Source organism: Carassius auratus, unplaced genomic scaffold (assembly GCF_003368295.1).
Source record: "Carassius auratus strain Wakin unplaced genomic scaffold, ASM336829v1 scaf_tig00215205, whole genome shotgun sequence".
Lineage (NCBI taxonomy): Eukaryota > Metazoa > Chordata > Actinopteri > Cypriniformes > Cyprinidae > Carassius > Carassius auratus.
The window spans coordinates 333,808-567,403 of NW_020527982.1; the positions used below are offsets into that span (position 1 = coordinate 333,808).

At 36.8% G+C, this 233,596-nt stretch overlaps 13 protein-coding genes and 1 long non-coding RNA gene across 29 annotated transcripts in view; 7 read left to right on the forward strand and 7 right to left on the reverse strand.

Annotated features, from left to right (window-relative positions):
- The first annotated feature begins 18,049 nt into the window (after positions 1–18,049).
- Positions 18,050–30,233, forward strand: LOC113093946 (G-protein coupled receptor 61-like). Its single transcript, XM_026259559.1, has 2 exons — positions 18,050–18,703; positions 27,494–30,233. Exon 2 carries the CDS (start codon positions 27,755–27,757, stop codon positions 29,162–29,164), a length of 1,410 nt encoding a protein of 469 aa, XP_026115344.1. The 5' UTR covers positions 18,050–18,703; positions 27,494–27,754; the 3' UTR covers positions 29,165–30,233.
- Positions 30,234–38,673: 8,440 nt separating this feature from the next.
- Positions 38,674–55,533, forward strand: LOC113093906 (guanine nucleotide-binding protein G(k) subunit alpha-like). 3 transcript variants are annotated; one of them, XR_003287945.1, is made up of 10 exons: positions 38,674–39,202; positions 47,013–47,055; positions 47,672–47,813; positions 48,835–48,992; positions 50,641–50,769; positions 50,843–50,972; positions 51,450–51,603; positions 53,472–53,682; positions 53,899–54,011; positions 54,152–55,533. XR_003287945.1 is itself a non-coding variant. In XM_026259481.1 (9 exons), exons 1-8 carry the CDS (start codon positions 39,085–39,087, stop codon positions 53,660–53,662), a joined length of 1,065 nt encoding a protein of 354 aa, XP_026115266.1. In that variant the 5' UTR covers positions 38,674–39,084; the 3' UTR covers positions 53,663–53,682; positions 53,899–55,533. The 3 variants fall into 3 exon arrangements, 1 of the variants encoding a protein (XP_026115266.1); XR_003287946.1 differs by having other exon boundaries at positions 54,675–55,533; XM_026259481.1 differs by having other exon boundaries at positions 53,899–55,533.
- LOC113093907 (guanine nucleotide-binding protein G(t) subunit alpha-2-like) lies at positions 54,650–63,017 on the reverse strand. Of its 2 annotated transcripts, none has more exons than XM_026259483.1 (10): positions 62,928–63,017; positions 62,641–62,817; positions 60,707–60,749; positions 60,374–60,515; positions 59,552–59,709; positions 59,095–59,223; positions 58,753–58,882; positions 57,892–58,045; positions 56,912–57,120; positions 54,650–56,622 (listed from the first exon to the last, which is right to left on the reverse strand). In XM_026259483.1, the coding sequence occupies exons 2-9, from the start codon at positions 62,756–62,758 to the stop codon at positions 56,930–56,932; spliced, it is 1,065 nt and encodes a 354-aa protein (XP_026115268.1). In that variant the 5' UTR covers positions 62,759–62,817; positions 62,928–63,017; the 3' UTR covers positions 54,650–56,622; positions 56,912–56,929. The 2 variants fall into 2 exon arrangements, with proteins under 2 accessions (XP_026115268.1, XP_026115269.1); XM_026259484.1 differs by having other exon boundaries at positions 62,641–62,822; positions 62,928–62,991.
- A 4,999-nt stretch (positions 63,018–68,016) lies between these two features.
- LOC113093939 (AMP deaminase 2-like) lies at positions 68,017–90,840 on the forward strand. Of its 5 annotated transcripts, none has more exons than XM_026259546.1 (18): positions 68,017–68,633; positions 77,647–77,771; positions 77,871–78,001; positions 79,836–79,904; positions 79,994–80,102; positions 81,218–81,407; positions 82,608–82,734; positions 83,427–83,516; positions 83,861–83,990; positions 84,147–84,341; positions 85,370–85,501; positions 85,612–85,775; positions 86,380–86,506; positions 86,774–86,937; positions 87,029–87,149; positions 87,738–87,911; positions 88,022–88,132; positions 89,166–90,840. In XM_026259546.1, exons 1-18 carry the CDS (start codon positions 68,555–68,557, stop codon positions 89,379–89,381), a joined length of 2,454 nt encoding a protein of 817 aa, XP_026115331.1. In that variant the 5' UTR covers positions 68,017–68,554; the 3' UTR covers positions 89,382–90,840. The 5 variants fall into 5 exon arrangements, with proteins under 5 accessions (XP_026115331.1, XP_026115332.1, XP_026115333.1 ...); XM_026259547.1 differs by having other exon boundaries at positions 77,650–77,771; XM_026259548.1 differs by lacking the exon at positions 68,017–68,633 and adding an exon at positions 71,627–71,734.
- A 656-nt stretch (positions 90,841–91,496) lies between these two features.
- Positions 91,497–96,210, forward strand: LOC113093931 (glutathione S-transferase Mu 3). Of its 2 annotated transcripts, none has more exons than XM_026259532.1 (8): positions 91,497–91,681; positions 94,869–94,944; positions 95,038–95,102; positions 95,170–95,251; positions 95,371–95,468; positions 95,592–95,687; positions 95,779–95,889; positions 95,990–96,210. In XM_026259532.1, the coding sequence occupies exons 1-8, from the start codon at positions 91,646–91,648 to the stop codon at positions 96,083–96,085; spliced, it is 660 nt and encodes a 219-aa protein (XP_026115317.1). In that variant the 5' UTR covers positions 91,497–91,645; the 3' UTR covers positions 96,086–96,210. The 2 variants fall into 2 exon arrangements, with proteins under 2 accessions (XP_026115317.1, XP_026115318.1); XM_026259533.1 differs by lacking the exon at positions 91,497–91,681 and adding an exon at positions 92,676–92,830.
- A 538-nt stretch (positions 96,211–96,748) lies between these two features.
- LOC113093932 (uncharacterized) lies at positions 96,749–97,947 on the reverse strand. The gene is made up of 3 exons (XR_003287947.1): positions 97,791–97,947; positions 97,475–97,559; positions 96,749–97,146 (listed from the first exon to the last, which is right to left on the reverse strand). It is a non-coding gene; the product is annotated as an uncharacterized LOC113093932 (long non-coding RNA).
- A 132-nt stretch (positions 97,948–98,079) lies between these two features.
- Positions 98,080–101,907, reverse strand: LOC113093927 (epidermal growth factor receptor kinase substrate 8-like protein 3). Its single transcript, XM_026259527.1, has 8 exons — positions 101,870–101,907; positions 101,191–101,258; positions 101,053–101,114; positions 100,582–100,740; positions 100,331–100,474; positions 100,022–100,110; positions 99,652–99,775; positions 98,080–98,304 (listed from the first exon to the last, which is right to left on the reverse strand). The coding sequence occupies exons 1-8, from the start codon at positions 101,905–101,907 to the stop codon at positions 98,122–98,124; spliced, it is 867 nt and encodes a 288-aa protein (XP_026115312.1). The 3' UTR covers positions 98,080–98,121.
- Positions 101,908–103,386: 1,479 nt separating this feature from the next.
- Positions 103,387–106,330, reverse strand: LOC113093924 (ATP synthase F(0) complex subunit B1, mitochondrial). Its single transcript, XM_026259524.1, has 7 exons — positions 106,183–106,330; positions 105,467–105,503; positions 105,193–105,338; positions 104,876–105,039; positions 104,567–104,692; positions 104,201–104,380; positions 103,387–103,585 (listed from the first exon to the last, which is right to left on the reverse strand). The coding sequence occupies exons 1-7, from the start codon at positions 106,208–106,210 to the stop codon at positions 103,508–103,510; spliced, it is 759 nt and encodes a 252-aa protein (XP_026115309.1). The 5' UTR covers positions 106,211–106,330; the 3' UTR covers positions 103,387–103,507.
- A 519-nt stretch (positions 106,331–106,849) lies between these two features.
- LOC113093935 (TRAF3-interacting JNK-activating modulator-like) lies at positions 106,850–113,223 on the forward strand. 2 transcript variants are annotated; one of them, XM_026259537.1, is made up of 15 exons: positions 106,850–107,057; positions 107,432–107,513; positions 107,779–108,250; positions 108,636–108,744; positions 109,005–109,074; positions 109,178–109,205; positions 109,294–109,323; positions 109,421–109,516; positions 110,153–110,224; positions 110,466–110,606; positions 110,746–110,883; positions 111,086–111,221; positions 111,328–111,467; positions 112,510–112,629; positions 112,805–113,223. In XM_026259537.1, exons 3-15 carry the CDS (start codon positions 107,879–107,881, stop codon positions 112,988–112,990), a joined length of 1,638 nt encoding a protein of 545 aa, XP_026115322.1. In that variant the 5' UTR covers positions 106,850–107,057; positions 107,432–107,513; positions 107,779–107,878; the 3' UTR covers positions 112,991–113,223. The 2 variants fall into 2 exon arrangements, with proteins under 2 accessions (XP_026115322.1, XP_026115323.1); XM_026259538.1 differs by lacking the exon at positions 107,432–107,513 and having other exon boundaries at positions 106,870–107,057.
- A 2,371-nt stretch (positions 113,224–115,594) lies between these two features.
- LOC113093943 (dentin sialophosphoprotein-like) lies at positions 115,595–118,480 on the forward strand. 3 transcript variants are annotated; one of them, XM_026259554.1, is made up of 4 exons: positions 115,595–115,738; positions 116,131–117,747; positions 117,881–117,947; positions 118,077–118,480. In XM_026259554.1, the coding sequence occupies exons 1-4, from the start codon at positions 115,696–115,698 to the stop codon at positions 118,453–118,455; spliced, it is 2,106 nt and encodes a 701-aa protein (XP_026115339.1). In that variant the 5' UTR covers positions 115,595–115,695; the 3' UTR covers positions 118,456–118,480. The 3 variants fall into 3 exon arrangements, with proteins under 3 accessions (XP_026115339.1, XP_026115340.1, XP_026115341.1); XM_026259555.1 differs by having other exon boundaries at positions 116,164–117,747; XM_026259556.1 differs by lacking the exon at positions 118,077–118,480 and having other exon boundaries at positions 117,839–117,937.
- A 1,754-nt stretch (positions 118,481–120,234) lies between these two features.
- On the reverse strand, positions 120,235–141,828 carry LOC113093915 (potassium voltage-gated channel subfamily KQT member 2-like). 2 transcript variants are annotated; one of them, XM_026259501.1, is made up of 17 exons: positions 140,970–141,828; positions 135,081–135,171; positions 134,570–134,696; positions 133,753–133,928; positions 132,626–132,754; positions 132,170–132,280; positions 131,986–132,081; positions 131,584–131,678; positions 131,351–131,413; positions 130,780–130,809; positions 129,966–130,019; positions 128,296–128,489; positions 124,705–124,804; positions 124,304–124,435; positions 123,708–123,766; positions 122,017–122,144; positions 120,235–121,736 (listed from the first exon to the last, which is right to left on the reverse strand). In XM_026259501.1, exons 1-17 carry the CDS (start codon positions 141,263–141,265, stop codon positions 121,035–121,037), a joined length of 2,583 nt encoding a protein of 860 aa, XP_026115286.1. In that variant the 5' UTR covers positions 141,266–141,828; the 3' UTR covers positions 120,235–121,034. The 2 variants fall into 2 exon arrangements, with proteins under 2 accessions (XP_026115286.1, XP_026115285.1); XM_026259500.1 differs by lacking the exons at positions 123,708–123,766; positions 129,966–130,019 and having other exon boundaries at positions 122,017–122,134.
- Positions 141,829–142,191: 363 nt separating this feature from the next.
- On the reverse strand, positions 142,192–210,590 carry LOC113093914 (phosphatidylinositol 3,4,5-trisphosphate-dependent Rac exchanger 1 protein-like). Of its 2 annotated transcripts, none has more exons than XM_026259497.1 (40): positions 209,975–210,590; positions 189,009–189,074; positions 188,535–188,657; positions 186,076–186,180; positions 185,589–185,690; positions 185,090–185,251; positions 183,145–183,278; positions 182,848–182,963; positions 179,682–179,831; positions 174,129–174,276; positions 170,061–170,161; positions 168,903–169,006; positions 168,348–168,397; positions 167,370–167,445; positions 167,045–167,117; positions 163,639–163,781; positions 162,861–162,953; positions 160,506–160,654; positions 160,070–160,155; positions 158,711–158,850; positions 158,468–158,576; positions 158,020–158,201; positions 157,378–157,539; positions 156,967–157,177; positions 155,188–155,443; positions 153,870–154,076; positions 152,293–152,381; positions 152,130–152,212; positions 151,561–151,666; positions 151,257–151,370; positions 150,648–150,689; positions 148,894–149,111; positions 148,573–148,675; positions 147,311–147,454; positions 146,749–146,863; positions 146,469–146,529; positions 145,854–146,026; positions 145,498–145,600; positions 144,667–144,734; positions 142,192–144,535 (listed from the first exon to the last, which is right to left on the reverse strand). In XM_026259497.1, exons 1-40 carry the CDS (start codon positions 210,128–210,130, stop codon positions 144,493–144,495), a joined length of 4,866 nt encoding a protein of 1,621 aa, XP_026115282.1. In that variant the 5' UTR covers positions 210,131–210,590; the 3' UTR covers positions 142,192–144,492. The 2 variants fall into 2 exon arrangements, with proteins under 2 accessions (XP_026115282.1, XP_026115283.1); XM_026259498.1 differs by having other exon boundaries at positions 151,576–151,666; positions 209,975–210,589.
- Positions 210,591–215,232: 4,642 nt separating this feature from the next.
- Positions 215,233–222,027, reverse strand: LOC113093978 (serine/threonine-protein kinase 38-like). 3 transcript variants are annotated; one of them, XM_026259605.1, is made up of 15 exons: positions 221,924–222,005; positions 220,963–221,310; positions 220,757–220,893; positions 220,253–220,304; positions 219,961–220,083; positions 219,660–219,743; positions 219,448–219,571; positions 219,196–219,350; positions 218,748–218,850; positions 218,332–218,393; positions 217,976–218,093; positions 217,770–217,893; positions 217,417–217,512; positions 216,798–216,904; positions 215,233–216,686 (listed from the first exon to the last, which is right to left on the reverse strand). In XM_026259605.1, exons 3-15 carry the CDS (start codon positions 220,885–220,887, stop codon positions 216,550–216,552), a joined length of 1,416 nt encoding a protein of 471 aa, XP_026115390.1. In that variant the 5' UTR covers positions 220,888–220,893; positions 220,963–221,310; positions 221,924–222,005; the 3' UTR covers positions 215,233–216,549. The 3 variants fall into 3 exon arrangements, with proteins under 3 accessions (XP_026115390.1, XP_026115391.1, XP_026115389.1); XM_026259606.1 differs by lacking the exon at positions 220,963–221,310 and having other exon boundaries at positions 216,810–216,904; positions 221,924–222,027; XM_026259604.1 differs by lacking the exon at positions 220,963–221,310 and having other exon boundaries at positions 221,924–222,027.
- A 7,133-nt stretch (positions 222,028–229,160) lies between these two features.
- Positions 229,161–233,596, forward strand: part of LOC113093913 (sodium-coupled neutral amino acid transporter 3-like) — an 11,611-nt gene continuing 7,175 nt past the window's right edge. The window contains exons 1-4 of the mRNA XM_026259496.1: positions 229,161–230,066; positions 232,052–232,186; positions 233,026–233,110; positions 233,327–233,442. Coding sequence (XP_026115281.1) covers positions 232,122–232,186; positions 233,026–233,110; positions 233,327–233,442 — 266 coding nt within the window. The 5' untranslated portion in view covers positions 229,161–230,066; positions 232,052–232,121. The remainder of the gene's footprint in view (positions 230,067–232,051; positions 232,187–233,025; positions 233,111–233,326; positions 233,443–233,596) is intronic.

Sequence of the window (233,596 nt, forward strand, 5' to 3'; positions counted from 1 at the left end):
CTGTGGAGTGAACAGTGTTGCCTGGCAACTGTTGTGGTTTTACATGAGCCGTGGCAGTTGGGTTGCGCACCCTCTGATTGTTATTGGGATGTCTGCTTAGCTGGAGTTTACCAGGGAGAAGGACAACAGATATAGTGAGAACAAGGCAGAAAGTGCAGTGTTCCTTTTATTAATGTTAATGAATGGAATCTTGTTTTAAAGTGCAATTGTAAATAGTTATTTATGAAAACGTACCCAGAGCAGTGGGTAATATATATATATGAGAAAGAAAACTGCTGTTGATATGGCAAATCACAATATAGGATGCTCACTACTTGATTATAAAGAGAGGGATATTGTCTTTCCTTTTCTGTTCATGCTTCACAACAATTACTCATCCCTCCAACGCTATGCAATGCTAAATAGACAAATGGATCCCCTGTGTTGTCTCCACAATGGTAAACAGAGCTGTAGTCAGTGTCTGTGCTCCACCTGGCTGATACATGCAGATGGTAAACACGTTCTCTGATCTCATGCAGGTGCGTTTGATATCAGTTGTGGTATAAACAGCAGAACTTGAGTTTGAAAGGATCAGTAAAAGAGTTAAATGATGAAAATTCCAAGTTCACATCACTCAAAATCAAGTTTAAAATCTCACTCTATTTGCATTTTTTCTTATTTTAAGTAAACTTAAAACATGCTAGAACCTTGGCGGGGTAAAAAAAACTATCTTATGCTGACCAAAGCTGCATGTTTCTTATTAAAAATACAGTAAACAAAATATTGTTAAATATTATTACAATTTAAAATTATAGTTAACAAAATATTTTTTAAATGTTATTTATTCCTGTGATTGCGAAGCTGATTTTTTTAGCAGTCACATGATCCTTCAGAAATCATTCTAATATGCCAAACAATGAGAAATTTTCCTATTTGCCGATAGGAACATTTCTGATTGTTATCAATGTTGAAAACAGTTGTGCTGCTTAATATTTTTGTGGACACCATTAAACAGTTTTCTCAATAATCTTTGACGAATAACAAGTTCAAAAGTACTGCATTGTTAAGTAATTTAGTCTTTTGTAACAGTATATATGTCATTACTGTCTTAATTACTGTTTTAATTGGTGCAATGTCTCGGCTGAATAAAATATTAATCTTTCCTTTCAAACGATAGTGCATTCTAGACACATTCTCTGAAAATAAGGTCTTATTTTCTTAAACAATTTTCCTTCTCAAGTAAATTATCTAGTTTCAGGATGTTCTATTAATCATTGGCATAATATGTTTTGTTAAATAAGCTTGTTGCTTTTCAGCAAGTGAAGGCACAGGAACAACAGTCAATGTAAAGTGAATAATACATTACTCTTAAAATGCTGGTTATTTATAACATAATTAGACTAACAAGTGTAACAATAGAGGAGCAGGTGGTTTATTCATGGAGGCAGTTCCTCTTCTGGAGTATTTGCGTTCAGCTTCCAGGGGGAGAGTTCAGTCAATAAGCAGCTAAATGATCCAGAATTATCTGTTACTTCAGTGTATATCTGCAGGGATTTGGTCTTTCTTTAGTGCATTGATGGATTCAGAGCCTTTCATGCTATTGGCTTTGTCAACTCCTCTAAGAGGTCTTGGCTTAGATGAGGTCTTCGCTTCATGATGGTTCAAAGTGCACTTAAAAACCCAAGGAGTGGCTAACGCTTGTGCATTCAAATACTCTAGCACATCTTCCTAAGTATTCTCTACTTATTGATGACAAACTTTAATTACAATGATCATAAAGGCTTTTTTGAGTTTGTGTTAAATAATCAATCCCAGGATGAATTTGTCAAACAGAAACACATGCAGCTACAACTTTTTCAATTACATCATAATATTCCAAGGGTTAATGCAAAAGGGTACACCAATGATAATTCAGATTTTGTTCTTGTTTTATGGATGAACAGCACTATGAGGGCTCATTAGTCAGCACAGACAGGAAGTTGCCCGCATGCTCAGCTAATAACTAAGATTTGTTTAAACAGCTGGAGAGAATTTCCCCTTGCTTTTTGGACCTAGCTCTTATCACTGGTAAGAGACTGTCCCTCTGTCTGAGTAGGCTGCTTCAAAGACACACTGCCAAAAGATTTTTACTGAGAGAGACACACTGCTAGACTAAGTTCACTCTCCCACTCATCTCTTGTTCAGTCAGTATAGTTGTGCTGCAAGCATATGTGAAAATAAACATTTCCCTTAATGAGTCTCAGGCTAATGTTCTCTAAGTCAGCAGGGAGAGAATATTTCTAAGCCAAAGCTGTTGTTTTAAGCCTTTTATGATCAACTATAGCACTGTTGGCAGACAGTGTAGCATTAGAATGCTAGTAGTGTTGGAGCTATTGCATTGTGGGCAGAGCTCCAACAGCACTTCGGGCCATCTAAGACCAAGTCCTAATCCAAATAGGATGTTTCCATTGGCTTTTGGGTTATTGCAGAAAATGGGTTCTGCGAACAGCAAAATCGATGATTCTTATAGGTTTTGTTAATTATGATAATCTCCACAAAGGAACTTTTGTTAATTCTGAAGCCTAAATACAATAGTCAGCAGTAAAATACTAATCATAGGCTATAAACAAACTATACACAGTTGTGTGACGTCAACATCACAATCACTAAACCCCAACAACACATTTTTTCAGTCTTTCTTTAAAAACATTTTCCCTGAAAATTGGAGATAGAATAGCTTACAAGAGAGTGATTATAAACACGAAAGTGCTTTGAAAGCGGACCAGAGTAGGTAAAGAGTATGAATTTTTCTCCCCTTGTTTAATTGTAGCTGGGCTTACCTGTCTGCAACATTTGCAGTCTGCAAAAGCCGTTGTCCTGGAGTATTTAAGAGTTACAAATACTGTGATAATGAAAGCAGAATTACCTTCTAGCCTGGGAATGTGAGATTTTACAGGAAAGGAATTACATATGCTCATGGGAGAATATTTGCAAGCCGTTTCAGGCCACAAAACCATTTCTCTCCAGTAGACCAGCATCCAATCAGGCTAATGTAATAACCCAGCCATCTATTATCAGATGCCATCGGCAGCTTTCATATGTCTTTACAAGGTATAAAATTCACAGAAAAGAGTTTAAATATTAATAAATAATTACATTTACAAAGTTTTGCGATGTTTTTTTAAAAAATTACTATTAATAATTTGTTATAACAATAGTCCGTATAAATAGGAAAACAGGAAAATGGTCATAAAAGATGCGAAAGTTCTTTATTAATATGCATATGCGTCTGTGTATAAACACCTGGTTTTAAGTGACCCTTCTGTGAGGGATTTAACAGAGATACAAAAAGATAACAGTGTGTCCTGGCGGTTTCATTCATTGCAGGATCAAATGTCCCATTTCAGGCCTGCTTTTTTCTTGGACTGTTGTCTTTATTTATTTATCACTAGGCTTGAATAATGAAAAATAGGCAGGACGTCACTGCAGCAAATGCACTCAGGGAACATGAAAAAGCAGGGAGTGTCCCAAAGTGCAGGACATCCCATCCTTCCCTCTGCACATGAGGTTTGTAGTGACTGCAGAGGCAACAGAAATCATTCAAGAATCAGGTCTTGGTGTCACTTGATCCGGTGCATGTATGTATGTGTACAGATGTTTTCCCAGATCCTGCTTCTTGTGGCCATGGTATAAATAAAACATAAAAGTGATTTTACCCCACAGCATCCATAGTATGAGTTTCACTTTTGATATTGAACAGACTGTACAAGTCAATCACACGCAGAAGGCAATGTAAGGAAAACTGAACAGAATTATAGGATTTAGGTGGTTCATCTAGAATTTATTCAATCATTTTTACCTTGGATTTAGGTGGTTCATCTAGAATTTATTCAATCATTTTTACCTTCCTAATAACTCTCATATCCCTATAGCTTTCTACAATTTAATTTCCATTCTGATCTTTCTCTTGTTGACAATAGCAGCTGGTCGTCTGCCAAAAGTTTACAAGGCATCAGCTTTTCCTTAAGAACCGGCCCAGATGATTTTCTTCTGCTATGATCCATGTCTGTAGACTCCACCCCCTCACAGTTCGATTATACAATGGCCACTAATGCTGATGAGATAGAGTAGAATTGTGTTACTCTCAATATGAGACTGTATGCTATGTGTGTGTCTGCATATATGACAAAGAACAAGCCCATACATGGTACAAGCCCCTTTAGGGTACTTCCCAGCATGCATCACTCTTATGCGTGACAGTCAACTGGCTGCAAGTGTGCGATGACTTATGATCACAGCCAACATGTAATTGATTATTGCACAATCAACTGCCAAGTATTCTGACTGATGGCTCAGATTCCTGTGGATTTACAAGATAATTATCCCACTAATTGCAGGATTAATGGAGCCCATTGATTAGATGCAGAACATATGTGTCATTAACAAACATGTGGCACTGTTGAGAACAACCTGACAATGAAATTTGACATCAATAGACTTAAGATGCTGTATTTCACTCGACACAAATTAAAACTTTGAGAGATAGACATACAGTGTGTCAAAACATCTCATATCTAACAATCCAAGGTGTATTATGTACAAACTATTGATGTTTCAACTGTTTAAGAAGTGATACATTTAATTATACATTAAAATTGATTATAAAGTGAGCTATATAAAAATGGGCTCTCTTAAAGGAAAAATGGTTGATTGTAGCTCTAAAATTGATCTTAAATCAGAGAGATCTTAACTCAAGTGTCCCTTCAGAGAGAGCTCTGTGTGATGGGCACAATGTGTCCCTGAAGGCCCTGGCAACTATGAGCTTACGTAATCAGAACACAGTCTGTGGTGAAATGTTTCTATTCAGTCACAATACTTTCACATAATCATTCAGCATGAGTTGCAGATTTGGGAAGCGGTCTGGTTTTTGTTTACTTAATTAGGGATTGACTCGTGAACGTGAAATTGACTCGTCATTTGTGGATTATTGCGTATTGGAGACGCAAACCGTTTAAAACGGTTCAGTTCGATTTGGTGAACTGGTTCAAGAAGATCCGTTTACATCGAGTGATTCGTTCATGAACCGGACATCACAAACTGCTTTGAAATCTCACAACAGACACGGGAGAGAAGACAATGCTGAATAAAGTCATCGTTTTTGCTATTTTTGGACCAAAATGTATTTTCGATGCTTCAACAAATTCTAACTGACCCTCTGATGTCACATGGACTACTTTGATGATGTTTTTCTTACCTTTCTGGACATGGACAGTATACCCTTTTGCTTTGATGACTGCTTTGCACACTCTTGGCATTCTCTTGATGAGCTTCAAGAGGTAGTCACCTGAAATGGTCTTCCAACAGTCTTGAAGGAGTTCCCCGAGAGATGCTTAGCACTTGTTGGCCCTTTTGCCTTCTGTCTGCGGTCCAGCTCACCCCTAAACCATCTCGATTGGGTTCAGGTCCGGTGACTGTGAAAGCCAGGTCATCTGGCGCAGCACCCCATCACTCTCTTTCTTGATCAAATAGCCCTTGATGCCTGCAGTGTGACTCTACAATTTTCATAGTCATGAAAATAAAGAAAACTCATTGAATGAGAAGGTGTGTCCAAACTTTTGGTCTGTACAGCATATATATATATATATATATATATATATATATATATATATATATATATATATATATATATATATATATATATGTATGTATGTATATATATATAATAATAATTATTATTATTATTTATATTATAAATTATAAATTAAATGTCATTTTATTATTGCTTGGACAAAATGCTGCACATTTCTTTGTGAAATTGAAATATAACACTGTAATAATATACTGATAAAGCACTTGCATATTATTGCTCTTTTGTTGGTTTTGATTGCTCCTGCTGTCCTCATTTGTAAGTCACTTTATATAAAAGCATCTGCTGAATGACAAAATATAAATATAATGTAAATGTAAATAAAATTAAATTGAAATGTTAAAACAAGTATCAAATAAGTAACACAAAATAAATCTCTTCATATAAACAAAACAAGGCTTCATCTGTGCTCTTTTCATTTAAAAATAGAGGCCAAAAATAAACCACTGCATTTTAATCATGATCCAAACAAAGATGCCGCATACATGCAACACGAGCGGTTTTAAATCAAAATTTGATTGTTTAATTTCAAAATTTGAAGCATAAAAAGAATAGTTTGACTTCAGTTTTGTAAAACTACAGTATAAATAAAAATATCCTTTGCCAGCGTGGATTCAAACTCCTACCCCTATATGAGTTGTGATTTGTTTAGCATCTCAAACGATTCGAATCATCACATATTTGAATCGATTCTCAACCGGTTCACGGTTAATCGTTTCATCTCTAGCTAGTATAAAATGTCATTTTATACTAGCACATAAAAAAATCGGTACTTTTATATTTTCACTTGAGTAAAATTGAAAAAGGAGTACTTTTACTGAATTAATATTTGATTATACGTATCTGTACTTTTTACTCAAGCACTTTGTGTACTTCGTCCACCACTGTGGTCATATTTTTGTCAGATAAATCATTTTTGCAAAATAATAAAAATTGACATAGTCAAGATATATCAAAAAGGAAAGTCACTGCACTCCGGTGAATCTGCAGCCTTTAAAATCAGCAAAGCAGCTTAAACAAATTGTACATTTCTCTGTTTGTCTTCACAGAGAATGAGAAGAAAGCATGATTCTTCCTGTCTGTCCCACTATGCTATATTACACTGATTTGTTTCAGGGTGTTAAATAAAGCTCTTATTCAGCTGTTGTAATCTTGTGCTCAGCCACACAGCCTTGTGGTGAGATTTAAGGGCTTTAGTGATATCCTTTCCCCACATTAATCTTTGTTATTCTGTGCTAAACAGCCACCTGATAAAGTACTAACCATTTAAAATCACAAATGTATTTCTTTCAATTTAAGTCTATTGTGTTAAATATGATTTTAAATCATAATTAAATTAAACCAGCTTCATGGGTCTTACACTCCTGCAATGGATTCCTGTATGTGCTAACAAGGCCTACACTTCAAGTCAGTGCATTCTTAGTATGTTGAATTAAAATAATACAATAAATGATCATACAATTAACAATTATTATATAAATAGGATACTATGAATTCAAATAGCCTACACAATAATGTATTAGTCATTTGACAAAATAATTTTCACTTAGATATTCACAGAGTATATTCACAGATACAGTCCACCTAGTGGTTGTTCACTCTGACTCGTTCAAATCTACAACAATAAAAAAAATAAACAATGTGTTGACGAAAAGTGTGGGGAAAAAAAAGCAAAGCCAGGGTGAGTAAGTGACAGGATTGTCTAGTTTTACAGCAGTTGTAGGCTTTTGTTTTGTCTTTATCATGGCCAAAATAGTGTAATCAAGCTCTGTTACACAGAGACTGGATGTGACTGGCAAGAGGAAACAGCTGGTCTCCTCCAACATGATTTCTGGCATAAAGTTTATAATAAGCAGCCAACATCTATCTAAAGTGAGAATAAGTAAGAATTTCCATCCTACTCTAGACTAGCTCTCTCTCTCTCTCTCACACACACACACACCTTAATCACAATCCTTAATCTCTTTCTACTGAGTGAGTCCATATGTGTGTGTGTGTGTGTGTGTGTGTGTGTGTGTGTGTGCATTCCTGTGTTTTTAAATCTGTATGGATTTGTGCAGAATGAATGACTAAGGGTCAAAGGTTTGCTACAAGGTCATGCTTTCATGAATGTGACATCAACATTCTATGAAATGCTTTCTCTGATTCTTCTGGAAAGCATGTAATGCTTCACATAAGATTAGTTTTTGTGAATGCTGTTTTACATGTTAGATTTTTTTTAAAGGATGGTTTTGTATAATGTGCATCATTTAAGAAACTGAAACAGTTTTCTCTTTGTAAATGCTGCAGACATTTTTCTTGCTAGTGTACAAGATGCATACAGTACAATGACCGTTTGAATCTTGACATAACCTAATGAACAGTAACGTTCACCCCTAAAAATACCTCCAGTCTTAAAAGTAAACCTTTTGTAAGGTGTGGGAGGCATTATTTTCCCACTGTATTTAAAAAATCTTGCAAGGTGAAACACTAATGTTTACTACACCATGCCTCTTAATAACCTCACTACTCAGGTAATGAAATGTAGCAGTCCTGTCAAAGACTGCCAATAGCCTTGAGTCTTTGTGTAGAAAGCTCCATTCAACAAGCCTGCAGTCCAGCCAACAATTTATTGCTTTAACCTTGAGTTCAGTGCATGATAATAACCTCCCTCCCGTGTACTAAAATCCTCCTCTGTAATCTCAAACTCTTCATTTTTCATGTAGTGTTGAATATCAACATTTGGTTTTCAGTTATAGTAAGAAATTATTGATCCCTGGAGGGAAATTGAGCAGCTGTTCCATAATAAGATGATAGACCTGACAAACATTAGATATGCTTGAACATTGCCCCTTAAATTACTTTATGGATAATACATTTAATTAGGCTAGTTTTTTATGCTTTTTTATGCTTTCACACACACACACACACACACACAAAAATATGCTTATGATTTTTTAAAAGAAAGTACTTTCATTCAACAAGTACACAATAAAGTGCTAAACGTTGACAGTAAAGACATTTATGATGTCACAAAAAATAATATCTCAAATCAATGCAATTCTTTCTATTCAAGAATCTATTTCCAAGAATCCTGAAAAAAATGTACCATGGTTTCCCCAAAAAATATTAAAGGGATACTCTACCCCAAAATGAAAATTTTGTCATTAATCACTTAACCCCATGACGTTCCAAACCTGTAAAAGCTTTGTTCATCTTCAGAACCCTTTAAGCAGCATAACTGTTTTTAACACTGATAATAATAATAAATATTTCTAGATCACCAAATAAGCGTTAGAATGGTTTCTGAAGGATCATTTGACACTGGAGGCTGGAGTAATGGCTGCTAAAAATTCAGCTTTGCCATCAAAGGAATAAATATTTATATATATATATATATATATATATATATATATATATATATATATATATATATTCAAATATAATTTTTTTATTTCTAGTTTATTATTTAGTTATTTTAACTTGGTAAGCATAAGTGTCTTCTTTGAAAAACATGAACAAAATCATGCAATCCTAAACATTAACACTGAAGTGTAATCGTATATTTGCTGGTTTATTTTATTTTTAATGTGTCGCTATATTTTTGTTGTACACAGTTATGTTGTACGTAACTATTTGGCACTTTGCAAGACTTTAACAATATAGGATATTTAGGGTAAATGTGCTCTGTGGTAGTTACGGCCTGCTATTTTGAGAATCTTGAGAATAGGCCCGTTGTCCTCGACAGCTCATTAATCAAAGGAAACATATGGAGACTATAGGCTTTCTTCGACTAATGAGCTGTTGAAGACAACAGGCCTATTCTGACCCCATCCAGAAAACTGCAAGGTGTTTCATCCTGCTGACACATTTAGTTCTAACTAAAGTAATACCTATTGCTCACATAACTACGGTAATAAAAAGTGATTCTGCTTTGAGTGAGTATAGGCTTTCTGTTTAATAACCAAAGCAACGTTAAGACTAAGATTTCAAATCGAATGCATTTGTTTCCATGCAGATTATGTTTTACAGCCCATGAGAGTGGAATAATCTGTGGGTTTAGGAATATATGTTTCAGTTATAGTTATGTTTTATTCCAACCCATTAGTATAATTTGAATTAAAGTTGTTCAGTAGTTCTGTGTTGGCTGAGGTACTTTAGTAGATGCTATGCAATATCTACAACCCTCAGCATGCTGTAAACATGGGCGCCCTCTAGAGAAAAATTGAGTAGAACAGGCAGCAATAGAGAAGTGCACAGTCATCCAAGATGATCCGCCTGTGGGAACCAGTCACTGTATAGCACTAGACTAAATTCAGTCATTCTGGTAACCTGATCATACCCAGGGTTTAAAGAGAATGCAGCTCAGGTTGAGGGATTCTCACAATATAAAGCAGACCAATGTAGCTCTGCTTGTCTGTCATCTCTCTCCAAAGTCTCAGCAAACATTTCCCATCATACTCATCTTACAGGGCTCGGTTAAGGACTAAAAGCCTTGAAACACAACCCCTATAAACAATGGCTAATTCTGTTACTGCTCATTTGCTCTCCATTACAGTCAGAATGTGAGATGAGCTCTTATTTTTCTGCAGTTCTCAAATTTAGGCCATGGGGATATCTTGTTTTTGATTTATTGAATTAAATTCAATGGCTCTAGTTTGGTTCCCTAGAAATAACTGTGATCTCATGCCACCCTGCCTTAAGTTAATAAAAAGTTCTGAAGTAGAGATGATTTTATGTGCATAATTTATTATAATATAATTATTATATGCCCTCTTATATTGCTGTAAAAAAGATTGGGGTCAGTAAAAACAAAAACAAAAATAATAATAATAATAACACTTTTATTTAGGAATCCTTAAATGTATCAAAAGTGAGTGTAAAAACATTTACAATGTTAAAAAACATATTTCCATTTCAAATTCATTTGGCTCTGGCGAACTTTCAATAAGGCAAAAAATGGTGAATGAAAAAATGAAAATAGTTAAGCAGCAAAATTATTTTCAACTTTGAAACTAGAGAATAAATAAAATAAAAATATAATTTGAAAATAAAAATATTTTGAAAATGAAAACATATCTTTTATTGAAAACTAGCTAAAACATTATAAAACTAAATGTTTATTTAGCACCAGAAGAAGAATGAAGTAATGGCTCACAGGAATAAATTATTTATAAATAAATATAAATAATTGTATGCTGCATCTTTGTTTGGATCATGATTAAAATCGAGTGCTTTCCTCTTTTAAAATGGAAACAGCACAGACAAAGCCTACGTTTGTTCACATTAAGATATTTATTTTATTTGATTTACTTAAACTTGTCTGATTTGGGGTTTGCTTTAAAAGTTTAGTTTCGTTATATTTCAATTTCACAAATAAACTTGCAGCAATAGCCTAATAAAACAATCTTTTCATTTATTGTATGTCTTCAATCTCATGAAATCCGACCGTGAATTGAATCGAATTGTAAGTTGAGTGAATCATTACATCCTTTTCCTGCATCCTTAATTTCTTTTTTAGGACTGATAGTTTTGTAAGACATATCACTCTAACCAAGAGTCTTTGTTAAAAAACAAAAACAAAAGGCACAAACAACAGTATAGGCAATGGATTTGATTGATTTATCATACTGTACAACCACAGTATAAGTCATTATAATCAGTAATTATCCCCCACTGGATGCAACAAATTCCTCATTTGTAATGGGTTTTATTGGTTTTGTCTGGTCATGCCAGGAGATGGCATCACAGTATGCTAAAGTCAAACTGAAATCAAAATTGACCATATTTACTGTTTGCCTAAATTGATCTTTTTGTGGTGAACAATTCATCAATGCAAATCAATCCACACCACAAAATTAGCTGGCTTCGTAATCTTTAATCAAATTCAGAAAATGCCCCTCCCCTCTGCATTGGAGGACCTTCCTTGATAAAGTAGGTTTGACAATTTGGGTGTCTGCTTAGCATCTGTAACCACGCCCCTCCAACTGACAGGCTGCCTGTGTGTTTGCGAGCATTGACAACGCGTCAATGGTTGTGGCACTCACAAAACACTTTTCCCATTCCCTAAAATTCCATTGTTACGGTCCAGATGGCTCGAATTTTTACATTTTGAGGAAGGAAGGATAACAGAAAGGTCACAGATGTGCTTGAAGCACTCCACGCGTGAATGCTTTAAAAATTTGACAGAACACAAAATGGGGTTGTGAGATATCTGTCATTAACAGATAACGCGGTCCTGTCAGTTTGCTGGTAAGTGGAACTAGCTACAACAAAACTCTTGAGACGTTGAACATCATTCAGGGCTGCCAACATAACTTTTCTAGATCCAATCAGGTGCTAGTTGGAAAATAAAGCCACGCCCACAATTTTTCCTCATTTAGTATTCCGTTTCTCTCTGAAACATGTCACAACACTGGAGAAAAGTCGTTTGCAACTTCCGGTTCATGTGGGTAACATTTCCATCACACGCTTGAGGTATTCAGCCAATCACAACGCCAAAAGCCAATCAGTGTACACCTGGCCTTGCAGAACAATGAGCTTTGTAAAAATCAATGCATTTCAGAAAGGCGGGGCATAGAGAAGCAACACTGATGCACATTAGGTGGACAATAATTTGTTTTTTAAACTTAAACCACAAACACATTGCATTACACCAAATACACAACATAATGTTAGATTTAGCAACGTCAAATTACCCCTTTAAAAAAATCCACATAGCAGTCAGGTTAGGGATATGTCAACAGAAGGTCAGACTGAATTTGCCAGACCCTGTTTAACAAGATAATGCAAAGTAGAATGACTCAGATCTTGACATTGGCTCATAAATAAATATGAGAAGTATTGAGAATCTCTCAATGACCTCCTTGGTGTTTAGGCACGATGTGTGAAGTCACTTATGAGGTATGTGAGGTGTGAAGTGCTGCAGGTAATCATAATGCTCTGAGAGAGAATTGAACAAGTTATTCACTTTAGCTTCATCTACGAAAGATACCTTTGCTTTTCCTACTGTGGTTAATTGCTCTTTGGTCATATAGTTGTCAATGGTCTCTTCATCTAGTTCATGTTCTTATTCAGAAAGTCTTGACATTATTGTTGATCTAGTTGTTCCAGTGTCTTTCTTAACTCCACTGTCCTCTGTCTCCCACTGTCAGCCAGTTCGACACGCTTGAGTTGCTTCTTTAAAATACCAGTTGATTGATCAGTCAAAACATTGTAGATTAACTAAATATAGAAATCTGTTTTGGATTTACTGGAACTTTTAGATTGAAATGGATGTGGTTAGATACAGCAGTAGTACCTTTCCAGCTGTCATGAGGGTCATGGAGGCTTGTTTGGCTGATACCCAAATTCATAATCATTAAGATGCTTGTTGTCACCAACTTTCTGAAGCCTCCATACGGTCTCAAATTTGGTCCAGTCAGGTTTGAATGACCATATAATAAAGTACAGTAAAAACATCTCAAGACTTGCCAGATTTCTTTAATGCTAGTGACTTATTATAACAACTGTGAATGTTAAGCAGTTACAGATAACGTATATATACTATTTTGTTCTAAAAATAATGGCACTTGCTGGTCTTTATGTTTTTTTTTTCTTATACAAAGACAAACATTCAAACATTGTCCAAGCCGAAATAAGTTTTGAGGCTACTATATACACTATGGATGGATAAAAAAGCCATACAAAAAGAAAACTGTGCAGATGGATTCAAACACATCATACTGTATGTAAAAACAGCCTCTTACATGATGTAGATATACAGTGCACCCACACATGGATGCTTAGATGTGCATGTATTTGGCAGGCCCTGTGCTTTCATTTGTAGCTCTTTGCCGGATGGTGGTGCTGAGCCTAACACTTTCCCTAACCCAAACCCTTACCATAGTGTGCATTCAGAGCAGTGGCAATTCATTACTTAAGACTGGTGATCCATTTATTATTTCTTATCGTTATTATCTCTGTGTCTGTGACAAGAATTCAGACCCAAGTTCTTGTTTTTTTATTTTTTATACTTTTTTTTATTTTATTGCAGTTACTCTGTGTTGCTTAGGCATTAATGCAGTGAGTGCAATTCTGTGGACTTCACACAGGTTCCCATGGGCTTTAGCTGTTGCCAATGAATGCACTGCCTGCTCTATAAAAACCAATTAAAATAATTACATTGACTCCCATTCAGGCAGAAAATGTGCCCTTTTAACACTTATTACTGGTATCACACACACACACACACACTTATGTGTATACATATACATACTTATTTTTAACTAAAACAGTTATGCAGATTATATATCAAATTAACCTTTCCAGTTGTCTTAAAGAAAATGATGTTCCTATGAAAGAATATGAATTTGCATGTATGCTGGATGGGAGGAGATGTGAAAATAGTCCCTCTGACCAGCAGGGGCGAAGCTTGTGCTGGTGTGTGATTGCCTGTGTGTGTTCCTCTGTGTATGTATATGTTGAAATGCTTAACACTGCTCTCAAGAAGCTGTAAGTAGGTCAGAACCAGAGAAGAGTTTCTCTTTTCACTGCCACCAAGGCCCAAAGAAGCATTCATCACAAAAACATCACTAACCCTATTCTGCAGTTTTATTAAATACAAACCTGTGCACTCAAATCCACCAACATGATTTCACTTAGTGTCCAGGGTGACAGAACGGTCGGCTGACTTTCAGAACAAACACAGAATCTCTGACTGTTTGATCACCCTGGAGACTCCTGGACATCCGTTTGGAAAAAAGCTTGCAAAGAATGAAAGGGTAGAAGTCTGTAAAGATGGTGAGCTATAAGAGTGCATTTTAAGATTCTTTTAACTGAATGTGTTTTATTTTTACGCTAATTTGTCACAGATATATTCATCTCACACACACACACACACACACACACACACACACACACACACACACACACACACACACACACAAACAGACACATACAGATGAGAAGCACTATAAAGTGTTTTAGAAATCCTTCACAGCTGCATTACCCAGTTTCTTTAATCTAAGAGCTCCCCCTGCAGTCAACATACTCTATTGTACAAAAATGAGAATCTCGTAGACCATTGTTTGTCTTAATAAAAATTAAATCCCTTTCGTTCTCACATATACTATGTATATTTCTTATTACTAATAATGTTTATGCATTATTCTGGGTATGACAATTCACCCTAATATGATGCATGAAATATCTTTCCATTTTTATATACCTCTACTGGTATCAAACATGTTTTGTTCATGGAAAGGCAAATCATTATTGAGTGCATTTTCATTTGAAGAAATTTGTAATTGCAGCAATATCATCGCCAGCCACAAATAATTGGTGGTAATAAAGATATTAAGGATGAGTCATACCTCTGTGACAGGGCGTGTATGTGTTTATTTTTGGAGCGTTGTGCTAAAAATACAGTGGGTTATAACTGGCTGTCGCACAGGGAGATGGTTGGACTGTTATTGCTCAGAGGAAGCCTGGAGTCTATGGTCTCCTGAGTTGTCATGGAGACCATTGTATTTTGCCTCTCCCGTGATTGGTGCTGCTGTGTTGAGCAAGTATATGCTATTTCTGTCTTTTTCAGCACCTTCAGTCTGCTGTCTTTCTCTGCCTCCTCACTCAGACACAAGTTTTCTTGGTTCGCTCGTATTGTTATCTTTTCCCATTTCATGAATCCTTTTAATGACAGTCAGCCCACTGACCGTCTTTCCATGCGTCTCATTATTGATCTCTTGATTAATTGGTGCTGTGATCTCTTGTAAGCTTCTGTACTTGTTGTCCGCAAACAAAGGGAGGAAGACCGTCAGTGAACTGAGAACCCAATCAAGTCATGCGTCGCTGTGGTCTAGTTTTATCTTTCAATCGTGGATCCTGATCATCCAACATCATCTAAGTGCCCCTGTGGCAGTGTTTTCTCATGAGCAAAAAGTTACAAAATCTCAAATGACAGTGGTCTCATGTGTCTGAATGTGTTGCCTTGCAACCCCCCAATGTCTCAGGGCTGGTCTGTCAATATGCTTTGTGTACATTGGCAGTGGAGCTTAAACAGTTCATCCTCTCAGCTATAAGCTAAAATTTTTTATCATATTGCCTTCATAAATATTTATTCTTAAAAAAATGTACACTTGTGTTGTATTAACTAAATATCTGTAGTTTCTTGAAATGAATGAGTGACACTAGAATAAAATTGTCTTATTGCAACTCCTGAAAAAATCTATTATTTACAAGATTTTTATTATTATTTATTTTCTAAATGTTCATTCATATGCTGCTCAGTTGTTAGTCCTAAAACCTAAAGAAAATTAGCCTCGGTTTCCCTTGGGAATTACGAATGTTTTTTTTTTTTTGATTAGCAGTTTTTGAATAAAGTTAGGATTGTGGTAAGATACATTTACTCATAAATTACTAATGCCGTAAACATGAACATAAGCCCAGGATCGTCAGCTAAGGATGTCCATTTATGTGCTTTGCAAATCATTTTTTTCTGTTTAATTTTTGTTGCAAAACAATATATATAATTTATATATATTTTTTAAAAACATTTTGTAAAACAGGTTCAAGTTGGTCACATTGGTTCACTGCCTTGACAAATAGAAAGCTGTTTGATTTGAAAGTGACTTCTTTGTAAGCTGTGCTTTGATACATCACACTATTGACAATAGACAGTGGACCTTTTTTGTCAGTGAATTTTCACCAGAATGTCACTGTGACCACACCTTAAAGGGGTCATATGATGTTGCATTTGACTGTGTGCATTTGTGATCGGAGAAATGAAAAACAACAAGCGCTACTCTACACTGCTCAAAACTCGCGTTTGAATCATCAGCGGCAAATCCTTTACATGTGTAAACATATACAGACTGTGAGTCAGAACAGCTGGCATTGTAGTCTTCTCTACCAGAATCAGGAAATAGTCCTCTATAAAATACTTTGCTCACATAGGAATATTTTGGTTGAACTGTTTTGGAACAATGTTATAAATACAACTTAACCACTGATTTCTAGTTGTGTCCTCTTTTGGAAGGCCAAACAAAGTATTTTCGCTTTCACAGCGAAACAGCGTCTCCTCAACATGGTGCAGGTGGCAACAGCAAGAATCAAAGATACACCTTCTTTCTTTGCATGAACATTTGGGCGTCGTCATGCAAATCTTCCCACTTTGTTACATAGACATGTTGGGGCATGTTTAAATGAGACGTTTTAAGAGAGCGTGGATGAGTCTGAACTTTTATTAAGAACATCTCTTTGGGTTTGAGACTTTAGTCTTTGCAGCTGTATGGATCTTATCTATTCAAGAACAGCTTGTAACACTCCAAAGAGAAAGGAAAACCTGAAATCACATAATATGAACCCTCTAAGTCTTGAAAAAGCAAGAAATGCTTTAAATCACAAAGATGCAGATCAGTGTGCAACATATACTTAAACCAGTTTTTCTTTGAGTGTTATCAAAACTTCAGTGAGAGTTTGATTTCAGTGCATGCCATGCTTGTGGTTTTTACCATTGAGCACATTGTTATCTGATGCTACATGGAAAACGAGGCATCAGTAATTTGTTTATTTGGTTCAGCTTTTTTTCCAGTTTGCTGAAATAAATAAATCAGTCAATCTTTTTGTAAGACAGCTCCATAGGTGACGAGTTTTGTGTCCAGTGGTGTCAGGGACAGTGTGTGCTCCCACTTTTGTGCTGTTTTACTGATAGTGCTTATCATTTTTATACAGTAGCTTGTGTCTTAGATGATTCCTGGGCATCTCAAAAAGACCAAAGTTGTACAGTAGTGCAAGAAAGTTATATGGAATCCCTTACAGAAAGATAGTGTTCAGACAGACATGGCTGCATTGTTGTGAGTTCACATTAAATTCGCATACATTTGCTGCACATGAACTCCGAGTTTGCCACAAATAATTTGACATGAAGGAATTCCAGTTAGTGAAATTTAAAGACAACATTTACAATATCAGAATACCCTAAGAAACTGAAATTGCATTGATGGAAATATGCGGAGAATATGGAGTCAAAAATATTTTTCTTTTAAAAATATTATATTTCTTGCCGACCATGAAACTGTAGATTGCATTTTTTTATTATGTATTTTTGTCACAAATTAAAATTTAGCTTTTACATTTTTTTAATCAAGTTTTCCCTTATATATATATATATATATATATTCAATTGAAGAAATAACTATTATTGAAGAAATAACTGTATAAAGTAATTTCATGTACACTAAAATTCCATTTTAGTTTAAATTCTTTTACATTTGACACAATGTCCTCCAAAGTCTTAGTTTTAGAATAATTTTATGTGTTCTTGGCATCACCAAAACTACACAACTGCTGATCTTTCCTAGCAGTCCCTTTGTGCCTTGGCAGACTTTGCAACCACAAACAAACAACAATCAGGGTCTCATGAAAGAGATTTTAACGGATTGGACATAGAGATCAACCCATGCCCAAGTGAGAGATTGAATGTTGAATGAGGAAAAAGCGACTGTTTTTCATTGCAGCAGCCCCAATGGATCCTAAGAACCCGATGTGACCCCATACCGCAGCCCATGTGCGCGAGCGTATGCGCCTGAGAGCCTGTGGACGGACGCGCCAGAAACAGGAGGACACTAGGACCTGGTGAAGTGAGGAAGGTTGCCTGCCCGCCTGCATCCCTGTCTCCTCTCCTTTCTGCTCTGCAGTGTCTCCTGTGCGCGTGTGAGGGAAAGCACATGTTTGTGTGTGTGTGTTTGTATGGATGTGTGTGACAGAAAAGGGGCGAGAGCAGGTTTCGTACGGCACCGCCCGAAGAGACAGTGCTATTTGTTATCTTTCTGTCTTCTCGGCAGCGTGAACATCAGCCTGACCACCTGGACCAGCCGCCTGCCTGAAGCATCGCTGACGGGGGAGGGGGCGATATCTCTCTTTCTGTGTTTGTGTGAACGTGTGTGTGTGTGTACATGCGTGTGGGCGGGTGAAAGGGTGAGGGGCGGAGAGATGAAAGGGCCAGGTGAGGAGGGGTATTGGGTACCTCTCTCTCTGGCTTTCTCTCTCTCCCCCCTCTTTTTTATCCCTCTCTCACTGTCGCGCGACACTAACCCTGGAAGCTGAAGAGGAGATCCTCGATGCTGGACCTCTCCACTACAGGTACGATCTCCTCACCTATATTTCATGGAGCAATGGTTTCTTAAAGTCCATACCTCACACGGACGCCTGTTTAAACTTGTGTATCCTGGATGACATGCATATGTTGTAGTATTTCCAGATGGACGAGTGGGAAATGGTTTTCAAGATCTCGTCTTGCAGTTAAACGTTTCTCAGGTCTTGCTTTGTTGGCTCCATCACCAGGCAGTGACATGAGAAATAGCTGTTTGTATCTTTTCTTAGCAATCTAAACCAGAGGTGTATGGCAAGCCGTTTTGGCTTAAAATAGTCCAAGCATTACTCGTCATAATTGCATTTTTACTTGTAACAATTCAGTTAGAGAGCTCTACAATTACATTCTTACTAGCCAGTTAGAGAGGTCTCTAAATCTATTTTTACTAGTTACAATTACAGAGCTCTTTAATGTAATTTTTACTAGTAACAATTGAATTAAAATGCAATTACAAAGCTGTCTAATTAAATTCGTACTTGTAAAAAATCTAGTTACAGAGTTCTACAATTGTATTCTTACTAGTAAAAACTTGTAGTCATTAGATGCAAAACCGATTTGTTACTACACCCATTTCCCTTTCCAAATCCTGCCTTTGGTGATACACTTCAAAATAAAAGCCCCATAAGCATGAACTGATATTACTTTCATTGTGTCAGAATGACCATAAGAGTGAGATAACAGTTAAAAGGTTTTGTTTCAATATTTAATCACTTAATTAATTCACACCTTTATGTTAGTATTATTAGTATTATTATAATTTTTCTTTCTTTATTTCAGACCCTTAGGTCCATAACACAAAAATGAAAATAAAGAGTATAGATTTGAAAGTACTTTACCAGAAAAAATTATCTAATTTTGGTGTTTATTATGCACTGGAACATGCATGCAGAATTTGAACTATATATATAGGCCAATTAATAGGTTACTTGTCATTCTTGACAAAATTAAGTGTCTAAAATTTCTTTATTTCTTTCTTTATTTCTTTCTTTCTTTCTTTCTCTCTCTTTTTTGATCAGAAATTAGGCAAAATAAAAATTAATTGTGACATTTTTTATTATTATTACTTTTTGATAAGCTTAAAGGATAAGTTCACTTTCAAATTAAAATTTCCTGATAATTTACTCACCCCCTTTTCATCCAAGATGTTTATGCCTTTCTTTCTTTAGTCGAAAAAGAAATTAAGGTTTTATTTTATTTATTTGAATTTTAAGGATTATTCTCCTTATAGTGGACTTCAAAGCTACCAAAGGGTTGAAGGTCGAAATTACAGTTTTAGTGCAGCTTCAAAGGGCTCTACACGATTCCAGACGAGGAAGGGTCTTATCTAGTGAAACAATTGAGAATTTTCCCCCAAAAATAAATTTATATGCTTTATAAACAGAAATGCTTGCCTTGCACTGCTCTGTTATGTGCGTCCACAACTTCACATAATATTTAATCATGTTGAAAAAGTCATGTGTGACAAAGGTGGAAGTATTACTTAAAGGGATAATCCATCCAAACAGAATTTTGTCATTATTCACTTACCCCCATGTCGTTCCAAACCCGTAAAAGCTTTGTTTGTCTTCAGAACACATATTAAGATATTTTGGATGAAAAACCGGTAGGCTTGAGACTGTCCCATAGACTGCCAAATAAACAACAGTGTTAAGGTCCAGGAAAGTATGAAAAGCATCATCAGAATAGTCCTGTGCTGAGCTGTACTCAAATGATATATGCTCTTCTTTATCAGCCGTGCCACAAGGATAAGTTTTTAACGTGTACTTATGCTTTGGTTTGAAAGGAAATAACGCATTCTGTGTACAGCTCAGATTTGCCAAAATGGTGCTACGCTGATTTGGAGAGACACAGAAAAGAGGAATTGTTAAATAAATTGTTATTTTTGTTTTCTTTGTGTACAAAAAGTATTGTTGACACTTCATAATGTTACGCTTGAATCACTGATGGCAGATGGACTATTCTGGCATTGCTTTTCATACTTTCCTGGACCTTAACACTGTTTTTTTTTGGCAGTCTGTGGGACAGTCTCAAGCCTACCGGTTTTCATCCAAAATATCTTAAATATGTTCCAAAGAGCAACAAAGCTTTTACGGGTTTAGAATGACATTGGGGTAAGCGATTAATGACAAAATTAAAATTTTTGGGTGGAGTAACCCTTTAACTATGTCATATGTTATAAATATAAAAAAATAAATACTCATAAAGGGATATTTTTGCCCCATAACTTGAATTATAGTGGTATTCTCTGTGCATTCTAATAGGCTTCATCATGCAGTTAATTCTTCTGGTAATAGTACTGGACCCATCCTCAGCATTATTGAGTGAATGGATAATGCAAATAAAACCCTTGAAAAGCCTAGGTAACCCTTGAAAACAGGTATTTTACAACCAATAATTAAATATGCATGTTGCTGATTATACATTTATATGCATGTTTTCTGTGCAAATGGGAATTCACCTTTAAAAATATTTTTCAGTAGCTACATAGACTACCTATGTTTCTTCTCTGTAAAGCATAATCATTTTATAATGATTTTAATCAAAATAGCATATAATAATACTTCATAGATCATTAGAGCTTTAGTGCTTCTTTTTGCCGTTTTTGTCGGTGCGCAATTATCATAATGAGGTTGTGCTGAAAAGAGAGCTCTACAATAAAATTTTTAATAGTAAGAATGCAATTCCACAGCTCTACAGCTACATTCTTACTAGGGGTGTAAGAAAATATTGATACACGTGAGTATCACGGTATCATGTTTTTGCCGATACTGTATCAATTTTCAAAAACGGAATATCGCTTTTCAAGATTCATGGCAGATTAGTTTTGAGTTTATTTCCCGACCACTAGATGACTTCATCTCTGAACAAATCCTGAATGACAGGAAATACTAGCATTAGAGCATGCCACTAATGTTAGCGTTAATGTAGTTTGCTGCTAGTAATGGAGGGTGAAAGAATTGTCCCAATTCCTGTTTCAGTGTACCAAGCTGAAGTGTGCCGTCATTTGAGCGTTTTTGGTAACGTCCACTGCGGGACTGTGGCGCCGCCTTGGTTCCACCGCTTGCTGTGACCCGTGTGAAGAGGGGCTCATGCGGGGCGCAACAGGCAGAAGGGTCACCCCGTGGCTGCATCTTTCCCTCATTGTGCAGTTGGTGTGGTGCTCGCGTCACGGTTTTGGAACATAAATACAAACTGAAAAACCTGTGAAATCCAAGTGGGAAGGATCAGCATCTGTATTTATTTGATTGTTTTACATTTGTTTTGTTTTCTTTAAGAATCCTATATTTTTCATTGATATTAATTATGCAGATGCAATTCTTTTGTTCAGATCAAAATGTTATGACATTGTATGTCACAATTGTAAACTTAAAATGTGAACCTTTACAGCAGGGTCTAAAAATATATATGGTATTATACATTTAACTAGAGGATGCTGCAAGCACTTTAATTTCCCCCTTTATGCATACTGCACAAAAAGTGGTTCAGTAACGTTGAATGTTACAGGGACTGATTATTGCAAATGCACATCCCACTGTGAAAGTGAAAATGTGAAATTCGTGACATTTGGCAAGTGGTGGTGTGTTCTTAATGACAGCTTTCCTTACAATATATACTATTCCTAAAATAAGAAATATCCCAGTATATCGCCCTTGCTTACAGTATCGTAATGTATTGCAACATATCGTATTGGAACCCCTGTATCGTGATACGTGTCGTATCACCAAATTTTTTGCAATACACAGCCCTTATTCTTACTACTAAGAATTACAGTTAGAGAGCTCTTTAATGCAATTTATTCTAGTAACAATTTAATTGGAGAGCTCTCTAACTGAATAAGCTAAAACGACTTGCCATAGAGGTGGCCTTGAATAAAGGTGTTGACATACATGACATATGTGTAATGTAGCACTGAAACAGCTCACCTCTGGGGATTATGGGAAGTGTTTGGAAGCAGACAATGAACTCGGGGCTCATTGGTGTGATAGTGGATTATTTAGGTGATGACAGCAGACATCATGTTTATAAGTGTGGGCTATTAGTTGTAAAGTGCCAGCACTGGTCACCCTGAGGGAGGAAAAGTATGGCAAGTCGTTTTAGCATAAAATATTCCAAGTGTTATGTCATAATTACATTTTTATTAGTAACAATGCCAATTAGAGAGGTCACTAATTCAGTTCTTACTCGTAAAAATTATGATTAGAGAGCTCTCTAATTTAGTGTTTACTAATAACAATTCTAATTAGAGAGCTCTTTAATTTAATTCTTACTAGTAAGAAAAAAAATGCAGAGCTCCATAATTAAATTGTTACTAGTAAAAAAAATAAAATAAAAACAGCACATTTAAGATACATTTAATTGTAGATCTCTGTGATGTAATTAAAGAGCTCTGTAATTCAGTTCTTTTTTATAATTGAATTGGAGAACTCTCTAAACAGAAATTACTAGTAAACCCTAAATTAGAGAGCTCTCTAATAAAATTTTTACTAGCAAGAATGCAATTGCAGAGCTCTCTTATTCAATTATAGAGCTCTCTAATTAAATTGTTACTAGTAAGATTTGAATTAAAAAAAACTATTAAATGAATTGTTACTAGAAAGAATTGCATTGTAGAGCACTCTTTTCAGCTCGACCTCATTATGATAGTTGTGCCTCATGCATATTCATAAAACGGGTGACTGTCTGTTCCGATAGTCCTGTGGGCAGTCCGTTGATAAAGCCGTTGCATCACGGGTATCCTGAGTTTGAGTCTTGTTGTGGACCCTTCCGATCCCGCACACATCCCCCCCCCCCCAATTCATTTACACTGTTCTATCAGAATATAGACAAAAAACGCAAAAATACATCTTAAAAAAAGAAAATGCTCAGTCAAGCAGCTTTCAATGATGAATAGCAGCACTGAGGCTGATCTATTAAGTATTATTATTATTATTTAGTATTATTATATTGATTGAAATCATTATAAAATAATTATGCTTTACAGAGAAGAAATATAGGTAGTCTATGTAGCTACTGAAAATTATTTTTTAAAGGTGAATTCACATTTGCAAAGAAAACATTAAATTACTGCATGATGAAGTCTATTAGAATGCATTGAGAATGGCACTGTAATTAAATAAGTTATGAGGGCAAAAATATCCCTGTATGCATATTTGTTTTTACATTTATAACATCTGATAGAGTTCAGTAATGTCAAGAGTGCTGTTTTGACGAATATCAGCACACGTGAATGATCGTGAGAGAAGAGGTCTTGACTGTGGATCTGTCTCTGGGGCTCATCTAGGTGTCCTGGTCTCCGCTGATATTAAGGGTTGTAGAGGTCCTCAGGTGCTGATCCACCATCTGGGCTGGATACGTACTGGATACAGGTGACTGCCGTGACCTTCTGATCTGGATACAGACTGGATCTGGTGGTTACGCTGACCTCAGAATAAGAGAGAAATGATGTAGCAAGTACATTGTGTTTAATAGGAAGTGTTCCCGGTTCTGGTTTTCCTAATTAATGCAGCATAAAAATCCTTTAACGAATTTGAATATTAGAAATGTGTTAGTGTGTTATGTGTAAGCCAGGTTAAAGAGGTGGGTCTTTAATCTAGATTTAAACTGACAATAGTGTGTCTGCCTCCTGAACAATGTTAGGTAGGTTATTGCAGAATTTGGGAGCTAAGTAGGAAAAGGAACTGCTGCCCGCAGTTGATTTTGATATTCTAGGTATTATCAAATTGAAAAAAATAAAGTAAAATTCTCTTTTACTTGCCCCTTCACAAAATCCACTTGTCCCGGACAAGCAGACAAGCATTAATGTCAAGCCCTGATAACTATTATTAATTATATATTAATTATTTTATAATTATATTTAATGGGTCACACTATATGCAGTGTTAGGACCAAACCAAATCTCCAGGTTCTCTTATGAGAACCAGACTGAAAAAGTGCACCCGTCTATAATCATAATTGTTACTAGTAAGAACTGAATTAGAGAGCTCTCTAACTCTCTAATTCAGTTCTTACTAGTAAGAATGCAATTGTAGAGCTCTCTTATTGTAATTATAGATTTAGAGAGCTCTCTAATTTGCATTGTTACTAGTCAGAATTAAATTGTAGAGCTCTAACTGAATTGTTACTAGTAAAAATGCAATTACGATGAGTAACGCTTGGAATAGTTTAAGCTAAAATGGCTTGCCATAGAAAGGAGAAGAAGAAAAAGAAGGGGGGGGGCACAAGGTTTTTGAACAACAGAGCTAGTTTTCATTGCAGTAAATACTGAGTCATGTGCATATTACAGGGTCATATGTTTCTCAGTTGGCAGCCCCTGAGATTGTTAGTTGCCTGCAGATTCTTGTCTCACAAACTGCAGGAGGGTTCACAGAAAGTCGACCACTCTTAAATGCATTAAATGCAACTTCATCTTGGCCCTACAGATGCATTAAATAACATTAATGCTAATTGAATCATTTCCTATAGAAAGCACAGGTTGTTATTTAAATCCTAAATTCTCCAACAACCAAACACACAAATAAAACCCACTGAACAAACACTAAACTGTGTGTTTCTCATCCTTTGCATGAGCATTAAAATAATCACTAGCTGATGTTTACAAACTTGCAAAACTAGAAATGTTTTTTCATGTTTATTATTTACAGTACGTAAGCCATGACTGAAACCCCTATGTATTTTTATTTGGTTAGGCCTACTATAGACAGTGGGATTGTATATTGGCTTCATCTAGAATGTTCACTACAATTCAAAGTTTGGGTTGGTAATGTTTTTATGTTGGTAAAGTAACCATAAAAACATTTGTAATGTTACTGAATATCTCTATTAAACAACTTCTATTTATCAAAGATTCTGGGAAATAATTATACTTTCCACAAAATATTAAGCAGAACAACAGTTCTCAAAATTTATAAAAATAAGAATTGTTTCTTCAACATTTCATTTTTATGTATTTAGCAGATGCTTTTATCCAAATAAGCAACTTACAGTGCATTAAGGCTATACATTTTTACCTGTACTTGTGTTCCCTGGGAATCAAACCCACAATCTTTTGCACTGCTAATCCAATGCTCTACCACTGAGCCACAGGAACAGCAGATACAGCTTTTAACAGCATATTATATGAATAATTTGCATATTCGGGTCAACTATCTAACTTTATAATTGTGCGCTTGCTCAGAAAGACAAACAGGATGCTTAATGTGTCTTTCAAAGAAAAGTGATTAGCTTTCTGTCATGGAGAGTACTCAAACTTGCTGTAGCTCAGTTATAACTGTGCATATAAATGTATTTTGTGAATGAGCTTTTTGTATACTTTTCTGCACATTTAACGGTGGCAGAAATATTTTAACCACAAATTACACACTTTACCTTCAAGGATACAACGTCCTCTGTTCACTTTTAACTAAAAACCTAGTTATGTAAACATCACAGGTTATTTTCCAGGAGGTTATCTGGAAAGGTATTGAGTCCACCAATCACTTGTGTCATTGGGCCTCTTCATCTCAGATCAAAAAGTTGTTGTTGTTGTTGTTGTTTCATTCTTTTTATGCCTTTTGTTAAAGTATTATTTTTATCTTGTTGAAGTATGTCCAAAACGTTTTTTAATGCTAACTTATTTAAAATTAAAATTAAAACTCTAAAGCACCCAAACCTTATGATGAAGATGATGAGGGCTTAAAGTTATCACTATTATCATCACAAACAAGCTCATCATAGTCATGTGGATAATCATGCCACTGAAGCTCCAAACTGCTTTTTGTCTAGCCAAACCACAGTTGTGATACCTTCCAGGTACAGAACAGCCCCTTCCCTTTACTATTACAATCAGTTAACCATGTGATCGTTGTGGTCTCAAGCCTTGGGCAGAAAACAGAGTCTCTGTGCTCACAGAGATGTCCTAAAAACAGTTTATAGCTGAATTAGAGATGCTTTTGAGCTCTTGTTACAACACTGACCACACTGTGTCACAAGGGAGAGTGTGTGTCCTCAGAGAAAAACTGGATGGATTGATGCCGTGGAGAAACAAGCTGGTCCAGTGTTTTTACAGTAAAATATGATTTAGTAAAATTGAGAAATGATGCATGTGAGGTTGTGTGCAAGGTGAGGTTATGACCATAAACACAGAGCACATGATTGCCAACTAATTTTGAAGGGTGTTTCATGCTCAAACTCTATGTTTGTGTGAATTTAGGGCTGTTAAATTTGATTGAATTTGATTCCAATCACATTTTGATTATATTTGATTTGATTCCAATTCATTTGAGCATATATTTTAGTTATAATATCCATTTTACCTATATATATATATATATATGAATGATAGTAACTTGCAAGGACAACTTATTGTACATTTAGTAATTGCTCTAATGGAATCAGTAAGTTAATTTAGTGAAGGATTCATCAGTCTGCTTCAAACAGTAACTCCTAACTGTTAATTTTTTTTTAATGATTTATTAAAAAGACCAGTTAATGAGAATTGTTTCTTTAAGAATTGGACGAGAGTCATTTGTTTTTAAACTGGATTGTTATTACTTGCAGCCCGTGAAATCATCTCAATTGAAACACAGATCCTTTTTATCTTACCACATTCAACTCGGACTACAACTTTGGGTAAAATAGTATTTATTTTGTCGTGGTGACCATCTCAGGATATTAAGAATACATATCAAGTTTGTTTTAAAGAATATCACAATTAATCGGAAAGTCATTATTTTTTTATTCGCGTCACTAACATGGATTGTTCCTTAAAAGTTGCTTGCTAACTTTATTGTCTCTTTTCACAGTTCTATCATGTCTCATTTGGAGCTGCTGGACTTTGAGCGCAGTGGAGCATCAGGGATTTCAGAGGTGAATATGTGAAGATGAAATTAGACATTGAGACCCGAATCAGCCCCAACTCCATAGTCCGTCCTCTACCAGCATGCCGTAACGCCGACAGAGATCCACCATCGAACGGTACTGCTGGATCCCACTTTTCAGCAGGGGAGGATGGGTGATAGTCCCATGAGAATCACCTCCGCCCACAATCCTCATTCCATCCTCTCATGGAGCATACAACCGCCTACAACACACTGTGGAACATCACCCACTCCACCTCTTGGCGTCCAAACACACCCCAGCCTAACGCCTCAGGACTGAGTGAGCCCAGAGATGGACACCTCCTCCAGACGCTTGGCCTGTGCACCATGCTCCTGATGGACATACTGGCTATAGTTGGCAACTTAGCTGTAATGACAGTCATCGCCAGGACGCCGCGACTACGTAAATTTGTGTTTGTCTTCCATCTCTGCCTGGTGGATCTCATTGCAGCCCTGGTGTTAATGCCTCTGGGTATGCTGTCAGGTCAGGGTTTTTTCAACAAGGCTCTTTGTCAGGGTTACCTGTGCCTGAGCGTGGGACTGATCAGTGCTGCTATCCTCACTATCTCAGCCATCAATGTTGAGAGATACTACTACGTCGTTCATCCCATGCGCTATGAGGTGAAAATGACTGTGGGGTTGGTGGTTTCAGTTCTGATTGGAATATGGATCAAAGCCATCCTCATGTCTGCATTCCCTTTACTCGGCTGGGCGCTCGATAGAGAGGAGGCGGGACCAGCTCTGGGGAAAGTTATGGGGAAAATCATTGAACCAAAGTGCTGCTCACTCCACTGGATTGAGGAAGGGTCCCAACGGTTGGTGTTCATGGTCCTTTTTACCCTCATGTACTTCCTGTGTCCAGTCCTTATTATCTTTGTGGTGTACTGCAACATGTTTAAAGTGGCCAGGGTAGCCGCCATGCAGCACGGGCCAGTCCCCACGTGGATGGAGACTCCTCGGCCACGCTCTGAATCTCTGAGCAGTCGCTCCAGCATGGCGGCCAGCCTCAGTGGAGCTCGGACCACCCCTCAGAGGACTTTCAGCGGGGGCAAGGCTGCGGTGGTCCTAGTCGCTGTAGGAGGTCAGTTCCTTGGGTGCTGGATGCCTTATTTCTCCTTTCACCTGTACTGCACCTTTATGCCATCCTCTCATGAATCCCTCGCACGCATGGCCCAGCTGGAGGACGTGTTCACCTGGATGGGGTACTTCTGCTTCACCTCCAATCCTTTTTTCTACGGCTGTCTGAATCGGCAGATCAGGGAAGAGCTGGCCAGAAACCTGGCCTTCGTTTTCAAGTGGAGGCGTCCCGGTGAAGAAGAACAGCTGCCTAGCCGAGAGGCTTCTATTGAGGAGAATTTTCTCCAGTTTCTTCAGGGCACAGGTTGCAATATGCGGCCAAGGAATTCCCAAAGCATCTCCATCCCTCAACAAGAAGAGGACAATCCTCTTTCCACTGAGCTCCACGGGCCATCTGTTGACTTCCACATTCCTGGCCAGATCATGGAGGAGACCTCGGAGTTCATAGAGCACCAACACATGAACAATCTTAATATATCAGACAATTGTATCAAGACAAAATCGGAACTGCAAGGTTGATATTTTCAGATTTGAAATCTATATTTATTGTATCGTATATTGTTGCTATGTTTTACCACTGGGACTTTTTATACTCTGCCGACAAATTTGTACATAGTTGGTTATACATACACTTTGGTTGGTAGGTTTCTGTCATACTCAAAGAATATTTTTTTTCTTTTGAGGAGAGATGTTGGAGTGCTGAAATGACCTCATTCCAGCACATTACCACTAGACAGAAACATGTTTACAAAGGTTCAGTGACATTTGTCCAAACAATGTAACATGGAACCAACATTGTGACGTGGAATCTGTATTCAAAAAGCGGTATGAACTGCAAGTGGTCTATGTTACAAATTTTTAAGGCTCGTAATGTTAAGTCAGACAATAAATGAGTATAACATTTGTTAATAACTCAGTATTATTGTAACAACAAAATTTGGAGCATGCACTAATACTGAACCAAGGTTGTTTGTAGGGGTGCACCGATATATATCGGCCGATGATTAATGCACATCTAGTCAGTAAGGCCGAGCATACACTGTGCGATTTTCATCTGATTTTGAGCCGAATTATGACTCGTGCGACTCTTTTTCGGGTCGGGCCGAATTTCAGCATTTTCGTGCGTCGTTTGTCGTGCAGTGTTCGTGCAGTGTACAAGGGGAAAAGAGAGGCGATAAGACTCTCCCGACCGGCAATCGGTTGTTTGGATGGATTTCTGACATGTCAGAAATTTTGGTCGCCTCTAGTGAGGTATCGCACTATTGAAGCAGGACTATGAACCGATTTTCCACGTTTCCCTCACTGCGCATGCATGAAACCATAAACGAAACCATGGTGACACCTGACACAGCGTGTAGTGTGGACTGAAGTGATGGAGGGATAACTTGTGGAGTTATGGCAAAGAAAAAGAAAAATAAAAGAGGGGAAAAAAACACCTGCTTACCTCCAGTTTGCGTTGCAAAATGGATTGACCATATTGGCCACGTCTTCCCAGCCACCTGCGTGTCTAGATACGCCGACGCCTTTTTTTTTTTTTTTTGATGTTTCAGCACACATAATTGCGCATATCACCAAAGCAGTGCGTTTATCCCGGCAAAGCATGTTTATTCTGAAACAGCCACAAACATCCGGGTTCTGAGGGATCCTACGTGTTGATTCGGTTGATTCCTCACGTATAGTGTGAGCAGTCAAATCGTAACTCTGCAATCGGACCGTACAGTGAGCGCACAAAAATCGTGAGCTTTGGCATTACATCGCATGCGATCTACCCGTACAGTGTGAGTTGGTACCTTGCCGAAATCGCACAGAAAATGCACAGTGTATGCCCGCCTTAAAGCCGGTTATCTAATCAGCGGTAAATTGCATCTGGTGCGTGATTTCACATAGAGCAGCTCTTACTACATGAAACTGGCTTTACTGACTAGATGCACATTAATCATCGACCGATATATATCGGTGCACCCCTAGTTGTTTGTGAGGTGGGTAATTCTTTAGTTGACGTAAATATTATGACCGTCAGCAATGACATATTTTGAAAAAAAAATATTTATTTATTTATTTTTTTCTCAAAAATGAATAAAAAACACATATAGTCTGTGGTGGTGTACAAGGGCTTTCATACTTTGTATAGTACTGTTTAAAAGTTTGGGGATATTTAAAATGTTTAAAAAAAAAGTATTTTATGCTAGATTTATTTGCTCAAAAAACATTAATATTGTAGAATAAATATATTATGGAATATTTTATAATATAATGTCATTTATATTAAAATGTAATTTATTCATGTGATTATTTTTGTGATGAATACCAAATTATTATTTAGATTTCTTGTTGAAAACAGTAGTATTTTTGGGGAAACTGTAATTTGTTTTCAGGATTCCTTGATTAGAAAGTTAAAATAACAGCATTTATTTTTAATAGATTTTTATTCTGTAACATCATAAATGTCTTTACTGACATTTTTTTTATATCAGTTTAAAGCATCCTTTTTTGAAATAAAAATATTAATATCTTTAAAAAAAATTAGCGGTTGATTATATTCTGGCCCATCAAAAAAACTAAAACAAATTGAGAGCATTTTGTTTTCTGGTCATTCGTACGGCAAGCCTCGCTAATCAGCCATGAAGAGATACAATCTCAGATTGGAAAAAAAAGTGTGTTTACAAGAAGCAAAAACTGCCTTGGTTTCTTCAGTCACATTTTCCACACCTTGTGACATGAAGATGGTGGCATCCACCCGGGGCCTTTGTGCTGGGGTTTGTGCAAGCACCTGATCAACAAAATGGCGAGGGACAATCAGATAGTCTCTGACAAAAGGTTAACAATCGGGTCAGCTGCAAACATGTGCCTCAACAGATGTCCTTTTAGATTTTGTACTTCTCCACCCACTGGCAACACTGCTATTATCGCTTTTTTTTTCTTTTCATTTCTTAGATGTGAAGACTGTACTGCACCTGCAGTATTGCACTCATTAGCAAGTTTCACATTAGATCTGAATCATCAGCTGAGTTCGCAGATATTGGTAGAAAATGATGGCACTTCATATCTCTGTGCTCACTGCAGGAACCATAAAAATGTCCAGACAAAGATATCAGCCAGTTCAAAAGAACAGTTGTATATGTGAAATATGATATAGATACATATATTCCTTATTTTAAATCAAAATATTAAAGTAGCTATCCAGACGCTTTAAATTGATAAATCACTAAAAATGTTTTGTGGGCATGGTACACAAAAACTTTTGGACATGCATGATAATTTTATTGCATTGCTTAAAGTATGTTGGATTGCCAAAACAGTAAGTGTACAATACTTTGAGGAATGGAAAAAGGGTTCATAAGATGATATTCTTACTTTCTCAGCAGTCTTCTGCATTATTAAATAAGCTGTGTGGTTTCTTCTTTGTTCTTGTGATGCAAACAAGACTCAGCTCAGTGTCAATGGCCTTTTGTTTACGGGTAAACCAAGCAGGAGTTCCTGTGTCTGCAATGTTTTGCCATAAGCAGAATGAGCAGCATACAAAAATACACTAAAGTTAATTTCCATTTAACCAAATTCAGTGTTTGCTGTTCAGTTAAAATGGAGAGGAGAGAATAGTATACTGGGTCAAAAAAGTAACAAAGCAACTGAAATGTAAATAGAAACAAACTGTCACGGATTGCTCCAAAACAAGAAGATGCAATTGCAGCATTTATTATAGAGTCAAACAAACGTTGCAATGGCAAAAGGGCAAAACAGAGTAACAGAGACAGAAAATAAACCAGCAATCAAAGACAAAGAAAACCAGGCTAATGTGTGGATGAGTTAAGGTATCTGAATGTAATGAGACTTGATAGATTAAAGCAAAGACCTTTAGGTGATGGGAACTGAAGTCCAGAGAAACACAACTAAGCATGCCCTCTGGTGGCTATACATGGTCACACCAACTAGACACGGTGACATTACCCCTCCTCTAAGGAGCAGATTCCAGACACTCCACAAAAAGTCAACAAAATCCAGAAGGGAGGTGGAACGGAGGCATACAAGGGGGAGGGATGGCGGGCCAGGTCCAAGTAGTGAAAGAGGTCTAGAAACAGAGATAGGCCAGAGGACCAGGGTGGAGCTGGAGGGAAGGACCAGCGAGGCTCCGGCCGAATAACAACCCCGGCAGATGACCAGGACAGAGCCAGAAACTTGGCAGTTAGCAAAGGCAGAGCTGACGACCACCTCAGCAGAACTGTAAAGGCCGATGGACCCTCTAGCAGTTCAGACAGGACTGCAAAGAAGAGCACAGAAAGGTTAGTAACAGCCTTGATGGATGTAACAGGACAGGCAGACAGTTCAACAACAGTCGAACAGTCCTTCGCCATGACAAGGCAGACAGAGTTCAGGAGTGGACACCATCGCTCAGAGGAGAGCTGAAGAGGAAGCTACTGCCTTGAGAGGCTCCACAGCTGAAACCACCACCTCATGAGGAACTAGAGCGGACTCAGTAGTGGATTCTTGGACTGGAACAAGCTCAGGAGTGATAAGCTCTAGAGTGGATTTGTAGACTGAAACAAACTCTGGAATTAATAGAATTGAGCTAACTCTGGAGTGAACCCATAGACTTGAGTGGGCTCTGGAGTGAACTCCGGGGACTCCTGTACTGAAGCAGGTTCATAAGTGGACTCTGAGGATTTCCAGACTGGAACGAGCTCTGGAGTAGACTCTGAAGGCTTCTGGACTGGACAGAACTCTGGATTGGACTCTGAGGACTCATGGACTGGAGCGGATTCTGGAGTGGGCTCTTCATGTTCCTGGACTGGAGCAGGCTCTGAAGTGGACTCTGCATGCTCCCATGCACACAGAACAGTCTAGAGGCCAAAGGCGACCTTCTTGACTATGGCAGCAACAGTGAATTTGGGAAGCTTTGTGGTGACTTCAGAAACCACCGGAGTCGGCTCCTCCAGGACCACCGGACTTGAGATCATCGGAGTCGGGTGCAGATTTGGCTCAGACTCATAGACTGGAGCAGGTTCTAGTGCAGATTCAAGGACTGGGGTGGGCTCCGGGCGAACTTTAGTAGACCTTGCGGTCCTCCTTCTCAACCTTCACTTGTGAGACTGAGACAGTAACAGTGAAGATTCGCTATCCACTGGAGCAGGCTCAGGGATTTCTGAGAGCACTGCAATAGACCGACATGGCATTACCAAGTTGTGGTAACCGAGATAATTAATGAAACTCCAGAAGTTAATAGTCTTAAACCCCTCCATCTTCCAAATTATAATTCTTGCTGAGCACGGGCTCACTCAGTTCCAGCCCTACCACCAAAGTCCAGAAGGTCAGAGCAAAACCTCCCACTTTCATTCCCTGTAAGCGAAGATCCGCCAACATCCAGAGCCCAGCCTCCTGCTCCTTATTCAAAGCAGGACTAACAATACGAATGCATGGTCCACAATCTATAGCACAGTCTTGGTACCGAATCTGTCAATGGCTGGTTTATTCTGTCACAGTATCCTCCAAAACAAGAAGATCCTAGTGCAGATTTTATTGAAGAGTCCAAAAACAAACTGAAATTTAATCCAAATCAGGGCAAACAAAAGAAACACGTAAAAGAAAACAATAAACCAGCAACCAAAGACAAAGAAAACTGGGCTAATATGTGAATGAGTTAAGGTAATTGAGATATTGCTGAATGTAAAGAGACTTGAAAGTTTAAAGCAAAGGGTGATGGGAACTGAAGTCCAGAGAAACACACAACTAAGAAGCACGCCCTGTGGTGGCTATACATGGGCACACCAACTAGACACCGTGACACAAACAATCTTTACTTTATATACACTTTGGTCCGTTTTTTATTTGAAGGGAATTTTTTTTTTTTTTTTGTAGTAGGGGCATATTAAATTGATCAAAAGAGACAGGTATCATTTATGTTGTTCTTTTAAATTTGAATCCTGAAAAAAAAAATATAGTGAGTAAAAGAAAATTCTTTCAAAAACATTTACAAATCTTAGACCCCAGCTTTTGAACAGGAAGGTATATATAATTTATAAGTTTACATTTATAAATATCAATTATTTTTGATAGAATTGTATTACTAGCATTAAAATATAACTCTATTTTTTGATTCACCTCCTGGACTTTTGCCTGTATAAAAGATAAAGATACCATAATAACAATAATGTTCTCTGTTAATAACTGCCTTGAAAGACACCTCAAAATAATTCAGTAAACTCATCTTGAAAGAAAATGACTCACTGTAAGAGGGCAAACGCCATTACTGTCAAATGCAGTGCTGCTGATGAAAACATTTCCTATTAACATTGTGTTCTTTCTCTTCTCCTCTCCATACATTCACATAGTGTACATATATTCACATAATTACTAACAAACAGATGTAGGCACATTCATGTGCACAAACACACATCATTGCGACTCACATCAGTGTACTATGATGTTTGGTAAGAGGGAGGCCCCTAGTGGTGAAATTTAGACACGCTTGGCCTTTTAGCACCGCCGAGAGCATAGTTGCCAAGTCCTTGTATTATACGCGACTTTGGGCTTATTTTTTTTAAAAATTGCTTGCTTTGGAAAACCTGACAAGCAACTTCGTTTCTTTTCATTCAAGCAATCAATCCAATCCAATCAATGGATTCATTTTCAATCCAAGCAATGATAGTAGTGCATGTGACTTTTTTTTCCTTTATAAGGTAGCCTACTTTTTAATTTTTACAATGTTTTTCTAATGTATAAATTATCACTGTATAACAAAAACAAGTAGGCCTACAGTTATAGTAGGCCTATAATACTAAGAGTACATTTGGTTTGAATAGACAATATATTAGGCTATAAATATGACAATATATTAGGCTATGTTACAGCTCCCCTTTGAAGCTCTTGTATTTTTTAAGCTCTTGCTCCACCGACTTAAATCTTACTTAAATCTTTATGAAAAATTAAGAGGTTTCTAAACATTACTTGCTATATTATCAAAACATATGCCTTGATTAATCAGTAGTAGAAGCAATGGGAGTTTGAAACTAAAGAAAAATCTTTAGACTAAACAAATCCAGACTCAGCTCAATCAGTAGAGGAACACAGGCTTTATTCTCAACCAGTGTGGGACTTGGTGTTTCCATGGTAACTTATCCTCTGTGACATTTCTCTGGCTAAGGGAGTGCGTTCAGGAGCAAAAGACCCTTAGACCTTCTTGTGGTTCTGAGTGAATCATTATACTCAACCGATTCCTTAAAAGATAATTTAAAGGTACAATATGCAATTTTTTTGCCACTAGGCATAGTTTGATGACGCCATGACAGTGTTGAATCATGGGAGTTGTCATCTTAATCCTCACAGCCGATACAGTGTGACGGGACTTGGGCAGATATCATGTTCATGGATCAGCTAATGATTTATCAACGTAGTAGATTGAAGCAGGGTGAGGCTGAAAGCTGTCGAAGCGAAACGAGGCCACTGAACGAGCGCAATACACGGCTCGAAAGTAGCGGAGCTTTTCAGATGCTACAGTTGACTGCTTCCATTCCTTCCGGTCGTGCGTATGTGAGGGGAAAAACAAGCAGAGCCGTTTTATCACACTAGAAGCATTTGAAAGTTATATTATAATGCTACGCTGTGCGGTCATCACCAGTCTATTATAACGCACAATATATTAAAGCATCTTTGGTGTTTTTGGTCCCCCCTAAAAATATGATTAAAAACCATGCTGTATATTGTAAGTAACAATGCTTTATGCTTCAAATAATCGTGTAAGTAGTAAAGCAAAGCAAACGTACAAAATGTGTTTCAAGTTTAGATACATTGTGAGTCTCCTAGTTCCCTTGCCTAACAGTGCTTTGGTCCAAATGCCGACTTTCAGGGGTGCTGCACAAGATCCCGGGCTCTTTGCATAGGCAGTCCTAATGCAATGCCCCCCCCCCCTCCTCTATATATTCCAGACTTTTCAAGGGCCCTCTCTTCCTTTGGGGCCCTGGCAGGGGCGCTGCTAAGGATTTTGGGCCCCATGAAAAGAATCTTGACAGGGCCCCCAACACAACTGAGAGTTTTTTCATATAAATTTACATAAAATCATGCGCTTTTATGGTATTTTGACTATCATTCTCATATATTTAAGTCAATCAGACAATTGAACTCCACATGTCCACACCTGTAATTGGTTTCTGTAATACTGCACTACTACAGTACTGTATAATGTATATACTGTGCATAGTACGTGTCATATAGTGTATTCACATATATTTATATTTGTATGAAAGTACTGTATGGCAAGGACAATAAAGTTATCCTAACCTAATATTTTTAACATGACAGTTGAAATGTAACGGAAACACTGAGCACTCTTAATACAATGAAATGTATTTATATTTATTTGCTTCAACACTGATACTGAAATTTCTAAATAAAACTCTTCAATTAAAAAAAACAGGAATTACAATCTGTGGTGAAAAAAAAAATCTCAGCAAGAAAACACCACCATAAAACAAAATGACCATATAAAATTTCTAATAGTTTAAACAGAACTTGCATAATATACTATATCAAAGAATCGCCAAGGTATAACATAGATGAGTCTGAGTTAGTCTTTCCACATCATTTCTAATCTCTTGTACTTGCTCAACATTTCTAAACAAAAATCCAATGTCTGACCTTTTCAGCTGCAAAATCATTAATCAAATTTTTGAAGTCGAGCTCTCTAGCCAACTCGCTCTAAATGGAAAGCATAGCAAGACTGCAAAGCTTTTCTTGAGACATTGTAGACCTCAAGTAGTAATACAACTCCACATCATCTTCAAGAGATGCACAGAAACCTCACAAACAGCTGATAGTAGTTTGGACAGTAGCTGGCAGAGGATTTTTATCAGAGTTAGTCATAATAACTATATAGCAATTATTACTATCTATATTAACTATCTAGCTGTATTTTTATTTACTTTCAGTGCACAAACAACCATTATTCTCTTACTATACTTAATTATATTAATATTATAGGCATACTGACATACTTCATGTAAAATTAATATGACATTCGTTTTACACAAAATAATAATATATCTGTATATAATACAACAATAGCACGGTTCTGCACAAGCAATTGCTATATTATATAATTTAGATTAACAATATAAATTTACACACAAACACACACACACATCGAGTAGTTGTATGCTATGCTGATACGCGAGTAACAAAAAAAAAACACAGAAATGTTTGATTTCACAACCTTTAGCTCGTCGGCTATATACTAGCCTATGAAACATGTAATTTAAAGTACATAAATGGTCATTATAGCAAAGTTCCAACGACAAAAATAAAAACGCGATTTAGCAGGTATTGTAATAATCAGAGGCTAAAAAATAATACCCTTTAAATGTTCGTTGAGCCAATGGGATCACTCGGGGTCCTTAGCGGACTCGATTTCTCGTGACAGGCTGTTTGTGTTGCCTTGGTTACGGAATACAATTTGGGCGGACTGAACCATTTTATGATAATCGAGAGGGGGAGAGGGGCCCACGGACGTTTGTGTTTCCTCAACAAATAATTTTTTTGACACCAGGAAACAGCAAATACAATAATTTAAACTTAATAATTTTTACTATCAAATATTATTTTTTAGCACCACAATTTTATTGGGGGGTTCTTTGGGCCCCCTCTTAGTCATGGGCCCCGAGAATCGTCATCGTTTACCCCCCCTTTACAGCGCCCCAGGCCCCTGGTAATCAGTGCTGGTTTTACCCCCAGTCCGACGCCCCTGCCGGCTTTATTCCTTTACATCACCTAGACACACAGGAGACAAATCAGGTGAAAGAGAACAAAGTCAATAGTTGTGGAAAAAGTTTGACTGAAAACTCGTTCAGACTGAAAACTGACTCGTTTAGTGAAATGGGCGTGTTCGTTTAATGGGTTCAACCAATAAGATTGCATCATCACAAGCCGGGGTCGAATTCTGTTGGTCCGGGCGTAAGTCTTTGAAGGCACGCGCTTCAAAGCGGAGAGACTTCAGCGAATGAAACATGCGAGTCAGTGCATGAAAGAGAACGAGAACGATTCGTTCTTTTAAAAGATTCGTTCTCAAACACTGTGATTCACTTTGAGACATTTAGCTACATGTTTTGGATACAATCTTGGATAACGTTTTTACGTGAAAAAATCTTAAGCTGGCGTTCACAGCAGACCACAGAACCTAACCAGTGGAAACTTTTTAGTCACGAAAACCTTGTTTTTGGGGGTTTCTTGCTCTGTCTCAGTCAGTGTAGTTTGGTTCGCGGTCCCGTATAATCTTTGTGCTATCAGAACCGCTGTTTTAATCTGTTTTAAGGCATCTGTTTTCATCCGCTGGAATCATCTCGTGCGGAACTGCCAACGCCTCATCTCTGGCATCGTTATTCTTCAGGCTGCAGGAAAATTACTACATCGTTCGGTGTTAAAGGTTCTTATTAATCGTTTTATAAACATTTCGCAAAATGGGTTGCACGTTAAGTTCTGAAGATAAAGCAGCGATGGAGAGGAGTAAGATGATTGATCGGAACCTGCGAGAGGACGGAGAAAAAGCATCTAGAGAAGTCAAACTACTGCTGCTCGGTATGATACAGCAGACTTTCTTAATACCAGTGTTTAAAAATGCAAATGCATGCTATTTTGCGCATAAAATTTGTACCTATTTTTTTGTTCTGTCATTTTTTTTTCTTTCCCGAAACTCGATTGTGTTCCGTAATTCTATTGATACAAAGTCGACCAAAAGTGAACTTGTCACTGCAGATTGTCATGTTAAAATGCATTTACACATTCAGCTGTAATAAGGTGCAATGTTTTGCAGACTGTAAAACAAAGATCGACATCTCAAATATTATTCAAACCTGTTCTCATGCATGTCGACTAGCCTAAATTGCAGTGGATTCCGTATGTGATGTGTTTGTACTAGTCTTGGCTCAGTGTGCTGTCAAAACATGTTTCCAAGTGGTAATCCTCCCCCATGCAGTGTCCCAAAACATCCAGTGGGCATCACATTTGAAACCATATTTAACCTACAGCATTTGGTTGCTCTGTGTGACAAACCCCCACACTAACACAGGAAAACAGTGGAAAGTAATGGTGTGATTATGGCAGTAATCCAGCTATCAAAGCGTGAGGGAATGCAGAAGATAATGGATGATTTGGACCATTAGAGTGACAAAATACTGGTGTTTTGTCAGTAGCATACCAGTTTTTTTAGATAGAAAGATAGCAGGAGCAGGCAGTCAACAATAGACAAAGCTATAGAAAGGTCTCAGATATAGAACCATTTGGTTGTCTTAATCACTTTTGTTTGTATTATTTATGGGTTTCTTTGGATATTTAAGTGCTGAACGATTGAACATAAATAGAGATCCACATAAAGTAGCAAGTGCAAGTGCCTGACAGAGTAAATCACTGTGGTTTGTTAAGGAGTGGTCAAATATGGAATGACATCTGTGATTTCTGTGTGGGATTGTATTCCTTTGGACTGTGACATTCTTCTACATCCAGATTCTCTGTCAAAACAGGTTACATTGCAGTAGATTACACAATCAGAAGTTATGATCAGTAACTTCTTTCTGTTGTTGGTGGTGATGTCATGTTCTTAAGGTTTTCATTTTAAAGCCTCGGACAGATTAGACATGGCATATCCAAGAAAGTATTCCTTTCAGTGGATAAACATTTGTTTTCATAAAAATCCTTCTTTTTTTATCTCTTTTCTTCTCAAGTTATGTAACCCCTCTGCTTTTGGCATTTAAATCATACACTGGGGCATGTTGCGGGGGGGTGGGGGGTCTGGCTTTTTACTCTGAATGCGGAAACCCACAGTATGCTGGAAGTGGGTCGAGCATTTCAATGAGCCGAATATTACATGCTCCATTAAACACAGAATGCAGTTCATAAATAAAAGCCGCTCTGAAAGAACTGTCCAAGGACAGCAAGTTCTGAGATTACAGCTGGACAAAGACCAACTCCTGTGGCCTGAGTGACCAGTGAACTAGCGAGTCATCCTGAATTACAAATTATTTTTATACAATCTTGCTGTTTTAATACTGCTGGTGGATTAGACAGTATGGCTACATCCCTGTAGACAAAGCTGACTATGGATGAGTTGTAATCACGGTAGCATTGCACAATGAGCTCTGAGCATAATCACATTGTGGGAACTCTCTTGTGGCTTTTTTGTGTTCTCCTGACATCAGCAGATTCAGGGGCATTAGGCTATGATGACTCTATTATAACTTCTGACTGAACTGCAGTTCAAGTGGGGTGTTTAAAGGGGTACTCCACCCAAAAAATGTTAAATTCTGTCATAATTTACTCACCCTTATGTTTTTCCAAACCTGTATGACTTCCTGTCTTAGAAAGAACAAACAAGAAGATATTTTGAAGAAAACTGGGAACCAAACTACATTGGAGCCTGTTGACTTTCATTTTAATGAAGGAAAAATAAACCCATAGAGACATATGTTTCAGAGAGAAAAAAATGTCCACTGTTATTAATCTCTTTCCATTTCACAGCTGTTATATATCAGTTATCATTATTAACTAGAGATTTTCCTTGTATCCTCAGTTCATAGTGACCACTTATGGCCAAGGACAAAATAAATAAATAAATAAATAAAGTACTTGTTACAACTTTCTGAAGTCACAGAAGCTCATTATTGTCCATTTGACATCAGTAATGAAGAAAAAAGAAAAGTAACAGAAATTACAGAATTCGTTTCATTTTGCTTTCTAAAGACTCAGAAATCATGAAATCAAGTACTTTTTTATTTATTTATTTTTTTCTCACAAATGAGTACTCCAGGGCACTTCATATTCTAGAGTTGGGAAATCATAATTAAGACGTTGGTGCATTCATGTCACTTTGGTTGGAACATGATGGTGAGTAAAAATGCTCATCAGATGTGTTTTTGCTTTTTTTATGTTCTAATTAAATTTAAATTGATTCAGTATATATATTATATAATAATTTGCAATAATCTCAGTGTGTACATGTAACATGTAATAAGTTTTATTTTAAATAAAAAAAAAAAAAATCCTTAAACAACAAATTTAGCATCAATGCAGATGCTGCATTCGTTGTGTTCCTGACATAGACAAGCCCCCAATTCTGAAACTCTTTTCTTAAAGAAAGTTTCTCACTTGTAATGACAACACTGTGAAAAGATCATATTTATGAGTTGAACCCACATCAATGCCACAATCTGTTTAAAAAAAGAAAATTTGTCTTCCACAGAAAAAAATAAATAAAGGTGATTATATTGGTGATAAATTATGTCTTTTTTAATTTAACTGTCAGTTTCTGAAATAAACATTTTGCTTGTCAACTTTGGGATGACTTCTCTATGTAAAATTAGTTTCTGTTTGATAACATCATTACCCCACAAGAGGATATTGCTCAGTTGGGGGTTTGTTTTCAAGGGTCAGCTCACTGCTCAATGTAAACCTCCATTATTGGAAATCAAAAATAAATAGCTAAAGAAAAAAGATATAAATCATACAGCATGGCTCTGCTCAGCTGGGGTTTATAATAGCGGCCGGCCATCTTAACCACACTGCACATGCCACTGCAGCTAACTGAATGATTACAGAAGGAGTAAGTCATTCACACACCCATTCAAACATTCACAGATGTGTATGTGGAGATTCTGTGGCTGTGCTGCACACAACCAGTGCAAGCAAGACCTGATGCTCAGATGGCATCCAGACCATCTATGGCTCTCACTTAAGTGGCTGTAAATGCAGAGCTGTGGTTATTGGGAAAAAGTGTGGAAGTTCTGATCAAGGATCCAATTTGTGTGGAGTGAATGAATACATTGACTTTGACTGATGCTAAATCAGTGCTCTCACAATTATAACCTTGATTTATATATGGTTGGTTGGTTCGTTCGCTCAAATTTCTTGTTTATTTTACTTTGTAAGACATGTAACAGTTTTTAACAGTACTGCCATAATAAATAATTAACTTTTTATATATTTGATCTGAGAAAGCAAAAACTTTGATCCTATTGTCGGAGGCGTCATGCCCATTCAAACCCAGGGGGCATGTGCCCCTTCAGATTTTTGAGCCAAGTGGATTTTGAATGCAGTTTCCAAAAGACAAAAAATAGCCCAATAACATTTTATCTATATATATATATATATATATATATATATTAGATTCAGTGTGGCACATCATCAACCGCTAAATTCACACAATTCTGTTGAACTTATGAATGCAATGGCCAATCAGAGGCAATCAGATGAGTCATTACTGAAACGCTGGTGTTTTGTTCAGTGCTCTCTGGCAAATTCTTTCATCATAAACAACAAAGTGCAGATGTGCGGATTAATGTAAGTAAGATTTTAAATTTCACAGTGTAAACCGCTTCAGTGATTGTAGTGGGAGTTTTTGAGAGTGCTTGAACTCTGGCTAGACTAAAGTCGTGAAAATTAGGTTTGGGTATCGTTTGAATTTGAACAATTCCGATTTCGATTCCGGTTCCTAATGATTCTTTAGTTTAGGATATTTTAAATTAACTACCTAGCCAACGGTCCTTCTGAAGGAAATAGTCTGACCTTCTCCATCAATTTTAATTCTATGAACCTTTTACTTTCTATGAACTTTTCTATGAATTACTCACAGGGCTATTTTCAACTACAATATAAATATCAAATCTATGAACTTTAATAAATATAATAAATTATGAATACATTTTCAAGGGGCTTTCCTCAGTAGAGCTTTATTTTTGAAAACCTCATGAAAACACATTTACACATGAGTGTATGATGCTGCAGGTACTCCCACTGATGGGCTAACCTGGTGCAGAATAGCAAATAAACAATAAGAAACAACTTGTAAAACCAAGTCCAGATTATCAGCAGGTACAGTATAAAATCAGAAACAGTTCTAAAAATATGTGTGCTAATTTGTTAGCTGCCTAAATGTTGGCGCAAGACATATTATTTATTGTATATGTATTGTTTTACTTACCGGATTTGGACTGCAGTGCAGTCACTGCGGGGCGAGGCTGGGGGTCAGAGGACGAGAGGCAGCGGAGGACGGTCGGAGCAGCGTGTCAAAGATGGGGCACACATTTATTTCTACTCCATGAACTTGGAGGTGCTTTATCATGCTCAACGTGCACCCTCCTTTGCTTGAAACAATCTTGCCGTAAATGTTGCATTTTGCTGAGATTTTGTTCTGTTTAGAATAGGGATGGGTGATACATCGAATGCGATTGTCACATGCATTTCGTCAGTTAGTCCGGTTCCCTGATTAGCGGTAAATCACCATTACCTGCTTGCAAATGGAGCGGCATTTAATAGACAGAGCTACAAGCTACGCAGTATCACGTTCATTTTAGCAGATGAGTCACGTTCGATAATGAACACGATATTGCGTAGCTTGTCAGTGACCTATGGCTCTGTCTATTACTTGCTCTATTTGAAACCAGGTGATGCCAATTTACCTCTAATCAGGGAACCGGCTTTACTGACGAAATGAGCATGACAATCGCATGCGATATATCACCCATCCCTAGTTAAGAAAAGTGAAGCCACACTTTGGACCACCGACACACGCTATCCATGTTCGACTCACTCGGTTATGCCAACACTTCTGGTAGACGCTTCTTCGTTGGTGTTCAGTGGATTCTTCTTCCGGTCGGCAGACTGTGAATCAAAACTAGGAATCGAAATGTAAACTTTTGAACGCATCCGGGATAAACGCAAAGCTAGTGCTGGTTCCAATCGATACTTGATACTCGATACCCAAGCCTAGTGAAAATGTTGTTTGATGTAGGCTAAATGTAGGCTACCTTGCTCTTTTTCCGTACAATGAAAGTGTTATAATTAGTAACTTTCTATGTTTTTATTTAATTCACATTAAATATAAAGTCAGTGGCATTAAAAACTTATGGCATGACACCAGAAAAACTGGTTTTATGCGTAGTTAATATATTTCACTAACATTATGCTACTTTTCACATCGCCCACTATATGAACTAAAAAAGGTAAAAAAAAGCATTCACTTACACATACATGAGAATCAAGATATTTCATGATATAATTAACCCGTTTGGGAATATATTTTAGATAAAAAGCATAACCCAGTTATACAGCGCTATCGTGGCTGCTGTGTGTCACATAACAAACTTGACGAGCCCCCCTCCCCCCCTTCAAAAATAAGCACATGATGTCCCTGCCTATTGTTGTCAGATTTTTATTGCTGATTTTACTTATGGTATGTTAACAGGAGTAGTAAAGCCTCCGTACACACCGAGACGACTATCACTTGCGCTTATCATCTACATATTTCGAAGCGTCTTTTCTGTTTATACTCGAGAGATTTTCGCTGTCAATGTGCAAATTCACTCCCTGACATTAGATGGCGCTTAATGAAAAACAGAAATACCACATCGAATCATATTTGATCTGAAATTCCTGTCCATAACATTTCTATAACTTCAGCAGCTCCAGGGATGTGAACAAAAGTGGCCATCTCATTGGTCAGCCAGATTTTAACACGAAGCGTCAAACCCAAAAAAATTTACCCGAGGCATTTTTTTTTAAATTATGCTTTTATGTATCATGTTTTGCATGTTGGTGTGTGCACTCACTTTGGTGCCCTTTGTTTAGCCATGAGGCATTAAACGATTTGTGATTATTCGTGCACGATATTTGTCCCGGTGTGAACAAACCTAAACAATGTCTATACTTCATGATTCATCAATTTTTACACACGAATCTCTTCAGTTAATAATTTTATCTAGTTCATGAAAATCTTAAAGAAATATGTTCACCCAAAACTGAAAACGTCATAATTTAGCCTACTTACCCACAAGTTGTTTCAAACCTGTGAAAATTAATTTTTTCTGTATAACACAAAATAAGATATTTTGAAGTATGTGGGTAACCAAACAGTGTCTGATCCCCATTGACTTCTATAGTATTTTTTTCCAGTACTGTGGAAGTCAATAGGGAAGCAACTATAGGGTTACCCACGTTCTTCAAAATATATATTTTTGTGTTTGATAGGAAAGAGGAAAGAAACCCGTGCAACTACTCCTTTAAAAAAATGACTAACCCAGATTTGGCTTGCTTAAATATCCACTGATGATATTGTCAATAGGTTTGTGTGTTCTCAATATGAGGTTTCATAAAACCTATGGTTTGCTCAACCATTGATAACTCATTGACCTTTTACTTGTGCCAAGGCCTCATCAGACGTGGCAGGACGTTTTGGCCTTCTCACTCTCAGCTGCAGCATGCCTGCGGTTCAAGACTCTCAGAAGAAATTTTCCACATGATTCTCCTGCCCCCAAGACCCGCAGTTATTTTTTCACCATGCCATAAATTTGGGCTAATATGGCAGCAAGCCACACCTCAGAAGCAGCCATTATTGATCTAACCCTTAATGCATCCTACAGTAGATTTGCTGCATGTAACCGGTGGCACAAATTATTCTGAAGAGAACTGTTACTGGTCTGGACAGAATTTTTCACCGGAATCGCAAGCCAAAGGAAAGGATGTTTTAAGTTCAAGCCTTATGCATTTCAATAAAATAAAAAAATAAAAAATGTAGGGAATGTAAAATTTATTTGTATGTTACAGACTGTCACAGTGTGGTGCTGGAGTGAATGCACAAAGAAAAAGATAAACAGTCTTTATTAATCCACATAGGAGTAATCCATAACAAGCAGGTAGCAAACATGCGTAGACATCAACGAGACTGGACAACTAAATACTGAACAGAATGCAACTTATATGGGGAACTAAATGAGGATAATTGACTAGAAACACCTGAATATAATGACACAATCAAGGGGAGACAGAAACAAGCTCAAAGAACAAGAGGGATGAAATGGAAACAAACACAAACGTCCATTTAGTGTTACAGTTACTCTAAAACAAAATGTGCTAAAAATGGCCTGCAATACCTGATAAATAGCGTATTATTGTAAACTATGTTAATGTTAATTTCACTTGTCAGCTGAGAAGTAAAACATTGGATAACATACAGGCCATGTGTCCAGACTCATGTTTGTACAAACATCTCTTTTTCGTGTGTTAGTAAATAAGCCATTTAAGTGAGTCATTTGACTTGGTTATAAAAAGCTCACCTGCTGTCCTCACAAACACTTGGACTGGGGGAACTAACATCAGACAAACCTTTCATCTTCAGGGCATTTAATCTCACCGTATGGCAAGCACAACCCGAAATAGAGAGCTTGTTCTGCAGCTCATGCTGGGCTTGTGATGTGGGAGGCAGAGGTTGAAAGCTTCTATTCATCTTATGCAGACCTTCTCCTGAGCGTGTGATGTTTTGGGTCAGGCGAATAAACTTTTATTTATCGATTTGCAACGTCAACCTCATCAACAACGTTCTGTGTTGTTTGTCTTCTTTTAGGTGCTGGGGAATCAGGGAAGAGTACAATAGTTAAGCAAATGAAGTGAGTGCTTTGATTTTTGATCAAAAGCTATTTAAAGTTTCTTAATGCTGTTATGTAAAAATGAGACTGGTTGTCAGTGTTCCCTCTTGTTTTTGTGCAAAACCTTGGGGCAGACCCTTTGGCCACAATGATATACAGTATAATGGTTATAGAGTTATATTACATTTAATTATATATTAATATATAATTATTTATTTGATTTTATATTTATTAATTGCATATTATATTTTACATTGTATGGTTTTTATATTGTACATACATTTAATATGTATATCTATGTATACTATATATATATATATATATATATATATATATATATATATATATATAATATATGTGTGTGTGTGTGTGTAATTAAATATTTTATACTAATATGTGTATAGAAATGAATGATTACCGGTATATGGCCATTCAAGAAATATAAATTTTCCCCACATTTATTCTTCTTGAACTGAATTTTTGGGTTTGTGCAGGACTACCATCAGAATGACAAAAAAGTCCCCCCGTGAACACAGCTTAGAGGGAATGTTGCTAGCAGTTATTATTAGATCTTGTTGATGTAAATTGTTTTGTTTGATGTGCAGTAGATGTCATTATCTGATTTGTTTTACTTAAGGATCATTCATGAAGATGGCTACTCAGATGAGGAATGTAAGCAGTATAAAGTTGTGGTTTACAGCAACACTATTCAGTCCATCATCGCCATTATCCGGGCCATGGGCCACTTAAAGATCGAATTTGGGGATCCTGCAAGAGCGGTAAGATAAATAAATTAAAAACACGCACAGAATTGCCCATAAACAATCATGTATTACTTCGCTCGTCTAGACTGGACATCTAGTGCTGGAATTTGAGTACAGTGATGCCTGTAAAATTCACCCTTTGGTCAACCCAGACAGAGTTTAGTACATGGAAAAAATTCTCTTTTTTCAGCCTTCTCAGGATAAAAGTATTTTGGATCATTTTTAAAATCATGATACTATGCACTACCATAATTGGTCACTAATTCTAAATACACTAAGAATCCAGTGATGTTTTACCACAGTGTTATTCACCAAATGAACAAGGCAGAATGATATTTAAATGTATTTATATTCAGGAATATACATAGAAATAAATAGCATTATCTTCCCACATATGTTTTAACTAAAACAGTTTATAATAAAATGCCTTTTTTTCAGTTCAGAAAGAAATTATATTATACCTAAATTGAGTACAACAAAATTTCTAGGGGAAGTCGTGGCCTAATGGTTAGAGAGTCGGACTCCCAATCGAAAGGTTGTGAGTTTGAGTCCCCGGGCCGGCAGGAATTGTAGGTGGGGGGAGTGCATGTACAGTTCTCTCTCCACCTTCAATACCATGACTGAGGTGCCCTTGAGCAAGGCATCGAACCCCCAACTGCTCCCCGGGCGGCGCAGCATAAATGGCTGCCCGCTGTGTGCGTGTGTGCGTGTGTGCGTGCGTGCGTGCGTGCGTGCGTGCGTGCACGCGTGCGCACTTCGGATGGGTTAAATGCAGAGCACAAATTCTGAGTACCACTTACCTCACGTCACTAATCGCTATCACACAAAAAATAAACATCTAATACAGCTGCATAGCTTTATTCATGAACTTATGAGGTATATTTTAATGAAGCAGTCAGAAAGACTCATGAGAGATTAGTCTGCCGATAGCAAGACTAAATCAATCAAATTGACTGACAGCTTGTCTTGTGTCATTGTGGCAGTAATGTAGACCAGTTTTCAGTTTGTCTTGTAATGTTGTTCTGTCTAACATCAGGACGATGCTCGGCAGCTCTTTGTGCTCGCCGCCACTGCAGAGGAAGGAGTCATGACCCCTGAGCTCTCTGGGGTCATCCGCCGGCTGTGGAAGGACGAAGGAGTGCATACGTGTTTCGTCAGATCACGAGAGTATCAGCTCAATGATTCAGCAGCCTAGTAAGTGCACTTGAATACTATGATGGACCAAGGTTTCTCCCAGGCTTTTCTCTGCAGCAAGGCAAGGTAACAACAGGTGTAGTTCATCACATTAACATGTCTGACAACCAGAAAGTGTCCAAATAATATATAAATACATATAATATGGAATTGGTTTGAATTTCTGTGATAATGGAGTAACATTCATAAACATTTAAGAGTCAAAAATACTATTTCGGTACACTGTTTAGATAAACTAGCTTAAAGTAAACGGTTAATTAAATAAAATATGCCAATGTTTATTTTGGCTTATAATTTTAGCAAATATTATTTTTACTTGCAGTACATTTGGTTTATTGAACCATAATTAGTTTCTACGGAATCTTGCTTTTGTTTGAATTGATTGATTAACAAGTAATTCGTTTTTGGGTTCCTGAACGGGAAAGATTCAGGTTGAGGCACAGTTGTACAGCTACTCGAGATCCATCTTGCTTGTGAAAACTTGTTTAGCATTTTTTTTTACCTGGTAGATTCCAGCTCATTGACTGGGGGGGAATTTGTGGCTTTCTATTGCATTGCACAACATTTTTTTCCTCAGATTTTTCCATGTTGCAGTCATTCTTTCACTCTGTTTTCAGCTTTGGTAGGCACTAAGAATGTTTCCAGTAATAATCAAGAGTAAAGTTCTTTCCTCTCAGTGAGCTCATGCTTTCATGTAGTGAAGCTATAGAGCCAAATCTTCTAGTGAGAGTGAAGCTTTGTGCTCTTGTGTTACTGCAAAATCAGAGGGGTGGGTTGTTGTGATGGATACATCTTTATTTTAGCAACAGCAGTGCTTTAGGAAGATCAGACCTGCATTACAATGATTCTTTTTGCACCCCTTCCCAACCAATCAACCAATCAATCAATCAATCAATCAATCAATCAATCAATATTTATTTCAATAGCACATTTAAAAAATGACACAGGTTGACAAAGGTGCTTTGAACAACATCAACTATACATTTCATTGCATCCAAGAACAATTATATGCAACAGAGTAAAGATCCAAATCTAATTCAAATTAGATTCAAAACACTCAACAGAGTGGCAAAGTGCAATATGGAGATTTTTTTTGGTGTCCTGAATGGGAAACATTTACCACCATAATCATTTGTAAATCTTTTAATAATAGCAGAAAAATTAAGACATTTAAGAAATTTAAATAAAAAAAAAAAAAACACGCACATTAAGTAGTACAGCTGTGAGTAATGGCTGCTGAAAATTCAGCCTTGCGGTAATGGGAATAAACATTTGAAAAAATATTAAAACAGAAAACCGTTATTTGAAATTGTAACTCTTTTAATGTATTTATGATCAAATAAATGCAGCCTTGCCCGTACCAACCCCAGACTTTTGAATGGTAGTCTATGTTTTTATGTCTCTTGTTAAATGTCAGCTGATATTCATATGCATGTACATCTCAAAACAGGTGCAGGCTTTTAAATGTGTTCCAGCTACTGAGACCGTTTACGTAATAGACCCTGCATAAAATAAAGAAAATAAACTGGTTTTGATTTGGTGATTTTAATGTTTTTCTAAAAACCATTTAAATCATCTTGACATTTTCAGTGTTGTTTTTTTAAATGGTTTTACTCAAATTGCTCACAATGGTTTGTCTCTTGTCCAGCTATCTGAATGATCTTGATAGGATATCCCAGCCCACCTATATGCCCACTCAACAAGATGTGCTGAGGACTCGAGTCAAGACCACTGGCATTGTAGAAACACATTTCACCTTCAAAGAGCTCTACTTCAAGTAAGTGCCTTTCTCTCTCTCTTTTCGTTCTCCCTCATGTCCTGATCACTGTATATTTCTTGTGTATAAACAGGATGTTTGATGTTGGTGGCCAACGTTCAGAGCGGAAGAAATGGATTCATTGTTTTGAAGGTGTGACTGCTATTATCTTCTGCGTGGCACTCAGCGACTATGACCTGGTGCTAGCTGAAGATGAAGAGATGGTAAGTTTCCTTCACCATCCTGAATTGAGCCACATAGAGATCAATAGAGATAAATCAGAAAGGCACACTAGTCTGTTAACAAGATCACAGGGCAATTCATTTGATATGATGGATTAATGAAAATATAGTAAAATATTTAAATCAGTAAGAAAAGCTACAGTATATTTCAGTATATTTTTATTTCTTCATAGCCACCACATGGTATGTTCCATTTATCCTGGTTGTGTTAAAGCAATTTCCTCATAGCTCCTGGAATGGCTGCATAGTTTCCTCATGAGACCCAATTTCTTAAAATACACTGATTATTTTTCCATGCAAGGATAATTTGAGGTTGCATATTGATTTTCAGTGGAGTCAATATTCACAGTGTTACAGAATGAATTAACCCTTGGTTCCCTTTGCGTTTATTCTTTCCAAATGTACTTTTCGAAAATATCAGCTCTCACTTGTCAAATGATGATCTCGATGTGTCCACAGAACCGTATGCATGAGAGCATGAAGCTTTTTGACAGCATCTGCAACAACAAATGGTTCACAGACACATCCATCATTCTCTTCCTCAATAAGAAGGATCTGTTCGAGGAGAAGATCAAGAGAAGTCCGCTCACGATATGCTACCCGGAATACTCTGGTGAGAATATATTAAATATTGAATTATTGTCATTATGATAGAAAGGTTATTTAGTGGTTTAAATAGCACATATTAACACACATACATTAGTAGCTTGCATTTAAACTTTCTTTTATATGAGTTTATATGTAGTGAATGATGATGCCACTCAGAAAATGTGGTTGTTTCTGGACAGTATATTCAACAATACTTTTATTACCTCTGATAACTTGGTTCAGTCCTGGAAAACATTAACCATTTGAATCATGTCTAAAATTAGATAGATCTGCAGATAATCAGTAAGTCATATTTTTACTCAAACATCAATACATTGGTAGAGCCTTTGGGGCAAAAAGCAGAGTGGATGAATTATTGCTTGTTTAGAAAAAGTTGTAAAACTGAAGCAAGGGCTATGTGAGGTTGAGTTTGAACAGCCTGTCAGAGGAGGGGAGCTTTTCGTTGTCTTAAGCACTTTGGAAAACCTCTGTTTAGTGTCTGCTAGTCATCATCCTTCAGGGCCAGGTGAAAGTTGAGTCTTGCTAGTCTTTATATTTTAAAAACAGAACCTTTCAGTGGTGGAAAGAGAAGTGAAGTAATATATTTAAGTAAAAGTACAATTACATTCCAAAAAATCTAGTGTGAGTAGAGTCAAATGTACTTGTCCAAAAAACTACTTGAGTAAGAGTAAAAGAGTAGCTTACTTAAAAGTACTCATGAATACTGAGCTGTGGACTCTGCCCCCTTATTATAAACACTACACTGCAATTTAAACATTTGGAAAACATTGTACATACTGTAATTCACATAATCTTTTGTGGTTTGTCAGAAAGAATGAAGAATAACTATCATCCAACAGTATTTATTTTGACTGCAAACTCTTTAAAATACATCAAAATAACACTCAAAAACCATAAAAGTGATGAAAAGATGAAAAAGTTATTATCGGTATACAAATCACCAGAGCATGCTATTGTTGCAAATGAAATATTACTGTTTGGAACAGTGCAAAGAAAACAGAACCATTAGAAACTCCTTTGAGAGTTCATCATCACACACCATGAGTTAAAATAGAGATTAAAAAGAGCCAATTTCTCTCCAAAATGGTGCCAGTTTAAAAAAAATGAGAATCATAAACATGATAATTTATTTACAATTTAAACATAAAAGCACATTGTTCTAGAAGGGGGCATTATCCCCTACATTTTACACAGCTACAATTACTCAAATTGTTATGCTGATAATAGAGTTTGTAAGGAAAAATTTGCATTAAATAAGGAAGTATTTCTGGGGGCACATGGGCATCTTTTTGCAGGGCAGTGGCAGTCTGGGCCAATAAGCTGCTCTATTAGCAGCATCTACAACTGAATGTCTGCCAAAAATAACTTGAGTATTTTTATTTTGTGCCCCGAATCATAATCTTATGTCGAGTTCAGACAGAGTAATTGAGTGCTAGAGTAAGTAGCCTACTCTTTCTATTTTACTCTTTGTATTTTAAAATGTAATTCATTCCTGTGATGGTAAACGGGAATTTTCATAATCAGCCAATCTTCCATGTCACATGATCCTACAGAAATCATTCTAATATGCTGATTTAATGTTGAAATCACTTGTGCTGCTTAATAATTTTGTGGAAACCATTATACATTGTTTTCAGGATTCTTTAATGAGTAGAATGTTAAAAAGAACAGCATTTATTTGAATATTATGTAGTAATTTAAATGTCTGTACTGTCGGTTTTGATCAGTGTAATGCATACTTGCTGAATAAAAGTAATAATTTCATTCAATAAATAAATAAATAATATAAAATAAATCACTCTTACCTCAAAATTTTGCACGCTAATAAAAATTACACAAATCGTAAACTTTTCTCTGTCGTATGACGTTCAGGAACAAACACATACGAGGAGGCAGCGGCCTACATCCAGTGCCAGTTTGAGGATCTGAACAGAAGAAAGGACACAAAGGAGATCTACACACACTTCACTTGTGCCACGGACACCAAGAACGTACAGTTTGTGTTTGATGCGGTCACTGATGTCATCATCAAGAATAACCTCATAGAGTGTGGCCTCTATTGAAGCATCATCTGTCTGCTAAGGTAAGTTTACAGGACAGAATGTGCTTTTTCACAGTGTGCATATTTATCTGTGAAAATGTTTTCACACTGAAATCATGATTGATTAATGTTTGCATTGTTGTTTTTGTTTTTTTTAATCTAGAATATAGAACCATATGCATCAAAAACCACAGACCACTGATCAATTATTATGTATAAAATATTATGATTATTATGACATTTTATTCTTATTTACAGTTATTTATGGAAGATTTCCGAGGTTCACTGGCTGGTTGTTCCTGGTTTTGCCTGGTGGTGAATGAACAAGAGAGACCTCCTCCCCACTGCATGCATTCTTCACGCTAAATGCGGTACCTATGCCCATGGACATTTTCCCCCATCCTTTCTTAATGACAGTCCGTTATAGACATTATTTCTTTGCCACTTCCCTTTAGTCATTATTTTATTGCAAATACAGCTTCATTCTGTTCATTTCCTGTTTCCTCTCTAGGTATTACATAACACACCACTGTGCACAGATCATAATCCACAATGGATGTTAATATGTGCCTCTACTAACCTCCACTGCATCAAAGATCAAACGATTATTAATCATAAGATAGGATCATAAGACGATTATTTTAAATCCTTTTAATAACAATGTGTCAGTTCTTATGGGAAAGTTACCATTTTGCCATGTTTTTCATAGTGATCACTTGGCTAATTTATAAAAAAATGTAGGTCTGTCTTTAAGTTTGCATATATTTGCATACTGATAGGAATTTCTCCAAATTAAGCCGCTTTGATGAGTGAAACTAAGCTAGTGTGAGAACTATTGTTTTATATTGTGTTATATTATTGTCATACCTTTAGTAATCCACAGCCCAATCACACGGCGACAGGACACCATTTATTTTTTCACTAATTAGACTTGGATCCTTTTACATAATGCTTTATATAACACACTATTTTTGTATCTCTTGAGGAACAGTAAAGGTGTGAACAAATGTTTTTTTTTTTTCTGAATGATGCAGAAATAAGGACCCTCTCTTGAGTCAAGAACACTTGGGAACAAATGCCATGAAAACAGAACATGATTGGGAGATTTACATTCTTGAAGAGGATAGATTTTTTTTAAAGACTTGTTTAATGTGATTCTGTTTAATCCTGTGGATTTCAGTATTTTTAAACAAACTGACACAATGTGATCTGGTTTGTAATACCTGTATTTAATATGAAAAGGGTTGACATCAAGTTCACTGTCCATAATATCTTGCTCCCAGAACATGCTAAACAGCCAGAGTTGCCAGCATGTGCAAAACAGACAATATCCATATACTGTGTAAAAAGTATAATATTCCAGTGCTGGAACATTCATGTTCTCAGTCTGGATTAATGCAACAATTTGTGATTTATTTTCTATATACCTGTGCTTTTATTTGATTTAACTGTTTCATGTATTTTAAACATGAAAGTGCAAGTGAACAACTAACATTATAGCACTGAATCACTAATATTCTAATAATGTGGTTTGTTTAGTTTTACAAACACCCTTCTATTGAGTTTTTTTATTTTTTGTCTTTTCTGATCATGTATAACTCTCCATAGTACAATGTTTCTGTAGTTTTGAGAAAATACATATATAATCAATTGACCTTTGTTTAAGGAAACATATACAGTAGCAAATACATAATCAGGATCACAAATTAATTACAACACATGAGTTGAAAATAATCTGCTTTTATTTTTACAAATATTTTTCTTGTTTTAATGACACTGTGTATCTAATACTTCAAATGTGCAATTGCCATCTTTGGCTCTTATTTCCTTCTATTCCAGTTGTTTCTCTGATTGTGCCTGTGGTTATAAATGTTGTATATATGTTTAGTCTCACGTTGGTTAGATATCTTTACTACTCATTTAAGCTATCATTAGACACCTCTTTTTTATTTTTATTATATAATACGCTTAGCAAAAAGTGTGTTGTACTGTGGTTCATTCAAAATTAGCTCTGACAGAAAGGGCCAGTGTTTGAAAATCCCAGTTAAAACAATTTAAGGTCAGTATTTTGTGAAAGTGCACAATTGCAGTAGAGCTAATGGCCAACCATTTGCAGTTAACATAATATTAATTCAACACCAGCAACCAGTGGAATTGATGCAAGTCTTTATTTCATCTGCCTACATTTACATTCCAGGACATCTCCACAAATTCAGACCTCAGGCTTTAAACAAAGCAACAGGCCATTCTAGAATTTTCACTTGTTACTGTAACACTGTATCATAAATAAATAGATTTATGTCGCCATATATATTTTATATAGAATCTTTTTTTTTTAAACAGATTTTTTCCTACTGTTATTTACAAAACATACTGCCCTACTGTGTTTGGGGCTGAAAAAGAAACATCTTTCATATATTGTGTTAGCTGGCTGAATTCAAACAATCACGTCTTGCTGATATGCAAGTTTTTACACTCTCGAGAACAGATGCTGTACATATACAGATGTTTCTAATTGTTACCATGGGATCTGATGGGATCCCACTTTAGTTTCTTTAATAAAGCAACATTTAATTGCATTAAATTAACTTTTCTTTTTCAGGAAATGAATGGAAAAACATCTACCAGTCAAACCTCTAAAGGTTTAACATTAAAACACATTGAGAGGAAGCTTCTGTACAAGCATCAATAACTCGTAGCATCAAAAGTCCCCTTTCTTTGGTAATCCTTCTCTCATTGACTACTAGCAGTTTGACAGGAAATGTTTTTAGAGTCCCTTTGGAGAGCAGAGGCCATTAGTCTAATCTGGATCTAGTCTCTGAGGTTCGGTCAGGTTGTTGTTCTTTGGCCGGGGATCTGCTGACCACACTTGACTGCTTACTGTAGAGTTCACCTTCATGCCACCTGTGGATGTTCTTTTGTTACTGTGACAACTTCACCAGAGTAGGTCCAATCATGCAGGTGGGGATGGGGCAGAAAGATCTGAAGAAAAAAAAAATCATAGAAGAATCTAATTGAAATGATTTTATAGAACTTACTAAAGTTATAATAGCATCTACACTGGAAGCGTGGGAGTGTTATGCCATCTAAGCATGTTTACTACCGTGGACCATGTTGATGTTAGAAGTATAGACAGTAAAAACAGAAATAGAAGTAGAAACCGTGGCATCCATCAACTGAAGGCGATGGGAGTTATTTTCTCTTAATGTTCTGGTTGTGTCCGGTGTAGACAGGGAGTAAGAACCGGCTTTGTGTTTTTAGGGGAACATACCTTTGAAAAAGACGGTGTTTAGAACAGACCGCAGTCCTTAAGGTTTTCTTTGATGATGATGTCTGTCACAGCGTTAAACACAATCTCGACGTTCTTTGTGTCTGTGGCACAGGTCATGTGAGCATAGATCTCTTTTACTCCCTTCTTCATGTTCAGATCTTGAAATTGAGCTTTGATATAGTTGCTGGCGTCTTCATATGTGTTTGGACCTGGAAAATTGGAATTTTCAACATCATATTTGATGGGCAAATTCAATAAAGGTTGTGAAGACTGTATTTGTATTTACAGTTCAAGTACCATCAGTTGTTTTCTTAGAGCTATGATGCCCTTATATACTGTTTCAATCATTTATTCACCTTCATGCTGATCTAAACCTCTATGACCCTCTATCGTTTGCTGAGGTAAATGTTTGAAGAATATCCTCCCTTACAAATATTTCTTCAGTATAATGATGTGAACGAAAGAAGCTTAAAGAAATGCAAAAGCATCACAAAATGCCATCACCAGCCATAAGAAGCCAAATCAGAAACCGACTGAATTTACTGAAGTCATTATTCACTCATAGTGTCCTCACTTCCAGTGAGACGTTAACCATTGTGATTAGTTTGAGTCCAATAGTTCATAGAGTTCATTTTACAGATCTGGCTCAAAAGAATGATTCATTTGTGAATCAGACATTGTCTCTCATAAATGTGCAAATCAAGATTATTAATTAAAATATGGCTTCAAAAGAGTCACAAGTCATCTGGACCTCTTATATGAAACTTTTATGGTGCTTTTTTTGTCAGTCTGTATCTTAACAACTCCAGTCCTCATTCATCTTCAGTATATTTACATATACTTTAAAGAAAAAATCACATATTATGTTCTACAGAATGAAGTCATAAAGGTTTTTGAATGTAATGAGGGTGAGATCATTCATTTTTGGGTAAATTACTGTTTTAAGGTGGTGTGTTTATTTCCATAGAGACCACACTCACCATCATATTCAGGGAAACAGATGCTCAGGTGGACTTTCTTGATCTTCTCCTGGAAGAGATCTTTCTTGTTGAGGAAAAGCACAATGGAAGTTGTGGCGAAGAACCTGTGGTTGCAGATACTGTTGAAGAGATGGAGACTCTCATGCATGCGGTTCTGAAACATGAGAAACAAGAAGACAATATAAGCTTAGATGCACTGCTAGAACGTCAAACATTGGTATCAAATACTTTTATTGGTCTCTGTGATATTTATAATATGTGACCCTGGACCGCAAAACCAGTCATAAGTGTCCATTTTTCAAATTTAAAGATTTATACATTTTCTGAAAGCTAAATAAATAAGCTTTCCAACTATTTAAATGACTGGATTCTGAGGGTGCAAAATGTATACTTTTGATGTTTTTATGGTAGGAAATTTACTAAATATCTTCATGGAACATGATCTTTACTGAATATTCTAATAATTTTTGCCATAAAAGAAAAAATTATCATTTTGACCCGTATAATATATTACATACACATGCTACTTGAGACTGGGTTTATAGTCCAGGGTCACATATGACTGATCTTGCAATCTTTAGTGAATAAAGGGTGTGTGAAAACTATTCAAAATACTCTTCAATATAACGTTTCCAAAACGGGGTTTGCACAGTGATGCTGTAGAAGAATCTTTCAGTAAACAATTTTTAAAAGAACCATTTTTTATTAGTATAAAGAACATTTAAAACAACTAAAGTACCTTATTCCACAATAAAGAACCTTTTTTTCAATGGAGAGATTATGGATGTTAAAGGTTCTTTATGGAACTGTAGATGGCAACAAAGAACCTTAACTTAGTGTTGTCTAAAGATCAGCACTTACCACTTCATCATCTTCTACCAGCACCATATCGTAAGCACTCAGGGCTCCACAGAAGATGATGCAAGTCACACCTTCGAAACAATGAATCCACTTCTTCCTCTCAGACCTCTGGCCACCCACATCAAACATCCTGTGGACCAGTGAAAAATCATGAAACGTTTTCATTCAAAATGTGGGTTCTTTTTGCTCTAGTTACACAAGACCAGCTGAAATCTACCTAACATGATCCTTTTACATGAACAGTAATAGAATTCCAGGTCTTGAGTTTCTTTACAGTAGCAATATTTGTAGTATGAGTATGCGCAACAGTTGATTCGATCACATTAGCCAGGTAAGACACACCTGAAGTGGAGCTCTTTGCAGGAGAACTGTTCCTCAATAATACCAGTAGTCTTGACTCGAGATCTCAGCACATCCTGCTCGGTGGGGAGGTAGTCAGGTTTGCAGATTCTGTCCATTTCACTCAAGTAGCTGTTTGAGATAAACTATAAATTAGCTATACATTTGCATACACACCTGAAATGATCATCTGCTAAAGTCCTGGAAATCTTCAGGCGTAACTCACAGCCCTGCAGAGTTTAACTTCAACATTATTTAGATGCACCAAACCAAGTCTTTCAGGATTATTTGAAAACTACTGCCAGGGTTGGAACTAAACTCTGCAGGACTGTGGCCCACCAGGAACTGAGTTTCAAACCTTGGTCTACTGAATTCCCACAATATGAAGTGAATTGTGCTCAATGCAGCTACACCCTCAGGCTCTAATGAACTTGCTGTCCCTGTTGAGTGTTGTACTCACTATCCAGCAGAGTCGTTCAGCTGGTACTCAGCAGCTCTCTCAAACGAGGCCTGCACACCTGAATCCTTCCATAACCTCTTGATGACGTCTGCCAGCTCTGGAGGCATGCTGCCCTCCTCGATGGAGTCAGCCAGGTTCTGGAGCTTCTGACCATCCTCCTGTATGAGACGAAGAAATTGGACATCTATTCTCCTGTATTGTGACATAAATCCAAGGCTAATGGATTATTGAGAAAAAAAAAACCTGTAGGACGGAGACTTGGTTCTGTGTTCTTGATTCTAGCAGAGAGAAGGTACTAAAATACACCCTTTAGGGGTGAATAAGGTACAAAATATCCCTTTTGTTATCACCCCAGTGGCAACTTTTGTGATTTTTCCTAAGAGTTTAGATCCTATTGTGAACACTTCATCCATGCATAATGTTTCATAAAAAAAAAAAAAAAGTTTAGATAAAAGGGGGAAATGTCCTTTCAAACCAAAATTGTGTATGTTGTTGTGTTTCAGCATGTGCATTTTTATGGTATGTGAATGTCTACACATACTTTTCAAAATAAAAGTGCTTAAACGATTCTTCACAGCGATGCCATAGAATAACCATTTTTGGTTCCACAAAGAACCATTCAGTCAAAGGTTCTTTGGAGAACCATCTCTTTCTTACCTTTTTTTATAATCTGAAGAACTTTCTTTCGCCACAAATAACCTTTTGTGAAACAGGGTTAGTCCTTATGGAACCATTTGTAGTAAAAGGTTTTTCTTTGGCATCGTGAAGCAGCTTTATTTTTAAGAGTGCACTAATCATTTGTTGTGGAGTTGTTTTGCAGACCTGTGCTGCTGGTGACCCAAAGTTGATGTCCAGCATCTCCATGCCTCTGATGATGGCCATAGCAGATTGCAGGATGTTGCCAAAAATAATAGATCGAAACTCCATTTGTTCTTCTTTCGTGTAACCGCCTTGATGGAGAATTCTTTGGGAGCAACAGAGTATTTCTGATTAACGTTTTGAAGATGAGTACAGTACATACAGGGCAGGCAGGTATATAAAGTATATATATATATATATACAGTATATCCTGAATTATGCAATTCCACAACACGTAATGATACAAACTGACTGTTCTGAGCAAATATTTTGGATTTTGCATGAATTTAAACTCACTTCATCTGTTTTACAATGGTGCTCTTCCCTGACTCTCCAGCACCTACAAGACAGAAAGTGAAAATATGATAAAGAACAATGTACAATATGATAAACATAATGGAAAGTGAGGAGTCCTCAAATGCTCTCGACAATTTGCTGGATACATTATGTTTCTATATGACGTTTAGCTTTTACATTTCATGGATAATTACAAAGACACAGCCAGTGACACTCTGAATTAAACATGAAGCTTTGAAGCAGAAAGACTGAACTAGTATTTTTCCGTAAAACATACTCCAGTTATCTTTGAATAATTTTTACAGTGTACATTATGGTTACTATAGGTCTTACACATCGCATAGTGCCTTTTTCCTGAATTATTAGTTTTGAATTTATTTTTTTGAATTGTTTATATTCCTCTCCGTGGGTTTTTATTTTAATAACAAGGTCAATGTTAAGCGTTAGACATTGTCATTGATGGCCAGGTCGAAGGAAGTCTCTTTAACATGCTTATAATTATAAAGTGACCCAATTGGATTTGTGTTAGGGAAAGCCTCTCAGAAGATCACTGACACTTTGATTTGTCTTGGAGCTTCAGTCAGTCCAGGGCAAGGAGGTGGGGCCTCAACCATCTCCCGTTGCAACTGTCACTCATATGTCCCTTTTACTTTCTGAGTTATCCATATCAGAGAACATGTGTCATCCCTGGTCTATTTGACTGTATAGTTTTTATTGGGCAATAAAATATTGCTATTTTATTGAGTAAGCCTTCAAAACCCATTTCCAAAATTTACTACAGACAAAATGTATATGTATCTAAAATTAGTTATATTATTACTTCTCTTTTAGTATTTTAATGTTGTTATTACTATCTGAGAACATGAACTTCCTGTTCAGACACAAAGTTATTTATCAGGTCAGTTCTTAATCGATGCATCTGTCTCACAGTGATTTGCTGAAATGGCTCACTGATGTAAGGTGTCATGATGTAAGAAACTGTTCGGAGCACTGAAAGTGGCCTCCTTTGCTTCCCGTTCCTATTGGAAGATAAACTGAACCTGAGCTTAAGAGGATCGGGGCTTAAATCATCACAGTAATCGGATTCTGGTCTTATTGTCAATATGCCACAATTCACAGTGTTCCTCAGGTTGTGGTCTTTTTGGGCGACTTCATTTGCAGTGAAAATGCAGATGTGTTGCTAAAGTTAAGGAGGAATCAAACATTTTTAAAAGCTCATTTAAATGAAACTTTTAATAAATTAGACAAAGATCACTCATGCTAAAAACTATTAACAGAAAAAGAGCTAATGTGCATTATTTAACTCACATGCAAAATCATCTACAATGCATTAGCACTTGATAGTGTTTTAAATGTCATCTAACAGGTATTATATGTGGAAAAGCCACATAATCATTTGTAAAAATAAAAAAAATTATCTAATCTCTATTATTGTATTTTAAGGCTACAACATTATGAGGTCAAACATGACAACTGATTACCATTGTGTCATTTATAATCTAATTACATAACTCGTGCTTGTCACAAATCCATTGTAAGTCCGATTTATCTGCTTATAGAATGTCTTAATGCTCTGCCTCAGTGCATTTATAACTCTTAATCCCTGAAAAAAAAAAAAATCAGATGAACAAACTTTCTCATAGTGTTGCCTATTCTGAAGTCACTTTATTATCTTCTTCACTAGTTAATGTCAATCATAAAGGACGCTTATGTCTTATGATCAGAAACAATTGAAGTCCTGCTAAGATCTGCAGCAATGTTCTCACCTGGATCTTACTATTTTCCAGCTTAATAGTAGTGACCACCTGTTGCAGACACAAATGTACGTAAAGCTTCTGAAGGTCCTGCATCAGTTGCTCATTCTGGAGGCAGAATCTTGTAACTCAATACCAGTGGACTAGACTAGAGGAATCAAACGAACACCAATTTCTTACCCAGCAGCAGAAGTTTGACCGTTTTTGCTTCTTTATCAGCATCTTCCTGGAGCTGCTTTTCCAGCTCTTTGGATTTCTTGGCCATTTCCTTATCCTCTGCGCTCGCTCCGCTACCCATCTCGTCGTCTGACGCTTCCCGGTCAAGGTCCTCAAGGTAAGAAATTTTGCCGGCTTCCCCTGTGCTTTGCAGAGAGAGAAATGGATACAGGTAGCCCTGTACTTTGGATCACGTCGCAGGAGGAGGGTCGCAAAAGTGTGGATTCCTCTTCTAGGTGTGACTGACCTACCTCCGGATGGACGAGTGGATAGAGACAGGCACAGAGACTGAAGCAGAATGCCCTGCTTCCTCTTTTGGTTGCTCTATCCCCTCTAATTCCTCCTTGTCCACCTCAAAAGTCTTAGCTTAGGATTGGGGAGGGCTTTGCTGATCTTCCTGTGTGAACCAGCCAATCCTATTAGCTTGGCTAACAAGGACAGAAATGAAGGTTGAAAAATTAGGACCAGTGCTTCTAGTGAACTAGCTTTTGACATTGACCAGATGATAGTGTGTGATCAGTGGGGGCTTGTTTAGATTTGTGGCCACAAACTCAATAATTTTCTTATTATTTCAGTCTGTTGAACTCTGATGTTGATTTAGTTCTTACAGGTTAGAAGATAAAGGATTTTACTCTAGTCCTTGGCAGACTCTTTTGTCTGAGGGATTGCCACATGTACAGCATTCTCCATTTACTACACACACACACACACACACACACACAACCAGTTTCACGTGTTATGTAACCCCAAGCTTGGGGGACTAGAGGTAAAGGAAGGAGAGCTTACAGGTCAGTGTGTCTTGTTTCTGGGAGATGGGAGTGATGAAGTCAGCGCTGAAGTTGCCATCCGATCATTGTTCTCTTCTCTAACATAATCTTTAACACCATTGAACAGATCTTTATCTCCACCTCTCACTGCGCTTAATGGAATGAATCTGCATTAACCGTCTACTATAACTGCTCAATAAGATTTAATCTCAATGGGCTGTGAAAACTTATTTTTATCCTGACTAAAAGCTTGTATTAAATGATTCAAACCAATAATAATCCAACCCAAAATTACTGTCTGCGATAATAGCCACAAATTCAGCAACATTTGACATCCTTTCTGATATTTGGTGGCTGTTTACTATTTATTTGACATAAATGTAATTGATCAATTTTGAATAATGACATCATACTGATATTCTTAAAGACATTTCCCAATAAGTAAAAATTGCTTTTACTAACAAATGTTCATTACAGCAAATCTCTTAAGAGAAAAATCAAGTAGGCTAACATTAAGAGCAATATATCAATTTACTTTAAAACTAAAACATGCACAAAATGTACAATTATTTACAGTATTTTGTGAAGAAGCCCCCCCCCCACCTGGGACAAGAAGTTAAATAAATAAATGAATAAAATCACTAGCATCATGCCACTTGGGGCCTTGTCTCAATTCTGGTCCATAAAGCCCTTATTAACAAATAAACACGAAAACCTTTGATATTCTTATAATACAATGTCATAGATCTCTATTATATGGAGAGATCTATCATACAAATTAAATTAAATTAACCTTGACAATATTACAAAATGTTGATGTTTAGATGAAATGACAAAGTTATTACGAGCATAGCCATTTTATTAAATGTGTTGAGATTTTGTGAGAAATCACAAAAAAAAGTCAAAATATTTTACAAGACTTCAGACTAAACATGTCTGTCTCGCCGCTTGTGTACATTCACATAGGATACAATGATTAAAAGGTTCTGATCGTCTCAACCAGTGCTAAATCTCAACAAAATGAATTGGCCTACACGTCAACCAGAGTCAACAATCGCTCCTCAGTGAATCATTAACTCTGCTTTCAGTTGATTTTAAACAAATCCGTTTACACTGATCTAAAACCAGATACGTATCCCAACCCTCCCACTCAGTCACCTGTGTTTTTCCCCAGGTGGGTCATGGGACAAACCAACTTCTCTGTGAAAGCGAGATTTCAACCCACGTCACTTTGGGTAAGCAGATTTTTTCTTACTGCTTGTGACAGGTTGTGAGCACCCAAATCCCTAAATGCTTCCAAGAGGAATATAGCAAGCTAATCATGGTATCCTTTTCTTCATCAGAGCCAATCTCATTAAGGTTTGTGTGGTCCAAGCCTGCCTCTAACACTCCAGCATGCCTTCCACACTGCTCACAAGATTACTAGCCGAGGCCCGTGTGGGTCAGGTTAGGTTACAGCGGAGGGGAATTATTTTAGATGTTTTTTTTTCCTGCCCTTTCTTGATAGAACTGATGAATGAGGAGAGGATAATGGTGATGATAAACAGAGGAAGTTTTTGAGCAATGTTTCTGGGCAATGCAGGAAAACAGGTGAGATACAGGGCCCACGACCCTTTTTTGTTGCCCATTTTCAATGGGAAAGTACCCAAGCAACATTGCTCAAAAATTTGCCCCATGCACAGTGTATAGAATATAATCACACCCTTTAAAATAATCAATTTTTAGCATTGCAGCCCGAAATGAAGATGGATACAGTTTTGGTTTTATCCAGCTGTATTTACTCAGTGCAACTTATAGCATCTAAGTGAAAGAAATAACATCAACATGTCAGAAAAAGGAACCCCCCCCCCCTTTAAAAAAAAAATAAATAAAAAATAAACAAATAAATGAATTGGACATTACATTACAGGAATTTATGACAAAAAAATGGTCATTGTGTGCATGTGACAACAACATCAAAGATTATGAGGCAGATGAAACTAAAATGTAATTATTTGGCCTCAACACCAAAGATATATCTGACGGAAATCCAGAACAGCTCACCCTCCAAATAACAGCATTCCTCCAGAAAATCATGGAGATGGTAAGATCCTGTTATGGGGGAGTTTCTCTGCAGCAGGGACTGAAGCACCTGTCAGGAAAGAAGAAAAAATAGATGGGGCATAATACCATCAAATTCTTGAGGAAAATCTGCTGCCCTCTGCCAGAAAGCTGTCAATGGGAAGAAAGTTTGCCTTCCAACATGACAATGACCCAGAGCACAAAGCAAAACTGTGTGTAAACGCACAGTGGTAAAAGGTGAATGTCCTTGCATTGTTAAGTCAGAGCCCAGGCTTAAACTCCACTGAAAATCAGTGGAATGTTCTGCAAAGAAGAGTGGGCAAATATTGCAGTGTTGAGATGTGCAAACTTAGTGGAGATACAGTATATCCCAACAGACTAAAGGCTGTAATTAAAGCTAAAGGTGGTTCAACAAAATAATGACACAAGCAGGTGATCCCTTTTAAAACTCTGTGAATCTTTTTTTTTCTGACATGTCTTTCTGATCAAACACAGCTGGGAAAAATAAAAACGTATGAAAACTGTCCATTTTCATTTCAGGCTGCACAGCAACAAAATGTGATTATTTTAAGGGGGGTTCTTTTTTATACCCATTGTATCATCATCTTTAGAATAAAGTCTGAACACAAGCTTGGTAGACTATTAGACACTGATTAGGTGAGCCAAGAGCCCAGCACATCTGGATATGTTATCAGCTGCACTGAAAACAGGAAGTCTTGTATTTAAATATTAGTAGTAGTATTTGTACAGACGTTTTTTCTTGTATATAATATTTGCTCACTAGACCGGATTCATGCTTGTGGAGGTGATCAGTTTGTGGCACTGAGGTGAGTATGGAAGCCCAGGTTTCTTTGACAGTGGCCTTCAGCTCATCTCCCTCTTGACAATACCCCATAGATTCTCGATGGGGTTCAGGTCTGGTGAGTTTGTTGGCCAGTCAAGCACACCAACACCATGGTCATTTAATCAACTTTTGGTGCTTTTGGCAGTGTGGGCAGGTGCCAAATCCTGCTGGAAAATTAAATCAACATCTTCAAAAAGCTGGTCAGCAGAAGGAAGCATGAAGTGCTCCAAAATTTAATGGAAAACGGGGTGCAGTGACTTTAGTTTTCAAAAACACAATGGACCAACACCAGCAGATGACATCGAGCACCAAATCATCACAGACTGTGGAAACTTAACACTGGACTTACAGTGTTATGATTTCAGAATATTACAGAAGCTATGAGCTTCTCCACCCTTCCTCCAGACTCTAGGACCTTGGTTTCCAAATGACATACAAAACTTGCTCTCATCTGAAAAGAGGAATTTTGACCTATATGGTGAAAAGTCCTCTTTTCAGATGAGAGCAAGTTTCAAAATCGAATGCAGTTATGTTGAAATTTCATTACGAAATGTACAAACGTTTATTAAACGCTCAATCCAGCATTATAGTTATTTTCATCCTGATCATGCATTAATGGCTGTCACAATTAAAATGAGACCGAGAGCAGTGCAGGAGCATCTCAACCCTCCGGTTTCAAATGGAATAACTAAATCCATGCTTTTGCTTTTTTGAACTGCGTTCAGGCCTGACACAGAATTTTCAACAGCATGAGAGGCTTTCCCAGTGAAAAGTTCCCAGTTTTTTATTATTATTAATGGCTCATTCTTGCACTCATATTAATTTGCCTCTAAGCTAATGCTAATGTTTCCAGGGGCCATTTGAGCTGCATTCTTGTCCAGTCAGCACAGAGACAGACAGACATTTTCCTATGTAAAGCCCCCTCACTGTACAATGCTTATTAGGGTCAGTGCTGTTGTCACCATCATTTCACAGGCATTCTCATTATAGACAAGTAAAAAATTGCAGCTTGTGAAGTGATAACATTGCCTTAATTTAGGGTTGTGCGTTGGTTTTAAGCAATGGTTTTAAGCCAGTTATTTCTATCTTGCTGTACTGTGTCAGTATGAAATATCAGTTTACATTTCCAAACATTCATTTTGCCATTAATTGTAATAATCCAGTGAGATTTATGTGTGCAAAAGGAGATTGACAACTGATCTCACCATCATCCAGTCTGTCTGCGATAACATGAAGAAACAGAACAAACTGAAACAGACTAAATCCAGAAGAACTGTGGCAACGTCTTCAAGATGCTTGAAGAAACTTTATATATATATATATAAATATATATATATATATATATATATATATATATATATATATATATATATATATATATATATATATTATATTATCAGTGCTGTGAAACGATTAATCATGATTTCGGTTATTAAAGAAAAATGTTTTACAGTATCTGGGAATAAATAGATATAACTAGCCAACATTTATATATTTGTTTTATTCAAAATCTTTTGAAAAAGCTGTTCATTTAATTAAATTAAAATTAAAATTAATTTATTTTCAAAAATTCTGACTGTTATGATCCATATGATCCTCTCTTTAATTTAATTCCCTGTGATGGTAGTTATGATGCTCAACCTTAAAACTTTTCTTGACCCGGTTGTACATCTCATATATGGTTTGCTATATTCCACAGACTTGATTCCAGCTGTTCCCCATCCCAGAGGCGACACAGAGTCAGTAAACTCCTCACCCAACACACAGTGCATCTCTACCGGGTGACTAAAGCTCATCTGGCTCATCATGTTTGTTCTCGTCTCTTGGCGCTGTGAGAAAGTGACATGAGAAGCATTCCTTCATCATCATCATCATCACAGCATTATTTAGATGCCCGCCGTACTCTCCTGTCACGTTCCACCTGGCTCAGATGTTTCCATGGAAACAGTGCGGAGTGACAGGATGCAGGCAGCGTTTGAGTGGACACTGGGAGGAGTGGGGAGGAGCCTGTTTCCCCCACTGCAGCATCCGAAGAGCAGGGATCTCTCTTTCACAGACACACACACACATACATTTGAACATCCTCCTTACTGCAATCAAAGCCCCTCTGACTGAGTGTGTCCCCCCTCTTTCTTCCTCCACTAAGGAATCCTCCGTGCCTTAATCAACCAGTGTTTTGTCCATCTCTGGTGAATCTCAAGCCAACATGTCTTCTAAGCTGCCTTCAGGCAAACCCACATCCCCTTTCAGGAAGAGAGGGAGCCTGCAGTACACAGCCAGTGGGGGTAAGTGTGTTTGTTCAAAAACATAAATATGCGAGAGTGTGGTAGAAATGTGACGGAAATGGAGAACATAATGTGTCATTACATGTAATTTTTTTTTACATTCACATTTCATATATTCAGCATATTTTTATGCAGGTTCCTTCTCACATTTGACTTTTATGTACCAATTGTTTAGGAGAGTTTCAGTAATCCAGCATCCGCATGATGTAGAAACTTTATACCTGTTGATTTGAGGAAAACTGTTGCAAGCTTTCTAATTTTCTGTCTCTCTTCTTCTTATGGGTCCCTGCAAACTAATACTTTACATGCATGTTTTTTCTCTCTGAAATGGAATAATAGCTCCTGGGTCTTTATATGATATTTCTCAGATGAGCAGAAAGAGGAAGTTATTCATTAAACATTATTTCTGACCATAATGATGTTGGCAGTACTTAGCTGATTGGGTTTGTGACCACAACCCCTCAATTCCGGAATAAATTCGACCACCAGATTATGTTCCTGATTCAATTGCAAGAAAGCCAGACTGGGGAAATCAAACATGCACCAGTTACGGCAGTGACTGGTAGAGCACATCCATAAAATGCATGCAACACATTGTCTGAGGTCAGGACAGCATTGTGTAAGGCTTACATAAGATCCGATCCAAAAACCACTTCACACCTCTCTCCCACAGAAAAACTGTGATTTTATCCAGTGCTAGAAGCACAAACACCTTTCCTTAGGCGTTGCATGTATTCATTAGATCTTCATGCCTCTGCAGAAGCAGTGTTATGGAAAATGCATTTACCTCTGGTTGAGTGCAAAACCACACAGAGATAAATGTTGAGACTCATTTGTCTTGCTGTGCCAGGATAATTTGTCTGAGTCTGAGGCGGGAAATGTTATCAAGAAGCATCTTCACCACAGAGATGGAGTAATCATCTGAGCATGAAGGCTTAGCAGGTGGCATATTGCTGCTGTCTTTTAAAAATGATACAAAATGAAAAGTGAACCCATGCAGACTAAGACAACCACAGTTACAGTCATAAAGGCACAAAACAGTTCCCTTTCTCTCACACACGCACACATGCACCAATAAATTATGCTTTGCTTTAAATGAAAAGTCTTTTAAATCATGTTTTTAGAGACACTATATGACATTCAATATTTAAAATTCCTCTCGCATTTCAGCAGCAATCAAGTGTCTGATCACTGAAAGCCTGTTGCTTTTACTGTGGCTCATTCTTGACGTGTTAATGGGCCCTGAATGTGCAAATACAAGGTATAATTTGGAAGAAAGGACTCGGAGAAAACACATGGATAGAAAAATGTTCCATTTCTCTTTGAAGAAATAATAGCTTTCAGTTCCACATTTCTGATGCAGTGCAGTGCATTTATTGCTCCTGATTCTTTTCTTTTGTGTTTGGCTTTGCTTGTAGTCTAAACTTACCTGACTTTTATATGTAGGCCATAGGAAAAATATTACAGTGTGATTTGGTGCCAGAATATTTGAATTAAGGTGACTTGAACATTCTTTTAAAGAGGCACAATAATATTAATAATATTGTATCGGAGGATAAACCAGTGTATTTTGTGTAAATGTAAAATTGTAAGGTGTAAAGTTTTTTTTATTATTATTTTTAAAAAATTAATGTTTCTTTTATAATATTTTTTTATATTTGCAATTTGTTTATATATACAAAATTTGTATATATGGACTTTTAAATAGTCAGTCTACATACTTATATGTAGTATAAATTATTGTAGATTATTTTAGTGGGTATAATTATTGATTATTCCATTAGCCACTACATCAATGAGGTGGGAAGTTTATGTTTCTTAAAGCACCCTTTTCTTTTACAACAGCGTAGTTAAACTCTAATAATTATAGGTGTCTATGTGCTTTAGTGTTTGTGGATTGAAATAAGTACAGTAGTTTTTCCATGATCGTAAAATCCAAAGAACAAACTGTTTTGCTGTTGTCCACTAGGTGGGACTAGCAAGACATTTTTCCAAGCAAGCATACTTCATACTCACTGTCATCATCTCAAAATTTTGATATGCATTTTTTCCCTGCTTCTGGTTGTTTTCTTGGAGTGCGCTTATCTACAATTTAACATAAAAAAAGCTTAATTTAACAAATAAATAATTTACAGTTATTGAAACTCATGGGTAAAATTGGCTTCAGAATATATTTTGGAAAAACTTTGCAACAGTTTGTGTAAAGTTCACCTAAGTTTACTCCCCCTGCTCTTATTCCAATACTGAGTTTCATTCTTCTGTTGAAAACAAAAGAATGGGAAAAAATTACTATGGAAGTCAATGGCTACCATCAACTGTTTCCATACTCATACTGGTTTGGAAGAAGCGGAGGTGGAGTGATCTTCAATCACAGGAACAAGTAAAAGCAATTGGTCTCCAGAGGCTCACAAAAACCTCATCAGTGCAATCTTTGTCCCTTTCTCTCTCTCTGATGTCTTCATCAAAGCCTTTTTCCTCTAACAGGTGAGCAGGATTCTAGGATGCTACTGTTCCCTCTGATTAAACAGCTTCAAATGATCAGAAGCACCTCTCAAATACAAAAGCAGCCTCTGGATATAAGAGCAGAATCATTTACACTTTATATGGGTTTCTATGGGTTAATGCGGATTACACACTTAATCCACAGTAATGCTTAGCTCAACATTTAGTCGACAGTGATGGTTTGGTGACCGCTCCAGTATAATGATAAACCCATTATACTGGTGACTGTTTAAACGGGCCAGATCTCTTAGAAATATTGTCCAATACTACTTTCTTCTGTTAACAAAAAAAGCTGTGATGACCTCTAGCCCAGCTTCCAAGGGAGTCTCTCTTTCTCAAAACATCCTCTGCAGTAACACGTCACGGAGGTGAAGGACAGGGGGATGTAGAGAGATGCTGTCGAACCCACTCTGTCACAGAGGAAGCAGTGATGCTGCTGAGCTCCCCCTGCCCCTCAAGGCCAGGTGGTACGATCCAGACATGTGTCAGGGATATTAAAATGAGAGGGGGATGACAGTGGCTAGTCCAGACAGCTGGCAGGATCCAGGAAGAAGAGAGAGGGGAGAGTGGATGCCTCGGCTCCATAAGCTGTGTTTACTGTATGTATGTGGGACAGACTGAATCACAAGAAAATGTGTGCGAGTGAATGAGGAATGAATGACTGACATGTTTTGCTGGAGGTGTGTGTGGCTTTGTGTTTTTCTACATGTTCTTTCTGTCACTCTTCTTTTATTCTGTCTGCCTTTTCTGACCTGTTTTTATAGTTTGCATATATTTTTTCATCTGAGATATTTATTGTCTTCTATGTCCTTTCATTCTCTGTTTCTCTCCATTGCTAAGCTCTCAGCTGGTTGCTGTCAGTTCATGTTTTTCCCTTGGGAGTCATGCACTTGTGTGTGTGTAGCTAATGGTGTATGAATGTATTGATTGTCCTGTTTTGAAGGTGTTGTGGTCAGTGTTGTGTTTCACAGATGACAGATTAAGTGGACAGTTGAAGGAGTAATAGAGAAGGATGCTGCCTGGATGTTGTCTTTGTATGATATTTGTGTAAGGGTGTCCAAACCATACTGGGGAATCCAGTTTAAGCTGGCCGATGTGTTTTGGTTTCTTGCATCTGGTTTCTAATAGGTCCGCACTGGTAGATTATCTTGGACTATCAGCATACGTGGTTTCAAATTTAGTTTAGGTCAAAAAGGCTAGAAACCAGCTACCAAGTTCCAAAACACAGATATTTTCCAACAGGAAACGCATGGACAGGAGTTTATTATTTTAAATGGATCACTGCAAGCTGTAGTTGTAGTCATGTGATTTCACTAAATGGTGTACTAAATGGTGATTGAGTGTCTACTTTGAGACAGTTCCAGGTTTATTTTACACCTATCTTGTAGGGTCATGTCAGGTGTAAAGTGAGCGAATAAAGGGATGCAGCATCAGGTTGCCATAGCAACAGTGACTGGCCCTGATAGGAGTTGGTGAGGTAACTATAATTCTCAGTGTGGCTCGGTTGTGCTCAGGATTTCATGAAGTATGTTAACATTAGCATTAGAACCAGCTGCTAATATAATTTTAGATCACACTTTAGGTATTGTTAAACTTCCCTCAGCTTCCCTAGTGATGTTTGTATATTTCTGCATGTATGGAACATATGAGATATTTCAGAATCAGAACTTTTGTGATAATTCTACATACAAAATATATATTTTTTATGTTTTTGTTAGAAGTCTCCCCTGTTCAAAGAGGATGAATTTATTTTATTATTATCAAAAATAGAGTGAAAAAAGTAATGTTGTGAAATATTATTACAATTATAAAATGCAAAGCCTTAATGTAATAACACATAAATACAGTGTACAATATTGTACAGAAGAAGCTGCAGAAAAGAACAGCAGTCATTACTCCAGTATTCAGTGTCACAATTCTTCAGAAATCATTCTAATTAAGTTGCTTTGCTGCGCAAGAAACATTTCTTATTATTATCAATGTTGAAAACATTTGAGCTGCTTAAAAGTTTTGTGGAAATGTGATAAAAAAATATTTTTTTTCAGCATTCTTTGTTGAATGGTTCCAAAGAAAAGCATTTATGAAAAACATCTTAAATGTCTTTTGCTATCACTTTACTATAACAATTAAATGCATTATTGCTGAATAACAGTATTAATTTATTTTTTTTAAATCCCAAACTTTTGAACGGTATTGTACATATACTGTACTTATGTTTGAAAGAAAGCAGAATAAAATGAAATAAAATGCAATAACAAAATAATAAAAATGTAATTGTTTTAATTTAAAAGATAATATTTAAAAATTAAATAACAAATATGAAGTACACACAAGCAGATAAATAAACAAATATTATGCAACTTTTAAATGAAAAGTTACTTGTTGAGCAGGATGGCGTCTACAACCAATCAGACGGTCTGATCTTTGACCTCATCTTGCTGGTCATCTAGTGCTGTTCTTATCTCTCAGCTCTATATCTCACAGCAGTATTCACAAATACAGTATATGACATTTATAGACCTTCATTCTAGAATGTTTACCATCAGAATCAATAACTCCATTATCTGAGTTTTAAAATTGCACGGCTGAAGCTCGTGTTTTTCTGCTTTGCTGTTTATATAGTGATCCTGTGTTTGAAGGGGATGGTGGTTATGTAAAACGCATGCAACTCCCAAAATAACACACATGAGAAGATGATTATACACATGCCAGTGGGTCTATCAGTCTCCACATGGGGCTTTGCACTGTTCTGTACACACACATGCACATCGAAAGTCCTGACACAATCTCTTGCTATAATATTATCTATGCTTTATCTTGCAGTTAAATGAGAAATGTGTAGGCCGTGATCACGTGGAGGTAAATGAGAAGTGTGAAAAGAGAGAGTGTGATTATAAGTGTGTGAGATTGTGCATGCATCTCATGGCGTGTCTATCCGTGTTGTGTGCTAATGAACTGTCATTGTTATAATTAGTCCACCCATCTGTGAAAAGGCCACATAGATTTTAACAAGGAGTTCATCTCCTAGGCAATCCTGTCATTAATTACCTTCATTAAACTCACTGATAGGTATGTTGAACATTAACTTTGCCAGAACAGAAAAACGACGAGCAGCAGGACTTATAAAGAAAGCATTATGTAAACTCTAGTAGAATGAGGGTTAGTATAACATGACTCCACTCCATACCAAATTTACAATTATTCAGTTCTGCTACTCTCGATTGTGTTTGAGCACTGTGGATAATTACATGGTAGTTGGTAATTAGTAATTGAGTCTAAGCAGTTGGATGGCGATTCCTACTTTTTTCAGGGAGAACTAATGCTTTACATCAAATGGCATTGTTATAACTAAGTCTTGTTATTGAGGTTATGAATAGGAATCATGTTAAAGCTCTAGAAAAACAGCAAACGTCAATGCCTTAGAGGATGACAGTGGCTTAAGTTTGTTTATTGACAAAGTATTGTATGCTCAAAATCTGCTGTATTAAGGAAGCTGAACAATTTGTTTTATCTACTCGAAATTAAGCCGTGTTATTATTTCACTGCACATTTTATGCAAATCAGTCTGAACTGTTTTTTTATTTATTTTTTACGTTATAAGTGTTCTGTTCTAGTTTAACAGTTTAACATTATCAAATTACACCATTCAAAAGTTTGGGCTAGGTAAGATTTTTTTTTAAATGTTTTTGAAAGAAGTCTCTTATGCTCACCAAGAATAAATTAAAAACAGTACAGCTGTTCAGCAGTCTTTAGTGTTACATGATCCTTTAGAAATCATTCTAATATACTTATTTGTTGCTCAGGAAACATTTCTTATTATAATAAATTGTTAAAAATTGTTCTGCTGCTTACGGTCAATTTTGATAAATGTAAAGTGTCCTTGTTGGACAAATAAATAAATAAATTCTGACCCCCAAATTTTTGAGAAGCAAAATTTTATATGTAGAGATTTGAGAGAATCTTGGATAAAGTTTAAGATTTTTTCATGTTTTTGCTAAAATAAAAACTGAAACATTATCTTAAAGATCAAACTTTAATTGCTTTGTATCACTATTCTGAAAATATACACTATTATAATAACTTTTGTATTTTTAAGTTTTAAAGTCCACATGAAATCAAAATGTACTTTATTTACTTTACTAGCGCACATTGGTAGTCTTAATTTAAACAATCTGTGCAGGTTAATCCGTTGAAAAAAAAAAAAAGTTCTTCGTAATCTTCAAGCAAAATGTGAACATTGCTGCTCTGGAATGGCATTCCTTTTCTGAAGACGTCAGTTTGACGGCTTGGGCAGAATATCCTTCAACGAATCCCTCCAACCATTAGATTGCTATTAGTGAGAGACAGAGAGGAGGAGCGCAAACATAAAAACCATGCACTCTATTCAATATTCTGGTTCAGATGGAAATACGTCACAACACTGAAATAAAGTCAGCAGCAACTTCCGGTTCACATGTACTTTAATATCTCAATCATATTTACATTTTGCTTCTCAAATGAATGTACACAATGTAAAACTCGACAGAACTGAAGTGCAACGTTGATTAAGTAATTTGGTGTAATTATATGAGTAATTCAGATTAAGGGTGAAACAGTTCTTAACTGAAAATACAGTTTTAAATGAATTTCAATCAGGATTTAAATCGGATCATAGTACTATTACAGCAGCTATGCTGGTTACAAATAATATTGTTAAATGTTTGGGTAGTAAATATCATTGTGCGGCATTGTTTGTAGATCTCTCTAAAGCATTTGACTCTGTAGATCATAAACTTTTATTACAGAGGCTTGTATAGGTTTACAAGCCTGTATAGGTTTTATAGGTTTTAGTGAAATGGCTCTAAATTGGTTCAATGATCATTTATCGGAAATAACTCAGTGTGTCTCAGTTGAAAATTGTGTTTACAAAAGGTGTTCCTCAAGGTTCTATTTTAGCACCAGTTTTATTCTCTTTTTATATTAATGACCTTGGTCGTGGGATAACCTGAGCTAGAATTCATTTATATGCTGATGACACAATTATTTACATAGTAGCACATCTGGTGAATCAAGCCATAGAGCTCTTGCAATAATCTTTTCAGTCACTGCAACTGTCATTGTCCAACTTAAAATTGGTTTTAAACTAAATACATGCTTTTCGCACTGAAACAGATTACTCTATTTCAACTTTACAAGGAGAATCTATTGAATGTTATAAATACTTGGACATATGGCTGGATGATAAATTGGGATTTTATGTACATATTGAATTAAAAATAAAAAGCCCTGGTACAATAAAAGATAAATAAAATAATAAATAAATAAAATAAAATCTTTAAAACCAGAAGATCAAAATAACAGCGATTAACAAGCACATACATTTATACAGATTAAGAATTACACAGCAAGGGATTTAAACTATGAGAGTAAATTATTATGCTGCTATGATGAAAAGAGATTCCACAGACACAAAAGCTCTCATGTTAAGCATAGTTTTTAATAATGGTTGGTTCGCCTCAGGCTTAAAATGGTAAGTGTCAGCTCTTAGTAAAATAATGATGAGTATGTCAATATACCAACTGCTGAGCTCATCACATGATCTCAGGATGAATTCAGACCCAGAAAACAGCTGTTATCTGTATTGTAACTATTGCAGATTTGCAGTAGCCCACAGGCTAGTGTGCTCTAAAGTGCTGCTACTGTAAGTGCATTGGTACTGCAAACTATTTTTTAGATCTGCAGGAACTTCAGGAATTCTACTGATGGGTTTAACTAGGGGAATCCATCTATACTTGGTCCGTTTTCTGTGTGCTTTCACGGTGGGACGAGATGTCTAGTTCTCTGCCGTGCAGGGGATAGACATGGCTGCTTAATTATTAATCAGGGTTATGAATATTTGATCAAGTGTTTAGGAAGATTGATATCACTCATGGAAACTATGGAACTCAAGCAGAAGGGTCACTTGACCCTTCACTCATAGTGAAGTGAAAGTGTTTGGAAGCATCTGTTTGATCAAATAAATGCAGCCTTGGTGAGCTTAAGAAACTATTTTCAAAAAAATGTCAAACATTTTTTTACATGTAAGCATGTTAATATCTAATTCTTAATATCTTACGTTTTGCTTTAAGTAAATTGATCTTGTTTTAAAAATGTTTGGATATTGAGTGCAGTGACTTTTTGCAGTGTGGCAATGCTATAATTTGAGTGGGCTCTAGAACATTTGGTTTGTAGTTGCCCACAAGTAAAGTGGGCATACTAAGACTGAGGCCAACACACGTTCACATACAAACTAATGTCCTCCCACCTTAATGCTTCATTGTTTTGTGAGACAAACGGTTGCGGATCCTCAGCAGCTTTCTGACCCTACCTTTTTCTGGACAGCAGAAAAACAAAGCTAAATAAAATGGATCACAATTTGTCCTCAAATGTTTTTCTTCCATATTCACTCACGCAAAATCAATGTTTTAAAGATTAAAAACAATTAAGACATTGCTATTGAAATATAAAGATCTTTCTTTCATTATCTTCCTAGTAGATCTTCGTGTTGGCCGACACCTCCTCACATCCCAGTATTCTTTGCCTGGCAACCCTGTAACCAAGCACGGCCACATTGACCTGCGCACATCCATGGATGGCAAATACAAAGAGATTGCAGAGGTAAACAAAGCAGCAATCAAAGTAATCACGATGCTTGAATGCATTTTTTGTGTTTGTCTCTGCCGTTATGTGAATGTGAGCTTAATTGTGTGTGTTTAGGAGCTGTTCTCGCGCAGCCTCGCGGAGAGTGAGATGCGGAGTGCTCCATATGAGTTCCCTGAGGAGAGCCCTATTGAGCAACTGGAGGAGAGGCGGCAACGACTGGAGCGGCAAATCAGCCAGGATATCAAGTACTACATCGCATCATTCATCATGAAACTCAACCATTGACAGTAGTGCCTACAATACACAAGCTTTCTGACTTTTTCTAAGTATTATTAAACTTTTCCATGGTTATAACCATTTTTGTAACCTTGTAACCTTCAGAGTTTAAGCCAGATGGCAAACAAACTTTTAAGTGAAAAAGTGAAAGTGAAGTGACATCAAACTCGGAATTTGTGCTCTGCATTTCACCCATCCAAGTGCACACAAACACCTCATCTCAGCCAATTAGAATATGCTGACATACCAAGCAGCTAATCAATTCAAAACATCTGCAAATGTTTCCTGAGCCTTCAAAACGGTCTCTCAGTTTGGTTCACTAGGCTACACAATCATGGGGAAGACTGACAGGCTGATCTGACAGTTGTCCAGAAGACAATCATTGACACCCTTCACAAGCAGGGTAATCCACAAACATTCATTGCCAAAGAAGCTGGCTGTTCACAGAGTGCTGTATCCAAGCATGTTAACAGAAAGTTGAGTAGAGGGAAAAAGTGTGGAAGAAAAAGATGCACAACCAAACGACAGAACCGCAGCCTTATGAGGATTGTCAAGCCAAAACGATTCAAGAATTTGAGTGAACTTCACAAGGAATGGACTGAGGCTGGGGTCAAGGCATCAAGAGCCAAAACACAGACTTGTCAAGGAATTTGCTGAACCACAGACAACATCAGAGGCGTCTTACCTGGGCTAATGAGAAGAAGAACTGGACTGTTGCCCAGTGGTCCAAAGTTTTGTATTTCATTTGGAAACCAAGGTCCTAGAGTCTGGAGGAAGGGTGGATATACTCAAAGCCCAAGCTGCTTGAAGTCCAGTGTTAAGTTTCCACAGTCTGTGATGATTTGTGGTGCAATGTCATCTGCTGGTGTTTGTCCATTGTGTTTTTTGAAAACCACTGCACCAGTTTACCAAGAACTTTTGGAGAACGTAATGCTTCCTTCTGCTGAGCACCTTTTTGAAGATGTTGATTTAATTTTCCAGCAGGATTTGGTACCTGCCCACACTGCCAAAAGCACCAAAAGTTGGTTAAATCACCATGGTGTTGGTTTGTTTGACTGGCCAGCAAACTCACCAGACCTGATCCCCATAGGGAATCTATTTTCTCAGGAAAATGAGAAACAAGAGACCAAAAAATGCAGATGATATATGGTTTGGGGTGAGCAGGACCGCAGACAGAAGGCAAAAGGGCCAACAAGTGCTAAGCATCTCTCGGGGACACTTTTTTTTCCACACTTTTTTGTTATGTATATAATTCCATATATAATTCCACATGTGTTAATTAATTCATAGTTTTGATGCCTTCAGTGTGAATCTACAATTTTCATAGTCATGAAAATAAAGAAAACTCTTTGAATGACAAGGTGTGTCCAAACTTTTGGGCATATATATATCATTATTATTTTTAAATATAATATATATATTTTATTCAGCAAAGACACATTAAATTAATCAGAAGTGACAAAAGGTTACGAAAATTTTCAATTCCAAATAAAGTACTTTTGAACTTTGTATTCATCAAAAAATTTCTGAAGAAAAATAAACTCTTCAGGAATATATTAAATAAATATTTGCTTAAAATTCAGCAATTAACCTTCTGGGAACATCAGCATCTCATGTTGTATCCCAACAACTGAAACACAACAGCATACTGATGTCAACTGTACTAGTCTTTTCAGCTGGAAATGTGTAATGAAGAATTTACTCATCACTTCGTGTGTCAATATTATTCCAACATTCACTGCTCTGTATGCACATGTGACCTTTGACCCACAGTCAGTTGATTTAAATGCTATTTCTCTTGAGGTTTGAGCCTGATATCCTACTGCGAGCCAAACAAGACTTCATGAAAACTGACAGTGCGACAGATCTGGAGTGAGTGTTTAAGATTTTCTGTGATCATTCATGTGGGATCCCTGTTTTTTTAACTAGTATCAGCATGCTGTACCTTTACTCTTTCTCAGGTATATGAAAGAACAAAGCCAGGCACCCAAAGAACTCTATCCCGAGAGAGAGCTCATCCCTGAGAGGGAGTATCAGAGGGTCACGATCTCTGGAGAGGAGAAATGTGGGGTAGCAACAGCTCTGTTTTCACTTTTCTGTTTTCACTTTTCTACAGAAACAAGATGTTGTTGACAGAACAGAACTGAAGTGGACACTACAGACATTATATAAACTCCTGAGGGAGAACCAAGTTTCACACATCCATGCACAATTACACAAACTCCTGAGGGAAAGATGCGCTTACAACAACACAGCTGAGGGGTTTTGTCAAGAAATAGAGGAACTAAAAGTGGAAAAAACTAAATATTAATAGTAAAAAAGAGATAAGGCAGGGTGGCTTTGTGCTACTTGCCACAGGTCACAGGTGATATTCAGACCAATGGTAAAATTACAAATGTAATATTTTTTTAATTAGTCGAATAAACAAGAAGTATTCAGTAACTAGCATTTTAGAGTAACTCAGTTTTTGTCCTGCCACAGAAATTAGATGTAAAGTCAGCACACTGCTGAACATTCAGGCATCTGCCACACAATGAGGTTTCATTTCTAAATGAATCTGAGTTTTTTAACTAATCGTGTGAGTGAAAGATTCAGTGATTTATTTAAACTTGTTTTCTCACACAATGAATAAGCTGTATCCAAATATGGCTACTTCCATACTGTATATATATATATATATATATATATCAAAAAGAGTAGTATTTCTGAATTCTAAAAGTACCCAAATTTAATTTGCCCAACCACATTTAATGGACACTTTACTATCCCATGAAGCCACTGGACAGTAGTTGCATCAGAAGCATCGCAACTGACACTGGTAGATCCCAGTGACAACATGGTGGATGTAGTATTTAAAAAATGTTTAATTCATACTACCCATATTCATACTTTATGGAATGCTTTTTTGTAATGGTTGCGGAGCAAATTTCAAGTATGTGATTTTATGCATGGGCATGGCTTCAGTGTTTTTTAACAAATTGAAGGAAACCCACTCATACTTGTTTCCTAACTGAATGAATCAGCATTGTTGAACAAAATAGTTTGACCTGCAGAAGGGGGTCAATAAAAAATCCCTACCTTTGATAGATAGATGGACAGACAGACCTTGAAAAATCCCCACCTTTGATAGATAGATGGACAGACAGACCTTGTTTAAGTGAGTCGACTTCTCTCACACACCCCAGGTTCCATTCACTGACCTACTGGATGCTGCTAAATGTGTGGTCAAAGCTCTGTTCATCAGAGAGAAGTACATCTCTCTGTCCATGCAGAGCTTCTGTCGGACTACAGCACGTTACATGCAGGAACAGCTGGGTGGCCAACCTCTGGACATCAATCCCTTTGAGGAGATGCCGGAGTCCTCCATATCTGCAAGTGGGTTGAACCAGAGTTTTCTGAAGGATGTATTCTGAGGATAAATGATTTATGTCCAAGAATCAGGATCTTAGTGCTAAATATACAGTAAATGGAAAAGTTTAAAATTGTGTTTAAACTCAATAGGGACACACTGGATTGATCTGCATTTTAGGAGAGTGGAATAATTTACCGCAGAATGATTTCATGGAATTTACTTAAAGGTATAGTTCATCCCAAAATTTTATGTGAATCTGCTTACCCCCAGGAGATCCAAGATGTAGGTGACTACGTTTCTTCAGTAAAACACAAACTGGCACATCTTCTTCTTCTTGCTTTATGGCAGATCACCGACTTATAAGTGCATTACCGCCACTTATCTCTCAAATGAACCATTGACACTCCTAATTGAGATTGTAAATAGTGTCAGTGGTCCATTTTGTCCAATTGTACATCTCATGACGTGCTCAGGACAGGGAGTTTGGACATTGCTGTGAAAATCAGAGGTAAAAAAAAAACATAGAAATACTGTTCAGTTTCTTGCACAGACTGATTGTTTTGTGTTTTGACACATCAGTGTATCATCACGAGCTGCAGGGTTTCATTTGGCTTTGTTTCCGTATGTTTTTGGACTCCTAAAGCCGTGATTCCCATCCACTTTCATTAAAAGACTGATAGACTGAGTTCAAATTCTTTATATGTGTTCTTCTAAAGAAACAAAGTCACCTACATCTTGGATGCTCTGGGGGTAAGCAGATAATCATACAATTTTCATTTTTGAGTGAACTATCCCTTTAACTGTGGAAAGAATGAAAGTAATGTGCTTTGTTTACAGACTCAGCATCTGTTTATTAACCACAGATGATCAGTTAAACCACAGAACAAACATATTTCAACATATTAAAGCATTAGTTAAAAAACATTTGCACCATTACCACCACAATTACAAAATGCAATAAAAGTCATTCATATGACTGTAATGAACAGAATTAAGTACTACTACAGGAATAAAAAGTTATTTCAAATTGTAATAATGTTTCACAATATCACTGGTTCTACTGTATTTTTGATCCGATAAATGCAGTATCGGTGAGCATAATAATGTTCTTTCAAATACAGAAAAATCTTACCAACCCCAAACTTTATTAAATGTGTAAGTGTAAATATTCAGTTACAAAACAAAACAACATCTCCTTCTCTTATATCATGTGTTCTCTTCAGATGCAACGGTCCACCCTCTTGTCTCAGAAACCCACCCCTATGAGGTGCTAGACCCTGCCAGCATGCCCCCAGGATTGGGCTACACTTGCAAGATGGTGGATGGTGTTGTTCATGTGTACACACACAAGTAAGACTTCTTCCTGTTTCCTCACTGACCACTGTAAACGTTATCAATAGTGATAATCTGTGTAATATCTTAAGTTTAGCCAGAAATGGAGTAGGTTTTGTATAATAATAATTATTATTTTATTTAAAGGATCAGTTCACTTCCAGAATAAAAATTCCCTTATAATTTACTCACCCGCATGTCATCCAAGATGTTCATGTCTTTCTTTAGCAGCAAAGAAATTAAGGTTTTTGAGGAAAACATTTCAGGATTTGTCTCCATATAATGGACTTCAATGCTGGCCAGCAAGCTGAAGGTCCAAATTGCAGTTTCAGTGCAGCATTAAAGGGCTCTACTACACTACACCACTACTCTACACTATGGAGTTTTTCGCCCTACCCAGCCTTTTTGAATCTGAGTGCATAGGTGAACAGCTAACCACGCGGGACCTTTCCTACATGATTACATAATGCATGAATTTGCATACGCACATCATAGAGCTAGTACAAGACGAGCATTTGTGGTTAAAATGCATTCCAGAAAAATCCTGGAATGTTTTCTTCAAAAACCTTAATTTCTTTGCAACTGGAGACAGAAAGACATGAACATCTAGGATGACATGGGGGTGAGTAAATTATCAGGAAATTTTTGTCAACTAACCAATCCTTTAACATTTTGTCTTCTTGTGTCTTTTTGTTCATAATGTCCATCAGTTCCTCAGAGCTGGACTTGCCGTACCCAGACCTGCATGAGTACATAGCTGATATGAACATGATGATGGCTCTCATCATTAACGGGCCAGTGTAAGTTGTACTGAACACTGTGAGGTTTGTTTCCATTCTGATACCGCGGTTTCAGGAAAATATGATCAAATTACTGACTGAAACAGCTCATTTTGTATATGTAAATGTGAGGTGATCCCTGAGTAGGCTCATTTGCTTTATAGAAATCATTATTGACCTTGTTGGAACCTGTTAAAATGAACCTGATTTTATGCAAGGTTAAATGAACCTATCCTCACAAAGACCTGTAATTAATTTGTAGGGAGGCAAAGTCTGATTAAATCTGACCCCAAAAATAGGCAGAACTTGACTGATCTGCTTTAGGTTTAGCATATAGATTCCTGAGTGTATATTGTTTTGCACAGGAAATCTTTTTGCTATCGCCGGCTGCAGTACCTCAGCTCCAAGTTCCAGATGCACATTCTCTTAAACGAGATGAAAGAGTTGGCAGCACAGAAGAAAGTCCCTCACCGTGATTTCTACAACATCAGGAAGGTCCGCTATACAACGGCATGAACACACAAAATGTTTTGTTGAAGTTCATTAAATTTATTAGTGGTTGTCCCAGGGAATATCTAATTATTTCATCAATCGTTGCTGCTCACTTGTGATGTGATTATCACCATTGAACTTTGGCATCTTGACCTTCAGGTAGACACACATATCCATGCCTCATCCTGTATGAATCAGAAGCACCTGCTGCGCTTCATTAAAAGAGCCATGAAGAAATATCCTGGTGAAATCGTCCATGTAGAACAAGGCCGAGGACAGACTCTGTCAGAGGTGTTTGAAAGCATGAACCTGACGGCCTTTGACCTCAGCGTAGACACTCTGGATATGCATGCGGTAAGAACTTAAGAACTGTACTTCTACTAAAAATACTTCTACTATCACTAGCAATTAGACATAATAATTAATAATAGTAACTGAATATACACTACACTTGTGTATACATTACTGTTAAAATGTTTGGGGTCTGTAAGGTTTTTTTCTTTTTGAAAGAAGTCTCTTATGTTCACCCAGATTTACCATAAAAAGAGTTTAAATATTATTGTGAAATGTTGTTATTATTATATTATTAAAATTGTATTCCTGTGATGGAAAAGCTAAATTTTCAGCAGTCCTTACTTCACTCTGCGTCACATGATCTTTCAGAACTCACTCTAATATGCTGATTTGGCCCTTAAGAAACATTTTTGTTATGAATGTTGAAAACAGATGAGCTTTTTTTTTTTTTTAAATATACTTTTTTCCCAGAAAGGTCAAAATAATTTTTTTTTTTTTATAGAAATATTTCATAACATTTTAAATGTTGTTGCTGTCACTTTTTGTCCAATTAATGTGTCATTTTTGAATAAAAGTATTAATGTCTTAAAACTATTACTGACCACAAACCTTTAAATGCTAGTACTTAATATGCTATATCTTGCGGACTTTTAAGAAAAAGACTATTAAGAAAACCCTTGACATAGTTTTAACAGAATTTAAAATAAAGTTAACTTTTAGTTGTTTCACACAGCAGATGCCAAGTCAAATATTTAGTGGGAGATTCAAACTTCATGAGTTTGTGTGGGATCTACGTAGGTCACTCTCATAAAAAATATGTTGTATGTTGCAGATGCAGTCTGCAGTGAGAACTGGAAAAGTTGATGAATGACCTGTTGTTCTCTACTGAATAAAACTCTGATTCTAAATGAATGCTATACAAAGTTGCACAAAGTTTAATAGGTCCATAAACCATGTGAATCAAAATCTTTACTAAAGAGATTCTTCTCTAACTTGTATGGGAAAATAATTGGTCAGTATTGAAGTAGCAGTTTTTGAAACCAAGATGATGGAGGGTGTGTTTTTTTTAATATTGCTCTTTCCTGTAGGACCGTAACACATTCCACCGCTTTGATAAATTCAATTCCAAATATAACCCAATTGGAGAGTCCATCCTCCGAGAAATCTTTATCAAGACTGACAACCATATTGAGGGGAAATACTTCGGTCACATAATCAAGGTATCAGCTGTTCTTTATAATTTTTGAGGTTAATAAGACATGAGTATGAATTCAGTTTCACATGGTAAAGTGTGCCCCCCTGCTGATAGTTTTATGTTGGTGCATTTCAGGAGGTGATGGCAGACCTGGAGGAGAGCAAATATCAGAATGTGGAGCTGCGGCTCTCCATCTACGGCCGCTCACGAGATGAATGGGATAAACTGGCTCAGTGGGCCGTCAAACACAAAGTTTATTCAGATAACGTGCGCTGGCTGGTGCAGGTGCCCCGGTTATTGTGAGTACTCAACATTATCTCAATATAAAGTGGCAGTATTATCTGATGCCTACAGTAGGCCTAAATCTCTGATAAAATAAAAAAATATAAATATTTACACTCTTGTTTAAAAGTTCTGGGGTGAGTAAGATTTTTTTAAATTTTTGTGAAAGAAGTGTCTTAAAAAATAAAATAAAAAGTGAGTGACGTGACATTCAGCCAAGTATGGTGACCCATACTCAGAATTTGTGCTCTGCATTTAACCCATCCAAAGTGTGTGCACACACATACACACACACACACACACCAGTGGGCAGCCATTTATGCTGCAGTGCCCGGGAAGCAGTTGGGGGTTCAGTGCCTTGCTCAAGGGCATCTAAGTCATCATATTGCTGGCCCCGGGACTCGAACCCACAACCCTAGGGTTAAGAGTCATACTCTCCCCTTAATGTGTTCACCAAGATATATATATATCTTACAGACCACAAAATTTGAAAATATTGAAAAGCACATAGCTCACTGGACTTATTTCCAAAATGTTTTGTGGACACAAAATGCACATAAAATCTAAATTTTAAAACCATCACTAAGTTAACAGGTGACAGGTTGTTTCCTTCCTCTACAGCGATGTGTACCACACCAAAAAGCAGCTGTCTAACTTCCAGGAGATGCTTGAGAACATTTTTATGCCTCTGGTTGAGGTCACTGTCAATCCCAGCAGCCATCCACAGCTGCATCTCTTTCTGCAACACGTGAGTGAACTTTTAGTAATGTAGTAAAGCTTGAGTGTACAATGATCATTTTTGTTTCCTATAAAAAAGGCTGTACGTTGCCTCTTAAGTTGCTTGTAAGAAAGTCTCTGTCTTTAAAGTTTAACTTCAGTGGTCCCAAGTCAAAGGTCCCATTTTACTCCACAAAATAAAACTATCACTATTCACCCTGTAAATAAAATCAGATTATCAACAAGTATGATCACAGTTTCATTGTATTGTGAGACTGAATGTTGATGTGCCCTTCAGGTTGTGGGGTTTGATAGCGTGGATGATGAGTCCAAACCTGAGCATCACATCTTTAACCTGGACAGTCCAAAACCTGTCAACTGGACAGAGGAGGACAATCCTCCATACTCATATTATCTGTACTACATGTATGCAAATATGACTGTACTCAACCACCTGCGCAGGTATTTGATGTACCTAAGTGCATATTTGCTTACCACAATACATTATATTAATTAAGGTAAAAATCTATTTCTCTTGTTTTCTTCTCAACAGACAGAGAAACTTGAATTCCTTTGTGTTACGTCCACACTGTGGAGAGGCAGGGCCTATTCACCACCTCGTGTCTGGATTTCTGCTGTCAGAAAATATTTCCCATGGCCTGCTTCTGAGAAAAGTAAAGAAACTCTAGATACTTCTGCTGAATCATGGTTGTCACTGGAAATCTGTTCTGCTCAGATACAAAGAATGTTCGTATTTTAAATTGTTTTATTAACAAAGTGCGGGAGGAGCTTAGTAATCAACCCAATTAACAAGATGATAGTTATATATACACAGCAGACTTGCCTCTGTTCCTTGACAGTATTCTAGCATCCCACCACCAACCCATCTCCTCACTTCCAACTAGTCCAGCATGCCCAATACACATGACCTTTACTCTATTTCTAAGATGTAAGTGTGAACTCATGAAACCTTTTTTTTTTTCATGATTGTTTTGTATCAGCCCAAGGCCATATCTCTTAATATCCCACCTTAACGTGGTAAACTATTTTTGAAAGGTGTTAGTATTCATCATCCATTCCGACACGGTTATCCTCTCTTCAGATTTGACCTATTGAGAACAAGTTTGGCAGAAAAACAACACGTTTGTTTCACACTGGATATTTCAGAGCTAATATTCTTATCTTAAGACCCATTGCAAACAGTCAAGAGCTTATCAGTCCACCCAGGGTTTTAGAGCGAGATGTTTGTGTGTGTTTTTCAGGCTCCTGTACTACAGTATCTGTATTACCTGGCTCAGATCGGCATAGCCATGTCCCCACTCAGCAACAACAGCCTCTTCCTCAGTTACCATCGAAATCCTCTGCCCGAGTACCTGTCCCGGGGTCTCATGGTGTCTTTGTCCACTGATGACCCACTGCAGTTCCACTTCACAAAGGTTACATGCCAAACTATACCATCAGATATTAAAATGTTTTTAACTACACTATATCTCTTATTCCTCTAGTGAGGTCTCGATGTGTTGACCGAGTGTTTGTGGTTGTTCAGGAGCCGCTGATAGAGGAGTACAGCATCGCTGCTCAAGTGTGGAAGCTGAGCTCATGTGACATGTGTGAGCTGTGCCGAAACAGTGTGCTCATGAGTGGATTTTCTAACCAGGTGCTCACATCTACACGTACACCTCTGTCAGCAGTGGCAGAAGTCCGTTTTGTGTTGTTTAGTGTGCATATTTTACTTGCCACATTTTTAGTAACACTTGACAAATAAAGGTTGAATTTGTAATGGTTAGATAAAGCATTAGGTACCATAACCTAAAAATGAACCATATTCTAAAATGTTATTTTTTTTACATACACTAATGTTCAAAATGTTGGGGTCAGTAAGAACTGTTTTTTTATTATTATGATTTTTTATTTTTTTTAATGAATACTTTTATTTAGCATTAATGACAAGGATGCATTGATGTTTTAGTGACATATAAAATATTACATAATATTTCAATTTAAATTATTTTCTTTATTAACTTTATATTCTTTAAGGAATCCTATAAATCAATGTATCAGTTTCCACAAATATTATGCAGCACAGCTTAGAATGATTTCTAAAATAAATGCAACCTTAGTGGGCATGAGAGACATCTTTTAAAGACAAAAATCTTTTCAAACTTTTGAATGGTGGTTCTGGTGAGTCATGAACAAAAACTTAATTATGGACAGCACAGAAAAACAATACTTTATTCCTCCCTGAAATGTAACTTTAAGACTTTTAAAAGGGAGGATAAAATAATTTTCATATCTTCTGTTTTGGCAACCAATTTAGTTGTGTGTCCAAACACAGCACTGTACTGGCACAAGCTTCTCTATCTCTATAAATTACAGTAGCTAAAAGCCAACATAAGCAAATTGCATGAAATGACTTCATTCTCTAAAACCCGGACCAAAACTGCAGTATATAAAGGAAAAATATAACTTTATATTATATATGGCTTATTTTGCATTTGAGGATATTTGTGGCATCATCGTATGATTTGTGTGGTAAATCATTGGCTGCCATTCAATAGTTTTAATACTTTGTTTGGTCACACTTGATGTCCAGTGTGCATCCTGAAGCCAAACCACTGGTTTAGACAATTAAAATACAAGGAATCAGAGAGAAAACATGTGACTTATGCATACACATGTCTTGTGTCCAGGTGAAAAGCAACTGGCTGGGGCCACATTATCTGAAAGAGGGGCAAGAGGGCAACGACATCAGACGCACTAATGTTCCAGACATCCGAGTGGCGTACCGCTTTGAGACACTGTGCGAGGAGCTGAATCTGATCACCCAGGCCGTGCAGTCAGAGGATCTGGAGACGATTGAAGAGCAGGGCGCCCTGTGCATGGGTGCAGGACTGGCCCGATGTTAGCGGTGTCATTATTTATTTATCCAATGCAGAATGTGAGTGAAAAGTGATTCAGGGAAATGAGGCACAGTCATAGTGTGTTTGATTCCAATGATGTTCAACTAAATACCCCTTCTTCTTTTTTTATTAGTCTTAGGTATTTGCTAGAAATGTACTGTAGTTTTTTTGATTGTGAAGTGCAGGTTTAAATCTTCATTGCTGGGAAACAGAGAATTTGCACAAAGAAAAATGCCAATGTTGTCTTTGACAAAAGCGCATAAACATTTGGCAGAATACCAACTGGAAACACACATACAGTATCAGTGAACTATCAGAAGGCTCCAGAAAGCCAGAGTCAAGCATTAGGAAACCCCAGAAATCTCCCCCTCTGTTACTGTGGACCATACACTGTCCTTAACCTGCAGTCCAGCATGAAGTTCAGTGAAATGGTTCACACCATCATAGGTAATAAACATTTGGTGTCGCTTGTACACTTGTTCTGAATGCTAACAGCCATAAACATTTGTTATTTGGCTACTATGTGTGAGCTCAAGTACTCACGTACATCCTTGCCATGAGCCATCATCATCCTGTCATTTTTTAATTGATTTTTTGATCTCCTTTATTTTCTTGATTTTAACAGGTTCTTTTTTAAATAAGTTTATTATTGCTTTGTTATTTGTTTTATAGTGGTTTGAATAGGCAAATTCTTGCTTCTGATGTTTTAAATGAGTTTAGCGCAGATGCAACAGAGTAGACTGGCTTTTTATAGCAATGAAAACGAGGCAACAAAATAATGACTTACCCTGTCAATAGAATATTTTCTTGTTAATAGAAGCACAATGCACTTAACCTTCTCATATCGGGTCTGTGAAATTACTACAATATATTTTTTTTAAACGGTGATCCCTCCTTCACAAGATGAATATTGTATTATTAAATTAAGACTTTTAAATGACATTGATAATGAATGCTAATATGTGGAAGACTTTTGAGGCAAAGTTTCAAATCTTTAAACTGACAAAGAGTGTTAACAGAAGTGATACATTTTCCCGGTTCTCGCTACTTTGTAATTCAGAGGGTGTTTCTGCAACGATACATTGCATCATACATCTTTTAACTGTAAAACCTGCTTAACTTATTCAAAAATCTGTATTTTCTCAGAGAAAAATCACACTTGATACTGCAGTTCACCTGCTTTTGTCATGTAAGTGTGTGTTGTTTTTCATTTTATACTTTAAAATGTTCATGGTTGCTTTGTTGGTGAAGTGGGACGTTGCCAGATTCCTCTTTTTCATCCTTATTTTGTGTTATTATTTTGCATTTGAAAGGACCACCCAATATTTTATAGTGGTTGCCTACTTTGAGCCATTTGGCTATTTTTATGTGTGTCTGTAATTTATTGATGATTAATGCTATTTATTGAAAAAAATTTTAGGGTGTATTCTGTATCTCATAATTAAAATATAATTCTGTGTCTGTGGATAATTTAATATTGCTGATATAATATTCACTGTATTTTTCAAAGCGGAAGTAAGCTATTTCTTTTGAATGTGCAAGATTTCAGATTATTTTACTGATGCAGGGAGAAACTAGAGGAATAAGAAAGTAATTAATGAAACTTCAAACCAGTATGTTTTCTGTGCTTTTGACCATTTTTCTTTCCTGTACCCCTTGTCCCTCTAGTGTTTGGGGCTGTAAATTCTGCCCAAACCTATGAGTATTTAAGCATTTGTTTTACAATAACTTGCATGTAGTTGCATCACATTAAACACTTTGATGTTTGGTCCAGATTTATTTTAAATAAGATAATTGTATTTTTTGGGGGTGTTTCTGAAAATCTGGAGCAAGGATCAAGCATGATCAAATGTTTCCGAGATAACTGGAAGACTTTTGTTGTAACCTCTGAGAAAAAAAAAAAGTGAAATAGTTTAATGTTAATGAAAATCGACTGCTGCATGGAATATAGAGTTCTAAACTAGATTTAATTTAGCTTAGATTTATATAGTAACAAGAACAATTTGACCTTGTGGTTCCATATATTTTTTCTCCATTGTAATATTCTAAAACATGCGTATGTATTTAGAATGCACATAGTGCTTGAAAACTCCAAAATAAATATTTCACATAGCATGGGCATAAGATTCATAACATGACAGAACATCCATTTTGTGGGTGTACTATCTCTTTAACTTGATTGCACGCGCACACGCACACGCCCCCTCCTCCATCCGGCCGCTCCTGCGTTTCATTTTGAAGAGCTGCATACTTTTGTTGCAACTTGCAAGATGGCAGTGAAATTGGCATACTGGGATATACGCGGGGTAAGAAATACTCGTAATTTTTGCACACCCATTTCATACTATTTTGCATAATTCGAACTTCTTTTTTCATATTCGATTTCTGCGAAATGTTTGTTTCATAAAACTTCGTCGTGCAGTCATCGCAGAAGAATAGAATCGCAGTCAGTGTGGCTGCCGTGTCTAAAAATAGTCAAATCTTCATAAGTTCGGCTTGTTTAATGTCTCATCTTTAGTTGAAGAGAAGTCGAAAGAAAATAACTAACGTTAACGTTAGTCAGCAAAGTTTGATAACTTTTCTTGAGATATAACGATAACGGTCGTCTGATGTGACACTGAGCTGAAACATGCAAACTGCATATTTTTCTGTGGGTATTTTATAGACGATTCTTAAAAATAACGTTAATCGTTGATATGAGTTAAAATAACTTTTTATCGTTTGTCGCCTCTATGTTAGCAAAGCCCACAGACGCTATTTTACTAAGTTATAAAGATATGTCATGTTAATCTACAGCCGCTTTGGGTATGAAATATGCAAAAACACGTGCTGTAAGTTAATTTGTGCTATGCAGGAGACGAGTGTCCGCTTAGATTAAACAGAAGATAGCATGTATAGTTCTTTATAGCTATTATTCTAGGTGTGAACGGGCCTTAAAGATAAAACGTGTTCGTATTTAGAATGGATATGTCATTGATGGAAAATACGTATACTGTTTAGTACCGTATTTATGCAACGCTGCGCAAAAATGTCGTGCAGAAGAAAGAAATTCATGCGAGTTTTGAACAGGGTGATGATGTCGGAATTTGCGTGCAGTCTGGACACGCCTCAAAGTGTTTTGCCCCGCCTACCTTCCACACATCACTCTGGCGCACCAGTAGGTCTCTGCAGAAAAGTAATGGGAGTTACCAGATCAGGGTGTTTTTACACCATGATACCTGATTGGTTGACGTCATAGTAACGTTAGGTTTAGGGGTGGGGTTGGGTAAGGGGGCTCATTAAGATTGCATGATTTAGAAACACCCAGCAGTTTGAAAACACACAAGGTGATAAACGCCCACTTTTGCTCAAGTCTCCTCTGGCGCGTGCACCACTTCAATTTTACTGCTCCTGCACAGAGGTGCTCGTTTCAAGTTACAATGGCAGTGAAATTGGCATACTGGGATATACGCGGGGTAAGAAATATTTTGTGGTGTTAGACAATAAAAACCTTTTTGTTTGATATTGCAAAATGTTCACTGTGTAACCTTGCAGTTATCACACAATGTTAAAATAGATCACTGTGGTTTGTCATGTCTAAAAATAGACCAATTTATACTTAATAGGCAGTGAGGATTACTTTGGTAATGTAATGGGTTATAGATTTACCCTATTTAAAATGTAATAAGTATTGTAACTGTTTCAAAATCTTCAGTTATGTAACAGATTACTTTTTATGACTTTTCTGCATTTCTAACGAATGTTTCCAACTGTTAATCATTTTCAAACATTTAAAGCAGGCGGATAATCTTACAGTAGTAGGCTATTATAAGATTACTGTCAGACTTTCAGAATCCTTCATCATTTGAATTAAGATTATAATCATTTTAAGCACAACCACCAAATCAGACTATAGCTTCTGTTTTTACTTTGAGATCGGTCTGCGGTTTAAAAACAGATTTAAAACCATAACAAGAAACCGCCATGATACTGTTTGAGATCAAATCTTGACATTGATATGACAGCAAACACAGGCATCTCTAACATTTAAACTTAAAAAAAAAAAAAAAAAAATTATAGGCCTATACATAAACCCGAATAGGAAATAAAATATTTATAGGAAAAGGTCCTAAACTCCTGAAACGTCAGAGTCTCGTATTTTAGAGCAGTTAATGCAATTTGGGAAAGAAAACAATTAAATCTGTATAGCTAGGTGTGTGTGAAAATAGGCTACTCCGATGTAACTCCCTTTGTAACTTTTTCATAAGTAACTGTTATTTAATTAGGCATACAAATATTTCCTCAGTAACCGTAACTGATTATTACATTTATTTTGTAATTATGTTGCATGTTCCTTTACTCTCCAACTCTGTTAATGTGTAAACCGTGCATAAATCGAAGTGCTTCCCCTATACCATTATATTAAGCCCAACCCCCACCCCTGGAATTTCAAGTGAATTCTATTTTATTTCATTTTATTTTATATATAACAAAACATATCTGCGTTTTTTAAACGCTCCCAGGGTGATAAGGATGGCAACCTTCGCTCTCCAGAGAGTAGTTCAGTGTACCGATCAAATAATGATGCCTTAGTACTTTAAATATAGGGTTCAGAATTGTCAGTGGTTTTTACAGGAGTTATGGATCAGATTTAACATACTTTGTCTTGTTTCGCCATGCCCACTGATAGGTTTACCTGGAAGCTGCCTCGAGTCAGGTTACACCCCAACATGCAACTGCGAATTATGACTAAATGCCTGAGGCATTCTTTAAACAAGGGCTTTTTTCTTTTCTTTTTTTATTTGTTTTTAAAGCCCTTGGCAAAAGGTTTCGCTGCATACAATTTAATGATAGGAAAAAGCTACAAAAAAGTAAATTTTTAATACAGAGAAATATGATTTTGTCTTTATACACTTTAGCCTACATCATATTCAATACCATTATATTAATGACACAAATTTTGTGGATAAAGAATTTACCCAGAATCAACATTATATTAATGAAAAACCCAACATTCTGAATAGAACATGATAGAACAAGTAGGCAGTGAGCAGTGACATGAAAGTGAATGGAATGTTCCACATTCCATTTTTTTTTTGGTGGGGGGGGGGTGATAAATAAGCTTATCATCTGGTATTTTGAAGTCCCCTTTATCTACTGTTTAAAAAACTTTAATTGAACATTTTTGGTTTTCATAGAATATTGCAGTTTATTATAATGTATTTTCCATGCACTTACTCGTAATAATAACAAATACAAAAATTCACAAAAACGAATAACCGTCCTCCAACTGTCAGTCTGCTGCAAGATAGAGATGATGAGATGTGTAAAAATCGAGCCTTGCATGTATTTTTTTCTCTTTTGATATTCTAGCTTTTTAGTGTTGCCCATCTCTTAAATATGTGAATGAGGATATTAATTATATACAGTGTGATATCTTGACACTGTTAATTATTTAAAGAGTGAGAAAATGCATAGCTGAAGCTATATTTCATGATTTTCATCTGATTACAGCTTGCTCAACCAATCCGTCTGCTGTTGGAGTACACTGGTACGAAGTATGAGGAGAAGTTCTATTCTTGTGGTGAGGGTAAGTGATGATGGTTATAACATACAGTAGCAGACATATTCAGATATTTCCATATAAAACACATTGAGCTGATTTTATATTCTTGACTTGCAGCTCCCAACTATGACAAAAGCTGTTGGTTTAATGAGAAAGACAAACTTGGGATGGACTTTCCTAATGTAAGTTACCCTCAATAGTATTGTTCAGTCTAACATGCAATAACTAACCACCATTACCCTTCACCAGTTGCCTTACTTAGAGGATGGAGACACGAAAGTAGTCCAAAGCAATGCCATAATGAGATACATCGCCCGCAAAAACAACCTCTGTGAGTACTTGATTCATTTATTTTCCTTCGTGAAAAAAAAGCATTCTTTCTTTATTTTAATATCTCAAGCATCATATAGTCATCCAAGTAGTGTTAGACTCTTAATAATGTGTTTCTAGGTGGGGAAACTGAAGAAGCGCAGACAAGAGTTGACATCTTGGAAAACCAGGCAATGGATTTCCGCAATGGCTTTGTCCAGCTCTGCTATGGAGACTTTGTGAGTGATTGATTATATATAAATATTTATAACAACATTGAAGAGATCTGCAACTAACAATAATCATTTACTTGTTCATTTATAACATGAATGATTTGTAATCCATTTTTATTTGATTTAAAGGACAAAAACAAATCATGCTACTCTGAGAAACTGCCAGGAACTCTAAAGCAGTTCTCTGACTTCCTTGGTGACAGGAAGTGGTTTGCTGGGGACAAGGTAAATAGGCACAGTGTTTGGCAATATATATAACAGTATGTCTAATAAAATTAATAGTTTGACTTAAACATCCCACTGTCTTGTCCTGTAGATCACATTTGTGGACTTCGTCATGTATGAGTTGTTGGATCAGCATCGTATGTTTGACCCGGAGTGCCTGGATGACTACAGAAACCTTAGATGTTTCCTGGATCGCTTCGAGGTTTGGATTCCGTTTTTGTCAAACAGAATATTATTTAATATTCTCACATAAATTCTAATGTTACAATTTTGACTCTGTAACTTATTGTGTTCCCTGTCAGAGTCTTGAGAAGATTGCAGAATACATGAAGTCAAAGAAGTTCATAAAAACACCCGTGAACAACAAGATGGCCAAATGGGGAAACAAGAAGGAGTGAAAATGACAAGAGTGTCTGGATTATGTTTTTTTGGTACTACTTTTTTAACCTTCCCGATAAACAAAGGATTGGAGAAAAGTATTTGTGACCTTATTTTGACTCAATAAAGTAGAGCACTGTTTTGTTCAGGTTTTTTTATTTTATTTAAAAGGCCTTATTGATCAGATTTTATTCTAATAAATAAATGCATCCAGATTTAATTAACTTTATTACTGCTGTGAGGTTAAACACAAACCCATAACTGGATTGTTGAAATTAAACTGGAACTTAAATGTAACAAAATATATATTTAACCCCAAAATCAAAAGTTTATTTTAAGACCAATAAACTGTTCATTCAGGCAAAAAAAAGACAATAAGTCAACCAAAATGGGTTGGTTATTGACCATTTTTTAATGTACAATGCACAATTAGAAAAGTGATACTGACATGATTCATTTTCATTCAGCACATGTAACAGCTAAATAACATACAATTTAAAAAGTGCCCACCCCAGTGACATCAGTGGAAATCAATTTAATGGAACAATGTATCAAATAAATATAATGAATGCTTTAAACGTATACATCATTTGCATCTGTGAAAGGTAATATAACTATGATACTGTATGTCTCTTAATGAATGGAAATGTTGAGGTTTTTACTGAATAGTTCTTGTTTATTCAGGTCCAGACACATTCAGATTCTTTATATCAAAATGCACCAATGTCCTCAGATTATCAGCGGTCACCATACTGACTGTATTAAGCCTCAGTGGCAAGCTGCAAAGGAAATGGACAACGATGACATTTGTGTGCTCTGCCTCAGACACTAAAAACATTTGAAACACTGAATACTGTGAATCACTTCACCTCAATGAAAAGCGCTTTATAAATAACTGAATTTGTAAAAGATGTGAGAGTTTACTTTAAACAAATGGAGCTGCATTACCGCAATGGTGGATCTGACGCTCTGCAGTTGGAAGTAGACTCAACCTCCTTCCTCAGGACATATTGCTCTCATATCATCCCGTTTCATTCCCAGCAACATTGCTCCATTGAACACCCCAAGATTCTGTATTGTCCTGCACAAGTACATGATGAATCAAATGGTTAATAAAAAAACAGCAAGCTAATAAACTCAACAAGTTAATAAATAACTTTTTGGAGCATGTTATTGTATTAGTAACAAGCTATTTCTGTTATGTATAAAAATATCATAACTAAATATGGTGTAGTCTAAAGAATCAATTAACTCTATGTGATCTTCCAGCTAATTAATGGCCAAGACCAATAAACCCACAGTCAAAAATACAAAAAAGGTCTGCAAAATTCAATTACATTTTCTAAGGCAACTTGTTAGGTTTGACTATTTTAAAGACAATATTAATGGTGATAGAACTGGTTTCTTACATTTTAGAAAAGCCTTTGTATTTTAACCAGGCTTTAACTTCCTCAGGTCTAGAATTCATATCTAGAGATGGAGAACCATATTTTGCTGAAAATAAAGAGGTGCAAATTTCAACTACATAAATGAATTGTGTATCAATCTATCAACCAAAATCAATTAGCTGGTTAAATACACAGTAATACATGTCAAGACCAAACAGTGATGAAAAATAGGGTGCCATACATTGACATCGGGTTTTGTGTGTTTTCACATAGCTGATGTAAAAAAAAAAAAAAAAGGAAACAGAATAACACCATTGTTTAGTATGTCATGACTTACTGTTGGCTTTTGTCCATTGACAGGCTCTAGAACATTCTGAGGCACATATCCCTCCTCATTACGACTGTTCTTCACTTTCAACCATTGCCCGAACTTGTCGGTTACCTATTTACATAAGCATAGCAGTGTATAAGCACAAACTGTATGCATTTTCTGCATGCAGGAAAAAAAGAAAACCCCTGCCGGGAGGGGACTGGGATGGGCCGAGCGGTAGTGCTGCCAGCCGTCATAAAATTTGGGGTAATAAGGAAAGCTCTGATCCCTGTTTGGCCATTTGGATCTGATTGGGAAAACAAATACAGAAAAATCATGAACTTTTCTCCTTTGTTTACTAATCTGTAAAGAACATATTTTGTATAATAGAAGACCTTGGTATGCTCCAAGCGTCACCCAAACTTCCCCACAGTACGTCCTCATTTGGTGTGATACATTTTCCCAGGAGATGTAGAGCTTTTCCTGTGAGCAGTGGACTCAGCACTGTGGGAGGGATGTTGGGAGGATACTGACTCACCATCTGAAACATGAAGAAACATTCAGGAACTGAGTGTGATGAGGGGTGATATGGTGCATCTCCTGACCTTTAACTCTGTGATATGATGTAAAATGTCAGTAGTGCACAAGTGACTAAATCATCAAAAGTAAAGCCTTTACTCTGGACAGAATATATACTCTTGAAAATAAAAGTACAAATAGGGGGAACTTTTGGGACCTTCTTTTTTTGCAATACCATAAAATCTTGGGTTCCCCAAACAACCTTTCAGTGAACAGTTCATAAAATAACCAATTTTCTTAGGGTAAAGAACTCTGTAAACATCATAAGAACCTTTGTCCACTATAAAGAACCTTGGATGTTAGAACCTAGAAAGATTCCATGGATGTTAAAGGTGCTTCAAGGAACCATAGACTATGATGATTTAAGGAACCTAATACAAAATTGTACATGCTTATACAACTTTCTTATTCTTTCTTATTCATTGCTATGCTTTTGTAAATAGTTAACAAGCCAGGTCCTACTGACTCATCTGAAGTTTCAGGAATATAAAAGCTTTTAACATGCAGTCTGAAAGTATGCACATCCATTTTCATTGCATGATGAAAAAACAAAATGTATGAAATGTGACTGCGATACATATATATATATATATATATGTAGAGTCACATTGAAGGCATCAAGGGCTAGGAGAGTGATGTGGTGCTGCGCCAGATGAGCTGGCCTCCACAGTCACTGGACCTGAACCTAATCGAGATGGTTTAGGGGTGAGCTGGACCGCAGACAGAAGGCAAAAGGGCCAACAAGTGCTTAGCATCTCTGGGAACTTCTTCAAGACTGTTGGAAGACCATTTCAGGTGACTTCCTCTTGAAGCTCATCAAGAAAATGCCAAGAGTGTGCAAAGCAGTAACCAAAGCAAAAGGTGGCTACTTTGACACTTTTTTGTTATGTATATAATTCCATATATATTTCCACATGTGTTAATTCATAGTTTTGATGCCTTCAGTGTGAATCTACAATTTTCATAGTCATGAAAATAAAGAAAACTCTTTGAATGAGAAGGTGTGTCCAAACTTTTGGTCTGTACTGTATAAATAAATAAATAAATATATATACTTCCTCCTGTTTTATTGAAATAATGTAATACCATGGTATTCAGACATACTTTGATAAGGTTTTGCATTTGGATATATATTTAGACATTATGAAACACTACTTCACTGTGGCTGATTTGTAATCCCCCATTCAGTTCCTACAGGGAAAATGTTACATTTTTCAATCTAAAATGACTGAAAAGAGGGTGTACCAGGCATTTTTAGGTTATTTAAAAGTGTATTTTTCTGAGTGAAATGAACTTTTCAAGTGGTCACCATAGTCTTCATAGTTGCTGTACAGAGAAAGTGGGAATTCTGGGGGAGTAGGGTTTGACTGCATGCAGCTGGTCTGTTCATGCTCCCTGGATAACCCCAACCAATCATCCTTTCCAAATGGCTCCTAAGAAATAGAAAATATATCACTGTCAGTACAGCACAGATAAAAATTGAGGTTGTAGAAAATAGAAAAAAATTATACAGTCACTTTACAGTTAATAATTACAGATTATTTCAATATTATTATATTGAATTTATGATTCCAAATAATCAAGAATGTACATTTAAATCATTACATTTTAGCCCATTTAAAGGATAAAAAGTTGATGCCTGATTCTCAGTACAACATCTTTGTGAGTTAGCAGCTGACCTGATGTCCATCTGTGGTTCTATAAGCAGTGGAATGGTAACCCCTCCTTGCTGCATTGCCTTTTCCAGATCATTTTCCACCTCCTGAGCCTAGCCATTGAAAACATCACAGATATCTTTATAATAATAATAATAATAACATTAAAAAAAAAAAAAAAACAATCAGGGCACTGACAGAGGGAGTAGAATGGAAACTCCCACATCAAACCACAAGATATATTATGAAAGATTGATACTGTGCAGATGCACCACTATCTACCATTGGGCGAATCTAAAATTTTTGACTACACTGGAGAGTGTTGTTCCTCACCCCAATCTCCTCACACTGAAACAGGAAGGCCTGTGAAGCTCTCTGGCCAAAATCCTGAACTGAGATAATGAGAAGGGAGTCAAACACACAACTGTCCAGAACAGCTCTCATCGCTCGGATGCTTAAGCGCACAGACTCCAAAACCTCCAACAATTCAGGAAACAGAGGAAGAGTTTAATGTTAGTAACCATTTAAAAAGGCAAAACTATTTGCTCAGATTAAAGTATTTGAGCATAAAGTGTACACCTGACCATGGTCTCTATATCACATAGCTGTAGCTGGTTGGCGTGGACCTGCAGCATCATATCCTGACCCCACACTTTCCCTTTACTGTCCATATTCTTTAACCTGTTCACACAGTCATCAGTGCTGCTCACCTCTCTGCCATCTAACACACAGGTGAACAGGTGCTAGGGAAGAGAAAGAGAATTAGATTGTATGTTGTTTTATTATCACATATGAATCACACAGAGGCTTATGTTAAAGAGGGACATGTGAAAATCAGCCTTGCTAAGTCATCGCATTTTACAGTTCAGTTTGTGTGGAGATCTCTGCAGTGCATGTTAGATAAGCGTCGGTTGTCTGTTATTTTGTACAACACACATCAGTGAAGTGGGTGTTGGCATTAAGACTATGCATCAGTAACATGCAGTCAGCACAAATGAACATTTCTAAATTATTAGTCTATAGTTAACAAACACACAAACTGGATTCAATCTTACCTCTACTCTGTACTGAAAGTGGTCTTGCCTGCCGATTGATTCTGAATATCCCTTCCTTTGCACTAAAGTATCAAAGTCAAGTTTTAATTATGGTACATTATTTTAATGTTATGTTATTTAAGTGGGTTTTGTACTTACTGTAGATGGATTTGGCACTATGAAGAGACATGCCAGATCCCTGGGAAAGCGGCTCAGATGAGAAGCCTCTATAATATAATCACAACACAAATCATCTGTATAGACTATCTATATATATACACACACATACACATATACATATATAATAGTTTTGTAATTTAAATAATATAATAGTAAATAATTAATAATTATCAAATAATAATTTTGATAGTTAAACCTATGACCAATAACAACTGTAACTTACCCCTAAATGTAATCAGTAGCATCACTATATTTCTTATTTCGAATATTATTTATTGTCAGTTTATTCTAAACTGAACTGTTCTTAAAAATATATCAAAAATAATGTGGACATCCACTTCTGATATACTAGTTTGACTATTTCTGTAATTAACAATATCTTGATTCTAAATCATTCTGGGTGTCCAATTTAATTGGAAAAGTTTTCTGAGGAACTGGAAACAAAAATAAAATACTTGATCATCTTTATTAACCTTGCCTAACAACGTTTTGTAACGACAACCTTCCTGACAACTGTTATGACAACCGATATGAGAGAGATAGAAGGCAGGATGGTGTGCTATACTGAAACACCCTTACATGTGTTTCAGGGACAAATTCCACCCGCAGAATAAAGAGTAAAAAGGTACTGCTGACAGAGGCGAGAAAATACCTGTACCTCGACTGGAAAACTGGGACAGGGTTCCTCCCGTACATTTTGACTGTGCTTATTAACACCTATAATTATAACATTATCAGTCATAAAACCATTTGGAAAAATTAGCAGATGGACATTTGTCATGTCAGGCAAGCAGCTACATAAGTTATGAAGAAGTGTTTGTTCATCAGTTGTGGTTTCACAGCACTGAACTTTTCAAAAAGATGTTAAAGTGTTCAGTCATCAAGTATGTGCATGAAGCTAGCTGATACTTGCAATGTTACATCCTCAAAACATATAAAGCTGCTTAAAGGCAAATCTCGAAACAAGAGCTTTTTATATTCAAAAGTTGAAGTCCTTAAGAAAAGTATAATTATTAATTCACCCAGTCAATTAGTGAATACTGCCTGATTTATCAATATTTTCAAATTTATAGTGACTATTCTATATTTAATATGTCAGATCATTAAAATGAAGTATGTAAATCGTGGCAGAATCACTGGCTTTCATTAACTAATAACAATACAACAATGTAGAAATTTATGTTCAACAATTGATTTGTTTTTTTGGTCTCTGAGGTCCTCAAAAAAGTGTGCAACATATAAACCAGCAAAAACTGCTGACAGCTCAAAGCTGGAACTTTCTGTATAACAACTTAACAAATTTGGCTTTGCAAGAAGAAAACATTAGCAGAAGTGGTACACCATAGAACAAACCAAAAAAAGAAAAGAAAAAGAAAAACACTAATATTACCACTCCTCTAAAAGACAACACAGATTAGAATAATTAAGATACAACCACATTTTGTATCTTACATTATTCAAACCAGCCACTGTCCTATCAATCTGTGGGTAAATCGCCAGGTATCAGTGCCTTGACCTGTGTATCAGTTATATAAAATAAGGATCATTGAAACTAACCATGTTGACAGACAAATGATTGTACATTACCTTGGAGAAAATCCTAAAGAAGTCAAATGCAAATCTTGAAATCTAGGTTCAGATTGCTCTAGAATTTGGGCATATCCTCAAGTCTGTGTTCTCCATGCACTGCTGAGCACTTATATTCTGGACTTCCTGCTCTGAAAAGCTGAGGTAAAAGTCTAACTCCTTAATAATAGTAAATCAGAAGGTAATAGCAGGTAGGTTTTTCTATTTCCTCCCTCGAGTACAAAGGTATTGTCATTAATAGACAGCCATGTGACGTCTACAAGTGATGCACAATGACCCCAGTGACTGTACACCTACATCGCAGTAAACACCTTTCTATATTACCATAAATTAATATAAAAGAAAAATGAGAATACGTTTCAACCGTTTTAAATGTTCAAAATAAAAACAAGTACTTGGAGCACAGTTAATAAGATAATTAATTTGTTTGTAGAGGCATTGTGAAAGGTATGTCTTATCTGTTAATTATAAATGATCTTACTAGTGCCACATCACAGCTCAACAGAACATTTAAACTATTAATGTCAGGACTGCAAGACGGAGAACTGGAGTTCTTCAAATCCTCACACAAAAAGGACAGAAAAGGCATTAAGTGAATAACCAAATCTTTTATTTAATACGGGTATGTACACTTTTGACGACACTGCCAGACTGGCATGTTCATGAGGAAAGGGTTCATTTAGAATGAAAACTAGACATCGACAGAGACCTATACTGAAGCCCGAGCCTGAATGTTTTTGGCCAGGACCTTCAGATCGGCAATGCACTTGGCGATGCTTTCCTTCTCCTGAAAGACACAAACAAAATTGAGATTGTAGAGATGACAGTAAAAAAAGAAAGAAAGAAAAAACAAAAACAGTAATACCATTATCAGAACAATTATTTTGTAGTAAAGGTCCATAAATGGGTGAAAGTTTGTCTAAATTAGGGCAACCCTGTTTTACCGTGCCAATGTTATCCATGTTACATGTACTGAAGTAATAACAGTAAATGTTGAATCATTTACAATCAACTAACCCTAAACCAAACCCTGTAGTATGTTATCATTAATCTGTTACTGCATAATTACACGGCTACTGACACTTTAAAATAAAGTGCAACCTAAATTAGCTAAAGAACAACATTAATTTGACACGTTTAGACCTTGATAAGACACCAAGAATCCCTCAAAATCTTGAAGGACTGAATACAAAGACTCCATCTAGAGGCCAAGCTAAAAATGACTAATGTATAAAAACTCTGGATTCAAGTAGGATTTATATTTGGCTGCATTTGTAGTTGACCAGTGGTCAGTTACATAATCTTAGTCTCTATGTTAAGACCGTGCTGTGCCTTAAGAACTAGTCTTCCTGTGTATAATATGAATACAGTGAAAGTCAATGGAGTGACCATAATCGTGTACCTGCTGAGGAGTGATGCTCTTGATTACGCTCTGCTCGACCCAGTTCACCATGTGCTCTTGCTCCATGCGGCGGTGCAGGTTCTGAAGCTCCACCTGGTAGTCCAGCCTCTTCTTCACCTCATTGGTCACCATGTGCAGCCGCTCCCTGTAATTGGTCTCCAGCAGCATAGCCACATTGTTCTGATGGAAAATAGGAAGAGGAGCATCACAAAACTACTAAGTGCCATTCTAAAAGTTATTTGTAAATAATTCCAAATTTAAATGCAAACACAAGTGTGGATTTGTGATGTTTATAGATAGTAAATGAAGGCAGATGATCAGTCACTGGAAAAATGTCACATTCTTTGGCTATTCTGTCCTCCTCACCCTCTTGGCATTAAAGAGCATGTGTCTTCCTTCTACTCTCCACTGCTCCTTCTTCTCATCCTCGATGCCTTGAGCTAGGCTAGCCATGGCCTGATCCTTCACTTCCTGAGCCTTTGCCACTTTATCCTGCAGAGGAAGAGAGAGAACCAAATATTAGTCAAACAAATCCCGTAGCTACAGTCATTTGGGGTAATTGTTCACATCATCATATTTATCAGCAGATACTATTCCAGTCTCAATGCAATTTCAGTGTTTTGCCGCACAATTTCATTTGTGACATTTCTGTTGAACACAAAACACATTCTGCACCTCGTTGATTTTATCAGCGAAGGTGGCCACACTGGGCCCAAACTTCTTGACGCCGTAAATGACGACTGCACCAATTGACGCAGCAGCAAATGTCTCGTGATTGATTACGTAGATTTCCTTAGACAGCATGTAGAGGAGCAGACCAGTGCCCAGCATATAAGGCCCTGCAAACAGAAGAGAACACTGTTGATACAAACAAACCTGTGTATCAACGGACTGGCTCTCGAGTGAACTTTTTTATTTTATTTAAAAGACAAAAAGGAACCTGGACAACTGGGAAACACTTGGAAAGGAGGCAATAAAGCTGAGAATCGCACCTGTGACACCGGTCTTGGGGTACAGCAGAGTGAAAAGCTCCTCTGGGAAGATGCCATGACGGACCTTTCCTCCCTTCTCGGGGAGAGGGGGTACAGGTGCAAGACTCTGGGAGGACTGATGAAAGGAACGAGAGGCCTGAACCAGGCTGAGGAGGAAAAGCAGCACAGGGTAAGAGGTTTACGGATGTCATTGATTGTCATTTGTTTTGCAGTTCTCTTCAACCCCAGACTGATATACACAGCACTGACCAGAAGAATGAAAGTTTTTACATACCAAGCGCCAAAGGACCCGCTGTTTTTCAGGGTATGACCTACAATAAACAGAAAACAGAGCAGTTAGAAAAGGACTGAAAACATCTCAACGTCTTTCATTACTACTTGCAATCATGTTTTATTAAGTGCAACAGTTTAAAAAACAATTTAAATTAACTTTTTTATTATATAAAAAATAATTTATGAAATAAGATTTTGGTTCATCGTGCAAATATAACAAAAAAGCACGTCCTTGCATACACAAGACAAGTTACAAGCTGTCAACAATCAGGTTAGGAAATGAGGCAAATTAAAAACAATTTCAACATTTGCACTCCAGAATGCACTTTCAGGAAATGTTATTATATGAGAAAATATTAATTATTACGCAGCTAATATAAATGGTTAAGCCTGAAAGGTACATTAGCTCTGAGCTAACAGCTAAACAATTCAATACAAGGACATACAGAAAGCACAACAACTCAACGATTGTTCTCACAGAGCAACTGTTCCCTGAGCATAAATCTGTACTTCACTGTATTTAATACGACATTTGAATTATAACATACATTAATTGGAACAGATATACACGTTGTTTATCTGCAGGTTCCTGTGCGGCCATTCACACCGTGCGGCCTAATTTACCCTTCAACTGCACATTCTCTCATTAAACCGCCTATATAATCCACACGATCAACGAGAAGATTTAGGGTGCTTTTCATTAGATACATCGCCCACCTGAAACGAGCACCAGTCTCGATAACATGTTTTAACGGGTGAATATCAGGATCCCTGGACGAAAAGTCTCTGTATCGGGCTCTCTGTGCCCTTCTGGACCAAGGATGAGGAACTCTCGCCTCAGGTATCGCGAGATGTTCCAAAAACCAGCGATCTGTCACATCCGGCAAACCCTGCTGCACTATGAAAGGGAGCAAGCAGGTGGCGCCAGTTCACCATAAAAACAATAAAGGAAACGTTTACACTTGCAAGTTGTTGCTACCATAAATATTCAAACATATTAATGATTATAATAGATATCAATAAGCATTTAAATAAGTCTTAATACAGTTGGCTCTATACACTAAACATAAGCCGATTTACAGCTAAGCAATATATTTTAAACTTAATTTATTGTAAAGTCTGTTTCTACATTCACTTCAAACTTAAATTAACTGTTAATTTTCATTGATTTCTTCAGCTCAAATTAATTTATTTTCATATAAACACTAACACGAGTCCACCTTGAATTTCTGCTTGCATTTTAAAATCTTGCTTTGATATAGCAGGGAATGTTTATTCTATGTCGTCTTTCTCTTTCTCTTCAGTCCCTCCCCATCCACTATTGCTACACTTAAACAATCAATATAACCACCCCTCCAGTCCTAATCTTAGGGCCCATCCATGTGTGGCACCAGTTTGAATACGCATGGCTGCTGAGATAGAGGAACTCATACAAGTTGTGAGGTTCATCTTACTTCCTGTTAAGCAAGCAAGGCAAACGAAATAGACAGCCCTTTGTTGAATGAACTAGTTTTCAAGTGCCATGTAAGCTTCAAAGTGTGCAGACTCGGCTTTCACAATTATTTTAACTCCTGGGACTCATCTCAGAACAGGTAACTACTTTCATTAAAAGCTGTAAAGAGACAAATATGCTAAAACTCATTCTAGCTGATCTGCATTTGGCTTTTATGATAGTGTAACTGATTGCAGGCTTGTTATTCAGCTGCAACTTGATATTTGATTCAAACATCTTGACATTTGAATTAATGTATTTAATGTAGTATTTTTAACTGTTTTATTAGTTTATTTTTAATTGGAAATGGTTGTAAAGTAATGTAGATGTTCAGGCAATGTGGTCCCTAAAATTGGGAGCATATTGCATATTATGTCTTGTTCATGTTAAGTCATTATTAAGATATCTGCATATATATGAAGACCGTGTGAATTTTAATGAAACAATGATGGGTTCGTTTTTTTTTTTTTCCAGCTGCATGTAGCTCGAAACAATATGACAAGCTTTGAAACAATATGACAGCAGAAGTGCATGACTGGATATACTTCATCTTACAGTATGTTTAATTAAGCATTTACTGTTTTATATATAGCCACTATGAACATGATTTTATTGTAGCTCTGAAAAGAATGAGAACACACAACAAGTGCGACCAGCATAACTGTAGGTTTGTTTTAGTTTTTTTTTGCTCGTTATATTACAAAAGTTGTTGTTGATTATCCTCATTTTGTGTTATTTGCTTATTTTGGATGGTCTACTTCTGAGATCTAATGATATAGTGTCACTAAAAGATGGATATACAAAATGTTTTTCAATTACAGAAAATTGCCACTTCAAGAACCACACATTTACATTGTAAGGTGACATTCCAGTGCCTTGAAACATCCCACTAGGTTTTCACCTTATTCAGACTGGGACAGAATGGAGGATGCTCATGACAAAAGAAGTTCACCTGCCGCAAATTATGAATATAAAGTGGAGCAGCGGGCCGTGAAGCACAGAGAAATCAGCCATCGTAATAACACAACATCATGCCGCAGTCCCACGAGAGATCTGGACACAAGGTGGATTAAAACCGAAATGCATCGCAAAAGACAGTTTGAGTTCTTCAAAAGAAGACCAGTGGACCATGGCACATACTCACTGTTATCTGCAGTGCCAAGGCACAGATACTCAAGGGAAACCCTGCATGCACCAGAGCACATGACACAAACCTTAACGCCAATCAGACAGCCCTCGATAACAAGTCGAAATATAAAGCTCCAGAGAGATGCTGTTAACTTTACAAAGCAGGTAGAGAGATTATTAAGCAGGTCTTTGTCCTGTGACTGATGAATCACCAGTTTTATGGTCTATATTCCTTACATATTTTAAATTAGTTTATTAAATTCAAGAAAATGTTTTATAATCTTTAATGACATCAGGGGTCACCAAAGTTTGTCCTGAAAGGCTGTTCGTTGTCCTGCAGTGTTTAGCTCCAACTTTGCTCAATACACTTGCCTGGAGGTTTCAAGTATACCTAGCAAGACGTTAAATATCTGGTTTTGGTCTGTTTGATTAGGGTTGGAGCTAAACTCTGCAGGACACCGGCCCTCCAGAACCGAGTTTGGAGACCCCTGCTCTATGATAACACTGATCATCTATAATAACACTGAAATCAAATGTACAAATTATAAAGACAGTCTCCATGGATCCAGTGAATGATGAACATGACCTGAAATCAGACGAATGGAAAGTACCAGTACTCAAATCTGTCCGGCTTCATTGGAAATTTAAAAAGGAGCGAGGTTAGTGGATTTTCTGATGAATAACCATAACTCCAACTAGGTCATGTCGAACACTGCTTTAAATTAAGACATGAATACTTAAGATCAGATGAGTAATAGTAAGATTCAAATGCAAAAACATACTGGTGTTATGCACTGCATGATGTTGGGGAAAAACTATTTTTCAGTGTTTTGTTATATGTGGCAGGATGTAACAAATTACAAAATATTTTTATTTTAGTAATATTACAATTATTATTTTGTGTTTATAATTCATACAGTTCTGCTGAAAGACATCACTCAGCTCTCAAACACCCAGAAGACATTGCAAACAGCCAGCATTCAGACTGAGTGAGTCAAATTACATTTACTGTGTATTTTAAAAGTAAAAACTTAATCATAATGCACCTATTTTGTAAATATTAATGCAGCATTATGAATTCTCTTCCTTCAGGTCTGGATTTGTTACCGTCAAAGAAGCTGTAAGGAATAGAATGCTTGTTTAAAAACAAACAATTACTATTCTCAAATAGTTAAATGTTCATTTTGTTTCATAATTTGTTTTTTTAGGATGTACACCAGTTGGCTGACTATTTAGAAGTATGACAGCCCATAACATTCATATTTAAAAACACCAGTTCTTTCTGACTGTCTTTAATATGTTTCTGATATTATGAAATGTGACATCTCTATGCAGGAGGCCTTACAAAGAGAAGAGGCTCTTAAAAAGAAGCTCTCCAACCTCCAGAAAAGTGCCGTCGCATTACTGCACTCTACAGAGCTCCTGTGGAAGGTACATTAGTAAACTACTTCCTGCTGAAGCAGCATTATTCTGAGGCACACAAGCACCTGTACATTATGAAGTCGAATCTAACAAACCGACAATGAACTCCTTCATACAGACTGCCAGATGTTCTTGCTTCCTTTGAAGCGCAAGATGATCTTTGGATCATTCTGAAATCTTGGTTTTTTCTTGGTTTTCTTGGTTTGGTCACAGCAGTAACACAGAGAGAGGCTGGAGGGATGGTTTTGTGGCCGACAGCATCCGGCTCCTTATGGCTTGTTCAGAAAAGAAAAAAAAAATTCCAAGAACGATTCCTTTTCTAGCTCACACACACAAAATGGAGAGCAGATAGGCAGGCATCAGAGAGGTGTTTGTTTGCGCTTTTGCAGTGCTTCAAACTCGTCCCTCATTCAAACTTTTCAATTTTGGGCTCATGACAACTTCTATATGTTTCTCAAGGGCCAGTAGACTGTAGCAATCAGTCAAGAATTATTAATAATGAAGGATGCTTGCTTGTAACAAAATGCTAAGGAAGCAGTTTTAAGACAGGATGTAGTGTATGTACAGAAACTGAAAACTCTTGCTCTCTCACTGACACACACACACGCACACACACACAAAGACACATTTCCTTTCCTCCCACAGACACGCTGTGATGAGGACTTGCTAAAGAGTAAGATCAAAGCCCTGGAGGCTCAGCTGCAGGTTTGCATCAAGGTAAGACTTGCAACACTGTATCTTTGCAAGCTACAGTGCATTCAATTCAAATGACTTATAAACTTAGTTACTTCAAATATTTGTGAATAATTAAATATTTAAAATGGTTAATTGTTGTAAAAGTTGTAAAACAGTAGGCTATTGATTCAACTTGGCCCTTGATAAGTACAGATCAGAGAGTTTGAGAGGCTTGTTTTAAAATAGAAAGGTAAAGGTAAAGGTTGCAATTTGTCTTTTTCAGAAGGCTCCTCAGGATGGAATGAAAAAAGTGCTGCTAAAGACTGAAAAACAGAGGGAGGAGTATGAACAGAAGGCTCTTAAGGCTATTCAGAGGGCAGAGAATGAGAAGGCAGAAGCTCAGAGTAAAACGGAGTACCTTCAGGTAAGACACCAAATGTAGAGGTCGGTCTTAAAAACAAATCAAAAATACAACACAAAATCCCCAACATTACCTGCTTCTGTATACTTGCGAATCATGTTCCAAGAAGCCAGTTTTCATTCCCACTCTTCCCTTCCACCAGGGGGCTCTGCAGACAGCGCAGGCAGAGTCTGAGCGGTGGCAGAGGCTGTGTGAGGAGCTGAAAGTGGGTTCGAGTCAGGTGAAGAAGAGGCAGGATGAATGCAGCGATCAGATGTTACAGCTCCAGGGTCACTTGGAGGTACACCAAAGCCACTGTAACAGAAACCATCATGAAAGAATCAAAGGACTTGAGTGACACATCACAGATTTTTGTAAAAGATGACAAACCACAGGACCCTACTTTCTGTACACCCTTTCATAACTGCACTGAAATGTACAGTATGGGGGAAAAACAAACCAACAAGCATGTATGTTGTGTAACTGTGTATATATTTGTGCAGCGTTCTGTGGAACAGGAGGAGATGCTGAAGAAACAGAGTGAATCTCTGCTACTGGAGAGAGCGGAGCTTCATTCCTTCATCTCAGAGCTGGAGGAGGAGAACCTCAACCTGAGAGCACATCTACAGGAACTCACAGGTGCTGGAAAACTGACTTTCACTTCACATTCATTCAGAATTTATGGAAAATACTAATACTGTTATTTCTTGTTTCATCTGTGTCTCTTTCTTTCACACACTCGCAGGACACAACTATGATCGGTGGAACAGTAGCACAGAAATACATGAAGATGCTTCTGCCCCTGACCAGCTCCTGATGACAGATAACAGCATAGCCAGACAACTGAGCGAGACTGAACACAGACTCAAAATGAAAGAGAAAAAGGTAAAGAGCTGCCAGAGATATCACTCAAATTAAATTAAGGCAAGACACTACAGACAAAACCACTGTTTTTTTTTTCTTGTACTGGTCAATTTTGTGATTTTGAGCTATTTTGCTTCCATTTCACAGTAGTGGATCGAAATACACATGCAAGTCATATATGTTTATTTGATTACCTTTTAACTATTTTCATCTTTCAATATTACAATACATATATTTATAGGCATTTTTGCATAAAGAAAACTTACTATTTTTGCTCTTATCTGTATTCTGAAGGTTTAAATAGAGGGTTTGTTCATAAATCCTTTGCCTGATTTAGGCTATATTATATTTTATTCCTAGAAATATGAATTTTAAAAAATGAAAGGAATGATAAAAGGAGATATCCAACATTTCTTTTGTTAAATTAACAAACAAACATATAAAAACCTTATATATCAATAAAGTAAAAACATTTTAAAAGTAGATTTTTCCAGTTTTCTGATTTTTGTTTTGGAAATGTATGATAATATATATATATATATATATATATATATATATATATATATGACTCATTTGCAATTAAACAATATTTCAGAAAACTTGTAATACAAAACATTTACCCTAATGTACTGTAATGACTGTAATAAAATGTAAAAGGGAAGTCTGCTGATATCGCATATTTATTTCTTTCCTCTTTTTTTACTTATTCACTAATGGTGTCTTGCCTTAAATGTAATCAATTACTAATAAGTCTGAAATATGCATTATACATTTTTGTTCTTAATGAACTACAATTGAACTTATATGCAAGACAAGGATCTTTATAATGTATTTAATATACGAAAATGAAAATCTTATAAGCTGTAAGTTAGCTGTGAATTTCTAACAAAGGTGATCATACTTGGCTTGTCACTATTTTATGGGGGCGATCAAATAAAAAGTTAAAACAACAAAACAATTATTCAGTTATAAATAGTACTTCTTTGAGAAACCTTTTCTATACATGAACATAGGACATAGTTTAACATATAGTGTTGTTTTGGTTACCCGGTTGCTATGGCAGTGCATGGAGCTGCAGGGGGATCTTGAGGCCCTGGAGCAAGAGTGTTACAGCTATCAGTCCCGAATGACCCAATGTAGAGAAGAACTGAACATACTGAAGGAACGCAAGAACAACAGCAGGGTGAGATTCTACAAAAATAACATCCATGTGCGACTATAGGTCTAGTTTCAACCTGATTTTCTTATCATTTGGAATTTGCATGCACTCAGATAAATATATTTTTATCCACACTTTATTTTGGCTTTTTTGCACATTTACACCATAAATCATTTCCCACCTTTATCTCCCTGCACAGAGTGGATGTTGTGGGTCCTGGCTCTGTATAGTTCTGTTTTTACTGCTTCTGATGGTCATGTTGGTGGCAGCCCTGTGGTTTCATCATCCACCTGCCAGAGAGCAGCTCCGCCAGTTTTACTCTGTCCTGGAACAGCGGATGGAGGACTACCTCATCCAGCATGGAGCCTGCTTTAGACCTGTGTGATGAAAGCAAAACGCAAAGCCAAGAGGCTTCTAGAGATTGTCTTTTTTTGTTGTTTATATTTATTTTTTATTTCACATTTCTAATAGATTTTTATACCAGAATGTTTTTTTAAAGGTAGCCACATGTAATGTCTGTATTGTTTTGTTTACAGTTTTGTTTTATGGTTCTTTGTATAAGTATCTAAAACAGACCAAACGGATGTGTAAAAACTAGTGTCAAGTTATAAAATGAATTTCTAGTGTTAATACCTAAATCTGTATCTGAACTGTACAGTTTATAACTGATTATTTGAATTCGGTACATTATTGGAAAACGGTACATTTAAAAATCCAAACACGATGGTAGTTCAACAGATCAAGCCTGGAATAAATTGACTGTGTAACTAAGATTTGCAATAAGTATTAAACATGTAACATTTGTATTTTTATTGTATCTCTGTTTTTACTGAATGATTTCAAAAGGTAATTTCCAGATAGTGTAATGTAAACGTCTTTCAGTTAGCACTCACTGAGTACAAGGACAATATCGTTGTGTTGAATGGCTGAAAAAGCACATTGTCATGATAGGTCACTCTTTTTAGCGTTCCAGAGTGACCTACACATTAATGGAGATCTGATACAGAGTGTTTTAACACTGCTTTTCACAATGGTCTCCTGTGTAAAGATAATCAGAGTCCATTAAAACATTCCCTCCAGCTCTATAACATGATAATAGTTGACAGCTGTCATAAAGGGTGAGTAGTATTTGCTTTTGCGGAAATGCATGTAACCTTACTGTTATATGAATTGCAGCTTGAATGTGATGTAAAACTGGAAGTGCATATAACAGTGTGACACCAGTTTTCTAGACAAAAAGCCAATAGGAATTTTGCATTGAGTTTAGGATTATTTCAGAAAATAAACTCTGATATGAATAACACAACTTTGATGAATTTTTAAGGCCTTAATACAGTCACCAAAAGTAAAAAGCTAAAGTTAGGCTATAAACGAACTACACCATGGTCACATGACGTCAACACCACCACCATCATCCACAAGTTTGAGTAGTTTGCAAGAGTGTGATAATAAACACATAGAGGTTTCAAAAGTGTTACTAGTGAAGTTGCTTATTCAGGACTCATTCCTGCTGCACTCTCTGCATTCTCAGCCTAAACTACAGTTACCGGTTTAACAATGGCATGTTCCATAGTCTTACAGTAAAATCCTTGTGAAAACCACTTTTGGGATTATCATTCATGGCAAGGAATTAATTTCTGGAATAGTTCCGGAATCTGCTCAACCATTCAACTTCAGAAAAGAATTCATTCAGTTTATCTGAGGAAGAGGTACAGTAAACAGTATCGCAAAACAATCCATAAGTTAATTCTTAAAAGGAGTAAAAATTAATGAAAGATTAATTTCTTTATTTCTTTTTTGTTTTGCACCTAGGCTTTGGAAGTCAGTGACCACTATCCTGTAGAGGTGGATTTGAAAGCAAACCACTACTGCGCCATGAACTGTGAACTAATAGATATCTGTGAATATAACCTATAAAGTATCAATAATAATAGTTTATAATTATTGCCCTGATACTGTAATAATTGTACTAATAACTGTACATTTTGTCATGAAATGAAACACTAGCAGCAGAACACATACATGATGTTTAGAGATATTCTAAATACCACAGAAAGAAAATGGGAATAGAAAATGGGGAAAAAAAGCTTTAATCTTATATTTTATTAGGCTTTTTCTGGAAAAGTTGTTTACTACATTATTTAAGACATGTTTATTTAATTTTTAATATTATATATGCACATTATCTTTAAAATAAATTTTGATTTATGGCTTGGTGCTCTGCTACAGTGTTCTGTATTTGAAGTTGCTAATAGTGAAGATTAAATAATAAATATAATGTCCAGAATTTCATGAAATTGTATAACAGACATGGACTAAAAGTCACAAAGCTTTCATATATATATATATATATATACACACACATACACAGTATAGGATAGGGAGGGGGCTGTTCTCATTTAAATCAGCTCATTTTCTCCTCAGTTTTGATCAAGGGGAGTAGAAGCTATGCTCCTATGTTCTTTCATTCTGTCTTGTAACTAAATTATTCACAATATAATATTGACAAAAACTCGCAGCACTACAGTGGTTCACTAAAAAGAAACCTTACAGAATGGACACAGAGTGTCATGCTAATTTCAAAAGCATTTTACATTGTCTGATGAAAAGACGGCAGCATTATGAATAAAATTTCTGTGCAACTCATGCAAAGGATGCATAAATTTAGAGGATACATGATGTGGTTGTGCTTCTCTAACCACAGCCTTGAAAATGTCACACAGACACGAACACGCACACAGACACGCACAAGTAATATGTAATTAAGTAATCAAGCAAACATAACTTGACATATTTGATAGGTTAACTTTTGATATTTATATTTTACAATGTTGATTTAAATTGCATGTTCATGTAGCTGTTTTTTAATTAAATGTTGTTGTAAGTTAAGTTCTGTGTTGTTTGTGTTGATGTTCTTGTTGTCACGGCCCTGTTTGAACAGGAAACAGCTATGACACGAAGCGGTACGCAACACACTCTCTCATTTTGTCAAGTGGTAAAACATTCAGAGTGTCTGTCATGTTTGAAACTGATTTTGTCTGTATGGGATGAAATTAAATACTTTACACCTCCTGTTGTGTCAAAAACAAGATGGATCAAAACATTGATGATTTTCTACTGGATGCATTCCCAGGTAAGATTTTTGTATCACACTTTTTATTTTAATTAAGCAGGAAAATGTTTTTTTGTCAATTGTGCATATTGTATGATCTCACTGCTAAACCATGGTATTCCATAAATATTGTGACCTAATTAACAACACACACTTAGAAAAGTCCATAAAAATATGGCCCAATGTATAATATTAATATGAAGGAATTTTCTGTATTGATTTTTCACAGGTGTTTTACTCATATTTCGATTTGCATAAAGTTGTTTTAAAGTTGAAGGAAATGTCTGTAAACTTAACAGAAAAGGTACTGGTAATTTTCTGCCAGGATCCATTTTTCTACAGATCTTTTTCTTACAGTGTAATTAGTATTGATGCGTGTATTTCTCCTTTATTTATATATAAAAAAAAAACAGAAACAAACTTTGAGAATCTTAATTTTGATGAAGACACAGCAACCGCTCACAGCATTAATGCACCTCAAAATAAGCCAGGCATGAAGGAGGACGACAATCTCAGAGAATCCAGTGGATCTGATTCTGACATCGATTCAGAGTGGACGAATAGGGAAGAGGAAACTAAGCACTGTTTTGAGAACAGTAGGAACTTCTCTTTAGATACACAAAGCATGAAGGCAGGATCTACGCTTTGTGGTTCATGGGATGACAACGAACCAGTCGAAAATATGACACAAACCCAAAACCAGCTATTAAGCTTGCATGAAGAGGAGTGCAGAGAGAAAGAATTTGAGATACATGAAGATATCCATCAAATGAGCAAGGAACAAGCTGAAGATGTCAGTGTGCTGGAAATGGTTCTTCAGGAAGGATCTCACTATGGTCTGGAAACAATGAGCACAAGGACTCAGGAGGAGACCACATCTCATCTACTGTCCTACCAGATGCTGGATGAATCTGAAAATGAAAGCTCAACGTCAAAAGAGGAAAGAATGGAGCCTGATAGCACTGAGGAACATGTCCTTCAGAATTCACAAGATGACACGCAGCTCAAACGTTTTAGTGCCATACAGTCAACACGGCAAGATTGGAAAGTAGCATCAGTGGAGGTCCAGTCTGAGGATGAGATGAACGAGTTTACAGAAGAAGATCAGGAGGATCATGAGAGAGACGAAGAATGTTTAGCAGAGTATCCCTCTGATCTGTCTCAAAGTGACAGTGGGGACAGCAGTGACGGTCAAGAGGCTGGACAACCCAATCGCACAGACAGCAATCTAGCTGAGGTGCAGGCTGTAGGCCTAGGTTGTTCCTATGAGACGGAGAACCTAGAAGAACCTCTGGATGCTGGGTATCACCGTGAGATTTCAAACATCGGGGAAAGTTCTGATTTTGGATTCTCTAAGAATTTCCGATCCAATTCCAGTGAATGCTACATGAATGAACAGCCCGACTATGATAGTGATTTCAGCAGTGATGGTGACTACAGCAAAAACCAAGAAGATATACCTGAATTCATTTCACATACAGTCTCAGAGGACAAGAACACACCTCTCCAGAAACAAGAGCACACCTTCACGAAGGAGTTTGCTACAGACTGGAACAGTATTGAGCATGAAGTAGTGGATGGGGTGGTCGAAGATAGTCAGAAACCAGAGATGTGTTGTGTAGAAGGTTTATCAAGCATTCCAACATCTCATGGAACTGTAATGAAATGTTCTACTGAAACTGATTTGTCTGAAAACATAAGTGTGGGTGAGTCACATCCATCAGAGTCTGTTCGAGTGGAAACAGACCAGAACAACCAAGAACGTAACAGTGAACATTCAGAAGTTTTAGACATTGGAGAAAATATCAACACTTTGTTACCTGGGATGTTTTGGTCCCAGGACAACTTGAAGCTTGATGAATATGACTGGGACATTAATGAAGAAGAAGTGATCTGTGATGAAGAGGACAATTTCCTGGAAGAGCTGGAGGATGATGGAGAGGAGACCGAGAGGGACTGGGAGAAAGAAAAGGCAAGAATTGAAGCATTTAACAGATATTACGAGCCTGTCGAAGGAGAGGAAAACAAGGGTACAGTAAATGCTGATTTGTGATCTTAACATCCTAATACAGATAATAATAAAAATAATAATAATAATAATTGTATCACATTTTTTATTAGGACAGTTTTAAAATGTGGTCAATTCTTTCCCAACAACAACAGCGAGAAGCCATAAAGTGACATTTTGTTTGGAGCCAGAATCCTCTCAGTATGAGGAGGATAGTTACAGGTAAGACGGATTTCTACACATTACACTCCAAAAGCAAAAAAGTGTTTTGTGTTACATAATGTATATATTTTATACTTTAGAGCAACATACAAGCTCATACATTTGATTTGTATGTGATTTTCCACACAGCAGTGAAGAGGAACTGAGAACAAAATGTTGCATTAGTGAGTCGCATCCTCCAGAGTCCAGTTCATTCAGACAAGACCAAAGCAATGGAGAAGACAGCCGTGAACCCTCAGAGGATTCAGACGGCAGAGAAAATATCAGCACCTTTCTGATGGATGAGGACAACATGAAGCTTGATGATTATGACCGTGATATTAATGCAGAAGAAGAGTTCTTTCAAATGAAGTCAAGTAAGGTGATCTGTGATGACGATGATGATTTCTTGGAGAAGCGGAAAACTGAAATAGAGAGGGATATGGAGCAGGAACAAGAGAGAATTGAAGCATGTAACAGATATTACGGAGAGTCTTTTAAAGAGGAGCAAATTGAGGGTAAGTGCTGAAATGTTCAATTACACTGCTGTTCAATAGTTTGGGTCGTTTTTTTTTTTTTGCTTTTTAAAGAAAAAATTATATTTTATTCAGCAAGGATGCATTAAATTGATTCAAAAGAGACAGCATATACATTTATAAAGGTGCTTCAACTAAGTACTGCGTTAAGGGGATGAATACTTATGCAATGTACTTATTTAAATTTTCAGTTTTTTGCTTTGTCATTATGGTGTATGCAGTGTAGATTGATGTGGAAAAAAAAGTTATTTAAAGCAGTTTAACACACGGCTGCGACATAAAAAAAAAAAACATGAAAAAACATTAAGGGGCATGACCGGTATACAGTATATATATATATATATATATATATATATATATATATATATATATATATATATATATATATATATATATATATATATATACACATACTGTCATACACACACTTTCATTTCCCTATAAAAATTTAAAATCCCAGTGTATTGCTGGGAAAATAGTTTCTGTAGCTAAAATGTTAGGACATGACGTTAGTATCAAGATCATGTGTTCATGTAACAATGCCTGCTAAATTAGTAAATAAATATACTTGAACATTTCTCTCAGCAGTAACAGACGGGACCCACAAAGTTATGTTAAGGTTTCACCAACAACCTTCTCAAAATGATGAGGATAATGATAGGTAAGAAGGATTTCATTCAGCTTCAAATATGATTCATATTTCAGATGTGTAAGTTTGCATTTTATTTTGTCCTGCAGCAGTGAACAGGAATCAAACACAGAGGATGACACTGCCAGCATCCTGAAGACTGAGGTGAGAACATCAGATCATCAAGGACACAACAAAATGATCAAATAATAGGAACCGATCATTGTAAAACTGCTATCCACATGTTTCAGGACCAAAGTGATTCTGATGAAGCAGATGAGAGACGATTGTACACAGGAAGGTACAAAGTCTTACCAAAGGGGTTACAAAAGGCAGACAAGAAACTGAAGGAATACCCCAAAAGAAATAAGGTAAATATGAATTGGCTCAAAATAAAAAAAAATACCATTCAAGTTAATGTATCAGCCTCAAGCACAACAGCATTAAAGTCATTAATAATAAAGCCAATGACCTAACCTAACAGTTCAGACTGTGTTCTGATCTCTCTGTAGTGTCTTGTCCTGCTGCAGTCAGTGTTAGCAGGGAGTCTAGTGACGGCGGTGGGTGTGCTGTCTTACTGGTGGGCCACAGACACCCTAGACTGGATCTACTGAATTCACATGGATCATGGATATTCAACATGATTCAAAACCCAAAATAAATATCAAGGTCTCTGCGAGTATGATAGAGAAACCATTGCACAAGGCCATGCAAAATCTCATGCAACAGACAAACCAGCAGATTGAGATAAGACCAACTTTATTTCCTTACAGAATGCAACCTAATATTGTAATGTTTAAACAGCGCTTTGAAATACAGCTTTGAAAAATGTTTGTCTTTTAACATGATGGTTATCCCTGTTTTCTTATGTAAAGCAAATCTAGATAGATGAATCTTCCTCCTTTTTACTAGGAAAAGTGATACATGTATGTATGTGGTCTCTGGGCACAAACAAGTGCTTTCAGAGTAAAACTGACCTAAAAACAAAACAAATAAATCCTTTTGATACCTTTTCAGTTCTTTTATCCCTGACTATATGTGAATGCAGTTAAAGGGACTTTCTTGCATCGCCATTTCTTTCTAATCTCATTTGTCATCCTATTAGGTTGTCAACAAGCTATATTCCATAAACATGCCATGCATTTAATTTATTTTTAGGTCTGATTATTATTCAGTGTCCTCTTCTCTACAGAATAAATCATGATACCATAATGCAAGTTACCAATTCTAGAAAATTTAAACTGACTGCATACAATAGCATTGATATTTCTCCTCCGACCATCACCAGGGTTCCTACAAATATTAATAGTTCCTCCAAAAGTATGTGTCTTTATCCATAAGTGCTTTGATTTTAAAAGTAGCTATACAAAATGAATCAATCTTTCTATCCTACAGATGAGAAATGTAATAGGGAAGAATGAAGGCATGCTCAGCTTTCTGCTGTCTTTTTCTTTGGCTGAAATTATTTTCTCTAAATGAACGTTACAATGTTTACTATGAACTCATGCCCTGATTAACTACACGTTTTCATAACAGTCTCATAACACATTTAAGGAAAAGATGATACTAATAAATAAATAAATAAATATCTCATGAATCGAAATTATAGTTTTAAGGAAAAGTGCATTTGATTCTGCATTAGCTGTGATGACTATACAAACTAATATAGAAGAGGTCTCTTCTTTGTTTGGAAGATCCATGCCTGAGCTGTACATGAATACACACAATCTTTTCCGCTTTTGAATGCACACATCCTTTGCCTCCATTATTGGGATTTTTTTTTAATTGCAATGTTTAAGATTGACTTTCGCTGCTTTTGCATCAATGCAGTCTGTAATCACTCCCACATTTTTGTTTTTGAGATTGACAATGGTTTAAATTGCCTCATACACATCCATCAGCTACAGTGCATCCAGGACACTGGTCTGCACAAGAAACTCCATACTATTTCAGACCAGGCCACATCCTGTCACTGAAAGGCCCCTCTCCTGTAAACGAAAGAGGGGATGGCGCTCCTGGCGTACAGAGGTCAGAGTCCGTATCCGACTCCGCCTCTGCCAGATAAGGCCTGAGACGGGTACACAGCATCCCGCCGCCTCCACCAATAAGCCCCAGCCCCACCGGACGCACGTAATCCTCTTCCCTGGCCTGAGAAATGCTAAAGCCGCTAAAAGAACGCTCTAGTTCTTCATGGTCCACTGAGGGAATGGAGACGGACGTGTCGCTCTCGGCGGCCGCCTGCTGCTGGACGGATCTCCTGGACCTCCGCGAGCGACTGTTATCCCCGTTCTCATGGAACGGCGGAGGTGGGATGCGGTACAGCGAGGGGTCGTCAGTGCCTATTGGCGAAACTCCTCTGCTGTTGTTCCAGAGAGGCACACTGAGGGGATACTCATCCTGATGATGCCATGAGGTAGAGGGTCTACATTGGCTGTCAGTGGGAGTCCCGTTGGGACCAGGATGGACAGGGGACGCATCCTCTTTCTCGTTCTGTGCTTTCTCACTCTTATCATCAGGGCTGTGGTAAGGAGGAGCAGGGTAAGGCATTTTAAAGCCCAGTAGGGCTTCAGTCTCAGATCGTGGGATGCCCATGTGGGTGGTGTACATGCTGACCAAAAAGTTGAGTTTGAGGTCCATTGCCCCCACCTGCACAGGGAGAGACAACAAGTCCCTTTAGCTTTGACATATACACTCTTAAATAGAAAAGTTACAAAAGGGGGTCACATAGACGAACAATCTTTGGTTCCCCAAAGAACCTTTCTGTACAAACAGCTATGTTTTTTTTTTTTACTTTTTATTATTTTATTTACAATTTCACTATAAAGAACTATTGTGGAATGAAGATGTTCCATGTATGCCAATAATGAACCTTTATTTTAAGAGTGTACAATTCTACACCAAATGAACTTGACATAGTATGCTTAACCTGTTTCTCCATTTTGCTCAGACGTCCCATCATGCTTGGGTCCTCAGCCATCTCTGAGTCACTTTTGGGCTTGTCCTTTTCTCCTGGTGCAGCTCCCTTTCCCACAATCTGATCCACTCTAGGGATCCAATAGACCATCACTTCGACACATAGTCAATAGACCCACATCCACACTTGAGATACAATGGTTCACTGTGCACTGTACCATGTCAAATTAAAAGAAACTAGCTTTATGGAGAAGAACTTGAGCATGCGAATGCAAACATAGGACAGCAGGGTTGAAACAAGAGAGAAAATGATTGAAGACTGATTTGCTGAAAGTGAGTGTATGTGATGTTGCATGCTGCATGCAATACTGCAAAGTTGTTAATCGGCATGCATTCATCTTGGACTTGGGAATCTCGTTGGAAAGATGACTCTTTTAAACAAATATGTGGTACAGCATTACACTGAGATGAATGCTCACAATATTGCAATTAAAACACATCTGAGTGTCTTTCTTTGCAGTTATTGACAGCAGTGTTGGGGAGCAACTAAATAAAAATGAAGACTATATTTTTCAATATGGAAATCAGATTATTCTAATGAATAATTTGTACTAAGAGGTCTTATCTATCAAGTATGATCCTTTCAATTAAATCTTTATTTTAGGGCTAAAAGGCCTTAATGATTCTGCTTAGCTAGGTCAGAATCAGTTTAGTTTTTGTTAACTAAAACTTAAACTGAAGTAAAGCTAAAAAAAAAAAAAGAGGCAAAAGCAATTATGAAATTACAAACAAATGATTCAACTGAACATTCAAAAAATAAAAAGCTAATTCTAAATAACAATAAAAAAATCAATAGTATATAAATACTAAAATAACTAATACTAACATAACACTGTCTGAATCATTCTAGCAAAATCTGTTCAATTAGGTGGTTTATGTAAATTAATAATAAAATAATTTCGCCAATTCAAGTCCCTGCACTGCCTGTTTAGTCTACCTTTTTATAACAGATTATTTTGTTAAATGCCGTTGTTAGTTATTATTTTTATTCTAATAATAATAATATAGTTTTGTACTGCCATCTCAGTTGAGATTCATATTAATTTATTCAAAAACCCAGTAAAACGTCTTGGATTAAATTATAAATTATATCATCAGACAGATTCTGCATCCTTGAAGTAGCTTCCCAACATTGTTTTTCAAACATACTGCGCCAGTGGCAGGAAATTTGACTTTAATAATGTAGGGAAATAAATGAAAAATAAAAAAAAATGTCTCCTGGTTCCATGCCTTATGATGCTTTTTGTGTTACACACACTGTACATTTAAATTATCCTCTCCTTTTTAAAGCCTGGAACAACATGCAGAAATTGAATCCGTCCACCAGTAAACAGGCTGCATGGTCACACCATAGTGTGTTGTATTATTGTACAGCAAAAATACTTTTTTATTAAAAAATCATGAAATAACTTTTCATAAGCTCAATTCTAAAGCAGTGGACTATTTATAAATAATTATATCCATCCAAAATGTAAATCTTTCTCAACATGAAAAACACAAAATAACCAATCAAGAAACAATCCTACCAGTTAGTGACAAATTTTCCCTCATGATTTCGGTCATAACTTTCATGACACTCCAGTTTTTAATATAATGCTGTCCAATAATAAACCCATTCAGCCTGGGAACGCCATTGGTGAATGATTACGTACTTCTTGTGACGAGGGGTCGAGGGGGCAGGGGGACCCACAATCAAATCTATCCTGGCAAAGTACACAGAGAGAACATTGATACCAAGCATCATCAAGCAACACATGGAAACCACTCCCTGTACCCCAGAGAGGAGGACCGTCCACAAATAAGAAAGAATATATTCCATACATGCCTGTTCTCACCCACTTCTAGAAACAATGATTCATGTTTACATGTATGCTAGAAATGGTTTTTGGAATATATTGGAATATGTTTGGATGTTATTTCACAACATATATGAGGCTTGTTTGAGAGAAGAGGAGTGAATCTGAATTCAAATCATTTTGAATGTGACAGAAAATAAAACCACTGTGAATGTGATTTTGATCAAGCAGTGTTGATATATCTCATCCTGCTTTAGACTGTTTTGTTCTGTAATATCAAATAATATTCTGTAATATCAAATAGTGACCGCCAGAGGGTGCAGTTTACAATCCAGCTACAGCTCTTGACCAATTCTGATTGACTAATGAAGCAGGTGGATCCTGCAACTGTTAGAAGGTTACCAGGATGTTGAAAACTTTGTTCTAGACGGACTGAAGTCTTGCCTGGACTGAAGGTTTTTGATGCGTGACAGCATGTCCAGATGGCCTGCTGAATACTGCTCAATCACATCCATCACGTCATAGGGCCTGAGGCTCTCTTTAAATCTCCTCTTAGACACCAGGAACCGCATAATACTGGGAAATACAGAAGAGGTCTTTAATAAGGGTTTAACATATCTGAAAATTATCATATAATAAACATTAGATTATCCCACCAATAGATGAAAATTTGTGTTTTCAGCATTTTATTTTTACAATTTTGAATCATTAAAAAATAAAAAATAAATGTTTAAAATAAATTAAAATGTATTTAGTTATTTAAAAAAAAATTTTTTTTTAATTATTAGAAATATACCTAATTGTTGTGAGAGCAACACACTGTTCTGGAGATTTCTGCCTCTTACCAGATTGCTCTGATGGTGAACTTGAGTCCTGGAGACAGATCTGGCACAAACTCGCAGTGGAGACCGCTGTCATCCCCAAACTCGTCTGGAAGACTTGCCTCTACAACACACAAAACCACAGGCAGCTCCCAATGTAAAGAGTCCTAATGTTGACGAAAAACAGCCCTCTGACAAGAGGTTAAAGATGACAGAAAACATCTGCATAGCACACACATGCTCGATACACTGCTAAAGGCACTCTACATTATACAACAGTTAGTTCCAGTCCTTGAATTCGATTGGCTGAGTGGCGTTCCAAGACTGATATTTACTGTAGTCCAACTGCGGTGCAACTCTGCCTGCGTTACCGCCATTCTCAACCAGAGCATCAAGGTGAAGTTGAGTGAAGTTACTTGAAATAACGCCCTATTTACCGAACTGTTGTATAAAATCAATATCACACTTGCAAATGATGATGCTGTTCTGAAAATCAGCATGACTGTATTTTAGGCTATGCACAGCTATGCTGAAATTCAGTACAATAGCTGCTCATGTGATATTTCTAGAGTAAAATATTATATCATCATACAGGCCTGAAACAATATAAGGTTGAATACATTTTTGGGAGACCTATCCCTAAGCACATGTAAGACACTTAAATGACCAATTACGCTTAAGTGACTTTCCTTTTATTTATTATTATACACTTTGGAAAAAAGTGAATGCTTAATGACAGGTGAGATTTTGTAAATTGAAATCAATTTATTCCACATTATTTTTTACTCTGGGGGTAAAAAAAAAACGGTGCTGCAAAATTTCTGCATCTGTGAAACTGATATCCCTCTTAAAATCTCATTATCATTTTGTCAGCAAAAAGCAAAAGCTTCAGACATGCTTTTCATATTTCAAAGTTTTAAACAATAGTGTTGCTCATGCAAGAAACACTTACCAGAACCTGCTAGCCTGAGCATTTATCACAATAGCACATTTGAGAGAAACTTTTGTGCACCTAATAAAATCTAGCAATCAAGCAAATTTCAACCCAGATAGCAAAATAGTGTTGGCCCAGATCAGGCCCACTTCTGGCCCATGTGAAAGCCATGCAGGCCAGATGTGGGCCGTGTCTGGGCCAAAACGGCTTGCTGTCTAGGAACCCTCTGAAAAATGCTGGTTAACATGGAAAGCTAAGACAAAAAAAATTAGTACTACATGTGTCATCCTTATGCCATATGAATGAGGATGGGAAAAAGCATATCCAATTCAAATTACATAACAACCAGCTAGTTGAAACTGCACAAGACCGATTTCTGGAAACATACTTGTTTCCTTCATAAGCTGAGAAATTCTGTCATGCAGGTTAGTGCAAAGTATTTGATGGAACGTGTAAGTTGCAAAGTGTTTCATTAACACCTTCATGGAACACATTCTGTCATGGGATGTGCATGAGACAGATACCCAGGCTGCTTTGCTCTGCTATCACACTTCACCATCATATGGGTGACAGAGAAGGCTAACACAGCTGCCGTAAAAACTATCCAAGCATCATCAGAGAAATTCATATTTTGTGTGATACTTCAAGTGAGATGAAACTTTCAGCCAAGCGTTCATGACAGAGAGTGTTGAATGATGTGCAGATCTGTGAAGATATGCTGCAGTTCAGTAATTAAGGTGCTATTTTTAAAACATGCGTAGTGCTTCTTTATAGACTGGCGTTGAGATTTATTTTTGGACTAGTGCTTAAGAGATGCAGCCCCGGACAATGGAAAGTCTTACTGATTAAGCCCTCAATCGCTGCCAAAATGTGAAGAGAAAAAGAGAGAAAAGGTGAAAGATAGAGAGAAAGAAAGAGATGAGAGAGAAATGGTCAAAGATGACAATGATTTCAACCATGCAACTGTATAACTCATGGTCTTTGCATATATTAGGCTTATTTTACATTATGAGAGGGGGAGATTTGCTGACTTACATCTCATTAAAAAGCACTTTCCATTAAAACATTATATTTTGATATTTAATTACTCTTTTTTTTAAAAGCATTAGAGGTACCAATCCCATGGTTTCTTTTTTAAGGACTATTTGATATGTAAGGTAAATGATTAAGTAACAAAAAATTAATCTATCATGAAATTAAGCTAGTTTTAAACATTAAATATCTGCAACCATCGCTTAAAATTGTGATTTTGGTCCACCTCAAAAGTCTTGACTTAACATTATTATAATTAGTATATCTAATTAAAAAAAATAATAATAATATTTCTCCAATAAATAAAGTAGGAAGATAGTAAACAATTATTCTAGCTCACATATCAGTGTGTTGCATAAGTTATTTATATAAATTCTCTCAGCTGAGGTCAGTGATTTTAGCTGGTCATTTCTACCAGGTGGCCTTTGCGAAAGCAGTGATCTCTGCATCGCTGTGTTTACAGATTCTGATTAAATGTAGTCAACTTCTAAGAGAAACTGCTCTGTCATCTCTGTGTTTTTTGGATCATATTTCTAGATCATGGCCTAACCTGGAGAACTCTTCACGGCGAAGTCCTCATCTTGCAACTCAATCAGCACTTGATTTTTTTCAGTAGAGAGAAATGAGAGAGAAACGGATGAGTGTGCAGGAAGTGAAATGCATAAAAATGGATCCATTTATATACAGTATATATATATATACATACATATTGTATATATATATTAAGTTGAGCACTGCAAATTTATGCCAAGAGCATAAAATATGTCATAAGAGAAACAGAAAGGGGCAAATTCACTTAACAACTGTGACACTGTAGCAAGTGGTATTTTAGTGAAAAAAACTACATCTCCTTCACTAACCATTCAAAATCCAGTTTAATTGTCAGTCTTCCCAGGGCAAACATTCTAAATCAGCAAATGCTCCTGTGCAAATTTCATTCAGCATGAAATATTCAGGCATTTGCACTGTTGCCTGATTTGAAGTTCCTGTAGTGAACCAGGTATTTAACAATACAAATGCAGTAGCATGGGCAAAAAACACAGAGACACACACATAAAAAACTATTAGCTGATGCAATTCATTCTTAGTGAATCCCCCCAAAGCATTTTCACCATGGATTAAATATTTTGGGGGATCAAGCATCTAAGGCCATATAAACCTGCTCCTCCAGTTAAAAGCCACAAGTGGTTCAGCAACAACAAGCATCTTTAGAAAATAATATGATGTTCCACTGCAAACATGTTTTGAAATATTAAGCCACTTTCATGTGTTTCAGCAAGGGGACTAAACCGGAAATTCAGATCAGTTTTTCTGTTGGGCTGTGTCTTTAAATAGAAACACACACCTGTCCTCTTCTGAATTCTAATGAATGGACTGTCACTGACACCATGTTTTGTGCTACAATACATTGAGCAATCCACTGTGGCATCTGGTCCTGTGCCAGGGAATTACAAACTATTCTCTCTAGCTGCTGAAGTCCCACACTGACACTTAAGAAGAAATGAATCCAGAGCGAGTGTTGTAAATTAATATGGTAATGTACAGGTGAATGTACTTAAGAATTTAAAATCAGATTTATCTTGCACTCCAAATAACAGAGTGTGTATCCCAATATTCCTGTGTATGTGTGCATGACAACTTTCTCTGACCTTCAGAGTTCTGCCGAGAAGCTCCGTCTTTCATCCTGAAAGCATGCTTTGCTTTGTTCCGCTCTGTGAAGCTCAAGCTCTTGGTCACTTTGCTTGGACTCTCTTTGACTCCCTCCTCTGCCTTGGGGGTCTTAGCCTCCTTCCCCCCTGTGCTCTTAGAGGGACTGCCTTTCTCTTTCAAGCTGGGCTTACCACTGCACAGCGGACACAATGACACACAAAAGACAGACAAAAAAAGCAAAGGAAACAGACAAATCATCCTGAGCCGACACTTAGAACTATTTTCCAGTGTGGTGAAAAAAATAATTCCTGAAACCACCCAGTGCTAAAAAGAGAAATTCAGTAAATTATATTAAAGACCAAAAACTGCACAAAAAAGTAACTTTTTATGTCTGTCTCTGAATGATATTTGTTTTAAGTATAAACCTCACTTTTTATTTAAGATTTAAGCATTAACAACAAAAAAATGGTGCTAAACAGATTTTTAAATAAAACATCATTCAGTATATTTTCTCTGAAAACAACTCTTAATACTTTAGTTTTTTTTAATTATACTTTTATATAGATTTTTTTATGTTGTTGACAATTTGTCACTAAATATCAGTTCATTCTACAAGTCAGTATAAGTCAGTGCAAAATAAACAAACAAATAAATAAATACATTTAAAACATGAACTATTTTGCTAGATTTAAAACTAAGAAAATTGCTAATTAAAACTAAATGTAGATGGAATTCATCAGATACAACTGATTAAACAGTTAAAAGCATATTTATTAGAAAACTTACTACTACGGTTTACTCATATATTTTGTTGTATGCATGTTAAAGCTTATAAAGATTCTTGAAAGAAAGAATTCTTAAAAATAAAAGAAAAAAACGAAGCCACCAAAAATGAAATGTAATAAACAAATAAGTGCTTAAAAAAATAAAGATATACACATTTCTAAAATGACTGAAATATATAACCATTAGACATTGTAAGCAATTTCACAACTGTACATTAAAAACTGAATGTATCGTTTCTGCATTCTACTTTAATAAAGATTAGACTCACATGGTAAAAGACATGGATAATGGTGCTTCTCAGTCATGCAATGCAATCCACAACTTCTGGATACAACAGCAGACCCACATGCTGCCACAGCGGAAACTTTTCGACAACAAAGCAAAGAAACACATGCATGTTGTTGGGCATGCTGAAAAAATACACAACCGTTACATTAAACACCTTTAAAAACAGCCAAATTAATAAATGAAAAAGTGAGAGACTCCAATAAAACATGAGGCAGCTTGCAGAGGAGGATGGTCTCATGGGATTGAGGTCAAAAGCGATGGGAAGCACTTCCAGGTGCAAAGTGGGAAAGCTGATCCGCAAGCAAAACAAATGTCTGCTTCTCTGGTTCGAACAAGACAACATTTTTAGATGATGGAGAGCAGAACATTTCTCAGCCCGCCTAATATAACGACAGATTAAAATATGAATGTGCACTATGCTGTATGTCTCAAAAAATGTTGAAATATTTCACTTGAGCTGATGATGGTACACACTGAAGGAATACGTTTAGAGATAGGGGAAAAATCAAAGTCAGTAGGAAAGGAAAGAGACTAATTCAAATGCTGAAGAGAGAGATGTGGGCGTGCAGATGTTAGTATCTGTGTGCTACGGTACCTATTGCTTCTCGGGCAGCACCCACACAGGGTGTCTTTGTGTGAAATCTCACTACTGCGAATGTGGTTGGAGTGGGTCATGAGAGAGAAAAGATTATACAAGCAGTGGTCAAAAATGGATTAGGCCATGTCCTGAAATGAGGTATTTCCCCCTAAAACATCCAACAGATTTTGAACTACCCTGTTGAAAGAAACAAGCATATGCTGGTCAGGTATGTTTTGAAGCTTGGCAGCTGGTTTGAACTGGACCCTAGTTGGTCATGAGCTGGTTTAAGCTGGTTATGTACTGGTCAAGTCCTGGTCTTAAGCAACAAGCTCCTGCTCAGGAGCAGCTCAAACCAAAATATACCTAACCAGCATATGCTGGTCTTTTTCATCTGTTGTTACACTGAATGAAATAGAAATATGTTGTTTTAATGAGTCACAGGTTGCACTTGATTTTACAGGATTACAGTAGCAGGTGTTTTACAGGGCAAAACATAAAAAAAACATGTCAAGTGTGATTGTTTTCTTTAATAAGACATTTCAGCATTAATACCATTAAACTGCATTGATTATGCTTGTTTGGTATGATAGTGACTAATTCATCACCCTGTAAAAACCACTTAAAGATACTGTAGTATAAAGTGCAACCAGGTTGTCTTTGAATACATTTGTGATTTCAGATGACTTCAAACACAGCAATATGGACGGTTTTCTCATTTGAAAAATGAGGATAGTGCTCTGAAACTACAATTATCAATGTGTTTGAATGAGGTTTAGACTGACGTGTTGGGAATAGTCATGTATCTATGGCAAAATCCATCACAACAAACCTTGGAGTGACTTCTAGCTGGGAGTCCTTCCTTTAGAAAGAGAGAAAAATGTGATGTCGAAAGCAATAAAGACATGAGATTAAAGCAGGCAACACCATGAACAAACATTTTAAACAGGGATAACATTGACAAACACAGTGGAGGCCAAAAGACTGAGAGAACTAGTGAATATTCTGCCTTTCTTTTTTCCATTCTTTTCTAATATAGGTTCTATTATTATTTTATCAGCATAACAATTTGTGTGAAAATTATCAGCATTTCAGCCGCATGAACTACAAGACTGTGTAAAGCCTAATTATTATGTTCTCAAGCATGATGTGAGCCAAAGATCATCGGAAGCAAAAACATCTGTCACAATAATGCTGAATCTGAACAATCACTACGGCAATGTCATTATCTTTTCCTTGTTGCACACGATTCAAAACATTCGATTATTTACAGGTTCAAGTTGTTCAAATAAATCCAGATTTTCAGTGTGGTCTCAGACTTTAGACCCCTCTGAGTTATGATAATTCTAATATTATTTACATATTACAATTTTCTTAAATGCTCTTTAGTAAAATGACCAGACCTGAAACCAGATTTTCCCTTCAGGCTCCTTAAAATGTCGAGCTGATTTACAGGAGGGATGAGTCTTCAGATAGAGGGAGAACAGTGAAAAGACTTTTAAAATGCTTAACAACTGTGTATCAAACTGCTGAAGTTTTTTGATGAATTAATATAAACATAAAAACAACACGCTAACAAAGAAATGGGTCATTAAAATACAGTATCTACAGCTGCATTGGTCTACAAGATGACTACCTGTACATTGGGACCGACACAGTCTGCTCATAAAAGTCCCATGTGGACAGCAGGTCTGTCCGTGAAAGATTAGTGGCATGAAATCTCCAAGCTGCCTGATGTGGGGGGAAAAATCTTTGAAATTAACTTCTAATGCAGCAAATGACTTCCATAGTAATACATTATCATATGCAGTAACCATCAACATTCCAAGCCATCTAAATCAAAGAAAACCTGATGAGAGCTAAAAGATGATCCGTAATTTACCATTTTTATCATAGCAAAGTCAACATCAGCTATACATGCTATTAGTAGTCCAACTGAAAGATATTAGTAAGCACATTTATAAACTCCAGAAATTCCTACAAATGCTGATTTCCTCAGAATATGTCTGGTGTGAATTACAGTAGTTATAGATCTGACCTGGATAAGAGCCGCTGCAGGGTTACGACGCTTCTCAAAATGTTTCTGTCTGTGCTGCTCTTGAACCTTTAGAGCAAATCCTGAGCCCAGGATTCCCTGCAACAGAGAAAAGAGAACTGTATGTGAGCCAAGTCTGAAGTCAGCCACTGGAGATGCTCAAAACATCATCTTGGTTTGAACTCACCGCAGGAAGAGCGAAAAAAGCTACACCGATCAGACTGAATGTGGCAGCAATTAAACGCCCATTCCACGTGACAGGAAACTTGTCCCCATAACCAATAGTTGTAAGAGTGACCTAGAGAATAGAAATGATTTTGCTTAACAATGGCATAGTTTGTGTGTGTGTATACTAATGATAAAACCTAGTAAGGCTCTAGGATGGTCATATAAATTCAATCTCATGTTGGGATCCTGTTAGTGTCCATCAGATCAGTTTATGGAGTAATGACCACTATTAGTTTACTATAAGTCACTTTGGAGTAAAATGATCTGCCAAAGGAGGCTAAGAGGAGCTGCCAGTTCTTTATGGCACTGGTCCATTTGTGAAATGGATCTTTGAACAGGATCTTATTTCACTGTGTCGTATCATCTCATTTGATCTGATTAGATTGAGGCAGCGGGAAGAAGCTGTAGCACTTACCAGCCCCCACCAGAGGGCGTCTGCGTACGTGTCGAACATCTCTGCATTGTCATCCTTCTCCACGGAGTACACCAAGAAAGACGCCAGGATAAGACAAAGGAATCCGATATACCACGCCGTGATGAGTTCCTACATTTAGGGATTCAAAAATGTTAGGAAAATCAGGAACATGTGATGCACTCCTAACCTAACAAAAAAAAATTCTAACTGCATGCAATCCCATATACAGATTATTTTTCAAACTGCTTTAATGCTCAGCATAGCAGTATTTACAATCAAAAACAGTAAAAAGAGTCAATTTACAATTTGAAAAATAATTTGTTTTCTATTTGAATATATTTCAAATGTAATTTATTCCTGTAATGGCAAAATTGAATTTTTGGCAGCCATCACTCCAGTCTTCAGTGTCACATGATTCTTCAGTAATCATTCTAATAAGCTGATTTGATGCTCAGGAAACATATTTTATTTACTATATCAAAGTTAAAAACAGTGATACTTGTATTATGCCTTGAGATGCTCATGTGCAAACTGATACATTTTTTCAGGATTCTTTAAAGAACAATGTTTAAAAGAACAGATCCATTGCTAAAATATAAATTAAAAGATTATTTTAAATAGCCTTGTTCCAACTTCTTATTCAGTAAATCTCTAAATACAGCAAAGACATTTGCTTTTAAATAATTTCACGGGGTGATTAAGGCCATTCAATTATTTTAATAGCTGCAGACTAAACCGAGTGATATAGTTTCTCCAGTAATAGAAACTAATGAATAATAATGAATTTGCTGCCCAGTGACCCAAATGGCAAACTGGTGGGAATATGCTCACTCAGTAACCTACTTAATGTGAACTTTAGCAATATCTGTTTTCAATTAGAACACATTTACTACCCCTTCAACACACAAATCCATATGCAAACAAACAAATCTATATACATACATTATGCACATTGATAGACACTCAATACGTGAGTTTAAACAAATGATCTGGTATTTAACATTTGATCCTGACCAGGCAAGCACAATGTGATACAATGTGATTTTGTTGTATACACATAATTTTCTGCTTTCAGTGTGGACAGAAAAAAATATACTATTCTTTCATATGTATAGAGGCATGGTCACCTTGCTGTGTGCGTAAACAACAGATCCCAGGAGTTTCCATGTGCCCCCGCGGCGGTCCATACGCAGCATTCGAAGGATCTGAAGAAACCTCAGACTCCGAATGGCAGAGGTGGCAAAAACATTTCCCTGTGAGCCAGCGGCCAACACAGACACTGAGGCAAAAAGGACCATGATATCTGCAGAATGAGAGTATATATTAACTATCAGATTAACTCCCAAAGACGATTGTCATCCTTTAAGAAGCCATTTGATTGGAAGGTCCATTATTAAAATAAAAATGATTATGATTAAGCATTATGAAAATTATTTGATTAATCCAATTATACTGTCACCATCCTTGAGTGCATTATATAATGAATGAGGAAGAAGGAAGAGAGAATTAGAAACATTTCCTCTCTAATATCTTAAAGGGATAGCTCACTAAAAAAATCATTATTCTGTCAACAGTTACTCACCCTTCTTCAATAAAACACAAGAGAGATACTGAAGACTGTTTTCTATTTGTGTTCAACACCAGGGTGGTTAAATGCTAACAAAATGTTCATGAATTATTCCCGTAATGTGATTGGGATCAGTCTCATATTCACTGGCATTATGCACTCTTTCAAATCATGCACTAATGGAGTTCATATTATTCTGCTGTAGTACTGGAATTCAGTGTATCAAGTGTCATAACTCAGAGAGTTTTCTCATTTACTGCCCCAGAAAAAGTTGTTTCTTTTCTCTTGAGCAGAAAGAATAGCAAGAGAGAAAGAGAGAAGAGGAAACATGCATTAGAGAAGAAAATACCAAAAAAAAAAAGAAATTATTTTCTAACCGATGATACAGAAGGGTTTGCGTGCGAATCTCAGTCTTCCTCTCCATCCTCTGTAGCGACAGCAGCACCCGGCTGCCCAAATCCTCACAATATATTCCACACCAAACACCACGATTGTCACAATTTCCTAAACAGATAGCAGACATATCCACTTACTGACATTTATTTGTACTGTCTTATAGACTGTACAAATATATAACATTTCATATATATTACATCACAGTGCATCCAAGCTTTATGTTAAAATAGCACTATGTAAGTGCTTGATGGCTACTGTTACACTGACACAAACAGATCTATAAAGTGTCATGTTCACAGCAGTTCACATCACCACTGGATAATGTCCAACTTGTCACGTTCTGTTAGAATGTGGAACAGAATCTATTGTGATCTGCAGTGTCTATAATGTGCACACACAAGTCTGAAGTGTTTGATATCAAAATCTGACAGCAACACTACCATGAATCAGCTTCTGCCTGTAAATCATGATAACTGAGGATCAGATACAAACCAGGATGTACAAGGCACTCTCAGAACTTTTCTTGTGTTCTTTGATCGTTGCGAACACTGACAGAACCAGGCAGGAGAACACCAGCAGAAACCTGCAAGACAGGACAGTAGTAAATCAAACCAAAGAGAAAAACCGCTGGGTTGTTCTCGCATTATATATCAAAGCATCTAAACAAGCTCCAACTAAGAAGTTTCAATATTAGAAGTTATTCACTGACATCATTTTGTTTTGGACGGAGCAGTCAATGCATATTCATGATGAGTAATTGGAATCGAGGCCTCTCGGGCCTGTCGATGGCTTTGTGATCTATGAGGAAAAATACTGGCTTAAGCAAGACAAGAATCCTTGGAGAGTTCCTGACACTCTGCAGTTAAACTCAGAGATAAATCCCCGTAGAGAGAGAAGGACTAAAATAGCTGAAAGTCTCATTAGCATAAAACCTCTCTGGTCCTCACACCCATGTACAGTGAAAGAAAAAAAAGGAAAAAACAATGTCAAATAAACCTGCAATACTCTGAGTCTGAACTGACATCCAAAGCTACCTGGAGACCACCAAAACTTTTTAGCGCAGTGGTTTTACCCCGATTCACACCATTAGAGAGACAATGAACAGGGATTTCTGAGATGTGGCACTGTGTGACATAAAATCACAAAATCAATGAAAGCACTCAAATAACTGATGCAATGTCTTCAATACGCAGAAGAAAAAAAAAACACATCATAGAAGAAGTCAGACAGAGATGATGAGGATGTTAATGGAACTAAAGTTCTTCATTTCATTCTGCTTTCTGCCAGAAAATATATATATATATATTTTTTTAAGGGCTATTTGACCAAGAAGGAGAGTGATGGGGTGCTGCGCCAGATGGCTACTTTGAAGAACCTACAATATGAAATATTTTCAGTTGTTTCACAGTTTCAGTTGATTTTCAGTTGTTGTTTTTTTTTTTTTTTGTTATGTATATAATTCCATATATAATTCCACATGTGTTAATTCATAGTTTTGATGTCTTCAGTGTGACTCTACAATTTTCATAGTCATGAAAAAAAAGAAAACTCTTCGAATGAGAAGGTGTGTCCAAACTTTTGGTCTGTACTGTATATATATATATATATATATAAATTCTTGATTATAAGGTTATTTGATCTTAAACATAATAATAATCATAAAATACTGTAGATGTAGCTACTGAGAATCCCTGAATTATTTTGAGTCATTTTTATAATTTGTATTTCCATCATTTCCTTTGGGGTCAGTAATTTTTTTTTTTTTTTGTATTTCTTTGAAAGTTTGGCCTTGATCTTACCAACCTCAGTCAACAAGGCACACATTATTTAGTCTTTGGCCCTGAGGGAGTGATAATTTAGGCAGGATTCCATTCTTCTTCATTACGCAAAGAAAAACATTATAACAAAGAAACTCTACCTATATGCTATAATGCTATGCTATTCATTTTCAATATATCAGTATTGATCTCAAACAGCCCAGCTTTGCAGTTGCTGTTGAATGACTGTAGAGGTGTCAGGCATAAAACACATCCTCCCCACTAGACTGCTCCTTGCCACAGGTATTAATATTGTATGTCATAACAGAAACTTATCTGCTAATTTGAAACAATCTAACAGAAGGAGATCAGTAAAACAGACTGGTCCTAAAGGGGATGAGGCCAGATATGAATAAATGAAAGCTGCATTAATAAAGGTGGCAAACAGCGGATTAGAAAGTCATGGGAAAGTAAATCAGCTTAAACAAAAATCCTCACAGGAAATTTAATCTTTACTCTATGGACCAAAAAATTAATAAAATGCTGAATCGTACAGAACCAGTGCCATCAGACACCAGATGTGGCTTTCAGGAAACACATCACATTATAAGAAATGATTGCTCACCGTCCTGCTCTCAGCTGGTTTGGACTTTATGGCCAATTAGTGGCTTCAGAGGATAATGGAGCCATTTATTATAAAGTTGCCCTAAAATCACACTGTCATTGATACAACTACCCTGGAATAACCATAGCATTTCAACAGCAGCTCAATGCAAGTGTTGCACTTCTCTGATTACTGACTTATGCATCAATCTCTAAGATCTGAATGACCTGCCTTCACGTAAGGATTCTTTTTCTGTAGGCTGCCAGAACATTTTGATTTGAAAGTGCGAATATCTAATATGATTTTCACAAATGAACAAACTGACAACAGAGGCATCAAGCACATGCTTGTAAAGACTGCAATTATCTCAGCAACAATACAGCATTATGATACTCACTATTTGTGATCCTGCTTAACCTCTGAACATCAGATGTAAGAAATATAAACCAGTTAAATAAACTTGAAAACAAATAATCATTAAGCCCTTTTGTCTTTGTCAGACTGGTTATTGCTCTTAATGTTGGCAACGGCCACAGTCTCATCTGGAAATTGTAAGGTGGAGTAGATTATACAGGCCTGTAAAACAGAGTGACAGCAAGGACATTGTTTGAGTCAGCAGTGAACAAAGATAAAGAGTAATGGATCTCTCTCATTCACCCCATTAGTACAATTCTCTCAAAACCAGACTCTCCAGACTGAACCAAGAACATAAAATGATTTGTTATTAGGTGACATTACATTCTAATTCATATTAATTTACAATTAAGTAATGTCTTAATTATCAAAATACTGTTTAAAAATTTGGGTCCTGAAAGTTTTTTTTAATGGTTTTGAAAGCAGTCTCTCGTGCTCACAAAGGCTGCATTTATTTGATCAAAAATACAGTAAAAATGGTTGCTTATTTTCTTCTCCAACTGTTTTTTTTTTCTGACCCAGCTGTCCAAAGTTCATGTCTTAACTTCGTGATTTCTGTAATGCATTAGTTTTGAATATTTTTCATGGGGATTTATAATTTTTTTTACTTTTCAGTCTGAGTTTAACCTCTGTTTCGATCAATTTATTATTCATATAAATATTTTAAATCTTACTGACCCATAATATTATATTCTTAACCCTCTGATTGCATTAGCTGCCAATAACTGACTACCATCAACAAAATTAAGTTGGATATACATTAAGTACCTATGCTGGTATAAATACTCAAAGCATTCACCACTTCCAAATATCTCCTTGTACCCCTTTCATTAAGCCCGAGACATAAAGGCTTAGTGGAGTCTGTACAGCATGCAAAGTGCTATCTCTGCATTTAATGCTTGAAAGAGAGAGGAAAACACACTTAAAGTAAGAGGCCAAAGTCAGCACACTGCACTGCACTCGGTGTGTGTGTGTGTGTGTGTGTGTGCAATAGACAGAGTAAAATGGATGGTGACTGTATAAATAATGTATGTTCAGAACTCACATTCATGTTTCAGGTAGGTGGGAGTCTTCAATGAGGGTTGCACGATGACCAGCAGAGCAGAAAAAGATATTTACAGCCATACAGAAGATTAGACAGCTCAAACTCCAACGTCCACGATACAGTCTGAGGTTATGATGCTGTATTTTGACAGACTGGTTTATAGGTGCCATAAGAGATGTATCTCAAAGACATCTGAGGTAATGGAGCACTCTCTGAGCTATATGTGTTTCTGAAAGGCTACAGAAGAAGTGATACTACGTCTTGTTTTAAGATTCAAACACAGGACCAATCTTATCTCTCCAGCCACAAACACAAAGGGATTTCAAAGTTTCATAATTTGAAACCAATCCCATAGGATCTTAATTGATCTTAAATCTTCTAGAGGATGCCATCATGATAGAAAACAAGACAAACAACAATACAGTCTGTTATGAAACAGGAATGTTTTGATTACTAATATAATGTACCTGAAGGACATCAATAATAATAAAAAAAAAATCTTGAGAACTTCCAACAGAAAGAGGTTATAATGCTTAGACAACATCCAACAGGCTCATAAAATAATACAGAAGGATCTTTTTTGATTCTTTAAATCCCCATTAGGTTCCAAATTACTACAGATATTTCAATCCATAAAGATTTTTATTACTGACAGCTCAGCAGGATAATGAAGGTGCAAATATATTACAAGCCAGTGGGAAATAAAATAAAAACTAATAACATTATTTGGACAGGGAAAAAAATCGAAATATAGATGCAATAAAAGTACTTTAGCACCTCTGTGTCAACAGAGTCGTGGAAATGTTGTCAGGTAATCTTTGTCATGTGCATTTCTTGCATTTCATCAGTAACATACTGCTCATATTTTGTAAGCAAGCAGTACAGTGATCCACACATGCATCTACAGTAGACTTACTACATTATTGTACTACAGTATTTAGCCTACGTTAAATGCTAGATTCCCAGTAATCGTAGTAACCATTGTACTTGGTACAGTACTTCCTTGGTGTGTATTGTTCTGATACTCATTTGGTTGGGAATACATTTACTAGCAAACGATGCAGTAGTCACGTTTCCGTTGACTTTAGGTAAATAACCACTAAATACAGTGCAATGTTATTTTTCTTCATCTGACTGTATCCTGTACTTTCCAGAAGGAACAAAAATCGCACCTAAAATAGTGACAACCATGGTTTCGATATAAACAGACAGTAGACAGTATTTTTGCGTCTGTTGCTGTTCTGTTTTGATGCAAACATAGACGAATTCGAATGTGTTGCGATGTCCGCAACATTTAAAGCTGCAAGTAGGGAACTTTTGACGCTCTAGCGGTTAATAAACAGAACTGCTTGCGTCTTGCGGAAGAACATTGTAGCCGGAACTACTTCTCTATGTTTATGTCTATGAACAATCACAAAGGTACTGGGTTACTCCGCCGCGGTATCCCCGAAGCAATCTAAAATAGTCAGAATATAAACACTTATTATAGGTGTACCCTAGTGATTCAGGACAACCTAAAAACACGGTTTGGAAAATGGATTCATGGTGTACTCGCTTATTATGTTCATTTTTCTACATATTGAACAAAAACAAAGTTACGGACCGCAGCTCTGATTGGTTGTTTTTTACCAGGAGCGCATGACTTTCTGCAAATGGCAATAGGACCACTGGGAGGAGCCAGAGGAGCTTGATTTTTTTCACACAGATTATCTGTCTCATATTCTACTGTCAGGACATAATGACAGGTTTAATAAATATGTAAAATAATTTTTTTACAAAAGTTCCCTACAGCACCTTTAAGACGCCATGGCAATGTAAAAGTAATTAAACTTTACAAATAATTCTCGATATAACTTTATTCTTGTTGTCTAGCTACTTTTGAACGCAAGAAGTTGTCTCGTGTAAACAGCGCCTGGGGTTCGGACTCACGAACTGCACCTTTAAGCCAATCATTTACGCGAAAGTTACGTCACCCTATTATTATTCATAAACCAGACTAAGAAGGTCTGAAAATGTGTCCCTTCACTTTCTAGAGCTTTCCTATCCCTGTTCCACAGCAAATAACCCAGCGACGCCCCCGTTTGCATGCCTCCGGTGTAGCCGTGAACCGCTGGCACGGTTTCCCCCTTCCCTTCGGAAGCAACGCATTCGTTTGAAAGCGGCTTAGAGCAAACACGAGTGCAGTGACGCGGTACTACAGGAGCTGACCGGTGCTGAAACCGCTGCCTAATGATCCCGTGTGCACGGAGTCTGTATGCATTATTAATAATCTGTGAACACTTTCCAACATGTCAGTTTATGAAATATGGACAGCTGTGAAAAGCTTATTTGGCGGTCTGGGTCTGAATTAATCTTTGACATTTGCAACAGTACACAGACAAAACTTTTACATATGTTCCCACTGTTTGACTGACTGACGCTCTGCGACAAAAGCTGCAGGCAGGCCGACAACATCTCAAACTTTCAACATTCTGGGCGATGCAGCACAGCAGTATCTCTTGCGGTAAAGGAGGGTGATTCCCATGCCACGCAGAAACGCAAATCACGGAGCACATACTCACACATAAGCGTGGTAAATGAACGCCCAGCCGCGGGGTCTTTCCAGTGCATTGTAAAGGAAATTTTGCAGTCTGCGATAACGCGCGTTTCTTTTGTGAGCGATGCGCCCCCTGGAGATGCTGGACCTCGGTCTGCTCAGGATGCTGCCCCGTTTTGTGTTCTCGGAACCGGCGATAAGAAGTGCCCCGTCTCGGCTCGTCCCCGCAGCCCCGGGGTCCAGTCCCACAAAGCCGACTTTCAGTTTCTTCTCCCCCGCCGGAGGGTGGTAAACATTACCGTTGGCGGATTTCTTCACCATCCTTACAGTCTGACAGATCCAAACGAGTGTATAAAGTAGTCGTGGGCAGACATCGCCGAGCCGGGGTGTGTTATGTAGTGCTGTGGTCTCGCACTAAAAGCCAATTGAAAAACCAAGGCGAAACTGCAATGGGTAGTCTAACGCCTTCCGGCTCCTCTACGAGCCTCTATATTTAATGTTTCAGCAGTCGGATTTTGGATGAAGGGGCTGATGTAACAAATTGTTTCAAGTAGTAAATAATTAGAGAGCCAGTTAAATCATTCATGGAAGAAAAGAAATAGAACTTTGCAATGCTGAAATCTTAATGCACATCAAAAACAGCTTCCCACAGCACAATGGAGACAAGCAGAGTGAACAGAGTAATGTTTACCTTAAGTAAAACTGTAAAACATTCTCAAATCTCATAAAAAGGGTTGATTTCTCCACAGATGTGCAATTAGACAATCTATATGGGGGGACATGGTTATTAAGGAAGACCAGTCAAAAGTTGTGGTTTAATTGAAAGTGTGATGATAAACAATGTAGGATGTTTCACTGTTCTTAACATCTCTCCATTCCCACTTATACTGTACATACTATATACTAGTTATGTAACCTGTTCTGTATGCTAATCCCTAACAATGACAGATCAGAAGTAATTTATAAACAGATACTCTTTTATTTTGTTTGATATTAGCAATGCATTATATAGGTACAGCGTGAGCATAAAGACCAACCTAAGGTGTCAGACTGATGAGTGCTATAAAAATCACATTTATCGGGCTGTATTCGGAAATGAGGGTGACACACTGAGCTTTAGGGTACAAGACAATTTAACATCTGTAATTAGACAATTTTGAGGCACATCAGATTTACCTAAAGGTGCACTCTTGGAGTATCTAAATATATATATTATAACATGTAATATTACATTACCTCAGAAAGGAGAGCTTTATACAATGCTTTTAATTTAACACTGAGTTAAAAACAACTGGATGTATGCTTACATTACCAGCTGGAACAGTTTAAGAGCCATTTAATGTTTTTATAATTAACAGTTCAGGACAGCATGAAGACAGATACTTCAGTCAAACATTAATATAAACTATAAGGTTTTGATTAAGCTGTTCTTATTAAACAAACAGAATCTGTCAAATTATGCAAATCATTTTGACATGAAAGAAAACATAAATAGCACCACTGAAGATTTTTCACTCTTTGAGCTAAAAATTACACTTGTGACAAATATAAACTTGAAATATAAACTTGAAAATAGAACTGAAAACAGGACAGCAGTTATAAAAGAAAGAAGGAAAAAAAAAACATTCTTTTCATGTTTTAGCTGACTGATTAGTGATGTTAAATTATGTCGTCATAACTTTTGAATGGGAAAGCTAATTGCACAATAATAGACTGAGATGGTGGAGAAACCTGAGATTTTAATATACAGTGACAGGAACATGCTAATGCTTTCTAAGTCTTTGGGTTTTACTATATTTAGGTCTATCATACAGAAATGATAGGTTTCATGTGGACATTAAGCAAAATAAAATGCAACAACAAGGACCTTCAAAACATACAATAGTCCGATTGCACAGATTCTGTGGATTAAAAATAAAATGTTAAAATCCAATTAATGATAAATCAGCATTTTACCGGCACTAAGCTTCAGTTTGGATAGATATGAGGATAAAAAAAAAACACTGTTTATTAGTATAAATTAAAGTATTATTTAAAATATTTTATCATCATTACGACATGCTCTTAAGTTGCAGAGTCTAACTTCCATGCTGATATGTAATAGACAGTGACGAGTTATGACCTACAATACAAACATAATGAACATCTAATTAAGATTTAAAGATTTAATTAAGACATGATGCTCTTTTGCATTATTGTCACTAAAGTGAACTTATTAACTCAAACTTTGCTTTACTAAAATTACATTTTAACTGTCAGAACTACTGAAGGTAACATACATATATATATATGTATGAAATGCAGACTTTGCATGTCACAAATGCTGTCACATACTGTACATGCTAGCTTAACTAGTCCAAACTAATCCAGGAATACTTAAATTTCCACGCCTTCTCGGTTACTGACCACACAGCTGATGTTAAACATTTAAATATCGAACACATTTTGTAAAAGCAGAATAAAGTTTCCTATCCAAATATACAATAAGTTTACAAAATGAAAGATGTACAATATTAGATGTTTTAACATTATTAATACTCTTTAAATTATAGCACTGCTGTTCCCAAATAGTAAACGCTTATCCCTCTGACACATACATATATTTACCTAAATACAAAATTTCAATAAAATCCTACTATATCTATTAATTCTTCACATGATCCCTTTGCGTTTCTCTGTCTTCTAATGTACAGTGCGTTTAATAAACACTGAAGAACACAAGCATTTTTCATTGCGCTTTTCCAAACAGCCACACAAAGCAGCTCCCAAGAGGTCACGCACTGTAACACAGCATTGATTCATGTTTAAAAAGTGCTATACTTATTTATTTTTTCCTCCCAGTTGATCAATAATGGTTTTAATCTTCAATCTCAACATTTTGACTGCAGTGAAATCTTGTATTTTGTATGCAGGCCTACGTTTTTGTATTGTTTGAGAAGCCAATAGCCTCCACTTGTTTCCCCATTATCCTTAAAATGCGCCGTGGATGGAACTTCACAAGAAAATTGTGTTAAACAGAATCAAGCTTATTTTAAACAATAGCAGAGAAGAATTAAGATTTTGAAACTGGTCCATGTAGGCTGGAATGATTTCAGTACTTTCATAATACCTGATACGAGTTAGAGAATCGCAACACCTCCCAAGACACAGTGCAGACACACTCATGCAAAGCTACAGTAATTGCACATAATCACCACCCTTCTTGCTGATGCAAGTTTGCAGTCAGAGGCGAAAGGAAGAGATAATACAGCTAGATTTAGCCGTTCACATGCCAGTCCAGATCCATTAGGAGACCAAACAATGTAGCAATGTGGGCAGACGCTGCTAGGCAAGATTAGCATCGTTAGCATTAGCAATTTTCTCAGCTGCCAGAGCAGGAGATAAAGGTTGCCGGGCGGTTCTCATTCCTTGTCGTGTTGACCTCAGCCTGACCTCTCTGGATGAGGGTGGCTGGGATTTAAGATGTGCTGAGGCATGGTCTCAAAATGATACGCCAGTCTTGATATCTCCCAGCATCTAGAAGGTCTGAGAGAAGTATGTCACTTCATTCAAAGATCTCCATCAGAGGGGGGTAAACACAACCTGAAGAGCCTGTGATGGGGATTAAAAAGGGACTTGGTTACTGTAAAAGCTTCATTCGACTCTGAAGCCAAACCACCTGGAATAATAACTTGACATTTTTAATGTCAGTGAGGTCTTTAAATAGCAAGTGTCAGTGATACCTGGGAGCACAAGGTGGCATCTGGTCCATCACTCTGAGATTTTTGGCTGAAATCTCCACTCTTGTGCCCTACGAATATAGACCGTTATTATTGCCTGTTGGAATACTGTCAGAATAGCTCAAACGTCAGTATTCTTAAAGAGTTTAGATTCGACTTTGTCTGTTCCTGAGGATATAATACAGTATTTTCCGGACTATAAGTCGCACTTTTTTTCATAGTTTGGCTGGTCCTGCGACTTATAGTCAGGTGCGACTTATCAAAATTAATTGGACATGAACTGAGAGAAATGAACCAAGAGAAATGAACCAATAGAAAACATTACCGTCTACAGCCACGAGAGAGCGCGCTATGTCTTCAGTGTAGACTACAGTGAACTGTACACCGAAGACATACAGCGCCCTCTCGTGGCTGTAGACGGTAATGTTTTCTCTTGGTTCTTGGTTCTTATAGTCCAGTGCGACTTATATATGTTTTTTTCCTCATCATGACGTATTTTTGGACTGATGCGACTTATACTCAGGTGTGACTTATAGTCCGAAAGATACTAGTTTGTTGCTCAAATAACCAGTGACTCTTTTATCATTTAGCCTACATGCCCACACATATTTATTGATCTATTCAAGCATATGTAAAGCAACAAAGTTGTGTAGGCACAAATTGTATCTGTTAAGGTTCTTATTATTATTTGACTTTTCACATAATACAGTGACCTACGTATAGAACCATATGCTTCAAGTGTTCAATTTGGCAGCAGGTATTTACTACCAACCATATGACTGATTTTGTAAGTTTACTAACGGAGAGCAGAGAGATGCGTGTTATATGCTGTACCTGCTTACGCATGATGTCCATGGTCTGCATTAGGTAACGGGGCATGAGGCTGTGGTTTCTGGCTAGAGTAATGGCCTGCTCCAATGACACAGTCAGAGTACACCTACACAGAACAAAAACCTTCATCAAGAGGACGTTTAGACAATCTCTTAAAGATGTACCTCAGTGTAGCAGTAACCAAGGATACAAATCACCTAGATTAGACATTTGAGCGAGAAATAAATGAAAGTCATAATAAAATATAGTTTACAGTAGAAACTTGAATGTGGCTCCACTTCAGCAGTAAGAGGCTTAAAGATAAGAAGCGTGTGTTTTGAGCTGTCAGCAACATGAAAACAACATTTCACTGCAGATACCTCTGCATCCCAGTGGCACACATGGTGATGTGACAGGCTCCCAGCCGGCTGCAGAGTTCGGAGGACACCACAAGAACACTGACTGAGGACTGACCCGCAGAGCTGGGTTTTACATTCATATACGTCTGCATGAGCCGACAGAGGTCATCCAAGGTGTTCAGCGGCCGAAGAAGCTGGAGATTAAAATGATTCAACGAAACGATTTGGTTTTAAACCTTAATAAAATCATTTCTATGTATTGATTTCTTTGCATGGCCCATACAGGAATCCCAGTAACGTTTATTACTTTTGTATTCAAAATTAGTCTCTTATGATCACAAATGATGCACTTATTTGTTCAAAAACATTTAAAACCAAAACATTGTGAAATATTGTTAAAATTTCTATTTTAATATATTTAAAAATGTTTTTCTATTTTAATATATTTAAAGAATGACATTTATTTCTGTGATGGCAAAGCTGTATATTCAACAGCTATTACTCCAGGCTTAAGATCCTTTGGAAATCATTCAAATATGCTATATTTATTTTTATAAATGTTGACATTTTTTGTGGGAACTATTATATTATGATTCTCTAATGAATAGATTGAACGGTGGTACATAGAGATATTACCTGGTCTATTTTCACTGCAGTGGAATTTGAATCTGAATTTGATTTCTCCAGAAAAAAAGCCCTGAAAAATGAAAGATGTTATATAAAAAATGTGCACTATTTTTTGCCATTCAAACCTTTATAACAAATTATTTACATGATGATATAATCTAACTTACATTTTTAAAGTTATCTTTTAAAACTGTTTAATTGAAATTAGCTTTGCAGCAAAATCAAAAGCAGTAAAAACTAAACAAAGGTCACGGTGTATGATATCCACATCCACAAATAATATCTGTACCTGAGTTTGCGGTAATAACTTTTGACCTTCTCCAGTGAAAGAGCATTTATACGCTGCTGAAACTCTTCCATGGCAACAAAATCCTGAGACAACACATCCTCTGGCTTCTCCAGTCCTGATAAAGATTAAGAAAATGCAGATGAATGCCATGCTTTGCCCAAAGCTGTACTGATCTCAACATACCACTAGATGGAGACCAAAACTCATCAATGAAACAGAGTGGCTTTAGTTAGCTCTAAATGAGCACATTATGAGCGACTAATTATGTGAAGATGCACATCCAACATCTATCCATCTATCAATCTATCTATCTATGAACAATAACAAAACACAATAAATAATTTATGGCCACATAAATAAAGGACACTTCTCTTGAATGATTTATTCTGAAAAGAAACATGCCTGGCATCTTAAGAGTCAGCATAATAAAGAAGGCAAGCATTCTGAACAACATATAGTACCTTAAAATATAACCTGTGTATACAGCTCACAAAGGTTTAGAACCGTAAAAAATGAAACGCTTTTAGAATGGAAACAGAATGTTCCTTTTGTATGCTCGCACCTCTAGTGAAGAGGACTGATTGAAGCTTCAAAGAGCCTCCGTTCTGCAGTCTTGTTGGCAGCTCACTGAAATGACAGCTGTCCAAGAACATTGTCACCCTGATGGTCTGCCGACTGCCTTCCACCTGGTAATGCACAGGTGTGTCTGAAAAAAAAGTGCATTAAAGGATTTGAGAGAGTATTTAAAATTCTATGCAATTTTTCCTTCACACAAGTTAATTTAAGAAAATTCTGCACCCGTACATACTGTTTACAGTATCTTTAATGTTTGTGGTCACACTGGGAACCATGTCAGGTTAATTAGGTTGTAATTGACCTGATGAGACGAGTAAAGACAGAAACCTCACAGATGTGTGAAACAGGGAAAAAAGCCAAGATGTTCACATTTGTACAACACAGAGAAAACACCTTTGCGGCAGGAACAAACCACAGAGCAGAACTTCCTGCCTCAGATTTAGTCAAACCAAAACAGAAGACGTCAGATAAAGCTGGTCTCCTATCACGAGTAACTGTGCTGACATTCCTGAGGAGGACATCTGGCGGGACTGTGTATGTTTGTCAAGAGAGGGAGGGGGTGCTGCTAAATTAGGATTGAGGGCTTTGGCTTTCACTTTTTAGTGGAATCTCACAGCTTTATCAGAGAAAGGGAGTAACTATTTATAAAGGGGAGGAATCTGTGGTCATTGTTGCTGGTGTTTCAGTGGTTTACAGAACGTATTTTAAACCATTAATTTACTCAGCATACGTGTCATAAATATTTGGCATTTTGAACTTGTTAATAATCTTGAATGCCAAATAACAAAGCTGGCTTTTTACTTTATTTACAGTAATCAGTTACATTCCTGGTCCCAGGGTTATTAACTAAAAATAAACCTGTTATAATATTTTTGTGAATTGAAATAAAGCTGAATTACAATACAAATATTAGATGAAAACGTACTGAACCAAAATGTTGAAAATGATTATCGAAATGGCAACCCCTGAAATAAAAACAAAACTGAACTAAAAGTTAAAACCGAAATAAAACTAAATTAAACATAAACAATAAATGAATAAAAATGACAAAAACAACTTACAAAATGACTAAAACTTAAACTGAAAATAAAAAAAGATAATTAAAAAAAATACTGATAAACTAAAATACTCATAACTAAAATAACACTGGTTATATGTTTGTTTGTGTGTGTGTAGATGTATTTTTCTGTTGGTACTGTGAATGAAAATGTATCACTCAATGTTTAAATATGTGTTGTGGAGTCATACTTGGGACGATGCACTCGTTCTCCATGGGGCGGAACAGCACAGTGACTTTCTCCAGATCCTGCAGTGCTACTTTTGTATCTTCAAGCATTATTCGCTCTTCTCTCTGTTAAAGGAAAGGCCAAAATCATCAGAGTAGTATATGACTAAAACAATAATGAACAGTATCAGGAAAATCCATGGATATAATGGCCTTGGTTCAGTATTTAGTCTCTACATTCAGTTCTATCATGCTTTTGTATATTAGTAGAAAGCAGTGAGACACTGTTGGATGACGGTCACTGAATCAGCTATGAGAAGATGTAACTTCTGGTAATGTCTTACCACATGTGGAGAAAGTGCTGACTGAAAGTTAAAGAGCACTCCGATGGTGGCGATCTGCTCCAGCCATTTACGGCTGACCTCTTTACTGTCCTCCTCATACTCTCCGTTATTGTTGAAACGCAGGTTCAGCGCGTTCACAAGTTGCTCCGCCAGTGCACACAGCGCCCCCACCAAAGACTGGCAGAATATAACATCCCGCCGCAACTGGAGTTCTGTGTCTGTGACAGAAGAGTAGAACATAATTCATGATATTTGTATAAATACATGTATATACATGCGTGTAGTACACTCCTATTTATTCATTAAGCATGGAAACCATTTGGTCAATTTTCACTTGTTTTGTGTTTCACATTTATAATATAATATTTAGAAATAGTATCATATTCAGTTCATCTGGTGAAGAGATACACTACTGTCCGAGAGCTCTTAATCTAATGAGCTCTCTCATCATCAAAGTAGTCCATGTGACATCAGAGGGTCAGTTAGAATTTTTTGAAGCATCGAAAATACATTTTGGTCCAAAAATAACAAAAACTACAACTTTTTCAGCTTTGTCTTCTCTTTCGGATCTGTTGTGAGAGTGTTCACTGCAGTGTAGTGATGTCCGGTTCGAAAACGAATCATTGGATTTAAGCGGTTCTTCTTAAACCAGTTCACCAAATCGAACTGAATCATTTTAAACGGTTTGCGTCTCCAATACGCAAAAAATTCATAAAGTCATAGTTTTTGCTATTGACTTCCCTTTCTGGACATGGACAGTATACCGTACACACAGCTTCGATGGAGGGACTGAGAGCTCTCGGACTAAATCTAAAATATCTTAAACTGTGTTCCCAAGATGAACGGAGGTCTTACGGGTTTGGAACGACATGATGTCGATGAGTCATTAATGACATAATTTTCATTTTTGGGTGAACTAACACTTTAATTGCTTTGAAACAGTAGTATTGTACAGGTTTAGAACACCCTGGGTTCTCTCTCTATATATTTTATTTATCAAACTGAATACATAAAATTAATAGTTATTATTGACTCCGTATATCAATATTTGTTGAGAAATCATTACAAATAATTATGACTGCCATTTTATAGATTTTAATTGCTCTAATTTAATGTTTAACTGGCAGACGTCACTAAAAATGATTAATTTACAGTTCACAGATCAGCATATATATCCCAAAGAGCGGTCTGATGGGAATCCTGAATATCCTAAAACCGTTCCCAACAGCAGATGGTGGGTTTCACAGCAGCACTGGGTGGGAACAGGGATTGGAGCTGCTGTCTGTGTGCAGCAGGAGGGATAAGGGCTCTAGATCAGGTTCCAAAGCAAACGCTCAACAGCTTCCATATGTCTCCTACCACAGACCCCACGGGACAAACTCTCTCTCTCTCTCTCTCTGTTCTCTCGCTTTATCTGTGTCTACTGCTTGCTCAGAAGTTCACAATAAAACACACCCCACTGCAGCTTGACTGCACGCACACAAACTGTACACACTCCCTGCTACAGAATTCCAATAAAACACACCCTTATCACAACAAATAGAGGTGTCTGTAAATACAGCACAATCCAGAACAGTAGTAGTAGTAGATGATAAATCACACACACTGCAGTTGCGTTTCTGAAGTCTCACACAGATTATGACGCAAGTGCATGACCATGTAAACATTCTGGGTTGACATTCAATATCTATTTGAAATGATCTACAATGGTCAGGTTCAACAATGGAAAGGTTAATATCTAGGGAGTATCTTACCAGTGCATTTAAGCAATGCCAACAAGAGCTGACTCCTTCCATCTGCAACACAGTTACAAACAGACATGAATACAACAAATGCACAACAATACAGGACAATATAGCTGTATTACAAGTCTTGGGAAACTTTGTACATGAACATGAACATGAAATGTTTTCTATGATGGTTTCAAAAAAGACAGCTAATCTCAATTTAAACAAATTTAAAATTTTAACTTTTAATCATTCACAAAATAGTTTAAGGATTTGGATTAGCTTGTATTGGGTTTTTACAAATAATAATAGGGCAACTGCTCTTCCATAGCGTTTCTATGTTAACATGCTAGATGGTTTTCTAAAAGAGTGCCTCTCAAGTTAAAGTTTGACTTAATTACAAGTTTTAAGTTAATTTTGAAGGACTCCTAAAACACCAATTGTATCTTGACAAACTCCAATGGTAGCATTTTTCAAATGTCATTTGCCATTATTACTGCAAATTGAATTACATGAATTGGCATTAAAATAGTGTATAGTGATGATTGGTGCACAATAACACAAAACAAAAAAGTGCAAAAAAAATAATCAGAGCAATAGTGATCTTGATTAAGTATTGTTTAGGCTTGAACCTACCCTCTACAAAGCGATGAAGGCTGTTAATTAAAGATTTGATTGAAATGGGCAGGTTCCAAGGGTCCTCCTGGATGTTCTTGAGCAAGACATGCCGCCAACGTGCTGTCCAGTCATCTAAAACACATAGGAGAAACTACTGTGCTACACTTGTATGCAGAGGTAATAACGTACAGATGCACACAGAAACATTCACACACCCCTACCCACTTATAAAAGTCCCCCACACACAAACCGAGAACCCAAATACACACATCCCTCAAATGAGTTTCCAAACATAGCACGTAAATATAGCACTCACACACACCCGACCGGGCGGTACCTGGCTGACTGTGGTCAGTGTGGAAATGCTTGGTTTCCTCGCAAGCTTTGCTCATGATAGGGCCCTTCAGGAGACTGTTGATAGAGTCAACCTGAGAATGAAAAAGACACAGTTAAGCCTGTCACCACACACATCCTGCGCTAACTGAAGACCTGGCGAACGCCCTTGCCAACACCAGGCCTGCTGCTTTCAGTCTGTCCACATGTAACCTGTCTACACTGGATAAAAGAGCTCTTTATTGGTTTCTGGGAAATTGAGAGGGGTCAAAATCCGGTGACCTCCAGAAGACGATAGATTTTAGATTTTGAGGTCAAAGAGCAGAGGTGCAGAGGTCAAAGAGTGCTCAACTAGACATGATGGTAATGTGATAAACAATACTGTGGGAGTTAGAAAGGAAGAAGAGAGGGAAACTAAGAGGGGTTGTATTGATGAAGAACAAAAATAGAAGGCAAAATGAGGAGGTGAGTGGTGTCAGACAAAGGGCAACAGTAACAAAGGGAATATCAAGTTTAAATTGGCAAAAGTTTGATTTATGAGAGGGGAAATCAATATACCTGATTGAAAAGGTGTTCCAGACATCCATGAAGTTTATCCTGCTTGTCTAAAGGGATCTGCATATCACATGGCAACTCATCCCCTGGAAGACGAAATAAAAGTAGCAATTAGTAGTTGTCCTGAATTTCAACATCGTAACCGCATCTGACAGATGCCAGTTACCTGAGCCCATCTCATCACTGCCCAGGTAAGAACTGTTGCTCCGGACGCTGGTGTATGACAGCACTGAGTCCCGGTTACTGTTACATTCACTGTCAAAACACACAAATACAAAGGTTTTCATGTGAAGAAAAGGATGCTTGCAGAGGCCAATTCCAATTTTACCAATATTAATCATTAAAAAAAAAAAAAAAAAAAAATTTAAACAGATGCAAAGTTCACTAATTATTCTGAAGAAGTTAATGTAAGTGTAAATTTACTGCAATACAGTGGCAGGGCAGTGATTGAACACATTTTAATCAATTTATTTGGGCTCAGAATGACAGATTTTGATTAGCTAATAATGCTTAGCTTAGGATACTCAGGTTAAATTAGGTTAACTAACAGCTTTCTACAGAAGAAAAGAAGTCAAAACGGTTTGGAACAACATTAGAGTGAGTAAATAATAATAGAAATGTACATTTTTGTTAAACTATCCCTTTAAGACAATTTTGCACTGATTAAAAGAGCTGACAATTTAAGCATCTACAAATTTCATTAACAATTAAAACGTCTATCTAATAAGATTCACTTGAAATATTTATTCTGAGACAGAATGAAAATTTTGAAAGGTCTTTGCTTTCCAGAAAAGCTTGAGAGGGATAACAGACTGCCCAGACTACACACTAGTAATAGAAAGAGCAGAAGTAGTCCCTTTTTCACCCCGCAATGAGAGGGGTGGCCAAATTTAGTGGCAAGAATAGAAGCAGATCGAGCTTATGACCAGCAGGTTGCAACACTCCCAGAAATAGAGAGGGAAAAAAAGGAGCATTCCCTCGTATTTAACCATTCAACCTCCTGAACCCTTGAAAGTTCATGTTCCTCCTCCTCACGACAACAAGAACAGGCAGCCTAACCTACACCCCGCAAACAAATCCAGTTACTTACTGAAACAGCCTAAAAAGAAGAAAAAATCCTTCTCTCTAAAACTGATGATGCCTGCAGCTGTCCATGAGCTCACCCTATCACAGAGTAGCAGGATTTCAAAATGGGAACGCCACATAATGATAGAGGGTACAAAAGCAGGCATCCGTTTATCCCGACAGAAGCATAAAATCCACCCGGCTGTGGTCAGCCTGGGGTTTGCTCTGCTCCGTCAGGTCTAGATCACAAGCAAACAAACTTTGCTCCATATAATGACGACATAACATCAACAGTGACTGAATGTATTCTTAAGCAGTTAAAGAGGGCGTCTGGGTTGCTGTGGCACAACAGGTTCTTTGTAAGGGATGTTTATTGTCTCCCTACGTGTCTGTTTTAGCAACATCTGTTTGAAAGGAGGAGCAGACAAGAGCCCAGAAGCCACATCTCGCTCGATCGCTCGCTCGCTCTGCTGGGATTTTAAATCATCTTTAACACATGTAATTTAACCAAGAAAACAAAATGTTAATATCAGTCATTATGAAGCTCTCAAGACAGATCAAATTGTTATAAACGTATCCGACAGATAAAAAACAGAGATGACTTGAGCCTGTATTACTCATTTAAGAACCCAGGCTCCAACTTTTTTCATAAATATTATCTGGCAAACTCTTCCTCACCTGTAGGAGTCTCTGTAGCTCACGGTGTCATGCCCAGAGTCCTCCTGGTCATCTTCGTTGACTTTGAAGCACACTCTCTTGTTCCCACCATGCTCTGTCTTGTCTTGGTCCGTCTCATCTTGTGTGGGGGCGTTTGAGGGGGCGCTCTCAATCGAGGGTGGCTCTGAGCCCTGCGGCTGGGTCGGTCCAGTTATCGATGACAGAAGTCTAAGACGAAACATATTTAGAGAGGTCTGAAAACAGGTCGACATGAACTGTTCTAATGAATTATAAGAGTGAACCTGTGCAAGTTATGAGTTGATCTGCCCACTTATGATTAATGTTACCTGCAGCCGGAGCAGATCAACAGATACAAAATATTTTTGAAAATAAGGGACCATTATCAGATGATTTATTTTCATCATAATTAAAATTATGTTCATAAATTTGAGGAATGTCTAAATTATATTTTATATTATATACACTAAATTTCTTTTTTCTTTTTTTCAGCAAGTACAGATTAAATTGATCTGAAGAAAGAGTAAAGACCTTTACATTGTTAAAAAAGACTTTCTATTCATAAAAGAATCCTGAAAATTCAGCTTTAACATCACAGGAATAAATTATTTTATTTATCTATATCTTTGTTTTTACTCTATTTTCTGATGTTATTGTACAAATTAGTGAGACAAAACTAGCGAGAGTTTGAAATGTGTTTTAAGAGAGCTTATTTTAAGGGTACTTTTAGACAATAAGGACAAAACATCCTTTTATTTTACTACTGAGCTTTGTTTTTTATGGGACAGGGAAGTGTGGACTGACACAGAAAGGCACTGGGAACGAGACATGGGAATGGGACTTCACTGACAATTAAAATTCTACGTCAGCACATGCTAGCCACTGAATAACAAACATTCACTCCTCCTGAGAGGCTGTTGAAATGTCTCCACTGCAGTCGTTTGTTATGGCTTCAGTCTTGCGTTTTTTTTTCTGTCCAAGCCATAAATATTTTAGACTATCATAAAAGGACATCCTTAAGTTTTGAACATGAATAACTCAAAGAGGAGGCTTCTAAAACCTAATCTGAGCTTTCAGATTAGAATGAGAAAGTTTTATTTATTATTTATTTATTTTTTACCAAATGTGCAGTTACATTTCAATGACTTTTTTCACAATCTAAAAAGAACAATGTTGTAGATTATTAAATATCTTAGAATTTCTTTTAGATTAAAAATTATATCCACTATAGAAATGTATCTTTTTTTTTTCTTTGGTTGATTTTCAATAGCTCACTATTTTAATGTTATTTTGAACACTGTTAAACTACTTCACCACTTACACATCTATCTGGGCCACGTATTGCTTCATCTCTCGCACTGATATGTCCAGGCGGTTATAGAGGCAGATGTAATTGTCCTGGCTCTCCATGTCTTCCTGTTTGAGGAGGAAGCTGAGACCTCCTTCTTCATGCTTCCTGCCATCCTCTGTGCTCCCTTCACCCTCCTCCGTCTCTTCATCTAAACTCAGGCAACTCCAGGAGGGGGCCGCCATGCTAGTTACGCAATGCACGGCGTGGGACATGGGATTCAAATTGGCTGCAGGAAGAAAAAAAAGTGACATTAATCAATAAGTTTAAAAAAATTTCACATTTCTTGATTCAAACAGCATCCTGGATTTGTTCTTTTGTCACATAGTTTGCAATCTTGGAAATATAACTGATGCCGCCTTACAATTTGGCCTTAAGAAGGCATCTTAGAAGACATAATTATGGTACTGAGACTTTGCAACATCCTTCATGCTGGGCGCATGCCTTAAAATGCTGTCTAGGGACGCAGCATTCTACGTTTGGAGTTTGTGAGACTCAATAAAACAGAAGAACTGAATTGCTGAAAAGCAGTGAGGCATACTCTTGTATGTGGTAAAGTCATGGACCAAGAGGCTTTAGGTGGCAGAGAAGTGTACCGGAGGAATTTTAAACATCTCTGACTGTTAGACAACTGCAGAGCAGATGTGTAGCTGAGACTGAAAAACAAAAAGCTCTCATGCTGAAAAGCAGAAGAAACAAAGCATTTTGTGGTTCTTTTCCCAGCTACATGTGGCGGCTAGACAGAAAGTGGGACAGCAGCAATCCGGGCAGGTGAAGTCAAAAATGAAAGCCAGATGCTTTGCCTCTTTATGGTCTAGGTGATGCTCTGTTGAATTTTAAAATTTTGCTAAATTTTATTATTATTATTATTATTATTATTATTATTATTATTATTATTATATACATTTTTGGACAAGTGCAGGATGGCTTGAATTTGAAAGTCTTGGAAGCACAAGTCATCATGACTTGAAAATCAACTAAATCCAGACAAAAAAGGTTTATTAATTTATAGACGTAAACCAGTTTCATTAAAATTGTATCTCCAACTGGTAGTGCTGCTAATGTTTATTTAGAAAACTAAAATTAATAATAAAATGATACGAGAATTGCTATAAATAAATTTGATCATTTTTATTCCAAGAAAAACTGCTCCAACCAGGCCAGCAGAAACCGAAATCTCTATTGTTTAGCTTTGGTGTGTTATTTGATGAAAAAGCAAATTAATGTTTATGTTCTTAAATACAGCATCAGGCCTCATGAACAAAAATCAAACAGTAATAATAAGAGAGAGGTGCGGGCGTTAGTCTGCTATAGACCTATGGGACAGTGGAGGATGACATCACTAAAAGCTTATTATGGTCTAATGGTGTCTTAATGGAGGTCTGATGGAGGCGCTTTAAAAGGTTCTGGATCACTTTGGGAATAGCAGGCCATGATTTTTACAAGACCTGGGAGGTTTTTACCATAAAGCTTAATTACTAGTTTACAACTTTCAGTAATTGTAACATGGAGATTTTGTTAACTGAGCCAATTAGCTGAATCCACACTGATTAAGTGATTTTAATATAGTAGTATTTAATAAAAGTCATTTCTCGGACTTAAACATTACATATTCTCTAAAGTATTTTATTGAGCTTTTATGAGAAACAGAAACATAAAAATGTAATATAGAAGAATATTTAATATTTAAATATAATATAATAGTTCGTTATAAATCCCTTCAGTTAAAACTGGTAACATGACTGTGTGTACCTTGATCAGGATCAAGACCAAAGAAGGAGCTCTTGCGTCCGAAGCGGATGCTGAAAGTTCGGCCTGCTGAGGAGGTGTTCTTTGGACAGGACACCTGCATCAGGTTCAGGTGACAGTTGGTGGGGACGAAGTCCATGCAGCCCAGAACATGAGGTTTAGTGTTCGACTGCTTAAACATGGGGCAGGCCTTTGTCTGCAATTCCTCCACAAACTGATAGGAAAGGAATTTTCAAGCACTATGAGACAGCATTTGCATAGTTTTTTTCAATGCCTTTTATTCCATTTTTAAATATCAATTACATAAAAAAAACGGACATTCATGTCTCAAATCATTGTGATATTGCCCAATATGAGGCGCACTGGGGAATATGACAAAATTATAAAGTAGTAACAGCAAGACAGATATCACACCTGTTTGTAGCTGCAAATGCGTTTTTCTATGCTCTCCAGCTTGGTGTCACAGATGTTTCGAAACTCAAACTGTGGCATGGTCACCACCTTCTCATTCTGAGCCATTAGATTCCGGCAGCTCTTTACAAACAGACTGTCGTCCTTCACAAAGGCCTGCAGTATCTGAGGGCATTCAAAATACACACAAGAACATGTGATTGGCTGGAAAAACAACAACTTTTTCGGTTTAAAATGAAAACGATCCTTGTCTACACTTGCGGTTTCACTCTATTTCAGAAATGATCTCTGTTCACACTACACAACCTAAGTTGCAGTCACATGACCGAACATTCATGCAGGTACAACAATGAGCATGATGTTACACAGCCGTAAACGATACACAGAGCAAATGTTGGCAGTCATGCCCATCGTTTTCAGAAGTCGCAGTTTTGGTCCGTTTACACTGAAGCTCAATACGGGGTCTGCAGCGTTTTCAAAATTCTCCATTTTCGAAGGTTGAAAATGCCACAGTAGTGAAACCGACAGACTTAACCATAGCAAGTGTTTAAAATCTAATAAATACAGTAGAAGCAGAAGCATGAATATGGGTCACCAGAGACAAAATTCAGTAATCATGCATTTATTGTTTAACCATGCTCTAACCTTTGCAGCAAGGATGAAGCAGCCCTTGGGTTCCACCATCTTCTCCAGCACACAGTGTTTGATTCCTGCGGTGCTGACGTACTCATACACAACCCCATGTTCCACATGAACATTATCCACATTCAGACTGACTGAAGGAACATCCTCAGTGATGGACAACTGTTCCAGCCTTCTTACAGAGCCTAGAAAATTCACAAATGCATATGTCACTGGATCTACAGTTCAGCACATCCCTGGAAAACTCTCCAACAGAATGCTCGACAAAAAACTGATCATGAAAATATATCACTTTGGCTCCAAAGATACAAAAATGTAATAACAGACTATCACATTGGTGATGTTTCGAGCATGCAGACTTCATCAGACAATTTTACTGGATCAACATTATCTTTTTTGGGCACACCTGTCACACTTAAGTAATTTGCCAATATTCAGATGTACACACTACCTGTTCCATTCGTGCAGCCATCCTCTGAATCTGAGCCATTCTCACACCCCCTGAAAGACATCTGCTCTTCCACATCCTCATACACACGGTACGCCCACTGGCCACAGCTCTGCGGCAGAAGAAGAAAAAAACATATCACAAAGGGAGGAAACAGGTACTACATAATGTGTCAGAAGCAAATAACTTCTGGGATCACCAGATGTGAGCCACATAGCCTAAAAAAAGAACAGTGTTGATTCTCACAGTGTCTTGCTGATCCAGGACAGGCTGATAGCCACTAAAGTGCTCCAGGACTTCCTGGTAGCTGCTCTGATTCATGTTGTTACCATTGACTTTAAGCACACACTGACCAGGCTGAAGACCCGCTGCTGCTGCTTCGGAGCCTGTACACACACAAAAAGTATACCTTTAATGTACAATGAACTAAACCAAACATATTAAAGAAGAAAAATAGATGATTTTGGTGTCAGAAAGTGGTATATATTACATGTAGGCAAATCCAAACCAATCTAGACACTTTCTAATTCAAATATGTATGATGTGATGTAAGCATCGACTATACATTACTTTTAACCAACCTAGCTATGTGCATGTTGTACTTCAATATTTGTGAAATGTTTGGGGGGTTTCTGAATGATTTTGTTGTTTATTTCTGGCCTTTGGATATCTATAAACGTTAAAAATAATTTTGTCATCTACAGTATGTTCCATGAAGAACATTTCCATTTCACAAAAAGTTCTTCATAGAGGAAAAAGCTTCTTCTGATTATTAAAAACTGTTCTTCAAACTAAGAATTTTTTTTATTTTTCTAGAACAGTTTATTGAAAGGTTCTTTGGTGGAAATTGTTGTTCTGTGGCATTGCTAAAAACAACCTTGCCAAAAACAAACCTTTATTTTTAAGAGCGTATCTTTTTACATTAACTCCCAGATACTTGTCCAAATATAACAGCACAATGAAACAAGATAGATCATAGGTTTATGGTCATAATGATAGCGTATGAGACAAAAAAAAAATAATATCTTGAATGCTAAAAAAAGAAAACTGTTTGATCTAGAGATTTTCAATTTCGATTATTTATGAGAAATTATTGTTTATTAACAGGACTATTTCACATATTCTTACCTCTGCTTTGAATAAACCACTTATTCTGGAATTTACACTCCCTGCATTCAGGTGCACTTGAAATGATGAAGTGATCTCTACTTTACTTTTGTCTAAGTTCTCTGAAGATGAGCTAATCGCTTTGACTTTAAAAAAACTCCTACAGTGGGGTGCGCTTTTTAAATCCATAAACATGTGCAGTGATCCTGAGTTTGGGTTCAAATGATGAGCTCCAGATGTTGATCACATGACCACAGCAGCCTGGTATTATGAAATTGCTTTATTTGAATATTTTTTGATAGTACATTAACATCTGCCTGGCAGTTTACACAGAGGGAATGCAATGCATTCCTTGATTCAGAATAGCGTGTGAATTTTTATGTACAAAACAAAAACAAAAACAGAATGGCTCTTGGATCTTAGGGCATAATAACTTTGCAAATGAATGTGACATGATGTGCATGTTTGTTTGGATTGTCACAAACAATTAGAACTGACCTTTCTTCACTGCATGAACATAAGGTGGACAAGAACCGCAGAGAACAAAAGGAAGAGTGCCGTGAACATCTGGGATCTTCACAATCCTATCATATACACACACAAAGATATGAGAGAAGCACATAAGCTAGGCTCTTTTGGCCATTTTATTTAATTAACATCGTATGAGCAGGAGTGTTGTTTTACTAGAAGTGTTCTGTGTTACTAAGCAAAATAGATTTTTTCAAGAACATCACTGTTTGGGGCACATAAAAATGTCAGAGGAATAAAAAGTGCCAGCATGTTTAAACATGAATGAAAACAGTGTTCTGCAGTGTGCTGCTCACCTGCATGTAACTCTAATACCAGAAGAGTCATTTTACACTGTACCTGGCTACATTTCACACGTCTGTGTCTGCGTATAAGTATCTGATTTCTGCCGTGAACGTGGACTCACTCTTTGTTCTTGGTGGCCACCAGCAATCGGAGACTGCGGCGTATACAGAAAGACTGGTTGATCATGGTCTCCACCTCAGAAAAGGCCCTCAGGAACACCAAGTCCTCATTAATGGAGTAGATCTTTCTACCCGGCTGAAGGCCTGCCATCTGCACCAAAGAAAAAACATGAAAACATAAGGAAATAAATACCAAAGATCCAGCTGACAATCAATAAATAAATTAGGGGGGGAAAAAATCTAATGGTTTCACTCCTAACAATTTTATTCGTTGTGCATTAGGATTGTAAGAGAGACAGAGAGGAAGAGAGATGAGTGATTTGTTAATAAGTATTAGAGGATTGGCAGACATAACTGAGAGAACATCACACTTTTATGACAAAAAGAGTTTTATGTAGCTTAAAAACCTTTAGTTTAATTTAGTTTATTAGTTTATAATAACGTGGACAGTCTCCTTTCATAAAACGAGCAGCTTTAGCCTCTAAGGCTAATTTCCAGCTGTAGTCCCCGGCCAGTTGTAAATAGGCATACATCAAATAAATACATTACAATTATATTCATATTTACAGATATAGATAATATCATCAGATAAGATATAATCAATTACCAAGCAGCTCATTTGAAGGTGCTATTAAAAACATGTGATTGTAAGGAAGAAAGAAAGGGAAAAAAATAGGAATGAGCAAACTAGTGAAAGGCAGGAAGCAAAAAATGAAAGAAGGGTTGAAAGGAGAGAAAACAAGGGAAAAATGAAAGTACAAGAATGGGAAGAGAAGAAAACAAGGGCAAGGAAGAAAGAAAGCAAGGAAAGGAAGGAAGAGTAAACAATGAATGGCAGGATGGAAGAAAGCAGAAGTGAGGAAAGGAAGAAAGAAACAAAGGAAAGAAGGAATGAAGAGAAAAGAGACAAGTTTACTGAAAGCCTTAAACAATTGTAAGCTTTAAGAAATGAAAAAAAAAAAAACTGTAAAAAAAAAAAAAAAAAAAAAAAGATGGAAAAGTTCTGAGGAAAGAGAAGGGGGGAAAAAGGGAAGTGTGAGGACTCTGTGAAGAATATGATGGGACATTCTTAATTGCTTCTCTCTGATCTCCAGAGAGCAGAGCTGTGAAGACAGAGCGAGTGGAATGAATTAAGCAAGCATGTCCAGGACCCGATGCATGATCTGTAAGTGTCAGGACATAAAGCACTTCCATTTATTTACTGGAAGAATCACCATTACAATCACACTCATCTTCTGCAGATGCTCCTGTGAGCAGCAGTGTGACACTTTGATATGGACAAAAGGTCACACGTAAGGTCTAACAGTGCGGATAAAATTAGTGGTGGTTTAGATCTTAACCATTTTTATCTATAAATCTTCCACAAGATCTGGCAGAGCTGTACAGATCATAACCACAAATACCCCCTTACACTGAAAATAATGCACTCGAAATGAAGAGGTCCTCCTTCAATAGACATTATTCACTCCAAAAGCTAAAGAAAAATATAAGAAATCATATTTTGCATTAAAAAAAGTCTGATCATTGTGATTTGTTTGTTTGTTTTTGCACTGCTTTTTTTTTCAGAATAATTAGAATAATAGTTTAACCACCCCTAGCAATTAGCATGTGTTGCGTAACCTTTGTGGAGAATGACAATTACTTTTACTATTATTTGATTAAACAATTTCTTAAATATTATACACTCAATATAGATTCAAAAGTGACATTAATACTTTCATAAACTGATTAGTTAAAAGTGACAGCAAAGTCATTTATAATGTTACAAAATATTTCAAAGAAATGCTTTTCCTAGAAGAATCCTAAAAATAAAAATAAAAATCACAAACTATTAGACAGCACAACTGCTTTCAGCATTGATAACATGTTGTTTTTAGCATTAAAGCATATTACTTAGTGTGTTTTGGAGTGAATTTTTACTGGGACATTTTATTGACAGGTTTTATCAAATTGCGTAGTTCAAATATGAATATAATGTTTATGCTAACAAAAAAAGTAATTTAGCAATTACATTTAAATATTTTTTAAGCCTTTTTTTGATTATACACTATTACTAAAAATAAAGTAATAAAGTATCACTTTAATGAATTAGTGTTAAATGTGACTTATGATTTTACAGTGAAAAGTGTCGTTTAGGTTTTAACATACATACATACATACATATATATATGGATCATTTAGGTGGAAATGTCTTATAAGAAAGAAAACACAGCTAACTCGGGGAAATCCCAAATGTGGCAGACTATGAGACTCAAGCCAGCCATTAACATGTATTTTGGGGTATGCCTTGTCACTGATATTTTTTGTATAGGGCAGAGAAATGTGGAGAACCAGGATGCGGTTACCCAAGGTCATACCTCTGCGTATGAGCCCCTGGCCACACTCTTCACTATGATGGCCTTATTCTTCTCTTCAATCTCAAACCCATAGTCCTCCTCTTCAGGATAGATCTGTACACGAACATCAGAAACACTATATCAGCACAAGGGTCAAACATTTTATAATGATGGTTACCTCCCAAAATAACTGCAGAACGGAATGGAAAAGAATGTGTTACTTTCAGGACTCAAATTATTATTTAGCAGCTCTATGTCACAGTGAGAGAGCAGAAGCATTTGTGCAAATGTGTGAACAAGCCGTGCATCCTGTAGTCTAAAAGCTGTTTGGTATTAACAGGTTAGGGTGAGCTATGTAGTCTTTTCTTCTAAAAATAACCCAATAATTCATATGTTCCACAGCTGCATGCTAATAGGTCAGCCCAGATGATAAATGCATTGTCATGGATAGAAGTTACACTGGTTTTAGGTCCTAGATCATAACAAGGTTAGAATGCACAGTTTCTCCACAGCTACACATGAGATGGGCTTTTATTATCTAAGAGCTAAAGCAGAACATGGTTAACATCTCTGTAAAGGGCTTTTTGTCTTATTTCTGTTCTTTATTTTAGTTTTAGTTTCATATGTGACCAATAGAAGATCAATATTATAATGTGACATATAAACATTACGCTCGTGTTATTACAAAAGCTACAGCATTTCGAAATAAGTTCAGCTACTGAAAAACATGGTTAAGTTAGCAGCATTGCTAGTTCCACAGGGGAGAGACCCCTGCTGTGTTTGTGTCTGTGTATCTCACCACTAAGGATTTGGCAAGGATGTTCTCGATGAGTTTGAAGTCACTGCGAAGCTGTTTACTCTTGGAGCTGGTACCCTCCGTCTCTTCATCGGCATAGAAGCGGAAAAACTGTGACTCATCCTTAAATTCGCTTTTCTCCAGGACTGCAAGGCAAAGTTGGAATTGATTTTAAGACTGAATTAAAGTGTAAAAAACTGTTTTACACTTTTATAAACAGGTAAAACAAAGCATATTTAACACAGTGCTGATCATATCTGCTGATGGCAAAATGATTTGACAGTGTGAAATGAGTCGCCTGCATTACCCTTCAGTTCCCGTCAAAATAACTCAAGATGTCTGTTGGGACTGATGTTTGGGCAAATCTGAGGTGAAGGATGAAGGCAGAGGATTTCACAGGAAGTCTGGCATGTGCAAGTGTGCTTTTTTCCCCTCTCAGGAAGACACTGTGTGTGTGTGTGTGTGCGCATTTGTGTTTTCAGGAACTTTGTAGGGACAGGCTGTTCTGTCTGTGAATTCCAAGCAAAATATTGCTGTGGATTGTTTTGGAAGTCGAGATCCGACATGACTGCAAAACTCTTCTATAACCCGGACAGGAGGCTTGTGTCTACGAGCATGTGTATCTCATCAGAAAAGTTTTTTTTTTTTTACTATTGTGACTATTTCTGTTCCATCAGAGGGCCCAGATGTTATTGCAACAGCTGTTTACATCTAAAACACAGTCATCTGTCTTCATTTTACTCTCTATTTCTCTTGTTCAAAAACACGAGACGTCTGACAGACACAAACCGTGTGTTGTTAAAAAAGCCATAACTGTAAAACACAAAACTGTAAAATTGTGCTGCACTCAGTGGCGTAGCCAGGGGAGGGGCCATGGGGGCACTGGCCCCTCCTGAAAACTGATTGGCCCCCCAGTGTGCCCCCACCCTTCTACTTGTCTGTCACTCACAAATTCAAATTATAATCTTTCAGTTTAGTAAATAACTCATGATTGCGTCGCGATGCTCCTCAACGAGGACCAAGAATAGCGAGCTGCTGTTTTCCAACGAAAAAAGCACCTATTTTAAATAGCTTATGTTTTTCGATTAGCGAGTTGTTGCAGTGCAAGAAGTGTTTGGTACTAACGTTAACGTCTTTCGGATGTTATCTCCTAGAGCAGACCAAGATGCTAATCATTATATTTACTATGCTCCTCTGATGCTGAATGTAAAAGGGGTTTACTGCGTTACGATTTACTTTTTTTTTTTTCGGCCGAACGCGCCGATATAGGCAACAACGCAATTTAAAGCAATGGTTTAAAAAAACTATAATAGCAATTCTGATAAAGTCATTATTGAATCATGCAGTCGATTAGCGACTTTTTTCACTCAAGTGAGGTGACGAAACAAATCGTGTAATGTTTAAACGCTCCACACTTGACTTTTTTTTTTAAAGTCTATATGGGTGAGACATGCAAAAACATCGTTTTTTTTACTGGTCAATTTTGAGATTTGGGGTTGTTTGTCTTCAGTAACCTGTCTTCTTTCAGACTTGTGGTGAAAAAAAGTCCAAAATACACATATAGGTCTTTATTTTTCTACACCTTTAGTCTATTTGCGTCTGTAGATTCCTAATAAATTCAGTTGCCGTTCTAAATCACCATGGTGCTCAGCGATTGCTGTCTGCACCCTGGAAAGCTCTCTCTCCCCCCCTTCACAGAAGTTATTGACAAAACGTCATTTGATGACACCCAGAAACATTCTCAAAAAAATCATACATAATTATTTAATGCATGATTAAATATCAAAATAAATATAATACTTAAATAACACTGGACTAATTTAGCTATTCTAAACTGTTTTATAGGATCCACATATTTTACATGTTAAATTAAAGGTACCTTTTTGAACAAGTAGCTTTCTAATAAAGTATGGATATATGATATTTTTAAATCAATATGCTCAAGATTAATTAGCCTTGACATAAGTTGATTTTGTTTATTCATCAATGCAAATTTACTGCAACTGCTACTATGCAAATTGAATGGGATGTGGATAATAAACAAAAAACATATAATGAAATTATATTAAATTTATATTAGTTATATTAATTAATTAATTGTGTATTTATTTCTATGAATTATTAATGTTATTCTGCATTTATATAAATAAGGCTATTATATATATATATATTATATAAGGCTATTATAAATAAATTATATTATTATTATTTGTGAGTTGTACACTATTCATACATTGGATTATTTTATTTATTACAGTTTTTCTTTCACTTTTGTAAAGTGAAAAGTTAATACAAATTGTATTTGATTTTTTTTTTAGAGCAGTGAATACCTGCTATTAAAAATATAATAGGGTATCACTGTTTATTACTGATTTTAAAGGTTACTGAACTCTTGAAATGATTTGGATATACAGTTCAAACAACACAAGACTGGCCCCTCTGTATTAATCGTGGCCCCTCTTGTGCCCCCCAGTTGAAAAAATCCTAGAATCGCCCCTGGCTGCACTTAATGCACTGATCAATGAATGAAGACAAAAAAAAAGATGATTGAGAGAGTCTATACAAACATTCACTTTTGACCTTGTTACATTAGTACTACACTGCACCACATCATCTGTGTCACTTGACAATAATTCTGCTAAACTTAGCTGAAGAACTAAATAGCTACATCGTAAGAATTATTATTTATTAATACATTTTTACGTTTTTGATGCGGTGTGTTTATTTTACGAAACTTTGACAGGTATATATAGTAGCCGTTTTATCAAAGCAATAAGCCTGTGAAGCTGTGGTTAACATTGATTTTAAAACAGCAAACAATACTATAAAAATCACATTGTTACTAGGGGCCCCTTAGCTGTTCAAAATCACTGTAAACCACGGCTTCTTGGGGCTTATTGCTCTTTAAAAAACACTGCACAACTACTAGATAAATTAAAGTTGCATTATAATTCCAAGACTGGTCTAATGCTGCCACGAGTCAAAACTCTTTCACTCTCTCTCAAACACAAACACTGCCATGCTTCAAAGCTTTGCTCTGGACACCACGTGTAGCAACGGCAAACAGAAAGGGCCACGAAATGGCAAAATCTGAGATTTCTCAATTTGATCTGATGCCACTAAAGGCAAAGTGAAGTGAAAGTCACAAGACATGTGGCGAAGTATTTCTCCCATGCTCAGTATTTGTGCTCAGCATTGAACCATTCCAAGTGCACACACACACACACATTAATCACACAGTAATTCATTAATCTTCAAGTTTTTGAATGGCACATTTATTTTTTCATATAAAATCTGGGAAACTAAAAGTATTTTATCACACTCTTTAAAGTCTGCTGATATTATAACAATAACTGACCCAAAACCTCATCATGATTTTATACGAAGACATGTGAACATAGAGACTAACCGTGGTGCATGAAACCAGCATTGCAGAGTCCAACACCAAGGGTCACTGCATCTTCACGGTTTGCGCTGTCACCCTGAAGAAGGAAAACCCTGTTAAATGACTTCATTGTTTGGAATGACATGACATAATGGAATAACTGTGAAGATAAGTTTGTAAATAAATATAAACTGTGTACAGAAACCCCAAAACAATGAGCTGACAGTTGAACAGAAAGTGAAAAAGGAGTGTGTTTGTGTGTGCATCTTTATGCAACAACGTGCCATACTGTATGTGTAAGAATGTGTGTGTGTGTGTGTGTGTGTGTGTGTGTCCGTCCTCATGTTACCTGTGTCACAAGCCATTCCACCAGTTTGCTAGCTGGTATGACAGATTTGAAGGTTTTCAAATGATGATCTCTGTCTCTGTAAATAAAGAAGATGTTGAAAAGGGTCACAATTTTCCTGATGCTAACATAAACAACATCTGACTACAAGAGTAGCACAGGAGCAGGGCATTTCTAACAAGATAAACCACTGGAGAAACCAAGATTAGGCCTTGTACTTCTAATATAATTGATATAATGGCAAAGGAAATATCTTGGATTGTCAAAATACGTTGATTGTGTTGAAGCTGGTACTGAAAGATTGAATGGCAAATGTTGTGAGTTTAAGCCCAGCTAATGGAGATCAATCATCTGGAAATATCTTCTGCCTTTATTTCCACTAGGTCCCAGATGCTCCAGGGTGGTCTGTCCTTGCAATTAGTGTGGTGTAATTAGTGACATGGACTGAAAGGGGTCGCTCTAAAAGATAAAAAGCATCTGCTAAAGGGCAAGTAACACATTCTGTGTTATTTTGTGGATCTGAGATCAGAGTTGGTTACAACTGCAGTTCAGTGGCCTCTCCTCACACTGTGTGAGATATCAAAGGAGATTGGTGACAGAAAAGCAATACGACTCTGCAGTCCTCACACACACACACACACACACACACACACGCACCCACTCTGTCATGTGCAGCTGGCCATGGTGAATCCATAAAGTAAAAACAAATGCATCTAATCTTTTATGACCGTTTAATTTAAACTGCTGTTTATTAAAAAGCATTTGTATCTGATGTCAAAAGATGTTTGAACTATAAACGGGATTTAATTTTAAAATAAATAATAAATCAAATGTACTGCTACTGTCCATGTGCAAGGAAAGGGTGCTAACAAAACACCATCTGAAACTTACAGATCATCTTAAAACCTTAATGACAGTGTGAATTAAGTCATGTTTTTGTCTGTTGAGTGTGAAGTATGTTATAAAACATGTGTCACTTACTTGATAACAGGTGTAAAGAGGCTGTGGAGACGACAGTAAAGTCTCACTCCCTGTTGGAAACACACACTCATATAAAGAATTTGTAAAGAATTTCGCCAACAGCTGCATCTCTTTCAGCATTTCATTTACGGTTTAAATCACTTCTTGACTGATTTGTTAAGTAGACCATTTTGTAGTTGTTAATTACTGAGGAGGAGCATATGCACTCAAGATACTGTTCTGTTGTGCAGACTAAACCTGTAAACTGATCTAAACGGCCTACACAAACAGCGGTGCATGACAAACTTGACTCTCAATTGTTTCCAGTAGAGTTTGGTGTTATCATAGCACAGACACATACTGAGAAAACAATGCATTTTAAATTACACTTAAATTTTACTCACACATACTTTTCACTGTTTAATGAAATGTAAACTTATTTATAATCAAATTGCTTTTGTCGCCATACTGGATTGATTCTTTCACTGAGCTCATTGCAAAAAAGGATATTTACCTTATCTCATGTAAGCTTGTACATGAGCTATCATATTTAGTAAGTATTAGGGGGGGAAATACCTTTGAGATGATGTCCTCCATTTCACTCCTGGCTTTATACGTGCCGTCATCATACCGAAAGCGATACAACACCTGCTCATTCTTGAACTGGTGCTTATCTGACACTATAGTGGAAAACACACAAATAGATACACTTATTAGCTCATGCTTAAACCATAAACTTCACCTCTAGCATACAACAACACCGTGTGCAGGAATTGAGCTTGTGATGTAAATGCTTCTCTCACTTTTGGACTCAGGCTGACAAACATGAATGTGGAGGTCTGTAATGAACTGAAGTGTGTGAGTGCTATCGCTCCACAAAAGCCTTTTTGCATTACCCTTGAATGCGGTCACCATATTATTGATTGAGTGCTTGAGCCCTTATACTTGAATGTATCACTCCAATCCCTTCTGGTGTTTGTCAGTTACAATTCCCTGGCTGTAAAATAGAGGTATGATGCTCCCCGAATCTCAGGCAAGCACCACACCTCTTGAATTATTCAGAAGAATGTTGTTCTCTACCAGATTTCATGTCATGTTACTATCCAGACTGCCTATCATCTGTTGGGGATCTCAGTGAGTGCTAGCCAACAAGGATACATGCCAGATTTGTAGAGTATAAATCTGTCAAATGGTGATTTTGAACAGGCCAACGTTTGTATAAACAGTTAATGGATTGCGTTTCATTTGGCAAGAGTGTATCAAAAAAAAATACAAAAACAGAACACAGACAGCAGTTACTTTTTGGTGATGAAACCTACAAATGCTCAAAAAATTTTTTTTAAAAACTGGAGGTGATGTAGGTTGAAAGAAAAAAAGGACAGAAAAATAAAAAGAATAATAGATTTGAATGAAGCAATAGCACTTACAAATAGAAGTAGTACAGTGATGGGTCACAATGGTTGACCAGTCTATCATAAGTCTTGTTTTTGTAGCTATTTATAGCCTATAGCACTTCCAGTATGTCGACAGATCCTCATGGAACCAACAAACCCGTCAATTTTGAAAAATATGAAGGTTTTGTATTCCAACTACTGTATGGTATTTGAAAATATATACCATAGTACCACATTCACATTTAATTAGCACCCTGAAGAATTTCATAATTATACTATTGTGATATCATGGTCCATGCCCAACAAATCAAGGTAATGACACTTGTTTGACTTTTCTTACCATGATGGATGATGCCATTCTCCAGGAGAGCTTGACCCAGGTTGATTCCCTCCTCAGCCTTACTGATCTCTCCACTCTCCAAGAGCCACGAGACAAACTCACTGAGGACACACAGAGACAACAGCAGTGTCAGCCTGCTCATAATAATGCTGCCTGCATGATAAAAGAAGGGATTTATGAGCCACTAGTCAAAGGTACTTGGGAACTTGGATTGATTCAATCCTGCAGAATGACTGGTCAAGACTGGTAAAAAGTTCACAAAGAACACAAATCACGATGATATCATGCTGCATTCCATTGACAGTAATGTGACAGTAAAATAATTATAACGTTCAAAAATATTTTTTTATTTCAAATAAATGCTTTTCTTTTGAACTTTTTATGCATTAAAGTATCCTGAAAATGTAACTTTTTCACAAAAATATTAAACAGCACAATTGTACACACACACACACACACACACACACACACACACACACACACACACACTTTTGTAGCTACTATATGTCACTAGCTAGTCTGATCAACTGCCAACATAAATTTTCAAGGGGAGTAATTTAATTATAAACGGGTTCTGATGAGGCCTGGCGAGGAATTTCAACAACTGCATGTCTGAGGTGGTTTAGTTGTGAATCTAACGTCGTGTGTGATCACATGCCTGAATTGTGAATGACTGATGCGTGAGAAACTGTGAATCCCATTAGATTCAGGGACAGAAATAAGCAAAGTATAAACAGTTAAGACGCCTTAAAGGAAATGTGAGAAGGGTGTGTGTGTGTCCTTGAAATGTTGAACGACAGCAGTGAGGGGAGAGGGGTCGGATGAAAGGATGTGTTAACAGATGGAGCAGGAGGAGAAGAGAAGATGCAGGTGCCAAAGGTGCCCCACATCCACCCAGTCCAGTAAGACCAGATTCTCCATTCATGTCTCACCAGACTAGACACCTCACCTGACTAGACCTCCAAATCAGCTGACGACATGCACAATTAATGAACTCTTAAACTACTTAACCTTGATACCTCTTTACCATTTACCATCAAACACTTGTCAGTGATAACAATACAAGCTAATACCACTTGTCTATGTAACTCATCTGTATACTTGCAACAACAAACATGAGAGAAAATGAGCATAATTGTGAACAATATTGCAGATCATATTGATTCTGTGTTTTAACACAGTTGTACATTTTCCAAAATGTGACATTCTGATGTTTAAGTTTTGTTACACCTGGACTTTTCATTCAGAAGCTTTAGGTCAATTAGTCAATTAGCCACATATCAATCTGCAAAACTCTCTGACTAATCAAACGTTCTTTAATAATGTTTTATCTTGAGGGGTTTTAGATTACATACAGTGAATCTTGTGCGAATCGGACAGAAAAAACAAGTTTGAAAGGATTTTCAGGATACTTAAAATGATGGAAAAGGAAATGCCTCTGACTATTTGATTTAGGAACAACATTTGATTGCTGCTAATATGGTTCCAGAGATATAAGCTAAATATATATATGTGTGTATGTGAGCAGTGGGTGTGATTTGAGACCACTGTCAAGTTTGTGGTCTTTACAAGTACAATCCCCAAAACAGAAACAGTTTCTGAGCAGAAAACACCACAAAGAAGAGAATATTAAGAAACTACAAATGCATTCCAGCAGCAGCATTAACCACTAATAAAAAAAAAAGGCCAATGTTTATCTCAATAAAAGTGTTGCAATCACATAATCCGGCCTTTCACACAAAATACAAACAATAAATGTTTATGATGTGGGTTATGTGGAGATCTTGCGGACTGCTTACAAAGCCTTTATGTGCAGCTCTGCAGAGGAAGTTCAGAGAGGAGAGGGCAGTGAAATGAAACAGACACTGAGTCTGCTGTGATTACATAAGTCCCAATTCAGATTAGCAGGGAAGGGAAGGGGTGGAGGGGGGCGTCCCGGGATGAATTAATTAGTGTTTATGTAACTCATTAATATTCTCCACAGCTAATGCACCCCCTGTACATGTGTGTGTGAAAATTTCTTACACTTTTATATCTGTCCGATGTATACATGTGTGAATTTGACAGACAAGGATGTGATGTCAGTTTACTGAACACAAGTGAAGCTTGAATACTACAGCAAATAATTTGTCCATCAGTTTGTAAAAATAATAATAATTAATTAAATAGAATATAAATGTTTCCTGAAATAACCCTGCAGAGTTCAGAAATGCAAGACAAATGTGGAGCTTGCATATCTATAAAAGCACTTATATTCATTCTTCCATAGAAAAATGTGTGTTATTACAATTTTATCATACCAGTCTCATGAATGCAACTTTTTGCTCGTTTTTGCAAACTGAGGGACAGGTCAAAATGATTTTCTCTGAATACAGACAGCAGATGCTTTCAACAGAACTTTAGTTGTGCTGAACTAAAAACTATCATTTCATGCTTCGGCCATATGAAGCTTTTTTCCATGCCAATAAATCTTTAGGTTGTTGCAGTTTGAAATGAAATGAAATAAAACATTTACATCAAAAAATATATATATTTTTAAGTAACAAAAAATCTCATCATATTTTGAAGTCAATTCTTCAAAATAAGCACAATGGGGAAAATGAACTGTGGTTCAAGCAAGACAAAGAAAGAACCAGAGATAAGAGTCTGAGCAGTAGCAGAGCGTTTGTCCATATTAACAGCTGAAAAGCTTGGCTGTTCCTGGAAGGAGTGGGATTGTGTTCTATTCTGAGACTGATGCGCAAGCCAGCGGACAACAGAGCCAATCACAGCTGCTTTCACCTGGACCACCGAGGCTGAAACGCACAAATAATTGTGTTCTGAGGGAGCAGGGCCACATTCATCCAGTCAGGTGTTGACAGGAGAACAACAGCACAGCTGAGGCCGTGAGGCCAGTGACAGTTCACTTTTAAGCCACTTCAGCAGAAGTGTTTCTTTAACTGTATTTGAACTACAGTCAGACTAGCCCTTTAAATCTAGTCCAAGTCAAATTATGTGAACTGAAAAAATTCTTGTAAAATAAATCAAACTAGGTCTATAACTGAGACGGAAAAATGAAACAGTGGCATCTTACTACAAAATAATAATAAAAATTATGAATTAATGAGTTAATGAATTAACGAGTTTAAAAATGATTCAGTGATTTATTTGAATCCAACTGAAATGCACTTACACGAGAGAAACTGATAGTGTGATTAGTTCTGTTTTCTTAAAAACAGCTCGCTGCACAATATTGTTATTCACTGGCAAAAGCAGCTTGTGACTGTAAAAGCTAAACCATTTTAAACTTGAGCTAGCCATGCAACTGAAAATGTAGTTAGCAGCAAAGCTACTTTGAGTTAGTTGCTCCTTAAACTGCACAGAAGAAAGGTCCTGCAGATTTATGAATCGATATAATGAGGCTCAGTCATTTCTGAACTTGTGAATTTTTGCGGGTATTTAAAACTAGATTGCATCAATATAATAGCTTTAAATTGACCACAGTGTTTTTCCCTTATCTTCTAGTGCAGTGCAAAAAGGGAATTTGAATTGGTGAGGAATCTCTCCTCTTAACTGGCAAACACACACACAGGCACTCACACAGTATTTGGAAGTTTAATGGCGTACATAGCACTCGATAGAATTGAATAGAATTGTTCATTCATGGTGTTGAAAGACGGGGTGAGCGAGTGACAGAGAGAAAGAAAGAGAGAAAAATGAAGAGAGATACACAGAAAGAAAGAGAGAGAGAGACTGAATGCAGATTTCTCTCTAATGAAGGCTTTTTTGCTGGGAATGTCTGTGTCCAATGGGGTGCTTGGCAGTGAGCTTGGGAAAGCATTTACAAGCGCTAAGTGAGTGTGTGTGTGTGTGTGTGTGTGCGTATGCATTTTCATTCATGCAGAGGCCTTTTGGATTAGGATGACTTGCAAGATATTCAGGAGACAGTCAGATGGTGTAAAAGCAGCCGAGGGAATTGTCACACGCAGCGCAGAAAAAGCCAGTCTCCAGCATGGGAACTGACCAGTCATAAAGTGAACTCTGTAAATGAGAATCTCATAAAAGCATTACATAATGCTCAAAACCTACTTTCCCAAGAAGCATTTGGGTACAGTGGTGAGTTTCCTGCGACGGTCTTTGATGAGGTGGCGGTTCTTGGTCATCATCATATGGTAGAGCTTTTCTCCCTTCTCTGCAATCATGACGTAAGCATCACGCTCCATCCCGAGCTTCAAACCTGACAATCAATATGAGAAAAAAAAAGTTTTTGTGTCATTTAAAAAATAATAACAATAATGTTTTAAATGAATAATGTTTTAAGAACAACATTTATGCATATAACGTAACAATTTAATGAATACAATTTATTTTAGAAGCAATAACATCAGTATTTTTTGTTTGAACAATATTATAAAGAATTAAATAAATACACATCTAGGACCAAGAACAACAATGTGCTTTATTCATGAAACACAAGTTGTTTCATTTTGTAACTATATTTTTGGTGGAAAATCCAATAACATTAATGGGCTTTATTTAGGAAACATGCAAATGGTTTAATTGCATAATTCTGTTTTGAAGTAAAATCATTCTAAATGTTGTCCCAAAAAAAAAAAAAAAATTTATGAACGATTCTATACCAATTATTTCATAAATAAATCAGGAATAAATGCAGGAATTTATTTATTTTTTCTTGGTTTACTGCACCGTAAACCAAATTAGACGTGCACAATTTCTTTTAGAAAATTATAAGTCATATGACAAGAATAAGTGGTCTTGGGGGGGGGGGCAAATATGCAAAATATGTGGAATGAACTGAACTGGTTTGGATGTAAAAGAACCCATTTTACACTGTTCTGCTGTATGATTACAGTCTATTCCTCAAACGTCTCTTACTAGCTGTTCCTGTACATCAGTGTCGGTTGCAGTGTCAGTTTTAGGTGGGGCCAAGATGAAACACTGGTTTAACTCATTTTATTATAAGACACGGTTTGCATTAGTTTGTGTTTTCACACATGCATGCTGCTATTTTGGTGGGTGAAGGGCTAACTCACAAACTGGTATCAGCATTCTACATAAAAGCCACACAACATACACAAAATAAAACTTTTAATTCAATTTGTAAAAAAAACTTTCATCAGCAAAATTAAAAAGTAGCATTAGCAAGTCCTCAAAAAAGGCATTAAACTGTGACAGGAATCATATATATATATATATATATATATATATATATATACAGTCTTGTTCAAAATAATAGCAGTACAATGTGACTAACCAGAATAATCAAGGTTTTTAGTATATTTTTTATTGCTACGTGGCAAACAAGTTACCAGTAGGTTCAGTAGATTGTCAGAAAACAAACAAGACCCAGCATTCATGATATGCACGCTCTTAAGGCTGTGCAATTGGGCAATTAGTTGAAAGGGGTGTGTTCAAAAAAATAGCAGTGTCTACCTTTGACTGTACAAACTCAAAACTATTTTGTACAAACATTTTTTTTTCTGGGATTTAGCAATCCTGTGAATCACTAAACTAATATTTAGTTGTATGACCACAGTTTTTTAAAACTGCTTGACATCTGTGTGGCATGGAGTCAACCAACTTGTGGCACCTCTCAGCTGTTATTCCACTCCATGATTCTTTAACAACATTCCACAGTTCATTCACATTTCTTGGTTTTGCTTCAGAAACAGCATTTTTGATATCACCCCACAAGTTCTCAATTGGATTAAGGTCTGGAGATTGGGCTGGCCACTCCATAACATTAATTTTGTTGGTTTGGAACCGAGACTTTGCCCGTTTACTAGTGTGTTTTGGGTCATTGTCTTGTTGAAACAACCATTTCAAGGGCATGTCCTCTTCAGCATAGGGCAACATGACCTCTTCAAGTATTTTAACATATGCAAACTGATCCATGATCCCTGGTATGCGATAAATAGGCCCAACACCATAGTAGGAGAAACATGCCCATATCATGATGCTTGCACCTCCATGCTTCACGGTCTTCACTGTGTACTGTGGCTTGAATTCAGAGTTTGGGGGTCATCTCACAAACTGCCTGTGGCCCTTGGACCCAAAAAGAACAAGTTTACTCTCATCAGTCCACAAAATGTTCCTCCATTTCTCTTTAGGCCAGTTGATGTGTTCTTTGGCAAATTGTAACCTCTTCTGCACATGCCTTTTTTTTAACAGAGGGACTTTGCGGGGGATTCTTGAAAATAGATTAGCTTCACACAGACGTCTTCTAACTGTCACAGTACTTACAGGTAACTCCAGACTGTCTTTGATCATCCTGGAGGTGATCATTGGCTGAGCCTTTGCCATTCTGGTTATTCTTCTATCCATTTTGATGGTTGTCTTCCGTTTTCTTCCACGTCTCTCTGGTTTTGCTCTCCATTTTAAGGCATTGGAGATCATTTTAGCTGAACAGCCTATCATTTTTTGCACCTCTTTATAGGTTTTCCCCTCTCTAATCAACTTTTTAATCAAAGTACGCTGTTCTTCTGAACAATGTCTTGAACGACCCATTTTCCTCAGCTTTCAAATGCATGTTCAACAAGTGCTGGCTTCATCCTTAAATAGTGGCCACCTGATTCACACCTGTTTCTTCACAAAATTGATGACCTCAGTGATTGAATGCCACACTGCTATTTTTTTGAACACACCCCTTTCAACTAATTGCCCAATTGCACAGCCTTAAGAGCGTGCATATCATGAATGCTGGGTCTCATTTGTTTTCTGAGAATCTACTGAACCTACTGGTAACTTGTTTGCCACGTAGCAATAAAAAATATACTAAAAACCTTGATTATTCTGGTTAGTCACATTGTACTGCTATTATTTTGAACAAGACTGTATATACTTATCTCATATTACTCAGGCGCAGGTCAGCTAAAAAAAAAACTCAGAATCATTCTCCTGCTACACTTGTGGTTATTAAGGTGAAAAAAAGATACAGCTGCAGATGCAGATAAAGACCTCTGCCAAAAAGTTAGCAGGTTCCTGAAAAGACCTGAAAATAACAACACTGCATTTTTAAAAACTGTGCAACAGTGCAACAGTGCAATGCATCGGAAAACAGCCTTGTTTATATTAGCAACGTGGCCAGTCAAGCAGCAGCGGAAACAGGAGCTTCACACAAAGAAGATTGGCTAAAAATAAAACACTTCATCAGTCGCCCAAAGTTGTTTGTGTTGCCTAATGCAAAGAACTCTTCAGTCAAGAAAAGCATTCAAGTTTTTACCATACATTTAAACAAAAGGTGATGTTAAAGACAGCACAGGGGCATACATTTCACCTAACAGTTTGGGGGGACAATAAACAAATTTTTTCAAGAGCAACGTTTGAAGGGGACACAAATAATTCAGCTAAAATTATACTTGTAAGGATATATATACAAAGAGCAGAGGAAAGCCTTACTACTATTAGTGGAGCAGGGAGACCGTTCCAAATTAGACAAGGTCAAGCTCCGCTCATGTCTATTGTAGACATTATATCCATCCGTGTTGCCAAGTTCACGATTTTCCCCATTATCGCTGTTGCCGTGGGTTGTTTTTCATGTCTGCAGGTTGAAGCGACCCCAAGAACTTGTATTTTAGCCCCAGAATGCTATTTTTATTGGGGGACCCCCTCGAAAGGTGGTTAGTTTGGGATAGTTTTGGGATAGTTTTGAATAGAAATTGGGCGGGTTTTGTTGTGAAAACCTGGCAACCCTTTCCGTCAAGCAGGGAACATTATTATTATATTAACATTATTATTATTAACATAGCAGACTATTTGAAAAAGACATCATGTATTAAAGAGAAAATAATCACTTCATCCGATGTTTAAGTGAATAATATAGCGTTGACAGCCTTACTTACTAGAGTTCCACAACTTGACTTCTCTCTCACTGGACTTATGTGTGTGATGTAAAAGAAGAGAGCTGGCATTTGGACCAAAGCACTGTGAGGCAAGGGATGGGATATTCAAAATGTTTCTAAACTTAAAATGTATTTTTGCCACGTTTGTTTTGTTTCATTACCAACACAATTATTTGTGTTATTATTATTGTTATTTACAATACACAGAGTGGTTTTTAATTGTTATTTTAGGGGGGACAACCCTCAGATCAATGATATTGCAGCTGATGCAGGAGGTGGGACGTGCTCAGATGTGTCGGCAGCTGGCATGGCTCTCTTTCAGAGCTCTTTACTGTGTCTGAGACCCCAGAGAGAGGGAAGCCACCGGCAGCTGCAGCTCTCACTCACAAGGAGTTTTTTGAGGAGGTATTTGTGGCAGCTGTACGAGGCTCCAATTCAATCAAATCTCGGCAAAGAGGCAACGCATCATTAAAAATGACTCCTCAGAAATAACCTTGATGAAGTGGAATTTCCACCTTGGCATTTGAAGGTATGATGCTGAATGGCAGTTTTAGAAATATGCAAGCCTTCATTTCACTTTTCTTTTCTCTCTTATTTTGAATTGCCAATTTCATCAAAAATGGATGAATGTAGATTAAAATTCAGGGAATGTTCACCCACCATTTTTGGTGAACTACCCTTTTAATTATCATAGATGAAAATTAATTTTGTAATTTAACATCCACTTTTAATATTTTCTATTATTATTTAAAAATGACAAATATTTAGTAAAACATTACTAGTTAATTATTTAAAGTTATTTTTTAAGTGTGTTCAACAGAACCATGCATTTGTAATGCATTATTAATGTTTGCATTTGGGTACTTGAATGAAATACCTTTCTGGTCTTACACTCCAGATGACCAGAATACTTCAACTGAAGCCACTTTTGCATGTTAAACTAAATATTAATTGGAGCATGTAATGCAATGATGTCGGAGTTGTACTGAAGAACGAGGGGGCACTGGCTGAAGATCTGGACCGTCAGAGAGGTGTGACTGATGTGACACCTGTTAAAAAGAGCTCCAATTTCAAACACCAGTAACCTGATACACTCCAGTAAACTTCTGCTTTCATCTGGCATTGCAGCATTAAAGTGACGTCTTGCTCTAGCGCCAACTCACACAGTATTATAATGCTTTGGCTGAAGACTATGTCTTGGACACTGGTAACTGATCCTACAGACTAATACTTCATGCTGAAACATAAGAGCAGTGAACAGAATGGGCTCTGTGGTATATTTGGGGTTTTACTGCTATGATCATGTGACCTAACAATCAGAACAATCCTGAAACAGAATGGAAGAAAAACAGAATGGAAGAAACAGAATGGAAGAAAAAATCCACATAAAAACAGACTAGGTATAGCAGAATGCAAGTTCATTCTTATTCAGTAGATGTAAATATTTGCTTTGACAATAACTTATTTCTAGTGTGATTATTTAATAAATTCTTCTAAATATAATTGTTAATCATTTTCAAAATAATTTCAATGTCATTTATTGCATTAATTTGAATGATTCAAACACAATGAATATTTACTACGTTAACATGGTAAATTGTAAAACCTGTTGTACAGTAGTTGCATCATGCCATCTGAAATTTGTTAATGATTTGGTTCATTATAATCCATACAAAAATCAAGAATCAAATCGGTTGAATTTTTGAAAATGCATTTAACTGTTATTTAATGCTCATATGTTGCACACTCCACAATGACAAACTAGAGTAAAACGACTCACTCTCTCTCTGTTCGCGCTCCTTTAAAATGGCATCTAGCCATTTCTGCTTATCCTCAGCATTCTTGGCCATGCACACAAACCACTTGTTTTTGGCAGTGTTGTGAATCTTCCAGCCATTGGTCACCGTGTAGTTGTTACTGTGATAGTCCGCTAGAAAGACAAAGCAAAAGAACATGAAAAACAACAGAACAGGTTAAAAAATATCCCTTAACACTTATAACATGAGTAAACCAATCGAATCACCAACATTATATACAACACAACTATTACTTATGTGGCATGCAAACAACAAACACTGTAAAAAATTACATTGATTGGTTGCTATATAATCTACATAAAGCTGTTCACCAAGGGTCTATAAAAATCAGATCAGATCATCTAATCAAAATCATTTGCGTCTTCAAATTAACCTTAAAAAAAATGGGAAGTCTCATTTCTGTGAAGATCTAATTTTGTCAGCTTATCACCATGGTTAAAAAGGTTCCCTCTTACCATCACTAAATGAGTTACTGACCCAAACAAAAATGCTGACACAGATAATAAGATTTTCTTCAACAATCTAGAAGCATTAATAAGGTAAAAAGGTTCAACTATCCCATTAGTGTGAGAAATCGTTAAAGATGCATTTTGGCACATGGCACTACTCTCCCACCATTAAACCAAATCCTGACAGAGAGCATGTGTGTGAGTGAGGGGTTCAGACTGTTACTCACGATCCAATTTTAACCCAGGCCTTAAAGCAGCTGAATTTTATGGAAAAATGAATGAGGTATGGAATAGGTAATGAGCAGTGGTTAGTGTTGAGGTAGTATAAATAGATTTCAGACCACTGAGAGGATTTGACAAAGGCTTTTGGCACATATTATCCTGGTGAGAATGTATGGGTAATCGTGTTAGGCACACAAGTCTGGTTCAGTAATAAACACCACCTCAGCATTATCTAATTGTTTTCAAGTTAAAACAATAGCTCAGTCAAAACAAGCAGATCAGATTGCCATGCTTTTACATGTGAGAGTGAAGTATATACATGGAGTAATGTGAAAATATAGAGATTAGTTGTGCAGGGTTGCCACATTTTTTCCCCTATTGCCACACATGATATGCCATTTTATAACTGCTTCAAATGTGAATGATCCAAATCAAAATGTTTAATCAGAATTATACATTTTATATTACTTTTACTGGTTTGAATCTTTTTTTTTTTTTCAACTAAAGACATATTACATATTACCATTGAATATTATGGTGCTGCTTTTGCAAAACGTCAGCCTTTTTTTGTAATTTATTAACTATAAATTACCCAATATTTTGATGAACAGTTTCTTTAATATTTAAAATAATAAAATACATTATGATAACCTTTATAAATAATAATAATAATAATAATAATATTATATATATAATAATATATATATATATATATATATATATATATATATATATATATATATATATATATATATATATATATATATACACAAAAAAAAAATTCTGGAAAATTACATACAAAATGGTATAGAAAAATAAGACTGAATTAATATTGATAAAATTACTATACATGTATTTTTACATTTTATATACCATATACCATATTATTTGAATTTCCAACATAAAATATTAAACAACATGACTAAGACATAAAATTACTCATAGCGTGATGTATGATTTTGGTCATAACACCCACCCCTTCCAACCATTATTCTACACTAATCTGCCTTGAAATCTCCCTTGAAACACTGTAAAGATAAATCTGCAATAAGGCCGAAAATCTGAATCTACCTTCCATCTTCACTCCTAGCATACGAGTCATTTTATCTGTAACCTTATCCAATAAGGCAAAACACAGCAGCTAAATGATGCATTTACACAGATGTGGAGCGTCATGTGACACAAGCCCTGATAAACATGACAATGAAAGACTGAAACACAAAACACAGTCTCACACTGGCCATATCAACTGAAGGCACGTGTGGTTTTGGCTGGTACTGTGAAAACCCTACGGCTTGTTTGTCAGAAAGGATGTTTATCTTTGTGGCTCAGAGAAAAAGAGAGAGAGAGAGAGAAGTTGCACTTCCACCCTGCTACTTAAGGTGTGGTGAGAGACTAAGAGCAAAGAGTAAGAAGAGCAGCCATTACTTCCCCTGAGAGTTAAATTTCATGCTCGGCCCGACAGCTGAACGGCACCTTTGATGAGGGCCCCTCAGCGGTCAGCGCAGCAGAGGTGCTAAATGTGAAGTGCACGATTCCGAGAAGCCCTGCGTGATCTTATCTTCAAGACACAGAGTCACTAATTTCTACTGCATCAGCTGAAGTTCCCTTTAAATGGTTTTGTTTGTTGCTTGTGATGTTCATAAGTGTCACATGGTGATCATATGGAACAAAAAGGACATCACACAGGAAACTCCCAAACACATCGAAAGAAAACGTTGCTTTGTACACTAGCATTCAAAAACGTCTTATTTTTTTATTTTTTTTATAGAAATTATTTATTCAGCAAGTATACATCACATTTATTAGAAGCGACAGTAAAGACTTTTACATTGTTACTGAACATTTATATTTAAAAAATAAACAAACTTGAATTCTTTTGAACTTTCTATTCTTAAAGAATCCTAAAAAAATTTACCACAGCTGCTACAAAAATATCAAGCAGTACAGCGGTTTTCAATATTGACACTGATATGAAATGTTTCTTGAGCACAAATCAGCATATCAGAATGATTTCTGAAGGATCATGTGACACTGAAGACAGGAGAAATGGCTGCTGAGTAATGGCTTAGTTTTTCCATCACAAGCATAAATTACATTTTAACAAATTAAAAAATAAAACTGTTATTTTAAATTGTAATAATATTTCAGAATATTAATGTTTTTATTGTATTTTTATCAGATAAATGCAGAGGTGACGAGCATAAGAGACTTTGAAAATCTTACAGACCCTAAATGTTTTAAGACTAGTGTATATTTGTGTGGCAGGATACAGACACGGTAGTTTCAAAAACTACTTAGCTGCACTGGAAACTCAACCAACTGATTTGAAGTTAGCATGTTGCTAAGCTAACAATTCAGTACTCGAAGCAGCATGAAAATACATATCACATGTAAAACTTGGTAAAATAATGTATTTTTAATTGCACTATAAAAGCACTAACAAACTCAAGCCTACCAGTTCCGTCTTCCACATTCTCGACCTCCATGACCTCAGTGTTGATGCGCCCTCTGAACATGTACTGCGGCCCGTTGATTGATTTTGTCCTCTTGGTGGATTTCTTCCCAGATGCTCTGGGTGAAAAAATTAGACCAGTATTGTTTAGTTTCTACACATGATTCTGATGGCCGTTTCAGTGAAGTTTTAAAAACTAGGGATAACAGTAATCTACTAGAAAACATGTTTATGCATATGGTTCTGCAGGTAGGTTACCAGCATTACAGACAAGACTCAAAAGCATCTTTAAGGCCTAACCGGGACTTCCTCTTGCAGTAGACTAGGAGGTTGTCAAACAGGAAGAAGACCCGTTCCTGGATGTTTCCAGCTGATATCTTCAAAAGGTTGCCTTGGAGCAACAGTTCGGTGCAAATATCAGTCAAGTTCGTCCCCTGGAGAACAAAACAAAGGAACATTTGTATTGATCTGGATAAACATGCGTCTTCATGTGTCATGAAAAAGAGTTTTGAGAGATATGAGTTTGTACTATAAATATTCCATAATAAATATTTTATTCAGAAGTGATCAGCTGCCTGTGTTCATGTAGCAGAACTAACAACGGCAGCTGAAAAATTGATGAAAATGCTGCAAACATTTATACATAAGTTTATCCATCTTTTCAGTGCACATTTGATTTGCCTTTATTTGCAATCTCCTTGTATTTTATTACAGTAACAGCATCTAATTTCATTTAAAATAATTCCAGTCTGGTCATTAATCCGACCTTCCATCTGGGTCTCAGATAAGAGGGGATGGTAACACAGACTGTGTCCTGTTCAATATCCAGTAGCATTAAAAATTGATTCCACTCAGACGCTGCGGTTCGTGCTGACTCTGTACAGGATGTGATTTTCTATACTCTGCAGGTGTGTGTGTGTGTGTGAGAGTGTGTTTGATAAGCAGACTCCATTTTCTCTGTTTAATCAATGGTATGCCCAGACGGGTCAATTAGAGAGATGGGAATCTGCTTCCCCCTTGTTCTGCATTATTTACCTATAAAGGTAAAACACTCTGGACTAAATAGAAACTCAATGCATTTGGTTTTCAATCGGACACCACATTATGAAACGCTATATATATATGGGGTTAAATAAAGCCTGATTTTTATGTTAAATGTTCAGTGTTACCTATACATGATCTCAGTAGAATTGAAACCTTAAAGGAATAATTCTATCATTCCAAACTCATAATATTTGCTTTCTTCTGTGAAATGTTCAAGAATGTACATGTGGCTCTTTTTCATATAATGAAAGTAAATGGATATCCAGAATGTCAAGCTCCATTATTACAAAATAATAATAATAATGATAATAAAAAAAAGATTTTTCCATAAGTTTTACAGAAACATAAAAGTGGTCCATATCATTTCTGTCCTATATTCCACGTTTTCTGAAGTATTATGAAATGTAACGTTTATGTATAAAGGTTGAGGAAATGACAATTAAAACATTTTATGAGCAGACTATTCCTATTAACAAATTTAAAAAATATGTTAAATAATCCCCATCCTGTTATGCTTTGCAGGGATTCTGAATGTTCACAGAGGCATGATGGGATTGGAAAATAACACAACAAGAGCAAGAATGCACTGTATGCACTAAATGGTGAAAATTCAAACCAACTAAGCAACACTTAAAGCACACCGCCAACTATAGAAAAGGCCCCACTTAGTACAACCACTCAGTACTGCATCGGATCCATCAATAAAGAGGGTTAATGGACAGGGTACATAGAGTGAAAGAAAAAAAGAGGATGGAGACAAAGTAACTATAGTATAGAGGAGATGATGGAAAAAGGAGGCGGAGAGAGACGAGCAAAGAAGTGCTTAAGAGAACGAGCGAGAAGAGGGGAGTTTGCGGCGGCACATGCTGCATGTTAAACACAACTAACAGATCTCCATGGTAACGAGCCTTTGTGTTAAGACTTCCTCTTCCTGCTTGTGGTGTGTCCTAAGAAATGTCATCAGAAGACACAAGACAACACTGATCATGTCCACATCAGTGATTCTTTCGAGGCTACGCTTTAAAAATGCTCATAAACACACAGCATACTGTCAAAGAGGAACTTCCTTAAAACAAAGAAGGTTTTAAAGTAACATTAAACCGAACTAACTGCTGATGGCCTGTTCCTTTAAAACCATCAAACGGGAAAGAAAGAAAAAACGCACCATCTATGACAATGACCGATGGTGTGTCTATCTCACCTCCCAGCCTTCTATGTGTGACTGTAATATCTCAAGAGCCTCTAGTTTCTCCATCTGTCGCTTGGTCTCGTTGATGTTGCAGCACACAGCTTTCATGACCTGCAGAGCCCCCTCTACCGCGGGGTAATCTGAATGCTTCTTAGGGGTCCTCTTCAAAAGTTCCTGAAGGACAAACAGCAGGTACATCCTTGTGTTATGCTCCAGATACTGTGCACAAGGAGCTATTAAGGAATGTTTTATATAATCAGTAAATCAAAATGATTAAAATAACCAGGTTTCCCTGTTTACATGCACATCAGTAACATGACAACGCAAGTAAGCTGAATTTACTTCATTAAAAAATCAGGTTATTTCCCTTTAGAGACATCAAAATATAATCATTTGCATATCTGACTCAGAGTATTCCATATGTTTGTCAGTTGTGATGTTAAATAAAGCTTTCATGTCAACGCGAGACAGGTGTTGACATATAACATTAAAGTCAGTACTGAAGCAGTACCTTCAGAAGCAAAGGGTATTTACAGATCCTCTGGATGGGTGAGAGGAGATACCCCTCAAGAGGAACATCTGTGCTCTTCTTTCCTCCTAACAACATGAGGTGCTGAAAAAAAAAATCATGATCTCATTTGCACAACATCCCATTAAACTGATTCATGTTTAAAGTACAGTGGGTTTCCATAGAAAGCATTGAAAGGCACGCTCCCACATCCTGATTTGTACAGTAAAGAGCTTGGGTATCACTTTCACTTCAATACGTTTTGGAGATACATCTATTTCCTGTGACAAATTCTTCTAGCCACTAATGTTTATTTGTTCTAATGAAATCTATTGCAGGGCTTCATATATGAAACTGATCTGTCACAGGATGTGTGAGGGATCTTCATCAGAATATGATGTCATGAAATAGACTGTATACTGAAACAGAAGGAAATAGACTGAAATGGACTGAAATAGACATGGACTTTTTGAAAAGGAAATGTGCTTACCAGCAGGAAAGTCCGTACGTGAGGCATCTTGTTAAGCTCCACCAGTAGTCTGAGAGCTTTCTCATGGTTACCACAGTACTCGCCATACACAGAGAAACGGTCCCTCTGCAGTGGAGGAAAAGGAGTCAAAACACTTTAAAAACATTTCTTTTATCTTTCGGTGGGGGTGCAACCCTCCAAACAGACATCCTTTTTGCTAGAAAGGAGGTCTAGTTTTCCACATTCCTATTTATAAATCTCATGATCCACCCCGTAAAAAGGCCTTGTGATTTTCAGCGAAAGCCCCACTCAGCTCATATGGAAAACACTAAACATATAATAAATATTTTAACCTCTTGCATTGCTCAGTAAACCTCTTCCTTTAATCATTTTCTCAAACACTGCTGCTAAGTGACATAAGGGGGTGAATTCTGGTAGTGAAACTGCTAGAGAAGCAACAAGGCACTGTCTTTCTGCCCTACATTATTCGAAACGGCACAGGAAGTGAAATAAAAGAGCATAGATTTTGTCTGTAAGCCACACCTTCTCTGTGGAGTGCAAAACTAGGTGGAAATAAGAAGTTGCAAGCAAAATAAAAGAAATATATATAATAAAAAGAAAAGCAACTCGTCTTCAGACATTTAAAAGTGAGCAGTACACACCTTTTATGATTAAAGATGCATACTGTTCACTTTAAAGACCTTAAAGATGAATTGCTTTTCCTTAAAGTTTAATCCATGCATGCAGTTAATTACAACAAATCTCTACTATATTACAATTTACAAATTGAACAGCTAGTCATTATTATTATTACTATTTTAAATTATCAAAACTAATTTAAGTAGTATGTAGTGGCCATAATAATAATAATAATAATAAGAAGAAGAAATTACTAATTAATAAGGCCAAGTCTGCACACTCCAGAAAACAAACTTTTTAAAGTGTACTGTAACACACTGGTTAACTGCTTTTCCATCACAATATATTCCAAATAACGTTTTTAAAAATAAATAAAATAAAATCCATAAAGTCCAGAAGAACTGTTCATCTGGATCAAATCATGGCTGAGGTGACAGCTTATAAAGATGCATGTGGTGGAGGTAGGATGGCATTTATGCAAGTGTGTAGGTAATGTAACCTTGACAGAGACACTGTGAATCCTGACGGATGAGGATGCTTGAGGCAGGAAACCAATACTGGGATTCCATAGCCACTGTGTGCTTGGACAGTAGTTGTGTTTGTTTTCCTCTTTATGATATATCTCCATTTTTGTGCTTTCTCTATTTACCCTCTTTATTTGTCTGAGTGTGTTGTTTGCATGCTGTCTGTACATAGTGGTCTGTGTATATGTCTAGAGAGGGTCTGGCATTTGCATTAGTGTGTACACAGTGTGTGTGTTTGTGTGTGTCAGTACTGTGGCTGGGCCCTCAGGGCTCCAGACCTCAGCACCTGTAATGACAGAGTTTGGCAGCATCACACACCCTCATCCATGAACGAGGCGAACATCTGTCCTGGCATATGCTTCGTGGTACCGTTCATCCAAAAAAACACCTACACATACACAGTGAGCCCAATTAAGAGGAAATTCACTCCAGTTTGAGGTTAAAACCTCAGTGTTTTAGTGAACTTGGTCGAAAGGTCACATACAGATGCCAAACCCAAAATGAGCCACAGAAAGAGTTAAAGTGCCATGTGCCATAAATGTGAATGGCTGACAGCCAACACTAAGAAATAAATTAAATCACTGTTCAAATCACAAATCATCATTATTACCATATTTCCACTGAGGTAGAATTATTGTAATATATACAGAACTGTTTAAATGGATAAAAAAGTTAGAATTGAAGACAGCTATTTAGAAAGCGTTACCAATGTTTCCATAAAGTTGCAACATTGATATACATGAAAATGTAATATTCCATTCAGTATTTTTAATGCAATATCCAAGAATTCTAATAAAAATACTTGAATAGTAACCCAGGTACAGTAATATCATATCAAGCCTTTAAGAAACTGAAAAATGTTAAAAACCAACTGACTAAAAATGGATCAAGGATCAGGTGTATTGGCTTCCTAACAACGCATCTTGTGATTTTGGACTGAGATCATAAATAAAGTGGAGCAGACAGACCTTCTGAACTGAACGTGTGTTGCTAAAATGGGAATTCTGTGTGAAACTGGATTTTCTACACTTTTATTGAACTACTGCTCACATGTCTGACAGGTTACACATTTAAACACTTTTTCTTTTTTTTTAAGAAAGACCACAGGAGGTATTCTCGGGGGCTGACAGTATTTTGAGAGAATGGAGGAGGTGACTGCATAAAGATCTAGGATACTGGGAACGATCCTACAATGGATGGATTGGGAATATCATTTGAATAGTTTGCATGACTAATTAGATCAAAAATCATAAATCAATTGCTAATCAGAAAAGCACTAGTTCAAAGAGGATTTCAAATGTAATCTCATAGACTTACAAACTTGAGGAACACATGCCCGAGAGAATGGTGCGCCTGCGGTTCAGGCTGCAAACTGGCATCTAGAGTCGAAAGAAACTCGCGATGAACTTCCAAAATGGACTCGATATTGGAAAACAAGATCTGCATGAAAGAAAGAGACAATAATTAAGAAAATCACTAAAAGTAATATAATTTGTTTCTGCAAGGCCAAAGGCTCAAAAATTATATATTATAATATATATATATATATATATATATATATAATATATTATAATATATTATTATATTTTTTATTATTTATTCAGACACCTAAGCCACACTTAAAAACAACAAAACAAAATATCAAACATAACTGAAATTCATTTTACAGAAATATAATTTATTTCTCCAGTGTTTTATCTTAAACACTTAATTTTAAGTGTCCAGATATTATTGTAGTCACTGTATTTCTTCTAAATAATAACACTGCATGTAAAGGCTGTTTTTTTTTACCTTGACCTGCTCTGGAGTGAGACATTGTTGGTTTTCTGCAGTCTGCCTTATTCTCTGGAGAAAAGCCTGTTAATTTACAAAAATAGAGAGATACAGAGGGAAAAAAAGTTAGAGTTTATAACATGGAATCACTGCGGTGTGGGGCAGATTTGTATTGGTTGTCACACTTATGTACATTTTTTGACAAGCACACAAAACAATGTCAAGTCAAACTCCACATACTACACTGTCTACTGGAAACGGTTTAGAAAGCATCACATTAAAGAAGAAAAGTGTCAGAGATACATTTCCAGAGCCTTTACAAATAGATCTTAACAGCACTTTACCCTGCAGTGTACACAGACTATGCGCTAAAAGTGAAAGGATGGAAGGCCTTTAACACAAACAAAACTATCAAATCAGGAACACAAAACTCAAAGTAATGATTTATATCTGCATTTATTGCATGTAAATATAGCAATTTTGTTTTTATAAACATTCAGTCATTATCAATGTAGGACTACAAATCTTCAGCCTTCACTGTATATACATATGAAGCAGTGTTTCCCAACATTTTGACTTCAGGGTCTCCATTATCAACAACTCTATGACTTTTACAGTTTTTCGTTATTTGACAAGGATTAAGGTTGACATTTTTAAAGTATTTTTTATAACAATTTCTACTCCATAAAATATAGAGCTTGGCATAACCAGAAAAATGTATATTCATTATCAAAACACTATACAATTTTATTAATTCACACAACTTTTCCATGAGTGGGAACCCTGATTTGTTTTTTTTGTTTTTAGTTGAGGGGGTGAATTAAAAGAAAAAACATATTTTTTTTTTGTCGTTTTAACATAATTTGATGCTTGTTTAGTAATATTTTAAATGATTTGATGTCATCTTGAAGCCCCATTGAGAGTTTACTGAGGCTCACTGATATATTCACATTTAGAACATCTCTGTGAGTAAACAATGTATTTGGTTTACTTTAAAAAGGCACATTATCCATAATCTTCATTCAGCTTGCTGAGAAGCAGATACAAACAGAAGCAGAGGTTTGAGAGAGAATTATAAAGATCTTCATCGGAGAAAGACAGTCTGCCACTCACTGACTGGTTCTTATACTAGCTCTGTAAAACATTTCTCATCAGAGGCGATCTGCTAACAGTGCACTCGACTCACTGCCCCAGTGTCTGTTAAATGACCTGTCACTCCAGCTATTGTCTCCATCAGTCTCCCACAGCAACACGACACAGCTAAAGACTTTTCCTGAGAATTTTCACCTTTGCCACCTCCGCTATTTTTTTTTTTTATTCCATCTTTCTCTTTGATTCTTTTATTAGCATGTGAGGTGATTTTGTATGTCAGAATTTTTTGGTAGACTGTTTTGGTAGAAAAATCTGTCCTCGCCAGTCTCCTTCATTCTTCTCTCATAGATTTTAAAAGACCTTAAACGCAGGCCATCATGCCACTTTTCCTTTACCACATAACAGGACAAAAAGTTGTCTAATGAGAAGCACTCGCTGTCCCACGGCATCCTTCTGCTAATGACAGACTAACTCTCGGTCTCAATTCTGCGCCTCTGGAAGACCTTTCGGATGGCAGCTTTCGCTCCTAAGAGTGTTTGTTTGTAGAAACTCTCCAACACATTTAGCTGTAAACATCATGTGAAATCACATGCTGGCTTTCAAGAAACGATCGAGTCAACTTAAAGGGACAGTTCACCACCCAAAAAATATTTAATCATTTAAGCTCTTCTATTTTTCTAAACCTCTATGACTTTCTATTTTCTTTAATATATAGAAGATATTTTGAAGAATGTTTCAGTCATTTTTGTCCATAAATTGCTTTGGATCCCACTGACTTTCATTGTATGGACAAAAACAGTCAAATTATTTTTTGAAATATCTTTGTGTTCTTCAGAAATACAGAGTCATACAGTACATGTTTGGAACAACATACATTTTAGTTTTTGTGTAATCTATACATTTAAATGTCAAGCTAGAGCTGCACATTTAAAAAATAAATATGTTTTCTGGAAAAAGCTAGTCAGTTTGTAGTAAAGATACATCAGATTTCCCAGAAGACCCTTAACACACTTGTAACTGACACTTGGTGTAATACGGGTGCTGATGATGGTGTTCCTATTGTTCACTGCAGTTCCTGGCTGCAATGCAAGGGGCCCGTCCCTCAGGCGTGTGCTAATTAAATCTCTCATATGGCCCATCCACAGTAATCCATAAAATGGTCATCCATGTGACTCAGCCCGAGGGGCTGATGGAGTTCTAGACAGGATGTGGATCTCCAAACTGCCACACAAACACAACCAAGGGTAAGAAGTGTAAAATGACTGTTTGGATGACATGGATGGAGTTTACGGAAAAGATTTCTAAATATTTGTAAAAAATAATGAACAATAGTTTCCTAAACCTCGCCCCCAAAACTCATGCCATTAGTTGAACCAATATTGCTTTGTTGGGATGGTCATGATGCTCAACAAACAATTATTAATAGCACCACAGAATCACAAGATATATACCTTTCAGAGTAACATATAGCCGTCTCTGTAAGCTGGGATAGAAGTAGTCTCAGCCTCAGACGTCATGCCCACAGACTGTTGGCTAAATGGTTGGTTGAATTCTACATGATTTCCACGAGACCTGTGTGTTGCGTTCTTTAACGTTCCGCTTGGAAACAAAGATATTGTGGCACCAAACCCTCTCACAAAAGAAGAAAGACGCCCTTTTTACAATTGTGATGACAAGTGCTTATCAGGATCAACTTAACGCTGGATTTTCAAAAGTATGTCAAATATTTAATGTTTGCGGCACAAAATCTCTAAAATAAGTCAGAGAGTTTTACACACCAGTCTCTTATTGCGGTGACATTTGTATGCCTCGAAACATGACGATGAACGAAACAAACTGTGATTGGTTGTTTGGTCAAACAGCCTCATGGGTGGGCCTTGGCCAATGAAACCTGCAATGATTTCCAGACCTTCAGTTTGAGGATATGAAAAATTGTTACATTGAAAAAAGGCACACTTCATTAACTTTGAAGAGTTTGAGAGTTTCTCAAACTTAATTTGGGAGGCTCCATTTGGCCCTTCTCTGGCCTTTTCCAGCATCACTCTTACGCTTACAAAAACAATAAAATAAAAATCACAGAAATAAACAAATACTACAAGGCTACGTTGTGATTCAATGGCTACAGTTACAGTTTCTCTTGGCAACGGAGAGTCACCAGCAAAGGATAACAGGTGCAAACAGGGGCGTTCAAAATGCAAAATGAATTCATTCATTATGATTCAAAGAGGCAAAAGGCACTGAGTAGGGGTGCTCCGATCACGATCGGCCGATTCCATCAGGTGCGTGATTTCACATAGAGCAGCTGTTACTACACAGAGCCGTTGTTAACTGAGAAGATGCGCCAAAAAAACGCTGAAAATGAAGTGGATTTGCGCATCTTCTCTATTAACAACGGCTCTGTGTAGTAACAGCTGCTCTATGTGAAATCAGGCACCTGATGGAATTAACGGCTGATTAGAGGGCTTTACTGACGAGATGCACATAACGATCAGCCGATCGTGATCGGAGCACCCCTAGCACTGAGCTAATGAAATAATGCATTTCCATCTTTACAAGCAATGCTGTTGTGACTTCAATCTCTTCCGGTAATCAGATGATCCTGCATTTTATTTAATCTCAATAAAATAAACAGCTGGAACAAAACTAAATGAAAAGACTGAACTCTGCATATTACTCCGATTTTGTTCTCAAACGGAAACTTCAGGTGTGTGAGGAGGACTTCAGACATTACAGGTGCAACTGACATATAGAGGTGAGTGATTAAAACTAGTGTTAAATGCACAAAAATCTGAGAGAAGACACTCAGCAAAAAGCTGTCCGAGAAAAAGGAGAGTGATTATATAACTTAATAATGAAAAAAAAACGATATAATAAAAAATAAATAAATAATGTCTGAAGATAACGTATAGCCTTAAAACTTATGCTAAGAGTTATGCAATTATAATAATTAATAAAATATTTAATTATAATATCTATAATAAAAGAGATTATACTTTTCATAAATAAACGTACATAAAATTTAAAAACTTTAAATTGAAAAGTCAGGTATATTGACTAATTGTAAGCACTCGGATTAGGTTTACATATCTGAAGACTGACTGTCTGTTCTGTTGCGCTGGTAAGAGGGACGGGGAATACAGTTACACACCGTAGAACAACCACAGGCTGTTAGATGTAGAAGAGCATGAATGTGCCCATATGTCCCCACAAAGGAAACAAGCTGTTCACTGACACCACCCCGCCGCTCAATGAAACGCTTTGCCAGGAAGCAGACATTATAATTTTGCCACCTGCAACACAGGGTGACCTTAACCAAACACTGACACTAATTCAATGACAAGAGCGGGACCTTGGCCTCTTGCATTTCAGGAAGGAAAAGGCAGAACAAACCTTTTCCGTAACGAAAAGGCTGCTGTTTCCCACACACACAGTACATCAACACTGTTCATTGTTTACATGGCTTTCCTTTAAATTAGCACTTTATCAAACAATGACTGTCATTATTAAAATAGAAGTGTAAAAAAAAAAAAAGAATCAGAAGCTTGCACAGCCTTTCACCCTTGTTTTGAGGACATACTACTGCCAAAAAGAACATACCGCACGGAAACTGGGAAGTAAGACTTGCATGCATAAACACTCACAATGCAATGAATATGCACTGGTTCGTGCACCTGAGAAACCACAGCCAGGTATGAAGCCCACTGCAGTTTTAAACACTACACAGTGTACACATTTCCCTTAAGTCCCTTTGAAACAGATGTGCCTGGACAGAATATCAATGTAAAGTAAATGTACTTTTGGCATTTATACAGCCTGTAGTCATGGCAATATCTTTCACAGCAGACTCTTGCTAGGTATAATGTGGACAAAGAAATGTTCCTTTATGAGAAGCTCTATAGCATCTTTAGCGACTCATTTTCCCCTAAACGCTAAAGTTAAGTGCATTTCTGTCAGCACATTTTTTGGTTGTGATTTTACAGTTTGAGGATTATATTTTAAGTGGAATTAAATACACCTTAACCTTAGCATTAACTAATAATATTCCTTCAATTTCAAGTTCACAATGTACATTTTCCTTAATTCTATCCCTCACTATGATAAATTAATATCCAGATTTGGAACAAAAGTCTGTTATGTTAGCCTAAAACTTAAACTGTGTGGCAATAAACACAAAAGATTTGTTCTCACAGACATAAACCTATCAAATTTAAATAATTTCAGAAAGGCATATTTCATAGTATAGGAAATACATTTTTATTAAATGCAGTATTTGCCCTAAGAATTAATTATTTTTTTAAATTCATGAAGAACAATTTATCTCTATTCTCTGTTTACTGAAATCTTTAAACTTTAAATCAAAAACAAAAACATATCAAATAGAAAGATAGATTATCCACAAGATAAATACTACAACTTATTTTACATAATGGTCCTTGTGATAGGCTGCTATACAGCTTTATGCCATCTCTACAGTCACAGGTTTTGGTTTTTTTTTAATTATTGGGAGCGTTTCATCTTCATGAAAAAAACTTTTCATATTAGCAAGACAATCAACAATATTTGCCTTTATGACTGTGAGCAGTCTCTACAGTGTCTGCATCAAACTAAATAAGTGAGCTGAGAGTAGGACATAAGGACATCCAGCACATCTGTCCTCAAGAGCCTAAAGAACCATTTTGGTCACACTTGCTTGCTCTTGGAGGTGTCAGACGCTGAACAGCGATGGGCCGCTCCAATGACCTCCTTTACGGCTTCTCTCACAGATGAGTCTTTCATCATCATGCAAACAGACAAACCACTGAGTCCTTCTCTGATAAACAAACACCACTGCAAATCAATTAGCCAATATCAGTAATGCCAATATGCTACCTCCTGCAAGTACAGATAAATGAAAATGTATTATTGCTTGTGTTTGAAATAGCATACTATCATACTCTCTATACAAAGCGTGCACATTTTCATTACACATAGAATATGATTGTGTTTGCAGTGTGCGTGACCTGACCATTTCCAGTGTGCTAGATGAACAGGAAGTAATAAATTAGATTTTTTTTCACTCTCTTGACACATTATTTAAATCAGAATAACAAATTTTAAAAACAGTATAAAGTGTATACTACAGTATACTTAAGCTAGTTTTTCATTCTGAACATGCTAGCTAATATTACAGCTAGCTAATATTGCAACGTGTATGTTCTGTTTTTAGAGTCTTCAGTAAAGACGATACGGTTTTTCATGTTCCACTGACTGGTAAAAGCTGAGTGCAACTAGGAAATGAGAATATTTCTCTGAAAAATATCTTTTTAAAGAAAGAACGCCCCGGAAATCAGAGCAATGGATGAACTGAGGTGATACTTGTGAGGAAGGGGGACATAACGTTGAGTTCTCGCTTTATGAAAAACAAAAAGAGGAAGGATATGACTCTAGATAGGAAACGGTGCGGTGTGAAGAAGCTTTGTGTGGTCAGTGCGCAGAAATAAGGCCACATGCATGCCAGTGTGCTGCTAAAACAAAGAAACAACTTGAGGCAGTGAGGACAAATATGGGTTCTGGTAAATGTAGATGTATATCTCAGACTTGCAAATCTATTCGACACACTGAGGTATCGTTCACACCCAAAGACTTTAATCCTTTAGGGAATAGTTTGTGGCCATTGTTAATGTGAGGGAAGTGAAGCTTCCGGTCTGAGAGCAACAAAACATAATTTTACAGAGTAAAACTCACACTATCATTCACAAAATTATGCAAATTAAGATCTTAAAATCTGACAGCCATACTTTCCTGTCTCACTTCGATGAGGATCTAACCCACTAGCCATACTGGATTTCGAAAAGTGACAGAAGGTCAGACATGGGCAACAAGCCTTTTGTTTGATGTGAAGCAGTCAGGCAAAGATGGTCAGACAGTAAGACGGACCAAACCAGACTGGCCATATGCTCTCATGAACTTCAACTTCTCCCAACAGGACTGAGGGTCAAGAGCCTGCTGCCACCACTTCTGCCATCAGCAGACGCCGAGACTAACACTGTTCTGGTTGACCTAGCAGCGCCAGGCCACAGACGAAAGAAAGAAAGTGTGGTGGACAATCAACATTTCCTGGGATATGAATTAGAATATCATTGAAGCCACATTGTGCCAAGTCGGATAGCTTCCTGTTTAAAAATGACCTTGGTTAATTTACTTCAAAGCAAAACAGTGGGTAGTCCAGACACTGCTTTATTTGATGACTAGAATATTCTCTTATGTGTCACTGAGATCCTGTTTTTTAACCACATGCATGTACTTTAAAGCACGTGAAGACTGTCAAACGGCAAATACTGTGGCACTCCACCGAAATAAGGGACAAGTCTGGCTATTGCAACATGCTCTTTTTAAACTTCTGGTTGTGAAACTAGGGTAAACTCAGCAATTCTTTAAACAAGACAGCCCCTCCAAACCACTAACTCAAACATGTGGACAAAAGGCACAGCATTTGGGATTGTCAGCTTTGTACCCAGCCAATTTGTTGTATTTGTAAAATAAAATAAAATCAAGAAAACAGCTGAGACCCCATTTTATGCAAGAATATGTCCGATTCCAATCAAAATCTGTTAAAAAAATATTGGTCCGGGTGAGCCTAAATTGCTTAACACCATAAGAGAAGCTACAGATCAGGAAAAAAGCAGAAATACAAAAGCATTAAGGCACACTTGTAAACCTTCACTGTAGCATGTGATTTCTACTAATCGAACAAAGAAACAGAAGTGAGACATTCAAAAAACAGTGACGTGCTGTTTTTACAGGCGCTACACAGAACTATGTGTACAAGTGAAATTCTGAACATACAAAGCTGAGCCTAAAGCCTACAGGTCACATCCTGGTCCAACAAATGATAATCTGGCAAAATAATTATTTGTTTATTATTTTGATACTTTCAATCTTTTAAATGAAATGTAAAAAATGCTAAATGTCCCTTTTAAAGAGGACCATACAATACAGCATGAATTCAGGTAAATTAGGCCACTTTTTGACATGTCCAGATTAACCTGAATGAAGCTTGTTCAGAACAAAGCTGCTCAGGATTGCTGCTTTTATTATCTGATGTTCTTACTCGACTACTAAGGGGCTGAGATGATATAAAAGCATGTCAAAGTTCTTCCTCCGTCAGGGTACGGCTACTGTATATTGACACATCACACAAGAATGTTCCACATTTACACACATTTACAACCACACAAAAAAAATTTCCAAATGTAAATATAGCATTCCTTCAATATTGTTTCCGATGAAAATTCATCATTGTATGAATAAATAAAAAAGTTGGACTTCAAAGTATAGTCTATATATCTTTTGCTTACCGTATCAGAAAACTGAATGCGCTTACTCAGCATTCAAACTGAAAGTAGACAGCAGACACAGAGCTTTCAAACAGTCAATTTGCCTGATAGCTGCTTTCATTCAGCAGTAATTCTACAGCAGCAACAATGAGTTTTAAATGTACGACAATGAAGTGAACTCAGGTATTCTGAAAAACTAGGACAGTTTGAAGGAAATACAATGTATATAATCAAATATTTGAAATATTAAAACCCACACTCATCTGAGACTTCACAACTCTCACTGATTATGTAGTACAGTCAATAAGTTAAATGAAAGCATAACCAATCCACCTCACTTCACAATGTAAAATGCCAACTCGATATGTCAATATTTGACATATTTCAGAGTCGATTAAGAAATTCAGCGACCTTATCAGGAATTGACTGGATTGAGAAAAGTGGGCGTTACATACCAGAATGGAGTCAGTTCAAATGTGTGTTTAATAAAACAATGTCTAAATATGTTAACATTATCCATTGGCCTATGCAATGTAATTGACATCATCATGAAAGGAATGTCATTACAGAAGAAGAACATTACAAAGACGTCAAACTATTTTTTTTCTTTGGAATAACATGTACTACTGAATCACTCATAAAAAGACCAGAAACAAGTAATGAAAGTAAATGTGGTCAATTTTGATTTCATGTTTAATATAAACCTACATGACTATATGCGTCACGGTGACGGCTGAAGGTACCTAATGAAACAAACTCATCCAGTCTGATATAACGGTACTGCTAAGTGACACGATATTGTTAAACTGTAGGATGTCCACTCTGTCTTTGTCCAGGACATTCTAGGACATTACATCACCCCCCTTGCTCAAATTAAATGTCTCAGCACATGTTCGGACTAACAGCATCCTGCCTGAAGTTGATTTTACCACTTAAACAAACCATGCTGTTTACTTGCTGGTACATTAGCATTCAATGAACAGTAAAGGGTCACTGAAGAACCCCTGACGTTCTCCAAATCACACATTTGTCCTCTTGCTCCAGTGCAAATGAGGACAATCTTTACAACCACAACTGGTTCCCACAATGTGAGCAACAGCAAAACTTATTGAATCCGATGCTCACGCTTTCTGTGAATGCACAGCTAAAAACACACCCCGCCCGGCCCTTCCATGGCTTCCTGTGAGAATCTGCCTCACTGCAAAAGGGTATGGAGTAGTTTTGGATGCAAGGAATGGGCCAATTTGGCTGGCATGGCATGAAATTGAATAAATAAACCAAGAGGGAGGGGAGGAGAAGAGAAGGAAAAAAATCCTCTCTTTGTGGCCGCAACCCAGCTAATGGAGACAAAGAGCTCAGTAGCAGGAGGACGAAGATTAATAAAGGGGATCTGAGCTCGGCCCCCTTTCTTCATGACTCTGATTCCCCATCACCCCTCAAGCAGAGGTCGCTGCAACAAAGTCCTCTTTGAGTTCGGCCCCTTGTCCCGCACTTCCGCTATAAGGGTCTTCAAAGTTCACGACTGTTTGAGCTGCTCACAGGGGAAACGAGCCACGGCTCCACAGGACAGTGGAGAGACAGGAAGAAATGAGGATGACAAGGGAAGAGACACTCATAACTGATACACTGAGCGAGACTACACGAAGTAACCTAATGGCAATCTGGACAAGTCCTGGTTAAAAGATTAGTCCACTTCCAGAATAAAAGATTTCCAAATAATTTACTTACCCCCATAGACATCCATTTTCTGGGTGATTCTACAAGGTTGCTAGGGTGTTCTAGACTGTTGCTGGGATGTTCTGGTTGATTCTACTTGGTTGTCAGTGTGTTACAAGAATGTTATCAAGGTGGTTGCTAGGAATGGGTGTTGTGGGTGGTTCTAATTAGTTGCTAGGATGTACTGGTTGGGTCCAGGAAAATTGCTACAAAGAGTGTTCTGGGTAGTTACGAGCTGGCTGCTTACGGTTTCAAATAAGAAATGACTGCCCCCTAAGACTTGTCCTTAGATATGATTTAGATCTATCCTTTAATGAGATGTTTCCACCTGCCAAGCAAAAATAATACTTTTTGCATAAAAACTAAAAACTAATAACAATTCTCAGCCAGCAAGAATATTTCACTCTGTCTGTGACACCAGCCCTTCATTAAGAAGCTTGAGTATATGGAAAATCCAAAACTGGTTGACCACTTGACAGTACTGCTTTGTGCAGAAAAGGCTTTGTGTTGAAATGTGGTATTCCAGATAAGATCCCAGTACAGAATGGACTGGCCAGCTGGAAGGCATTTAGGCTCATCTCCATGGAAGAGCAACTGAGCACATGGAAAGGTGCCATGAGAGCCAGGGGTTCATTCACCACGGGGGGAAAGGACATGGTAGACCCTGAGCTGCCCTGTATGACAACATACAGCAATCATTATCACCTTTGGAGTGTACTGACATATAATGGGATTTTGTCATCTATGAACATCCGCAGCAGCTTACTTTGTCATTTACCACAGGCGTATAGGCGTGTGTGCGTATTATCTAATTTCCTGATGTGTCATTCCTCCTTCCATCTAGAATAATGGATTCAATATCACTGCAGCACATTCAGCCCGAAAGCCACAAAGTGTATCTTCATCACTGCAGTTTTGCTTCATTAGTGTCAAAATACAAATGCACAATTTCTTTCATTTCTTCACTTATTATAATCCTAAGCGTGGCTTTGGTGGCTGGACAAGATTCTTCCATCTCACCACAGGAAATAAATTAAAATCTGAGACTTTAGATCAGCTGTATGTTTATGACAGATTAGAGTACAGATTGAATGAGTTAATTCATTACTAAATCAAACAGCAGGTTTTACAGTAAATTCTAAACAGATACGAAAATTACAGTTGTCATTTATTCACACTCATGTGATATCTTTATATAGATCTTTTACACATACAAAAAATAACTATAAAATAGCAAAAAGTCCTTGTTTACTAGATTTCAGGTCTTTTGATTAAATTCAGTATCTTTACATGGGGAACACAATCAAATTGAAGCCATTGTTCACTCATGCTCATCCACTCCAGAGAGCTCCATGCAGCCAAATGACTAAATCATACTCATTAAATTGAATTTGCCAAATTAATCAGTTTAATTTGTGAACAAATATTTATTGAACGTCCTGAACGAACGGTTATTTAGAAAAGAGCTGGCTTGAACAAACAATTTGTTCACAAATTGGCCTGAGCAAGGTTTAGATCCAGTTGATCCCTGACACAATAGCACTGTTTACACTTGGTATTAATATGCATTTTCATAAATTCAATAACAAATGGACGGAAAAGGTGTGAATGGGGTCTAAAACCATTTGAGCATGTCTACTTCCAGAGGTAGTTGAAAAATTGCTTTCATAGTAAACACTTTGTGTCTATTCTCCACCTACTGATCTGATGCTTAATCACAAGTCTGATTCACAGATTTCAAATTTGCAGCTGCTTTATCATTTATCACTTGCTTCCTAAAAAATCTATGTGATTACATGAGTAAGTAAATATTGAGTGAGTAAATATTTTTTTTAAATAGATTTAAATTTTTAGGTGAAATATCCCTTTAAGAATAAACATTATGATCAATGAATTCCAATGATTTACTTTAGTTAAGTTCTTCAATCAATCTTATTTAGTTACCTAAGTGAATGAACCTGACTTTTAAAACAAGCATCAGGTCAAGCTAACCAGACTAATTTTATCTTAAAGTGTTCTTTACGACTCAAGCAAATAATTCAGTTCCAATCATTCTAACACAGTCCATATCCATCAATACTACACGCTCCTTTGTTTGTGCAAGGATGAGGTAAGTGGGATAAGTTTACATCATGCTGTTCATATTTCTTCCCTTTCAGAAGCAACTGGAAAAACCATTCATCTGAAGATCTCACCCAAAAAATATCTCAAGAGTCATGACTCTACAGCCGGCCTCTGGCCACAAACCGCAGGGGCAATTCCCTCAGGACAACTGAGGAATTCCTTAGAGCTCTTCTGGTCAAAGGGGTCAAGGGTCAACGTGCCAATGTATGCCCTTCTATCTACTGCTGCCTTTCTCTTTGCAAAATATGCCTCTCAAGTAGCCGGCTATTGTCTACAGCTGCAATAGTAATGTTTGTGATGGGGTCACAATCATTGGCGGTCAAGAGAGACTGAGAAAACACCAGTATTTTATCTAATTTAAGCAAATAATCACACCCACTATCCCACAAAGACATCTGAGGGAAAACAAACCTCTTATATGCAGATAAATCCTCGTCACCTGAATAATTAAACAGCCAGGAACACAAAACAGACCTTAGACCTGCTCAAAGAGGAGTTATGTAAGTGTCAGTTTAATGCAAACCACAATCCGAAGTTTATTGAACATTTTAGGAAAGAACATCTGCTAAGAGCCTTATCCCATAATGCCTGTGGTCTGCATACCTCTCCTCCATCTGATAGCATTCATAATCCCTAACACATGGCTTTGTTTGCTGTCAGCTTGTTTGTAAAAGATGAGGAGATGCCAACAGGCATACCTTATTCACGTAAGTGTTTGTAACATGGCGCCTGGCCAGGTAGATGTGATTAAATTAGAGGCGTTAATCTAAGAAGTAAGTGCAAGTGACAGTCACTACACCATAGCCTGGTTACATACCGTGTCCCAATGTCTTTCTGTTTTGGATATCTGAATAAGCATATAATTCATTAACACCTCCCTCAGGCAGTCGGGAACACAGAAGACTTTATCAGTTTCATGCTGTGCTCGTGACCTCACAGTGACTCACCAATCAGTCGTCTCTATCTAGGATTTCTAAGTTTGACTTCAGCTCAGCCTATCCCACTGGCTTAAAAAACTGAATATCACAGAGAACATCAGCAGATGTCCTTGCTCACAATATTTGTCTGACCACAAAAGGCCACGGGAGGATTATTTTGTACAAGATCCTCACAGTTTCCCTGCTGATGAAACATGAAAATATCCTGAACATGAAAAACACGCAACATTGATGATTTGCAACATAAAGCATTATTTTTTTCCATTAACCAGCAGCTAACACATTGATTGACAGGACATTTTATTGGTCCCTTGGCTGCTGTTTCTGCTGTTTCGCATTAGATGGCCCCACCCATGAGAAACTATCATTGGCCTAAATTTTTCTACACGTAATATAATATTAAATATGTGTGACTGTGCTGAATAGTTGGTAGATGCCACAAATGATACATTCTACAGTAGTGGTTGACCGATATTGTTTCTTGGACAGCAGCTGCTGATATCTAGGAAAGCGGGGGGGGGGGGGGGGTAGATAGATAGATACTATACTAAATTTTTTATAATTTTCTTTAATCATATTTTACAAATTTTACATTATTTAATTATTTGACAATGGATTAAAAAAATACATGTGTAAAATTAACATACTTATACTTTAGATGACAAAGTATTTTTTGCAAATAATTAAATATTTTTTAAAAATTATAATTAAAAAGAATGTAACCACTCTAACGAACAGGGCACTCAGTATTCTGGGACGTTTGTGTGCATTGGGAATCATATTTTTCAAATAAAGCCAAGGTAACACTCATTTTACATAAAGCACACAGTGAAAATGACATAAATATGACAGTGGGTTACTGCATAAAGCGCAGTATAATTTGAAATCACGTTTAAAGTTTAAAGCTTAAAGCATTCAATTCACACGGGCTGACCGTCACACAGAGAACACGCGATCATGCTGGATAAAAATGCACACTTCACATTAAGATCTCACAGCTGGATTCGACTAAGTTTGCAATGTTTGTGAAATTAAATTTTCATTAGTCATTCAAAGATTTGTTTAAATGAAATAAATGCATATTTGCTTAATGCTGATGGCAAACGAGAAAATATTATAATTTTTGCCATTCTATTACTAATAATATAAAAGCAATCGTTATAATACTTTTTGTATACATTAATTCCTTTGTTTAACCGTTCTATCTGAATATTAGACAGAATTCTATTCGTATTAGACAGAACTGTTAACAACAACAGTAAACAAGAGAGAGAGTGTGAGCACTGTGTGCGCTCAGGTGCTGCCTTTTTCAGTGCCGTCAAAATAAAAGTCCCACCTCGAACACATCGGCCAAGCAGAAAAACGTAATGGCCAATTCCGATATTTGAAAAATGCCAAATATCTGCTGATATATCGGCCTTGACAATATATCGGTCAACCAATACTCTACAGACAATTCAAAACAGTGTATAGCATTAATATTTCATTATATTTTTGTAGATGTTTTGGAGGGCTCTTAATATGGTGAAATGGACCAATCTTTTCCCTGTCTGCTGCCATTGACATCGTAAAACAGGACAGTTACTAGCGAAAATTTTAAGACTGTGCGCGTTCTTGGTGTGCCATCAACCAATCAGTTTTGTCACAATAGTCAAATTACAATAGAGGTGTCCATCCTGATTCTGGAGGGCCAGTGTCCTGCAGAGTTCAGCTCCAGCCCCAGTCACACACCCCCGAACCAGCTGATCGGTGTTTTCGATTACTAGAATCTTATCTTCAAAGCAGGTACAGATTTTGTGACAAATTAGTGCTAAACTCTGCAGAACCCTCTAGGAGCAGTTATGGCTCAGGTGACCTGATGCTCCAGAACCAAAGAACTACCATGGAAATGAATGCTTGTGTTTCATTTTTATTTCCAGATATCCTTTGGTCTTTGAGTGTTACCGACATTAGAAAAGTCATCAGAAACAGCTCAAACTAAAAAAGCATTTTTCCTTCAACTATTTTCCCCTCAAGTGATACGTTATCAGAGTAGAACATGCAGAAGCTCAACCCCCTCGACAAAACCAGTCACTCATCAGCATTAAAAATGAAGCTATAATTAGCAACATTATCCCCGTGTTTGTTTCATATCAGATACTTGAACACGAGGAAAGGTCTACGAAGCTAATTGAGCAAAGGAAAGTTGAAGAGATTCCTGAAATTCCTGGTGCTGATTTGTGCCTCTGTGTCCTGGCTTATAACGCATGACTTGTTGCAGATTTAAGACACTGTTAATCTAACACTTTAGAGGACATAGGAGCGTAATCAGAAGAACTTGCGGCAGTCACAGCGAGAGCTCACAGCTGCAGACTCACCGCTGCCACTACTGATGATCATCAGTACTACTGTGCATCTGGAGGGTCTATGGGGATCAGCGAACCCAAGTTTAGCATGCAAAACTCCCAGCACTGAATTTATACATCCATCTACGCTTCTAAAACACAATGGGAACTAATAATCTGAAAACAAGAAGTACATTTTTGTAAAGAATTACACGGAAGTACAAAGGAAATGGCAAGTAACATTAACTTAAACATGAAATTTTGAGGTAGAAATACTGAAATAGTGTTTTCTTTATGGGGCTACATGGTAATTACAGCAATCATAATTGTTTATTATTCCCTTGAAATTGTGATTGCGTTTATTAATTATGATCATATTTTAAATTCAGTGATATTTATACCATTGTTTGAAGCAACCACATGCTTTTAGAAGAAAATAATGTTTTAGGCTGAAAGCACTGAAACCTTTTTTTGCTTTTGTATAGTATTCAGCCTCAAATGTCAACTACACATTGTAGGGATGTAATGATTAACCGCGAGCTGGTTGAAAATCGATTCAAATATGTGATGATTCAAAACAGTTGAGATGCTAAACAAATCGCGATTCATTTAGGGGTAGGTAGGAGTTTATATGGATGTATGTCTGAGGGGAACTTACTGTCTTGCCTCTCTATAATGCATATTAAAATTCATAAGTGCAGCGCTGCTTTGTTTACAGCGGAAACCAAGGAAACACTTTAAGCACGACCTGCTGGCAAAGAGTGAATCTGTTTCTCAGTTCAGCTCATCTGCCGTTTCGGTTTCTGTATCATGCAGACATCATTTATGTATTGTTTCAAAAACTGAAGTCAAATCATTTTGTTTTTGCTTCAAATTTCGAAATTATATAATCTTATTTAGATTAAAAACCACTCCTGTTGCATGTATGCAGCATTTTTGTTTGGATCATGATTATAATGCAGTGGCTGCCTCTTATTTGATTTGGGGCTTGTTTTAAAATGTTCTATTTATTTTTGTTTTTTACATTTACATTATATTTAAATTTGCTATTTGGCTGACGCTTTTATCCAAAACGACTTATAAATGAAGACAACAGAATCAATCAAAACCAACAAAAGAGCAATAATATGCAAGTGCTATGTTAGTGTATTATTATAGTGTTACATATTTCAATTTCACAAAGAAACATGGAGCATTTCATCAAATAATGAAATCAAAATCGTGAATTAAATCGAATAGTGAGTTGAGTGAATCGTTACATTCCTAAAACTGTGGATTGGTTTCTTATTTAAATTATAATATTATTAAAAATATATATGCATAAATATGCATGGTATTATAATTAAACTAAACTAATAATGAAACTAAAATTAAAACAAATGGAAAAAGATAACCTGTAGAAACATAACCTATTGCATTATATCAACAATTTATTATTATTATTATTAAATACAAGTATATTTTATACATTTAAATTGAGAAAAGAAATACAAACTAAAATTTAAATAAGAAATTCATTCTTCATTAGCTTGTGTTTTTCTTATTTTTCCTATTTGATTTTTGTGATTTGACATGGTGGGCCAAATGTCATCACGGGCCAACTTTGGCCCAAGGCCCTGATCCGGGCATCTCTGGTTTATAGAGTTCCAGCAGCTTACACATAAACCATAAAATGGCAGTTTATCTAAGCTGAGGATTGTTTCCATAGTTTGGCGGGGCGCAGACGTATACCACGCTGAGCCATATGGCCGCTGGGTAGCTGGCTGTGACACTTTGGTGTGGATCAGATATATAACTATTTATAACCCTGAAAGCCTACACTTGTGCTTCCCTCCTGTAAGGACTCAGACAGAGACATCATCGGCAAGCAGGAAGTGCCAGGTTGACTTCCTCCCCCTGCTCCTCCATACATTCATGTCATTCTGTTTGGGTGAACAGTCTCCTGCCCACAGGAGCCCAGCTGGGCCACATAAACTAACAACAGCTGGACTGGCAGCTGGATTTGACATAAGAGGGGGCACAGATCTCAACCCAACACAGGAAACCTTGGTCATGTACAAACATTGAAGTTTTACATGTAGGAACTCAAAACGTAATTGAATCACAATCTTCATTTAATCCTTGGAATCAGCTTACTATCTTGATGGTTCAAGGTCTGTTAAAATGGGACTTAGCTAACTAACAAAGGACTTCCTATTGGGCAGATGAATAAGAAGGGTGCATTAAATTGATCAAAAGTGACAGTAAATATAACTGATAATGATACAAATGTACAAATATTGATGAAACGATTTATAAATATTTCTTGAGCACCAAAGCAGCATATTGAAATGATTTCTGAAGGATCATGTGACACAGAAGACAAGAGTAATGACTGCTGAGAATTCAGCTTTGCCAACACATGAAAAAAAAATTACATTTTAAAATATATTAAACTAAATCTTAAATTTAAATAATATTTCATAGTATCACAGTATTTACTTCATTTTTTATTAAATATATGCAGCCTTGGTGAACATAAGAGACCTTTTCAAAAACATAAAATATCTTACCCACCCCAAACTTTAGCATTTAGAATGGTAGTGTATACAGTAGACTAGTTCCTGCTATTTTTATTTTAAAGTCTCACTTAAAAATAAAATGCAGTAATGAATTAATTAAATGAATATAATTCAAATATAAAAACCAATAGATGTTTTCATGGACAAGTGAATAGATATTTAAATATTTTTCAATATATAAACTGGCATTTAACATTATTTATAATATATTTAACTGATGATTTAAAATGCTAAAGCCATAACAAATTATAATATATTGTACATAGTTAGAAATAATACATTTTAAATCTCAAAATGCATTTACCAACTGGTTTCTTGAGTGTTTAGCCAAATACTTTTCTTCATCTATTTGTCAATGTAGTAAAAAAAAAAGGCATTGGACAGGTCTTTCTGGGAACAACTAATGGACTTATCTGACTCAATTCTTCTAAGATACACCCTCTTTCTCTACATCTCAGTATGACAGAACGCAGAAACTTCAAAATGTGCTGGTTTGAATGATTTCCAAACCCTTACAACTAAACCTCTTTGTCATCTCTGATCGAAAATTCAAAATTTAACAGAAAAGATGCTAAACAAATATGGCATGATGTCTAAATAGGACTCATTAGGGAATCTTCGGTTCTGCCAGCCATTTATAAAATCAGCCTGTTTTACTGCTTTGAAACTATGATTTTATCCTTTTGTTATATCTGTTAGAGATTCCTAATAGAATTCCACAGATAAACAGATCCAAGAAGAGCCATTCAGGTAGTGACAAAGTCACAGTCCTGAAAACGTTTTGTCCAATTAAAAGGTTTCTGGGTATCTTTCTTATCTAAAAAAAATTCATGAAGCAAATTCATTATCAGTCTCCCTAGAGTGTGGCAGCCAATGCTCTTTGCCATGACTGTGCGTGCTGACAAAAGACTACTTAAGAGAGCCAGCTGTGAGTTGAAAGGCAGACAGACGTCTTTGATATCGATCTCAAGCATGGCCTTGTTTTTCACAACGAGGTCCTTGGAAAGACACAGACGCAGAAAGACAAAGTGGTCTCCCCTCCCTTTCACCTGATGCACCACCATCCACCTACGTCAAAATATCTTGATGAGAGGCCGTCGGGTGCATCTGCAGGGACTAATTTGATTGGTTGCGCTTCACTTAATGCTTCCAGATCAGATAACATCAGACACACCGCTAGGGAGAACAATCCTTCTGAGACTCAGCAGATGAGAGGGACCTATGATTCTTTCCATATGCAGAAAAATAACAATAACTAGGACAAGTGAACCCATCCTCTCTCAGGAAACCAGAAACAGCGTCTTTTATTTAAATCTTAAACTGCCACAGTCGGCTCGACGTCAGCTGGCAGCTTCCTCACAAAGCCACTGTACTCCAGAAGCTTAACAGTGAAATATGATTATGAGGGATTGTTTTAAAACTGGCTTAATAACTGTAAGGCTGCTAACCCTTCATTGGCATGTTTGTAAAACCTCTCCAGTTCCTTTGATCCTGTTAAATTTATCCCAGGATCTAGAGGTTTTGGACAAATGCACTGGCGTGGAATGTGAGAAATGCATTTGGGAACGCATGAAATACGGAATAACAGAGTTCATTAATGTTAAACTAGCTATAAAACACTAAACTTGTAGGAAGGTTGGAATAGGAATAGGTTCGTGATTGTCTATTCTTAAATCCAGGCATGCTATGTCATGATCGGATGCTAATGAGAGCAAGAAAACACATGTCAAGTATGCCAAATCTTTCTGGAGATTTCAAACATTTTCTGTTCTTATTTTTTACTTGTTGACATACTTTATCATTCCATTTAAAGTAATGCTCCAGGAGGGATGTTACTGCAGAACACATGGGCTGAGCAGGATTGTATGCTGATGAGCACAACCAGGTCTTATCAAATTAACAAAACACACACACACACACACACACACACACACACACAAGAGTGTTCTGAAAGTTACAGGGGATTTACTAGATTGCCCTGAAGACCCTGAAAATCCCACCTCTCACATGAGTCGCTGCTGATTTTATGAGACAGAGCTAATAAAGGGAAATGGCACATGACCAGGAAATACAAGCTCGTTTAAGTTAGAGCTTGTTTGAATGAATAAAAAGCCAGTAAAAGTGACAGAATCTACTTTCTCGGTTTGAAAGTGTTCTCACTTCAGATATTTCCAGTCAACAGAGTACAGAAAAATAAGAAACAGAGTCATTTAAACAGTATCCTTTATCAGAGATGTCCGTTTTAAGAAGGTTTAAAGGGGCATTTGATTTCAATTTGGATTTGTTTTTAACCTCGTTTTAAGCCAATATAACAATAAAAATGGTTATAAATAACTGTGCTTAATATCATGATTTTCAACTCTTTTTATAAAAAAACATAAACAATTGTGTTGATGACAGTCATAATAGAATGTAGGCTATATGCTACTTAAGTGTTTTACACACAGTATAATTTTTTGCTTGTATGTGTTCAATAAAATAAATGGTGTAATGGATAGCCTTCTTGAGCCTTATTGTTGGGGCTGTAGCCTATGCTGTACACATAAAGCGAAAAGGTTGAGAAAATTAGACACCAACTTGGAGGAACAACATTCAAGTGCTTTTTAAAGCATATTAATGAAAAAACCCCAATAAGTCCCTCAACAAAACTCTCCCTTGCGCTTCATGGTTTGTTTTTGTTTTTTATAAAATGCCACTAAAAACTAACCTCCCCAACACTATAGAAACGCTGCCTGTTTCACATATTCTCCCTCTTCCTCTTTCTTGACGCCAGTACCGTGACTAAAACACAACTTGACAACTTCGCCAGTTTCCGTTATCTCCAGTTTATAAGCCCGTAACCGAGACTGTAAGGATAACCGGGTGCTCAAACTGCAACGCTCAGAAAGTTTGAATTGAACCCGGTCTACTTACCGACTGCAGAAATGCCAAATTTCTCACGTAATCCCGTTCAGTGTTCAATATCTCGTTTAAAACGCACAGTCTCAGGCGAAGCTGACGGTCCGAGTCCTTGCTGCTGAGATCCCCGTTTTCTTGTTGACTGTCCTCCTCGGTGTTTATTTTGCTCATTTTTTTAAACAAAACAAAAACCTTAGAGAGAAGCCTCCAAACAAACAAATGTATAAGGCAGTTGTATGAGAACTGATGTGAATATGTGAAAATTAATCCATTCAATCCGACGCGCTCTGCACGCAGCCTCGCGCCAGGATGCGGCAGGGGAAAATGTTACACTGAAACTGAAGAAACTTCTGTAAAAGTAGCAACGCGCAACATCAACCGCAAGGCTATTTGCATCTCATTAAAACACTTTCCGTTTAAAAGGTAATCTAGAGACGTAGCCCACCGACTGCCTGTAGCATAAATAAGGAAGGAAGGTGGCCAGAGGAGCGAAATGACGTGAAAAATGGGAGTGCACGTGAAACGATAAGTAACCGTGAAATCACACGCAAGACCGTGCAGTAAAAGGCGAAGTAGCGAGTTCAAGAGTGCTCAGTGTGGTAGACTACATGAAAAGTGAGACGGCTGTGGGAGCTTCAGAGAGAGAGAGAGAGAGAGAGAGTCTGCAGTTGAGGGACCGTCTGCAAGTTGCACCACTTGAACAATCACGTCTCATGTTTAATGAACTGATTAAATGATCCCTTATCTATCCCCCTATCTTTAGAAAAGCAGTTGGAGAGGGTCACTCCTTCATGGGCACTGCCATGTTGATATGTCGTGTACCAGCACGAAACACCAATAATGAATGCAAATTTGTTAGGAATTAATTAAAATGTTATAGTACGACAGAAACAAACAGTTTGAGTGTAAAACCACAGCAGTTACTGGAGCTACTTGCTTGCATCCAGGCCAACAGGTGTCAGTATAAAATCTACGCCCATTTGTACTATTGAGACAAATATGAGCAAGCTATGTTAACAAAGGCTGTCTCCGAATATGCACACTTCCCCACTGGTAGGTGAGAAACAGTATTTGAAAGGAGTAGTATGTTTGAATTCACAGTATTTACAAAACAGGAGACACAAAGTACCTGCAGTACTTCTGACGAGATTCTAAAGACTACTATCCCATAAGGCCATGGAAGAGGAGTTGTGAATGGCCTTGTAGCAATGCTGGGACTGTAGGCCACATGACAATGACAACAAGACAAATGTAGTTCAGCTACATAAAAACCTCCATGGAAGTAAACATAAACACTTATATATGTTTAATTCTATCATTAAAGTCAGTATAAATGGATTTTGGCTAACAGTTACAGGCCTAAAATGGTGACAGGCCTGAATTTTACTAGCTCTAGTGAGCATCATTGTCTGCATGGGATTATTGTGGCATACCTGAAGTTTAAAGGAATAGTTCACACACACACACACACACACACACATTTTAAATCTGTATGACTTTCTTCCTTCTCTGAAACATAAAAGCAGATATTTTGAGAAAAGTCTCAGCATTTTTTTGATTGTTTGTTCTGTTATACACGAGACTATCTTGTCTTTGTTCGCACTGTCTGTGCCCTTGAAGTGATGCGTCCTCAGCATGACAAACAGCCAGCAGGGCCTGTCCACATCCTGTTTACACCATCACAAAAGACTTAGTTCTCTATCTCTCTCACACACTACAAATTTGGCCACCAAACCACTAGACTTCACCAAATGAATGGGCAAAAACGTTAAGGGCAAGAATGACTCGTTGGCCTGGTTTGAATCACTCTTACCCTGCAGGTGTCTTTTAACTCCTGGCATTTCATAGCTGTCTGACATTTGAGAGGTTTCAGTAACTGCTGGTTCTGCTTTACTTGGCTTGAGTGATGCCCACAATAACTCTACATAGTATCCTAATAGAGCTGACATAATAATTAGTTTACCAGTAACTTAAATGATTGTAGTTGACAGAAAGATAACATCATCAATATATTGCATATTTTACTACAACTGCCGTAACCTAAACCATTTATTTAATCACACTGCATACATTCTTTGAGACTGAGCGCCATCTTGCGGCAAAATCGAACACAAACGTAAATACAAAAAACGATTAAATATTTAACAAGAAACATATATTAAATATTTAAAACATATAAACACTTTTTAGCCGACAGCTAGACTATTGGACAGCTATAGCATAATTCTTTAAGCACAAGCTTTCCCGCCTTATTTAAAGCATGTAATAGACACAACTGTTGAACAAAAGTTCAACATGATGTTAAAAATATAATTTAGAATTTGAATCTTAAAAAGGTTCTTCTTTTTTCTTTTTTCTTTTGTTAAGTTTATTTTTACTTTCATTTTTGGAGCACACCAACAAATGTACTCACATATAATTGTTAATGATAATAAAAAAAATATCCTAATAAGTGCAAAATGCAGTTTGGAACAAAAATTCGGGTTTGCTGAAGATACTGTATGTGTATGAAAATCACTAATAAATAAATTAATTAGAAAAAAAATACATTTATAAAATTAATAATTTAGGTTTAATATTTTAATAAATAATAAAAAAGTAAAAAAAAAATAATAATTTGAAATATAACTTGAACAATGTATTAATAAACATATGATATTATAGATTCTCATTTTTAGAATGACAGCTTTTGTTGATCGCTTCTTCTCTTCTGTATTAAGCACTTTGGCTGGTATTGATCTACTGGACACACCTGGACTCCCCTGCTTGCCTTTGTGGTGTCCTGGCGCTTTGTACGTGGAATCATCACTTCTGATGAATCATTATTCATCCGCTATGAAATCCTGAGTCTGGACAAGGTGGTGCTAGACCTTCTCAGAGAAGAGGATTCTGGGACATACTGCTGTGATATACTGGACACCAGCTAATGAAGAGTGAAGAGAACTTATAAAGGAGTGAAAGTGCTATCATCCAGTGGACTGAGTTTAGACTTTGCAAAAGGTCTGATTCACTGGGAAAACCTAACATCACGACCACAGGAAACCCATATCCCAGCAGCACTGTCTGAAATATGGCACTGATAAGTGTGTCCATATCTGCTGCAATGGCAGCAGTTATTCTCCGCACTTGTAGGGTTTTTACAGAATAAGAGTAAGAAGAACAGCTGAACTTTCACAATGTTTGAAAACGTTTCAAAGATTAAAAAGTCAAATTAATATCCCATAATATCCTTTTCCTGCATCATTGACTAAGCCACTGTTGATTAGAAGTGTTATTGAAAAACATGTTCAAACTATCTGTGTACTATATATAGAGTGGAGCTGTTAATGAACTGATTTATGAAAACTGTTAATGAAAAAAGTTTATATTTGTGTTAAAAAGGTCAAACAGTTCTCTTCATCAACAACGGGTCAAATAGTCACAAGTTCTTAATTTGGATACCAAAGTAGATGATGCTTAAAAATATTCCTTAAAGGGATAGTTCACCCAAAAATGAAAATTCTGTCATCACTTGCTCACCCTCAGGAGTTGTTCCAATCTTATATTCGTTTCTTTCTTCTGTTGAGCGTAAAAGATGATATTTTGAAGAATGTTGGTAACCAAAAAGCTGATGTTACACGTTGACTTGGTTACCAACATTCTTCAAAATATCTCTAGTGCTAAACAGAAGAAAGAAACTCACACACATCCGGAGTAACGACCGAATTTCCAAAAGCAAAAAGATAATTAACCATAACCATATGTTCTTCAATTAAAAAAGGGGACCATTTAAAAAAAAATCAATAAAATAAAAAAGAATAATACACACACACACACACATACATATATATATGTTTAAACAAAAAAGACAGATAGATAGATAGATAATGTATAATATATTTTTAAGGAACAAATTGTTCCTATGTAAGTGGAGCCTCACACTTATTTAAATGAACTGGTAATTTATTCAGGACATTTAACAGGTCAAAGTGTGCCCACTCAAAAACAAACTCTATCAGACAAATAAACCAGTGAAAGGTGCTCTGTGAGCACAAGAAAAATCTCTACAACTCAACCTTAAGGCAGAGAGAGGACAAACGTCCACCTCCCACAGCAAAATGTGACATCAGGGAAAAAAACATTCAGAAGCAGGAAAGCTGGTCCTCCATCAGCACTGCATTTGAGATCTGGATTAACAGCAAAAAAATCTGAGAACTCCCACACGGCTAGTTTGGGAGCATTAGTGCCAGATTAAATAAACCCCTTTATACACATTGCTGTAATTCTTTCTTTAGCTCTAGGCAAGTAAATACAGACCCCAAAAATCTTATAACTAGTTCACATCTGGTTAGGTGAAAAAAGCTGCAGAAAGAATTACAAACTCTCACAGGCAAACAATAGAACAGTCGTTCGATGTGTATTCAACATCTCGAAAAGTGTGCGTGTGTGTGTGTCTTAAATATACATGACATTACAACTAGCAAAAGGTGCATTGTTAATCTTCAAGAAAAAAAGAAGTCCTTTTTCCTCATTCAAAGAGAAAGTCCTCACTTTAGGACAAGGATGCAAGCAAGATTTTAAACAGACACTCTCATTGACACGCTGGTTTCAGGATCGTTTTCACCATGTGAAATACAGCAACAAAAGACACAAAGCAGCTCAGCCTGTGATCTGCTTCTTGTAGAGACAGTGTAGAATTCCATTAAACTATCATTCATAAGCGATAACCATGAAATCACCCTCACATATTCCCATTCAATGATACTTGAATAAATGAAACAAATAACAAAGAATATCAAGATACAAATTCTCCATCTCATTCAAAGCTCTTTGACTTGTCCAGCACACAAAAACATGCATCAGGCCGACTCTCAGACAGCATGAAAATCTCAAGCCATGACTATATGTATAAAAAAAAAACAATAATAATACAAATCCAGACCTAAGTTTGTCACATATTGCTCGAAGGATAAAAATTAAATAAAATTCACCATTCAATCACGATTTCACAATCTATATTCCATATTATTTGTAGCATTCTGGGATACAGTAATATGTTATTTGAATATAATATTTCTCTAGCAGTATACTGTGTACAACAGCTGCTCAGCTCAAACCTAATCGCCAAATCATTCACTCAAGCATTTAGATCTCATCATTCCTGGCCAGACAATCCTATATGAATGCAACTTCTAGAAGCCTCTTTTAATCTTCAAGATACATTCAGTTTGGTCACAAAGAAGACATATGGGTGTTGATTGTAGAAATATAACTCAGTCATTCACTGTCTGGAATTTTTTTTTTTTTTTTACAAAGTCAACCATCACAAGCACATGCTGATAACAGCAGCTTCCAATAATACAGATTGATTGGAACCATATTGGAATGAATATTTTGCTACAAGTTTCTATATTAACGGTTTAAGATATAAGCTTGCTAATTAATGCTGTATAAAAGCCAAAGCATCCACAAAATGAGTCAAGCCAATAAAGCTGATGGCGCCTCTTTGGTAATATAAAAAAAATGCATTAAACATTTTATTCCCATATTAATATGGAAGACTCTATCAAATTCAAATCCCTGAATAGTGTTGTTATTCTCCTCAAGATGCAAAAAAAATAAAATTGTGGCTTTGCCCACAAACATCAGCAATGAGCCCCTTTATTAAAGAAAAAATTAAAATTTTTAAAAAAAGAACAGGATTAGCACCAAGCAAATTCTGAATCAGTTGGTGGCTGAAACTATACCCATTAAATAATAAACGCTGGTCAGTAGACTTTGCTTGGTCTTTGACATCAGCTGGTGAAATGTCATTGTTTGCTGATAAACAATTTGATTTGACTGGCAAATGCATTCATGACATATCTGCTGGTACAAGAAGGATCCGAATGTAAGGCAACATCTGCAGCTCTGGGGGTTTGTGTGAATCCCATTCAGATCGGACTGTCCATGAACCCCCCTGTGTTTTGCCATGGTCACTGAGATCTTGGATGGTGAGCAGAACAAGAAATCATTTTTGAAAACAGAGGAGAAAAGTGAAGTCTTTAGAAGTATGGGTTTTCAAAACATCCATCTTATTTAATAAAAGGGACGTTTTCAGTCTTTAAGATGTGTACAGCAGATGTGGACATGAAAAGGGCTGAGAAAGGGCTTCTACCACAAACGCTAGTTCTTGGAAACAGTAAATCAATGATCCACCTAATGGGATTAAAATCAATTATGGTTGCAGGAGGTCTAACCAGCTTCCGTTCTAGCCCTTTTTGCCAGTGTGAGTGTACTAAAATATCTCAATTCAAAAATATACAAAATCTGGCAACCTAAAAGATGATTGCCTCAAATGTTATATCCTTAAGAGGGGAAAAGGAAAAGCTCAGGGATGAAAACCTAGCATAGTCATGGTGTTTAAGGAAAAGATGCCCTTAGATGAGACTGCGAGCATGCCTTGAGTGCGGGTGGAGTCCATATCCATAAATGAATCCTAGTTGAGTGATTCAAAACTGGAAATGGATGATGCAGGATCCTTCAGATGCGAGGAGCAGCGATGGAGAATGTCTCTGTGTGGAAAAACAACCACTGCAAGAATGCAGCAAGTTATCGAGTCCTACTGAAGCCTATCTCTTCCCAGTTTTCATGTACGATGGGATGCCTCCTCGTGCAGTCAGCCCCTCAAAGCGCTTGTAGGTGTAGTTGATGAACACCCAGTCTTTACTCTTCAGATCAGCTTCAGTGTGGTTGGACACAGGAGTGGCTTTAGAGAGAGAGAGAGAGAGAGAGAGAGAGAGAGAGTTAGATTAAGTTTTCGGAAATAGACAAGCCCCAAAAATGTCATTTATTTTTGATTGTCATGCATTACAAATACCTGAAAACACACCTGTAGGCTGGAGGATGTCTGAATCAGGAAACTCGTCAAAGTTGGAAGTGTCGTCGATGCTTTTGATCTCAATTGGTATAGCTGCCGGTCTTTCCCTGGACCAAAAAAAAAACAAAACATATTAGAATGATTTCTGAAGGATCATGTAATACTCAAGACTGGAGTAATGGCAGACTTGGTGATAAGAAACTTCTTTCAAAATGTGCTCTTCTTGTAGTATGATGAATGAACCAGAAGTAATACAAGCCCCAAAGGTTTTTTTTATCATTTTATTTTATTTTTAAAATGTTTTTATATATTATTTGACGAGAAAAGTAATTTTTGTCATTTAAATTTTTGAACAAAACTGGATACATAAACAAAACTATTTCCTGGATGAAACATGCAATGTGACAAGATCATTTGACATATTAGGAGCGATCATTTGTTGTTGTTCACATACTAGTTTTTATATAAATTGAAAGGCAACATAGGCAAGATATACTGCACAATATATATTTCCATTCAAAGTTCAACAACAATTTTAGAAATCATCTAGAAGACAGATTATGCAAAAGACACTATACATTAATAGTATGATGATTTCATTACTCATTAGCAGTTTAACCTGATATGGTCATAGTCCACTCCCTCAAAGAAAGGGTTAGTCTTGATCTCCTCCACTCCAACAGCCCCAATCCTGTGCTCGCTCTCACAACAGAACCTGGTGGTAAACAACAAAACATAAGGTGAACAGTGAAGAAAAGAGACTGCTTAAAATTAACCACATCTCAAAATGTAGGTTAGCAGTATGGTAAATGAAAACAAAATGCACTGGGTTGAATGAAGAGCTACAGCTAAGATAAAGGTACAAAAATAAAGGCAAAGAATCACAGAGAGAAAGAAAAATAAATAGGGTAAAAAATAAAACGCCACAAATAAAGAGAAGAGAGAGAATGATAAGCAGTGAGCGAGCCAAACCTGAGGATCAGATCCTTGGCTTTTTCTGAAATTGGGACCTCAGGTGGAAAGATCAAAGTTTCCCGCCAGTTCATCACTTTCCTGTAAGTTTCCTGAGGCGTCTCAGAGCAAAATGGAGGGTAACCTGAAAAACACCCACACAAACACTTAAGCCATATATCAAAATAAACAAAATCATTTTATCTACCGACCAAAAATCAATTCACCTATTAGCATTTCATACATAATGACGCCCAAACTCCACCAATCACAGAGCTTGTTATAACCATTTTGCATGAACACTTCTGGAGCGATGTAGTCAGGGGTTCCAACCGTGGAAAAGGCCTGGAGAGAGAAAAAAAAAATAAAAAAAATAAAAAAACTTCTCTTTTACTTACTGATGCAACACAAAAGATATTGTGAGATGTAATGGATTACACAAGAGTACAAAGCAACCCTTCTACAGTGCTTCTACAATCATCAACTACCATATTAACACTCATTTCACAATAACTTTCTGAAACACTGAATCTATATGTACACACCCACTATGTGTAGCATTGGGTCAAGAGGAAACCCTTACCAACTGTCTCCTGTTTCGCTTCCATGTTTCTGCTTTCCTCTTTGAGTTCATGTTCTGGAACGCTGAAGAAAAACAACAAAAACAAAGTTACTGCCACAGAATCAGCTACAATACCATTCAAACGTTCTGGGCCAGTAAGATTTTAGTCTAAAGAAATTAAAACTTTCATTCTGCAAGGATGCATTAAATTTAAAATACAACGAGAAGACATTTATCATGTTACAGTATTTTTCTATTTCAAATAAATGCAGTTGTATTTGAACTTTCTATTAATTGAAGAATCCAGAAAAAGAATCGAGGATTCCATTAAAAAATTTAATAATATAAATGTTTCTTGAGCAGAAAATCGGGACATTAGATTTCTGATTAACCATGTGACTTTGAAGACTGGAGTTATGGATGCTGAGAAGTCTTACTGAAGTCACTTGGAAGGCTGTGATTAAAGTTTCTGTAGAACTCTGTGCGGTGAGCTTTCTTCAGACCAGTGCATAGGCCGAAATCAGACAACTTCACGTGGCCCTGAAAGAGTAAATCGATGTTGTGAATGAGAATCACTCATTAGATCAAGGCTATGTGACCTGTTATGCTATTAGATTGAGCTTTAAGGTTTCACATTCATGTCAGAGTTGCCTATAGGGATTTCACAAGTCAATACTTAAAAATATAAAGTAATAATATCAGTCTTAATGCAGCATCAGCAGTACCAAGTGAAACTGGTATTGTTATTGGCATTCACAATTTAATACACAGACAAATGCCTAAATTTTTCTAAATGATGCCCTACTTTGCTAAAAATTATTTGAATGTTTTTTAAAGTTTTTAAGATTGTAATCGAGTACTGTTTTAATATATTCTGTTTTTTACTCTTGAGTCCAGCAGGAGATTGTCTGGTTTGACGTCTCTGTGGATGAAGCCCAGTTGGTGAATGGAGTCAATAGCCAGCACAGTCTCAGCAATATAAAACTGTGTGGCCTCCTCCGTTAAAGTGTCTTTCTTCATCAGTAGAGTCATCATATCACCTGGGCAAACACGCACACACATATATATCAGTCAACTTTCGGAGTGGCTTTACTCCCATCTTTTTGACTGTTAAGGGATCTGACATCCTGCACTCACCTCCAGGCAGAAACTCCATGATGAGGTAGAGGTTCATCTTATCCTGAAAGCTGTAAAACATCTTCACCACCCACAAACTGTCTGCCTCTACAAGGATGTCTCTTTCTGCTCGAATATGGCCAACCTTGAACAGAAAACACAGATCTGTTAATAAGGCAAAGAACCTTAAATGTCATGTGTGGACATACGTGATTCCATCAGCGAAGACTCACCTGCTCTTTCTCAAGCATATCAGACTTACGCAAGATTTTCATGGCATAAACATGTCCTGTGTCCTTCTTCTGGACTAACCGCACCTAGGGAAATAAAGAGGATTTTAAATGTGCTAAAATACCACAAAATAGACTAGCATCCTTTTTTTGCTTGTTTATGAAAAAAGTATTTTATGGTCACCAAAGTTGCAGCCATTTGATAAAAAAAAAAAATGTATATAAGCCTGCCTCACAACTAACACATGCTAAAAGTGATAAAACTTTTGAATTCGTGGGTTCTTTAACAGAAAAAAGCTCAGACCTCTCCGAAAGCTCCTCGGCCAATCACTTTGAGCGACTCAAAGTCCTCTAATCCAAGCCGTGTTCGTTTGAGACGAAGAAACTCAGTCTCTTTCCTAGCATGCTGAGACCGCCGGACACGCTTCTGCGGGACCAGAAAAAGTCCAAATTAAACCGACCGATCACATGAAATAACATTCTGAACTTCTGTGTGTTTTAATATTTATAAAACCACCAGCATCTAGATAATGACGTTTGTAACATAAGGAGGACACGGCTTTCTGAAGAAACAGCAGTAGTCCAGAAAAGCTCACCTCTTCATCACCTAGGCCCTCTTGATCCATGACCTTCTCCAGCTTCTGCTGTCTGTAACAGATAACGGTTAACTTTTAGACATGTGATGAAACACTAGCACTAAGAGGGAGAATTGCTTCATCAGTCAAATGCAAGGAGATTGTCTAGTCTGACATCATTTCAAGAGGGATGGAAAAGACCATATTAAAGGGCCCTTGGAATTTGGGAGGTTTTTAAAGAAACAATGGATGATAATGACAGATTGTGTCTCACCATATTTTCCCAAACCTACAGAATGTGAAGAATTACAGGCATTTGTCCAAATGCTTAGTGAATCATTTAAACCTGCCAAACCTGTTCACTAGCGAAAGTTTCAAAACTACATTAGAGAAAGTATTGCAGAAGTCCTAAATATTTCTCACTTATTTCAAACAGTACGTGGGCTGCAGGACATTTTCAATGGAAAAATAAAGTCAATGCATACAATAACATAAAAAAATGTATCTTGCTTTTATGGTTCTCACCTCATTTCCCTTTCCTCATGCTGTGATATCAGGTTGATATAATAATTCTCCAGCGTTACTTTGGCCATGGTGACCCTTTCCTTAGTGTGGTTGCTCATCGAGGAGCAGGACATCTGGCTTGTCATCGCCATGGTCAACTGGGCAGGAAAACCATGTTTAGCATGTTTATATATAAAAGAAGACACAAAGTAGAGTTCAGGTTGCACCTTGTATTTAAATCTATGACAGGGGCTTTTAATTTTTCAGATGCCACTGACGCCCAAATAGGATCATTCCATTACCAGCTTCACAGGGGCTAATTGTGCAGGTATATTCGGTGAAAGGCAGCATTTAACTTTAGCTACAACATTTGCACTGCAAGCCACGGTCTCTGACACTCAATCTTCCACTTCCCAGAAATTCCACGCCTGTAAGGTCTGACTGGCGCTTTGTTGCGCCGTGGCCAAAACAAGCGTTCACTTCGTACATTTACTTTACTCTGCTTGGAAACTCAAACAAACACTATATTTGTCTTCCGACTCAGTTCCCACAGCTGATGTCACCGAGACTGAGGTCTGGAAAGAAGAATGTACAGACATAAAAAGGAATTTTACTCTGAATAAATCGTGTGATTAATAAAATGAAATGAAAAACGGCTGAAAAACGATAAACAGAACGAAAGTCATAATGACATAAACATGTAATCTGTTGAACAAGACTTAATACTAATGAAGTTCATCATCGACTAACACGACAGACCAAAAAAAAACAAACAAAAAAAAAACAACAGCAAACAAACACTGTAAACACGCACACTAGAGTTTGTCAGTGCAAACCCACGTTTTCAGTGGGTTTGTTTATATAGCATTTACGCAGTTTTTTAAAAGCAAAAACAAGGCTAATCAATTCTTAGAATTCTAATAACTGCAGACCTAGAAAGATGTATGAAAAGAAAAAAGCAATAACTGCTCTCAGTAGTGTAGTAAGACTGTCAGGCTGCTAGCAGCAGCCGCTAACTGTCTGTTCAGACTCATCTACTCTCGTATCAAAGTGTGAAACGGCTGAAATCCAGCTTAATTTCTAATAGGAACTCAAGCGACTTTGGCAAAGTATGAGCAACTACCGAAAACAAAACTATTACTTACTTGTAAACTATGTGTTAGTTTGAAATCATACTTGTTTGCTTACCTTCCACTCGACCTCAAACTGTCTCGCGCTAGTGGACGACAACGGACATTATTTCCTTCTTCCGGGTTTGTGCTCCAGTGGAAAGGGAACAAAACAAAAGTACCCTTTCTGTCGTCTAAAATTAGATAATTTTTTTCAACCTTTATTTAATTAACTGACCTGCTGAAACCAGGTTTTCCTTTTATTTCATTTTATCCATATATGTTTATGCATATACCCGTTTTTTCATTTATATATATATATATATATATATATATATATATATATATATATATATATATATATATATATATATATATATATATATATAAATGAAAGGGAGACCATGGCTAGTTGTCACACTGAATTGTTATTAAGAATCAATGCCATTCTTGTTCTTGACATAAACGGAATATATATATATATATATATATATATATATATATATATATATATATATATATATATATATATATATATATATATATATATATATATATATATATATATATATATATATATACATATATATGCTTTTCAGCTAAATTTGTAAAATAAGTATGAAACTTAAAATGCATTAAACGGTAACATACAAAAATAACAAACATTTATTTTAGCCAATAAATAAAACAAATACATTAACACGACATGAAACATCTTCCTACAATCTGATATGGAAAAAGATCTTGTCATATCAGTGTAGTTTTACCTAGTTATTTACAACAGCTATTATAAATTGTGGTTAAATTGGAACTTTAGTTTAGAGCTCAGAATTCACACTTCACACACACACACACACACACACACACACACAAACACACACGCACGCAAGCACGCACGCACGTTTACTTAGCTATCTAAATGGGGACATTAAATATACTTCTATTGTCTTTATGTAAAGTAGTACATAAAAAGATAGTTAGACACTTTTTAACCTAAACTCACTAACAGAAAACTTTCTGAGTTGTATTTTTATACAAGTTTTACAAATGAGGACGTCCCCAAATGGAGTTTTTGGGTGATTATGTCTGGCTTTGTTCACTTTACAAAATTGTCTCCAAAATATATTTATGTAGGTACACACACACACACACACACACACACACACACACACACACACACCCACACACACCCACACACACACACACACACACACACACACACACACACATACTCTGGTTTAAGGGGCTTTGTATGAAGGACTGAGAGTTTGAAAATAATTGAAACTGCTGCGGTAACAACTAAAACAACTGTTCTGTTTTAACACATCGCCATCTGAGGGTGCTGTTGTACAAAGAAAACACTTAACCAGCATCCAAGCCACAACATGATTGTGACCAGCAGTGCTGACCAGATCCCCATGACAAGTTTTTCTGACAATACACACCCAGACAGGTGAGGTACAGGGCAGCAGAACTTTACACTATCAGAAAAAAGGTACAAAGTCTGGGCTGTATACCCTTTCAAATGGTACACTTTTCTATCTTACCCCTATAGGGTGCATGTTAATACAGTGAAGGTAAATATCAATGTCAAATCATGAAAGAAACTACATGCATGCAATGTCGTGGTCAGTTAAGGCATGAAGTTTCCAAAAAGGGTATTAAAGCTGCTGTAAAACTTCAATATTTTATATGACTCACATTATGTCTCTGAAATGGTTTTCCAAACTGTCCTGGAGCAGCTCAGCACTGCCTCCCTCATCTAACACACCCAATTCAACTCCTCAGTTTATTATTGAAATGGGTCAGAAAAGGTAAAGAGAGTTGAGAGAAGATATGATGCGTGTCAGATCCGGAGTTATTTTTAAAGTCTAATAAATGTTAAAATTGATAGCTCAATTATAATATAGTATTGAATGGCCAGTCAATGGTTAAATATTAGGGGAACATTTTTTTATGGGGGAATCAGTATTAATTGGCATCGGTGATGCTGGCTTTCATAAAAAACATGCCGTTAGACAAATATTAAATATATACTGTCTCTATGTTGTTTGTACATTAATTAGAAAAATTGAATGTGAAATTATTGCAATATAAAAGTATATTTAAAAACATTAATATAATTTTTTTTTTTTTTATCAATTGATATTTAGATCACTTCTTGGGACAATACTGTCATCAACCTATAGCTATTGTAGGCATGTACACACAAAGGGAAATAAGAGAAATGAGTTTCAGAGCATGGTTATCTGATTTGAGAAGGCGGGACAAACAGGAAGTCCCGCTCTTTTAAAGAGGAGTGGCTTAAAACTTCCCTTACTAACTGTTACCACTTTTCAGTCTTTCATGCTCTCTTTCTCTACCTTTCACGTCATCTGTCTGTATTAGATGACATACTCAAGAGCCATCTAGGAGTATCAAACCCTAATTTCTCTCTCTCTGTATATGCCGGCTGATCTATTTGTTGCCTACACTGAAGATTATTAATTAAAGAATTAAAAGGTAAGAAAACTACATTATATCTTGAATATTCTCTCAATAGTAAGTCAGTACAAAACAGCAAAGTTGACAGTTATCTAACGGTTTCTTTATGTGAAGTCACTAGTTAATAATTCATTTGTTCCTTGATTTACTGTTAGCACCATTCATGAGATCTTCTCTGAGAAGGAAGTAGGGAGACCATGTGGCACGTGGCATCTATATTACCGGCAGCAGCTATAATTCATGACAGAAGCAGCTCAGAGAACTATCACACAATTGTATTTAGGTTCACATGAATCTTTAAACGGTTTCTCCATTTAGAATTATTGTATGTTACGCGTTTCTCTTATAATTGTAATGGCTGCTATTGTACAGACTACTATGCACATATCTAGATCGGTTCATTTGACTAAAATAAACTTACATTTGAAGATTCCTTGTTTACAAGGTTTATGGTTGATGTGGGTTATGAATTGGAATATTCATCACTGAGCATATTCTCACTCGCATACTCAAATACTCAAACACAAATGAAAGATTCACAGGATTCACGTGTGATGTAGACAGGATGTGGGGTGAATTGAGGTTGAATTGAGGTGATGGAATAAGGTTGAGTATTTGATAATCCATTACATTTCCGATATGTAATGAATTCCTGTAGCAGTTTCATTTTTCACACATTCAGAGCTTCAAAAGCAACTTTACTGGTTTAAAATGTGTCATACCTTAGTTACACTTTAGCATAAAGGTGTTTAGCGCCAACAGAATGTGATGGTACTTTGTGACAGCATACCGTTTCAGTGAAAGAGTCTGTTCTCGTGAGATATCACAATGTGTATCTTGAGTTGGATCACTGATATTGCTCAACTGAATTTCTCGGAATTTGACATGTCTTTTTAGCCAAGTTACCAGAAAATAACAATAGATGATGTTTCCTTTAGACCATTAGACTTCATAACATCTAGTGCTTTGACTCCTGTGTAAATCTTTGTTTTACCCACAAGGCAATACAACTACAGATGGCTGTGAGTGAGAGCCACATGTGTGTGACTAACTAGACATATACGTTAGTTCCTGTCTTTGTGTGAGAACATCCTGTTTGATGACGATAACAACACAGCATTTTTAATATAGATCTTTTTATTATAGCTAAAAGTAAACACTTGTGACCAAATGGCCACATGTCTGCAAACACTGGTATAATCTCTTGAGAGAGAGAGAGAGAGAGAGAGAGTATGTGTGTGTGTGTGTGTGTGTGAGAGATTATATAAATGTATACTTTTGCTGTCCTTAAATGGATTTACAGTATATGTATCAGGATTATGCCTTTGTGCTACATGTGAAGATTCCTAGCGTTTATTACAGTATCTGTATTTGGTAATTCTGCATCATGCTTCTCTTTGAAACCACAATATACAGTACGTGACAACACAAAGCATTACTGTATTTTATATATACGTGATGTTTTCATGATAGATGTGACAATAATTGTGATAATTCTTTTTTTTTTTATTAATGCATTCTTGTATGCTATTATGTTTAAAAATAAAAAATCTGAAACAAAAACAAAATATTAAATTTGCATTAGCAACAGCAAATAAAACAAAGTCAACAATGCTTTGATAAATATAACTTCAATTCAGGCAAACCCATGCTTACATTTGGCCAGCCAAATATTTATCATCTGACATGGTTTATGATTTTCATGTCAAATATTTTATAGCAAATAGCCTATTATATAATAAAGATTAATGAGAGACAGATTTCTTCTTTTTTATTTTTTACTTTTTCAACAACTAGTGAGGTGCTTACAGAAATGTTTAAATAAACAAATAAATTAATTAATACATAATTGGTGGCTGTTTAATATAGGCCAGTAATATAGGGCCAGGATGTCCCTTGTTCCTTTCCTATTAACTGGGTATTTATAGAGAGAAAATGTGTCTATACTTTTTTTGTTGTTTTAGATAAATTGTCTCTCAATGGTCAACATAGAAGATAACGAATAGCTTAAAAGCAAACTGTATTATTAAAGATTAAAATGACTCAAGGAAAAACAATCACACTTTCTTTAGATAAGCATGACTTAATGAATCAGGAAATAATAGGAGAGAGTAGGATGAGTTGAGCCAGTGTGTTTACAGTGAGCACATGACAGTAATAGGTCCAACTTAAATATGTACACAAATTTCAGGATGTGGTGCATCCTTGGGAAAAACCACTTTGGATCTAAAATAGTCTGCTTTTAGAACATGGCTTTCCAAAAAAAAAAAAGTGTTCTCTTGGCTCAACTTACCCCCAGTGTGGGGTAAATTGAGCCTTGGGAGAGGGTAAGTTGAGCCACATGGAGTTAAACTGCACCACTAATTTTGTTGAACTGAACTGAACATTTTCACCTCATCCTATATCAAAGGGAGAGACATTCAATAAAAATGATTTCTTAAAATCTATGTGTGAGCCTTGTGATGGACTGACCGTTCATCCAGGGAGTTTCCCCTTCTGTGGGTCCAGCTTCCTGCGACCGTAATAAGGACAAAGAGGTATGAATAATAGAATGGATGGATGGATGACTACTTAAAAGTTTTATTCAAAGATACAGTTCACAACCTTGAAGTCATTTTTTACAATTATTTTCAGAACAAAATAAAGTTCAAACTAAAGAATGGAAAAAAAACTGCAATTGACCTTACAGAATTGGGTTAATAGTACTCAAAATCCCATTTATAAATGTTGTAGAGGAAAACTGTTTCATAAACTTCAATTGCCAATTTTCATAAACATGGCCTAATTAAAATTTTCAAAACAAAATCAAGTTTAAAACAAAGAACAAATTCAACATACAAAAATCACGTTTTTTTTTTTTTACCTAAATCTAATTATTAATTATTCCATGGGCTTCCCTCCACCACATGGTTGATATCACCTATTTTATTTTAAGTTGTCTAGAAACAAGGGGTTGGCTCAACTTCCCCATAGGCTCAAATCACCCCGCTCTCCCCTGCCTTCCAGAACAAGTGCATGCAGGTAACCTTAAAAAAGCCCTGATCTTCTAATCTCATTACTTACCACAACAGACACACGTGTCTGGATTACTATCCTTGTGGGGACTCTCAGCTGGTGTTATGGTTTTTTATACTGTAAAAACACAATATTCTACATTATATATTCTGAAATTGAAAAAGTGAAAGTAACCATACATCATGCTGTATTCTGCCCTGTGCACCAACATTGCACCTAAATTTACCCCTCACAGAAAACTTTCTGCATTTTTGCATTCTAAAAAAAAAGAAAACTCGTTCTGTATGATGTATAAGCTTGTTGTTTATATTATGTTATGATTTATAAGGAAACAATGCTGTAAATGATGAATAAAGGAAGTAAATTTTAAGGATTTAAGTTAATCTGTAAACTTTATTTAATTTATGAAGTAAAAAGTAAGATTGTAGTAAATGTAATGAAGTAAAAATGTCACGCCCCTGGACTCATTATGTAACATTTTCATTCCTCGTGTTCTCTGTGTGACCTAGACCTAGTGCTTCTCTCCCACATCACACCGTAACAGATGTCAGGACCTTGAAAAAGTAAAGTGTCTCCCTTTTGTCAGTTTTTGTTTTATTTTATGGATGATCCTGCCATCTTCCTCCTCCTGCTGGAGCAGAGGAGCCTTTTCCTCGAGGATCATATAAAACTATTCGTTGAAATCGCCAACCATACCCACTACCTGGACTATTGCCTCTGCACTTTCTACAAGATCAACCTGAATGACAAGTGCAGAGTGTGGTTGTCCGGAATATTGCCACCTTGGTGGAGTGGGTGCTGGTGTCTTGTGCATCGTCTCTGACTGTGGACATCACGGACGACACAAGCCCTACTCCGGACCCAGAGCCCCCCCACAGTCCGAGCTTACTGCTGATGGAGACATCTTTCCATCGTCTCCGCTGATCCCGTCCAGCCCTCTTTTGACCTTGATGTCCTCGTCCAGCCCTGAGGGGGCTTACGATCCTCCAGTGCCTGCTTTTAGAATGTGCCCTCCACTGCCTTCTCCTCGAAGATGCCTGCCCCATCACCTGCTCCAGCCTCCTCCAACGCTGTCATCTGTTAGCCCCTCTGCTTGCCCTCAGCCCACCATCTGTGCGCTTGATTGGCCAGGAGTCTGCCACTCTCCATCGGCTTCATGGCTGGAGGATCCCTTCTCTCCACTTCCAGGCTCCGCCTCGACCCTTCGACCCAGCGGATCCACCATGGCTCCTAGCTCCCTCTTCTCCACCATGGCCTGTCAGTCCACTAGCTATGCCGGGCTCCATCATCCCTCCGGCTCCACATTGGTCTGTCGTCGACCATCCGCCGCCCATGGACTCCACATTTCTGGCTCCACTTCGTCCCTCCATCTCTCAGGCTCTGTAAGGCTCCTCCTGCCCTCCAGCTCAAACTCAGTCCTCAGTCTCTCTGGCTCCTTCCGGATCCCCGCCTCAGTCGATGACACTATCTACTCTGCCTTGGCTCTCCAGATCCTCAGTGTCGCCCAGTCTCTAATCGGCTCTCCGTCTCCACCTGCTCCGCCACCATTGGTTGGCCCCTTGGAGTCGTTGGCCCTTCATCCACCATTGCTCTTCCGTCTGTCGGCTCCACCGTGGGCCAGCATCATGACTGTGGTCTGGATCCCTCCTACCTCCTTGGTCTCCTCACTGGCTTCTCCCTCAGTGGTCTCTGTCTGCTGACCCCCTCCTGGGGTCCATCCTCCACCAGAACCTCCACCCCCCCCACCCCCCCCACCCCCACACACACACACTGTTCCACGGTCAGAGGTCACACCTTCTGGAAGGGGGGAGTAATGACATGCTTCTGGACTCATTATGTTGCGTTTTCATTCGTCATGTTCTCCGTGTGACCTAATTTATGTCTCATGTTAATTGTGTCATTATGTTAAGGTGTGTCTTGTCAATAACCCTCTTTAACATTCCATGCATTTAGTTCAGTGTTTGGTTGACCGGTCTCATCGACATGTATGTGTGTTTCTGCCTTCACCTAATGGATTACCCCTGTGTGGATTATTGAAGCCTTTGTATCATCACCTGGCTCGTTTACTTGCTTCTCTCCCACATCACACTGTTAAAAAATGAATAAACTATAGCAGCGTTAAATAAACAAGCCAATTTGCTGGGTAAAATTAACCCAAGATGGGCATTGTTCTATATTTACCCAGCCCTTGGGTTAACCCAAATTGGGTTGTATTTAACCCAGTGTTTTTTAAAGTGTAGAGACCTCAAATAAGGCAATAGAAAAACATGTACAATTACCCAAAATCCTCTGGCTTTTACCACATACTTTATAACCCCTTGTTCAATATTATAGCCCACCCATATTAAACAATCCCCCTGACCATTCTTCAGAGCTCTAATGCCCGAATGTTTTTCTCTGCCATATAATGTTGATGTATAAATACATCATACATACATACAAATCTACAGATTTACATTTTTTAACATTAACAAGAGTGTTAAGATGGTGGACTTGTGCCAGGTTGTTCCTAAACACAGACACATGTTCACTCCTCCACACAGGAGTTAATCTCCTCCCTTACTCCGTCTCAGCACACAGGTGAGCTCTGAACGTCTGCTCACACAAGCTGGACAGCTTCACTAATGCAACACAGAAACAAACTAATGAGTGAAGACTCTCTGACCTCAGGACACCACATAGCTACACTTAGAGATAGAGACTTGCAATCTTATCCCACAGTGGTGAGTACTTTCTAAATGTCCGCTTTCTGTTGGAACAAAAGCGTGTTTGAATAAGGGTGTGTAGGGAGGCTCATGCTGTTTCAATACAGATAAAGTCTTGCATCAGACAGAAGTCCTGTAGCCAAGGCTTTTCTCACAGGCTTAACTTCCCTTGCTTTGCAGTCTTTGTTACAGTCTTTGTCTTTCATGCTTTATTTAAACACAAGTTGTTCATTTGGGTTCATTAAGTTGATGGTTTGTCGAGAGTAACTTTTGCATTAACCTCTTTTCCGTTGACATATTTTACATTATAACCAAAAAGCTACAGACATTCAGTGATGGAATACTGTTAAAATACACTTCACTTGAACTGTATATTTGAAACAAGCACATAATAGATTGTACAGAGTATGATGGTGGTCTGAAATATAGTGTTTTGAATGGAACATTAATTAATTTGTGGCTCTAAAGCTAAATAAAGTTCAGATATTTTATATTGACTGACTTATTTTGCTAGTAGATTGACCACTAAACACTGAAGTTCATTGCTTGTCGAGCTTTTGGCAAGACTTAAAGTAGTCAGAGAACCCAAATAAAGACCTGAATGAATACAGACATTTGTTTCCTAATAAGGCTATGGCCAGTCTCTTGAATGATTAAGACTTCAGTATTTCCTGACCTACAAGAACTGCACATTTTTTTACAATGGTTCCTTGTCATGCTGAGAGTGCAAGTTTAAGAAAAGTTGCATCAGTCATGCTATTTGTACAAAAAGAAGCCAATATGATAAACACATACAATTGTACATTTTATTCAGTGGGCACTTTAATGTACTACAAATGTTTTTTTTTTTTTTTTAATGTGTACTTGCAAACAAAATTAAAGAAATAAAAGGCCACTCAAGTGTATTTTATGACTGTTTCCTAAGCACACTTTTTAAGTCAAATTAAAAGTTTTACTGTAAATTGTAAATAATTGTTTTATTGATCTTTTGCAATGCTTTACAGAAATACCCTTATTTTGTTGTGTTGACTAACACACTAAAGCACATGGGAAGTGCTTGATTATAATTAGTTAATTAGTTAATATATTATAAATGTACTATACCAAAACGTAAAATACTGTCCCCTATCCAAGTGTAATATGAGAGACAGTCATAGGCCTGCAATTCATAGGTTGATTTTTACAGTTCTGCAACATGAAAACATTGCTCTGTTTGTTTAAGTCAAAGAGGCCTGTAGTATTGGAGAAAGTTGTTAGCATATGGCCATGCTAACCAGTAAAACTTTAACCTCCTGGTTGAGCATCCTGACCAAATAGCTTAAACAAAAGCAAGGATTTGGAGGCAGAGTTATAATTCACCTGACCAATGGCAATCGTGTATAGGAAACCTGTGTGAAAACAGTCAGCCGAATTTACAATAGCATGACACTTTTCTTAATTCTGCCATATCTTTATATTTATACACATTTGACCTTTAATAAAACACACAAGACCTAAATATACATTTAGTTTTTAGGTAATTATGCTAGTAGAGTTAATTTGCACCTCCCACATATTAAAATTATAGTGTATTTTTACTTTGTTTACAGTAATCATGCTTTAATCAATACTGCCCACAACTAACTAACCAACCTGAATATAATGATGGGAAATACACACACTCACAGCTGTTTTATATCAAGGATAATCTTTCCATAAGGTGTTTTTTAGCATGCAGTAATGCTTTGGGGAATGTCTTTACCATGACCTTTTCCCTTCCTTCTCCTCAACCTTGATATTTATGTGAAGGTTATGCTCCTGTTGCACATCAGTTAAAGAAATGAAGCAAGTGATTGTCACTGATCTCACTGCTCAAGCAGATTTGCGCATGTATCTGCAATTTATTTTTCAGATATTAGACATTTTCACACTGTACTTTTTTCATCAACGCATTAATGTTTTACCGTTATTTCAGTTGTCAAGTAAAATGATAATTTATCCCAGAACCTTTTTCTGTGTTTCAGATTGTGTTTACAGAGCTTGACCTCACAGACGGTGTTCTTTGGAGGATTCTTAAGTGTTGTACAGTCTAAAATGGAACTTCAGAAAATGTCAAACGGTCACCATGATCTCAGCCCTAGCAGAATTCCAGAGAACGGGTACGTTTCCACACCAACACAAGACGAATCTCAGAAAAAAAAAGTTATCAAATTTTACATGACATCATATCTTTTAGTTGGCGACCTTTTCCACTTTGAAGCAAAGCTTGGTTTGAAAGTATGTTAGATATTCAAGTTGTGAAAGGATCTTAAACTCAGGTGTTACTATCAGAGATCAATTTTCAATTCCATGTTGGTTTGGCCAATAATATTATCTCATGTGATTGTTACATATGATTGTTTTTTAGTATTATTCATTTACTATTATGTTTTTTTATTAATATTTTAAATTAGCTTTTAACTTCATATTTTCGGTTTCATTTTAATTTTAGTGTAATTTTATGTGCTGTTGTCATTTTTAATAAAATATTTAAATATATAGTTTCAATTTCTTTTTATTTATGTTTTAATTTTATTACAGTTAGTAATTTTAGTACTTAAACTTATACGTTTTTATCTAATATTTGATTTAATTTCAGCTTTATTAACAATTAAATTATTATTGTTGTTATTAGGCATATTCATGTTGTAAAAACACTTATATTTGTTGAAGCCGTTTAGTTTGCCCCTTGGTAGAAAACAACACAATTTGAGTTTGAGACCCCTGTTTCAAAGGCATTTATTAATACAACATACACAAACCTGTTGCATTAATGCAAATACAAATAAGTCTTATGTGCTAAGGATCCTCACTTGCTAAAGGGTCAAAAAGTGATTCAGCAGCTCAGTCATTTCCTGTATTTTCACAAAACAAAATGAAACAGAACTCAAAACAGGGCAATTCAAATGTCATTGTTACTTTACATAAAAAACTAAATTAATTTTTCTTCGTATTACAGATTTGATGCCCTTGAAAACTTGACAGATGGGGATAACTTCCTCCCCAACAAAAGCAATGGAATGACAGAGACCCAGTTTACAGATGTGAGTATCCAAATTTCAGAGTTGAGAGAGAGATGCTCCATATTACAGTTAAGTATAATGTGTAACGCTAGGAATAACTTCTAGCTAATCCATCCTACTAATTATTTGTGGAGTTAATACACAGAAAAAGTGAAACAACCATTTAAGCTAAAAGAGCCTATTCAGATAAACAGATAAACAATTCTTGACTAATAACCGATTTATCTGTTATTCCAGTTCGAGGGAAAGACTTCCTTCAGAATGTCTATTTTCAACCTCAGTAATGCCATTATGGGCAGTGGAATTCTGGGACTGGCTTACGCAATGGCCAACACCGGAATCATCCTTTTTGTGTAAGTCAAACTAAACTTCCAATCATTCATTCGCATTTGGGTTGATTTGTGCTATAATATATTCTAAAAATAAAGGTAATTGAAGATGTAATAATAAAAATTAGTTCTAGTGTTTCTTTAATGTCGTCATCAAGTAAGTACGGTGTGTAAATAC

Coding starts and splice junctions, on each gene's coding strand:
- LOC113093946 (XM_026259559.1), top strand. CDS start 27,755: ATGGAGCATACAACCGCCTACAACACACTGTGGAACATCACCCACTCC.
- LOC113093906 (XM_026259481.1), top strand. CDS start 39,085: ATGGGTTGCACGTTAAGTTCTGAAGATAAAGCAGCGATGGAGAGGAGT. Junction 39,203..47,012: donor AGTCAAACTACTGCTGCTCG/GTATGATACAGC, acceptor GTCTTCTTTTAG/GTGCTGGGGAATCAGGGAAG. Junction 48,993..50,640: donor CTCAATGATTCAGCAGCCTA/GTAAGTGCACTT, acceptor TCTCTTGTCCAG/CTATCTGAATGATCTTGATA.
- LOC113093907 (XM_026259483.1), bottom strand. CDS start 62,758: ATGGGTAGCGGAGCGAGCGCAGAGGATAAGGAAATGGCCAAGAAATCC. Junction 59,224..59,551: donor CTGAACGACTCTGCTGGATA/GTGAGTACAACA, acceptor TATCTCAAACAG/CTACTTGAGTGAAATGGACA. Junction 57,121..57,891: donor CTGTTTCCCTGAATATGATG/GTGAGTGTGGTC, acceptor CCAATTTTCCAG/GTCCAAACACATATGAAGAC.
- LOC113093939 (XM_026259546.1), top strand. CDS start 68,555: ATGTCTTCTAAGCTGCCTTCAGGCAAACCCACATCCCCTTTCAGGAAG. Junction 81,408..82,607: donor GGAGTCCTCCATATCTGCAA/GTGGGTTGAACC, acceptor TGTTCTCTTCAG/ATGCAACGGTCCACCCTCTT. Junction 82,735..83,426: donor GTTCATGTGTACACACACAA/GTAAGACTTCTT, acceptor AATGTCCATCAG/TTCCTCAGAGCTGGACTTGC.
- LOC113093931 (XM_026259532.1), top strand. CDS start 91,646: ATGGCAGTGAAATTGGCATACTGGGATATACGCGGG. Junction 91,682..94,868: donor CATACTGGGATATACGCGGG/GTAAGAAATACT, acceptor ATCTGATTACAG/CTTGCTCAACCAATCCGTCT. Junction 95,890..95,989: donor GTTTCCTGGATCGCTTCGAG/GTTTGGATTCCG, acceptor GTTCCCTGTCAG/AGTCTTGAGAAGATTGCAGA.
- LOC113093927 (XM_026259527.1), bottom strand. CDS start 101,907: ATGTACGGGAGGAACCCTGTCCCAGTTTTCCAGTCGAG. Junction 100,741..101,052: donor ACTTTCAGTACAGAGTAGAG/GTAAGATTGAAT, acceptor TCTCTTCCCTAG/CACCTGTTCACCTGTGTGTT. Junction 98,305..99,651: donor CAGCAACTATGAAGACTATG/GTGACCACTTGA, acceptor TTCATGTTTCAG/ATGGTGAGTCAGTATCCTCC.
- LOC113093924 (XM_026259524.1), bottom strand. CDS start 106,210: ATGTTATCGAGACTGGTGCTCGTTTCAG. Junction 105,504..106,182: donor GAGACTGGTGCTCGTTTCAG/GTGGGCGATGTA, acceptor TGTTTATTGTAG/GTCATACCCTGAAAAACAGC. Junction 105,339..105,466: donor AGCGGGTCCTTTGGCGCTTG/GTATGTAAAAAC, acceptor TTTCCTCCTCAG/CCTGGTTCAGGCCTCTCGTT.
- LOC113093935 (XM_026259537.1), top strand. CDS start 107,879: ATGGAGGATGCTCATGACAAAAGAAGTTCACCTGCCGCAAATTATGAA. Junction 109,517..110,152: donor CTACAGAGCTCCTGTGGAAG/GTACATTAGTAA, acceptor TTCCTCCCACAG/ACACGCTGTGATGAGGACTT. Junction 111,222..111,327: donor ACATCTACAGGAACTCACAG/GTGCTGGAAAAC, acceptor ACACACTCGCAG/GACACAACTATGATCGGTGG.
- LOC113093943 (XM_026259554.1), top strand. CDS start 115,696: ATGGATCAAAACATTGATGATTTTCTACTGGATGCATTCCCAG. Junction 115,739..116,130: donor TCTACTGGATGCATTCCCAG/GTAAGATTTTTG, acceptor AAAAAAAAACAG/AAACAAACTTTGAGAATCTT. Junction 117,948..118,076: donor TATGAGGAGGATAGTTACAG/GTAAGACGGATT, acceptor TTTTCCACACAG/CAGTGAAGAGGAACTGAGAA.
- LOC113093915 (XM_026259501.1), bottom strand. CDS start 141,265: ATGGTGAAGAAATCCGCCAACGGTAATGTTTACCACCCTCCGGCGGGG. Junction 132,082..132,169: donor CTTTTTTCGCTCTTCCTGCG/GTGAGTTCAAAC, acceptor TCTCTGTTGCAG/GGAATCCTGGGCTCAGGATT. Junction 121,737..122,016: donor TGAGCAAAATGGAGAAACAG/GTTAAGCATACT, acceptor CTCCCTGTGCAG/GTGGGGGCAATGGACCTCAA.
- LOC113093914 (XM_026259497.1), bottom strand. CDS start 210,130: ATGAGCAAAATAAACACCGAGGAGGACAGTCAACAAGAAAACGGGGAT. Junction 169,007..170,060: donor GAATGGCATCATCCATCATG/GTAAGAAAAGTC, acceptor TTTCCACTATAG/TGTCAGATAAGCACCAGTTC. Junction 146,027..146,468: donor CTGCAGTGAAAATAGACCAG/GTAATATCTCTA, acceptor TTTAATCTCCAG/CTTCTTCGGCCGCTGAACAC.
- LOC113093978 (XM_026259604.1), bottom strand. CDS start 220,887: ATGGCGATGACAAGCCAGATGTCCTGCTCCTCGATGAGCAACCACACT. Junction 219,351..219,447: donor CATGGAGTTTCTGCCTGGAG/GTGAGTGCAGGA, acceptor GTGTTTGCCCAG/GTGATATGATGACTCTACTG. Junction 216,687..216,797: donor GCCTACAGGTGTGTTTTCAG/GTATTTGTAATG, acceptor CTCTCTCTAAAG/CCACTCCTGTGTCCAACCAC.